This window comes from Coturnix japonica, chromosome 1, assembly GCF_054131305.1.
Source record: "Coturnix japonica strain WE chromosome 1, WE-NBRP24, whole genome shotgun sequence".
NCBI lineage: Eukaryota > Metazoa > Chordata > Aves > Galliformes > Phasianidae > Coturnix > Coturnix japonica.
In genome coordinates, this window is record NC_140663.1 from 161,540,042 (window position 1) to 161,828,399 (window position 288,358).

At 37.7% G+C, this 288,358-nt stretch overlaps 2 protein-coding genes across 14 annotated transcripts; one reads left to right on the forward strand and one right to left on the reverse strand.

Moving 5' to 3' along the window:
- Window positions 1-6,079: 6,079 nt before the first annotated feature.
- Window positions 6,080-64,066, forward strand: SACS (sacsin molecular chaperone). 6 transcript variants are annotated; one of them, XM_085555573.1, is made up of 11 exons: window positions 6,080-6,279; window positions 22,788-23,311; window positions 29,015-29,165; window positions 30,841-30,928; window positions 32,497-32,582; window positions 42,337-42,448; window positions 43,023-43,169; window positions 44,149-45,631; window positions 47,037-47,128; window positions 49,519-49,545; window positions 50,601-64,066. In XM_085555573.1, exons 2-11 carry the CDS (start codon window positions 23,289-23,291, stop codon window positions 62,159-62,161), a joined length of 13,770 nt encoding a protein of 4,589 aa, XP_085411699.1. In that variant the 5' UTR covers window positions 6,080-6,279; window positions 22,788-23,288; the 3' UTR covers window positions 62,162-64,066. The 6 variants fall into 6 exon arrangements, with proteins under 6 accessions (XP_085411699.1, XP_015707570.2, XP_085411684.1 ...); XM_015852084.3 differs by lacking the exon at window positions 49,519-49,545; XM_085555558.1 differs by lacking the exons at window positions 6,080-6,279; window positions 22,788-23,311 and adding an exon at window positions 28,737-28,807.
- Window positions 64,067-65,713: 1,647 nt separating this feature from the next.
- SGCG (sarcoglycan gamma) lies at window positions 65,714-169,312 on the reverse strand. 8 transcript variants are annotated; one of them, XM_015852142.3, is made up of 9 exons: window positions 169,202-169,312; window positions 139,533-139,624; window positions 118,549-118,743; window positions 103,903-104,004; window positions 100,742-100,829; window positions 89,224-89,343; window positions 84,587-84,659; window positions 69,627-69,750; window positions 65,714-68,990 (listed from the first exon to the last, which is right to left on the reverse strand). In XM_015852142.3, the coding sequence occupies exons 3-9, from the start codon at window positions 118,741-118,743 to the stop codon at window positions 68,817-68,819; spliced, it is 876 nt and encodes a 291-aa protein (XP_015707628.1). In that variant the 5' UTR covers window positions 139,533-139,624; window positions 169,202-169,312; the 3' UTR covers window positions 65,714-68,816. The 8 variants fall into 8 exon arrangements, with proteins under 8 accessions (XP_015707628.1, XP_015707627.1, XP_015707625.1 ...); XM_015852141.2 differs by having other exon boundaries at window positions 118,549-118,746; XM_015852139.2 differs by lacking the exons at window positions 139,533-139,624; window positions 169,202-169,312 and adding an exon at window positions 137,798-137,997.
- Between the last annotated feature and the right edge of the window lie 119,046 nt (window positions 169,313-288,358).

Below are 288,358 nucleotides of genomic sequence, written 5' to 3' on the forward strand. Positions count from 1 at the left end.
ATATATATTTTGGAACACAATATGTAGGATTATGTGAAAATCAAATATATAGATTTCATAAACTTAAGCTGTATCTTGTACATTATTTCACTGTTTATTACAATAATAGATCTTTTCTCTGACTGCAGGATGGAGGCAGTGTGGGCTCAGTGGGAGTGCAGTCTGACTATTGCTGCTAGTTTGTCTTCAAGACCCATTTTAATAGCCTTCCTAGGTATTAGCTAGGTATTAATACCCTAGGTATTAGCTAGCACTACTGAGAGGAAATATTTTATCCTCATGAAGGAAATACCCTTTTGTAAATAAGCCGAGCCTGGATGTAGCACAGCTCTCAGATGGTTGCTGGAGAACATTCTGCAAGTTCTACTCATTCTCCATTTTTCAAACACTTCCACAAATCCCTGCTGCAGTAAACAAAGAAAATAAGCTCATAGCAGGAAAAGCTGAATCATTATTTGCATTTCTGTTCAACACAAAAGAGGTCATGCTGGCATCCTTCCAGACAGAAACTACACAGAGCGGCCACCTTAAAGTGAAGAATGTAGAAAAGGTTAAAAAGGGAATAAATGAAATGAGGAGTAAGAGTTTAATGAGGCCAAATGCCTCTCCTGGGCATTTTCAGCGAGAAATTCATTAAAGAGCTCGGGAATTAAATGCCTGAAAGATATGACTGCCATCTACAAGAAGGGTCATAAGGAGGATCTGAGGAACTACAGGCCCATCAGCCTGACCGCAGTGCAGGAAACATTATGGATCATCTTGTGTGAGATCACATGGCACGTGTGGGACAACGAGGAGGTCAGGCCTGATCAGTAGGGGTTCATGAATGTTGTCAGTGTAATTTGTGCCTCTCATACATAAACGTAGAGCAGCAGCATATAAAGATACTGGAAATCCTATCTGTTCAGATTCCCAAAGGGATTTTTAGTTCTTTGCCAAAGGCTTTTTAGGAGATGTATATACTTACAGGGTAAGACCGCATGGATAAGTGGATACAGATAGTTGAAAGTCAGAAAGTAGCAGTCAATAGTCAAAAATAGTCAATGTATGCTGTGGGAGATGGAGAGGTCAGCTCAGCCTCATCGAATATCGACTCACTGATAAGGAGGCTCTGGAAAGGAGGCAGAAGGTCTGAATAAACAGGGGTGTTTGGTACCTAGCCACAAGATAAGCTCTCTGCTTGTTATGGAATTTACTTGCTTTCTAGCCAATGGATTGTTAGTGGAAATGTACTGAATGCGCATGTTAGAACATAAAAGGCTTGCTTAAAGAATAAGCAATGATACACAAGATGATGCAGAAACACATCATGATCATGATCATCACAGCAATAAAGAAATCTTCCTGTCATGAGAACCTTGTGTTGTGTTGCTAACTCGCAAACATACACTACATACATTAATACATATTTGCAGTATATAGCATTTGTATGCATATATGTGCACTCCACCATGTTCCTAAGATGCAGTGCAGATGCAATGCTAAGTTTTGCACTCTGCTGAGCACTGCTGTCCCACTACCTGCTATGACATGGCTTCAGCTTCTGGTACACAGCTGCTTCATGTGTTCATGTGCTTCATGTTCATGTGGCCACTTTCCCACTGAACCTGTGCTGAGCTAACTGACTTTCATGGCCTTTTTACACTTACTGTGGAGTTTTGCCCATCAGTGTTGCCAGCATGAATAGTAGAAAAAGCCTGTATCCTGGATTTCAACACTTGGTGTTGAAACCAGCTCTTCAGTTCAGCTGTTCCCACCTATTTCTAGGACACAGAGAGGGCTGTGTGCATGTCAGTGGTTAATGCATCAAGTGCCCTCTGTAATGGGGTCAGTCAGGCTGCGTGGCTCCATCCGGGCTGTGTGCCATGGGCTGACAGAGCTGGCTTTTGCATTTTAGTGAGAGAGTGAATGCATCGTGATCATTGTTTTAATTTCCCTGCCTGGAGTTCTTACTTGATAATCCAGTCTTTTTATGACTTCTCCTATTCAGATGAGATATTAATTTTTCCATTGCTGCGGAGATACAAACACTAAATTTTTTTTCATATGATTCCATGAATACGTGAAACATGCATGTGTATGTTTTAATTATAAAACATATAGTTAATGAAAAAGAAGCAAAGAAACTTGTCAAGATAATCTTAGTTTGCATTCAAATACTGAGGAGCTGTACAGTTCCACAGTGTTGGTAGTATTGTCACAGCCTGGGCTGCCCACGTTCTGATCACACTGGCTGCAGAAGATCAGATTGGTGTTTTAATCATCCAAATGGTGATAGCTTGGCCCCACTGACATTATAGTCATTGCACAAACTGCCCAGGCAAGATGGTGTTTTAATTATCCTGAATCACGGTCTGGAAATATTTAATATTTCTTTAACTTGTCAGGTATGCCAAGATTTCTACCTTAGATACCATCAACTGTAAAATACAGGAAGCACCATTTTGATTTAAGAGAGTATCAGACTTGAGAGCTTAGGAGTGTTTGCACTCACTGTATTGAATATTGTCTCTTTCCCATCATTCTCTCTCTATCTCTCTCTCATTTTATTTATTTTTTTTCTTTTTAAACATTTCTTTCCCTCCTTCCACTTTAAACCTCACGTGAGTCACTTGGACCACACTGTGGTGGAATGTTTGTTGATCCAGGCATTACAATATTGTGTGATCTTAGGACAACAACTAACTAACACAGCCCCAGATATTTAACTTCATATCATAGAGTCACAGAATCAGAGGCCTGTAGAGATCGGAGGGGACCTCGAGAGATCATCAAGTCCAACCCCCCTGCTAAAGCAGATTTCCCACAGCAAGACACACAGGTAAATATGTTAGAAAACTTTTCTTTTTCAACTGATACTTTAAAAAATCAATTCAGATCATCACCAGTCCTATTTATTGTTACATGTCTTTCATCAGTTATCTGCTTAACACTCATCTGCTTCAACAGCTTCTTCACTGCTACACAGCGCACATCACTGGCAGATGGAATTAGCAGGAAGGTTTAATAGCCAAGCCTCATTTTAGTCCAGCTTTACTTTAGTCTGGGAATGCATGGTGTTGGGAAGACTGATTTGGAGGAAATTGCCAGTTTTCCTGTGACAGCTTAGAAGTGTGACCTTGCAGTGCCTGGAAATCTTAATCAAATAGTTTATGATTTTGAGCTCTCATTACAAAATAAAGAATGTGGTTAGGATATTGAATTTTGCATCATATTCCACATAACAGCTAGGACACCTCTTCTAAGATTTTCCATAAAGTCAAAGAAGTTAAAGCTCCCTCATAACAGCTGAACTGGGTCTGTCACAGAAATTAAACACACAGTGATTTGAGGAGGATTTCAGCTCACCTCACTCAGGCGCCCGGGCTGTGTGTGGATGATGAAACTCTGTGCTCAGCATGGAGAGCTTTGCAGTGGCACGGGGGCTGAGCATGGACATGTAGTCTGGAATTCCGGCTCTCCCCAAGTCATTAAGGGAGAAGGAAGATGAAATGTGAAAAGTAGAGAAGAATGGTCCTGACAGGGTACTTTTGTGAGCCATTAGCAATGTGGGCAGTCCCTGCAAGCAACTGCCTGCACTCTGTCTATGTCCAAACTTATGCCAGATGAAATGGCATCAGCCACTCTTCTAGTCTGATTATGATTTCCACAGCTGGGATGGTGAATTCATCAATTAAATGTCTATTGTTGCCTTTGTTTCAGAATGTCCCTGGAGGGGAAATTCAACCTTCACCTGCTTCCCACCAGGAAGCCCAGCTGCTTCTGCAGCCCCAGCTTCCAGACAGAAGGCTGCCTAGGCTCCTTTGTAGGAAGATCCTTTATAAACAGTTCTCAGACCTTTTCTTTCTTTCTTTTTTCTTTTATTTTTTAAATTTTATTTTTTTATTTTTTTATTTTTTTATTTTTTTTCCCTGTAGAAAGTGAATTTTTAAGGAGGGATGTGATTCAGAAAGGATTTAAGCAATCCATGAGAGTGTGCATGCTAAACATTCTCAATGTTTTCTTCCCCCATTGCCTCTTCTCACTATCATGCTTTCCTTGGCTCCATTCCCAGCTCCACAAGGACTCTTTTTCCTTATGGTGTCTAACACTGATGCAAAGATGCCATTGATGCCACCCCACTGCCCTGCATAGCTGATGCCATCACTGACCTGAATGGCTGTGGCCTAGGTGTGTGCCTCACTTGTAGCCAGGCCATATGCCCAGCATGCCATCGCAACAGAAGCAAGACCCTGAGCAGCTAAACTTAGGAGTGAGATGACAGCTGGATGAGATCATTGTGCTGTAGGAGCTTATCCAGCGGCCTAATGCTTTGGAGGCTGGCATGGCATGTTTTCGTGGCCAAACAGTCTAGTCTGCCTGGTTACAATGCCCTTTTGTTTACTTGAACTCTGAGAGGATTTCATACAGTGATCAGGGAGAACTTTGGTAGAGCTGAGATGTAATCACCAGGAAAATATGTTTTCCCTCGTCTCTGTGCAACAAAATGCAACAGGGTAAGGCCAAATTTCATGTTTACTTATGTTCAGCACCTCTTGACCTTCATAAACAGGGCTGTACCTGTGAGGATGCTGGCCTGGTAAGCTGATTGTATGTAAACTCCAAGCGTTATGGTAACACTTAATTTCACTTCCTATTGGAAATACTTTTACAAGAAACATTAAGGAAAAGTTCCTTAAGAGACTGCTATCCTTTAATAAAACCCTGCAAATACTCCTTAGTGTTTGCAGCATTGCTTTAACCTTCAACGTGATAGAAGTCAGCCTCAGCTTCTTGGCAGGAAAACAGGTCTTTTTTAAGCAAAAGCAGCAGAGTCATAGTAAAGTCCACGAGTTCTTTAAGGAGGAGCCCTCTGCCTGTACAAAGCTGCAATACTGTTGTTTTCCTCCTCTCAGTGGCTGTTTTCTGCACCTTTGCAGATATTACTCCGTAGACAAATGAGTTCTGGTTTATCTTGCTGTGGCCAAGGACTGCAGAGGGAGTTAGAGCACCAGGCTCCCTAGAAATCCCCAGTTTCATACTTAATGTGAGTCCTGAAACCTCTGTGATGTGCTACATTAGTATAATATTTTAAAGGGAAATGGAAAGAAATTGTTTGTGTTTCTGGCAGTGGGTTGCTGGGCCACGGGCATGGATACCACTCTGCACTGACATGTGGAACACCAAACAGCAGGGCTGGCAAGATTAGAAGAGCATTCAGAGTTATCTCAGTTTCCCTTGGAGGACAATCTGATACCTTAACATGGGTGACTGGCAAGTGAGAGAACAAAAAACAAAACAAAAAAACCAACACAACAAAACACCTTAGAAATGCTGTAAATAGTACAAACTTCATTTCCATTCAAGCTCATGTCTGAGAGCCCAGAGGCTTCTGAGGTCTGCTTTATGAACTGGAGAGGAATAAGAATTGGAATGCAAAGTACATAAGGAGCTAAGCTTTAAAATGTGTAAATGATTCAAAATGCCCCAACACAATAAAGAGAGAGCAAACTCAGGGCACTGCTGGTAATACACAGAATTCTGAGTCTTGATGTAATCGATGCTGAAGAAACCAACTTGGGGAGTCCTAAAGAGCACAAGCATTGCACACTTCTGCAGAATAAAGGGGTCCAAAGCAGAATAGCTATGGTGATTCCTAAGGCTGCTCCACAGACAAAAGGTTTTCAGGGGGACAAATTGTGACCATTTTAAGTATAACACACACCTCTAACACAGCAGAACAGCTCAAAAATGAAATCAATAAAGAATGTGGCATTTCTGCCGCATGAACTGAGAAATAAAAAAGCAGAAAGTGGAGAAATTGAGCAGCAAAATGGTGGCAGTAGATGAGAATGGAACAAAAGAGAACAAAACTCCAAGTTAGCTGTGCTACAGGATGTATTTGCTTCAATTACGAGGTATGCCACGAGTGTTGGCAGTCTGTATCTGTAATATCGTCCTGTATTAGTCAACTCCCCCATGCCTGCAGTTTGCATTGTGCTGCTGAAACATGAGGTCGGATCATATCTCTTTAAAAGAAAAAAAGCAAAACCCAGGCTGGGAAGGGGGAGCCAGAGCTCTGCTGCATTGGGCTGCTCCCAGACACAGAGGCTGCAGCAGTGGTCACGCATCCCTCCGCAGCTTGCTGATTTTGCAAGAGGAGGAAGAAGGATCATTTTGCGGTCCAGATGCTGTCAAACACAAGCAACCAGTGGAAGAAATGGCACAATGAGCAGACAAGCATGTGGAAGCAGTTTATGAAGGAATAGTTAAACACACAGCTTTGTCCCAGCCGATGCTGTAAGTATGAGCTCAATTGCAGATCCAGCGGTCTCTGTATCTTTCTGTGGGAGATGTTTTACGGGCATCCTGATGCTTTGGGAGGTATTTCACTGATATTGTGGTGCTTTTAGCACTCACATAATAGTGCATCGAGCCAAATAGCAGCATTTCCTGCATCTTGACAGGGTTTTCGGGTGACTCATGAGCTGCAGTACGCTGGCAGGGTGGGTGAAACATAGGGCTCTGCATAGGAACATGTTCTCTGTTCCGGATGGCTCACCCGGGCTCCCCGCTGCAGCCGTGCAGTGCTGCAGTACCACCCTGTTTCTGCACCGGCCTTTGGAGCTCAGTGCTGCCTTCAGGCACAGGGGGACACAGTACATTATTTCATGCTACAGTGGCTGACCTAATTTTCAGAAATCTAACAATTATTCATTATGCAACCTTACTTCGCACACAGTGCCCTGTTCTTAATTTTCCTTATGTATGCAGTTGTAGAAAGCGTATGAAATTCCAAGAGCTTAACATGGTACCTTTGGGAGGCTGGATCCTAATGCAGCTCTATGAGTGCGCCAAGTATGATTATTATTCACAGGAATGAACATTTTCCTGCCTTTTGTTCTCTCTCTAGCTGAGGTAGATATATGCTTTTTTAAATGCAAACATTTGTTCTTATGGAAATGCAGTGTTTTGTTTCCTGGCAGATGATTTGATACCTTTTGTTCCCCATCTGCTCCCAGGACCTAAATCAAGCTTTAGATTTGGCTTTAGTGCCGGCTTTCAAATCAAATTCAGAAAGCAAAAGCTGTGGGCAAGTTTATTGCAATCTGTTTCTGAGGAAATTGTTTGGTATCCAGGCTTTTTTTTAATTATTATTTTTTCATTACAGTTAAAATTGTCTGTGCAGCAGTGTGAAAAACTAAGTCATGAGTATCTTCCTCATTCTTTATAAGAATATTGTTTCTGCTTTAATCTGCCTGAGTATGTGTAGGGCTGTGCTGAGTTGTTCATAAGCGAAGATTTCCATCTTTTTGATGGCCCCTGCAGCTGTACGTTGGTACTCACCAGCTGCTGCAGGACCCCCAGGGAGATCTCACTCCAGCATCAGGGAGGTGGCAGAAGGGGGGGATGTGCTGAGCAGCCCTGCTGGCGTGTCAGGGAGGGTGAGTAGGTGATGTAAGGAGTCATCATCTTCTGTGCATCTCTTCTGGGACCTGGCAGAGCCGCTGATGCTGGGAAGTAAATACTCTCTTCTGACCCTGTCATGCTGGGGACATGCCGCCCATTCACTGAGAAACCCACAGGGATCTTTTCTCATCGGTGCTCTCGGTGTTGTCCTCACCTCACAGCTCTGTGACAATTCATTTGCAAAGCAAATTCTTATTGCTTGCTAACCAAAACTGAATTATAAGAGGCCCAGTTTAGCCCTTAATTAGCTTATTGAAAAACATCATTACCTAAGGAGTGGCCAGAAGGAAATGTGAATACTGAGGCTGTGGCATTGCCAGTGTTTGCTCTTGTCCCTTTCGTTCCTATGCAAGGATTGTCACCAACACTATGTAGCATCTCTGGTTAGAAATAGAATTTTCAAAGATGAAGAGAGTAATCGTTTGCTTTGTCATTGTGCAGGTTATACGAATACAAACAGAATACAAAAAGCCAGTCCCACGTAGAGAATTTCTGTTCCCACAGAAAACGTGCAGGACCATGACATAATTTAATTAGATAAAATTGTTTTATAGGCTGCTTACTGTTGTGTGAAGGCAGTGGGAAAAGTTCAGCTCCTGTGTACTTCCATTGTTTTCAGTAGAATTACACTGGGGTGGACTTGGCATTTTTGGGGCCAACTGGAAAAGCATTTCTTTCTCTGAACCTTTTACTTGATTGTTTTCCAGCTTCTCAGACATGAATTTTTATGGACTTCAGGGCAACAGGCCAAGATTCATACAAAAATAAAACGAAGGACCTCAGATGCCCAAGATCATGCTTGCTTGAGGCTCCATGTAGTCAGTGGAAGCACAGGAGCGATTCCCAGAAAACTGACAGACCACATACCTAAAATGAGCTAGAGGTCATTGCGCTCACAGTGACCGGGGCTTTGAAACAACTGCATTACATTTTACATTAAAGTATATGATAGTGTAGGTTTTTGTAATCCAAATGCGCTTTTTCTTGAAGAAATTTTACATTAAGTGTCTAGCTGCCCAGTTTGTTTAAACTCTTAGGATAATGCACAGAAATGGAAATGCATTAAATGGAAATTAATGGAAATGCATTTTCCATCACTTTCTTAAGTATGCATGTCAGATTTCCAAGTATTTGATATTTGGGAAGATTTAATCTTTGTAGAAATAAGTATTGAATTGTTCAGCAGTAATTTTTGTTACTTATGCAGTCCAGCAATTACTTCTGCCTCAACTAAGAAATACAAGGTGCATGTTAATTTGTTGCAGCAGCTTTTTTTCTGTTACTCATATTCCAGTTTTTCACATCACTGTGTTACTAATGGCTATACATGCATTTTGGCTGTCTTGAACTAAATCTTTAAACAAAGTGGTCTAATTTATTAGCACTTTCCTAGTTTTTTTGGCCATTTCAACAGTTATTCTTTGGAATTTTTATCCAGAGCTGTGTAAGGAAGATTTCAGTCTGTCTATGAAGACCTAAATGTAGCCATGCACAAAAAACCCTACAATCTTTAAGTTGGCCCAGAAATAAATGAGGCTTAACTGTTTTCCTTAAGCTTACCTATAGAAATTTTCTCCACCAAGATGAAACCAAAATAGATGGGTGATGATTACACTCAGGACATGGTGGAACAGCTGTTGTGAGCTTCTCTGGTGACCTCTCAGGAGGGGATGAATATGCATAGGCTCCTCTTACCTGTAAGGTTCAGCAACTTTTTCCTTACAGAGAGTATATCTAGTTGCATAACACAGAATCATTGAATTGCAGGGGTTGGAAGGGACCTCAAGAGATCATCGAGTCCAACCCCCTGCTAAAGCAGCTTCCCTACAGTAGGTCATGCAGGTAGGTGTCCAGATGGGTCTTAACTGTCTCCATAGAAGGAGGCTGCACAACTTCTCTGGGCAGCCTGTTCCAGTTCTCCATCACCCTTACCATAAAGTTCGTCCATATATTGGTATGGAACTTCTACATTCCAGTTTTAGGCCATATCTCCTGAGGCCGTATTTCACCTATCTGAAATGAGACAGATGGCAGAAAATAGCTAAGGCCTGAGTTTATCCCTGGGCATCCACAAAGAAGGAAATAGTAATGTTAGTATTTACATTACCAGTTTTAGTTAAAGCTTTTATTGAAGTAGCTTATGCCTCATGTAATTATTTTAGGATGAGCTAATATGCCTGGCTGCATATTTGCTAGTTATATGTGGTACATGCTGAAGCTTTGCGACATTAACATAAAAATCACATTCACGTTTTAACCAGTGTAAACTGAGATCTTCGAGAACATGACAGCAGGTTCAGAGTGGTCTGGTATGCTTTACAAGCAGGCACCAGCTGTCGTCTTCTTGCATAAAATCACACTATGAAAAAGCTGCAAATGTCAGGAGATGTCTGGAAACCCCATGGGACAGGAGGAGGATTGGAGCTTTGTGCTCTCAATCCTTTCCGTTACCACTTGCGCTTCCCCCATAAACTGCCCCATCTGAATCTTTCCTTTTTTAATTCTTTCTTCCATATAATTGTTTTTCTCCCTCTCAGGCCAACTGCTGCATGAATTACCACTTCTGATCTACCGTCATTATTTTTTGTAACGGCAGTAGCCCTGTCCTGCCTCAGTTCCCAAACAGCATCTCACATTTCTCCTATTCCCCGAGGTTGGATTTGGAGGCACTGACCATACCTGGGCTGCAAAATAAGAAAGACAGGGAAGAGAAACCTGCCCAAGCCCTTAGTAATCTCCTTTGTGCTTGGTGGCACAGCCAAGCTCATGCCTAGACTGGGACCAGCGTGAGCATATTGAGCCATGGTCTCTGGCAAGACCTGTTCATTGACAAGAGACAGAGCAGGTGGTGTGCTGTAAGGTGATCTTTGCACTGTAGAGTGATGTGGACCCTTTTCAGGCACTAACAAGTAATTCTGACCTTGTCATGTTCATGTTGGTCTGGCACCGGAAGCCTGTCTCCTGATATAGGCTTTGGCTAGGCCAGCAGTCCTGTGCCCACAACAGTGCTGATCCACTAGAACAAAGCAGACTTCAGAGCTGAAGAACTTAAAGTGATTTTTAGTTTGCTCTGGACAGATGTAGGTCTGTCAGTGTTGAACACACCCCTTTAAATTGTATTGGTTGTTTGATGTTTATCCAGCATTTGTATATGTACACATTGGGACTTCCTCCAAACAACAGTCAAGTCATCAGCTTGGGACATACACAATTATATGCAATAAACTATTTGGCTATATATGTTACAGAGCACTCTACTGCAGAAAAATGGATTATTAGACCTGAAAGGGCTTTTTCATCTTTCCTAAAAGCCACAAAAAGTGATTTATTTCATTTTCTCATGAGCTCTGATGAGGATGATGTCAGCCAAGTTGTATGTGCTCTGTGTTATAAATAATAAATGAGAATGACCACATCTCTTTCTCTAATGCATTAGTGTTATAGCTGGATGTAAAAGGCAGCAGCCTGCTCTATATGGGAGATAATGGAATTGCTCTGATGTGACTGAAAGTATTGATCTTGGGGGCTCCTGCCTGACACCCTATGTCTCAATCTCTATCATCTCCCTTACCATGTTGTAAAACCACAAAACACCTGGAAATAGGAGAACAGAGTCCATGTTCTTTTTGGTCTCTAAAATTTAGAATATACAAATCTTCTAAAAAGCCTTTCAGTGGACCTTCGATCCTTAGTTATTAATTTAACAACTCCAATCTGAAATACACTTCTCTTTTCCTTCTTCCTTTCTCCTGCAGTACTTGCAGAGAGAGCTTTGTTGTTGTAAGCTTCTCATTAATCATAATTTTCACTAATAGGCTGCTGCTTAATCAACTAGTTCCAACCACTCTGCAAACACTCATGGATGCTTCTTTATGATACTCCTGTAGCTTAATATAGTTGCTTGTGAATAATGCTATTTCTGTTTCGTGTGCTAAAAGATTCCTGCTCATTTCCATCTTTCACCATTCTAACATTCTTAATTAGGAAAAACAGCACTGAAATGACTGCTTAGAAAACAAAATATCTAATTGGGCATGTTGTGAAGCAACAGGAGTAATGGAAGAGATGTCAAATCTTGTGCATGCCAAATCTTGGCAGAGCTGTCCTAAGAATATTTTTAAACAACAGTTGTTGTCATGAATAACAGCTGCTAAACATGCTGTATTTCCATGCTTTCATACTGATTTGCAGCAACTGCAAAGGAGTTAACTATTCTCAGCTTTGAAAAAATTTTCTCCTCGCCATTTAAATCCTGAATCCAGCCAAGCCTGTGTATTAATTTTCTTGCTTCTGCAACATTTGGCATTCCCAGACGTAAATTTTCAGCATAGTGTGTCTCAGTTTAGAGATGAACCCTCCTGCTTACAGAGGAGATGTTCATATAGATAAATTATCTTGTTAAAAGCATGCTAGTCAGACAGAAAATGCCACGCCATTTGTCTTCAGTTTTGGCTGACAAATGGCACAGATGGCTGTCATACTCTGTCCATACTTCTTTAAGCATGTCCTGATCTTAAGAGCCTCTTCCAGCTGCATTTAAATAGGAGCCAGCTTAGAGGGCCAGGAGAGAAGGCAGTAAGTGTGTTTACTTCTGATTAACATCAGTAACTGAAAATAAAGTTCAGCCCTGTAACAATTGCTTTAGGGGGGTTTATCAGTTGGCCTAAAAAAATACTCTGTGTCAGGTAGATGAGCAGCACTATGAGTCACAGTGTCTTGGAATCATCATGGTTAGAAAAGACCTCCAAGATCTTCTTGGTGCCTTTCTCACTACTGTGTCCATTGCTGAAGACACTCTTTTTACTCTGCAGAAACATTTTATTGCCTGTAATGTGGAACTGTATTGCAGGAGGAACACGATGCTACCTGCAAGTCATTCCCTGTATTTTCTTAGTGATTTCCTTTGTCCTTAACAGGAGTAGTGAAGGTATACAGCATTAAAACTGTGAGAGTAACTTTATGCTACAAAAGTAGGATTTTTGTGCAACTTCACTGTCATTACTTCAGGCCTTTTTGACCTAAAAAGGGCCCTCCCCCAAACGTTTCAAGAGTACAGGATTGCCACATGGAGTAGAGAGTCCCTACCAACTGGTGCTAATGGGTAGGAAATTGTAGATGGCTTTATTTTCTCCATGCTTTTCTGCATTACTGTTTCGTCAAAAATATCCTATAGAACTCTATTTAGGTAATAAAGTATGAAAAGTAGTCAGTCTTTTAGCCATTCAGGTGTTCTGGCAAGTCTGTAACTTGTAACAAGTATTGTACTATGTTTCTAGGCTAGGCATTAGGTACTGCGACTCTTGTTATCTGGGAACTGTGAATGACTGTCCTAGGAAATTTCCAAGACAATTAGAAAGTCTCTGCAGTTCAAAAAGGCCAAGGAACATTTTACTTGTCTGCTATAACACCTAAATATCTAAATACCAAGTACTAACCACTCATACTGGTCAAACGTTAGGCATACGTTGTGGTAAATCTGATGTTATGTGCTTGGCCTTGATAGTTTTGTCTCTGAGGCAGCCAGACTCCAGAGCACTTCAGAGAGGGAGGATGGCACTGAAGAGGGCTTCTCCTTTGTTTCCACATGTAGCACTGGCTATCAGTGTAGGTTATATATATGTTCCGTAGGTCAGAACATAAATTAAAGGTCCTCATTTTGCAGCTGCGGCCTGTTCATTTAGATGGTGTTATGTGTTTGCAGACTGCTGCTGATTACTTGACTCCTTCTAACAGGTGCAGGTGAAGTACCCTTATCTTAGTTTTGATAATTTTCCGCAACTATAACAAGCAAATACCTACTACAAAATATTTAGCTTCCTGCTTGAAATCAGGCAGTCCTGTGCTATGTCTGGGCACAAGGCAAACACAACAAAATCAACATCAACATTGAAATTCCCTGCCAGCTGACTGGACAAACTTATCTATATTAGGTTACTAGATAATGTACTGAGCCTGCAATTTGTTCATATCATCATTCTCTAAAAGCCAGATCATCATATTACACACTGCTGTGGGAGTGATCTTCTGTTTTAGACTACACTAAAACATTTTTGACTTAATGCCAAAAAAAAAAAGCATCTGTTTTTGCTTTATACTCACACACTTCGCAAATTCGAGATGCATGAGTGAGCTCTCTTTTAAAATAAAGCTTTGTTGCCACCACTGAGGCATTCCCAAACTACAAATGGAAGATTATTTCATTTTATCCAGTTCTGAAGGAGAAATTGGGTATGTCTTCAGGTCAATGAACTCAGTTACCACCAGATAAGAGGGCAGATATAAATTTCAGTGTTGAGAGCTTTTCCCCACCTTTCCTAGCTGCCAGTTTCTAGATACTCAAATTTAGATGCTGTCAGCTTAGATGTCCCAAGTGATTTCCAGGGCTTGGCTGTGCACTGCTGGGTTGGAAAAGATCTCCAGGAACAGAGCAGTGCTCTGATGTCAGAGGCTGTGAGATCCTTCTTTGGATAAAAGCTGATCAGTCTCCAAAGCCAATACTTTACTCATTTCTACTCTTGGAAGGCTGCCTGGGAACCTCACTGCTTTTTTGATTCATTCACTATTCTGGGAAATTTAAACTTATGTATTTATATGCTCACATCCTCTAGTATTTTAAATAGCTCTTCTTTCCTATCCGTGCACATCCAGTTATTAGATTTTCAAAAAATAATCTTACCTGTACTCTGCTATCTTCTCTTTGATTCTGTCTGGGTAAACAGGACAGTTTCTCTTAGTCTCTGCTTAAAGGATAGGATTTTGATTCCCTTAGCTGTCCTTGTGGTGATGGAATCAGGCTTATTTTTTAAACTGTGAGGTGGCATCTTTCCTTGTATATGTTGATTGTTGATTGTTTTAAATTGATTGATCATTTTTGTCTGCTTTAGACATTTGAACATAGACAAATACTTAATTATTTGTTAACATCCAAAACAAACAATAACATAAATACATCATTCTAAATCTGCAAAATGCGTGTCAGGGTTACCAACAGACTTAACGCATTTGTTATGATAATCTTTTGTGTACAACACAGTAAAGTGCCTCTATGTGGCCACAGAGGATATCTGTTTTCCCTTGTATTTCAGAATCAAAATCAGAATGATTTTACTAATTCAAACAAAACACAATTAAAATAAAGATGAAGGGAAGGAAATCACTGGGGAAACTTGCTCCACTTTGGAGAACCATGTTGTCTCCACTCTGGACTGACCACTTCTGATCTTGTATTGCAGCTGGTATATTTATCCTGAAATGTATTTTCTGTACTAAAGCTTTGTTCCTATCCTGTCCTTGGTGTAGTTTCTCACCAGGGCCTCATGAGAAATAACTGATTGCCAGGTATTTCATGAACTCTTGTACAAGCAAGCCTGCACAGATCAATATGTTGCTGCCATGGGCGATGCAGACAAGCTCAGGTACCAGAAATTGTATTGCTGCCTTTAGCCCAGAGATAGCTATGAGACTAAATGCATACTGCTTTACAGAGAGCAGAACTTACCGATTAAGCTGGGTATCTCTAAATGGCATCAACTTTTGCAGTCAAGCCATAATCCATATTTATGCTATTTTTTTTTTTCCTCTGCTTAATAACCACATTGTTCCTATGTTCAGTTTGTTTGCTAATGCAGAGCTCTTCTAATTTCTGCACTGTGGTTTACAGATAGTCTCAGTTTCCTGTTTCACTGGAAAACTCATCAAATGGTTGAGAACTAACTCTCAGCAGGGCTAGTTCTCCTTCTTCTTGTCCTCCTGTGAGGCACCTACTGCTTTCACTTTCAGAGGAAAGATCCTCACACCTCTGGGTTTCTGGAGAGCAGCAGTTCTGATGAACATTTAAATGCTTGGCCTATTTTTGGCCAGCTTTTTTCTCCAGCTGTTAAGTGTTGCTCAGAAGTCACTCTGAAACATCCACATTGGGTATCTAAGATCACTTCATCAGAACTCAGGTAAGGGATTCTTTATGTATAGTTCAGCCACACAGTCCCAGACAGTTACTGTAGGATTATTTGAATACCACAGAATCTGACTGCAAATTTCCCGTGTTCCATGGTGTGGAGCAGTGGTGATCACAGCCTGATGTCCTCACATAATGTTGAGCTGTGTGGAGGTACCAGCTTTATAGTGAGAACCACGTGGCTATCAGCTATGCTTGCTGCAGCAGCTGCACTGCTGGGTTCTTGTGCTCTGTTTCGTCTGGTTTTGGAGCTACTTCACCGTTTACTGCTGCAGGCCATTGTTTTTTTTTTTTTTTCTCCTATTAAAACATAATACTGAGATCTAAACCAGCTGTAATTGATTTTTCATGCTTTTCTGAACTTCTCAAGAAATCACTGAGGAAATGTGAGTGTTGAACTAAAATGTTTTGGTTTCAATCTGCAAGAAAACTGCATAACTTAAATCTTTTATCTTGGTGATCACTTCCTTTTTGCAAACAGTTCTTGGTGTACTTGTTTAGGTAGACACGAACACATAACTTTCTGCACTGTCATCTGGCTTGTTATATGTGCTTGATTTAACGCATTACAAATACTCTCCTTGGAAGATGTGGGGAGATGGGGCCTAACGACTTTCAGAAACAGACTGGATCATTGAATTCATGGACTCACATATCACTGCCACATTGTTATTTTAGCTACCCCTCAAACATAGGCTCTTTGGAAAAATCCTGCTGTCTGTAGCAACTATCCTAGACAAATATGGTCCTCTGCTCTCTGTGGTTTATTTTTACAAATTTTTGGCATAAAAATAAGTCTTATTTGATTGGAGGAAATAGTCTTAAGTTGTGCCAGAGGAGATTTAGATTGGATTCCTTCTATACTACAAAACTGCAGTTATCTAGTTGCAGGCCCCATAGTCCCATATAATAGGTTGCTCTGGTAGGCATACATACAGATCTTGAATATCTCCACAGAAGGAGACTCCACTACCTCTCTGGGCACCCTTACCATAAAGAAGTTCTTTTGCATGTTAGTACAGAATTTCCTATGTGCAAGTTTTAGGCCTTTACATCTTGTAAAGATGATAGGTCACTATGCACCACCAAGAGCTTGGCTTCATCCATTTGCCTCCCACCTCCAATTAGAATTTAGTAGAAGCATATACCATATCACCTCTCAGTTTTCTTTCCCCCAAGCTGAACAGCCACAGGTGACTGAGCCTTTCCTCAAAAGGGAGATGCTCCAGGCCCCTTAACATCTTTATAGCCCTCTGCTGAACTTCTGCTAGGAGATCCTGGTCTTTTTTCAGAGGGGGAGCCCAAAACTGGACACAGAAGTCTAAATGTGGCCTTATCAGGGCAGAATAGAGGGAGAAGATCACCTCCCTAGACCTACTGGCCATGTTCTTTTTAATGGCCAGGATCCCATTGGCCTTCTTGGCCACAAAGGCACGCTGCTAGCTCATGGACAACCTGTTGTCCACCATGACATCCAGTTCTTTCCCTGCAGAGCTCCTCTCCAGCAAGTCATCCCCTAACCTGTACTGGTGCATGTGGTTATCCCTCCCCAGGTGCATGACTCTACACTTGCTGTTAAACCTCATCTGGTTCTTCCCTGCCCAACTCTCCAGTCTATCCAGGTCTTGTTGAATGGCAGCACAGCTTTCTGGTGTGTCAGCCACTCCTTCCAGCTGTGTATCATCAGCAAAATTACAGAGGTTAGACTTTATTCCTTTATTCAGGTCATTAGTGAAGTTGTTGAACAAGACCAGACCCAGCACCGACCCCTCTGGGGAACACCGCTAACAACAGGCCTCCAACCAGAGGCATTAATAATTAATTAGCATTAATAATATAATACCAGTAGCATCTATGGTGATGATGCCATCAACAGTACTAAAGAACTGACATTTTGGAATGCTTTTAGTTTACTCATAAAATTATATGTAAAAATGAAAGAATGAAACACCACATTTTGCACAATAATATAAATGCAGAAATGTATACTTGTGTGATGACACTGATTTATATTTACTGATGGCCCGGACTGCACATTTCAGTTACTGGGCTGCACCAAAGCTGTCAAGACAATAAACATATTAAAGGCACATCTACTCCACTGCCAGCATTTCTAGTTTGTTGGAATGTTATCATATTACAATGTATCAGGTCTGTCTCAAATTTCTACAGGACAGCTATCTCTGAGAAGCAACTTAGTATATTTTTGTCATACTTGCAGTTGTGTGCTAACCTTGAATTTAGTTTAACCTTTGATAGAAATGAATTTAAAACCCAGCTATTATACTATGCATACACAGGAACAATTTGCATTTAAGACATGCTTATTTTCTCAGATTATTTATTTATTTATTTATCTTCGACTCTTATCTGCTTTCTCAGGAATGTAAGCTCTATAAAAATCTGTTTCAGGATTTCTTTAATGCTCTATGAGTGAAACACTAGAGTTCAAATTTTCTGAGCAGTTACATATATCATTTTTCATAAAGTCTCACTTCTGTATAAATTACTGTAGGCTGTTCTGCATGTTTACCTTACTCTGTCCACAGTATCCAGCAGCGAGAGTTCTGAAGTTCACGTTAGAGTTCACGTTTTTGACATAGTGTGGAAGTTGTGTAGCTGCACAAAGAACTGCCAACCCATTTTGTGCTCATTTTTGCTGCAGCTAAGGATCTGGACTCATTCACCCCTATTGCATTGAGTAGGATTAAACTATGAGCATTAAACCTGTCATATGCTCCTGCCTAACAAATCCAGGAAAAGGAGGAAATTTAGTAAAACAGTGGGGCCATTCTGCATTTACAATGGCATGTAGGAGATTAGAAATTAGCTCTGAGGTGACCTCATAATACCTGAGATTGGAGATTAGACCTCAGGAAAACGTGGTTTTGCATCTGCTAGCACTGATTTATGAGCCTTCACTTTTGCCAGATATCTTAGCTTTTTTCCTTTTAAAGTGATGCATTTTATGTTCATGAGCTTAATACACAGGAGTGAAAGTTTTTAGCATGTGTAACAGTGCCTATCTGCCTGTATTTGCTGTTAAAATCATTCTTGGTGGAATCAAGCTGGATGTCACGTTCATGGGATATGATTAAATTGTACATTCTTCATTCAGTTTACACATCACTAGCAAAGCATTTTTGAAGGAGAAAGAAACATTATTATTAAAAAAAAAAAAGTGCTTTTCTTGCATTTCCTTTACTTGTGGACTCTTTATTCTCATTATGCTGTAGGCAAAACTAAGCATTTATTAAGCATTGTGATAGGACCCCTACCTATGGCTTCATATCTACAACTAATTGCAGGCATTTGTAGAACTGAAGATTGTTTTTACAGATTGACTACTAAACATCTTCTCTTCTCCAAAATTCAAATAAAGACAAAATTCTCCAGTAAAATTTGTTTCCTTTTAAAAGCTAATGAATTCTGTCATAGAAAACTGAAGTAGGCAATGTTTGTAACTGTATTTTTTTTTTTCTAGGGGAGAGGCATGGTTGTGTTTATACTAATGAATTAAATGAATGGTGTCAGACATTGGGGCTGAGTATGATGTGAAGTTACCAGGTAGCCTACATGGCAACTTCAGGCAGTGAAGAAGAGTAAGGTCAGGAAGTCAGTGTGCCAGGGTCTTTTGATGCCTGTCTGACAGCCAATTTGTCTCTCTTTCTTACCATGTGAGACAACATGGAGATGAATTTGTCAGAGTCTTTCTAGGAGTGTAAAATGATCTGGTAGCAAACTGATAATGCCAAGTGGTCACATCCATGCAGGCAAGGCCAAGTTCCGTCAAGGACTATCAGAATGATTTGCCAAGGTAGAGATGTCACTTCACATGATGATTTAGCTTAATCTGCTGCTAATTAATTGAGCTTAAGTTTCCTTTGAGTACTTTTAGACCTATCCAAGGTATTGCCATCAAATATCCTACAAGGATTTTTTATTTTTCTAAGGCTATGTTAGTACAAGTAACACGTCAACAGCCAGTCACATATGTACTATTTGAAACAAAGGGATTCTCAGTGTCCTACGATAAATACTCATGGCAATTACTGACTTACTGTGATTAGAGATTTAGCTAGAGTCTCATCAGCATGCAGGTCATGCACAGTGGTTTGTGCAAAATCATGCACAAAATCACAATGAGTTAAAAAGCTTCTCCACAGCAACATAATAAAGGACAATCTTTGAAAGGCCAAATCTAGAAATAGAGTAGTGTATGAGAAAATGTGTCACTCACTAATTGTGGAGAGGCTGTCTCTTAAATCATAATTAGCTTTCTATCGTAAACCTATTTTTACTTTTTCCTTCCCCTACAAAATTGAAGCTGCTCAAATAACTTCTAGTGCTTTTTAGGTATGATTTTACTAATGTTTATTTTTTAGGGGAAATAGTATAGGCTGGCCTGGTCTTCTAGCAATTGATGCATCAGAGTGCCAGAATCCTCTTGTGTTTAGCTTTCCACTGCAATCTAAATGCTTTTCCTTGCTGCTCTCCTCCCATTGGCAACTCATTAATCAGCAGAGCTGCACTGGTTTCATTAATTCCAGAGGAAGTTCTTCATACCTGTGCAAATGAGACTGGATTTCATAGAATCACAAGGTTGGAAAGGACCTACAAGATCATCTAGTCCAACTGTCCTCCCATTAGCATTGCTACCACAAGCCACTAAACTGTATCTCGTAGCTCCTCATCCAGACACCTCTTGAACACTGCCAGGGATGGTGACTCTACCACCTCCCTGGGCAGCCATTCCAGTGCCTGACCACTCTCTGAGAGAAAAAGATTTTCCTTATGTCTAATCTAAACCTTCCTTATGTCTAATCTAGATCTCTTCTGGTTCATCTTGTGGCCATTTCCTCAGATCCTGTTTGTTGCCTAGGAGAAGAGGCTGAACCCCTCCTCATCCTAATCTTCCTTCAGGAAGTTGTAGAGTGAAATGAGGTCTCCCCTGAGTCTCCTCCAGACTAAACAACCCCAGTTCCCTCAGCTACTCCTCATAAGACTTGTGCTCCAAACCCCTCACCAGTTTCACTGCCTTTCTCTGGACACGTTCCAGGGCCTCAATGTCTTTCTTGTAGTGAGGGGCCCAAAACTGAACACAGTGCTTGAGGTGCAGCCTCACAAGTGCTGAGTACAGGGGGATGATTACCTCCCTGCTCCTGATGGCCATACTATTTCTAATGCTGTCCAGGATGCTGTTGGCCCCCTTGGCCACCTGGGCACACTGTTGGCTCATGTTCAGCCGAGCATCAACCAACACCCCCAGGGCCCTTTCCTCTTCACAGTCATCCAGCCACTCAGTCCCAAGCCTATAGCGCTGCATGGGGTTATTGTGGACAAAGAGCAGGACCCGGCACTTGGCCTTGTTGAACCTCATCCCATTCACCTCAACCCAGCAATCCTGCTTATCTAGATCCCTCTGAAGGGCCTCCCTACCCTTGGGCAGATAGACATCACCTCCCAGGTTCACGTCATTTGCAAACTTACTGAGTTTTAGACCTCATCTAGGTCATCAATAAAGATATTAAACAAGATGGGTCCCTGGGGGGCACCACTTGTAATGGGTCTCCAGCTGGACTTAACTCCATTAACCACTACCTGCTGGGCATGGCCCTCTAGCCAGTTCCTTACCCAAAGAAGGGTATACCTGTCTAGGCCACGGGCAACCAGTTTTCCTAGAATACTATGAGAGACTGTGTCAGAGGCTTTGCTGAAATCTAGGTAGACTACATTAAAAGCCTTTCCCTTGTATACCAGTCTGGTCACCCAGTTGTAGAAGGAGATGAGGTTGTTCGAGCACAATCTACCTTTCATGATCCAATGCTGGCTGGGCCTGATCCCCTGGATGCCATGCATGTGCTGTGTGATCTCAGCCAAGATGATTTGCTCCATAACTTTCCCTGATACTGAGGTCAGGCTGGCAGGCCTGTAGTTCCCCAGATCCTCGTTACAGCCCTTCTTGTAGATAGGAGTCACATCAGCAAGCCTCCAGTCCTCTGGGACCTCTCCAGACAACCAGGAGCACTGGTAGATGGCAGAGCAGCTTGGCAATCATCCCTGCCAATTCCCTCAGCACCATAGGATGGAGCTCATCTGGTCTCGTTTGCATGACTGTTGCTTAAGTCTATATCTCTTCATCATGGAACTTTTGTTTGGCTAGCATCTTTACAAAGAAAAATTTATATTTAAGACTTTTAGGAACATGTTATGTCAAGCTATGTTCTCTGTGATCATGCATTCAAAATTCATTTTCAGTCCATATCCTTTGATACTTGTTAATTTACTGAAGAGATAAATTTCCAAATATTGGGAAAAAAACCCTCAGCCCACCAATTCTAACCTCCTTTCTCCTTTGCCATGTATATTTCAATATCATACTTAAACATTAAACTAGATTTACCTTTTGCAGTTTATCCAGTTGTTTCCCTTTCTGGGTCAGGAAAAAAGGGCTTTCTGCATTACTGTTTGAAGAGAGTTATACACAACTGCACATTATATGAGGACTTGCAAATACCATCAGAGGCTCAGAGATGGTTTACATTTGCACAGATGCTGAACATTAATGGAATACCAGTCTTTCTCCCAACTCTCTCAGACATACTTTCCTTTGGCAATGACTTTCTGCATGTATTGAATGAAATGTTTTCTGCTGTCTGACAGCACATGCCTTGCCTCATTTATAAATGCTCCTGCTGCTACAAAAATTTTGTGTGTCAGCTTGAAGGAATTAACTCCTGACTGTATGGGCAGCATAGGGTGGATGTTGACCTATACCAACTGGGAAGGGGGGATTAGATGGGAACACTCTGAATTCTCCCTATGGAAATTCACTGCAAGGTAATTAATCTCTTCCTTTAGTTTCAAGTCATTTGAGTAGACCGGTAAAGTCCTTCCCCATTAAGGTAATGCCCAGCCTGTTCTTTTCCTCAATGGAATAATCTTGTGTCAAAGCTATAATATATTATAGAGTCTTTTTTAGCAGACACCAATGCAAGGAAGAAATTGAAAAACTTTGTAGTTATTCTGTGTACTTACAGCTATATATGTTAGTTATTGTATTGATTGCACGATCTGCCCTTCATGAACCCGTGCTGGCTGGGCCTGATCCCCTGGATGCCATGCACATGCTGTGTGATCTCACCCAAGATGGTTTGTTCCATAACTTTCCCTGGTATTGTATTGGAAGAAAAGCAGAAAACCTCATTGGTCTTTTTCAGTTCTCCACGTGCTTACAAGCACTGTAATGCAGAAGGCATTTTATAATTAGTAACATGACTCACTTAATACTATGCCCTCTGAGGAAATGACTCTCCATACTCTTCAGTTTAATTCTCTGTCGTACTAACGGTCCACACCTTTTCTCTTGTGCCTGTTCTTCCAGAACTCCTGAGCTGATGTTAAGAAGTGGCTTCTCGCAAGTGTGAGGGGGAAGACAAGTCAAGACTTTGGCCTTCACAAATAATCTTCCAACTTTGTTTCCAGAAGAAAGGAAGAAAAAGCAGAAACAGAAGCCGTGGCACTCCTTCTCCAGAAAAACTATTAGAAATCAATCACACAAATGCATCATCTTGAATTCAGTTAAAAAAACCACTAAGTGAGACTTTGCTTGAGTCTGTTCTTGATTATGAGAAAGGCAAAGTCTGTAAACAATTAACACCGAGTTTTAGAAGAAAACTGGAGAAGCAGCAGATGGTGAGATATAAAACAGTCTTTTGGATTTAAGGGATGGAGTGAAAACTAAGCTGAGTTTGGGCTTTCCAGTGTCCACTGAAGAGGAGAGGATGAGCCACAAAGAAAAGAAGACTGAAAAATCATCTTCTAATTTATAAATCCAGAATTTGCTTCATGTTTCTATTGGGAAGATATCAAAGAAGAAGAGACAATGGAGATCAAGGATAAGAACAGGTAAATAATTTAATTCCTCTAAGCTTTTTTATTTTTATTTTTATTTTTTTTTTTTTTGTTAGGCTAATATATTCCTGCTCAACCCCCTATGGTCCTCAGTAAGATGAGCACTGGGTTTGAAACTTGTTTAGAATGTGTTTTTTAAAACATGCTACATTTAAATTTAAACAAGTGAGATAAATTGCTTTAGTTATAAAATCATAAGTAGGTATCAGGTTCTGATGCATTTACATATGAATTATGCCCATCAAATCAATGAAAACTGCTTTAAAAAGTTCCTATGAGATTCATAGTCTGACCTTCAATTTACATGTAGAATTCACTTTCACTACTGCATTTAAAAAAAAGCAAAAACAAGTGAAACTTCTCTTCTTTGTATTTCCAAGCAGTATGTTATGGGGAAAAATGGATAATCTTGCTAGCAGCTGAAAAACAGCGTGAGTTCTTTGCGTAGACAGTGTCTGAAAAAAAACTAGGAGATAAATATTTATTTGGATCTTAAACTATCTCTGGAAATATTATTACCATCAATGCACGAGGGGATGACTGCCTCCATTCCTTCATCCTCATTCAGTTGCTGAGCTGCTCTCCATCACATTTCCAAAATCCTGTCTGTCTGGTGAAGTCCCCAGAGCCAGGAAAAAGGGAAATATTACTCCCATTTTTAAGAAAGGGAGAAAGGAAGACGTGGGGAACTACAGGCTGGTAAGCCTCACCTCTGTGCCTGGGAAGATCATGGAGCAGATCCTCCTAGAAGCTATGCTAAGGCACATATAAGTCAAAGAGGTGATTCGAGACAGCCAGCATGGCTTCACAAAGGGCAGATCTTGCTTGACCAATATAGTGGCCTTCTATGATAGAGTGATGGCTTCAGTAGATGGGGAAGGGGCGATGGATATCATCTAGCTGGGCTTCTGCAAAGCCTTTGACATGGTCTGTCACCACATCCTTCTCTCTGCATTGGAGAGGTGTGGATTTGAAGGATGGACTGTACGATGGATTAAAAATTGGCTGGCTGGATGCAGCTAAATGGTTGTGATTAATGGTTCTGTGTCAGGGTGAAGGCCAGTCATGAGCGGTGTCCCTTAGGGGTCAGTCCTGGAATTGGTGCTCTTCAACATCTTCATCAGTGACAGACAATGGCATCAAGTACACCCTTAACAAGTTTGTGGATGATACCAATCTGGGTGGTGCCGTTGATACATTGGAAGGAAGGGAAGCCATCCAGAGGGACCTGGACAGGCTAGAGAAGTGGGCCCATGTTAACCTAGTGACTAATATGAACTGCTTTTACAGAAGAGCATCACTGATTAAGCTGTAGATGGGTTTTGCTGCAGTATCAAACACACAGAATTACAGAATTGTAGGGCTTGGAACTGATCTCTGGAGATCACCTAGTCCAACCCTTTGCTAAAGCAAGTTCCTTGGAGACCCTGCTGCGTTTAATCTCATTTTTACATATTCACAAAAATCTCTGACCACTGAATTGCTTTAAACTGACCCACGATGGCAGGAAGAGAGTGCAATGGGTGAAATGCAGTGGGGAGTAGGAAGCTGGAAATACTTGACACCTTTCCCATGCCCCTTCATGTAGGACAGAACATGGAAGAGCAGCCTCTGGCTCTTGAGGGTTTCTGCATATAAGCTAGAACTCAGAGCAGTGTTCGCTCGAAAATACCACAGCTTTGGAAGTGGACTTGTCAGGCAAACCAAGAGTCCCTTTCACTTCTTCTTTGTGTTTTCCCAGAAGGGAATAGCCTGCATTGTTTCTTCCCCTTTCCTTCCCATCCTTTCACAAGGCCTTCCTTGCATCTCATGTTTTTACCTTTGTGCCACCCATCTATCTCCTGTGGTCTGAAGGATAATCTATTATTTGTCTTTTTGTGTGTTTTAAAAACACGCAAAGGAGGTAGAACTGATAGAGAACAAACAGAATCTGTTAGAATAATTTTTTACTTAGAGGATGGTGATGCGCTGGTACAAGATGCCCAAGGAGGCTGGGAATGTCCTACCTCTGCACGTACTCAAGACCAGGCTGGATGGGATTCTGGGCAGCCCGATATAGATGATCTTTAAGACTCCCTCCAACCTAAGCCAATTACTGGGTACCATCCACTTATTTGATGCACAGACATACACAAATACTCTAATAGGCCCTTGAAGTTGTGTGTTGTCATAATTTTTGAAAACTGCACGAATCTTCTTTTTGATACTTTGATATTTTATCCAGATACACAGGGTTCTGTTCAGTGATGCCCAGAAAATATTCTGAAACTCTGGAGCATGATCAGATGTAGTATTCAAAAGTAATCCTCTAGAACAGAGATGAGAAATACTTCTTAGAATGTGTAATCTATGTGTAATCTGGGGCTCATTTTACTATTATTGAGTGGATTTTTCTCACTTTAAGTATAAAGATTGAAACTTCATTAAGTATTCTGAAATGAAAACAGGAAAACTGTCAATGTAGTATGGAGGAAATGCCCGTGATAAACCGATTCTTTGTGTCCCATATAGAGGCCTGGACTGGATTCATTGTGATACTTTGGAACATACTTTAGACACTGAAATCAACATGCAAATTTAACCTCTGGTTTTTGGTGTTGCAAAGTTAAAGTGGGTGTTCTAAATCCAGTCCTCCTGTTGTTGCCAAAGGCTGCAAGAGAATAACTATTATTAAAATATGTGCCAACAGCAGTCCTTGAAACACTGCAAGAACACTTAAATCCCACTTAAGGCAGTTCTCTGAAGAGTAAGTGGAGTAATGGTTACTCTACTGTAGTTAAGAGTAAAGTTAGGTCTTCTCTAAAAGAAAATAATGTGAAGTAACCTCCCAGTGGTAGATCTAAGAGGAAGTTTTACTTACACATTTGAGAAGATTTTGAAATTCTTCCATTTATTAGTGCCTTCTTGCTCTGCTGTTTATTAGCAAAACACATACAAGTTTCACGGTCTCTTAAGGACTTCCCTTGACATTTCCTCAGTGCCATCAAAGAACTGGCTTGAACATTAAAAGAAATAATTGGGAGAGTAAAAGTATTATTTGGAAATAAATGCTGTCCTTGGCCCCTCTGCACTTAATTCATTTGTTTGTTATTATTAGTGTTTCAGGAGTGTTCCATTCGTATAATACTTGGGCCCTGGAATGTATGTTTAGAAATACATCAACTTGCAAATGGAATAAGAACACTTTCCTCTAGTTCTTGCATATTTACTAGGCCATGATCATGCAGCTATTTGGCTTAGAAGCTGTCTATGATAGTTTCATACGAGGACTGAAGAGTAGGAGAACTGATTCAAACTTACTGCACCTAACTAAATTGAGACAATTTCAGCAAAATACTTCAATTTTTGTAGCAGATTTTTGGGTAGTTAATAATCAAGTTTGCTTTGCTGGCAAAATTGTCTTTTGTCAATTTTACTAGATTTAATTGATGCCTGTTTAGTGATTTTGGATAAGAAAAACATAAAAAGCTGTTTTCTGTTAATGAAGCTATTCAAATAAGTAGAAACTTTCCACTCTCCAGAAAGAGGTGGTTTCCCAGTGAGTAGCACATGTGTCATCAGCAAATAACATCAGCCAGTGATAGGTTTATACTCAAACTTCTTGAAAAGCTAAGCAAGGATATAAAGCAAGCTGTTGGCAGTGACTGCAGACCAATGCAATCTATAGTCTCTGGCTAATGGGAAATATTCATGATGTAATGTTGAAAACATCTGTTAGAAACACTTAAAGAACCGGGTTTAAGAATGAAGTTAAGGGCTTACTGTGACAAAGAAATCTTTGGCTTTGTGTTTCCTATGTGCTGTCTCAAACAAATGTAGCTGTTGAGTGACATCTACTTGCTTGCCAGCACTGCAGAAAATTTGCTGCATTGGATGATACTGTACTGCAGCGGATTTTCTCTTATATCAGAAAGTGTACACTATTTGTCTCTCGGTATTCTTCCATTTGAAGACTCTATTCTATCTTTTTGTGCACAGTTATAAGTAAGGACTGGGCTTGAATCCATCTCTTTCTGCTGCAGCACTCTTATTTTAAATTATGTGAATATATGATCACACTGCAACGCAGACTTTTCTGTGGGTAAGGGACATATTACTATGAAAATATATTCCAATTTGTTTGATAAAACACTTTAGTACTGCTGAGACTCTTTCCACTTCTTTTTTCTATTGTTTGTCTGCTCATATATAGGTTATAGGTTATATGACCTTATTCTGAGCCAAACCCAACCCTTGTGTATGGCCATAGGAAAATTTCTGTTTGTGTGGTTTTAAATCCAAATACAATCTTTGGATGTGGTATCAGTTTGTTTGTTTGTTTCTTTTTTCTTTGCTACTGAGATCAGTGCCTTCTCTTACTAGAAGTTTGTCCCAGACATGAATGCTGCTACTGGCTACAGTTTCAAAAGCCACACTGAATTCAAGGTTTATTTCATTCACCAATTTTGTTCCATCTACATACTTGATCATTGCATCATATAGGGTAATTCATGCTTTCTCTTCATTATTACATTTTTGTCCTTTGAGAATTCTATATGGACTCCAAATGGATGTTCTCTGCGATATCTCAGATCTGAGATGAGATTTAGTGGCCTCCAATTCCTTTCAGCATCCTTTTAGACCTTCACAATGTGCCTTGCAGTCACATTGGTCTGCATTTGAAGACTCTGGTGAATCCCATCTGTCTATAAGGACCTGAGTAGTTGGATGTAGTGCTCAGGGACATGATTTAGTGGAGGGTTGTTAGGGTACTACGGTTGGGTTGTGGTTGATCTTTTAAGGTCTTTTCCAATTTGAGCGATTCTATGATTCTGTGAACTTCTTAGCTGTAGTTCCTAATTGTTGCTTAGTTCTCATCCCTTGGCAGCTCCTCTCCTTCTCAAAATGTGTCAGAGATTGGGAACACGCTTTGCTCAAGCAGCGAGTGCTTCAGCTGTTTCCATGCAGATGGGCATTAAGTTGTTTCCCCTATCCATCAACATCCAGCTTGGGATTTTACAGAAATTCCTTTTGCAATGAGCATACTGCAGTCACTGAGCTGTGGTACAGGCTGAGTGAAAACAACTGCAGTGCAACCACTGCATCCTTTGCTTCTGCACCTTGAGAGGTTGGAGTAAGCTCTATTTCCACAGGTTTTGTAAGGCACGAGGACTTAGCACAGGCCCTATGGGATAAAGTGGATGGTCTTTATCAGTAAGCACTCATGATCACGCAAGTGACTGACAGAAAAAAACGAGGTTTCCTCCTGTGTTCCGTATCCTTCAGAAACGCGGGGTTTATTAACCCTAAGACCGCTGGGCCTGGATGCTGGGCAATACGTGATGTGGGGAGACACTGTAGCTTAAGGCCCCGTTTTCTCCTCCTCCTTCCTCTTCCTTCACGGCGCAGAGCTGAGGACCAGCCCCTCCCGCCCGCCGCCGAGCGGTCCCTCCCCTTCCCCATGTGGGGAGCGGTGGTGGCGCCTAACGGTCCTTTGTGCGCTGCGGGCATGTGAGTGGCGGCGGGATGGGACAGGACGGGTCGGGTCGGGTCGGTGGGTACAGGCGCTGCCACAGCCTCTTCCCTGGGGCCCGCCGCCCCACACCGCACCCCGGCCGGGACCTCCGGCTGCCGCCTCGGGCCTCCGGGTCGTGAGGGGCTGCGGGTGGGCTCTTGGGCAGCGCTCCTCAGGCGGTGTCTCTCTCTGTGTTGGTGCAGGCTGGCCCGGGTCACCGTCCTCCATGGCTGCCTGGGCTGCAGGACGTTCGAGCTGCCGCTCTCCGCGGATGTGGGTGACGTGAAGGCGCGGATCGACGCGGAAGCCGGCTTCCCTGCCGCCCGACAGCGGCTGTGGCACTGCGGGAGAGAGGTGAGAGGGGAGGGCATGGGGCTCCTTGCCCGCCTCCCGGCCAGGTCCCGCAGCACCGAGCCTCAGGGCGGAATTTGAGGTGTAGGCACGTGGGAGAGGGGGATGAACGAATGACCTTGTGCTGTGGAAAGCATCGACGGGAGGTCATGGGCTCAGTGCTGCTTGGTGAGCTGCTTCCGTGCTGCCTGGAGCTGCCGGCGGGGTGGGATGGGGCTGGGAGGGAGGGCAGGGACCTGGGCTGCCTTCATTGTGGCACAAGGATGCTCAAAGCGTGGAGAACCGAGTGATAATAGTTGTATTGTTCAAGGAACACCCTCTCTGACGTGTTTTAAGTTTTGAAGCCAATTACCCGTGTAGTACATATTTTATTTTCTAGCTGGGTTTTTCTGTCCTTGATTTTGTGCTCTTCAGGCCTTCCTGTTTTGGGAGAAAGTGGCTCATCGTATCACTCTCTAAAACCCATCTGGAAGCTGAGATACCAGTGCTGCTCTGTCTGACCCTGACCTCTGTGTTTTGGCAAGGAGCAGTCAGTAAGCAGGCTGCAGTAACTTCTAAAATACATGTTTCAGGTTAACATATAGAAATATCAATGTGAACAGGCATGTCCTGTACTGCAGGAACCTCAAAAATCCTTCTGAAACTTTTGAGTGCTTGGTTATTTTATACTTTAATTCTTTATTTTATTGCTTTGTCATTTTTACTATCATAGCTGCTACCACATGTTAAAAAATATCCAGTATTTCTTTCTCACGTAGTGCCTTATAGAGTCATAGAATCATTAAGGTTGGAATGATCACTAAGATTATTAAGTCCAGCCATCAGCCTGTGACTGCTCTAAACCATGTCAGTCAGTACTACATCTACCCTTCTCTTGTATACGTCCAGGGATGATGACTCCACTACCAACCTGGGCCTACTGATGCTCTGAAGACTTCTTAAAACTGATGCAATTGAAAAGAAACATGTTTCTAATTAGTGTTTTAGAATTATGGCAATGTGCTGTGGACTGGAACTTTTTGCTTATTAAATGTATCTTGATTGTAAGCATCCCTGTGTGAGCACTTTTTCCTAGTGATTTGTTTTTAGCCACTGAAGAGAGAAAGTAGAATCATAGAATTACCCAGGTTGGAAAAGACCTTGAAGATCATCAAGTCCAACCACAGCCTAACCATAGGACCCTAACTCTAAAAACCCTCTGCTAACTCATATCCCTGAGCACCACATCCAAACGGCTCTTAAACACAACCAGGGATGGCAATTCAACTACCTCCCTGGCAGCCTATTCCAGTACTTAACTACCCTTTCTGTAAAGAAGTTCTTCCTAATATCCATCCTAAACTTGCCCTGTCACAACTTGAGGCCATTTCCCCTCGTCCTGTCACTTGTCACTAGTGAGAAGAGACCTGCCCCACTCTCACTGTAAGCACCTTTCAGGTACTGGAAGAGGGTGATAAGGTCTCCCCTCATCCTCCTCTTCCCCAGACTGAACAGCCCCAGCTTCCTTAGCCTGTCCTCTTAGGGTTGATTCTCCAAGCCCTTCATGAGCCTTGTTGCAGAGTATTTGTGTTCTTCTAGCTAAAGCCAGGCTTCGTGGTATAAGTATGCATGGAATATAACTAATCTAGAATACATACGCTGCAGAGTGTTTTGACTAAGATCTGTTTTTCTGTTTCAGTTGTCTGATGATACCAAGATTGTAGATCTTCAAAAGTCTCCGAATCAAATTTTTCTAAAGCTTCAGTCAGAAGCATTGAAAGGAGGAGGTATGAAAAATACTTGTCTCTGTTTATGAGCTTGAAGGTCCAAATGTTTTCTAATGCAGTCTGTAGTTAATAGAAATTATTTCATCTTTAAATGGGAAGCAGTATTTTTTCTTGTATGTTGTAAGCATCCATTTGTTATTACAAGAGAACGAAACATGATAATGCGTGAAGAAGGAAGTCCTTTTCATGCAGTTATTTTATTTGGTGTGACAAAAAGGCTTCATTTCTTAGTTTAGTAAACCACAGATTTACAGACTGATGAATTTCTAAAAATCACCTGTGAAAATGGACTGTGGTTCCATGAATGAAACATTTTTCTTTCTCTTGTTCAGTATATGGCTGCGATAGACTTCAAGTAAACATTTTTTTTTCCTCTTTCTAAACTGTTTTGTTGTTTATTTTGGTCATACAAGTATATGGGGAATACATTGTAAGTATTTCTGTGGAAATCCCTCATGGAAAGGAGAAACTGTTGCTGTTTTTTGTGCTTGAATATTTGGATGTGAAATTTTCTAAAGAGATACCACTGTAAGGATTCTGTGTTTAGAGAAAGCCCTTAACTTTTCCTAGCCTACAGTGCTTATGTAAAACAGTCTCAAGGATCTGAGGGCTTTAATACCAGACTTCTGTGTGCATGAGTTCTGAGACACTTTTCATAGAGCAGGTGATTCAAGGTGATTCTCAGCAGGTAGATCTCATAGTCATCACTTTTTTCCACATTGATGAGGATGCTGCTGTGTTGTTTTTTTTTCCTATGTTTGTTAGTTTTTGTCATTTTTTTTTCCCATAGTATATGTAATGTGTGTTTGCATATGTATACATTATTAACAAATACACGCAGAAGGGAGAGAGAAATAACCATTACATTAGCAATTTTGAAGGGAAGCGATAGGTGAAGACATTAGTAGAGCTAGTTTTCCTTGTGGCATTACATCTACTGTTCATCTCAAATTTTGTTTTGGGGAACTGCTCTTTAGACTGGAGGTTGAACTGGTGAGGTTTGATCCTTTCATTCTATAATAGATCATTTCTCTTAGAGCAGGGGCTAACTGTGGGGTTCACAGAATGCTTATTCACCAGAACTTCAAAACTGGTCAGTAGCTTTCTGAGCCTTTTCCTCCTGCACTGAGCACAGGGAGCACCCACACTAACACCAGGCCAGCACCACAATGTGCAAGAACAGGAAGTTTGTGCTAGAGACAGCGTATGCTGTGTGAGTGCATGCCGGAAAGGATCATTTCTGGCTGTAAAATATTTAGAGCCCTAGAAGTCCTACAGTTCAAAAAGTAGTTGTCCCTTAGAAGTTGCTGTATTTGAAATTTCAGTAGCTGGGAATTGGGATATAAATGACGTGAAGCCTTAGCTATCAAGTTTGTTTCACCTAGATTTGAAACCTCATACTAACATTAATATCAACTGCTTTTTTTCTTTTTCTTTTTTGGGTGTTATAATATCAGATCTTTAGTTAATGTAAAACAAGATTTTAAGTAATTGGTATTTTTTATTAAATTTGAAAGTAAATGCATATTAGAATAATACAAATTTTCTTTGTTTGTTTCTGTTTTTAGGTCGTTTCGGACAAACAACTCCACCACTTGTTGATTTTCTTAAGGATATTTTAAGAAGATACCCAGAAGGAGGACAGATTCTTAAGGTAAACAATAAATGGTATTTTTAGAAGAAATTTATGTGCATGACATACTACTATCAGCTTAATGCTTTTTGGCAAATCTTTATGGAAGATTTGAAATGCTGAAATTTGGCTTCATCAGATAATCATTCTAGTACAGTAGATAGATATTTCTATTTCTGTAAAGCAAAATGGGTTGTGATTTTTTTTTTGTTAGTCTCTGAGCTTGCTTGTCATCAATACCATTAAAATTAAGAAAAAAGAGATAGATAAAGTGCAGATGTTAATTTATGTCATGAGATCTTTTGACTTAATTATACGTTATTATTATTATTATTATGTTAATGAAGTACTGCATGTAGTGACTGTTTGTCACGGTTTGAACTAAAAATCCACCTGCGTCCGTGACAGGGGGCCGTAGGCCCCGGAGGGGCCCTAGGCCGAAAGGAAAAAAAGTTAATTAGGAAAAGAAAACAGCGGCAACGATCTAAGGAGGCACACTTATTTACTAAATACTATATCGAAATACAGGATAACACAATATAATACAATATAATTGAAATTGAGCTAACGAATCAAGCAAAATAGGAGAGAGAATGAGTCCCGTAACCGAGAGGCCTACTGTGAATCTAGGCGAACGGCTGAAGGCTCCCACACACTCCCCTGAACGCCAGAACTCGAAAGACGTCAGTCTGTTCTGCGACAGAGTTAATATAGAGTCCAGGTCCCGTGACCTATCGTGTTGTTCCCTGGGAGATGTAGTCTTCTTCTGTAAGTTGCAGATTCAGTAAAATTATTCATGCTTAATATGATGTTATGATGTGGAATACTGATAGCAAAAATTACAAAATTATTAAACCATGACATTCCACCCCTTATTCTACATCATTACATTATATTTATACATACTTACACACTTATATGTATAATTGTGAATAATCAGCAACCTTATTTTTTCTCAACAATCTATATTTATTCCATACAAATCCCTAAGTTGAGAACAAAACTCTATAACCTAATTTACTATTTATTAATTTTGAGAAAATGGCAAAACTGCCAGAAAAAGGAAAACATGTCAGCGGTAGAGGGGAAAGGCAGCGCTAGTAGGGCGTCCCCCACATCAAGGTGCACTCATCCTTTCCCAGCCACCACAGCAGATTTCCTTTTGACTTATACTTCTTTCCATGTGTGCTCTACACATGCATGGCCAGTGCAGGATATAGAGTCCAGATGGAAAACTTGCTTACAGAATGCCTAATTAAGGTATATAGAGAAAAAGTGTTTCCTTAACATTAATCCACTCTATCTTAAGTCCTATACCTAATTGAACTATTCTGTACCTAATTGAAATATTTTCTGAGCCTCTACCTATATATCTACAAGAAAATCATTGGCTGCACTCCCCCAACATCAAATTCCCTTGTGGTACACATTGAACATTCCCATTTTTGTCCATCACCCACCATGTGCACCCAGGTCCCTGGGCAAAGACAGTACCCCGGAGAGGTTTGCCCTTTCCAGATGCTGGAAGGACCCAAACTGTTTTTCCCAACACACTCTTTATGTGTACTACAGGAACCTTATCTCCCTCCACAGTACGTAGGGAGCTGGATTGGTTAGGACCATTACGATTACTAGATCCTCGAGTGTTGACCAACCAGGTGGCTTCTGCTAAATGGTTCTCCCAGTTTTTATACGTTCCACCACCCATTGCTTTCAACATAGTTTTCAATAACCCATTGAATCGTTCAATCTTACCAGAAGCTGGTGCATGATAGGGAATATGGTAAATCCACTCAATGCCATGATTTTTGGCCCAAGTGGTTACAAGGGAATTTTTAAAATGGGTCCCATTATCTGATTCAATTCTTTCCGGAGTGCCATGCCGCCACAGGATTTGCTTTTCCAACCCTAATATGGTGTTTCGGGCGGTAGCATGGGGTACTGCGTATGTTTCGAGCCACCCAGTGGTTGCCTCCACCATGGTGAGTACATAACGCTTACCATTGCGAGATCGTGGCAAGGTGATATAATCAACCTGCCATGCCTCTCCATATTTATACTTTTGCCATCGCCCTTCCCCCCAAATAGGTTTCATCCTCTTGGCTTGTTTAATTATGGCGCATGTTTCACAATCATGAATAACTTGAGCAATAGCGTCCATAGTTAAGTCCACCCCTCGGTCTCTGGCCCACTTATATGTTGCATCCCTTCCTTGATGACCTGAAGTCTCATGGGCCCACCGAGCTAGGAATAATTCACCCTTGTTCTGCCAGTCCAAGTCTATTTGAGCCACCTCAATTTTGGCAGCTCGATCAACCTGATGGTTATTTTTATGTTCTTCAGTAGCCTTACTTTTAGGCACATGAGCATCTACATGGCGCACCTTTACAACAATGTTCCTTATTCGGGCAGCAATGTCTTTCCACAGTTCAGCAGCCCAAACAGGTTTACCCTTTCGTTGCCAATTATCATTTTCCCACTGTTGCAACCACCCCCATAAGGCATTTGCCACCATCCATGAATCAGTATAAAGATGAAGCATTGGCCACCTCTCCCGTTCAGCCACATCTAAAGCCAGCTGAACAGCCTTTACCTCTGCAAATTGACTTGATTCTCCTTTACCTTCAGTGGCCTCTGCAACTTGTCGTGTGGGGCTCCATACAGCAGCTTTCCATCTGCGATGCTTCCCTACAATACGACATGATCCGTCTGTGAACAGGGCAAATTTCTTTTCATTTTCTGGTAGCTCATTGTATGGTGGTGCCTCTTTAGCACGTGATACCTCTTCTGTAGGTGGTATTTCAATTTTTTTACTCTCAGGCCAGTCCATGATCACTTCTAGAATTCCAGGACGGCTGAGTTTTCCCATTCGAGCTCGTTGAGTAATTAATGAAATCCACTTACTCCAAGTGGCATCAGTAGCATGATGGGTGGAGGGAACCTGTCCTTTAAACATCCAGTTTATTACTGGCAAGCGAGGTGCTAGAAGAAGCTGAACCTCTGTCCCAACTACTTCAGAAGCAGCCCGAACCCCCTCATACACGGCTAAGATCTCCTTCTCAGTCGGAGTGTAGCGCTCCTCAGACCCTTTATATGCTCGACTCCAAAATCCTAGGGGTCGGCCTCGGGTCTCTCCTGAGGCTCTTTGCCACAAACTCCAGGTGGGACCTTTCTCTCCAGCAGCAGTGTAGAGGATGTTCTTCACATCCTGTCCCGTCCGTACTGGCCCCAAGGCCACGGCACGGGCTATTTCTTGTTTTATCTGCTCAAAAGCCTGCTGCTGCTCAGGACCCCATGAGAAATTATTCTTCTTCCGTGTTACCTGATAGAGAGGGCTCACTATGTGGCTGTAGTTTGGGACATGCATTCTCCAAAAGCCCACTACTCCCAGAAAAGATTGGGTCTCTGTTTTATTTGTGGGCGGAGACATAGCAGTGATTTTGTCAATCACATCTGCTGGGATGTGACGACGTCCATCTTGCCATTTTATGCCTAAGAACTGGATTTCCTGGGCAGGCCCCTTCACCTTGCTGCGCTTAATGGCAAAACCAGCTTTCAAAAGAATTTGGATTATCTGTTTCCCTTTCTTGAAAACCTCTGCTGCTGTATGGCCCCACACCACAATGTCATCAATATACTGCAAGTGCTCAGGAGCATTACCCTGTTCCAAAACAGCTTGGATCAATCCATGGCAAATTGTTGGGCTGTGCTTCCACCCCTGGGGTAAACGGTTCCAGGTATACTGAATACCTCTCCAGGTAAAAGCAAACTGTGGCCTACATTTTGCAGCCAATGGGATGGAAAAGAAGGCATTAGCAATATCAATGGTGGCATACCACCTAGCTTCTTTTGACTCCAATTCATACTGGAGTTCTAGCATGTCTGGTACAGCAGCACTTAATGGAGGTGTGACTTCATTCAGGCCACGGTAATCTACCGTCAGCCTCCATTCCCCACTGGTTTTACGCACTGGCCATATGGGGCTGTTAAAAGGCGAGTGCGTTTTGCTAATCACTCCCTGATTTTCTAATTGGCGAATTAGCTTTTGAATGGGGAGCAATGAGTCCCTATTGGTGCGGTACTGCCGTCTGTGAACCACTTTGGTGGCAATTGGTACCTCTTGGTCTTTTACCTGGAGCAACCCCACAGCAGAAGGATCATCTGACAGACCAGGTAAAGTTGACAGCTGCTTAACACCATTTGTGTTTACAGCAGCTATCCCAAAGGCCCATCGATACCCCTTGGGATCCTTGAAATATCCCATCCTAAGGTAATCGATTCCCAGTATACATGGAGCCTCTGGACCAGTCACAATAGGGTGCATTCGCCAGTTTTTACCAGTGAGGCTTATTTCGGCCTCCAACATAGTCAATTCTTGGGAACCCCCAGTCACTCCATGGATATAAATTGGTTGTGTCCCTTGGTGACTTGAGGGCATTAGGGTGCATTGTGCACCAGTGTCCACCAAGGCTTTATATTTCTGTGGTTGAGATGTGCCAGGCCACTTAATCCACACAGTCCAGTATACTCTGTTGTCCCTTTCCCCCCCCTGGCTGGGGGCAGGGCCCCTCTATTGTTTACCTCGGCGGCTTGCAGCAACTGGAACTTTCCCCCGTTTGGAAGAGTTCACCTTGGTGGTTGTTTTGGATTGTAATTCTTTCACTCGTGCCTGAAGTGCAGAAGTGGATGAGTTATACCACTTCTTTATATCCTCCCCATGATTACTCAAGAAATACAACAAAGCAAAACGTATGGTCTTATCATTGTCGTTTGCTTGAATACGAGGTGTCTTATCGTTGTCATTTGCTTGAATACGAGGACGTCTCTTTTTTATGGTTGAGATTTTCGATGATACAGGTCGAGAGGAACTCATGTTGTTTAGCTCTCTCAATAGGCGATCGTGGAAATCCTGGTTTCCATCATCTGGTACCACCGTGGATTCATCTACATCAGGCACATTAGCCAATTTGTCAATAATATCACTTTGTGTTTCCTCCACTTTGTCTAACCTTTCTACTATTTTTTTTTCCCATTTGGACAATGGCTGAAGTATAAAGCTTAACTTCTGTAGCGCTTATAAATAACTCAAGCTCCTGAAGTCTGCTAATTAGCTCATTTACAAGGGGCTTTCTTTCCCCTTTGCCATATACCAATGCAAGTGCACTGGCATGCTTTTCTGGAGCTGCCTTTGTAAAGTCACGCCACATTTGTCGTGGAACGTGGACTGCTTCAGGATCATGTAATTGGTTTGGATTGTTACGATTGAACTGGGGGCTGTAGAGCATTTCCACCAGAGCCCTTTCTCTCAAAAATTGGATACCTTTCTCCATATCAGTCCATTTCTTTTTCTCAGGCTCCAAGTCCCGTTTAAAGGGGAATCTATCTCTTACCGCTATCAACATCCGCTTCCAGAGGGTGTAGGACTGATTTTGGCATGTGCCTATACCTCTGTCCACACGTGAGTCCCTGGAAATGCTACCCAGTTGGCGAGCTTCACTGCCATCGAGCCACGCACTGTTGGCACCATTGTCCCAGCAGCGAAGTAACCAAGTGACCATATTTTCTTTTGGCTGACGTGTGAAATCCTTTCTCAGATCTCGAATTTCACTCAGTTTAAAAGATCGATCAATAATGGTCGTAATACTTTGCTCACCTTTTGCTCTATCAGGAGTCCCAGGTGTTAATGTTGGCAGCTGTGTTGATGAGGCTGCCCCATCTATAAGTTTGGACTCGAGAAATTCTCGTAAAGAAAATTTAGCTTTTGGCTCCTCGTCTGACTCTGACCCTGACTCTGACGCTTGTGTTATTTCCTCCAGGCGACCTTCCTCCTTCTTCCTCTCTCTTAACTTTCTCTGCTCCTCTGACTTCTTCTCCTCCTCTAACATCTTCTTATACTGCTCTAACAACCTCTGCTCCGCCGACTTCCTCTGGTCTTCTGACTCCTCCTGCTCTCCTGAGTCCCCCTGACCTCCTGAGTCCCCCTGCTCTCCTGAGTCCCCCTGCTCTCCTGAGTCCTGCTCTCCTAACTCCCTCCGCTCTTCTAACTCCTTCTGCATTTTCTCTATCTGAGTTGAAACTCGTTTTGTTTTTCGCCCTCTTACAGGGGCAACCAACATTGTATCTGGTGCCCCCGGTGGTTGGTTAAGTTGGAGTACATACGGTTCAGACTTGAGGGTGTCGCATTCCGCCCTGAGGACGTTATAACTAGACTGGAGGGCGTCGTGCTCAGACTGGAGAGCGTCGTAGTCAGACAGGAGCTCGTCGTACACAGACCGGAGGGTGCTGCGACTGGCTTTGAGGGCGTTGTAGTCGGCCTTGAGGTCAGTGTACAACGAGTCAATAGAGTCATGTTTGACCTGGAGATCGACGCACTTACACAGGAGGGCGCTGTGCTCGGACTGGAGAGTGTCGTGCTCGGACCGGAGGGCATCGCGCTCAGTCTGGAGAGTGTCATGCTCGGACCGGAGGGCATCGCGCTCAGTCTGGAGAGTGTTGAGCTTGGTCTGGAGGGCATTGTGCTCGGTCTGAAGAGTGTTATGCTCGGACTGAAGAGTGTTGTGCTCGGTCCGAAGGGCATTGTGCTCAGTCTGAAGAGCGTTATGCTCGGACCGGAGGGCATTATGCTCGGACTGAAGAGTGTTGTGCTCGGTCTGGAGGGCATTGTGCTCAGTCTGAAGAGCGTTATGCTCGGACTGGAGGGCATTATGCACAGACTGAAGAGTGTTGTGCTCGGACTGGAGGGTGTCGCAGTTGGATTGGAAGGCATCATGCTCAGTCTGGAGAGTGTCATGCTCGGACCGGAGGGCATCGCGCTCAGTCTGGAGAGTGTCATGCTCGGACCGGAGGGCACCGTGCTCGGACTGGAGAGCGTCGTGCTCGGACCGGAGGGCGCCGTGCTCGGACTGGAGAGCGTCGTGCTCGGACCGAAGGGCGCTGTACTCGGACTGGAGAGTGTTGAGTTGGGATTGCAGGGAGCTTTTCTCATCCCAAAGTTTTTCTGCGTCAGCTCTAAGACTCTCTTTCTCGTACCAGATTGAGTCTCGTTGGTACAGGAGATCTTTTCTCTCAGCTTCAAAAACTTTTTCTCTCTCTACCTTCTCATCCCAAAGTTTTACTGCGTCAGCTCTAAGACTCTCTCTCTCGTACCAGATTGAGTCTCGTTGGTACAGGAGATCTTTTCTCTCAGCTTCAAAAGCTTTTTCTCTCTCTACCTTCTCAGTCCAAAGTTTTTCTGCCTCAGCTCTAAGACTCTCTCTCTCAGGAATGGTATTGACTAAGGCCCAATAAGCATTAGCTAGGCCCAAAATCATTTGTGCCTCCTGAGATCTGCCTGAGCCACAACATTCCTGCCTCAAATATGCAATCAAACTCTCAGGATTCTTCAAGTGTTCAGGAGTGAAGCTCCATAACACTGAAGATGTCTGTCCTTTGAGAATCTCTTCAATTCCCTGCCACTCAGTATTCTCTGGTTCTAGGGAAGACTTCCTCCGGATGTTATAAATCCAGATACTGAGTGAGATTATTACAATAATCAACAGTAAGATCAGGGAGATTAAGAGTGTGGCCCACTGATCATTCAAGAACTGCATAAAGGATTCATAGAAAGAAAGAGGAGCACGCTTAAAAATCACCATTTCTGTATAATTAGTTGCATTAGTTGCTCCCTCTGGAGCTGTATACAGATACGAAGTGAGCATTGCTAACCATGCTTTCAATTCATTATACAATTGTATAGCTCCATAAGAAAAAGTGGCTAGCTTAAACATGGCCCAATATGTTCGGAGCGTCTCAAAAAAGGAACCAATGGCACACAGTCCCTGGTAAAACAAATTTAGTAGAGAAAACATCTTTTTTCCTCCAATAGAGAGAAAAAGTAAAAGAAAACAAAGCTCAGCAGTGTTTATAAAATATACCGGAGTATTGGCAGTCCGCCTGGACTTTCAAGGTCAAGCTCGCAGGTGCAGAATCGCAAACACGAGATAGCTCCTTAACAGGGAAAAAAACTCGTAGCTCTGTTAAAAGCTAAAAGAGCAACAGAAGAAAACACAGAAAAAAACAGCAACTCAATATGCCCGCATTCTCCACCAAAATCTGTCACGGTTTGAACTAAAAATCCACCTGCGTCCGTGACAGGGGGCCGTAGGCCCCGGAGGGGCCCTAGGCCGAAAGGAAAAAAAGTTAATTAGGAAAAGAAAACAGCGGCAACGATCTAAGGAGGCACACTTATTTACTAAATACTATATCGAAATACAGGATAACACAATATAATACAATATAATTGAAATTGAGCTAACGAATCAAGCAAAATAGGAGAGAGAATGAGTCCCGTAACCGAGAGGCCTACTGTGAATCTAGGCGAACGGCTGAAGGCTCCCACACACTCCCCTGAACGCCAGAACTCGAAAGACGTCAGTCTGTTCTGCGACAGAGTTAATATAGAGTCCAGGTCCCGTGACCTATCGTGTTGTTCCCTGGGAGATGTAGTCTTCTTCTGTAAGTTGCAGATTCAGTAAAATTATTCATGCTTAATATGATGTTATGATGTGGAATACTGATAGCAAAAATTACAAAATTATTAAACCATGACACTGTTGAAAGCGTTATCCTGAACTGGGTGTTTTTCTTCCTATCTTGTCTTGATTTTAAATGATGTAGAACTGGCAATATAGATTATTTTGGTTAATTTCGTAATGTACCTTATGGATTAAATATATTGTCATAAAGTGTAAAACTGAGAGCTTATTGCTTTAAAACTCTATACTAGATATCAGTGAATTTGTTACACATTTATTACTGCTCATTGCTGCCAATAATGAATTAGAATCCAACCTCATCTTGCTCATCTTGCAAGCAACCCTTTTATTCTTGTGAATGATTGCAGAAAATTTATGTTGTATGTTATGTTTTGGTGTGATGTGCTTACCTAGACAGCTTTTTGGTTCAGCTAAAAGATCTTCTTATGCAAAAGTTAATCACATGTACCCCCCCACACATGGGCATGTATCTGGTACATTTCTGGAGACCTGATGTTCACTGATGATCCTGTATAAATAGAGTATTTTGTGAAATTCTCATTCTGCAGGTGTTTTTAATTGTTCTGATGAGTCTATGGAAGATAATACTAGATGGATATATATTATCAATCACTGTAGTTTATAATTAGCATAGTGAACTACTTCATTGACATTTCAGTTATTAGATTTTTCTATGTCTCTCACTGCTACTAACATTATTAAACAAATACTCAGTCTTAATAAAAGTCTCTTTCTACTCAATGGGCTTTGACTGGTGACCTCTCTTGATTTCATTACTTACAGAGATACTGCTCAGAAATGTCTTGCACCTCATTGCTGTGAACGTTGACTTAAATTGAATTTAGTTAATGCAAAGAAGAATGCTGTATATTACCCCTTCACATCTATTTGCCTGATATCTGTCTCACAGTTGCATGGTCTTAACAATAAACTTCAACTTCTTTTTTTCTTTTTTTCAATCTTCTTCTGTCTTGTATTCTTTTGTGACTTATTGTATAACTCTGACTTGGGAAAATAGTTCTTACATTAACAGTTTCGTAATTTACTTCTGAAATGTATACATACTGGTTGTGTGTGATATTTGAGCTCCAAATTCAAATCATGGTTATGGTATTTGAATGTTTCTTTTATAGTATTATAGTTATTTTCTACTGCTTCAGTTGGAAAGCCATGGCTACAATATGCATAAAATTACTGTGTTACACCTTATAGTTGTTTGTTTTTGTTGTTGTTATTGTCAGGAACTGATTCAGAATGCAGAAGATGCTGGTGCCACGGAGGTTAGGTTTTTATATGATGAAACTCAATATGGAACAGAAACTCTGTGGTCCAAGGACATGGCACAGTATCAGGGTAAATACACTTAGTACTGATTTTGTCTATTCTTCGGTATATATGTGGTTCTATGATTTTTCTTTTTCTTTTTTTTTTTTTCTTTGTGGAGTTGACTATATTGGGATAGCTCCATTGCTGCTTCAACCTTGCTAGATCTTTTGTTTAAGTTCTAATGCTGATAATTCTTTTCCAAAGGAAATTTTTAGTATTGAAGGCCATACTGTCCTTCTGCAAGCTGTCAGTTGCAGTTTTTGAAGTTCTTCCAATTATTCTGCTTAAGAAAGTCTTCATGTTCTTCTTTATTCTAAGACACTTTTCCTAAAGATACGTCTATGTCTAGGTTTATTTCTCTGGGAAATAGTACCATGTACAGTGGTAAGTCTTAGCTCATTTTTGCTACTCTTCTGCTTATACCTCCCTTTCATCACCAAGGATAATCTGAGATCAGCTTGAGTTGTTGCTTCCCCATTAAATCAGCAGGCACATAGTTCAAAGAAATGCTTTCTCAGGGTTGTAAATTCATTCTCTAGAATTTTTCAGCAGTGAATAGTTTTATTCTGTTATCTTTTTAATGCTTGTCTATTTATTTTAGGGCCAGCATTTTATGCATACAATGATGCAGTTTTCACACCCGAGGACTGGCATGGTATACAGGAAATTGCTAGAAGCAGGAAGAAAGATGATCCCCTGAAAGTTGGAAGATTTGGGATTGGCTTTAATTCAGTTTATCATATAACAGGTAAATTCAGTAGATATTTTCATTTTAAAATACTGCCATTTAAAACATTTAAATTACGTATTCAACAAGGATGTAATACTGTCTATATGGTATGTTGTAAGGTCCTTAGCAAAGTTTATCTGAAGAGTACTGATGTTTTTCTAAAACGCCACAAAGGCATCTTTTTTATTTTGAAGATTTGGAGAATTTGCTTCTTCTACTAACATTACTGTGTACTTAGTCCCTTATGCTGAAATGAACGTTCTTCTATGTTATTATTTCAATTATGTGCTGCAGTTCACATTATAGAAGGCTGTAATGTAGGGTGGATATACAAGCAGAAGCATGTAGTCTTAAATGGGTCACTGCACCAAAACTTTTATGCAGGTTCTTTATATAATAAGCAGTGATGTTTATTTCATGCTGAAAAGTAATGGAGAGATTTATACATGTTTACAGTTGAGAAACATTTTTCCAAAAAAAATTCGTGCCACACCAAACCCTGATAAAAATAAAAATAACTTCATTAACTGGGAAAATTAAGTATGGAAATATGAAGGGAATTAATAAGACACAAGATGTTTTCTCATCACATTTTATTTAGTACAGCATACAGAAAGTCTTAGTTAAATTTAATACATTCAGTGGTTTGATAACTGGGATGTTATCATTTTAAATGTGCCAGCCTTTAAGATCTGCCATGTACGAATATAATGGGATATATTTTTAGCAAAGTACATTTTCTTAAACAGCTGAGGAAAAACTCCACTTTATCTTGCTCTCTATTTGCTAAAATTCAAATAGTTGTATGACTATATATTGCAGAATTGGGACGTGGTTGTTTCTTCCTGTCAATAAATACTGAATTATGTTTGAATGTTGCTAGGTTCATCGTTTTAGAATGTTGGTGTTTCATGCTCTTATTAAATTCCGTCTATAAAACTATATTTGAAAATGCTCTGTTAGGGTTATTAATATATTTTGGTTTTCTTTTATGCAGATGTTCCTAGTATTTTCAGTGGTGACCAAATTGGAATGCTGGATCCCCATCAAACCCTCTTTGGACCTCATGAATCAGGCCAGTGTTGGAATCTAAAGGAAGACAGCAAGGAAATCAATGAACTTACAGACCAGTTTGCACCATTCATTGGTGTGTTTGGCAGCACTAAGGAGACTTTTAAGAATGGAAACTTTCCTGGTACATTTTTTCGCTTCCCGCTTCGATTGCAGCCGTCCCAACTGAGCAGCAATGTTTATGACAAGCAGAAGGTTTTGGAACTGTTCGAATCCTTCAGAGCAGATGCTGACACAGTATTGCTCTTCTTAAAGAGTGTTCAGGATGTTTCATTGCATGTTAGGGAGGCTGATGGAACTGAGAAACTGATCTTTAGAGTGACTGCTAGTGAGAACAAAGCCTTGAAACATGAAAGACCCAACTCTATAAAAATCTTAGGAACAGCAATAAGTCAGTATTGTAAGGGAGTTCCAAGCAATAGCATAACGTGTGTGACATACCATGTAAATATAGCTCTAGAAGATGAGAGTGTTAAGGATGCACAGAAAACGTCTTGGTTAGTATGTAATTGTGTAGGTGGCCGGGGAATGTGTACTGAACTGGATTGCTTAGCAGATGACTTGAAATTTGTTCCTACTATTGGAATAGCCATGCCTTTATCATATAATGAGAAGGATAAAGGAGCTGTAGCAGACTTCTCAGGAAGAGCATTTTGTTTCTTGCCTTTGCCTCCAGGTGAAGAAAGCAAAACTGGTCTGCCAGTCCATGTTAGTGGTTTCTTTGGTCTCACAGACAACAGAAGGAGTATCAAGTGGCGAGAGCTGGATCAGTGGAGAGATCCAGCAGCTTTGTGGAATGATCTTCTTGTGGTGAATATTGTGCCAAAGGCATATAGCACCCTTATTTTGGAAGCTATCAAACGAATGGAGACTGAGGAGAATTCAGATTTTCCATTGTCAGCTGAAAGAATTTATGGTTTATGGCCTGATGAGAACAAAATCAGGGTTCCCTGGAAACCAATTGTAGTACCTCTATTTAAAGAGCTGCTTCAGCATACAGTTATTTACTCAGTGAGTAATCAGTGGATGAAAGTGGAACAGGTGTACTTTTCTGAAATGGATGAGAGTTTGGAGTACACACAATCTGTTCTCAACTACCTCCAGAATTCAGGGAAGCAGATTGCCAAGGTACCAGCAAATATTGCTAGTGCAGTGCATTTTACTACTTGTACTGTTAAAGCTGTGAAAAAAGTGACTCCTGCAGTTGTACGGCAAGTGCTAAGGAAATCTGGACACAGTGGACCTCCTGAAGAAAAGCTTCACCTCCTTCAGTTTGTGCTTTCTGATGGAGTGTACAGTGAACTCATTGGATTGGAGCTTTTGCCACTACAGAATGGAAATTTTATTTCTTTTTCCTCATCTGTGTCAGAACAGGATATTGTTTACATAACCTCAGAAGACTTTCCCAGGTATACTTAAAAATTGCTTTATAGTTTAAATGCTAAAGAACTTCAGACTGTTACATACTTACTAGCAAATAAGATGATACGCAGCAGCCTATAATGCAATGAAATACTGCATGCACGTAACTCAATATCTGGATTAATGCATATGTATGTATGTATATGTCTCATTTGAAAAGTTTGAAAGCTACTTGCTTTTATAACTTTGTAAAGAATGATGTGATCTAGGCTTTAGCAGAATGCCACAGGACATACATCAAATTAGGAAGTACATTAAATTTAAAGGTTATGAGATAGCTTTAGAGATGGCTTTTTTTTTCTGTTACTTGTAGTTGTTCCTCCTTGTCTCCCATTTGTGTGTATGGAGCCACCCCTCCTTTTCCTTTCAGTCATTTTCAGATTCTTGTTGGTAAGCTGAGGAGCTACGGGGTAGATTAATGGACCTCTGTGGACTAAGAACTGGATGACTGGCAGAGCTCAGAGGTCTAGTTGGAGGGCTGTGGCTAGTAGTATTCCTCAGGGGTTGGTGCTGGGTCTGGTCTTGTTCAATGTATTTATCTGGATAGAGGGATAGAATGAACCTCGGAAAGTTTGCTGATGGTACAAAGCTGGGAGGAGTAGCTGACAGAAGGCTGTACTGCATTTAAGGGCAACCTTGACAGGCTGGATGTTTGGGTGGAGCGGAACCTTATGAGTTTCAACAGGGACAAGTGTAGAGTTGTACATCTGGGGAGGAATATCTACATGTATCAGTACAGATTAAGGGCTGCTATGCTAGAAAGGAATTCTGTGCAGAAGGAACTGAGTGTCCTGGTGAACAGGTTGATCATGAGCCAGCAGTGTGCCCTGGTGGCCAAGACGGCCGGTGGTATCCTGGGGTACTTCAAAAAGAACATGTCCAGCAGGATGAGGGAGGTGATCTTCCCCCTCTGCTTTGCCCTGGTGAGGCTACATCTGGAATGCTTCCAGTTAAAATAGTCTTAACCAATGTCTGCACGCAGACCAGTGTCTGAATACAAGGATTTTTGTGAAGTCCTGGATTTACATGGTGTAATTTTTTCTTCTTTCTGATAATCTTTGAGACATAAAATGTAATTTTACTTTTTTTTCCCTTTCTTTAAAATACAAATAGATGAAAATAATATTAAGCTATCTTTTTCTATCAAGAGAAGCTTATACATGCTTTGAAAAGAAGAATAGTTGGAATATATAGCTTCTTACTGCTCTCTTTCCTAAGTTCTTATTTCCTTTTTTATAGGGAAATGTCCACTAACAGCCCAATATACAAGTGATTATATTGCATGCAACTATTACCATGATGATTACCATGCTGGTAGTTTCTGTATTGAAGCATACATGAATTAGGTGCTTTGCTGAAAACATTTATTTATTTTTTTAAATGTTGTGTTAGATCGCTCTTTCCTGGCCTTGAAGGGAGGTTACTTTCTGATGACCTGAAGCCTGAGGTTCTAGCTGCTTTGAAAGAAGCTGCCAAAAGCAGAGGTAATGTCTTTTGTAAACTCATACTATGAAATAGATTGCTAATTGTTGAACAGACTAGTTCTGAACTCAAGTTTTCTTCATCTTATTTGAAACTGAGTTCACGTTGGTAAGCTGATCATCTCAAAAAAACCAAAACCAAAACAAAAAACAACTTGAAGTTGTTGTAGACTGAACTGTAAGTGGCATAAATGAAAATTATGAATGAACAAAATGGGAAGACCTAAAGTTATATATAACAATAGACAATATAAGAATTAATAGGAGATATCTCAATGCAAATTTTTTACATACAGTATTCGTTCTCTTAACATGACCTGAGTTCTATGTTACATGTCTTGGCTATTGCACATAGTGATAGCATATGTCATTTTTAAATATTTTTTTTTTTTTAATATTATGGATCATCATTTACCTCACAACCACAGGTGATCACATCCATGCTTTCTAAAGATGCATCAATAAAAATCCAAACAGGTGCATCTGGCTGGATACATGCTGTAGTCCATATCATTTCATTAAATATTTCCCAAGTCTTAATTTGTAACTTTTGGTTGTGTGAAAACAGGCCTACGGAAATTGTTCTGATCTTTATCCAAATAGTTTGTTTACCAGAAAACTTGCTGCTTTTGTAGATATGATGCTTCTGTGTTCAGTTGCTTTCAGTGTTAATTTTTTGCCTTTTTTCTAGACATTGTTAGTTTAATTTACATTTCTGCACTTGCATCTCGTTATGCATTTGGTAGGTAAATTTGAATTCTGTCTCCGAAGCCTTTGTTCTTCTTTCTCCAAACAAGTAACAGTTCAACTGTTCTTTTTAAATAATATATATATAGTGAGTTACTTTATTCTTCAGTCTCTAGAAAATGTGCCTTTAAGAAAAAGATTATTGTCTTTCTCTTTAAATTATCAATTTTATCAAAATTCTTATTTAAACTGATCAAGATGGCCATAGTGGGATAGATGGGTGACAGATCATATGGAGAACAGGAAAAAAGATTGAAAAATATTAGTTCCTCACAATGATACCTTAAATTGGTTTTTGAGGTGTAGTGTCTTTTTCCAGGTGAGTTTCACAAGACAGTTCAAAATTGTGCTTACATAAGAAACAAAAAAAAGCAAAAATCACCTGAAACGAGGTTTTGGCATGCTGTCAGCTTAAATGCATTGTAAACAGAAAGTGGAGATTAAAATGAAAGAAAAAAAAATGAAATAAACCAGTCACTTTGAGAGTTCTTTTAGGACATTCCTTTAATTTCTGGGTTGGTCAGTGAATCTGGTTCCTAGAAACATCTGAGTTGCATTTGAGTCCTGACTTCCTCCTATCTTCTTTGTTTAACTGTTTCTTTGACCTGCATTCTTCCAGGGACTTGTTCTTGGTTGGTGATGTGTCTCTTATTGATTAGAAGGGCTTACTTGTAATATTTATGTAGAAATGTAATTTTCTAAATCTAGAAATGCCTGAGGACTTTCAGGTGACCTTTTGTGAGTTTTTGTGGCCTACTTTTTATTCTACCTTCTCCTAAATTGTGTCATTCTAGATTTTACGTAATTGTAAGAATCACAGAGTTGTAGGAGTTGGAAGGGACCTTTAGAGACCATTGAGTCCAACCCCCTGGCAAAACAGGCTCCCTAGGCTGGCTTGCACAGGTAGATGTCCAGGCAGGTTTTGAACATTTCCATGGAAGGAGGGTCCACAACCCCTCTCTCTGGGCAGTCTATTCTAGTGCTTTGTCACCCTTACTGTGAAGAAGTTCGTACATATATTTGTGCGGAACTTACTGTGCTTCAGTTTGTGGCTATTTCCCCTTGTCCTATTGCCACATGCCACTGAAAAGAGTTTGGCCTCGCCCCTTGGCCTCCTCCCACACCTTAGATATTTATAGATGTTGATCAGATCCCAGTCTTCTTTTCTTAGGACTGCACAGACCCAGGTCACTTAGGCTGTCCTCTTAAGGGATTCTCCAGGCCCTTTATAATCTTAGGGGATCTCCACAGGTGATCCCTGTCTTTTATGTACTAGGGGGCCCAGTACTGGACACAGTACCCCAGGTGAGGCCACACTGGGGCAGAGTAGAGTAAGGCATACCCTACAGTACATGCTTTTAAGATCTTGCCTCTCAAGATAGTGTAACTAGGAACTATATCAGAGAGATTCCCAATACAATTGCAGAATATGCATGTTTTTGCACAGTTTCTTTGGGAATATAGGTTATAGGTTTGTTTTTGTTTTTTTTCGTTTTTTTTTTTCCGAAAAGAACCAAATATTGTTTTTTTCTCTCCCAAGATATGTACTGTATTTTTGTAATTAATAATTGTTTCAATATTTTCTGTTCTATATGTTAATATGTAATTGACTAGGTGTTTTCTAAATGAATTTGATTATATTTTAGCCCAGCAGCTTCTCTGGGGATTTTCAGGTATGGCTGTTAACTAAAAATGTACTGGTTTGTATTGAAGCTTGGTTTTTGTGTGAATTTGATAATTTGATTAGCTATTTTCATTACTTACACCTCTTTTTTTTTTTTCTTCTTCTTCTTCTTTTTTTTTCTTTTTTTTTTTCCCCCTATAATAAAACCTGCAAAACAATCTGGCAAAAGATAGCTACCAAAGATAATTATGAACAAGGTTGTAAATACAATTTGTTCTCATAGCGCATTAAATAGAATACATATGTCTTTGGAGTGCTGAGGTGAAAGGAAACTTCATTTTTTTAAAGGATCTTACTACCCATCTCTTGGCAAACAGCTGTGCTATTTAGAAGAATGAAAGATCTGAAACTGAGATGTCTTGATTCCATTTCTGTCATTTATTTTGGTCATTGGGAGGGATTTGTATTATTGTGTTCTGTATTCTGTTCTTAGCCACAGACATTCTTTACTTTTAAAATATAAGTTGTCTTAATGATAAAGATGTAAGTGTTAACATTCATTTCATTTATTTAAAGTACTGACAATAAGAATAAAAGCATATACATCTAAACTTAGTTTCAGCACTCCTTGCATGACTGAGTTTTGCTTGTCAGTTTTTTAGCACAAGGGCACCTGATTTGCTACATTTAATAAATAATCTTTAAAAACTATTGGAATCTTTGCAAGTATAGGAAGAAAAATAGAAGATTAGGTTCTTACTTACCGCTAGGCAAATAAGTAGTGTACAAAATCAACTACGCAGGAAAATAAGTGTAAGTTTCTACTTTGACAGCAAATGCATAGTTGCTTTGTATGCCTGAAGGCTTTTGTGTCAAACTAACAAGTGCAGTAACTTATTAATAATTTTCAATTTCTTTTCATTTTTATACTAATATGGAATGTATTTGCTTTTAATTAACTTTTAAAAACAAGAGTAGTTGGTATCTGTAGTTCTATTTTGCAGTTTTCCCCAAAAGAGAAGTTTTGTTTCTAACTTCCAGAAGCACTTTATTATGCAACTCTGCTCTGATTCTCATGCCATTGCCCTTTTGCTGTAATTTCAGGAAGGCCATGTACTCAGCTGCAGCTTCTGAACCCGGAAAGATTTACCCGGCTAATTAAAGAAGTTATGAATAGTGTGTGGCCTGGCAGAGACATGGTCGTGCAGTGGTATCCAGGTTTGGAAGACAATAATCACCCATCAGTTTCTTGGCTTAAGATGGTCTGGAAGAACCTCTATATGCATTTTTCTGATGACTTGAGTGTTTTTGATGACATGCCACTTATCCCTAAGACTCTGCTGGAAGAAAACCAAACATCGTTAGAACTGGTTAGATTTAGGAATCCGTCACCTATCATTCTGGAGGATGAATCTGAGACTCAGCTTCCAGATTACATAGCTGATATTATTGAGAAAGTTGGTGGAGTTGTGCTTAAGAAGCTGGACGTTTCAATCCAACATCCACTTATAAAAAAATATGTGCATCCACCATTACCAAGTGCTGTTTTACAAATAATGGAAAAAGTGTCCCTGCAGAAACTATGCAATCAAATTTTGTCATTACCGTCAACACATAAGGATGCTCTTAGGGCATTCCTAGCTAGTATGAATGATGTAAGTGAAAAAGAAAGAAGAATTATTCAGGATTTGCTGATATTTAAAAAAATGGAGAAATCATCTGATGATGCTGTACCTGTTTATGCTGGGCTAAACGGTAGTAAGGTATTACACCACACTGCCAAAATTCCACCTGGTCTAAGATTTTCTGTTCCAGTAATTGACAGCAGTGATGAAGCTACTATTCGCTTAGCTAACCTGCTAAAAATTGAACAGCTAAAGAGCACAGATTGCTTGAAGTTTATTATACAAGACATAAGAAGTGATTTTTATTCATACGATGAAACAACACAGATAATGCAATGGGTTCTTGAAAATCTGACTTTTTTGAAAAATGAGAATATAGATGTGATAGATTGGCTGGCAGCACTGAAGTTTATTAGAATTTCAGAGGAGAAGACAATGACAGCAAATGAGCTCTTTGATCCTGAGGTGGAACTACTGCAAAACTTGTTCTATGCTGAGGAGGAAATTTCCTTTCCTCCTGCTATTTTCACGTCTTCAGATATTCTTCATTCTCTGAGACAAATAGGCTTAAAAAGTGAAGCCAATCTTGAGGAAAGTGATATTATGAGAGTAGCAAACAAAATTGAAAGTTTGCATGCTAACTCTAACACCGATTGTGAATTACTGGTAAAGAAAGCTAGAACTCTCCTGATGATGTTGAACAAAAACCATATGCTGCTTCAGTCATCTGAAACAAAAGCAGCCCTGAAAAAAATAAAATGGGTTCCTGCATGTAAGGAAAGGCCTCCAAATTATCCAGGATCCTTAGTCTGGAAAGGAGATCATTGCAGTCTGTGTTTACCACCAGAGATGTGTGATATATCTCATGCAATTTTAGTTGGATCCTCAGTTCCTCTAGTGGAAAATGTGCAGTTTGATATAGAAAAAGCACTTGGCATCTCCACAAAACCCAGCATAAAAGCAGTCTTAAAGCATTTCAAGGTGGTGGTTGATTGGCACAGTTCTAAAACTTTCAGCGATGAGGACTATTATCAGTTTCAGCATATCTTGCTTGAAATTTATGGGTTTATGCACGATCATTTAGAAGAAGGCAAAGAAGCTTTTAAAGCCTTGAAATTTCCCTGGGTTTGGACAGGTAAAACATTTTGTTCGCTCACACAAGCAGTAATAAAAACAGTACCTGACCTTGACCTCCAACCTTATCTGCATTATGTGCCAAAGACTATGGCGAAGTTTCACCAGTTGTTTAAATGTTGTGGTTCAATTGAGCAGTTAACACCAGACCATGTTTCTATGGTCATTCAGAAAATATATCTAAAAAGTGAGCAGTCTCTCTCTGAACAAGAGAGTAAACAGAATCTTCACATTATGTTGAGCATTATAAGATGGCTATACAGTAATCAGATTCCTGCAAGTCTTCATACACCCATGCCACTGTACAGTGGCAAAGTTCCGTATAAACTTGCAATGAAGCCAATTCATGAGTGCTGTTACTGTGATATCAAAGTTGATGATTTAAATGATTTGCTTGAAGATTCTGTTGAACCAATAATTTTGGTGCATGAAGACATACCAATGAAAACTGCTGAGTGGCTAAATGTTCCATGTCTTAGCACAAGATTGATTAATCCAGAAAATATGGGGTTTGAACAATCTGGGCAAAGAGAGCCTCTGACTGTAAGAATTAAAAACATTCTGGAAGAGTACCCTTCAATTTCAGATATCTTTAAAGAACTTCTTCAAAATGCTGATGATGCTAATGCCACAGAATGTAATTTCCTGATTGACATGAGGAGAAATATGGATATAAGAGAAAATCTCTTGGATCCAGGAATGGCAGCGTGTCATGGTCCAGCTTTGTGGTCATTCAATAACTCTGAATTTTCAGACTCTGATTTTCTAAATATAACTCGATTAGGAGAGTCTTTAAAAAGGAGTGAAGTTGACAAAGTAGGAAAGTTTGGACTGGGTTTCAATTCTGTTTATCATATCACTGATGTTCCGATTATTTTGAGCCGGGAATTCATGATTATGTTTGATCCAAATGTAAATCATATCAGTAAGCATATTAGAGATAAATCTAATCCTGGGATTAAAATTAACTGGAGTAAACAACAGAAGAGGCTGCGAAAATTTCCCAACCAGTTTAAGCCATTCATAGGAGTTTTTGGTTGCCAGCTACCACTGACTGTAGAATCACCTTACAGCTACAAAGGAACGCTTTTCAGACTCTCCTTCAGAACTCAGCAGGAAGCTAAAGTGAGTGAGGTCAGCAGTACGTGTTATAATACAGCAGACATTTATTCTCTTGTGGATGAATTTAGCATCTGTGGTCATAGACTGATAATATTTGCTCAGAGTGTAAATTCAATGGTTTTGAAGTACTTGAAAATCGAGGAAGAAGATCCTGGAGTGGCACAAGATGTTGTCACTATTAAAAAAAGAGTTTGTTCTTCCAAAGCCTTGACTGGACCAAATGTAAGTGTTTTGAAAGAAGCAGCTAAACTAATGAAGGTCTGCAGCAGCAGTAATAAAAAGCTTCCCACTGAAACACCAAAGTCCTCCTGTATTTTACAGATAGTAGTAGAAGAATTTCACCATGTATTTAGGCGGATTGCTGATTTGCAGTCTCCCCTTTTCAGAGGTGCAGAAGAAGATCCAGCTGCTTTCTTTGAAATGGCTAAATCAGGACAGGTAAAAAGGTCAGCTGATGAACTGCCACAGAAGACAGTAGATTCAACGACATGGCTTATATGTTCTTGCATGGACACTGGTGATGCTTTAAAATTTTCATTACATGAAAGTGGACGAAGACTAGGTCTTGTTCCCTGTGGTGGAGTAGCAGTGTTGCTGACTGAAACCCAGGATCAAAAGTGGATTGTGAAACCTAATTGCAACAACGTAGGTGAAGTATTCTGCTATTTACCTCTACGAATAAAAACAGGCTTACCTCTTCATATAAATGGCTGCTTTGCAGTTACTTCAAACCGGAAAGAGATCTGGAAAACAGACACGAAAGGGAGATGGAACACAGTATTCATGAGACACGTTATTGTAAAAGCCTACATAGAAGCGCTTTGTGTTCTCCGTGATATGGCAATCAGTGGTGAGCTTGTTGACTACAGTTACTGTGCAGTATGGCCAGATCCTGATTCAGTTCACGATGATTTTTCTGTTATTTGTCAAGGGTTCTATGAAGACATAGCTCATATGAAAAGCAAAGAAGGGATAAAAGTGTTTTCTGATGGTATCTCTTGGGTTTCCATGAAGAATGTAAGGTTTCTAGATGACTCAATTCTGAAACGGCCAGATGTTGGACCATCAGCCTTTAAGATCTTTTTGAAGTACCTTAAAAAAACTGGTTCCAAAAATCTGTGTGCTGTGGATCTCCCTTCCTGGGTTAAGACAGGATTTGAAGAAGCAGGATGCAAATACGTATTATTGGAGAACACTTTCTCTGAAAAGCAGTTTTTTTCTGAGGTGTTTTTCCCTAATGTTCAAGAGATTGCTGCAGAGCTGCGTGATCCTTTGATGCGTTATGTTCTTAATGAAAAACTTGAGGAGTTTTCAGGAATTCTTCGTGTTACTCCATGTATTCCTTGTTCTTTGGATGGACATCCATTAGTTACACCATCAAGACTGATCCATCCTGAAGGAAGAGTTGCAAAGTTATATGATGCTGAAGATGGAAGATTTCCTTATGGCACCACTCAGGATTACCTTAACCCGGTTATTTTGGTTAAACTTGTTCAATTAGGAATGGCTAAAGATGATATTTTATGGGAAGACCTGATAGAACGTGCAGAGTCAGTAGCTGAAATTAACAAGGTAGATCATGCAGCAGCTTGTCTCAGAAGCAGTATTATACTGAGTCTTATTGATGAGAAATTGAAGTGTAGGGACCCTAGAGCTAAAGAATTTGCTGAAAAATGTCAATCCATCCCTTTTCTTCCTTTCCTTAGCAAACCAGCAGGTTTCTCACTGCACTGGAAAGGCAGTGATTTTCTGCCTGATGCAATGTTTTCAGCAACTGATCTTTTCACTGCTGATCATCAAGATATAGTTTGCCTGATACAACCAATTCTTAATGAAAATTCCCATTCTTTTAAAGGCTGTGGTTCTTTGTCATTAGCTGTAAAAGAATTTTTGGGTTTGCTAAAGAAACCAGCTGTTAATTTGGTCATAAATCAGTTAGAAGAAGTTGCAAAGTCCTCTGATGGCATTACATTATATCAGGAAAATATCACCAATGCTTGCTACAAACACTTACATGAAGCAATGTTACAAAATGAATCAACAAAAGCTATGATAATTGAGCAACTGGCAAATTGTAGCTTTATTCTTGTTGAGAATGTATATGTTGATCCAGCAAGAGTGTCTTTTCACTTGAATTTTGAAGCAGCACCATATCTCTATCAGTTGCCTAACAAATACAAAAATAGTTTCCGTGAGCTATTTGAAAGCATGGGTGTCAGGCAGTCTTTCACAGTTGAGGATTTTGCTCTTGTTCTGCAATTAATAAATCAGGAAAGAGGGACCAAACAACTAACAGAAGAGAATTTTCAGCTTTGCAGGAGAATAATTAGTGAAGGAATATGGAGCCTCATTAGAGAGAAAAAGCAGGAATTTTGTGTGAAAAAGTATGGAGATATTTTGTTACCTGATACTCGTCTTTCACTTCTGCCTGCAAAATCTTTGTGTTACAATGACTGTCCATGGATTAAAGTTAAAGATACAACGGTTAAGTATTGTCATGCTGATATTCCTAGGGAAGTTGCAGTAAAGCTAGGAGCAATACCCAAACGTCATAAAGCTTTAGAAAGATATGCATCCAACATCTGTTTTACTACCCTGGGAACAGAATTTGGCCAGAAAGAAAAATTGACAAGTAGAATTAAAAGCATTCTTAATGCCTACCCTTCAGAAAAAGAAATGCTAAAAGAGCTCCTTCAGAATGCAGATGATGCAAAAGCTACAGAGATCTGTTTTGTGTTTGATCCTAGGCAGCATCCAACTGATAGAATATTTGATGAGAAATGGGCACCGCTTCAAGGGCCAGCACTGTGTGTTTACAACAATCAGCCCTTTACAGAAGATGATATTAGAGGAATTCAGAACCTTGGAAAAGGTACTAAAGTAGGAAACCCCTGTAAAACCGGACAATATGGTATAGGCTTCAATTCTGTGTATCATATTACTGATTGCCCTTCTTTCATATCTGGCAATGATATACTTTGTATTTTTGATCCTCATGCTAGATATGCACCAGGTGCAACATCAACAAGTCCTGGCCGTATGTTTAGAGATTTAGATGCAGATTTCAGAACACAGTTCTCAGACGTCCTGGACCTCTACTTAGGAGATCATTTTAAACTGGATAACTGCACAATGTTTCGGTTTCCTCTTCGAAATGGAGAAATGGCCAAAGTATCAGAAATTTCCACAGTTCCATGCTCAGATAGAATGGTCCAAAATCTTTTAGATAAACTGCGCACAGATGGAGCAGAACTCTTAATGTTTTTGAACCACATGGAAAAAATTTCTATTTGTGAGATAGAAAAAACTACAGGAGCATTGAATGTGTTGTATTCTGTACAAGGAAAAATCACTGATGGAGACAGGCTGAAAAGAAAGCAGTTCCATGCATCTGTAATTGACAGTGTAACTAAAAAAAAACAGTTAAATGAAATACCTGTGCAACAGATTACTTACACAATGGATACTGAAGACTCTGAAGGAAACCTTACAACTTGGTTAATTTGTAACAGGTCAGGCTTTTCTGCTATGGAAAAGGTATCCAAAAGTGTGGTTTCAGCCCACAAAAACGAGGACATTACTCTTTTTCCACGTGGTGGGGTAGCAGCTTGCATTACTCATAATTACAAAAAGCCCCACAGAGCGTTCTGTTTCTTACCTTTATCTTTAGAAACAGGGCTACCTTTTCATGTGAATGGACACTTTGCTCTGGATTCTGCAAGAAGAAATCTGTGGCGTGATGACAATGGAGTTGGAGTAAGAAGTGACTGGAATAACAGTCTAATGACAGCACTGATAGCACCAGCTTATGTCGAACTGCTGATTCAGCTGAAGAAACGTTATTTTCCAGGCACTGATCCTACGGTATCGGTGCTGCAAAACACACCAGTTCATGCTGTGAAAGACACTTTAAAAAAGTTCTTATCTTTTTTTCCAGTTAATAGACTAGATGTTCAGCCAGATTGGTATTGTTTAGTGAAAGCAGTTTACAGTTGCATTTATGAAGATTTGAAGCGTCTTTTACCTGTTATGCGAGCTCCAAATGTTGATGGTTCTGATCTGCATTCTGCTGTTATCATCACATGGGTTAACATGTCTACTGTGAATAAAGGTCGGCCATTCTTTGACAATCTGCTACAAGATGAATTGCAGCATCTCAAAAACACAGAATACAACATTACAACACGGAAGTCAGTAGCTGAAAATGTTTATAGACTAAAACATTTACTCTTAGAAATTGGTTTTAATTTGGTCTACAACTGTGATGAAACTGCAAATCTTTACCACTGTTTGGTAGATGCAGATATTCCTGTCACCTACGTCACACCTGCTGATGTCCGATTATTTTTGATGACATTTTCATTTCCAGACTCGAACTGCCACATTGGAAAATTACCCTGTCGTCTTCAGCAGACAAATTTGAAACTCTTCCATAGCCTCAAACTTCTGGTTGACTACTGTTTTAAGGATGCAGAAGAAAATGAAATCCAAATTGAGGGCTTGCCACTTCTTATTACCCTTGACAATGTTTTGCAAATTTTTGATTCAAAACGACCTAAATTCTTAACAACATACCATGAACTGATTCCATCTCGCAAGGACCTCTTTATGAACACTTTGTATTTGAGGTACAACAATATCTTACTTAGCAGTGATGTAGCAAAAGTCTTTGATATCGCAAGTTTTGCTGAGTTGTTATCTTCTGTGCTGCCCAGAGAATATAAAACTAAAAATTGTATGAAATGGAAAGAAAACTTTGCAAGTGAGTCTTGGCTTAAAAATGCCTGGCATTTTATTAGTGAGTCTATAGCTGTTAAGGAAGAACAAGAAGATATCCAAGCAAAATTTGATGGTGTTGTTGAAACTTTGAAGGACTGGACTTTGCTTCCAGGTGTAAAGTTTACTGTCTCAGCTAATCATCTTGTTGTTCCAGAGTGTGATGTTCTGCTGCCTCTCAGCATTATGCATATTGCTGTTTTTCCAAATGCCCAGAGCGATAAAGTCTTTCATGCTTTGATGAAAACAGGTTGTATTCAGCTGGCGTTGAACAAAATATGCTCCAAAGATAGTGCTTTAGTGCCTTTGCTGTCAGCTTCTACAGCAAATATAGATAATCCTTCAAGCATTCTGAAAGCCATACAGTATATGGTACAAACATCATCTTTTAGAACTGAAAAGTTAGCAGAAAGTGACTTTGAGGCTCTCTTAATGTACTTCAATTGCAATTTATGTCATTTGACATCTCAGGATGACATTAAAATTTTAAAGTCTCTCCCATGTTATAAATCCATTAGCGGTCGATACATAAGCATTTCAAAATATGGGACGTGTTATGTCCTCACAAAAAGCATCCCATCAGTGGAAGTAGACAGATGGACACAATCAACATCATCAGCTTTTCTTGAAGAGAAAATACATTTAAAAGATTTGTACACTGTGCTTGGCTGTGTCTCTGTGGATGATCTTGAAGTGTACTTGAAACATCTTCTGCCAAAAATTGAAAGTCTGTCTTACGATGCAAAGTTAGAACATTTGATCTACTTAAAGAATAGGCTAACTAGCATTGAAGAAGCATCAGAAATAAAAGAACAACTCTTTGAAAAGCTTGAAAGCATATTGATCATTCATGATGCAAGCAATAGATTAAAACCTGCTAAATATTTTTATGACAGGACTGTAAAAGTCTTTGAGGTTATGCTTCCGGAAAAATTATTTATACCTCAAGATTTTTTTAAGAAACTAGAACAAATTACAAAACCAAAAAGCCAAGCTACATTCCTTCCATCATGGATAACTTTTCTACGGCATATTGGATTAAAATACATTATTTCACAGCAGCAGTTATTACAGTTTGCTAAGGAGATCAGCATGCGAGCTAATACAGAAAATTGGTCTAAAGAAACACTGCAGAATGCTGTTGATGTCCTCCTTCATCACATTTTTCAGGAAAGAACTGATCTTTTGTCAGGAAACTTTCTGAAAGAATTGTCGTTAATTCATTTTCTTTGCCCTGAACGAGCTCCAGCAGAATTTGTTAGATTTCATCCACAGTACCAAGAAGTTAACGGAACACTCCCTCTAATACGATTTAATGGGGCACAAGTGAATCCTAAATTCAAGCAGACTGATGTATTACAGTTGCTGTGGACTTCGTGTCCCATTCTTCCTGAGAAAGCGACACCTCTAAGCATCAAAGAGCAAGAAGGAAGTACTCTTGACGTGCAGGAACAACTTGAGCAAGTTTTAACTATGCTGAATGTTAATCTAGACCCTCCTCTGGACAAAGTTATCAATAACTGCAGGAACATTTGCAATATAACAACTGTGGATGAAGAAATGGTGAAAACTAGGGCCAAGATCCTGAGAAGCATTTATGAATTTCTTAGTACAGAGAAAAGGGAATTCCGCTTTCAGCTTCGAGGAGTTTCTTTTGTGATGGTGGAAGAAGGCTGGAAGCTCCTGAAGCCTGAAGAGGTAGTAATAAACCTTGAGTATGAGTCTGATTTTAAACCTTATCTTTACAAACTTCCTCTAGAACTAGGTACTTTCCATCAGTTATTTAAACATTTGGGTACTGAAGATGTTATTTCAACAAAACAGTATGTTGAAGTTCTAGGACGTATATTCAAGAACTCAGATGGAAAGCAACTGGATCCTAATGAAATGCGAACAGTTAAAAGAGTAGTTTCTGGCCTGTTCAAAAGTCTTCAGAATGATTCTGTCAAGGTTAGGAATGACCTTGAGAACATGCGGGATTTTGCCCTTTATCTTCCCAGTCAAGATGGTAGGTTAGTAAAGTCGAGTATCTTAGTTTTTGATGATGCACCGCACTACAAAAGTAGAATCCAGGGTAACATCGGTGTGCAAATGCTTGTTGATCTTAGCCAGTGTTACTTAGGCAAAGACCATGGTTTTCATACCAAATTGATAATGCTGTTCCCTCAGAAATTGAGACCTCGCTTGCTTAGCAGCATTCTTGAAGAGCAGTTAGATGAAGAGTCTCCCAGAACATGTCAGTTTGGAGCTTTATGTTCTTTGCAGGGAAGATTGCAATTACTGTTGTCTTCAGAACAATTCATTACAGGGCTTATTAGGATTATGAAGCATGAAAATGACAATGCTTTTTTAGCGAATGAAGAAAAAGCAATAAGACTTTGCAAAGCATTACGGGAAGGTTTGAAAGTTTCCTGTTTTGAGAAGTTACAAACAACATTGCGAGTTAAAGGCTTTGCTCCTATTCCACACAGTAAAAGTGAAACGTTTGCTTTCCTAAAGAGATATGGAAATGCAGTAATATTGCTTTATATACAGCACTCTGATAGCAAAGACATAAATTTCCTGCTAGCATTAGCAATGTCCTTAAAATCTGCAACTGACAACCTGATTTCCGACACCTCATATTTAATTGCCATGCTGGGTTGTAATGATATTTACCGGATCAGTGAGAAGCTTGACAGTTTAGGGGTGAAGTATGACTCATCTGAGCCATCAAAACTTGAACTACCAACACCTGGCACTCCTATACCAGCTGAAATTCATTACACACTTCTTATGGATCCAATGAATGTCTTTTATCCTGGTGAATATGTTGGTTACCTTGTTGATGCTGAAGGTGGTGATATCTATGGATCATATCAACCAACTTACACATATGCAATAATTGTACAGGAAGTAGAACGAGAAGATGGTGAAAGTCCCAGTTTTCTGGGAAAGATTTACCAGATTGATATTGGATATAGTGAGTATAAAATAGTGAGCTCTCTTGACTTGTACAGATTTTCAAGACCTGAGGAAAGTTCTCAGGGTAGGGATAGCACACCCTCTACCCCAACTAGTCCTACAGAATTTCCAGCTCATGGACTGAGAACAATTCCACCTCTCTTCACTGGTAGAGATGGCCACAAAACAACATCCTCAAAACATCACTCTCCAAAGAAGCTAAAGGCAAGTTCCTTGCCAGAAATATTAAGAGAAGTGACATCTGTGATTGAACAGGCTTGGAAGCTTCCAGAATCTGAAAGAAAGAAGATTATTAGAAGGCTTTATCTTAAATGGCATCCAGATAAAAATGCAGATAATCTTGATATAGCTAATGAAGTTTTCAAACATTTACAGAATGAGATTAACAGGCTAGAAAAGCAGGCCTTTATGGATCAAAACACGGACAGAGCCTCAAGAAGGACATTTTCATCCTCAGCTTCTCGATTTCAGTCAGATAAATTTTCATTCCAAAGGTTTTATACTTCATGGAATCAAGAAGCAACAAGCCACAAATCAGAAAGGCAGCAGTATAAAGAAAAGTGTCCGTCTTCCACAGGACCATCTTTCTCGCAACGCTTTTTTGTCCCACCCACATTCAGGTCTGTTGGCAATCCTGTCGAGGCACGTCGATGGCTTAGACAGGCCCGAGCTAACTTTTCAGCTGCAAGAAATGATCTTCATAAAAATGCCAATGAATGGGTATGCTTTAAGTGCTACCTTTCTACTAAGCTAGCCTTGATTGCTGCTGATTATGCTGTGAAGGGAAAATCAGACAAAGATGTAAAACCAGCAGCCCTTGCACAAAAAATAGAAGAATATAGTCAACAACTTGAAGGGCTTGCAAATGACGTCCAGACTTTGGAAGCGTATGGAGTAGATAGCTTAAAAACTAGATATCCTGACTTGCTTCCTTTTCCACAGATTCCAAATGATAGGTTTACTTCAGAAGTTGCTATGAGAGTGATGGAATGTACTGCCTGTATCATAATAAAACTTGAAAACTTTATACAACAAAAAGTGTAAGAGATTTGCAGACTGTTGTCAAGAGCTGAGGTATTTTATGTGATGAGACGCAAATGTGATTGAGCAGATTACTAAATATCCAAGGGGTTAAATATTGCAAAGTGATTTAGAAATATGGTGCACAGAAGTGGATGGCACTGAAGTGCTTAGAATTTAAATTTATTTAAATAAGATTTTTTTTTTTAAAAAAAAACCAAAAACTGAGCCTGCTGTATAAGCAAACTGTAAAGCATATTTTTTAAAATTTCCAAGGAAACAGTGCAAAAATTAACTGTATGTACATTATCATGAGTAATTGGCATATTACTGAACTGCACTTTATGTAACCAAAGCTTAGCTTTCTGTTAGATGGTCCTGTACTTGTTACTCCTTGTTAGACTTTATTTCATTTAAAGCGATGTTTCCAAGAAGGTAATATCATTATTCAATGTGTGAATCCTAATACTGGATGTACTAGGAAAAGTGAGGTGGGATGAAAGTTAAAAAACTTTGGAGACAATGCTTCAAAGCTTTTCTGTTTTCTTTTGTGTTCTGTGGACATTCATGTCAGTTATAGTAATACTCTTATCAGCTGGATCTGATTATAGATTTGCTGCAATATCACTTTGTACACATATAAAGGATTATTTAGTACCTGTGAACTGGTACACAGTTATAGTCCTGAATGATGATACTTGACTTAAAATGAAACTCCATGTCATGCATTGATTGCATTTTATTGTAAAATAATTATTTAATGTACGTTTCTTTTTTTCTTTTTTTTTTTTTTTCCTAGAATCTGTCATCTGTTGTTTAATGAAAATTTGCATGTGGTTGATACAGTGTTGGTGACATTATTATGTAGTGTTTTTTGATGATTTCTTTTGAAAACCACACACCAAAACTCAGCTTTCATACGTCTAAATGCTTGAGTTTCATTTCTTCCTGTATATGCCTTTGTCTGTGTACATACATACATATATTTTTCCACAAACAAACATTGATAATAGTATAATTCAGTACCACAGTTTTGGCATACAGTAAACACTGGGTTTTTTTTTGTTTGTTTGTTACAAATTTAAAGTACTGCAATGTAATGCTCTTATTTTGTTGTTCACTACAGCTCTTAAAAAGCCTGGTTTTTAGTTTACACTTTCTTTTATAGTTTATACTAGTTCTGGTAATATGCAGTATGTTCAACATTAGCTATTTGTAAAAAAAAATTTAAAAAAAAGAAAAAAAAAGAAAAAGGAAAAAGAACATAATGTTGAAATTAAGGATAATGCTAAAATGAAGGCTTTTTCTTTGCTGCATCAGCAATATTTAATGTGTTCATCACTTTCCAGTGACATGCTGTTAGTATTGTTTACTTGGCAGCACAGTGAAATTGTAATTTAACCTAGAGAATGCAAAGAAAAATAGACGAATGAGCTTGCAGGGCTGATGCAGCTGTTCGTTGATGACGTTTTAAGTAAAAAAAAAAAAAAACACCACAAAAGCTTCATTTTTTTTTTTTTTTTCTCCTGCAAATTATAAAGGGCTTGTTCTCTGAAAAATTATGAAAAATCTTGCAATTAATGGTAGTGGGAAGAAATTGGATGTTTGGAAAACAATGCTGCTTCTGGTAGGGAAGCCCTGTCATTATTTTTGCTATTCAATATTAAGTGCCATAATTTTAATAAAAATGCAAACATAATTCAGTCTAATGTGTCTTGGTTTTATAAAGTTTGCCTATGATTTCAAGCTTTGTATTATATAATACAGCGTCTCTTTTAAACTAATTCTAACTGTACAAATACTAATATTAAAAAGGAAAGATGCATTTTTTCTTGCAATGACGTTAAGAATTTCTCAAGAAATTGTACATTTTGCCTTTTTTTTTTTCTTTTTCTTTTTCCAATAAATAGCATGTAAGTGAACCACAAACTCTTGTGTGCTGTGAAATAAATCAATCTAGTTAATTCCCTATGTTATTTGAAACATTCCTTTGTGGCTCATTGTTATTTAGTGTGTTGAGTCAGATGAATAATTTTCAGGATAAATATAACAGGAGGAAACAGTTCTCAGTGTGTTTTTCATTTTAAATGGACTTAAAACATAAGATAGTAGAATTGTTTGGAAAAAAAATACAGATGAACTTTCACATTTTTAGCTCAGTCTTTGAGAAAGGAAACCTTTAAGGTACAGGGCTGTGTTTTGTAAGCTCTACCAATACTATGAGCCTTTAAGATGGCTGTGCAGAGCTACTGAGCTATTGTGTTAGTTACACTGGGTGTGTTATCAGCTGCAGGTGATGTTACAAAAAAGATTTTTTCAGACCATAGGAATCTAATGGGTCTAAATTAAGTTTATTTGTTGAAAGAAGGTGAGCAAGAAAAGCTGAATGACAGAAAAATTATTTTATTGATGTTTTGATGCCATCTGTAAGTTGCAACTAAATTTACGTGTGGATACAGAAAGATGTGGAGAAGAGGATGACTGAATTGGAAGTCTCCATTTTCATTTTCTTAACTCATTGTGACAGGTACCCTAAATAAAGGAACCTTCTGGAAACCTGAAGTGGGTTCCATCAGTGCATTTTAAAAAGGCAAAACAAACAACAACAACAACAAAAAATTATGCTTCCTTTTGGCTCAACTGGGGAGCCTTGAGAAATGCACTATAACATTCCTGTTTGGCACGGATGCCCTGAACAGTATTGTGTGATGATTCTTAGTAAGGGTAGAAGTAAATGTTAGCAGGTACGTATGTTTTGGAAGAAGTTTGGAAGAGTAATGCTTCCAATTTATTTTGATGGAAACCACAACAAGCACAAGGAAGCAGACAGAGCCTTCAGCAGGGTCTTTCTTTTGTGGCTGGACAAGGGGAAATGGTTTCCAATTAAAAGAGGGGATGTTCAGACTGGATATAAGACAAAGTCTTTTACAATAAGGGTGGTAAGGCACTGGCACAGGCTGCCCAGTGAGGTGGTGGATGCCCCATCCCAGGAGATGCTCAAAGTCAGACTGGATGGGGCCCTGAGCAACCTGATCTATCTGTAGGTGTCCCTGTTCAGCACAGGAGAGTTGTACCAGATGATCTTCAACAGTCCCTTCCAACTCAAAACAGTTGTCTGATTCTATGACTTCTGGAACAACCTGTGTAGGTGTCACAAAAAATATACAAGTAGTTTTGTAGATTACACAGATTCACAGGAGCTGAAAGCTATTTTCAGCCAAGTACACATCCACATTCACCTTGTGTGCTTTTTGAAGCAGCTATAGCAGTCCTGTACCTCAGGATTACAGTTTTAGGTATAGGAGGGGTAACTTGCTATAGGAAACCAATTGAACTGTCAATCATTAGCTTAAATCTACAGAACTTTGGTGGTAGATTTTTGGTAGACGTGTTGCTATATATCTTTGTGTGAAAGTTTCAGAAGTTTTCTTCTCAACAGCATTAGCTCCTATTTGAAAGAGGATTGTTAAATAGTGTACATTATGCATTCTTGGAGTCTTGAGAAGATAACTGTGTTAAAAAAATGACAGCATCCATTTAAGGTGAGTTTCATCCAAACACAAAAGGAGAAGCAGGTTTTTCAAAATGTATAAAGTTTATTTAAGAACTCAGTTTTCAGTTTATTCTCTCCATTTCCTTTTGCACAAAGCTTTATAAAAAAGATCAACAAATGTCAATAATAAAGAACTGAAGCAGAAACAAAGACAGCTGGGTCTGGGCTATTATCAGTAAGTATTTACTATCATTTGACCTTTTTATTTTTCCAACACATAGTAATCTCAACCAGCTATAAGAATTGCCATAATTAATCATTATTCTTTTTTTTAGGGGGGTGGAAATATGCCCTAATGCAGTTCACAATGCTGCCGGGTGGTACTTTTTAGTTTCTGTTAGTCTCTAACTAGAGAGACTACATTACACTAACTAGTCTCTAACTAAACTCTTACTAGAGTTTGATTCAAGGAGAAACAATAATCTATAAGTATTTAAAATTGATGGTAAGTTGTCCGTATGGAGATGTTAGATATAATTTAGTAACGTATGAACTACACTGACAATTCAGGTGATAGTGTCAACTGACTGCACTGTGATAACGTTAGCATAAGCTTAATTTCTTCACTAACCAGAATTAAAAGAGAAAAGCCCAAAATGTTCTTCAGTGACAAAAATAATAATAATATTGTTATCCATGCTTTAAAAAACCCTGTAGTTTTTCTGCTTACAATTTAAAAAATGCAGTTATGTTTTCAATATCCATTTTGCAGCACAACAAAAAGAAGAATGAAGTATAAAATAACAGAGAAAGACAAACGTGATTTGGATAATGGCCCAGCTCAGGGCACAGCAGATCTCTGCACTACTCAGAATTCACCTCTGGACTTAGGCAGGTCAGAAAGTATGCTCTGCACAGAAAGGCAATAATTACTTCAACATTTAACTGAGGTGTCATAATGCTCAGTATTGTTATTTTCCTACTTTCCTAGGTTTACACCACAGCTTTGTAAATGTTAACTAAGGCAGAGCAACTTCAATGGACAAAGTTGCAACAGAAACTGCTTCCAAACACCCAGCATTTTAGGCATTAGGTTACTCTTGTGAAATACAGACAGGCTGGATTCAGTCCCTTGCTCCATATTAAGTGGCAATTCATGTTTGAAAATATGCCCACAAAGCGGAAGCTTAAAATGAGTAACTCAAATTGCTTTATTTTCATGGGCAGCAGAATAGGTATATATATGTGAATAATACATTTAATTTCAGTCTTTGGCTAAAATTTAGATATTAGGAGTGGTAGATTGGTAGTTTGGTACCACATAGAGATGTATATATGATCTTTCCTTTCAGAATCATAGGTATGAGGAAAACTCGGATGTCTGAAGCTAGATGGTGACTGAACTCTCTGAGGACTTTAGTCTCTGTTTCACTGTTGGACTGCTTACAAACATTACAGCCCTCCAAATTTCTAGCAGTGGACTGCTGTCCTTTACTTACACAGATTTTCCATTCAATGGATAAACAAAGGCTACTCTTAATTTGGTCTGCAAGAATTTGTAGGTGGAGCTGCAACCACTTAAACTGACTTTAAAGAAATGCCAAAGACATGCTTCCGTTAAAGCCTGTTTCAACTGAGGGCTTAGTTGCATTATTCAGTAGTAGAGAAATATTCCCCTCTTTAGAGACAAGAGCCCTGGGCTCAATCCTGGAGACAGATCCCTGAGCCCTGGCAAAAGGAATTTCAGTCATGGAAGCTGTATGACTTCCTGCTTCGCCCTCAGGCATGATGTTAGCAGTCATGGGAGACCTTTATTCATTTGCCTCCCTGGACTGAAGGGACACAAAATTTCAGCTCTCGTGTCTCCTACCTTTTCCCATTGAAGCTCTCCTAGTTTGCATGAGTTGGTTTAATAATCATTATGGTAAATAGACTCCAAGGCACTATGTGATAGCAGCTCCTACTTGGGAGAATATTAAGTGTATACAAAACAGCATCAATGGCATTGAAATACTATGAGATTATTAAATACAAATTCTGCTGTCTGGAGGTGTGCAAACAATTTATTAGTGTTCAGTGCAACACTGTACAGGGGAATGAGTCTGCGGTCTCGTTTCTCTTCAAGGTCAATAAATGGTCTCTGGGCTCTGGTGAGCATTTACTTGATATCTAAAGTCCTAATGTAAAAAAAAAAACCAAAGAGTAGTTTTACTCTCCCCACTTGTGGTGGAGTCCCAGCATCAGAGATATCAGTCAACAGCTGCAGATGGAAATGGAATAGTCCTCATAACTGAATCCTGTGGGCTGCAAAAGGATTTTTTTTCCCCCACCGCCCCAGTGATTCCTTGCAGCAGACAAACTGGAGCCGCATTAACGATTATTTCTGTCCAGATGGCAGAGCAATTTGCCTTGTTGAATTAGCATGTCCTAAAATTAAAAAGGCATTTTAAAATGAGTGTGGTGGTACAGGCAGTACAACTATTGCTATTATAAAATATACTGACATACTTCAGTGAAAAACTTTGAAGACGCAGCAAGGTGTAAAGGACTCCTGGAACTTTTGCATTGGTTAGTGAATCTTAGTGATAAGCAAATCAGCATCTATGTTGCCAACTCAAAATAGAAAGCTATCAACAAATTAACACCTTTTCCACAAGACTTATACAAACAGCACATCTTTCATATTTTGTGTTATTGCAAGAACAAAATTGCATAGACCTTTTTCTGGCACTGCCTGAATTCCCCCAAATAATGCTCTGTCTTATCAAATAGTTCAAGTAGTTCACTCAGTTTAATGTAACCCACTAATGCCGTAAGTGTTTACATGTAGTGAGAGAAAAAACCCACAGAGCTCAAAAATATTAGCAATTACATAATCATCTGACCGAATAATAGTTCAGCAAAAAAACCACTCCTTTTATTGTTCCTTACGTTCTCTGTCAGGCTGTTTTCAAAGTGTGACTGCCAGAATGTATCATCAGAGTCAAGTTATTCTTCTGTAGTTGAAATGCCAATTGTGCTCTCCTTTCCCCGTCACCCTGTAATCCAGAGCTGTAGACACAGGTTTGTTTCCTAAACAGTGGTACTTTGTATTTAAAATGCTGAAAATTCCACTTTCAGTCGATGCTTTTTAGCGTTAATATAAAACTGGGAATCGCAAGGGCGTGTGCTGCCTGTTGTGGTGCTTCATTGGCAGACCCGGCTGTACTCCTGGCATGTGGAACCCAAACCAGCCACTGACAAGTAAAGTTTTCCATCTGGGCAAACGCAGATTTCATACAGTCCCTGGGACACACCGGGACCTCCTCTTGTACCCTCAGGCAGCTTAGGCAATCTCACCGTTTCTGCATCGAGCAAAAGCTGCATGGGAGCAAGCAGGACAAATGAGTTTGTTAAAGGTAAGGATACACTAAAGTGTGCCATGAAAAGAAACTGACTTGCTGAGGCAGTCCCACGGAATCATATAATTGTTTCAGTTGGAAGGGACCCTTAAGGGCCATCCAGTCCAACCCCCTGCAGTGAACAAGGACACCTATAGCTCCGTCAAGTGTCTCCAGGTACATCTAACGCCTATCTGGGCAGCCTATGCCAATGCCTTACCACCCTTACTGTAAACAACTTTGAGGAATATACCTGAATATCTTCTGCAGAGCCTTGTGCCTTGTTCAGTGCTACTGGGGCTGGGGCTCTGCTCTGGCCTAGAAGCTCTTGGATTGCCACATCCAGGCACTATGGATCAGCTGAGTGCAAGCTGCACTTCTCTAAGTTCATACAGTATTACGCCAATCGATACTATTATTTAATCTCAACCATAATAATTAATAAGTAAACAAATAATAATAAATGATAAGTAATAAATGTCTTCTCTTTGGCAACTTTAATTTAACATTCCCTTGCCCAGTACCTCAGGAACTTAATTAGCAGAACTTGAGAAAAGATTTGAAGTTATTCATTATTACTAACCACAGCCGTAGAAACAGAAGGGCTTGTACTCACCACTCCATCACTGCTGTGCAGTTTGATGTCCATCTGGGAAAGAGCTTCAATATTCCCTGCTTGTGCTTTGATATTAATGCCTCTTGGTGCATCCATGCTCAGAGATCGAGTTGGTGACTCCAGCCTGAAAGCAGAAGGAAATCTGAAGTGGTGCATTCTCACACATCCCTTTAACTTGAGAAGTAAGTAAGCTTTGAGCAAAGACCTCATGGATCAAACCCAGAGTCACAATAAAGATGCAGCTGCTTTCTTCTTCAGGCAGACTTGAAAATGATTTAAAAACACTGAATTATCTCTAATGAAAAACACAGCTGAACTCATAATACAGATGTAAGGTACTATTTCAGAGCTGGCTTCAGATTGTTTCAGCATCACTCATTTATTGAAACTCATTTTTACACTGAATTTGTTTTCATTTGTGAATATAGAAAACAGTACAATTAGTGCAGCCTTTAATCAATGAGAGTTTTGACATTGCTGCCAGACTAATTTCACTCCTTGTGTACGTGTTACTTAACTAGATAACACCTGAAACTCAAAAATCAACAGCTTAGCTTGAAATAATTACCCATTATAGGAGTTGTACCCCTCGGTGCCAGCAGATGGCAGGAAGGCACCGTGTGAGCTCAGCCCTCACCTCGGCAGGGTGGCTGAGCTGGGTGAGATGCTTGCCTAACAGTGAAGGCCTTGTTTCTTCAGAAGTGTAATTTCCACAATAAGTCGCATGGATAGGAATTGTAATTCAAAATCATGACAAGGAAAGAAAAAGCCCAGATGTTAAAGAAAAAGGGAGACATCACTCTGAGTAAGTGACTGAGCTGACTTTGAATATCCCTTTGCAATGAAGGGCACAAGACTTCATCAGCCCTTAGACCCGAACTTAAAGTCACTTAAAATGATTCATTGGTCACAGCCTTGAGGTCAGTGCTGCACATGTTCAGACTTCTGCAAGCTTCAGGGTTTGGGGAGTGCAGCAGTGTAGGAACTCATGCAGTCTTGGAAAGAGATGCTTCAATATGTATGTATTTGAATAGAGCGCTGGTAGTGTTTTAAATGGCCACTAATAACGCAAAATGACTTGGGTCAGTCAGGGAGCAGATACACAAGTCCATACAGATAGTGGCTGATAAAAAAATGTCAAGATCTTTCTCCTAGGAAATAAAAGGAAGAAGAGAGTAGAGGAAGCTGAGCAAGAGGCAGATGCACGTCCCTCAAAATTCTTGGCAAAATAGAAATTCACCTTGTTTGAAAATGTGAGAAGATGCATAGAAGATATGAAGGAAAGATGGAAGTCCTGGAGTTTGTGGTCCATTGGTAGTGTTTGAATTCATGTGGCAGAATGATGAGGGAATGTATTTCTACCAATCACTTGATACTTTTTACTATTACCCTTTTATTATGTGCATATAAATCACATTTAATGAATGGAGTGAGGATCTTTTTCATCTGGAGAAATTAATCTGTGTAATGTGCTGTTCTAAATGAGACATCTGTCAAGTCTGTGTCTCCTTTGGGATAACAGACTCAGGATTTAGGAGTGGCTGCTGGGTGTCACAATAGCTATCAGGGGTACATTAGCACCTAGTGCAGTGCAGGAGGAATTGATTGGAACCATACAATATTTGACGCCAAGGACATAACCCACATTCTGTGTGTTCTGGGTTGTGCTCTGGACTCGCTGTAGCCTGGCTCTGTAGTCTGAAATCCAAAATGAATGGCTTTCAGGCTAATTTCTAAAAGCCATCCTGTTCACATGCTCCAACCAGTTCCACGATGAGGACCAAAACTGTGGGCAGCTGGGAGATTTCCCTCAGAAGTATCTTCCTAATTTGAGTTGAAATCCTCATGTAGATTTTTATATAAAGCCTGAAACAATGGACAAAAAGGATGGGAGGTATTGAAATTATTAAGAAACTGGCATCTCTAGGGCCAAAAAATGTGAGCTACAAAGGATTCTGTGGGCTTAGTTGGCAGTGGTTCTCTTCACATGCCTGCTTTCAGCTTTGCCCTTTGATTAGTCTGAAGGCAGTCTAACTCACCAGCACTGCAGCCAGACTGCAGCCAGAGCACACACTAATTACACAAGAAAAAGAAACTGTTAATATTTTTAAATGGAATTTTAAACCTTTCTCACTTCATAGGGAAGCAAGATTTCTACTGACATGAGCTGGTGGAAAACGTTTTCTAAACTGGAGCTGGAAAGATGGACAGCAAGCAGCACAGTTCCAACCTGTATTCACTTATCTCCTAGCAATGTTTTGAGATCAGGCCAGTGAAGAAGGAAGTCAGGTTGTAGGAAGAATATGACTGCCCACAGCGATGGATCTTGGTGTTCTGCCCCATGGCTTTTGGTTGTTCGCCAGCCAATCCAAAGGCAAAGAAGGACAAGATGGCATGACTGAGCTCTCAGTCTCAGTGTATGTATCACTGCTGCCTTGTTTTGTTTTGTTTTGTTTTGTAAAATTATTTTCATTGGAATGCCTCCTAAAATTTCATCTCTCTGCAAACAGGAAAGGCGACTTTCACAGCATCTTCCAAAAACTGCATACATAGTAAGGACATTCAACAGAAAACTGTTAGCTCTCACTGAGCGTCAAAGAATACCAAATAGTAATGACTCATTCAATCTTCCCTGATCATTTTCCTCACAGTAATGAAATCACGGTAGTTATTCTGTCAGGCCTTGGCACAAAACTCTGATTTTGCATAACTGCTGTAAATCTTTCAAATGTGGACTTTTTTTTAAAATTTTTTTTCCCCAGAAAGACTCCTCAAATCATATCTATTTCTTCATTTAAAGGTGGACTGATTGCTTCCTACCTGAATGATGCTGTATTCTATATTCTTCCATTCGGTTTGATGCTTAAAGTCTTAGTGTCACTGATTTAAACTAAATGAACTGTAATGAACAAAATTTGACTGAAAAACAGCATCAATTTTCCCCAGTCAAGTCCATTACTTGGTCGATGGTTATATTATATCATCCCAGTTTTTGTAACTTAGTTCAAAGAACCAATTTTCCAAGAGTTAGTGCTTCCGGGAGTTGTCTGCATTAGCACACACATTTGTTTCAATAAGACTAATGTCAGCATCTACAGCTCCCTCATACTGTATCCCAAGTTAGTCTATCATTTACACCACAGCATAATGTATCATGCAAATCAGTATGAAAATATAATCACAATTATCTAAAAGGAAAAAAGAAAAAAAGAAAAAAGCATATACATATATACATGTATACATGTATACATATATACATATATACATATTTATGTATTTTTTTTTCTTCCAGCTTCTTCCAAGTGCACTTTGTTGCTTCATTTCACACTAATTCACAGGAAAAATTAAGACAGCACAAAATGCAGCTTACTAGCAGGAAAATACTTCCAACTCTAGAACACCAAAGCTAATTCTCTGTAAGAACACTACTGTGCTACTCATAAAAAAGAGAATCACCAGTGCCTTGGGAAAATACAAAAAAGATGACTGATAATATGAGAAGAAAAGGAATGGGGTACAACTGAATTCAGAGCAAGATACTATGAAGGTGCCTGTTTAGAGCTGTGCATTACATACATAGGAAATGAGCTAGGGAAAAATTGTCTGGAATGAAAGAGCTGTACATAAATCAAACGTTTCTAGTAATTATGAAACTTGTTTTTTATTAACTTCAGCGGCACTAGACTGCAAAATCATGGAAAAAATTGTTCTAACTTGTTTTTAAGAATTGCTTTTTTTTCCCCCCAAGTCTCTTCTGCTTACTGGTTAAATGCATTAATGAAAACGTCATTTTGGGAGGCCCTATCATTTTATCTGCATTTACTTGGGAATCTCAGCATGTAGCAGGCTTTGCTGGCAGTTTGTAGCATCTCTGACCTGCAGAACATAAACACATTGTAATGCACTGAAACATCTCACATACTTCAGTTAGAGCTGGGCTACTCAGAAATAATCATATGAGGATATAGTATGTTCTGCTGTCTGGTAGTCTTTTTCCTTAGGATGGTAAGGCTTTTATTATTTACACAAACAACACACATATATATTAGAAGTCCAAATGTGTGAAACATGAGCAGTTTTTGATAATATTGAGATAACTTCTTAATAGTAACACAGGACTTCTGCTTGGCACCTGTAAAATTGCTGCAGGATTATCACTTACAATTCGTTCACGTTCATTCCCTGTTGAAAATAATGCTCTCAGGTATTTATATCTAAAATTAACAAGGTGTGAAAGTATGGTTACTAAGCTTAAAAACAGCCTCTCAAAAAAAGACAAAAACTAAAACAAAAAACCCACAACCACCTCTATGATTTTTTCACCAAGCTAGAAAGAAAAGGCACTTATTTTAGGTAAATATGATGGTGTCATCACTTTCCCCAAAAGACAAAGTTCTAGCATGGTCAGGGCATCCAAGCTAATTATTATATGTCGGAAAGACTAATTACCTTGTTGCTGTTAGCAAACAAGAGTCAGTAATTGGCAGCATTTACAAGTCCTAGTTACAAGGCTATGTAAAAAATGATTAACACTTTCAATGAGTTCCAGGAATACAGGGGTTATAAGTGGAAAAAGCTTCACTCTGGGATTTGAATACAGCCCCGGATGGTTTGTGGTCTTATTACATCATTGTTTCTCCTAGCAAATTTTCACTTCTTCAGAGGTTAACCAGACATGGCACAGTTGGTAAGTGTGTGATACCTCTGGACAAATGTAGCTGCCTCTAGTAACAAGGATAGGGCATCCCCTGTGCACCCTTCAAAACAAATGGAGAGAAATAGGCACTCTAGAGCTTCAGGACTATTTTATGTGCCTCTCTTGGGATAAAATGTATAATTCCCTAATAATACTTATTGCTTTCCACAAGGAGGTGGTGAGTTCTGGTGTCTAAAGACGCACTTGAGATGCATAAATGAGTTGAGATCAATTCCACCTGAGCTATCTATCCAAGCAGTTTTAAACCCCCGGAGCCATAATCAAGGAATAGTAATCTCTTTGAGAAAAGAACTTTTGTGGTTGGTTCATAAGTAAACCTACTGATATAAAACTATCAGAGAGCATCCAAAGGAAGGCTAAAAAGATGAAGAAGGATGTGGAGGGCGAGGGATGTGAGGAGCAGCTGAAGAACCTTGTATGCTCAGCCCAGAGCAGAGGAGCTGAAGGGAGGCCTGATTGGTGGCTGCAGCTGGAGTTGAACTCTGTGGTCCTTGTGGGACCCTTTCAACCTGGGGTATTCTGTGATTCTGTGATAAGAAGAACCCTTCCCACTTCAATGAATGAACTGTGAATGAGCCATTCTCCTTGCAGAGTGGGGTGAATTTTAAATCTGGATGAGCTCCTACGATGCATCTCTTTATACTGGTCAAACAGGTCCTTTATGTTTGGACTCTGTTATGTGAATGCAGGTTGAATATACAAATTGAGTGGTAACCAGAAGCATGTGCTGAACTACAAGCTGAATCACAGAAAAGAGTAACACATTTAGGATCCTCCAAAGTGTCAACCAGATGCAGATTTTTATTTTTTTCAATCTATTCCATACATAGAAGAAATGTGATTGCTTTTCTAATAAATACCTCTATTGATTTTTACCTTATGTTCCCTTATGCTAAAAATGATCAAGGATAAAGGGCAGATCCCTGAGATGCTCCATTCCTTTTGGATTGCATTCTTACATGTTGTGATTGTGGTTTTTAAGATGTCAGCAGGTCAGTCTTTCAGCATATTTTCCATTCCTTTAATCTAAATGAATTTTTCCTTATGTTTTTATTTCTTAAAGTAATCTACATTCCAAATTTATACTCTAGATCTGAAAGGAATGGTGACAGATGATTCCAGTAAAGTTCAATTATGAGATTCTGGAGTCAAGGTAATTGTGAAGCATAAGTACAGCAGGCACCAACACTGCGTACAGCTTAGGGATGATTTTTGTGCACAACTACAATTACGAAGCTCAATCTGAATAACAGATGTTCCCAGTTCCTAAGGTTTTGGTTAACAGAACTTATTTTGTGTAAGCAATATGAAAGAAATATTCCTGTTTCTGGAACAAGTGCACTTACATATTCCCTTCAAAAGGGGAATAAAGACTGATTTTTATAAATACTGAGTTTTAACAATACTTTTAAAGCCTATAAAGGCAACATTTTTATGTTTAAATGTTTGAAACAATGTTTTTAACCTAATCAAGAATATAGCAGGTACAATTATTACAGTGTGGTTATTTCTTTATTAGCACTCCATGCATCTTACGTTCTGAGATGCTTTATTCCTATTTGTCCACTGTCACTCAAACCAGAGATATAGAAGGAATGAGAACTAAAGATCAGAACTGAGATATGATTAAAATAGAAGTTTCCTTCAAGACATACAGTTACGATAAAGAGTGGTAAGCAGAGCTAATTCAAAGAAGCTTTTCAGGATGACCTCAATTTTATGATGTGCTGACTCTCTAGGTAATTAAAGACGACCAAGAGCTCAGTGAACATGATTGAATCAGGCACACCACAGAGGTTTCCAGCATGGTTATCTTTCTCAAATAACGTTAATGACTTTAACTTGTTCTAAAATGTCACTTCGATATAATAAGACTATTTGTATCACTGCTGTAAAAATCTGGTTAGTATTTTCATTAAATTGTCTTCCATGCTGAAATGTGCCATGCCTTTCACTTTATATACTTTATCCAATGTATTCTTTGCATTGTATAAGTATACAAAGATTTCAAGACACTTGAATTCTTCACTATGTGCTATTCATAATGTCCATATGTTCTTCTCAAGTGAAGAGGTCTTTGCTGACAAGGAGGTCATGAACTTTCCCTCTTCCAGTTCATTAGCACAGTGGCAGAATGTGCCACAGTCTTCATCCAAAGCCTTTGGGATAGGGGAAGGAACCTGAGAACTGTACTGTGGGGAACCACTGTTATTAGGTAATGCTCCCCTTTCTTATTTTGGATTTGCCACAGGCACGTGCTTATAGTGGGAGACTCCTGCTTCATGCTCCCTTGTACTGGCAGCTAGGTAAGTGAAAAATAACAGAAGGGACTCTATCCAGTTTAATGCTGCATCTAAGACCAGTGACAGTACGATCATAGACTTACAAAAAGAGCTCCAGGTGGGCATCTGCAAGGCATCTATAACTGTGACAATTATAATGAAGCTTCTGAGGTAGCCTGCACTGTGGTGGAGTATGCTTGTAAATCAATCAGTTCTGGGTGAAATGATGAATGACCCAATTTTATCTGTATGTATTTCCAATGGAGGCTCAAGCTGTTCCCACTAGCACATGGATGGCTTTCATGAAGTGCTGAATTTGAGCAGAAGTGTGTTCAAAGTGAAGCAAGACCTCTCAGCAATCAAGACCAAACTCTCAGCCTGGAATCAGCAGCTGACCTAGTGCAGAAGAACAGGCCTGGGAGATTTCAGCATAAAAGCAGCAAGGATCCTGTTCCGCTGCCAGCTTTGATATGTTATGCTACTGAAAGCTAATCAAATTAAGGTCAGATCTAATCTAAAGAAAGAATCAGAAGAATAATGAGAGAAGCATGAATAACCTCATTAGGAAAGAGAGCGCACTGAATGGGCCACTCCCAAGAGTGCCAAATGAGACCATTCTGCCTGGTGTAAAACTCATCAAAAGGAATTTAAGATAACAGCTGTGTTTAGGTGAATGGATAATGACTGCATTCTCTGGTTTGGTTACTGTATGTGTATTACCGCATATGTATTGTTTGTAGTCCATGCATATGTACAAGGGAGGCTCCAAAAGCAATGTCTCCTATTCATTATGTCTACCACCAAAGTTAAAGGTGGATGTTGGCAGTATGGTATTCTGTTACATTCTGTGTCTGTGAGACAGATGTCAGAAGAGGGACAGTCTGACATGGAAGTGACTATAAGGCAAAGGTGTGTCAATGAATTCCTCCACATATACAAAATATCACTCACTGACATTCATCGATGCTTGCTTAATGTATATGGAGACAAAAAAGTGGATGAATGGTTGGACTGGACAATCTTTTAGGTCTTTTCCAACCTTGGTGATTCTGTGATTCTATGTGAGCACAGTGAGGTGGAGGATAGTGCATTTCAGCAGTGATGACAGCGATGCGAAAGACAAACCATGTTCCAGAGAGATATGCAGAGGTTTATGAGCATAGCATGCAGGATCTTGCTCGTTGCTGGTGAAAATGCATAGCTAATAATGGTGGCTATGTTGAAAAATGGTGTTTTTCAGCTGAGAATTTGCTCTGTTAAACAGTGTTATTGTGCTCTTTGTAGCTTTTGTAGTTTCCATGGAAATAAATAAAAGGAATTACTTTTGGAGCAACTACATACATGCCTACTAGAAATAAGTGCCCTTAAATAACGCAATAAAGATGGAGTAATTAAATAATGGGGAAAGGTCATATTGACAGATACAAACTTCAGGGTATATGAGAAAGTTTCAATGCTTTGAAGTACATCTCCTTGAGTTTGGAGTTTGAACAGTACATTGATATTCCTGCTGAAGGGAACAGATCACTCTTTTACTCAAAGAAAAATGAGTACGTGGGCTTTTCCCTACTACTAACTTTTTTATAACACACTAGGGAAGCATGACTAACATATTCAAGTAGACATTAAATACAAACTTATGCAGAAGATGTTACAAACACAATGCCTGAAAAACAAGAACAAATCAAATACGACTTATACTGTCTTATAAAGACAGCACTTTGAAATACTGACAAAGTTTATGAGAAATGACATGATGGACTATTGGAATTAGGAAAAAAAAACAAAAAACAAGCATTGTAATTTATAAACTCAATCCCAAGATGATTCAAGAGCATGGGTGCACAAAAACAGCTCGCAAACCATGATGGAGAAAATATATTTCACCTGGAAAATTCTTTTCACTGTAAGATTCACATCTCCAGGAAAAGTCAAGGTTTAAAAGGTCCGATATGAAGTACTACCCAGGTCTGTGCTAATTAAATAGTTTTAAATATCTGAGTCAGAAATGTTTTTGAGAAGGTAATAAATGCGATGTCCTCTACCATCCCATCCTTTTAAACCAACCTTTTCATAGATTTGAGTTCATCAATGGAATGAAAAGAAAATCTTTTATGCTACCACAAGAAGCATTTGACAGCATTTTCAGTTAATGTGAATGCAGCATAATGTTTGAATGTAAAAGGATGAGTTGTAAATTAATGCCAGGGCTCATAAAATTATATTACAATAGAAACATCTTGCTAGGCAAGGAGCAGAGATGCTTTACAAATACTGACTCCTAATTGTAGATTCACTGTCCCATTATGTAATTCATTCTCTTCTGATTGACTGGGCTTCTGATTTGCATAATGGATGCAAATAAAATCTCTGTTCTTCAATTAGTCAAATGGTACTTTTAGTCAATTAGCACGGTAGCATTAGTATTACAAATATGATTAAGCAATTATTTTGTGAACGTTTTTACCCTGATTGGCTTTTAAACATCTCCTTTAAGACTTCCTTCCTAAATCTTCCTAACAAAACCCCACAGAACCAGTTTCCACTTCTGTCTTTCTATACACCTTACCCATAGAAAACCTATTCTTTGAGGGCAAAAGGAAACAGTATGAATGGTGAAAGGATAAAAGTAAATCTTCATAAAGAGTCAAAGAGAAGCAGTAGCCATAATACTAGAACTATTGGATGCCACAGGACATAAGTTAAAACAAAAAGGGATGTATTGATCATATTTAATTTGAATACATACATAGGAAGGTTTAATGGCAACCAACCAGTACAGCAACTTGCCTTAAATTAATGCTGCTAAGTATCAAAATAACTGAGCTCTCAAACTATCAGTATTCCACAACATGAATATCAAAAGCTAATACATTTGTGATTTGGTGCTTTTTAGCTTTGGACAGAGGTACTTCTGACACAAATGGCCATATGAAGCAACTCTTCTTAAATCATTTATTTCTTTATTTTGTTATGAATATCAATATAATGTATTTGTTTTAATTGAAGCTGTTCTCTTGGAAATACTGAAATGTTCTCAGAAGATTTCAGCTCATACACTGTTAAATATAGCCATATTCTGATAACATTATTTGCACATTTATAACCATGCTCTGACAAAAGCTGACTCTCACTTTCTGGAACAGTGACATCACTCCTGCTATAGGACTTATCAAATTCAAGAAATGTATAATGATGTGGGTCACTTTTGGACTTGGATGTAAAGCCTCGGTTGCAGAACTGGCAAAATACCACAGATTGACTGTACTAACAGTGATTTCCCATAGGACTTGTGCTCAGAACGCACAGTTGCTTGCTGTCAGATATCCATATGTGGTAAATATGTGAACAAAGCTGGTACTCATCCTTGAGCACTATGTTTTATATATATACATATACATATAGTTATACATATACTATTAGGCATAGTATATGATTGGTTAATAAATGGTATCTTATCTAGACATAAGAACTTTACAACAGCAACTAAAAAGTAGGCAATGTTATATCTAGGGATGCTTCAATTGTGAAAAGCAGAGTTTGTTACTTCATACCACTTGAAAGGGAGGGCAAGAACATCCTTTTTTCTTTACAGGTGAGTCATGAATTCAATCTGTAAGACTGAAAAAAGTTCAGTGTGCTTCCTTCAAACTACAGAATTAAAGGACAGTTACTGACCACAGTATAATTGCATTGCTCTGTCTCCACTGCTTAGCTATAAAAAGATATGTTCTAACACTTATCACAGTGTTTCCAGAAAAGCGGTCTATCTTGAAATTCAACATTTTGTCTGTAAAGCCAGCAGAACGTGTAAATCAAGAAGGCCATTCGTGTCAGCATTGTTGGTGATACTGTCCTAAATCGGAACGACAGTGGATGTTCTCTGTTCCCAAGGCTGCATGTTGTGGCACTTGATATCACATTCATTATTGGCATGACAATAGGATCAAATGCACCCTCAGCAAGTTTGTGGATGACACCAAGCTGTGGGGTGCGGCTGATGTCCAAGGGATGGGATGCCATCCAGAGAGACTCAAACCTGCCTGAGCAGTGGGCCCAGGAGAGCCTCATGAGGTTCAGTTAATGGAAGTGCAGGTCTAGTACCTGGGACCCAGCAACCCCCATTATCAGTACAAGCTGGAGGATGTGATCACGGAGCACAGCCCTGCCAAAAAGTACCTGGGGGTACTGGTGGATGGGAATCTGGACATGAGGCAGCAATGTGTCCTGTCAATACAGAAAGCCAGCCATATCCTAGGCTGCATCCAAGGCAGTGTGGCCAGCAGGGCAATGGTGTGATTGTGCCCCTCTGCTCTGCTCTTGTGAGCCCTCACCTGGAGTACTGAACCCAGATGTGGAGTCCCCAGGACATAAGAGATACGGACTGTTAGAGAGTGACTAGAAGAGGGCCACAAAAGTCATCCAAGGGATGGAATGTGCCCCCAATAAGAACAGACTGAGAGTGCTGGGGCTGTTTGGTCTGGAGAAAAGAAAGCTCCAGGGAGACCTGAGAGCAGTCTTTCAGCGTATGAAGGGGGACTGTAAGAAAGAAGGGGACAGACTCTTTATCAGGGTCTGCTGTGATAGGACAAGGTGAAAAAATTTCCAGCTACAGGAGGGAAGATTTAGATTGGACATAAAGAAGATTTTTACAAGAAGTGTGGTAAGGCACTGGAACAGGTTGCCCAGAGATGTGGTGGTCCCTGGGGACACTCAAGGTCAGGCTCTGAGCAACCTAATCAAGCTGTAGGTGTCCGTGTTCATTGCAGAGGACCAGATTACCTTTAAGTGTTCCTTCTTACTCAAAGATTCTGTGATTCTATGAAAATAGCAGAAGATTAATAGATGGTGAAAGTATGAAGATAAGACTTTGGATGAGCAAATAGGTTCTATTGCCTGTAATTACATAGTCACTATCTTAAACTGGAAAAGAAGCATTTTTTTCAAAATAAAAATAGAAAAATATTACTTGAAACTGCATTTAAAAAAAAAGCACATTGAAGTGCCCATCAATTGGTATTTAACCTGTATTTCAGTGTGGAATTCAACAGAATATTTATAAAGTATTACAAAATTCCTATTTACTGTTGAACTTGTCTCAGCTTTTTTGCAATGGAATGCATGGATCTTGTTTACACTGACATTTAAGGTTGTCCTTGAAAATAACATTTTTCCAGCATCACCTTTGTAAATTGCTCTCATCTGTCAGTATCTTAACTTAGCATCTGCATTGCAGACAAATGCGTTCGCTTCTTGCTCCTTCTAAGGACCCCTTCACAGAATCACTGCCATCTCTGCTCTCAGACTTGACATCACTTATGGGTGGTAGAGACAGTGACATAGATAAAAGATAGAGACATTTAATGGTCTTCCAGGACATCAGTGAGTGTTACACACATTACACAGCTTTATGCACTGATATTTGACATACTTCTTTGGGTTGAGCTAACTTGGTTTCTAGCAGAGGTGGACAGCAGCTTTAAGGCAGACATCAGTGTTGATGTCACCATGTAGATACGACTGGTTTCAAGTGGTGTTCCCCAGAGGTTGATACTGGGGCTAGTCCTATTTAATATTTTTATTGCTGACTTGGACAAAGGGATTGAGTGCATCCTCAGTAAATTTGTAGATGACACCAAGCTGGGAGGAAGTGTTGAACTGTCTAGGGGTTAGAAGGCCTTTCAGAGGGACCTGGTCAGGCTGGATCACTGGAATGAGCCCAGTGGGATGAATGGGACCAAGTAAGTGCTGGGTCCTGTACTTTGGCCACAACAACCCCAGGCAATGCTACAGACTTGGAGCAGAGTGTCTATATGACTGTGTGGAAGAAACAGACCTGGGGCTGTTTGTTGATGCTTGACTGAACATAAGCCTCAATTTCTGTGTTTGTTTTTGATCCCCTTGCTAAAAGAAAGACACTGAAGCTCTGGAGCATGTGTAGAGAAGGGCAATGAAGCTGGTGAAGAGTCTGGAACACAAGGTTGTTCAGTTTGGAGAGGAGAGGGCTCACTCTATATATAGACTATATATAGACTCTCTCTACAACAGCCTGAAAGGAGTTTGTGGCAAAGTAGAGGATGGCTTCTTCTCCCATGTAACCAGTGGAAGGACTAGAGGGAAAGGCCTCATATTGTGCCAGGTGATATTCAGGTTGTTTGTCAGGAAGAATTTATTCTCTGAAAGGGTGATCAGGAACTGGAATGGGCTGCCCAGGTGGGTGGTTGAGTCTCCATTTCTGGAGGTGTTCAAGAACTATTTAGTTCTTGTACTTTGATATTTGTGGTAGGTGTATGGTTGGACTGGATGATTTTGGAGGTCTTTTCCTTGGTGATTCTATGATTCCTTGACATTATAACAATCATTGCTATATACTGTAAATTCTGAAATAATCTGTATTACCCACAATTTCAAGTCAACTGAGCACAGAACTGAATGGGATTTTAAGTATTACAGTTCAGCTCTGTCAACACATAGCAACACGCTAGACCAAAATGTGCTTATTGTTGACAGGTTAATATCATCAAACAGATAAGCTGCCAAATAAACTTGACCACGAAGTAGAACATTATAAATATTTTGAATTAATCTCAATATTTTCTTTCAAATGATACATCAAAAACACATGATAAGTGTAGGATAGCCATTGTTAAATGTAGCTTAAAACAGTGTGATTGATTTTAAATGACATTCAAAGAAGAATTTGTCCTTAAAAAGTAAAATAGCACAATGGCTATTGCATAAAACTATTAGCTTTAAGCCTATTGAAATATTATTAATTGATAATGTATCCAATTAAATTTATAGAGAGCTTCTTGACTGTGTAATTAAAAATTTCTATGTCAGAAGTGCTCATACTTTATCAAGACTGAGACAATCACAGGAAATGAACAAAATGAGACCAATCCCTACAAAATCAATGTTCATTATAATGTAGAACTCTAAACATTGCCCAAAGCTTGTCATATCCAAATTCCACTACAGTAGAAGAAAGTGGAGATAAACATGCAAAAAATGAACATCCCAAGCCCATTCTGTCTTCAAATGCAAGTACATGATATCTCACTGTAAATTAATGTTGGATATCAAGAAGAAAATTAGAAGAAGTGTCTTAATAAAGTTTCCCTTTCATTTGCCATTCTTGATTTGAAAATTTGGTCACCAAGATACAGTGTTCTTGATAGCTTAAATCATCTTCTGCTACTCTCTGATAGTCATCCCTACAGGAGAAGGAACGCTAAGAAGAGAAATTATGATAGAAAGTAGTAGATAGCCAACGTATGAAAGGACAGAAATAGAACTGTAAAGAACTTTTATTCATTTAATTCTTATTTGAAACAACTTGTTAAGTGAAACAGAAGACTTTCTTGAACTGAATGCAGGTTGAGTTGAGCTCATAATCAACATATTATAAACTAATTTGGGATCCTCCAAATTACAGAGTAATGCACAAAGAAATGCCATCCCAGGATTAAGGAGTGTTAAGTCATTAAAGATACTTTATAGAGATTTTCTAACCCCAAATTGTTTTTTAATTATATAGAGATTTGCAACTTTCTAAATGTTTCTTGCTATTTCTTGCTAATCTGTTTCCTCAAACTGATAAAGTTTCTTGAAATTTTTATCACAAGTCTATGACTGACTTCCAATAAGCAACTTCTATTTCCACATGCAGAGAAAGTCACTTATGTGTTCTGAAATTGTAAAATCAAGGTGTATAGAAAAAAAATATATTCAGTATATGATGTGGCTTTAAATATTCACCACTGGTAATAAATCATTGCATATAATGCTTCAAAATTGCAGACCAATGTAGGATTTTCTTAAAAAGCATCAATTTTTCATATAAAATGGAATTTAGTAGTGATTCCATACATTTTATTATAAATCCCCTGCTATGAAAAATGTGAGTGCATATACCAAACGTAGTTATTAGGCTTCTGTTTTGAGGCATAAATTCTTACCTTAGCTGTTTAAAAGCTTCTGCCTTCACGAGCGGTGTTTCTACGGAGTGTTCAAAAAGTGCTCCTTCAGGCCCTGGAAAGGAAAAACCCACTGTAAATGTTCAACTATTACCAACAGTGAGAGGGAATTATAGCTACTTTGAGAACAGAAGAAAATACATAAACATCTATTAATAATTAATGAAACAATTATTAAATAGATACTGTTTTACTGTATTGGCTGGAACTACATAATACAGAGTTAATGTTAAAGTACAGGTGTAAATTAATAAAAAGATGTTTAATAAGTGTGAATACAGACAAATATTTTACTACTTCCAACAATAACAACAAAAAAATTACAGACTTAATCACATTAATTTTAGACTATAGCACAAAAAAGCTGGCATGTAGTTTCATCAGATTTCCTACTGTTTTAAGTCAGTTTTGATATATGCACAATGCTATTAATGCATGTAAAATGGTAATGACCGTAGGATCAGATTGTTTAGTTCTTGAAATAACAGTAGTTTCATCCCAACACAAGAGAAATGTTGATTACCTACATGAGGGTGTTACATGCGTAGGTGGCATGTAGCAGGTCAGCCAAAGGATTATTGCATTATTATAAAGACGTAGGAAAAATATAATCATTGCTATTAATATTTAGCAAAATTTTTGTAAATAGATATTCACATAAATATGAAATAACTTATCTAGCTATCACAGTAATTATCAAGTAATAAAAGGTAAGTGGAGTTTAGTAGTTTATCCATATGAACACGCTCTGCTACTATCTGCTACTGCTGACTAATTCACAGAATGACAGAACTGAAGGGGTTGGAAAGGAACCCTGGAGATCACACAGTTCAATCCCTTGCTAATGCAGGCTCCTATAGTAGGCTGCACAGGAAAACATCCAGGTGGATTTTGAATATCTCTAGGGTAGGAGACTCAATAGCCTCTCCGGGTAACTTGTTCAAGCACCCTGTCTCACTCAATAAACAATGATGTCTAATTAAAATACATGAGTCTATAACTCGTGAGTTTGTCTCCATATTATGCATCGCCAGCATGGATAGACTCTGTGTTCTGCCTGCTTTTCATTTAATTCGTCTGTCATCTTTACAATTCCATACAATAGCTACAAGCTCATCACCAGCTACCTGTATTTTAGAACTGATTAAAGTGGATTTAAAGGTTAAATGTATAGATATTTCTATCAGTGGTTTGGTGGAAAAACATGAGAAATTCAGTTTCACATATATTCAGCTGAAAGTCAAGAAGCTGAGGTACCAGAGTATGAAAAGTGATCATGAAATACTCAGATCCCATAGCAGATTAATTAAACACCATCTTCTGCACTTCCTGCACCTTCTTTATTTTTATTTTTTTTTGTATTCAGAAAAGCACTGGTTATGACATTATTAAATACATCCATATCTTTAAATTGCAAATGAGATGACAAGCTTGGTTGATAAAGGTAAAAGTATACGCGTAATAAATTTCCATAGGCATTTAGTTTGACGCTACATCACATTTTGATTAAGAGATTAGAGCAACACAAATCAGTCCAGAATGCATTACATGGATTAAAACTGGCTGATGGGCCTTAAATGAAATTGCAAACAGAGAACCATGAGTGAAGGAATGTGTTACTAGTGGGGCCAAATATGATGTAACATTTATTCATGGATTTAGATTTTAAAAATGATGAATTCTGATGATAAAGCCACTGTCTGTGTAAGAGGGAATTAGAAGGTTTGTTTACATATTCCAGAGTGTGCACATCTAAGAAAAATTAAGACTTTGTCTTCCTGTGAGGAAAAAGTATTCATTAAATAACAACATTAAGTATGACACACATACTGAAGAAACTCACCTCATAGTAATAGCTTTTGGAAAATGGCCTAAATTGATTTATTGTGTACTTTAACTGCTTTATTTTAAAAATGTAAATATAAAGAATATGAAAGCAAGATTTTCTTAATGAGAGGACTGAAGACAGCAGGTTTCATTAACACCTGCAGCCCACAACACACACATGCCATCAACCAAAGTCTGTCTGCCTATTTAAGGTCTAATAGAATGTTCTTTTAGTTACATTCTTAGCTTCTGAGCAGAAGCATTTAAATTGAACACAAATCTTTGTATCATGTTTTGGTATTAGCTATTTTCACTGAAAACCCTCCCACATAGCACGAGGAAACCACTGACAGTGGTTTGGTAACTCCTACCAAAGGAGGTAAGTCTCTTGTAGGTATGTGTACACCCCAGTACCATGTGCAAGATCACATACCTAATGGTGTGTCAAACACTGCTAGATGCTCATTTAAGTATGTTAACTCGGCCAATGTATTAAAATGAGCTGAATGAGCCACTGAGCTCATCCTAAAGAAGACTTCATGCCCTTCAAAGATTCTATGAAGACAACTGTACTTTGTTAGCAGAAGAGATATCTGCCTAGGTGTCCCCTTCAGATGGGAGCCAAATCATGCTGCAGGTTGCACTGGCTGTTGACTGAGGGTCCAGTTCAACTGTCTGAATATGGACATCTGGATCTGTGGGGTATCCAAAACTCTTTGTACATCACCACTTTTCCCATGGATTTGGTTCTCTTGGAAGAAATGGGAAATACACTGCAGCAGTTTCATTCTACTACATGTAACAGACAATGACTGGACAGAAATAGCATGAGGTCAAGTATACCAAACTGTTGGAAAATGACAGTTTCTGAGGTGTTGGGTTGGATTTGTTTTTTCTTAGATTTTTTTTTTTTTTTTCCCAAAACACTATAAATCACTGACATTGGTTCTCTGCTACACTGTATTTAAGTTTAAAACTACCAGTTTTTCTTATAAATTATTGCTAACCTTTTCACAATTCACATGAATTGTAGAATCATGGAATCACAGTGTGGTTTGGGTTGGAAGGGATCTTTAAGCTCAGCTGGTTCCAACCCTCTGCTACAGGCAGGGACACTTCCCATTAGATCAGCTTGCTCAAAGCCCCATCCAGCCTGGCCTTGAACACCTGACAAGTAAAATCAAACAGTTCCCCATATTGCATATAAAAAAAGGCAAAATGTTCTTTGTGTATTTTAAACCTGATACAGTCTGTTTCTGCATAAACTTTCCAATTGATCTTATTCTCCATCAAAAGATGTTTCAAAAATTATCTAAGTGCACAAAGTATTACTAATTTATCCTCCATGGTAACAGTACCATTTAAATCACAATTTTAAAAAATTAGATTGAAGCATAGCAGGCATGAATGTCTTCTCACTAATATTAATTTTACACTGAAATAACCTCACTGACTTAGATGGATTCATTTTATAGAAATGGATTTATTTTACAGAATCTATGATTCTTTGATTCTGTGATTTTTTAACTTGTACTACAGTGTAAAAAAGAAACAAGCAACGTTTGTTTCTGCGATATCTACTAAAGCAAGCAATTATCCTCGTAAGATTCATATTGACAAGTCAAAATACATCTTAACATAACGATTTCTATTCATGTACAAATGATTTTACTTACTTTGAGCAGAGACAGACCTTTTCTCAATCAGTTAACAATTATGCAGTTTTTCATATCTTTGTTAAACATGTTTTTCTATTAAAGTTTAGCCTCCCTTGGGCAAACAATAATCATTTGATATGGTTTCCTGGTTAAACAAAGTTGTATTTTCAATTAGGTTAAAAAGTAAGAAAAAAAAACCTTAAGATAAAACCTTCGGGCATAAACAGAATTTATTAACACATTTATTATAACTTAACTTTTGCTTTGAAACACGAGTCATGTGATTACTATCACATCCATAGTTATGCACAGTGAAATAATATAAATCGATCCATTAAAATTAAGACCTCAAGATTTCAGAGGGTCAATAATTACCAAAAATGATATTGCAATAAAGTTAAAAATATTGAAAATGTAACTGAAAGCAAGTTACATGATTATTTCAGTATGTTCTTTGATGGAGTCTTCCAGATAAAGAGAAATCACACACTGACATATCTGTTTTAATGCACCCTTACACCTGGAAAATGAAGGTTGACTTTATCAGGTCATATGAAAGGAAACAGCTTTTCGTGTGACAGTTTTGACATCGTACTTTTAAATGAGTACTTTGGTGATTTGTAGAAATAGCCTAAAGCAAACCTGTCTTTTGATAGATGACATTATAAATACACTGTAAGTATTATACTGGCACATATATCCTACACACAGAGCTGAAATACAGTGGCTTTCACCTTGAAAGAAAAAGCCATATAAGAATACCAGAGTCTAAAATGTTTTAAGAAATACTACAACTGATTTTTCAAATAGAAATGTGCAAGATTTTTTCAGCCTCAATTAGATGTATGCACTGAAAATATTAAATAATTTAGAAAAAAATGCAAGTGCAGTTCCAATCAGAAACTGTGCTTTAACACAGCAATAAAGTAAAATACATATATAGACATATATGCATTCTTACATCACGTATTACTTTTCCCTTAATGCTTTTGATTATTTATTGAAAAAGTCAGATATGCAGTTTCTAATAAGCTAAATCCAGCATTTTTTTTTAACAATGGCTCATTTTAAAATGCCATTTTATTGTGTTATGCTTGTGACTATTAGTTGGGCATTTCTTAAATTGTTACAAACCTGTGACTCGAAGTTTATCTGTGCCAATGACAACCTCATTTTCATCCACTGTAAAAAGTGGCTTGCCATCCTTTGAGTTGATCTGAAACTGTTGGCCGTGGAATTCTACCATTTTAGGACCTGCAAAACACAGTAGAGTGACAGAATAATTACATCAGCTTTCTTCAGCTTCCCATATAAACTTAATTTAGTGAACAGTATTAATGACCATGAAGCATTCTGATAGTGGCCCTGTAAGTACCAAAACTGAATACACATATTTACATTTTCCAATCTGTTGTTCAAAACTGTGCCCGCAGTCATGCTATCAAGTTGGGTTTCAAGACTAAATTTAGGAAATCCCTCTCTCAGAGACAGACATTTTCATTCTTGATGTTGAAGCTGCTGAGATTTTTTGATCAGTGTGAGTGGTTGTTCTTTTTTTTTTAAACACAGAAAATAATTAACAAAGTAATCCCTTTTGATTAGGGAAGCTCAAATGCTTTAAAACCTAATATAAGGGCAGGACCCTCAGCTGCCAGTTTAGCTCTGTGTATATAACAAATATTACTGCTCATGTTCTTAGAGGATTTTCAAAAAGCTGGGAGTGTTTTCAGTTGGATTTTGTGTGCAAGAGTCTTTGTGCATCGCAAGATCCTAAATCCAGTAAAACATCCTGTTCTACAGTTTTTTCTTGGTGAATAAGTATAGACTTAGGCCTTAATATTTCTCATTTTAAACAATTAGACCAGTTAAAAATTCACATCACATTTGTTTGAGTATCTGTTTAATAGAGTCATCATCAAGTTCTACATTCAGAATTTAAATTGTAGATGATTGTAGATAATGCTCTTCTCCAAAGCACATGGCTTCATTTCTGGAATTGTAAAAAGGGCTCAGAAAATATCTTAAGTGAGAGAAAAGGTGTTACTCACAGGCATTTTATGCACACAAAAAACCAGTTGTAGATAAGTAGAACAAAGGTGGTTCCATATTAATGCTTTACCAGAGAACTGTGGTTCTTTTATTTCAGCTTCTGTCCAGAAGCAGTAATGAGACTGCTCATTTACGAAGTGTAATCTTTTGTTTATCCAAACAAATAGAAGACTGGTTGTTATTGTCTTTAAACACTATTGCAATGGTTGGTTCCTCTTTTCTTCCCTGCCTTTCATCCAACACCACAATTACACTGTATAATATGACATTTTGGGATACACCAAACTAAACCTCTCCTATCTGACACGACAGAGGTCAGGTGATTCAGGTATGCTGAGGACACAGTGGATTTAGGAATGATTTTCTGTCTCTTTTGTTAAGATGCCTCACACAGTATAGAAAGGAAGGTATTGTTTGGAACTTTTGTATCTTGCATAAGAATGAAACCCTAGAGACCATCAGCTTTCATAGTCCATAGCTAGCTGTAGAACTAATGGAGAAAAATTGTGCTTACCACCATGTCTTCTGATCCTGCTTATCATTGGAGCTCATTCTTAAAATCATGCAGTAGGCGAGATAGAAATGTGAATGCTAATTTGATGGCTTTGAGAATGTTAGGTATTTTCCTTTTCAGTATTCTATGTCTTTTGGTAGGTCTGGAATGCCTAAAACCGTTTTGTTGTTGTTCTTGTTATCTAAGAAAATTTACTGTTTAAAATAATTTATAAGGGAGTGAGGGTCCTAAAGATGTACATTTTGGTCAAGTACCATAGAGCAAATTAGGTGCCCAAGGCCTTCCACAGTCTCAGTTCTAAGCTGTGTAAAATGTAAACATTTTACAGTATGTGAAATCCTTAAAATACTAATTAGAAGCTGACATAAGTGCATCTCAATTACTGTGAATGCTTGCAAAAAATATGGAGCATTATCTCTAAAATGCAACTCAATCACTAATTTATATTTAATTGTTATTTATTTGCAAATGATCACAAAAAATTCATGATATTGATGAAGACTCTGTATGTTTAGGGGAAATGCCATCTACTGATTTCGTTGGTACAAAGGCAATCACCTTTGAAAATAAACTGCTGAGCCTAAATAGCACTATCTCTGCTCTTTCCTTCTCAGCACTTGGGTAGATACAGAAGTTTTCACTGATTATAAATCACTGGGGAAAGAAAAAAGTAAATTTGAAAGAACTGAAGAAGTGTGGCATGATTTGCACCAGACCTAACTTGATCTTATCTACGAGTACATTTATCTTATCAATCTCCTAATTTGCTGGGTGTATTTCACAAGCAATCTCGTCAAAAGAAGATTTTTTGTGCCTCTCCTTGCAGGAAATGGAAAGAACTGCCTCAATCAGAATGAATCAAATAATGTAATTTGTACACCTTCATATTGGTAGAAAAGTGACTTATATATATATATATATATTATTATGAAATGTAGATTAATACATTTATACAAATGCATGTACACATATACACATGCTATATAACTTTTGCTCAAATCCTTTGCCCAAATAAACTTGGCTCAAATTCCATTTTCTCTCAGCTGACCAAAGCAAACAGAAACAGTCAACACAAACACGTGTTGTTCAGACTGACTTTTTCAGCCATCCTATCTATTTAATGCCAACTTCTGGCATGGTGTCCATAAAGAACATCATACTGATAAAACTAGAGCTGATGTATTTATTAGTTTAATTAATCTAGCCCATGTATACACCGATCTCAGATCCAACAGTAATTGGAACAAGGCTGAGATTCAGTCCTTCTACTCCCAGCTAATTGTTCTTAACCTTAGACCACATAATCATATTTTTGGTTCCTTCTCTTTTCTATTCTATTAATATCTGATTATTCCTTTCAAAGCAATATATTTTAACAGTAGAAATGGGGGGAGTCCTGCTCTAAAATAATGAGATATAGGAAGAAAAGCATGCTCAGAACAGAAACACAAGGAAAAATGATATTTATTGATAAGTGCTCATCCTAGATGAGCTCCAAGTTCTAACAAGCAAATAAATTAGAAAGAGCCAAGGCAAAGGAGTCACATGCACCTCCAATTTCTGTTAATCTATGTTCCTTGGCACAGCCTAGACCTGTACCACACAGAGACCTCCAGACAATGTATGGCTGGGTGCTGCTCTTCCCAGACAGGACAGATGAAGCTCTCCAGCTCTGGAGGAAAGAAGGTTTAGTTGTACAAAGAAAGTTATGACATGCCATCTGCTTCTACAGCAAACGATGTGTCCTGGCCTGTTGTGTTTGATGCCTGTTGCTCTTAATTTGTTTTTCTCTGAGGAAGCTACAGGAATCCAAACATTGAATTTAAGCAAGCAGAGGGGCAGTTACATTGCATCTAAGATGGGTGCATAGTGAACTACATATATTATATTTTAAACATAAAAAAGTGTGACAAGTAATGAAAGTATTCATCCTCCACTACATGCATTCCTAAAGACTCTAGACTGGAAGCTGTCTGAAAAACACCAACCAATGGCCTTCTTTATGGTGGGTTTGCATCCAGATTTTTCTGGTCTTTGCAAAATTGAGTAAATCTTTAACAAAAGCCTTTAGTTCCATGGCTTTCTCAACACAAATGCCCCAGAAAAGTGGAACGAGGACAGTCCATTAAATAATCCTCATTATGGAAGAATGATATGGATAACAGGTTACTTACTTTAAATCTTTGGATGGTATACTAGAGTAAGACAAACTAAAACATATGTTTCAGTCCTAGGAAGGAGACAGCTCAGTACAAATGAAACAAATTTCCAAATCCCAAAAATAGACTTTTAAAGAAAAGGAAATATATTTATTAAATGAAAAGTAGCACTAGATATATTGCAGTAACACTAATTGTATTGTGATCCCCAAAGGATTAATTTTTAGTGCAAAATCAGAAACCTAATTCAACATCTGAAACATTATTTTTTGATTTTCTACTTTGCCTAGCACCCTAGTATGATAACTACATGTAAGTCAAGTAATGCTATTTAATTATGCTTCTTGTTAAAATCCTACAGTCTAAACTGTTACACGACTGAACGCAGGCTGTAGAAAGCAGTTGAATTATTTTGCCTTTGGTGCCAGAGATGTCACATGAATTTTTAGGTGAATGGGTTATCTTTGCTGTTTAGGATGACTAATTATTGCCCATTGCTACTTTACACTTCCTCACATGCATTTCTGATGGAGAGCTCACTGATCATCACATCACATCACATATGTCTTGACACTGAGGATGCCAGCGTAAATGATGAAAAATGGTTTCATGACCCTTTAATAAATGGTTTTATTCTAAGGCATGTGACCTTTCCAGTCGTTCCTGTAGTGCATCGCCATAAATCTCTGCAAATGGGAGCACTGCTAAGTTGTCTTCCTTTCTGTTTCTTCTCCTCACTCCTCACTCTCTTGGCTGGTTTTCCAAAGAGGGAAAGTCTTATGCTTTGTAATTCCATTTTGAAGTTCTTCCCTTCTGTTGCTACCAAACCTTTGAGATCCAGTGCAATATAATGCAGAAGGATCTTTTATCAAAAAGAAGGCTTATAATAACTGCTAATAACACAAAGACTTAACATCAACAAAATTGGTAGTATGTTGGCAAATTCTTCAAATCCAGTTAGTTCTGCCTAGAATTAAGCAGTTCTAGTCTGTCTTTAGATTTTATGGAAGAAAAAGCTTTCAAGCACCGAGCTTTTTAAACTTCAGATCTTTCTTAGTCTCTTACCATGTGTGACTTTGAAAACTTATGGCTGTCACCTACACTGTGTGGTTCTTTCTTCTCCTACCACCCAGAATCATCAAAGTTTTGAATATAAGCAAAAATCTCGTGCTTTGGGGTACTGCTATGCAATTGAATTTTTTTGTTAATTATTATATTAAAACACCTTATTTAAAATAAGATCTCATTAAAAGTGTATTAAAAATGTAATACTCCTACAGATTCAGTTCTAGCTCTGTAAGTAATAAAGTACCAATAAACGCAAAGCCATTACATTTAGAGCCATAAAATTAATCAAATTTTCATATGGAATGGTATAGAAGTGCTTGGTAATCTTTTATTAGAACAAATGCATTATTACAAAGTACATGTACTATGTTGGATATATATACATTTTATCTCCATATCATGCAACTCTTATCAGCTTAGAAGCACTTCCTATAAAGGATATAAGCACACCTAATTGCTAGCACTTCTTACACTTTGTTATTCTGTACAGTTCAACAAAAACCTTTGAAAGATCTTTGAAAATCTGGTTCTGAATGATCAGCATGAATACTAATCATATATACACTTGCAACCCAATCTAGTATGGTTTAGGTGGCACTATTTCTCCTTCTCAGTATGAGGTAACTGAATGTCTTTATACATCTGAACATTTTTATTGCCTTGTTTAAGTAAAAAAGGAAAATAAAATCATGAAATACATGATTGTAAAATTTAGTACTGCAGGTAGAAACAACAGCAGGAACAGAATAACAGTGACTTGATCAAAAGTATATGATGTCATCATTTCTGTTGTAATTCCTTAGCAAAAACTTTAATATTCTTTATAAAGATTATAGTTTAATTCTATAAAGTTCTTTATGTTTTAATTCTATTAAAGAATACCTTATCTTCTGTATAATGAGTAATTGTATTACCTTTTCTTCCTCCAGTTATTCTTATAAGCTGTGGGTTAATTTTCATAAGATCAACCTAATATTGGCCTTTAAGATTAGTGTCTGTGTATGACTGCTGGATCTGGGCATAAGACTCAAGGTGAGAGAACCAGTTAAACAGAAAGAGAATGACTCACAGATGTTTAGTGCCATTATGTGTACTGCGGTATGCCCAGACCAGCCTTTAGCTTCTTAGAGATGCCCTTGAGTACCTAAGACTAGGGCTAGGTCTGAGGTCTTTAAGTGAACTTAGCCCTTGCAGAGTGCCAGCTGAAGACAAAGCCATAGACAGATGCAAGTCAGAAGGCAGCTCTGGAGTTTGCTTCATCCAACTGCCAGTGCACAGCAGGACCAGCTTGGCTGGAAGTTAGCTCAGCGTGCTCAGGTATAATGTTAACACCTCTAAGTAAAGGCTGTCCTCCCTGGGCAACCTATTCCAGTGCTTAGACATTTTCATAGCGATGTTTTCCATGCTTATGTCCAGTCACACTTTGTCTTACAGCAGCTGTTGCCTCCTGCCATTGTTCAGTTTATTTTTCTGTGTGAAGAATCAGGCTCTAGCCCTCCCCTGGGTAGCAGGAGGCAGCAATTAGAAACCCCTCTTCTCTGCAGGTCAAAGTAAACATCACCTTCTTCAGCCACTTATTTTTCATGCCATATCAGTGACTCCCTCTGTGTGGAAGTCTCCCAATTTGCTGATAGCTCTGCCATGCTGGAGGAGGTGAAGTCGAACACAGTATTCCAGCTGTAATCTCAGGAGTGGGATTAATGCAGCCCAGTATGCTATGAGACCTCATTGCCACAAGGGTACACTACAGATACACGTCTGACAGTTCACTAGGGTGGGGGCTCTTTTTCTGCAGACCTGATGTAGAAAGATAGAAATCTTCATTATTTTTTGGCTGCTAACTGCCACTGAGAGTCGAGTCACCTTTAAAAAGAAAGCACTGTTTCACTTTATACCAGCATTTCAGATACACTTAATTATCCTAATTCCATAAAAGATTTTAGTCACAATAAATTTCAGCTATTTTAAGTTAGCCTTTATGAAGTCATCTAGTGTTAAACAGTGCCAATAATTCAATCTTCTTATTACTTTAAGGGACAAAAGTACCGATTCCTCATATTTAGCACTAACTACTATCCTAAAATTCTCCCCGTGACTTATGTTAATGCTTACTACATGATAGGAAGCAAAATATGTTGTTTGGCATTTTAAGTTTACTGAAGACTGCAGAAGTGGAGGAAGATATAAAGCATCTAATAATTTGATTTTCTTCACCTATTTTGAATTCCTTATTCCCATGAAGATAAAGGAGGGATGGAAGGAAACTACTCGGTTGAGTAATTGCTCTCTGACAAGAGGAAGGTATACATGATCTTGTTCTTTTCCCATATAATAATTCACATAAACACAATTTCCTAAATGTTAGCTTCTTTTCAGAGCTAAACTATCTTGACTTACACATGTGTTTTTCTTTCTTCAAGACACAAAAGAAGGAGCAACGCAGGACTCAAATCCTCTTGGACAGGTTAAATTTCCCCTAAACTGTGAAGCTTGCATATTTAAGCAACTACCTGATTGATTAACTTTTAGAGAACTTTAAAGTTTGGTTTAAGTTAGCTTTGCTGACCCTGAAGATCATCACATATTTCTTTACAGAGGTTATTACATTTGGGGCCAACATGTCAATCTGCTATGGTAAGCACCTCACATAGGACATAAACACCCATGAATGGTATTTTCTTTTTTCAGAAAAGAGTATCATTCAAGCCTAAATATTAAACTGGTTGTAATGACTAAATCACCATTTATATATATTAGCTTTTGTGGAGACATACTCAGCTAGCTTTAATTTAAATGCACACTGATTACCACTTAGTATTTCCCATGATTTCTTCTAACATTTTCCAAAATTATAACCATTTAAATACACAGTTGCCTCACAAAAGTCTAGGAGTGTATGCATTTAATATAGAACAGAGACACATCTGTCACATATTAAACAGGAAATTAGGAAAAAAATTATCAGCCACCTGCTATTCTCTAAATTTTGCCTGATCTGAGTCAACTAAGCTTCCCTTTTAAATAAAACTGGAATGTGTGCCTCAGTATGATCAGATTCATTGGCAGCTAAAAGCATTATACCCTGGAGGTAAAAAATCCCTACTTTCATCCGCTTGGAACAAATAATGTAGGTTCTTGATCATAGGAAGACTTAATCACCTCAAAAATACTTCAGTGAAGCTTGCAATTTATCTTTCTATTAATTACTCCTATGTTGTATCTTTCCTTCTTATAACCCAGCTGGACAGCAATTAAAGTTGTGCAAATAATAATCTTGCTGCAGTACAAAGATCTTCAAGAAATATGTTCTGGCTTTTATCTTAAAGATAAGAAAGAACTTATTTGGACAAAAATGAAGTTTGTAATGAAAGCCTTCTGGGAAAAGTAAAGAAGGAAAAGCTAAATGATTTTACAATGCTATTAATTAACTCAAGTTTATAAAACTAGCTTCAGGGTTTTCCCTATAAAAACACCATCAAGCTCCTCTTCCACACATCATGCTTCATTAACACTGTTTTCTTCCTATTATGTCTCTAATGAAAAAAATACCATTGCTTGAGAATGAAATATCAAAACGCTGATAGAAAAAAACAGTAATAATTTGACATTGGAGAGCAATAGTTTACAGATGGCAATTAACGCCAATGAATCCACATCTGAGGTACTGACAAACACCTGCTTCCACAGAATGTTGTTCCTGCCTGAAAGAAGAGGGTAGGTTGGCCTAGTTGTATATGAAAAGGGTCTGTAATTCTATTTTCAGACTGCATAAGCCATTTTGAATTTTACCATATTCACATGCTTACACAGTATTGCTGATTTCATGTTTCAAAGTGCAGAACAGCTTCATAACATAGTTATCAAAATCAATTCCCTCTAGTTTTAATAATTTGAACTGAACTCATGGCCTGAAGATACTGACACCACTGTTTCTTGGTGTAAATCACGGGTTTCCAACTTTTTTGCTTGCCTGTGTTACACAGAGTGAAGAAAAATTGTCTTGGGCTGCATAGTTGCTCTGAAAGTAATGCCTCCTATTTAATTACATGGAAATTACAACAGATTCATGAGCACAAGAGCACTATTTGATAGAGCAGATTCTCAGCTACAAAATTCATGTAGCACAGGAATTTTTTCATCACAGTCACCACCATTAGTTGTGCATTTTCATCCGTGATAAACAAGGACCTCCCTAATGCATTCCAAAATACCTGTACTAGTGGAGGCAACCTACTCTTGCCACAGCTAAAATGCACCATCCACCATGCTACTGGACTCACATCCACTGCTTGGTCTCCTTAAACATTCAACAATCCTTGATGAATGCCAGCAGGTGACAGCTTTTCTATATGAAGGAACTCAGTGTTTGGTTGTTTTATATTCTTTAATTTATTTTTTATGCTTTTTAATATTATTACTATTTTTTTTTTTTTTTTTCCTGACAGGCTGTCAAACATATTTGCTTTCACTGAGGCTTCTGAAAATCAGTGTAATTATGGAACAAAGTGTAAAACACAGCAAAGTCTGCAGCATTCATAAAGAGCCACAATGTCCACATAATTTCAGCAAGATGTATGGCAAGATGTATAAGAATGTAAAAGCTTTAAAATAAGTGCTCTAAGGATAAAATAAAAGCTGCTCACATTTGAAGTGATTCATGACAGAAACCTTGTTCATTCTAGGATAATACGTGTTATTTTCATGTGAAGAATTCCATGGAAACTCTTCAAGATTAGTTTCACATCTCTCCTGTGACTGCTATTGAAGATACTATTAAAATCACATTTAGTAAGTCATTAAAATATTTAGCAGATCATCTGAATCACAATCTTCTGTAAGTTAAAAGATATTTTTGTTATGATTTTATGAGTGAGATTATATTCTCATCTTTGGAATGATCTCAAACTTATGCATAAGTCTGCTTCTCTATGGTAACTGTTCATACTGACAAAATGAATGGAATATTAGGCAATTTCAGTGCGATGGCAATTGTTAAAGGCATTGATTCTTTAGCAAAGGCTTGTGCATATGAATTGAATTAACTACACAACTATTTTTCAGAATTCTTATAGGGGAACATCATCTTATATACATACATTTTGACTGGCTATGAAGAACAGCTCAAAATTTCAAGCAATTTGTAGATAGTCGTTTACTCTGGTAGACTGTTGCTTGCCCAGGTCACTGCTGCTTGACCGCATCTTTAGGTATTAAGATTTCTTTACAGTATTAACACCTCATTGGCCATCCAGCACTTTTCATTCAGTCTAAAATTAGTATTATTTAATACTAGTAATATTTCATGTTAGTATTTACACTGGTGCGAACTACCCCAGTTATCATCATTTAAGACCAATTATTAATGAATTTGATAAACAGTCAGAAAGAAATTACTCTGACATGAATAAATTTCAAGTAGTATGTAAATACATTTTCATCACTTTCTTTTGATATACTTTGATTTTCTCAGGCTCAGATTGTTATTCAGCTCTCTTACCTAAATATATACTGTAGCAGGTCTGAAAAGAGCAGGCCAAAGTGATGTCAGAAGTTCCCTGCTTCAGTGTTGAACCTGAGATGCTTTAATAGTCAAACTTCCTTTAAGAGATTTGAAATGCAGGTCTTGTAGCTTAAACCCTACTCTTTCCTACTCTTTGCCTAAGCCAGGTACAGCATGCCTGGACAGCACCAACTATTGGGCATTCCCTTGAGAACAGTTTAAGAGGCAGAAGATCACAAGATAAACAGAATCACAGAATGGTAGGGGTTGGAAGGGACTTCCAGAGATCATTGAGTCTGACCCCCTCCCAAAGGAGGTTCCCTACACCAGGTCACGCAGGCAGGCGTCCAAGCACATTAAGGTCTGATACTAGTTGCTTTGCTAGGCTTCATTTTCCAAAGGTATGATCCATACTCAGTGGCCAGCACAATAATAAAAATAGTTTTCAGTAAAATATGTTGTGTACACTACATTCAGCACTACATTTCTCTTTGTCAATAAGAATGACACACTACAGGTGACTATTTCAAACCTCAATTATAGTACATCAGTGCCTGTATTTTTTCCCTGCAACTCTTCTTATTCTTAACGCAGAAATATCTCCATGAGAAGTGAGAGATCTTCTTCCTACCAGTGGTAAGTCATGTTTTTAGCTTGAAATATGGAGGAGCATTATCTCCACAGGGGCACAGTTCTCTAAGTGCGTTGTGAGTACAGTAAAATATGGTAATAGAATTGAGTCTGGCAGAAACCAGAACAGCTTTTTTCCCTTTTATGCAAAAGCACCTACTAATGATGGGGTCACTCACCTGCTAAGCACCTACACTCAATTCATAATATTCACACACATTTACATTACAACATTCCTTTTGGCAGTTCTAGCTCATGCAGGTGGGACACAGCTTGTCAAAAAAATCATCAGGCTTTTGGGTTACTATATAACAAGATTTTATCAACAAGTTTTGCAAATTGGACAGGGATGAAGTTGGACAAATTAGTGTGGTGTTAAGTGATCTGCTCTGCAGTCAGCCCTTCCCAAAAGCAATCCTGAGAACTTCTCATCAGTCAGGATGGGGACTGGATCTCAGCACAGGTAAACAGCCAGTGCCACGATGTGAGTCCACAAACAGAATGGAGTGGAAAAATCACCTGCATATATTCCTCATCACTGAAATTTTGACCATGTGATATGTAAAGTTTTGATCATGTAGTCACTGTTGGTATTTATTAAGTTGTAAGCAAATTATTCAAATATGGCCCAAACAATAATAAAAAGAAAATCATGTTTAACTATTCGTATCATCCAAGATCCCTAGAAGTATTTATAAAAGTATTTCTAAAATAAGTGATAGTAAGACTTACCCACGTTTAATCTGCCTGTGACTTCTCCATTAGAGTTGCGAGCATTCACAGTCACATTGTGAGTAGACTGGAGAAGCAGTGATGAGTCCTGAAGTATGGAGAAAAAACTACAGATTCAGCAGAATGCTTAGAATTGTAAACAATTCTCAAAATACATAGTCTTATGTTTATATTAAATCCGTCACTGAAAGAGCTTTGCAGTTACAAAATCATCCACAGATGTTATCAAATAATTTGGACAAACATTTTTGATTATTTAAATGATAACAGATTTAAAATAAGAAAGCAATTATAGAAAACATTTCCAGTGGCCAAAAGCTACAATACTGGGCTGATGAACATGAATGATAACATATTATTTCTTGGGAAAAAAAATTGTTTGAATATTACATTTGCTACTTTTCCATACACAACAGAGACTTCCTACAAGGTCAAAGTATTAGGGAACATGTGATACAAAGAGGGTATTAGCAAGCTGCTTGTTTGTGACCTCAAAGTGCATCCTTGTTCCCAGATAACCAGTTGGGTTTCTAATTGCTGAAATATTGTAAATCATGCTTAGAGCTTGAGTTAACCTGATAATTTTGTACACATTTTATGCTAAGTATTTTGCTGTTAAAACTTACCCAGTAACAGTGGTAAAAGCCATGTGTGATTTGGAGTGCAATTTAGATATTTTTATTAAAATTAATGTAGGAAGATGTAGTAACTGCTCAAAAGAAGTTACTAAATAAGCAAGACAAATGAAATGTGCTTTATAAATTGTAACACATAGCAGTTATTAAATCATTATTGATTCATGAGTTATGTCGGCCAACAAAGATCAGGTAAATATATTATGTTTAAGTACTTATGCTAAATCACCCACAGAGCTGGTCATCTCTGTTAAACTTATTTGACTGCTGTCCATTTAAAAAGTGAATTATTCTTTTGTTATATTGATTGTAAGTATGAATAAATGACATTGTAGACCTGCAACTTCCACATGTTGTTGACTAATTAAAATCTAGTAACATATTTCTAAATGTGAATCTTTCATCCTGCTATGAATATGTATAAGATAAAATGGAATGGTATTGCCCACAATGCTGTGTTGGCATAATGAAGGCATAAAGTTGTAATAGGCTCCAGAGATGATGCATAGCAAGTTGATTTTCTGCTACATATTTTCTTAGCACTTTGGAGGCCTCATTAGGTGAGAAAAGCTGTTAGAATATTGCAAAGAGAAAACACTTAAGGCAAGAGAGAAAGCTGCTATGATAGCCCAATTCTCTAACAGATGAACTTAGTAAAAGAAGCCATAACAAATAAGCAACTTTATGATAATAAATATATAGAGTGACACTCAGGAGAGCAAGCTACAGGCAATTAAGCCTCTCTGGAGGCTTATGCTCAATCGAGTTTAAATGTTTTAAAAACAAGGAAGCAAGCTAACAAGCAAGCAAACAAACAAAACCCTGATGAACGATCAGTTCATAGGGGGCAGAGACATCCAGTAGCCTCCAGGCTCTAATTAATACATGCTACTAATGATCACGATGGGTCATTAGACAGCTAAGCGTATATTAGATGCTGCCACACCTCTTGCTTTCCATATTGTACTAAATCTACTAGAAGATGGAAGGAATACTAAAAGAGCTTAAAGGGCAGCTGAACATTGCACAAGTATTTTTCTGGGCAGAGGAAATAAAGTACTAGCTATGTTGGTTTTAAAAAGTTACATGTCTTATTGGATAAACAACCTCAAGGGAAATTCATATAAGCACAGTGTTCTCACTGCTTATGAGGCAGAAGAGAACACAATATAAGAGACAAAGTGAAAATACAGATTTAGTAATGGGATCTCTATGTCTAAATGAACTGTTCTTCCTACTGGAAATATTTACTGCAGAAAGAGAGAAAAGGAAAAGCTTAATAGACAGAAGGTACACTGGTACCACTTGAATTTCGGTCACGGAGCATTTCAACAAACTCATTCGAAACTCTGCATCAACTATGTTATCTGATACATTTATTTAATTTTTCTCTTGCTGTACTGATTCCAACGCTAACTATCTCATTAGTTACAGAAGTCTCAGACCTGAATGAGACTCATACCATTCCTTTCAGTGACCTGGTGAGGATGGTTAATGTGTCTGATGGAATGAAAAAGTCAAATTTGGCTTTTAATCTCATTGAGAAGGCCCTTATTCTGTGAAATGTCCCACTGGTTGGTTATATTGTTCATTACTCTTTGATGAGTTTGGATGACAGAAGATATTTCTGAAAAGTATTTCTTTTTGTTGGCAAGAAACCGATATTACTCTCTCAAACTGCCAGTATACCTATGCAAGTTTCAGTATTCATGTAAATAACTCAAAATGAATTCAGGTTTTTCTTCTTAATGAAAAATTCAGTACTCCAATTGAAACTTGCCATACAACACTCTTACACACTTAGACTGTGTTAAAGTCAATATCTGCTTAAGAAATGCTTTCTTCGACCAAGTATGCTATTCATATTTTCCCTCAATAATAATACAATTTTCTGTCTATGTAAGCAAAATTGAATCTGAAATCTTTCGATTTAGTTATGTAGATTTTATAAACACACATATTTAAAGTGTCACACTTTTAATATTGCTGCCCAAGATCTGGCAAAAATTGAGTTTATTAGAGAAATAATAGTTTTTCCTATGAGATCTTATAATTTTATATATATTTAAAGAGTTTTATGAGCTTTTAATGAACGAATAAACAAAACAAGCAGTTTCATGGGGTAGCATGAAAGAAAAACAGTCTCAGTAAAAATAATAAATGTTCTACACACTCCTAAAATTTTAGCATCACTTGTGTACATTGACCTTTCCAATTCATTTTTGAGCAGTTTTTAAGCATATACCTAAAAAGAAGTTAAATCTGCAGCAATATCTGTTCAGTAACGCAATGATCATGCTTGTAAAATATTTATTGTATTCTTGCATCGTACATTTAATTCAATGTTCATATATATCTAAAAAGCATGGAAAATTTTGTGCATATAGTATATACTTCATTAATATATATATATACACATATATACATTATTTTTTCTCAGACAGGTAACTAGACTTACCATAAACCCAACTGTTAATTATTGCATTAATTTTATTCCAGCACCATATAGAACAATTATTTGCTTACCACTCGAGAATGGATTTCTTTGGCATAAAGTGGGAATAAGAATTCAGATTCTCCCTCCAAACGAAGGCCTTCTTTTGTAACACGTAGATGCCCCATTCCAGTCTAAGGAGAAGTAACAATTATGTGCATTTTAAAACTGTTACTCTATTTGTTTATTTGTTTTCATTTCATAAACTGAACATTTCCAGAGCTCCCTGCCTCAAACCTATGGATAAATGTACTCACAACTCATTTAAAATGGTCAGAATTTCTCATTTATTCCTGGAGCACTTTTCTTTAATGAATTCTAGCTTTCAAGAAACATTGAAGTAGGTATTTTTAAGGAAAAATACAATTTTGCAGTCATTATCTCAGAAGGAAATGATCTCGTACTGCCTGTGCTGAAGTATCTTTAGTATTTTCCTTCTAAACATGCAATGAACAATAAAGTTTTACACAAGGCTCAAAACCAAATCTTATGGTCGGTCACAACTCATCATCTATCAGTGGTACACTTCAAACAGGATGCAATACTTCTAAGCCTATTGAAAAGACAAAGGGAGATTTATATTTGCATCTGTTTTCAATAATGGATTAAAAAACAATAGTTTTTTCTTTCTTGAATCTATTTATTTCTCTTCTGACTGTAGGCTCAGGCTCCACCTCTCACACTATTACATTCCTTTCTGTCACTTGCGAGTTTTTGTACTTTCCTTTCTCTCCAAGTCTCCCTCCCCTATCAGTTTTAGCCCAGTTCCACTTGCTACCCTTTCCAACCAGTTTAAAACTTTTCCCTTCCTTCACCACAGAATTCTTTACCACAGAACTGATAATGTGAAAAATGAAGACTTTCAGACTTCCCACAGGTATCACCTTCTTCATTATTACCTTATTTATTATTTTATATGCAAAGTGTTAAGTAACATGTATAACCACAATTCAGTGAAAAATACTTGGTAATTATTCCTTTATAGGGTTGAAGAGAGATGAAAAGAAACAAGCATGGCTTATACTTTGTAAGGTAGGAAATACTCATGTTAGCAGCTCATTCCACAGAAGAAGATTCCTTTTCAGCATGGATTTATTTAAGGAAAGAAGCTTTTAAAATAGCTATTTATGGAACCTGTTATTTAGTTTCAAGTATTTTACTGCTTTGAAATACGCAACGTACTGACTTTTCACAATGGCACTAGATCCAATTTCTAAATTCTAGGACACTGCAAAGCTTTTAAAAAGTAGCTAGTATAAACTGATACATCTCATGAGGCGAAACTAAAATAATGCCCATGATGAGCCACCTATGGCTTTTGTAAGCACAATTCCTAGGCACCACTGAGTGATATAGGGATATGTTTTTCTGACTTGAAACACAGAACAGAGATAATTTCAACAGTATAAAAAAACAGAGGTGTTAAGGCAAACCGTTTTGAAAAATAAGAACACATCAGAATTTTTTAAAGAAATACCATAAACAAAAGCCCTGAATTTAATGAACTAAAGGTAAGATCTGATTATCTGCTCTCATCTCAAGTCTTTTCTTATTAGGTGAAAGGATATTATAATAAACTTGTCCTTGAATAAAAATATTTCTGTTGACTTGAATGTAAGTTAGATACAGACTGATGCAGTTATATCACATGAGAGGGAAAAAAGTGAATGTTTCATTAAACAGAATAGATGTATGGCAAACCTGCACTCCTGTTATCCTGATGGTGGTGACTATCAATGCTTGATTGTGCCAGTCTTGAGCTCTAACACACCATTGTGCATATCATCCTGAGACTCCTATGCTGTCTACTTACCTTCACAAAGGTTCACATTTGCTCTCAGCAAAGCAGGTACTAAGCTATATAGGAAATGGTAAAAAAATAAAATGGTAACTCTCTGTAGACACATAGCAGATTTTGCAGATGCTGCAAGCTTACTGATATGGGAACTGCTGGCAGCTACTAAAACCTTATACAGGGAAGATGCAATTCAGCATTAATGTTCTCAACAGTTATTCATTTCAAAACTGTCAGATACTAACTGGTCTAACAGTATGCCTTCCAGAGCAGTAAAAGACTTTTTTTATTACTTGAAAATGCTCCTGAGTAGGTAAAGACTTATAGAAAGAGAGACGAGATTCTATAGTAAATGTAAGCTCTGAGAGTATTCAAGCCCCATAAAAGCTCACCAAAAAGTTCCTTGATTCAGAACCTTGATGTAGGATATCTGACTACTATTCAATCAGTTACCTCCATATAGGTACTCCAAGCTGTCTAAAATAAGTAGTGACCACCACTCAAATCTTAGGTAAGGAACATTTGCATGGGAAGACCATCTTGGATGGACTGTCATTCTCTTAGACTCTGGAACATGATCAATGTGAAACAATTTTCATCTGAAATACTAGGGAAGCAGTTGTGTTCTCCACAAAACTGATAGAAATGTTCAGAATGTCCACAAGATCTGGAAAGGTCCTTCCACTTCTTCCAGAGGACGACAAAAGGATAGAGTCCCTCAAGATCCAAAGGACCTCTAAAATGGTGAGATGTGGATTTGACAGATGTACAACTCAGTGGGTAAGGAATTGGCAGGATGGTTGCACTCAAAGGTCTGTAGTCAATGGCTTGATGTCTAAGTAGAGATCAATGATGTGTGATGATCCTCATCAGCTAGTACTGGGACCAACACTATTTGTATCTTCCTTAGTGACATGGACTGTGGGATTGAGTGCACCCAAAGCAAATCTGCAGTGCCAAGCTGTGTAACCAATACTCAGCATACTGAAGGTGGGGGATGCCATCCAGAGGAAACTTGACAGGTTCAAGAGGTGGCCTTATATGAATGAGGTTGGGTGCAAGGGTATATGGGTTAGAGCAATCCTAATACATGAATACAGGCTGGAAGATGAGTGGATAAAGAACAGTCCTGTGGAGAAGGACTTGGGGGTAGTGATGGAGGAAAAGCTTGACATGAAGCAGCAGTGTGCCCTTGCACCCCAGAAAGTCAGGGCTGAATCAAAAGCATGACTAGCAAGGTGAGGGAGGTAATTCCCCCACTTCTGCTTTGGTTTTGCAGGTGAAGATCCACCTACAGGACTGTATCCACATCTGTGGCCTGCAGGATAGTAAAGACATTGACCTGTTAGAGCACATCCAGAGGAGGGTCACAAAGACGATCAAGAGGACTGTAGCACCTCTCCTATTAAGAAAGACAGAGAAAGTTGTAGTCATTTAGACTAGAGTAGATAAGGTTTTGGTGTGAAATTTATACACAGCTTTCAACACTGAAAGGGAGCTTAGAGAAAGGACGGGGAGAGACTCTATCAGGGAATGTAGTGCTAATATAAGGGATAATGGTTTTAAAGTAAAAGAGGGTAAATTTAGATTAGACGTCAGGAAGGAATTCTTCACCATGAGGATGGTGAGATACTGGCACAGGCTGCCTGGAGATAATGTGGATGTTCCATCCCTTGGAGGTGTTCAAGGTCAGGCCTGAAGGCTTTGGACAACCTGATCTAGTAGGAGATGTCCCTGTATATTGCTGTGGGTTGGATCTGAACAGTGTTTAAGGTCCCTTCCAAACCAACCCATTTTATGATTCTATGACCAAGAAGGTCACATGTAAAGAAGAGCACATAACTTTGGGTATATCAACAGTAGTAACAAACAGCTGTAACTCCAGGGCTCTTGCACTTGTAATGGCTTGCTAAGATGAGCACCATGCAGACTATTGCTTAAAGATTCGGAAGAGAATCAAACATACATTCAGGATTTATTTTACAAGCCAATGTAATAATATAGAAATCTGCTGTTGTAGGCATGTGGCCCTTAGAGATGAGTTTAGGCACAAGGAACTTTCATTCAGTTTATAATGTTTCTAGACATCTAAATTCAATCAGTAACCTTCATTTTCCTACCAGCATATAAACTGATACACATCTGTACTCAATATACGGGAAAAAAATCTGCTCTTATTGTATCATATCATCAAGGCTTCTGCACCTTCTCAGCTTGTTACACTCAGACTCCTCTAAGTAAAGGAAAATAAGCTTGTGGTCAATACAGTAGTTAAGAGATGTAAAAAACAAACAAAAACAAAACAAACAAACAAACAAACAAAAGCATGTTTTCTATTTTTGGGAAGAAATAAAATACTGGAAAGAAAAGCACATCCATATATTAGGATGGCTGAAACAATAAAATCTTTAATTTAAATCAAACATTTGTTTTAACATACACATCTCAAATTTAAGTATTTCTTGTCTCAGGCTTCAGTTCAGCTTCCCATATATTCCAAGTTTTCTTAACAAAAAGTCCACACAATAATTGCCAATAATAATATTCAGTTCAAAGCAGATTGGATGCAGTATTCCCTTGCAGGTAAGTACTTTTTCTTACTTACTGGATACTTAGATTGTATGTTTAGGTCAACCCAGGGAAAGACCTTGGCAAGTTCGAACTGAAACACCATTTGTTGTGCCCCAAAGGTAGCTCAATTAATGGCTTTATAGATCCAGCTTTCACTGCAGTATTTCTTGCAGCTATTACTATTTAGAGAACTTGCTTTGCAAACAAGACTGAACTGTTTCATTGAGATAATAGGGCTGTGGGTAGAGATTGTTAAAGAGCAATCAGCAAAAACAGGATTGGTAATGAATCTGATGAAACTCTCTGTTTGACTTACAATATCTATTTTCGTGCTAAGTACGTGCTTGGTATAATAACATTACGGATGCCTCATCTCATTTTCTTTTGCAAGGACTCTGTTTCCTAAGCTCAGATAGAAAAGGTTATCCAACTTTTGTTCTCAGATGACAATGGAGTCTTTTCTGTCAAGAATACTGGTCAAATCAGAGTGGTTAGCAACAGCAAGCATTCTTGGTACAGAAGTTAATCCCACCTGACCCACAAAATGCTGGATAAAGATTGAAACGCAACTTTCAGACATGCTTAGAATGACAGCTGGTAATATTCCAATATATCATGATCTAGAAAAGTAAATGGCCACTCAGAGCTCAAGAGTTTTATAAGGAAGCCTATGGAAGATGCCAGAAACATTTTTACTTCATATAAAATAGAATTAATATTTATGATGCAGACTTTTGAGATAATTTTCTGTAGTAACATGTAGAATAGCAGTCCTTCTGAAATAAATATATTAACTACAACAAGTATTGCTCAAGAGGGGAAAAACAGCTTCTCAAAACAGTTTCAGGTCGAGCTTCATTTTCTTTTTTAGAAAGGACCAAGTTCTTCACTTCAGACAGACAGTTCAAAGCTGGATAATTGCTAATAAAAATCCCATTACATCCGGCATTATATTCTCTGTGACTGATTTAGTCAACTTTAGAAATACATGCTGCTGTTATGCATATTTATTCATGAATGGAGTTTTCTTTAAATCGACTAATTAATCTATAATTATAACATTTACAATCATGAAGCTTAGCCAAAGAAAAGGAATTAGATTTCTTCTATTTGTAAAGCTTGTCAAAGACTTTTTTTTTTTTTTTTTTTTAATTTTCCCTGAATAATACATTTCTTGAGTATCTCTGATGAATAAGGGATATTTGCATGGTATACATGATTACAGAGACTTTGGATTTATCCAGTAATGTAATCCTACCATTTGTACTAGGGGACAAATCATCTTTGGGTCTCAGCACCTTTTGTAAGTACACAGTGTCAGACATCTCCAGCCTGACAGAATCTGCTGTCTAAAGAGTCGGAATGACAAAAATGTGAGATGAGAAAAGGACAAAGAGACGACACATCTCTCAAGAAGCCCTGTTGAAATCCATGTGAAATGAATGAATTAAATATTTTATCTCATGTTTCGTCTTGAGGCTATAATGAAGATTCTAAATTTATATACTAATATAAATGGCAATGATTGCAACTAAAAATAATTAATCTCTAATAACAACCCAACCCATATAGATTTTTTTTTTTTAATATAAAAATAAAACCACCTTCTATAATGGTTCTCTATTGACATTATTGATAAGAAAATTGCTGTAGTTCCTACAGAGTACAGTGGGAATCTACTTCTTTTTCAATTTTTTTTTATCATAGTAAATCCTAGTGTGGAACTGACAATAATACCTCCTTTACCACAGCAGCATTAATACAGCTAAATGTTATGAATTAATAATATCGTAACTTAAGATGTATATCGCATACATCAATTATACCATATGTCAAATAAATAATAGTAATGACAAAGAAATGAAGTATGAAGTTGAAATATGAGAGCTTTTTGAAATTCTCTTTTAGTTATACTTAGAATTTATTTGACAAGTGGTACAAATTCTTGCCCTACTCTGTATGATCTGATCACACGTTTACAAAGATACAACACTTTTTTTTTTTTTCCTTCAATTTTGGTTAAAGATGAATTAAAACATTTTTGAAAAGAACTTATCTGTTTTGCGCCTGTGAAGCCAATGTTTCAAAATAAAAAGTCAAGGGAAAGTTTCATGACAACTCATTTATTTCCCAACACAATTAATGAGTACTTCCATTTACATCCTAACTTTATTGTTTGAATTATATTTATTTGTTATTGAATACATTTTCCCCACAACTACATATATAAAGAAATAAGTATTTAGGGAAGTGTAGCAAACAGGCACATATGAGGCTATTTTAAGTGTGGAGAAATATGAATTCTCAGGATCATTTTGTTTGAGTAGGAAATGAGGGATAGACAAGCTTTTTAACTGGGAGAAATTTCAAAAGCTATAAAAAAAGTAACTTCTTTCAAACATACGAGAACATTGTAAAATGTACGTAGTGTATGTATGGAGATGTTATCCTTATTAAAAGTGGAGGACAACTAATCAGAGCTTCAAAAAATGGACAAAACAGGTAATATAAATGTTTGTTAATTAATGAAGAACAAGGTGTAAAGATCTTGTATTAAACTTTGAAGAGCCAAGAACATAAAGGTTTTCCATTTATGAAAAGCAGACTTCTTAATAAAATAAGCAATTGGAAAACAGGAATGGAACAAATTGTAGGAGTGGTCATGTACTTCCAGAGTTTACAGATTTGGGGATTTGTAAAACCTTTATTACACTCAAAATATCTTCAGAGACATGTGAAAAGACATCTTCAAAGACATGGGGTCTGAAGCACAGGCCTTATGAGGAGTGGCTGAAGGAGCTGGGATTGTTCAGTCTGGAGAAGAGGAAGCTCAGGGGAGACATCATTGCTCTCTACAACTATTTGAAGGGAGATTGTTGTGAGCTGGGGGTTGGCCTCTTCTCTCTTGTTACTCGTGGTAGAACTAGAGGGATTGGTTTCAAGCTGCACCAGGGGAGATTCAGGCTGGATGTTAAGGAAATACTACTCTGAAAGAGTGGTCAGGCACTGGAATGGACTGCCCAGGGAGGTGGTGGAGTCACCAACCCTGGAGGTGTTCAAGGAAGGTTTGGATGTTACGTTGGGAGACAGGGTTTAGTGAGAAGTATTGGCTATGTATGATTCTGAAGAATGACACATTCTGTTCTGACTTTGTTTCCTACGTATTCATCCTCTTTAAAAAACAAAACAAAATAAAAACAAAACAAAACAAAACAAAAAAACTGTAAATTACACAGTTTCTGTTGAGGATTACAGAGAGAATCAATAAAACAATGGAATCCCAGAAGTATGATTCATTATTAGTACTCCTGAAATTGTCCTGCAGGCAGATCTGTGCAGTTAGGTAAATAGATTTCTAATTCTAACCTTACCAAATGGGGATATTCGTGTGGAAAACTGATTGTTAGATAATATCCATCACTCTTTTCTAATCTTTTGGTGCAAAAAGGTCCCAGTCTTAATGAAGCACCCACCCCAGGCCAAGCATTGCAGAAATGCAGTGAATGCATTAGCTGTGAGTACCAGTAAAATAGACAACAGATAAAGAGGAACTTGACATATAAACAACATAAACAAAGATTGGGAGCCATCAATAATGTAAACAAACAGAAGGAGACACTGTTTGAGAACAGTAATTACTTTTCTGTCTTACCAATTTCCACTGGAGCTCAGTAGGCTCAGCTCATTTAGTGCTGGACTCAAAACTGACACTTCCTGAATCCCATACTGAAAAGAAGCAACTGAGAAACTGTGTTTTTCTGATCTGATGAAAGGATTTGGATTTCATGCATGAAATTATTTGTATGCAGAGCGCAGAAATAGAAATTTAACCAATTTGTCCAATTTCTCTACCTCACAGCTATTTCAGTAGGCTGGGCTTGACACTTTGGGTACTGAGTGGAAAATAGATGTTTGCTTCTTTGAGCTTCAATAGTTTTATCCCAATGGAGGTCCTCTTGAAGTCCCTGACCTAATATTTTGTTTTCACCAGTGTCTTCAACCATTCTGCACCATCTCACATTTTCTAAGAAATATTATTGTAAATCTTCACTGATTATGCGAACCTCGGTAACAAAAAAAGGCTTTAAGAAGGGTTAACTTCTGTAGTGAAGTCAGCTGACAGAACTAGGAGAAAAAAAAACATATATAAAGTTTCATGGACTTTTGTAATGTCACTCGTGAGCTCCATGAATTGCAACTGCCATCAGGCCTATTATTCATCATCACCATTCCCTACAGCAGAATATTGTCGACTGCTCGTGGGAGCAAAAATACATGTAAGAAAATGGTACTTGCATGTTAAAAGTTACTAATTGTGTCATGGCTCAAGAAAAAAGATATTCCAGGTGGAGAGACCAGAACTTCTGCTATTTCTTTGGCAGAGGGTTTGTCAAAGACTCATTTAAATCTCCCCTAAAATTAGTAGAGCAGCATCAATAGTTGAAATCAAGCCGTCATGATTTCACCTACTTAGACCTCCTGAATTTGCTTGTACACTAAAATCAGATTTTAAAAAATCTTAATTTGTATTATGAATTAATCCAATAACTGTAAGCTTAAATTAAACTTAGATTTATTTTTATTTTAGCAACTATTCTTCCACACTCTTTTACATACAAATGATCTGACTGATAGTACAGTTCAGATTAATCAAAACTACAGATCACACTATGGAGAAGTTCAAAGTTCTTGGATTACTGATTTTCTGCAATAGGTCTCTTATTTTTTCCAGCTATTACTATCTCCATAAAACAATTAGATATTCACTATCATATAGAGACAGTGAGAATAACTGCAGTTCAGTTGGAGGCAAATTTTATCTAACTTAATTGAAAAACGGCAAAATGGAACCCTTCAGGATTGTTCAGAATGGAAACTACAGAATATTGGTGTTCTGATACGAGAAGTTTTCAGTAAAAAAATAAAATTAGAATTTGTGAATAATATATATATATATTTATTTTACTTGATTATTAAAAATGTAGCATCTTCCAAATGGCAACTAATTCAGTGAAGCATACATTTTTAATGATAGGAAAGCTGTACAGATTCATTAGTGTATGCCTTTGCAGTGAAGAAAAATTACTGCTGTGGAAGATATTGTTCTTTATTGTACACTTTTATTGCTGTCTAGTCTAGTTTTAAATGTTCCAAATGATTGGTCACCCACAATTTAATAGGACATGCTATTGCACAGTCTAGAAAGTCACGCTGTCAGAGAGTGTTATTTGATTTTCAGTTAGAAATCTCCTTTCCTCATCATATTATCAGTTTCATATTTTTCATATTTCCTTAAGCAATACTCTCCTTTAGTGCCTGAATTTATAAAGTGCTTAAATTGTTGTTTAAATAATTATTTAATTACACAATAAGTTAACGTGTTTCAAACTACTTGTAATAGTCATAGATGGTGAGGGTGTGAAATCACAACATACACAGTAGAGGTGAGTTACAGCATCTCTCAATGATAAAAATGTTATAAAATTATATATAAAAGGTTGGTGGTCCTGCATGTGGTAGGGGGTTGGAACCTGATGATCCCTGGAGTCCTTCCAACCCAAGCCATTCTACGATTCTATGATCCTGTGATCTAGACCTGTATCATTATCTACCAACTAAGGTATATGAAAAGCAATTGCTTAGTATGATTATATAAAGTTACCTCTTCAATATTTCCTCATACTTTTGAATGTAAATAAATTGACACTGTTTATAGAAAACTTTACAAAATAATTTTAAAAATCAAAATAAATACTTTGTCTACAGCGATTATTTATTGTACATGAGAACTGAAAAAGATTAGTGAAGTGGAAGACCACTTTCTAGTCAACAAGTACAGAGGTCTTCCTGATTCCCATTGTCAGTATGTCCACATGAAGTGCAGATACAGGAGCAGGTTAAAATTTAGAATCATAGAATCACAGAGTCTTTTGAGTTGCAAGGAACCTTTGAAGATCACCTGGTTCAAATCCCCTGCAATAAATAAAGCAATAGTCACAATCAGAAGACATCTTGATGAACTGCTATTGAGTGCTTGGCATCTATATACAGTTTGCTCCTGTCATAAGGTGATCCACAGACTGATGAAAGCCTTAGTATTTGGTCTTGACTTTCTCCTCATTAGTGACTCAGACTCAGGTCATGTTTAACATGGATGGCAGAAGAACATTATATTGAGTGCAGATTCAGGTCGTGTTTAACTCACAGTGAAGATAAAGCTCTGAAGACCTGTCTGCCTGATTTTATAATTGAATTAATGTGTGGTTTCTGAAAAAGATGTCCTGTTACATAAGAGATGGTGACCCTCCATTCAGGTGGAGTTTGCACTTGAGTTTGAGTTTGAGAATACTATGATAACAATTCTATATGTGACAACAGGGTAGGGCAGCTGAAGATGATTACATTCAGGAGAAAATGTGAAATCAGTCTCATGAGCCTTGTTTTACCTAAGGAATATAAAGATAATGGAAGAGAAAATATGAAAAGGAAAAAAAAAACCACTCACCACAGAAATCATAACTCTGCAGTAGTACAAGTAAAAGATTATAGCTGTTAAATCATATCAGTTATGCAACAAACTAATAAGCCAAATAGTTCTTGTTAATGCCCCCTGCTAAGCATCTAATCTCTATAAAGCTACAAGTATCGCATAAAATGTTATTCAGATTAGCTCAACACTGTCCAATTTTCCAAATTGTTTCCCAGTCGAACAGCCTTCTAGAGTCAAGTCAACACAGAACTGGTATGTTGGCCAATTATTATGGGAGACATTTAGATATTCATATAATTTGAGAATCTAATTTCAAATTATAGATCCTCAAAAGTCTTGCTCACTTGTGCAACAGATCTAGACATCTTAATATCCATGCAATTAAATGTGATGACCACTGAAAATGATCATCTTAGAAGTAAAGTCACTAAGGATAAAGAATGGCAGCGATGACTGTTTAAAAAAGAACATGTGGTTGCAGAACTTAACTGGGTTGTTAGTCTTCCACATTTTAATCTCTCCTTTCCCTGGGAAAGTGTGTTCTCATACCTTCTTCCAGAGATCTATATCATCTAAGAAAAAGTTCATAGTAAATTTAAGCTTATGTTTTCTTTTTCTAGATTGTTCTTCATATAAATTGATTAAATATTAATTAGAGCAGAAGCTCTGTCTCCAAAGTGAGTAACATAATCATCTGATAGTTACACTGTGTTATCTCTAGTCCAGTAAAAATGTAATTATTCCCTATAAATTAAAAGCTTTAATTAGAAAGACTGAAGAATGCCCAGTCCTATAGGCTATACCACAGTAAGGACTTGGAAAACAACAAGGAGATTACGAAATATTCATACAGCTAATATATTCAGTATTTTTCTAGTTAAGTATTTTATGATCTGATAGTATTCACAAGGATGAACTTTAATCTCATGTGACAGCATCTAACATGGCCTTGAAATTAGCATGTCACAAGCTGAAAGTTGATGAATCATTTTAAAACTACACAGTCATTTTTTATCAATTAAAATTAACAATGTGAAAGAGAAAACTAAATTAGGTTTTCCTGTGAAGCATTTATTTATTGTTCTTCAGAAGCATAAGAAATGTTAATGAGTTTCCTGGCAACATCAGATAGCCAAACACAAGACAAAACTTTGAAAAATATCAGTTTGTCAATATCACTCTTCTACTGGGGGCCTCAAAACTGGAAGCGGTATTATACATACACTGTAATTAGTGCTACGTAAAGGTGGATAATCACTTCTCTTGGTACCTTGCTCTGCCCCTGTTCACACAGCCTGGGACCTGTTGCATTTATTGCTATGGTGGACACTGGCTCACGGTCAGCTTGTGGCCCAGCAACCCAAGGGCCTTCCTCATGGTGCTGTCTCCTGCTTGGTGTCTCAGGCTGGGACTTGTTCTTTCCAGCATCAGGACTTTCCATTTGTCCTTCCTAAACATCATAATTTTGAATCATTCCTGTATCCTGCCTAGGCTCTTCTGAACATCACCCTAGTTCTAAAAGCTTTGATTGGTATCTACAACTTGGTGTCAGCTGCCAACTTGATAAGCATATATTCTTTTATATATTCTTTTACCTTTTCTAAGTCATGATAAAGATGTTAAATAGGAACAGTCTCAAAATATGTTTTTCTGCAACATTTATTATAGGCCTCCATGTAGGTTTCCATGTAGAATACAATGGAGTAATAACTACTGCACAGGCCTTACTGTCCAGCAACCCATCTGGTTGCTCAGCCATCATGTGGGCAACTAAGATATGATAACATTATGGGAGAATGTCAAAAGCCTTGCTGAAGTCAGGTAAATGACATCCAGTGCTCTCTCCTCATCTATAAATCCAAACATTTTGTCACAGCTTGTAATGACATTGATTTATCAGCATTTACCCTTAGTAAATCCATGCTGACTGTCCTCAGTTACCCATTTCACCTTCATGGACCTCGAATTGTCTTCTAAGTGGATGTGCTCCATTATTTTCCAAGGAACTCAGGACTGAGCAACTTGTAATTCCTCAGACTGTCCTGTTGGCTTTTGTTTTTTAGCAGACAACACATCACACTACAATCACATTTCTATTCTTTGGGCACATTGTTATCCCAATTCTCTTTCTTAGATGCTAACAGCACTTCTTTGAATGTTAACTCTGATATCTTCTAAATTATTTCTCATGTTAACAGATACATCCTGTTAAAACAGTTTCCCAGTTCTTAATGAAAACACACATACTATTCTCAAGGGTTGTGACATCTACGTGTACTTAGTACTTATATTAGTCTTGTTCTAGATGATATTTGATATTTCCCTAAATTACCCCATGCAAAGCAGGGCAGTGCAGTTAAGTCAATATTTCACTGGATATATGCTAGGATTACAGATTCTTAGACAGAGAACTAGGAAGAACTTTATAGCCATGGCAGGCATAGTCCACCCATCAGAAGAATGACCTACTTAAGCTGTTATTACACTGGTCTTGTTGCCATGGCATAAGGACATTCAAAAGTTTGACACATTTGGTGCCTTCTTCACAGGTACCTGTTAAAAAGTAGTGGTTCGTGAAAGTGCGGTTTCTGATGCTATTCTGTTAGTCCTGACTATGCTAGAGAATACCTAGTTTCAGACAGAGAATCCAAAGCAACAGAAAATAAATTTATAATCTGATTAAAAAAATATAAATCTAAGCCACATAGGAAACCACTTCAACAATTATTCGTGTACTTTGTGATTCATGATGTACTGGCACTAACTGCTCATCTTCATATGAACTGCCTAACAGAAAAATTATATGTGACCTAAGATATTCCACACTGTAATATGTATGGCAATAACAGTGCTGAAAAGAATTTATGTGGGGGAAGGCACTAGAGGGGAATTCAAGCAGCAGTAATGTATCCATAAGTAGCACTTAAAATTAACCTACTTCCTTTATAGCAAGAGAATGTAGAATATAGAAATGCTTCTAAGAGATAAAAAGCCCTTCATTTAGTAACAGAGGTGTAATAATGACAGATAATGGGGATTTTCTTCACAGCACTCTTTCTTCAATGGCAGAGGCAGAGCTGTAAGGATTTACTATTATTGTTTTTCTTGTAACAAATCTATTCGTATCATCTATGCATCACAACTGCGTGTTTAGGGATGAATCACCTCAGCTTCAATATTCATTGATGCATTTTATTGCATTCTGACTAAAGTTACATCTTGCAGACTTCTGTAAGTTACCCTTCAATTGACTACACACAAAATTACATTATAAATATTAAAACATATATGACAGTGGAAAAATATTACAGTTATTCCTGAATAATACATCTGCTTATCCTCAGGCGTGAAGTGGTATTAATTACCTCTGAGCTTTATTTATTTGGTCAAATAAATTGTTCAGTGTTGGATACTGATAAATAGGAAAAGGAAACTAAGAAAAAAGCCAGAAATCTTTTAACGCTAGTGAATTCCAGCATATGAGAGAAAAACTGCAGCACGTGTATTTATAAACTAAACAGAGACTGTGAGACAACAGTAATACACATTCTTCACAGTGGTTAGAACCCACTTCAATAAAAGGTACCAATAACCTTAATAATTTAAATAGTTATTACTAATACAGACATTACAGATATACATACTCAAAGATAGAACGTAAGTATATATTCGTATGTATATATCAAAGTACAAGTTACAATAGGGAAATAAGAAAGAACCATGTACTGCACACAGAGAAGCTAATGTGCATGTGAAATAAGGGGAGAGACAAGGCAGGAAAAAGAAGAGAATATAAAAATAATGGAAAATTAATACACTTACTGGAGAAAACCACATCACTTTAAGAATCCAAATTGTCAAAGAAAAATTCACAACTAGGATGATTAGCAGGAGTAGAACAAACAGGTAGAGGCAACGCTTTCTCCAACCATAAATTCCAATTTTGTAGACATATTCATTCTTTGGCCTCTCTAGGCTAGTGCCTGGTGTTGTTGTAGTGTATTGTTCACGTACCATCTGCTATGTAAAGAAAAAAAAAGAGACTGCTTAGTTATTTGAGTTAAATTAAATATATGTGTGTAAAAAACAAGGAAAATATAAAGATTTAATTGTATTCACAAGTTACTATAAACTCTCATGATTTTAACTGGAAAGCATTTTCATCATATCTCTGTCAATTTAAAGTCATAACTTTTTGGTACAGACAATGTACTGCTTCAGTACACGAACACTACCAATTATTATTTTCAAGAGGCTCAAATTTATTTTATCCTATATAGTATGTTAACTATTCCCTCCAATTTTCCATAATAGTCTGATTCTTCCTGCACAGAAATTTTAATAGGATCGTATCTACTGCACATAGAACAAAATTATTGCAGTGTAAAAATTCTTCTAGACTTGATAGAAGTGCCTTGCCAAGTATAGCTTCAAGAACACTTCTACATACTCTTTATTCAGTGAAAAATAAAGCATTCTTTCTGTTGCAAAACTTAGCTCTATAATTCTGGAATGACAGAATACATAATCTGTATGTAAAGAAACAAAATGGTTCTTTATAGCAGAAACAATTATTTCTTAATTTGTCATATACAGATATATCATCAGTAACAAAAATTACTTACTTTATTTATACAACTTCCACTTTGTATTACAAGTCTTAAAAAAGTATTTTCTGAATTTAAAGAAATCCTACCAGACTGCAATTCCTTAAAACATAGGGATATTCACCAGTTCCCACCTCTCCGGCACAGAGATCACCAAGAATTCAAAACATTCATTAAAACTAGTATTTCAGACATAAGAATAAAATCTCAGCAGCTGAAGCTGCTTATCAGGAACAGCAATGGGTAACATCTGTCTCATTTCCACTGCTATAAAATGAAGAAAACAACAACAACAACAAAAACCCCCACAACAACCTTGGATATATAGCATAAAATAGGTGTTTTAAGTGCTTCCTATAAGTGAGGTTTTTCAACAGGTATTATGCACCCAAAAAGCAGCCAACTTTTCTACAGTGTAATGTTCATGGATGAGAGTCCCTTCAGATAGGTCCCACACGAGGTATCAATTCAGAACCTACCCCTGGGAATTAGATCACTGTACTCTGCACACACAGTTTTCAAAGTGTGATCAAACTACATCCTTACTTTGCTGCTGAATTACTCTAAATCAGGGAAGAAGTTCCTTCAGGTCTCCTGCAGAGACATCCTGTGTCTGTGACAAGCATGTGGCTCTTAATACTTACCCCCATCTTTAGAATTACATCATTTTTATTTGTTTCTATAGCTTCCTATCAAGCCACAAACCAGAGAAAATAAGTTTACAAGTAAACAGAACATATGCAGCATTCATCTTATTTCTGTGTTTACACTCGAAAACCTTTCAAAAGTTACAGTTTATGTTTATTCATAATAAAAATGAGACTTGATAATCAGCAGCTCATAATGTAAGTGTGCTAAAGCAATGGTCTCAATAATTTGTTGCTGTTATCAGTCCCAGTTGCTCATGTTAATGTGCAGGCAAATGTTTTCTTGTGTGGAAAATAGTGAAGATGGTATAACAACTTATTAGTGGAAAACAACAGATTCTGAAGTGACTTAAAATAACAATACTGCAAAACAGTGCAGATTTATATATGGCATTCATATGCACTGCCTGAACTACATTTGCTTAAATCTACCTGATTATATTTTCCTGTTCTGTGCACTATTCAGGCACCTAGTACTGATTATAAGATGCTATTCATATATGAGTTACTACTTCTTTTGCTGTTGCCCAGCTAACTACCATATAACAAATCAAGTCACTAACACAGGACTTCCTATATTAAATCTAATTTACCATTCTCTGCCAACCAAGACAAACTGGGACAATTACACATATGACAGACTAAACAAAATACTTAGAAAAGCTTTTTTTCCCTTGTGTTCATCTAAATCCCTCTTGAAAACTGTAACTAACAGCATAGGATGCACTAACTGCTAACTTCTGACAAAAACAGATATGCTTGGAGAAATAACTCGCAGAGTTTTTGCTCAGATACAGTATCATAGGACTGCCCAATATCCTAACATCGGGGATCCTCTGAGTTTCTTATTGTTTCCTTTAGTACACACATGGTAAATGTCAGTATAACAAGAAACAAGACTGATGGCAGCTACAGAAATTCTGTAGTAACAGAATTTCTCCTCAAGACAGTCTGCTTGTTGGTTTGAGCAGAAAAAAAACCAAACACCTTCTAAGAATACTAACAGGGTTATTTCAGTAGGGTGGAAGGAAAAGGGATCTCTATTCTGAAACTGCATAATCTCATGAAGTTAGCTGAGCTTTCAAAAAGTCTTTAGGTGGAGCACCTAGGCTTTTCCTTGTGTGTCTGTTCTCTACATCCTCAAGATGAATTCCTCAGTAGGAACATAATCTGATAAAGAATAAATTAATTCTCTGATCTTCATGTTCTTACGTCAGTCTCACCACAGCGGTCTCTGAGGCTGGGATTCATTTTGCCAGGAAATATCAACAGCTAAGACTTCAGTATCTGAGCCAGACAACTCGGACTCTTTTTATGGTCAGTGAGATAAATCCACTCCTGCTAGGAATTATTTATCTGAATTACTTTAGATGTATATGTTAGACATGCAATGAACTGCACCTGAAACGCGGTAACTTTTCTGCATAAAAAGGACGAATACAGAGTGCCTGGGATGACTTGCACCTCCTCATACATACACACTTTAGACGTAAGCATTTGGTCAAATCAATCGCAACAGGAATGGCTTCTAGAAGCATTTAACAGGAAGATGGAACTCACTTGATTCCTGTTTTCCTCAGTTCTGTTTTCAATCTGTCATAAAATGTGTATTGTGTGAGTGGAGGGTTTTATACATAATCTATTATGTACTGCTGTTTAATGAGGCAAGGTTAAAAACCATTATGCATTTCACCAAAAAAAAACAACCCAAAAAACAAACAAAAAAAACCAACTGAGTTTTGTGATTGCTTTCAGCCCTTCAGAAATTCCACAGGGGACATCTCCCAGTGCAGTTTTGGTCCCTGCACAAATTATTTTTTCTTGAGAGAAAAGGGTTCTATCATTCCCGAGCATTAGGACTGCTGGAAATTGCTTTGGTCCTAACAAAAGAATAGTGCTGTCCTAGGCAATGGCCTGCTTTGAAATACATAGAACTTTTCTAATTAGTATAACATTCCATGATTTCTAAGAGAATTAGTGGCCCAGTAACAAGCAATTAAAGGTGAAATGCTATAAGAATTTATACTGTTGGACGTCCTTCTCTAGAGGAATCAACAACTCCGAGTTTTGTAATGAATGATGATACTGACTTTCAAGAGATAAAATTACGTAGAATAACCTTAGGTTTGTTTGAAGAAATCAAAGAGAAATTCCTTTATGGCCTGGAGTTGTTTTAAGAAGCTGAACTGAAAGGAAAAACCCTAAATGGAGATATTTCATAGCTGTCTGGGGAAGTCTCGTACTTGAAAACACTGCATGTAGCACACAAAATTCATACCTGTTGGAGTACACGTGTAAGCTGCTGATGAAATAGCTGCGTATTCTTTACGCTTTGATACTAAGGCTGCCTTCTGGAAATGTGTAGCCATGAAAGAACATTACCTTGAACCTATTCCATATTTTTATGAAGCTTGATTTGGAGACTAGCCTCTGTGATTTTCATGATTCAGAGGCCCAGGAATCCAGGACTTTTTTAATATTAATATCCAGATATGGAAAGACTGTCCATCACTAATGATACTGTGGCCTTAAGGTCAGTTTGGGCCTCAAGTTCAAAAGCTATTCTGCTATCTCTGGAATATTTAATGTTTTGATATTGCATACTTATCAGTAAGCCCACTCAGGTTAATCATGTTATTTTCAGGAATTAGTTATGTGTAATCACAGTTATGTGCTTACTGAAGACAAAATACTATTTTAATTGAAATATATGTTTTTGTTTCTGTTTTTGTTCTTTAATTGGAAAAAAAAAAAAAGTAAAAATATGCTTTCACTAGTTTTGTTCACAAAAACCTGTCTTTTTCCGACCCAAACCATTCTATGATTAGATCATTATGATTATTCTGTATTAATTGTCATTTTCTCATACAAAAAGCAATAATAATAAGCAATTGGAAAACAAAATTTTAAATATAAAACTGTTTTATTTCACTAATACATTAAACAACTATAATTCTATTGATAATTATACAGTTATAATCATTTTACATCTCTGGACTGTTTGTGACTATACTGGGACTTTCAGCAAAAAGAGGAAAAGCTTCACACTGAAAAACCCCTTTTCAAGTTGAAATTAAGAAGAACTGGTGAAGTCTTGCAAATTTGCACCAGTGATATTCATACAATACACATTCTTCTGAAAAAAACAAACAAACAAACCACATCAATCATTGGAGCTTCTCCTCTTTTTACATTTAGTATATTTATTTGCATGCAAGAAGAACATGTATGAGAGGCTGAAAGAGGGGATAGAATGCAAAACTACAGCAGTTAGTAGAAAGACCATTTGAATCATTTTACCATTCCTTAAATTCTTTTGTCATTTTGAACAAACTGTAAAGTGAAATAAAGTCACATGTCAACTCAGGCAAGTGAAAACTATTTTACAGACTGCATACAGTATCTTCATGGAACATTATCTTCATTAAAGCTTTTATATAACACATCGAGCTAGATTTGTATTGTTATATAGTATGAACATCAGAAGTACATTAAGACTGACTTCACAATTCGGTGGCATTCACGCATGTAATAAGAGGCACACTACTGCCTTTTTGGGGACCGAAGAGTTCACTGATGAAGAAACAGAAATAGCTTAGCACTGCTGTAGCATTTTCCTGCCAGAGGAAAAACCTGATGTTGATAGAAAAAGTAGAAGTAATCAGGAAGCTCTGGAACCCATATGGAAATGCTTCCAATTCACATTCAGACAGACATTGAAGTTCAGATTGTTATGATCAGATGAAAAGTTTCTAATTCCTTTCAAACTTCTCTCATTCTAAAATCATATATTTAATCTTAGCTGATTTGATTTGCTATGATTGTATACATGTATTATTATATGGTATATTAGTTTCAATTGTAAACTAATGTCATCAGCTTACAAGAGCTGGATCCCTGTGGCATAATTTGTGGAAGTGGGCAGAGAAATTCACATGGCTGAGCTGACTGTTTGCATACCTTGCAGTGAAAATGTACGTAATAATCTTGAGATTATTATAATTTATATCTTTATACTGAAGTAATAAATGAGAAGTAGTCACTGACAGTGTGGAATGATGGGCTACAATAAAAATTATTTGTTGAATATCTGTGTACTTCTCAATCTCACTTATGGTAAAAATATTTTTCAAGTGTTTTCCATTTTTCCATTTGATTTATGTCCCTGCCTTAACGTAGTCTCCAGACATTAAGTAAATCAGAAAAAAATCACTGTCGCAATACTTCATTCAGATTCAGAGGACCAGGCAAGTTCTAAAATACTGTTTGGACTCCTTTTATGTGTTTTTACATCTGACCTAATGAAAAGAGATAAAAATTCTATCTTTTTTTTTTCCCACGTGATACGACTAGTGTGTTATTACTTCTAATAACTTCTCTTGCTTTTAAACTTAGCTATTCTGGTTTACCCTCTTGGTCCATCTAAACATCTTTTTAGTATGTATTTACCATGAGAATCCAACACAATACTTCACAGAATCACAGAATCACAGAATTGTAGGGGTTGGAAGGGACCTCTAGAGATCATCGAGTCCAACCCCCCTGCCAAAGAAGGCTCCCTACACCATGTCACACAGGAAGGCATCCAGGCGGGTCTTAAATATCTCCAGAGAAGGAGACTCCACCACCTCCCTGGGCAGCCTGTTCCAGTGCTCCGTCACCCTCACTGTAAAGAAGTTCTTGCGCACATTTGTGCGGAACTTCCTATGCTGTACTTTCATCCCATTACCCCTAGTCCTGTCCCCACGCACTACTGAAAAGAGACCAGACTCACCACTATGGCTCCCACACCTCAGGTATTTATAAACCTGGATCAAGTCCCCTCTCAGCCTTCTTTTCTCAAGGCTAAACAGACCCAGTTCCCTAAGTCTCTCCTCATAGGGGAGATGCTCCAGGCTCTTCACCATCTTAGTGGCCCTCCGCTGGACTCTTTCCAAGAGATCCCTGTCTTTTTTGTACTGGGGATCCCAGAACTGGACACAGTATTCCAGATGAGGCCTCACCAGGGCAGAGTAGAGGGGGAGGATCACCTCCTTCGACCTGCTGGACACGCTCTTTTTAATGCACCCCAGTATGCCATTGGCTTTTTTGGCTACAAGGGCACACTGCTGGCTCATGGTTAATCTGTCGTCCACCAGGACGCCCAGGTCCCTCTCAGCAGAGCTCCTCTCCAGCAGGTCTTCCCCCAGCCTGTACTGGTGCATGCAATTATTTCTACTTCCAAATGGTCAGACTGCTTCCTCTTCATGTAATGTCCCCTTTTAAAGTTAAGAACAATGGTTAAGATTCTTTGGCTCTGGCTGTGCCATCAAAGATATCTGCTCTAACATCAATATCGCCATTGTTACAATACACCCCTTGACAACAACATGAAAGAAACTCTGTGCACTGATCAGAATTAAGTCAGGAAATGACTCTGCTTCTTGAGGCACTACTTCTGAAAACAGTCATTGATGGGATTGTAAACTGTAGTCTGGTTATTGGATCTAATTACAACATTTATACCATGAATGTAAAAGAAAAAAAAATAAAATTGGTTTTTCTGATATTGTTTCTGATCTACTACAGCAAACCCAGGTAGGGTCACTGGCAATGCAGTCTTTATTATTTAGTTTCTACTAATTAATTAATAAATTAACAATTAAATGTTATTATTAATAACTGCATTGCTATATCCCAAAATAATACAAAATGAATATTATGTTCATATTATTAATGATAAAATTATTATTCTATCCAGCTTGCACAATTCAGGAATTAAGCAATCAATCTAATTGATATAAATGCTTCATATGTGTTATAGTAAACTACTGTGAACACATTACTACTTGCATGTCCCATTCTGTATTTCCTATATGCGTATATCTTAGTGTTACCATTGACGTTTTTCTTTCAGTTACATTTTTAATATGACTATAAAACTTCATTTAGTTCCTTAGCTTCCTTAAAGTAAAGCATTTTAATTATTCTATTTTATTTTGAAGCTACAAAACCATGTATAGTTTTCCTTTATTTCCCATTTTCATACTGACAGCTTATGTTTTACTCTATAGATGGGAAATATGTGGTTTTTATGACTTCCCTCTTCATATCACACCAACACGTGCTCCTTTGCATTTTTCAGCTTTCTCTCAATCTTGTTTAAAAAGCTTTAGCCTTTTAAAAGTATCATATACCTGGTTCCATTTCCATTAAAATGAATATGCCATTTATTTTACTCATACCTTCTGTTCTGCCTTAATCATGTTCTTTCTATATGGCCTTGCACAGAGGAGTAAAAATATTTTAAAAGATTGTTACCATGGAAGTCCTAGTGTTCAGTTATCCATTTCTTAGTCTAAACTTTGCTCCCAGAATCTATTAGCTACCTTTCTAGGCTCAGTAAATTCAGTCTTTCAGTTTCAAGGTCATAGACATGCACCTTCTCTTAGGTCTAGCTGACTGAATCAGCAGTTTTCCTCAAAACACTGTTGCCTTCCTTCACCTATCAGACCAATACACAAAGTAAGGTTTCTTAAATATTTATAGAAGACACAAATTATCATATAGGTCCTCAGCTCACCTCCAAGTTACTTGCTGAACAGCAGGTTGAACTACTTTTGATGAAGCTTCCTCAGTCTCGCATACAACACTGGAATTACTGATGTTACAGATACATTCACAGTCAAGAAATGCTTTACATTCTTTCATCCTTGTAAAAATGCTGGATATATGACTTCGACATATCTTCATTCTAACTGCTGTAGTTGGATTTGGTAAGAAAGGAAAAACAAAAAAAGATGGATTAACTAGCTACTATGGAGCTAGTCTAATATGTGGTTCTCTTGCAGCTACAGAGAAGTATTTTACTACTATTCACTTAACTAAGGTTTTATGCTTAATGAGATGTTCTGCCTCCAGCATATAAATATACTGCATTTCCCGAGAGAGCAGGAAGTTTCATTCTTCTTAAGTACTGCCAACATATGTGGATGAGAAAATGGTGATTTCCAGTTTAATATAACAACTTAAATTTTTTTTCAACATGATAATATTCCTTCTGCTCTCCCAAAGTACAGACACCCTTTAGGATTGTAATAGTGAAGTCTGATGTCTGTAGACAGATGCAGCTTAATTTAACATCTTTGGTGACATACTTGCCAAAGTTTTTGTAGGGAGGCAACTTGTTTCTCTGAATGTTGACTCTATTAGAAACCTGATGTTAAGAGGTTAGAAAAATGAAGAGCTCAGGTAAGATACAATATGCAGAAATTCCATCACACCACCCTCTTTCTCCAGCCCTAATAGAGAACTACTTAAAATTTCTTATTCTGTCTTGCAAATGGATCTGGAAGAGGATTGAGTCACTTCAGCTTTCAATTACTGATAAGCATGCAGAAACATTGCAGAGGAGACTCTGGTCTCAGTAATAGGTGTTAAGCCTTGTGGGGCTTCTTAGTATAACCTTCCCTTCCTCTTAAATGAAGGAAGGGGAAACAAGAGATCTACACTTGATTGCCTAAGATGCTTACATGCTGGCACTGTCTCACTGTTGGGAATTCTCTACCTGTGCTGATTCCGTAAATATACATGCTTTTACAACATGTTGCCCAATCCATGATTTATTTTAGTAGCATTTGTAAATGATTGTTTACATGGGTAGACAGTGATAGGACAAGGGGGAATGGTCTTAAACTGAGACAGGAGAGGTTTAGGTTAGATATCAGACACAAGTTTTTCACATGGAGAGTGGGACACACTGGAACGGGTTGCCCAAGGAGGTTGTGGATGCCCTGGAGGCATTCAAGGCCAGGCTGGATGTGGCTCTGGGCAGCCTGGTCTGGTGGTTGGTGACCTTGCCCATAGCAAGGGAGCTGAAATTAGATGATCATTATGGCCCTTTTCAACCCAGGCCATTCTATGATTCTATGATTCTATGATTCTATGATGCTATGATTCTATGATTCTATGATTCTATGATTCTGTTTTAGGGAAATACTGTTCATTGGTCATCTACTCAAAAGAACAAGAAGATAGTTAGATGTCATAAATGGAGCACATTTTAGAAAACTGAAATTAAGAACTCTTAATGTATTTGCCCATTATGTGAGAAACTGATGAGAATTACAGCTGTCTTTTGAGACAATGGGAGAAAAATTGAGCATCACGCTCAAGCCCAGATCCTGAAAAGCTACTCAGCTCAGGATCCAACATTAATTCTACTGGAAATGAATTCCAGTGAACTCACAAACTTGAAATTGCTTTCTGATCTTCCAGACACATACAGCTGCATACTTTGGGTTCAGAAGTCCTCCAAAGGCTATTTATTAGTGGAGAACACATAAACACTGTCAATTCCAATATCATAACATTCAACCATCATCTCCTGACTTGGTGCACTGCCACTCCTTCGCACATCCCATCCCTTTCCTATATCTGTTATTGAAAATGATGAACAAGTCAAGAAGAGAAGGAAAGACTAATTACTATTTAAGAAGTCTTCAGGAGGATAAGGAAATACAGTGAGAGGAGCATGCTGCACAGCTTATAGTCAAAAAGGAAAAGGCAACTCGCACTGCTTTTGCTGGGAAGCCTGAAGTACAGTGGGGATATTCCCTTTATAGTGGAGATGCACCTCAGGAATAGCAGCCTGAAAAGAAAACACAGCATTTCACTTACATTTATTATTTTAGATGATGGTACTTGTAGGGTTCTGCGCCTCAGCAATGCCTGACAAATACAAGAGTGAATCAAAGGGGGATGACTATTCATCCTGTTTTCATTCCTTTTCTTGTTAATAAAGGAAAATAATAATAAGAGGAAATAAGAACTAAATATGAATGCAGAAAACATTACTATAAAAAAAAACCAACAAAACAAAAACAACAAAACAAACTTTCTTGGAAGCTGTAATAATCCTATCTTCAATAATTAAAACATCAGTTGTACTTTTGAATGATAAAGAATAAAGACTCTTAAAAATCCTTCAATAATAAAGTCTCCTTCTTAATTAACAAACAAGGTATTCTGTGATAACTTACAAAATAAACACAATGTAAAAAAACACCTAAATGAATTGAAAGAGCAAGCAACACCACAGTTAAATCCAACCCTGATGCTAAGAGAAACAGACAAGTCCTTAAATGATAAATTTAAGCTCTGCAGCACCTATCTCGAGACAGACAGATGAAAGGAAGAAGGCAAGGAATACAGAGAGCTAACACGTCCTTAAGAAAAACAGCAACAGCACACGCAGACAGCCACTGAAGCTAGAAGAATCTTGCTTCTCCCTTCTCTTAGAAGTTAATAGAAATCCTGTCTTTATGGAAAATAAGAATAGTGAACATTTCGTCTACTGAGGAAATGGATTTCTCACTAAAAAGGACAAAACAAAATTAAAAGCCCAAGGATGATTTGAGGATTTCATATATTTTCTATCTATAAATAACAAAATGATAGTCCTTACAGGATTATAAATTGCACTGAGAACTGAACACTGCATGCTCTCTTATTCTGATCGTTTGATCTTTCCAGGTATCACAAAGCTTTCCTTTGGGCCCTCTGGGGTGTTATTCTCTGTAAGTAGTACAGCTTTACAGTGTGATCTGGGTATTAGCTGACACTCCAAGAAGAGAAACAGACAGGAGATGGCTACAAAATTACTGAACTTTTACTATAATTTCACTGAGGTCGTTTTTGTTCACTAGGATTTTAGTTATTTTAGTCAGTGACAGTTAAATTATTCTCTTATTCAGAAGAGACAGGCACACTACACAATGCAGATAAGGCCTTTCTGTTCAGTCCTTAATACGGTAACTCATTGGAACAGTCTGGCACTGAATTCTTAGATTAGTTTGCAAGTAATTTGGTGGAAAACATTCTGAATAAGATAATGAATTCTAGAATTTTCTATAACTTTAGACATGTAAAATCGAGCGACTGTTTTAATTATCAGAAAAAAATGATATCTGCCTTGCTTCTTTGAGGAGCCTGTCTCTACATACACCTCTCCTCTCCTTGTTTGGCTTTTGCTTACACTACTTTTAAATCAAGTCTTCCTTTGTCTTTCCTATGAACACCAGCAGAGGTATAGGAAAATATCTCACTGAGACCATAGATTCTTATGGGTGAAAGGACCTCAGCTCTCATCTCCACCCAAACCTATTTCAGGGAAAACCGTGCTTTAGTTCTGTGAGCAGAACTCACAAGATTTGCTGAAACATTTATTTCATGTATGCTGAACTATGATCTTACGGGTTCAAAGAGAGTTCAGACAGGCTTTCAAAGGGTATAAAATGCATACTTGTTTTGGTGCATATTGTCATTTATTTGCTGACGTTTTTTGTGCAAAGAATTCCCCTACCTTACATCAAGAATAGTAAACCTGCCAGGGTTAAGGCATGCACTGTGGATATCATCAGGTTCAGCTGACAGCAGCAGGTTCAGCTGACAGCAAAGTCTCTTGGAATGGCTCAGCCTTTGCCACCTGGCTCTCTGCCAGGCATGACCAGGGCCACTTTTTGACCATATGATGGGGACAGGAGAAATGAGGACTCCCAGTAGAGCGCTGTGTTTTTCTGGGGATGAAAATTAGTTGCACAGATGCAAGCTGTGTCATGCCATTTGCCTTCAAAGCTGAGGATTAGCCTTTACTAGCACATATGTGGCTTACTCCAAACAAAGATGAAATTCAGCTATGGACAAGTGAATATTGTCCTTATTGTCCATTTGGGAAATTATTTCTCCCTCATTGGTTTGTGTTAACAAGAGCTTGTGATAACATTTAAGTGCTCTTAATTACATGCACTGAATTGAGTAGTAAGAAGTTCCAAAGCAGTAAGCAGCAATTATTGTCCTATATAGAATAAATTCAATGGACATTTCACTAACTTTCTTTTGAGCAAACTACCAAGATTATGGAAGGCCGTCGTGGTGAACAAGAACGCCATCTGCTACACAGTTATAAATCTACTCAGAAAAAAGCTCCTGACTCTGTAAGAAAGAATAATCAATCATCTGAAATTTTTCAGATTAGACAGAGAGATTTTCAGAGGTTTTATCACCTCACAACAGTTCAGAGGAAGTGAACTGTTGTGTGTGACGTGGTAGTTTCATCAGGCTGTGCAGCCTGGCAAACAGTTTGACATTTCAGATGTTTCATGACATTCAAATTCTTACTCTCCATACCATATTTTCGCACCACAATTTGTTGCACCTGCAAAAGCACTACATTCAGACCTGGAAGAAAGCGCCAGACACAAAAATAAGGAAATGCGAGACTGCCATTCATTCCCAGACAGCTCTATGGAACTATTTCTGTATTCTCACCTATTAAAATCTCTGCTGTCCTCCAGAGAAAAATCTCTTGCAGTGATATTTATAGTATCATTAGTAAGTCTTGAAACCTACAGCAACTACAGAAAATATCTATTTTTAAGAAATTACATTTGTTCTTTAAGACTGCAAATATGAGTGACAATAGAATGAGCCCACAGTATGTCTAGAAGTTTAAACTTAATCCTAAACTGGATGACACATTAGAATTCTGTCTACTTTATAGTGGCTTGCATGTCTTTAGGTATTGCTGACATGAAGGAGCTTATTTGCATACCTGACAAAATGGATGCTTCCTGTGTAAAGTTAAACTTTACAGACAAGATCTGTAGTTTGTTACTCTCAGTTGCAGAGAAGGCAAGTTATTCGTGTACAATATAATTTAATTTCTTAAGGACAAAGACTATTATATGAAACCAAGAATTGTTTTTGGGCTTCCACTTTTCCTTTAATGAAAACACCACCAGCAATCTCAAAGCACTAGCAGGCACAAGTATTTTTTTACATCTTTTTCCCAGCCACTTGTTATCCTGTTTCTGGCTAGTTATAGACTGAAGTAAAGTGGGACAGATGCACAAAGTGAATTCGGTGTCTGGGATCCAGGGTTGCAGGAGGAATGGGACATCTTGGCTATGGGTTCTGAATATCCTGAAAGGCTGAAAGTTCTTTACAGACGTGAAGAAAAGGAAAGCAGTCCCTCTGCTGGAGACAAGTTATTAAAGAATGCCTGCTGCCGTCCTCTCATGTAGATCTCTACCAAACAAGAAAACTTCTAGAAACTGTAAAAAAATTATTTAAGAAAATCAATTGCATGTTTTTAATTTCTAGGTGTGCGATCATTTCTGTGACACAACAATAATCACCATCAAGGCCAAAATGAGTCTTGAAGAAATTCTGTTCTCATTGTAATTTATGCTTTACAAGGAGCAGAGCTTTCAGGAAAAGTCCTTTAAAATTATCTATAATGTTGTCCCCAGGAAAAGTATTTTACGTCCTCTGTGCTGCAAGAGGCACTGTCTGTGACAGCATAAAGAAGTAGCTCTATTTAAGTACATAAAAGCATATGAATTGCTGTAACCTTTTCTCTTTTTCTGTGCTTGCTTCTACTTTTATTAAAATGCTAACTACTACTAGGAAGAATGCTGCTGTCTCTCTACAGGCATACTCCCAGTTCATACAGTAGACTTCAGTACAGTGACAAAACAGATACAAAGACAACTCCATTCTCGAGTGCAGTTCACTGTTGGCTGAGAAGCTTGAAAAGCTGTGCATTAGCCCTGTTAAATGATTAGATACATTATCTAGAGATATTTTGCAGTTATGCAAAAACACAAAAGATGAACATAGCAAGATGGTTTCACCAATATGCTACTTTTTGAATTAAACTAACAGGAAAGATGAAAAAGTTACAAAACACATATCTTTCCATTAGCTGTACAAATAATTAATGTAATAAATAAATAAAAGCTAGGATTGCACGTAAAGTACACACACATTCCAAAGCATACTGAGAATTAGATCTCTCATTCAACATTTATGCACCTTTTGTACCTCAAAGTTGATTTTTTTATATAAAGTACTTTAATGGAAATGGAAATAAAAATAAGCAGTTAATACTGAAGCCTAAGTTTACAATTAAATTTTATTTACATCACTAGATCAAATACTGCAATGTGAACAGTAGGATTTTGCATACTTCTGCATTTTAAATATGCTACTTTGGGAAAATGGAAAACAACTTCTGTTAGGGTCAAAAGGACAAGCACATTACAAACTCCAGGAAGCATGGCCCTAGCATCTAAAGTCATTTTTTGGACTAACAACGGAAAAAAAACATCTACAGAACACATGTGTAATTTGTTATTTTAAGCTCAGATTAGACAGTTTATTTGCTGATCAACTACTGAGAATGTTGCCAAACATGCCCATCAGTTTTTGTAGTCTGAGATTTTACCAGAGGGCCAACCCTGAAGATAAGAAAACTTGGAATATTTTATCAGGAAGCTCTAATATCTGGTGTCTGATACTTTTAAATCTATTACAATTTTATTTTCAATTTGGACCATAAACAAAGAGCATCCAACAAGTTCCAGAGCTTTTGCACCCATTCTACAGTTTATGAAAACAGAATTAGACATGTAAGGTCTATTGCCTAAACTGTTCCTTGTAGATTTAAAGAAAATTACAGGCCATTCTGAAGTACGGGTCTTGATATGCTGTTAGGAAAGATTCATTGCTTCTTATGTGCATGCTCAGCTTGTTTACTACTTGTGTTACAGGTTGAACTAGACTTGTCAAGAGAGGAACTACTTCCCGGTATGGTGAATTCTAATGTAAATATTTCTCCAGGAAGAGAAAAAACTGCAAATTACACTTTTCTAAATTCTGGTTCAGGAAAAGTCCGTGCAACTTTCTAAGTGCAATTTTGTTACATCGTAGATTTCAAAGCCAGTAGGAAACCTTTTAGAACATTTTTACATTAGATCCTAATAAAAATAATTCACTGCACCTATAGTGAACTAAAAAAAACCTGTCTGACAAATGATGACCTACCAGAAATGTCCTGAAAATGTCCCTCAACTATTAGTCAAGGCATCTAAATCTACATTTAGGTGCCCAAATCACAGAGAGCAGTCTAAGCCACCTGCTGACCCGGAGTAGGTGGACATGCAGAAACTAAATTAGGAAACGGAATCATTAACATTGCAAAAGATCAGTGAAATCATCTAGTCCAACCATCATCCTATCACCATCATGCCCATTAATCCATGTCCCTCACTTCTACATGTTTCTTGAACACCTCCAGGACAGTGGCTCCACCACCAACCTGGGAAGCCTGTGACACTGCCTCACCACTCTTTCAGAGAAGAAATTTTTCCAGATATCCAAACTAAACCTCCCCCGGTGCAACTTGAAGCCATTTCCTCTCGTCCTGTCACTTTCACCTGGGAGCAGAAGTAGGCCCCCCCAACTCACCACTACTTCATTTCAGGCTTTTGTAGAGTGCATTAAGATCTCCTCTGAACATCCTCCAGACTGAACAATCTTACTTCCCCCAGCTGCTGCCCATAAGAATTGTGCTCCAGGCCCGTCACAGCTCTGTTGCCCTTCTCTGGACATGATTTAGCATCATGAACTTCACCTTGTACAAGGGCTGCTCTGAAAGTATGCATTATTTGAATCAAAAAGAAAGCCGAATAAAATTCCCCAGAGACTTCAAATCATCTACCAGTGTTCAAATCTATTTCAAGATGGGAAAATTGTCTTGTAAATGTTCTCACTTCTTTTCAGCTGTGAAATATCAAAATATGAAATCAGACATATCAAAGAGATAAAGTCTCCACAATATATTTTAAGTACAGTATATTAAATACTAAGAATCCTAGAGATAAAAGGAAAAAGTGCAGTAAGCAAACTTGAGAGACATAGATGGAAAAAAGGGAGATAGACAGTAGAACAGGGAGATAAGTTGCCAAGGAAATGCTGAATAAAGTCACAAAAACATTGACAAGATATCAAAAGATGAAATCTTCTGATAAAGCAAAGGAGGATAAGAGTTTACCTTTATGCAGCCTTTGCTTTTCTTCTTTTAGAATCTAGCCATCTATATGCTTCACTCACTCAAGAAATCAAAAATAATGGTTTATGTCTAGGTTATTCCAATTCCTAATTTTCTTCTGAGTTAAAGTCATATTTTAGTTGGTATCTGGGCATTTCTGATACAGAAAGACAGTCATTTTAATGTTACTAACATAGCTAGCACCTTAGATGTTTTCAATATGGCTAAGGGAAAATGACCTTATCTTCCACAAACATGGCTAAAATCAGTTAACAAAGCAAATCAGTTCTGTGAATTATAGCTTCTATCAGTTCTGTAAATTTTTAACTAGACAGAAAATCAATGAAAAGTATGAAAATAAAAGCAAAAAATTAAGGAAGTGTATGTGATTCTTATAGCTAACTATCAAGTTATGCATATATTCACATAAACAAATGTTTATGTCTTAGTGAGAATCATTTGTTATATAGCTAATGCCAGCAACATCCAACACTTAACACATATCTCACTCCACTTAAAACATGTTGAAGTTTATACTCCTCTTCACATTCTTACACAGAAGCACTTCACCCACCACAGAAATGTGAGCAACTATGGCATGAAATGCAGTAGCTGTATAACAGCTTTTGGCAGGTATACAGAAAGGCTTAAGGAGAAGACTGCCCCAGGTAGCCAAAGTTACAGATGAGCCACATAGTGAGAATATTCTTACCCAAGCTGAAAATGTGACCAAGATATTGAATTATCTTGTTAGGGAAACTGTCATGATACTTTTATCTTGGCTTAATAAAGGAAAATGTGTAATCACACCATGTCACTGTCTAAATTGTCTGTCTCCCATTGCTTTCATCACTCTTACAATTGTTTTTGAGCTTCTTGGTCAATTCCAACTGTGGCCACACAGAGGTCTCAGAAATCATATATGCCTATAAACTTTCTGAAAATGAGATGGAAGACAGATGAAAGCCCCATAATGTATCCACTGAGAAACTGCAATTGTCAAGATCACCTCTCATTAGATACTAGAAAAACTTTGTAAATGTCTCTGTTAAGGAAAAACCTCAATCACCTCATTAAACATCTAAGAGAATAAACCCCGAGAAATAAATTCACTTGAAAGCCAGGTGAATTTAATTCCAAGTTGTGAAAACAATTACAAACTGTAAGATGTCAGGACCTAAGATTTGTATCTCATGCAAAAGGCATTACTTTTCACAGGAAGAAATCTCACAAAATAATTCAAAGAAGAGGGCATTTGTATGCTCAGATGATTTTCCTGTGCTGTATGACAGAGGCCTGGGTTTGTATGATAATGATAGATCCAGTTTTTCCTTTCAGTTGTTCTTTCAAAACTATTTACCCGTACTTAAGTACATTTCTCCTTGAGGCTATTCAGTACCAACAACAGTCTGTATGACTACAAATGACATATCTGTATAATTACAAATCCATTACAGAATGGATGAATATTTTATTTTTAAGTTATTATTGGAGCCTTATAATTAGAATTTAAAACTAATATGCAACCTGCTTTCACCAGTTAGTTTTCAAGCAGGAAAAAGCATATCATTTAGCAAAGCCACAGAAGCTTAGAAAAGATATTTAAATTGCTTCTTTTAATACTGGTCTTAGTATAGATCCTTTTATTTTTAGCTTAACTACATGAAGTGATTCTTACACTCAGAAATTTTAGGGTCATCTGTTTTTTTCATTATGTAATGGAAAGAAGGTCTGCACTTCATATGTGAATATCACATTTGTTTAGAAGACTTTCAGCCTAGGCAAGGTAGAATCAACTCTGAATATGCCTTGCAACCAAAGTTATCTAAATCTTCACTGACTGCACACTTTTGGCACTCTATGGCACAGTTACTATAGTTCCCACATTTGGATGTAGCTATGCAGGCCAGATTTCACCTTACCAAGCACAGATAAGAGCTAGAACCCCTGCACAGACAGTAAAGAGAAGCAGACTCTGCCAGGATGTGATTCATTACCTCCTCAAGAATGCATTTAAGTTAGAATAGTAAAACCACTTGTATCTCTATAAATGTAGCCTAGGTGACTGGTGTTGATGCAGTCAAATCACATTCCTGTTGTAAGAACTTATGTGTTCATTCTGACTCATGATTAAATTTTCAGTGCATGCACCTGGCAGAGACATCAAGTACCTTCCAGTAAATCATTTGATAATGAGTCAGTAACACACTGATATAAAATTGGTCATTTTCTTTCAGGCAGTGAAATTATCCAAGAGAAAATACATTTGGATCCAAGGAGACCACACATTGTAAAAGTAGTTCTGTCTGCACGCAGTTGTGCACTCCTTATTTGTTCAAGTTAGCTAGATTCAAATTCCAATCAGTTGAGGCTTATTTTGGTAATAGTTCCTCACATGGAAGGTTAGTATCAGGCTGTCAAATCAAAAATAAGTGTCAGCAGAAGCAAAGAATCCGCTCCAGACTGAATTGAACTTTCAGTATCAGACAGATAACTCAGAGAAACTTAGAGCTACAAACATCAGAGATTTACTATTGAAAACCAGAGATTTATGTAATACTGTAATATATTTGTATGCTCATATGATGCTGTACAAAAATGTAAAAAGCACTAAAAGTTAACTTTTTTAATGTTTTTTTTGCCACACAAGTGTAAGTTTATAGCATGCAACTTCATATTGCATTTAGCTGCTAAAACAAACATATTCAAATTACCAGAATCTAAATTATAACTGTGTATAAACTTAGGTCCAAAAACAAACAGTATGAGTAGCAACATGATTCTTAAATGTGAACAGAAAAAGCCTGCAATGCTGCACAGAAAATCAGACGGGAGGGAAGTTCAATATAACCATATGTTAAGTAAAGATCAAATGAAAAACAGCTTGATCTTCATTTACAAACATTTTAATACTTATAGAAATAATCGGAAAATAAGTTTCTTACCTTAGAGATCTGAAAGAATGTGAACTTCTGAATAAACTACAGACTCTTCCACAGAGAGATCTGACTAACTTTTCCACTACTTTCAAATCTGGGAGTGGAAGATATTTTAGGCCTGGCCAAATATCACTGGAAGAAAATTTGCTCACATGTTTGGCTGTGTTTTGCATTCCACTTTGTTGCTCTGGCGTACAGACGTAGCTAATTTTAATCTGTGACATAAGCGGCCAATTCTATTGCTAAAATGGTTGCGTGCTGACTCCAGATACAAACTGCCCCACTGTAAGATATAACGAATGCACTGTGCAAACTAAAACAGTTGTGATCTCTATACCTGAGATCACAAATCCCAACTGCTTTATTAAAATCTGAGAATATGAAGCACTTCACAGAATTCAGGCATAAATACCATTAACATAGATAGCTGATAAAAGCAAAATTATTATATCTAGTGGTTGGTACATAAGGCATCTTTCAAAAAGGAAATATTTATGTTAGAGTTATATTTTACAATTATAGCAGGACATACAACATTTACATAATAATTACATTAAGAATTATTAACCCTCTGAAAGTTAATCTGTTCTTGGTATTATGAAAGATGCACATAACTGACAAGAGACTCAAAACAAAAAGTTTCATACACTACATATTTTACAACGTTCTTTTAGAAATTATGAGCTATTTTTCTTCAATGTAATTTAATCTTTGAGTTTTCAGATGCAGAAAACAAGAATTCCAGCCCTGCACTGCTTACATTAGACTGACAATACAAAGAGTGACCCACAGAATTTCTGTTTAACCTATGATACTGTAGAACTCTGTGCTGAAATTGTATGCAGTTTAAAAAGTATTAAAGCATGCATTTGTAAGATTTACACAGTAGAAATCCAGTAAACATGCTATGCAATTGTCATTGATTTGTCTGGACGCCTGCATTTCTCAAGGCACAGTGTTTCCTTTTCTCTAGCTATACACTCACAGTGTTATCGTGCTTTAGAAGATGAAGTTCCTATCAGACATTCAACAGCTGCAGATCATAAATTTAGGGCTAGCCACAGGCTTATAAGATACTTTTTTGCTTTTATGAACTCTGAGTCCATTAATTCTTTATGAGACTGTCTACATTACACAAACCATGTTGTTCTTTTCTGTACAAAAGAATTAATTCTTTGGTATCTGACATAAAGGACAAACATTTGTCATAATGAAAGATTTCTAAATATCTTTAGAACAGCTTTTATATTTAACCTTACGGATTTATTAAAGATAAACAGGGATGAAAGCATTTGTATATTTTGTTAACAAAAACCCTTTTCTTTAACTGAAATTTCACTGATGTATTACAGGAAGAAACCTATCAACGTCAGATACTTATGACAGGTTCAAGAAAGGCATTAATTAGGTGACATGTGTGCTCATGTGCAGCAATTTTCTGCAAAATTCCTTGTGCATTCCTAGAGATAAGTTGAGGACTCCATGAAACTGGATGGAGGACCAAAACAGAAGTGATATTTTAACTGCACTTTAATATGTTTGGTTTTGGCATAGATGTTATTTGATGTCTCAATTCATATAAAAGAAGTCTAATGTAGTGCTCAGCCCCAGAAAGAGATTAGATTGTACCACACAGTAGCTCTCTTTATGGACAAAACTTTGTGTTACTTTCCATGTCTACCACTCCTCTTGGTATACCTGCAGAGTAGAAACACGTAAAATAAAAAGAACAAATAAATACCTCAGTTAGTATCTTCGGAAGTTCTCATGAAGTAGGACTGGAGCAAGAGCAACTGTCAGTAAGTTCTGTATCATCTGAAGGAGGCTGTCTTCCTATTTAAATGTAAAGAATGGAAAGAGAAAGGAACAATTTTCAGAAATATGTGGGAATGAACAAAATAAATTCCTGAGTTGCCCTTCTGAGTACTTTAATAGGCAATATTGTAAAAAAGACAGGCCAAAACACACTGAGACTGAAACACTGGACACCCAAGGCCTGTTCAGACTACACATGTACATCAGCACTGTTTATACCAAAAGGAATACAATTTTTTGTCCAAAATGTGTATGAAAAAATAATAAAAAGACTTCTGTTGCAATATTAAAGTTCCCTTTACTATTATAATGCATTAGTGTAATAAGCAATTACTTCAGTCATGGGGTCTCATTGCATCTGTATGAAAACTAGGTCTTCCTCTCACTCAAGACCTGTTCCTGTCCCAGACCAAGAATCCTAATGTCCTGTCTCTCACCAGGAAATGCCAACCTCCTTTTCATTTGGATTTAGATAATCAGTGACTTACAATGTAGTTCTGGAGAGGTTAAGTTAGTTAACATTAACAAATGCTTAGTCAGTTGAACCAAACATACTCCACATTGTCAGGTCCTCCTCCTGCCAGTACTTGACTAATCAGAGGAAGAAATGGATACAGGATTCAGAGGCTGGGTTCCATGCTCTAACAAATTATAAACACCTGTATATCCAGGTTTGTAACAAAACCAGAATTATTTATTAATTTCAAGAAGTACTTGAAAATGTATGCCATGAAAAAAAAAAAAAAAAAAAGGAAAAAGATACATAAATTGTGGTTTGAATATTCTGCCATCAAAATACACCACTTTTTTCATACAAATAGTTTACAAGTAGTTTTGTGTGTACCTACAAGTTCTCAAGATCTCCTCAAAGCACAAGATAAAAAAATGGTGGAGAAGACAGTGACTGTTTGCTTAACTAATTCATCCAATGAAAAGACAAACTAAATTATATTCATGCAGCCATGAAAGCCTTTTGGTCCTATCAACTTCTCTAGCTTATTCAAACAATCTCCAGGTCTCTGACATGTTTAAGGAACACAATAGGATTTTAGGGCAAAATAACAGTCTAGTCTCTTTGGAAAGTAGAGTTTATTTCAGTAATAAGTACCAAACAATAATTGTACAGTTACTCATTATTAAAAGCAATAGCGTCACTTTAATCCACTAGGCTAGATTTTCTCTGACAACTTGTTGCAGGGAGGTGTTTGTCCATAAGGTTTTATATATTGTAGTAAGAAAACAGATATCTGTGTAGTCAGAAGAATATCTGCCTTTACTCCATTTACAGTCCCTTTCTCCTTGTGGCCTAAATCTCACCAACGTCATTAACACTCCCTCCTCACAATGAAACAAGATATCCCAGCCCTCTTGTTTACCCAAAATTGCATTGCAACAGATATCCCTCTTTATAATTATTAATGAAGTAAACTGAGAATAGAAGCCCTCCAGTGCTGAACAACTGTGATTATGTGACAACAAAAAAAACCAAACACACACCACAAAGACACACACAAATATTTATCTGTTACAATCACTGAAAGCAAAATACAACTAAGTCCTCAATCAATTAAATTGGGGATAACTGTATTAACAAAATGTCAGAAGAAATGAAATATAATTAGCCACTAGCCACCTCTGGACTTCAAAGAATGGAGGGGACATTTCCTATAAGTAGGGCTAGGGTGAATATCTCATAAAGGAATGTCATCTTCTGAACCTGAACACAACACTAAGCCAATAAGAACTTAATCTTTCCTATATAAACAGAAATATTTGAGAGAGGCATATGTGGCACATCTTCAAGCTATAAAATTTGTTTGTTTAAAATAGTTACTTATACAAAGTAAGAAATATTACAATAGCAACATTGTGGAATATAAGCACAATATAGCTTTAGTGGAGAAACTAATAGGAACACAAACACATTTAGACATAAGGCATATCTGTTGAGACTGTTCCATTACGCCAATACCTATAAAGAAGTTCAAAACAGCTTTGAAACTCAGAATAGCTATATTTCATAACAGTATGAACAAGAATACTTAGCTCCTAAAACAGAAAAATATCAAAAAAAGAGCATGCAAGACAAGATAAACAAAAAAGGACTTATTTCTAAGTATCCAGCTGCCCTGTGTGGGAATGAACACAGGTCCTGCACAGCAGGTCCTTGTGTCTGGTTTATGTTAAATGTTTTCATACATGAATGTGAACAGCTAGCTGTGGGGCTGTTCCCTATCATTCTATCAGTATTTCAATTTCTGCTTCAGCTGTTTTCTTCCAACACATTGCTATCACACTCCTCTATCAAGCAGACTCAAACTGACAGTGAGTTAGTTTTGTTGTTTGGTGGTGCTGGTGGATTTGGTGGATTTTTTGCTTGTTTTACGTAGTTGTATCTTATAATTGGATTGCATCTTCACACATTTTTATGAAACGGCCCCTTCAGTGAATTTAACTCTGCATGAGCCTTTAAAAAGACTAAATTGTGAGGCAATAAGCTAAAAGCTGCTCGTATATGTAGTACTCACTTCAGGAGGAGCCTGACAGGTAAACTGGAGTAGATCTAAGATAAGACAATGAAGGTTTTTTTAAGAACAAATAATTAAGCTCACCGCTGTAGGACCCTTTTAAATGTTCAAAGGTGGTATGATTGACACCTGAAGGGAAGGGATGTCACTAGGAATGATCTAGACAGGCTGGAAAGGTAGGTCTGTGTGAACTTTTGCAATTCAACAGGGTCATGCACAACGTCCTCTATATGCGTCAGTGAAATTCTAAGCGTGACTGAGCATGACTGTGTGATGAGTCTATAGGGAGCAGCCCTGAGAAGGACTCTGAGATGTCAGTTGATGAGAAACTCATCAATGAGGGTGATTGTCCTCTCCCTTCGTGAGGACTCATCCAGTGCTCTATGTTCAGGTCTGGGTCCACAGCACAACATGGACGTGGAAATGATGGAGTGGTTCCAGAAGAGGCCACAAGGTAATCAGAGAGCTGGAACACCTCTCCTGTTAAGAAAGGCTTAGGGAGTTGGGCTTGTTCAGCCTGGAGAAGGTTCCAGAGAGAACTCACTGTGGCCTGCCAGTACTTAAAGAGGGTTTGCAGGAAGCTGGAGATTGACTCTTTATCCAGGAATGCAGTGTTAGGACAAGGGATAATGGTTTTAAACTAAAAGAAGAGAGATTCAGATTAAATATTAGGGGGAAATTCTTCACTCAAAGAGTGATAAGGCACTGGAACAGGCTTCCCAGAAAAGCTGTGAGTGCCCCATCCCTGGAAGTGTTTGAGGACAGGTTGGTTGGGAATCTGGGCAATCTCATCAAGTGCCTGATTTGGTGGCTGGGAATTCTGCATAAGGCAGAGTAATTGCAACTGGATGGGCTTTAAGTTCCCTTCCAACTCAAAACCATTCTATGGTTCTATAATTAACTCCATATTAGAACAGGTTTAACAGTCCTTGGAATGTGTGAATCTGTAGCTATATCATCATATTGCAAAAAAACGTGCAGTGTAAGTGATGCTTCCTTGTGCTGAACTAAAGTTCAGAATTCCAGAATGATGCACTTACTCCAGGCCCTCTGGATCAAGATGACTGTCATTACCAGGCAGACAATGGATGCTCATCTTTCAGATGTGAGGTTCTAGGAAGACGAAAAGACCAGTAGAAAAGGAGAAAGGTAAAATAACGTTTCTTATCAACTACCATAAGAGCAAATTGTGCTCTCACGTTCTGTGGAAGAAATGCAAGCAGTCCTAAAGGAATAAGAATAGAAGAGCACAACAAACCTTTCTAAGAATCTGTTTTGAAGACTTGAACTTGTAGAGAAGTAGTGCCAAAGACCAAGACGCAGCCCCTGAACAATCAGATCTTGTTTAAGCTACCATTCACTACAAGACAGTAAAATAACAATTATTGATGTCAACAATGTACCTCGACAATCTGTTGGCCCTACTGAGATTCTAGCTTTCCCAAAATGCGAGCAGAAAAATAAGACACATGAGAAATGTATTTAATTAGGAACTTGCCATCTGGCATAAGGAAGCAAATTATAAGGGTAGCTTTTTTAATAAAGAAGAAGTTATAATCATCTGGGGAATAGACCATAAGCTATTTCTTGTATGATTGAAATGCATTAGTTAGGTATGGGGATACTGTAATTATCAAGTATTTTGAAGCAGGCCAAGCTGTGGGTAACCACAGCGTGTGCAGTAGCCACAATAAAACTGCTGACTTGAAATTAATAGATATAAGTCAGTAATTTTGGCAGCCTTTGAGAATTTGACACTCTATTAAGTAAAGTTAGAATATACTTTGAAAATAAATAGCTAAATGAGTTTGAACAAGACGTAAAAGCATGTATAACATTTTTTTGAAGTGCTATTTGGAGCAATGTTTACTATAATTACACATCTCATTCTGACAGATTATTTGAAAAAAAAACACAACAATAAAAAGAAAGAACAGAATGGGCATCAAAATGCAGTAGGCTCCACTCAGCTGCCGTCAATGTACTGAACAAGAGATAAGTTGCTTAATTTCAGTAATAAACAACATCAGCATATGATCAAGTTTCTTCTTGGTGAACTTGTGATTTGTAATAGTTTCAGAATTACTGGTCAAACAGAAGTTATGATTAAAAGTTCTTTTCCCTATTATCAGTCAAAACACTTCGATGCTTTCCATCTTTACTCCTCACACTTAGGTGGCTTTGCATCAGCTAAAGTGAGAATAGCTGTGTCCCACTTTATCTCATCAACTGACCAACTACGGGTTGGAGCCTCTGTGCCTGGGAAGATCTTGGAGCAGATTCTCCTGGAAGAGATGTTAAAGCACATGAGATAAGGAGGTGATCTGATACAGCCAGCATGGCTTCACCATGGGCAGATCGTATCTGACTGGTCTGGTGCCCTTCTATGACAAATCGGCAGCACTAGTGGACAAAGGAACAGCAACTTATTTCATCTACCTGGACTTGTGCAAGGCCTATGACATGGCACCACAGTCTATCCTTATCTCCAAATTGGAGAGATATGAAGGGTATACTATTCAGTGGATAAAGAATTGGCTGGATGGTCACAGCCACAGCACTGTGTAGAATGGCTCACTGAGAGCAGCCCTGAGGAGCAGGGAAGTGGGTTCTGGTGGGATGAAAAGCTGGACATTGAGGCAGTAGTGCATCTGTGACATGTGTGGTGATTGTTCCCCCTCTACTCTGCCCTTGGGAGACCTCATCAAGAGTAGTGTGTACAGCTCTGGGGCCCCCCAGGGCAAGAAAGATGTTGAGATGTTGGAATGGGTCCTGAGGAGAGCCATGGGGATGATCAAGAGGCTGAAGCACCTATCCTAGGAAGACAGGTTCAGTGAGCTGAGGTTGTTCAGCTTGGAGAAAGTTCTGGGGAGAACTCACTGTGGCCCTCCAGTACTTAAAGTGAGCTTAGAAAAAGAAAGAAGACAAATTTTTTGTACATGGAGTGTAAAAAGATACAGATAGCGATAGCACAAGGGCAAATGGTTTTATACTAAAAGTGGGGAGATTTAGATTAGATGTTCAGGAGAAGTTCTATGCTCAGAGGATGGTGCAGGAGTCTATCTGCTGGTTGTTCTTTTGCTTTTCTTCACATCTCTATCCTGCTTTCACGGACCTCCTCAAAGATAACCCCTCACAACAATGACCTTTCTCTTTTTTTTTTTTCTGCAGTCAACACCCTGATATCTTGGAATATTGCTTACATCTACCAACTGACTCTATAGAGAGCTAATTTAGCTGTATTGGGCCTGTTTATTTAATGCCCAGACCATGTTGCCTAAGTTAACATCAAGCAGAACAGTCACAGTTATCTTTCTGAATCTTATTCCTCTTTGAGTTCTGAGCAAGTGAAAAGAAGGGAAAACAAAAATTAAAAGGAGAGAAATCTGTATCAACTGATTCCAGCTAAGCTGTCAGTCTGTCCTTGCTTCGTGACACAAAGGTTTGTCTCAGCACCTCCTTGTCAGTGATTGCTATGCTTCCTGAAGCACCAGTGCTCAATCCAGATTCAGCATACTTCCTTTGTGTGAAGCTTAGTTTAAGGGTGTGAACAGATAGCATTCATCAGCACTTCAATTACCTATCACCTCAAAAGCTTGAATTTTCCTGATACATTAGTGCTGTGGCACAGCAACCCTACTTTGGTTCAGTTTTCTTTTACTTTCTTACTTTAATCTCTATACTTTAATCATACAGACATGGATCAGGACACAGTGATCTAAATGAAATGCTCTGCACTAAGCACTGTACATAGACATTGTAATATGGGCTTTAAAGAAACATATAATCAATTTCAAACTAGCTAGGCTATATCCCATTTCTTTGAAAAAAAAATAGTAATTTTAGACATCTCCTTCTACAAAAAGCATCCTGTTAAAAAATAAAAAGTAGCAACCATCAGGTACGTTTATTCATACTACATGGAGATATTTTGCACTCTAGTCCAGGTGATGTATGGCATAAATATCATACATCACATGTGCTAAATATAAGCACTTTTAACACACACAGATAATCTGATAATTTTAAAACTGTTTAGAAAGCTTTATTACTCCAAGTCACTGACAATGATAGATTGGTTTCCTAAGCTACAGACTTGCAGACACATTTTTTGTACTTCCTAGGCTACAGTGAGATTGCTAGAAAACAAGTGTAAGGAAAAGAAATAAATTTTCATGTAATTGCTGTATGTTTAGTTATCTGGTCTTGTTTGGTCTATATGAAGCAAGGCAATTCTTTCAAGAGATCCATAATGTATTAGTATGGTTTCATGGGTTTCAACAGTGTGTTTTGTTTGTTTTGTGCTATTATTTCTACTTGCTGTATATTTAAGTACCTTAGGTAGATTTCTTTCTTTACTCATTTGGAACAATGATTTCCATATGGTCTATGCATTCTTAATACCTAACTGTGCTCTGAATCTTCCCCTTCCCCTACGTGAGTAGGCATTTTGCTCTTGTTAATAATTTTAAGGCTTAGCCAAAAATATGGAGGAAATAACAAAATATTTGGGGCTACACAAAATTTTAAATGGCAAATGAATAAATATATTTGTAAAGCAAACACAGATTTGTAATCCCACGCTTACTAAACAGTAAAATTAACACACTTACTTATATTTCTCTATGAAAAATATGATGGTGACCTTACAACTATTTTTTTCAAATAATTGTATTGAAAATTCCACATAAAAACAACTGATTGTTCTGCCTTGATCCAGAGAATAGATCCAGTGGAGGGAAAAGGACCAAAGTAGTAAGATGAGATAAAAAGTTGAAAGGCAAACATCTGGCATCTAACAGTATGTGAATTTCCTCAGAACTGAAGTTTAAAAAAAAACCACACACACACACACAAAAACCACACCAAAAGCCCCACTTAATACTTATGTTGTGTTACCAACAGATAACTAAGAATAAAAAACATGATAAGTAGTGAAATGGTAATTTTCATGGATCAATGCAGTGAAGGTTCTGTTTCATTTCCTCAGAGAAAATAATCATTTATCACACTGAGATACATATTTAATGCATTTGGTCAGGAAGAAACACTTCTGATAACTTGCTATCGCTGCATAGTTCTTCTCTGCAAGAAACTGCAAAGCAGCATGTATAACAATGTCATGAATTAACAAATCTCATACTTCATTATGGTCCCACACCACATTATTATCTCTAAAATGGAAAGATGTGGATCTGAAGTATAGACTGTTCAGTGGATAAAGAACTGGTTGGAAAGCAGCAGCCAGAGAGCTGTAGTCAGCAGCTCTATGTTCAGGTGGAGGCCAGTGATAAATGGCACCTCCCAGTGGTACAACTTGGTACTGGTAATCTTCAGCATCAGTTTTTGTGATGTAGATAGTGAGACTGAGTGCACACCCTCAGCAAGTTTACTGGTGACACCAAACTGAGTGGTGATCAAACAGATAGATAACAGACTGATAAAACAGAAGGAAGGGATGCTATCCAGAGGGATCTGGAAAGGCTTGAAAAGTGGACTCACATGAAGCTAATGGAGTTCAACAAGGCCAAGTGCAAGATATTGCTCTTCGGTCAGGGTGTCAATGGTTTATGGGCTGGTCCGGCCCGGTTCCGTGACCAGTGGGGCAGAGGGATTATGCAAAATCCACACCTCCAGAAAAGGGAAACAGGGTACCCCAAAATAATTAAAGACAGCAGCAATGATCTGAGGAGAAACAAACTAATTTACTAAATATGATATCAGAATGCAAGATAACACACTATAATACCATATAATTAAAACTGAAGCTAATAAATCAAATATAATGAAAGAGCATCTGAAAGCTGTAGGCCTTACAGTAATAGTGAAGTGATGCTCACAGTTGGCACGGGCAGCAGTGAGGAGAGGCGAAGAAGGGTGATGAAGAGAAAAACCCAAACAGGTGACCTTGCCAGGACCTACATCTATCTCCTCTCTGACTGCAAAGTGCCCCAGGGGAATGTAGTTCTTCTTCTCTTTTGGACAGGTACCCAGAATTGGAGCATTAACACTTTAACTCCCAGTGAACTACCTGATGTTATGATGTGGAATACCAGTAACCAAAAATCATGAAACCATGACACAAGGCAATCCCAGATACAAGTACAGACTGAAGGAAGAACTCATTGAGAGCAGACCTATGGAAACGTTTTTGGGTGTTGTGGTGGATTGATGTGCACAGTGCAAACCAACAGTGTGCTGCTGCACCCCATAAGGCCAATGGTATCCTGGGAGGCATCAAAATAAAGTTGTCAGCAGAGGGAGGGAAGGCATTGTCCCCTTCCAATCCACTGTCGTTAGACCCCATCCGGAGTACTGTGTCCAAGTCTGGGGCCTCCAGCACAAGATGTGGAACTGTTAGAGTGGGTTCAGTTGAGGCCATGAGGGGGATCAGAGGGCTGGAGCACCTCTTCTGCAAAGAGAGGTTGAGAGAACTGTGCTTTAGGGGAGCATGGTTAGGTTATGGTTGGACTCAATGATCTTTAAGGTCTTTTCCAACCTGAGCAATTCTGTGATGCTATGATTCTACGATACTATGATTCTATGATTCAGAGAAGCCTCCTTGTGGCCTTTCACTAAAAGTGAGCTTACAAAAGGAAGGAGACTGACTTTTTACACAGGCAGATAGTGATAGGACAAGGAGGAATGGTTACAAACTAAAAGAGGGGAGATTTAGCATAGATGTTTGGGGAAAATTCTTCACTCAGAGAGCAAAGTGGCACTGGCAAAGGCTGCCCAGAAGAGCCGTAGATGCCCCATCCCCGGAGGAATTCAAGATCAGTTTGGCTGGGACCCTGGGCAGTTTGATCAGGTGCCTGATTTAGAGGCTGTCAACCCGGCCCACAGCAGGGCAGTTGGAACTGGATGACCTTTAAGCTTCCATCCACTCTGAGCATTCTATGATTCTATGACTCTTAAACTGATCCCATGTTGTTGATTATAGTCGTAGGTTTTACCTGCTCTAGTAAGGATCTATGAAGATCACCTATGTTCAAATACATTCACTTCCCCAAGTCAATCTTCCTTAATGTGAATAATGCAAGGGATTTAGGAAGATGGTTCCCACTATTTTGAAACATGGAGTAAGGTCCAACTCAGTTATCACAGGAAGGGATGGCCTGAGACAATCTATATCCTTTCTTTTACTTTATGAGGAGATGTTAGTCGTCTCAGCTTTTTGTTTTTGTTTTTGTTTTTGTTTGTTTTGTTTTCTTCTTTCTTTTTTCAGTCATCCAAACTAGATGTTTATTTACCTTACTGAAACTAACATTTCATCTTAAGAGAAAACAGAGACTGAATTTAAGGCAGGATGCTTGAAGCCTTTAGAGAAACATGACTTACACAAAACTGCTAAGATAACTCTTAACACAAATAACTCGAATAATAAAGACGTAGGGTGTAATCGTCTTCGTGAAATTACCAGAATTCTATCTGTTATGTCTATGTTAGTCTGTGCTCATAATGAGAAGCAATAACCTTTTGAATAAACTATCTAAAAATCTAAATGTTTGCCTTAATGCACTGAATAATTAATAATTAAAAGAGAAAGAATATTTATTTTATAAGGAAGGAAATACTGGAAGCTAATGAAAATTTACACTAAAAATCCCCCAAAAGAAAGAAAGTTATACAAGTTAGCATGCTCTGAAGCATCTCAAAGCAGTTAAATCTGAAATTTTTCCAGTATTACTCAAACCACAGAATTTGGCCACTGTAGACCATTTGGCAAATATTTAATTTGTTCTTTACAGCACTAATGAAATCAAGATGAAAGAAGAAATTGATTATATGAGTAAGGTAATCACATTATCACACTGGGAGCTCTAAAGAAACAGAGAAAAGGCCCAAACAGGGAAGGCTGTGTGTATGCATGGGAAAAGAAGCTGTGGGGAACCCATGGCATAGAAGGGGCAACAACAGAAGTCCCAGCCAAGTTTAGGACGAAAAATGAAGCCCTGGCATACCACACCAATTAATTCCTTCATCAGACTTCTCTCATTGCCCTGAGATCTACTCGGCATACGCCTAGAATCCACCAATGAAATCATATTATACCATACCATACCCTACGTAGCTATGTGACAGCGTTTTTTAATATACAACCAGAAATCAAGCAGTGTCCTTGAAAAGATATTTAAGTTCCTCAAAAAACATTTTTTAAAAGTAAGTCCACTGAAGTTCCCTAAGTTGTAAACAGTATGTTATCTTCCACTTTCTATAAATGACACTTGACTTTCCCTCTTAAGATCTGATTTGATTAGTAGTTATTGAATTTAATTTAAGGCAAAATTTGCTCACTCCTTATTTACTTTTCGACTACTTCAACTAATTTACAAATTAGGCAAATAATTACAGTATAAAAACAAAATATTATCTACCTTGCATCTATGACTAAAGCAGAAGAATTTTAAGCTTTTTACCATAGGTTTTAATTATAGATGCAAAAACTAATTTTCTTTTCATCAAACCCCTGCTTGTGAAACTCCACTTCTACATTACATATGGGAATTTGTCTATCAGCAGTCAGACACACAGTACATTTTAGATAGGCAAAGAAACAAAGCTTATCTCCAAATTTCTTATTTTTACTTTTTATCTTTGCCAAACATTTTCTCTCGCTTCTCAGCTGAAAGGGCTGTTGTACTTCCAGTCTCTTCTTTACCCTGATGTTCTTAGTGGTATTTTTGAATGACTTTAGCTTTCAAAATCAACAGGAAAAAAGTCTCCCTAGCAGTAAAAGTGTTACTTCTTTGGATAATTCACAGATACATTTAAACAGAGGGTGTACTTGTCCTTTAAGTGTAAACTTAAAATGGAGTTGTTCAAAAAGCTGTTTGAAAGCCTGAAATCAAAAGCATCTAGCCAAACTCTAAGTCAGGAGTATACAATCATTTACTTTATCAGGTTATTTTCATCACTGCTTTGCTGTCATGATAGGTACTTCAGAAATCTAAAAACTTGATTTATCACATTTCCTTAAGGGTTATTAACTTCTCAGGGAAGAATGGCAACAAAAACCTACGTCAAAAAGCTGCATCTAAAACTTTTAAGATGCATCAAAGAACTGAAATTATACATGACAATGCTAAAGACTGACAGAACGCAACAAAGCTTTCATTTTAGCACCCAATTTTCTGAGAATTAAAAAGCAAGTATCAAAGAGGTAGCAGTACTGAAATGAAAGTTGAAAACTGACAACTTTTGATAAGAAGATCATTTTTTAAAGAGTTAGAAACCAATCAAACATCCCCAAGACAATCAAGAGTAAATTATCTTAAACCTTCAGGGTAACATGAATCAGGTACACACTGAAATACACAGAGAGAATCTGAATTTGATTCTGTGATAAGAGTTGCTTTACTGTTTACAGAAAGGCAGAAGAGGCTATTACATTAATCCAAATTCTGTAGAACACAGATTCAAGGAACATCTTCTATTGTTTGAGTGAAGGAACGTAAGAGTTTATTTGAGCTGTTAATTTCAATTGATATTATGCAGGGAGTTCTGAAATCTACTGCGGCAAATTAAGCACGGCACAGGTCAGTCTTTTAACAAGCAGCCTTGTGGATGATCTCCATGGCTTTAGACTCTTCAGATAAAAGACTACAGCTATCCAGACTTCTAATTATATAACACAACCTTGTTTGAGGAGAAAACAAATTAAAGACAGAAGAAGCAGAAACATTGCTTCATCAGGCTTCTAGATAGTTCTACAGAAAAAGAAAGTGGGAGAATATGAAAAAGTTGTGTTTGTTGTAAAGCAACGTCTAAATACTCCTGAAAAGAGACCGTATGTTTTCACAAAGGAAATAAGAGGTATTTAAAAGTGTAGGTTCTTAATTTATATTGGCTATAATATTCAACAAATCTTTCTTATCTTTCAGTGTGTATTTTTTCTTATAACACTTCTTCACTTGCTGTTTGAAATTGTTTATTACTTAAAATGAAAGGAAGATTACTCACTGTACATTTCTTTTAGATGGGGTGCCTTATTCAAATTCACACCATGAGCGGGCTTTTTTGTATTGTTGTTTGAACACAGATGTCAGAATCTTGGTGCAGATAGCATTTCACCTAATTGCCTTCTGCATCAGCAGAAGTTAAGTGTCACCTTCTGCCATAAAATGCAATAATAAAAATGGCTGTGATTAGTATAGGATACTCAGTTCCTTCTAAGCCCAAGTCTCCTGGTATGATGAACTCTGAGGAATAGGTAAAGAAAAGCATGTGTACTTCTTTCTTTTAGGTGCTTTCCAGATGTACATTAGTGTCAGAAAGGGAGCTCTGTCATAGTATCTGATTTTAAAATTCTTTGAGAAAATCTGTACTGCAAAATAAATGCAGCATGCCTCCAAAACAACATTAATGGCTACTAAAAATGTAAACAGCATCAACGCAATCCATCTTACTGTTCTAGTTTCAACCAGAAAGCAGCTAAACACCACCTTTTGCTTACTTCCTCCTCTCTCAGTAGGATGGGGGACAGAATTGGAAAATTAAGGTTGAACTAGTAAGTTGACATAAAAACTATTTACTAAGACAGAAAAGGAAAAGAGAAATAACTGTAATGATTATACATATAATATATAAATGTATTTCCAAACAAGCAAGGCACAACCTGCTGACCAATTCCCAGCCAGTACCCAAGCAGTGGCAGCCCCCACCCCTGGCCAACTCCCCATCATTTTGTATTTTTTTTCACCTGATGTCATATGGTATGGATGTTCCATTTGACCAGTTCACATCAGCTGTCTTCTGTCTGTTACCTCCCAGCTCCTTGTGTGTTCCCAAAATCTCACAGGTAGGATATGGGAAGCACAAAAACTGAAAAGTTCTTAGCTCTGAACTGGGCTGCTCATCAACAACTAAAACACTGGTTTATTATCAACACTGCTTTTCTTCTAAAGCCAAAACATAGCATCATACCAGACACTGAAGAAAGTCTACCATGTTCCAGTTGAAACCAGGACACTTACAGATACAAAAACCTAGTTGTTTAAAATATGATTTGTGGTATGATACATACATATATATATATATGCACACACACACATATCATATGATTCTCTATAATTAACCATGACAAGATTCACTTTGAACTTGCTTAGTATGAATGAAATCATTCCTCAGGGGAGAGCAAAAGGTTGTGTGTTCCAAAGACAAGTATCATTCTTCTGTTCAATGGGAACAGATATCTTAGACTTCTACACAGAAAAATCCTAAACACAGTCCAGATTTCATCTTAATAGGGCCATCTAGTTCACTTTTGTCAACCAGTCTGCTGCCCAGTGAGGGAAAACTAGGTTGACACTTGGCAAAAGCAAATGGGGCAAACAGAATCCTCCCTCACAATACAGCTGTCTCCTGCAGGTCTTGCAGTGCAAAATGGTCACTGATGCCAAATCACAATTGCTGTGTTAGCTCACATTGCTACAAAGCATAAGACAGGATAACTCTACCTTCAGTCTGGCTGTTTGGGCATTCTCTTGGAAGAGTAAGTAGTAGGCTCCAGTAGCTAGTAAATTTCTGAATTAGGTCTCCCACTTCCCTGTCCATTTCTGTAGCCTATGATCAAAAAGGTAGATAGCTTATCACCTATACCTTTCTTCAGGTTATCATAAGAAATAAAATTCAGTACTTCTCAGTGTAAAATAACACCTTTGTTTCTCTTCTGGAGAAAGGATTTTGGTCTTTAAATATTTATACCCAAAACATATTATGATTTTATTTTACAGTAACCACACCTGTACTATATTCCAAGTCATAAGCTATTTAAAGACCTATTGGACTGCACAGCAGGTCATACTTAACACAGGAAAACATATTCCAAAACAGCCTGCTGGAGTACAACAATATGGAGAAAGTTATATTATTTTGGCTGCAACCTGTAATTCTTCATAATGGCAGCTTGGACATGTGATAGATGTGCAAAGATCACTCATCCCTCTCTCAGAAGGGCAAATTCACTAACATTTAATCTATCTTTGACATCTGCTAACAATTATTATGTCCACCATTACCTACATAAGTATCCCGTGCCAGATATTTCTCACAATATTTTAAATAGGTGTGATATATTTCAATAATATTGATGCTCCAAACACCAAACATACACAAGTAAGTTAGTTTTTCGTTTTTTTTTTTTTTTTTTTTTTTATAAGACTGATTTTCACCTACAAGCAACAGCATTTTTCCTTTTACCTTCACAACATATGTGAGATAGCCACTTTTACAGTTTCTTAAAAAGGGTGCTAGCTCAATTATTGGGGCATGACTATAACACACATAATACCTACCCTTTGGTCAGCTACCCTCTTTTCCAGAGAACATCCTCTGTCAGGCCACAGTCTTAACTAACTGTATAAGCAATAGTAAGTTAGTCCACTTCTGGTGCTTTCTCAGGATCACAGAATCACAGCATGGCTGAGGTTTTAAGGGATCTCTGGAGGTCATATGGCCCAAAATAGATTCTTGGAACAAAAGTAAAGAAAGAGGCACTCTACTGGCAAATCTACAAGTAGTCCTGAAGTCTAATTTGAGTGGGATGATTTTCAAAGAATCAAGGAACCTGCTTTGTCACATGGTGGCAGATGTGATCTCATGCCAATGGAGAGGCCATCACAGCACAATCCACAGCCTTCTTCCATTACTGTCCTACAATGTTTTTTTTTGGAAACAGTAGGGCTAATCAATTGGTTTAGATGGCACCAGATTACACCAAACTACCCACACACATGAAAGCTAACACAGAATAAGTCGTATTGCATTGTAATATATAATATTTCTACAGAAGGAAGAAAGAAGTTAATTGGCTATAATACTTTATTTTCAGCTTTGCAGTATTGAAAAGCTAAAGCCTGACAAGTTTGGTAAATGTTCTGCCCTTGGCCAGAAAGGTTATCATGACCTTGTTTGTTACTTATAAAGGAAAACAAAGATATAGTATTTTTGTTTAGTTGAAATATTTGAACTGCCTGTTAGGATTGCTTTTGATTATAATTACATGAAGGTCAATCTGCATTGACACCATGTGGTTTTGATAAGGTGCTCCCATGGATAACCTACAAAAAACACTGTGACCTTAATGTTACTATCAGTGCAATCCTGACATAAATATTAAAAAGTGATTTGTGTAGCTAGGAAATGTTACATACCAACATGTATCAACAAATCAAGCTGAGACATAAATACGTGAATGAAATATTAAATGGTATGTATTAAGCAGTTGTTTTCTCAGAGTTTCTTCTGAGGTAATGTTGATGAAATATCAAAACACTGTTCTCCGCCTTGCAATAGGTGAGCAAAATGACTGGGAGGGGTTGTGACAAAGCACTTAACAGAATTTGGCTTGTCATTAAAGAAAAAAATTAAGACAAAAAAGAAAAGGTTAGAAAAGATAATTGGATTCTTATAGAATTGCAATAGAGTCTGATATGTTTAAGAAACACTGTACCTTCTGCAGGTGAATAAAATGTTAACGTGCCAGGGAAGTTATCTCTTGTCACTGAGTAAGCCCTGAGATCTGTCCACTTTGAAAGCTGAAGTCTACTTATTTATTTACAAAACTTAGATCATTATGTATTTATTGTAAAATTAGATACATAACCGGAATACAACTTCTCAATTACATGTATTCTCTGCACTTACATCAAATCTGTGTTAGATTTCATAGTAGAGGTCAACACTCTGTGAGACATGAGGCATTCTCAGTAGGTCAATAGCATCAGATGGTGCCTGCCTTCAGTTACTCAGTTACTTTGGTAGACAGAAGTGATCAAGAACAGAAAGTCACCAAGTCACCAGAGCCACATTTTTGGGGCTTTATTTTTGTGGTTTTTTGTTTGTTTGTTTGTTTTTGTGTGTTTTTTTGTTTGTTTTGTTTTTATAATTATGGGAAAAAATAGCACAAATGAGTCAAAAATTGTGTTGCCTGAAAGAGACGCTTCTGTAATAGACAAAGTCAATCTCTTAAAGAGACAGATTACTGTTTAGCAGTAACAACAGAGGAGATCTAAGCAAAACTTATAACTATCAATGTCACTGAAGAAAGTCAGGGTTTGTAATGAGAGATGAGGTGAGAAAAACAGTGTATTAATTTCCTACAGTACTCTAACTACACCATAGACTCTTCAGTAAGTCAAAGCTCAAGGAAGCTTCTATAATGAAAATTTACCTCTACCTCATACTTAAAACTTAACTTGGGATGATGTCCTGAAATTGCTTAAAAAGTGCTTTTCCTCTAGCTTAAGCAAAACTTCTACTGTAGATTCATCTTCCAGCTAACAGAGCTCTCTGTAGAATTTTGGTATAAAGTTGGGCCAGGCAGATTTTCGTTGTGGTTTCAAAAGCCAGCTGGCTTATGCTCAGGCAGTGACTAGAAATAAAAAGTCATACATATTACAGAGAAGTGATAGGAGCACTTTATCAGAGACAAGAGTTTTACTGGACAGGGAAACAATACGCAAGAGAGAAACCAAGAAATCGGATGTGTGGAGTTGATGTAAACTGTCTGTAGTGCTAAAGCTGCCCAGGAACAGCTGAAGATAGTGAAGATAGGGCAATACATGGGGAAATAAACAATTTTATTTATTTTATTTTATTTTATTTTTTTTAGAATGAAGTTGAGACAGCTACGTGGATTGGCACATTCTCACACACAATCTGAAATACAACTCAAAATTATCTACTTTTAGCTGCTTTACTGCCAATTCAAACTCCAATTTTATCATCACTTATTAAATTTTTCATTAAATTCTCTTAAATTCTTCATAATAAGCAAAATATTTTCCAGTACAAGGCAGCTCCTGAATTTAAAGCAGTTACCAGCACAGACAGGGAATATGTAATGTGAAAGGTTGAAGTATATTGTCTTTCTGAACTTATGCATTTGTCAGAATTTGACGTTAGTTATTTGATTAATTTTGCGATTTTATAAAGTGCTTCAAGAGTCCTTTTAAATATTATGTTTAAAAATGTTCTAGTAACATGTTGAAGCCATGCCAGAACTATGAGTAAACACAGTGCACACGTTTTCCCATGTCACTGCACTGGCTGTCTAACAATTTAACTCACATTAGCATCATAGCTACAGAACTTCCACAAAAGTTGCTGAAACTCAAACACTACATACATCTGCACACATCTCTATGCAGACAGACATGTCTAATTCCTAACATGATTGTCTACAGAAATGTACAGGCGACAGTATTATTCCAAACACTCTGTGGGGACATATTCTCTTCCCTATTAAAGTCATTCGTTCCTTGTTAAAGGAGACTTATTTCACACACAGTAAGAGTACACGATTTTCCAGAACTGTTATCAGAAAATTATTTTAATATCCACTGTGAGTAGATAAATGAAGCTGGTTTGAGTTATCTTTTAGACATTTTCATATACCAGCACAATGTTCTTCCTTATTATCAACACTCAGCTGTTGTCAGTTTCACTTTTTCACTTGTTACTGCCAAATGGTTCTAGAGAATAATGATAGAGTAAGACTGTCTTACAAGAAAAAGATAGAATCTTTTATTTTCATTAGAATCACCCTATTTCCTTATTCTTCTGTGGCTGTTGAAGATAGTAGCTGTCTTTATTTTTCATGCCTTGTCAGCTGCATGACTTGTGACATTTTTTGACTTGCGGCACTTGCACGTATCTTGTGCAGCTTGTGACACTACATGACTAGTGACAGAAGCCTTTATCGAAAGTTTGTTTGGTATTTTGTTTTTTTCTCATTGAACACCTAAATTGTGAAAAAGTGTAATTCATGTCTTTCATGAAAGAAGAATTTGCAGCTAAAACCATCAGCAAGAAAAGTCACGCCAGCATCTCCTTTGGAATAATGTATCCATTAATAAACTATTCAAAAGGATGAAGGGAAAGAATGATAACAGTTTGCTGAATTACTCAAAGAAAGTCATGGCACTCTGTCCAAATGTTATCAGGACAAGGAAAACTCTGGGACTGCAGACACAGCTTGTTACTACTGACAGCTTCAGTCAATCCACTTATTATCAGGTATCTGTTCTTTTTTCAGTAGACTACCAAAGAAACAAACAAAGAAAAAAGAACACAGCAATTCTCTCCAATGTTTTTGCTTTTCTTATTGCTTTTATTTGCTCCCTATTTTTGTAGAAACAAACATTAGAAAGACAGTTACATTTTGCTTACATACATTTCTACTACAGCTATACATATATGCTACTTTCAGCACTCACTTTTTTATGCGCCATGAAAAGACAACTTAGTAATTCTGAAATGTTGGTGTCAACTAGGGCAGAATAGGTATTTCATATATTTTCTGAACATGGAGGACTTTATGAAGCAAGAGTCTTTTGGCTTTTGCAAACAAGCGAGATTCAAGACTGAAGGAAATAAAAGGGGGAAAAAAGAGAAAAAATAAATATGGGGGAGTCTATCTGTTGGAAAAACTGCACTCTGTCAATGAAGGACTTTCTCAGTTGCCAAAATAAATGCATTTTAGGTGCCTCAAAGTACCTAAGGCGTCTACAATGAGCTACCAGATCTGGGAGGCTACCGTTTTTCTACAGCAACCACTACTGGCCAGACAGGACATTTAAAGACTCAGATGCCCATCTTCAGTAAACTGAATTGTTCTCTCATTGTCTGTTTTAAAAGGAGCCTTGGAATTAATCAATTCCTTTTTTTTTTTTTTTTTTTTTTTTTTTTTTTAAATCAGCTGTAAACACAAGCACGGTATTTAACTAATACACATATTGACATCTATTCTGTTTCTCTGGTAAGTAAGAAGGCTGTCAAGAATATTTCTCAGAATGAATATCACAGCTGATTAAGCCTAAAGACAGTGAGTGTAACAATCTTAGAAGGGTGTATCATATTTTTAAAATATTATCAGGTCTTAGTAAGTTGAAACTGGATCAGAAGTTCCTTCAGGGTAAGTTAACAACTCACAGGAGGGATCCTGCTTGTGTCAACAGTGACAGTGATTGAGAGATGCCTTATATCTGAGCTGAAATTTCTTTTGATACGATAAATCTTGTGCCTTCCGTAGCCCTGTAAAACATATTAGCTCAATTGTTGCAACTCATAAGTAAGAGACAAAAAAACCTATGTAGTAGCTCAATTTGCCATGACAAATTCAGGATCAAAGGAGAAGTCTTCTGCTATCTAATGAAGAAACACAGGCTTGTGCTATCTTTTAGAATGTTTTGCCATGTCAGTGAAGATGTAATAGCTAGGAAAAGTGAATGAAACACAGACATATGTGTATGATACAGTTTGGTGACCCTATCCAAAGTCCTCTAACTCCACAAAAACATTAGAAAATCTTACAGAGCTGCAGTTTAAATGAAAAGAAGATTTTCTATTTCAAAATAACAAATTATTTCAATCTAGTCACTTCTATTGTTGATTAGAAATATCTGCACACTGTCTGCGTGAAAAGATTAAATCTATGCTCATCATTTACACAGTTACCTGGAAACTGCAAATACACATGGTAAAGAGACTGACCCTGAATCAGAGATTATACCTGACAAATGACAGTTCAATCAATAAAGCCTAGTGATGGATAGATGAGGAGTAGATTTTAGAGATGGCATCAACTCTTAGATATTTGCATGAAGAGCTGATTTTTGGATGGTCAGGGACCTTGAAGTCAGCCTGTCAGCCAAGAGTGGGTCCAGCAAATGTCTTTGCTGGAAACATGAGCTGGAAAGATGAGAACCATCATCTGTACTTGGTCACCAGCTCGATGATAGTACTACAGAAAACACATGAATCAGTGTGCATGTCCAAAAATGATTATTTGGCAACATAAGACCTTCAATCAGTTTTGCATTCATCACAGATAAATGTCTGGCATGCTCAGATATATGTGCAGATGCCAAATATATGAGCAACCTCAAAGAAGAATTTACTGGCATGTTTAGGCACATGTGCATTTTTTGTTGGAATCAGGGACTGAATGGATTTGTTATTAAAATATTTCTGGACTCAGCTGAGTAAAAAATAACAATAGATGATGGATTTGTTTTACCAACTGAATTGGCTGCAAGATAACCTGTCATTCAGATCTAAAATAAAAACACATCTGGAATGCAGAGAGAAACAAAACTTACCTTTATCTTTCACATACGCAGAAGAATTAAGTGTTGTATAAAAGATGTTGCATAATGCCAATAACAATTCTCATTTAATGTTTTAGATACCTCCTGTGTCTTAGATTACTATGAAAGTAAATAATCTCCAAACTGAGAAGAGTTTATCAATCATTAGTTTTAATGAGAAGATAACAGAGGCAAAGTGTATACTTATGATGAGAGAAGAATACTTTCCTTTACTATTGACATTTCTGTTGTCTAAGACCTGCCTTCACTTATGGAAATACGAAAGCAAGGAACATGAAAATTCTCTTACCACACATGGATTCTTCCTCTATTGCTCAAAGATGAGCATTTAAAAAAGTAGAACTTATTCCAGTTCTCACAAAAAGAGTCTCTACGTAGGAGCTAGAAAGGCATGTACAAGCTGGACAAAGAGTGGAATCATGCATGTATCATAATTACACACTATTAAGTACCCAGTAACTCATGCTGATGGGTTACTGCAAACATTTCAAAGTATAATGACCTAAGCAACAAACGAATGATGCACCCCGATGAGGCTGCAAAATATTGCTCTCAGCCATCAGTCAAACATAAGATAACAAAAGGCTATTATTAAAGAAGAGAAAAAATGCTCCTCCCCATAAATGTACATATTTTCCTTGAAACCCTGCTATTAAGTTGGGGGAAAAAAAAGTGTTCACTACTTGTCTGAGTAAAGTTAACTTTCCCTTTCCTTTGAGAAGTTAGAACTCAAGCTTTCATTAGCCTTGAGTTTGCTATAAGCCTAAGCACAGCATGTTTAATATTAATTTGAAACCAACTACACTTCTTAAAATGTAGTATCTTTAATTGTATTTTTCCTTTCTTAATGCATTCCTTTGCATTTAGAATTAAGACAGAATGGTACAATAGTACAGAACTGGCATGGACTTGCATCAAAGCAATGTTCAGTTGCATCAAGAACTGAAATGTGTAAAATGCTTAACCTAATGTTTTGGAACACAAAAATTCCTCTTTTATATCTTGACTAAATTATTTTCAAGACAGCTGTAAAACCTGAATGAATTACACTTGACCAAAATGTCATACTAGTTCTCTCCTTGAAAAAGCAGATATGTAGGTACTTACTTATTCCTCAAAACACAGACTTTTTGGCAGTATTAAACCAACAGGTACCACAATTTAATGTCAGTTCAAAAGAGTAATAAGTGATTCAGATAATCTAAACTTTGTGCTGCAGTTTTATCTACACAGGCTGAACAAGAAGCAAGCCTTGAATTAAAACACCACAAATGACAAGATAATTTAATTAGACTGCAGTATTAGGCTAGCTAAATGCATTCCATTCCTTTGAGAAAGACACAGGGTGAAAACAGCATATATAGCATACAGCTGAATAGAACAGTGACAATACTTGGTATATCAAGTCACTATCTTGTTTCTGAATAAGAGGATTCTTATGAAAAGAAATGAAAGAAACACGCTAAGGACTGGTATTGTCATTGGCAAGTTCATCTACTTCTTTGAGACTGACTGAGAGAAATCCTATGCCAGCAAGCATGTCTGGACCATCCCACCTGATCATTACCAGTGAACTTACGGCCCACCACGATGAAAAATCTGCTTTGAGTTCTTTTACACACATACCCTCTATAATATCGTGTAGCAACAGTTTTGACAGCTTAATTATTTAACAATTCATTTTACTTCAATGCTGATAATTTCACTGCTTGTTCTCATCACAGAATGAGAAATAATGGTGAATAAGCCCATCATCACTTTTTTCCATATCACTCAATGTTATTGACTTTAATCATACTAGCTTTTAACACCTTTTACAAACTGAAAAGCTGTAGTTTGATCATCTATTGAAGAGAATATAGCATTTCCTTGACATGTTTTCTGCCTTTCTCTGAGTTGCTTATAAACCTGTATTTTTTTTTTTTTTTAATATATAGATGAAAAGTAACTACACAAGTTATTTACAACTCGCAGAAATACTTTTAATTTTCAGGATGCAATTTTTATGTTGCTATCGGTTCTTTTTATCCTAATTCCTAATATTTCATTTACTTTTCTGATAAACACTGAGCTGTGAATTAATATTTCACATTACGTTAAATTAAATAATTCCAGTACTCCTACTTGAGAAGCCAACAGTACTTAAAGAGAAGTGAATGAAGGTAAGCATCAAAACAAAGATCTCTTTAGATTCTACAGGGTATACTGAGAATAGATGTTAACATGCCTAGGAAGTAACACTGAAGCTTTAGTTGCAAATACCTTGATTAATTCACTGTTATTCAGCAAAGGCTCTCATCTCCCTACTCGCTTTCTTCAAATAATTTATGAGCTCATTGTACAGTATCAGTACCTCTTATCCCAGTACACCTCACTGGTATCCTGTCTCTTCTGAGGAAAAAAAACAACAAAATATTTCTAAAACTTTGAGGAGATTCATGGTTTTGTATGTGACTGTTCATATCAGGAAACAAAACCTAAACATTTATCTCTTACGGCTATATTCCAGAACTGTTTGCCACATAAATTGTCAAGGAAGAGGTTAGCACGCTGTGGCTTGTGACAGATCAACCGGGGATATACAGAAACATCCTCTCATTGCTTGCAAAGGAGACCTCAATCAGATTTGGTATAATCAACTTGGGAAGTATGATCTTCTGATTTAAAAAGTAGGTCTTTAAAAGCACATATTCATTGCAGGTATGTGATGGAGGAGGAGGCCAGAAGCAGCAAGGATCAAAACCATCCTTTGGAGAATGGAACTTTATATGGAAAAAGTGGAAACATTAGAGAACAGCATGACAAAGGACCTACAAACAATGCCTGATTCTCCAGAGTGAACAAAGCCAATGGAGAAAAATGGTGCAGAGTCCAGAACACCAATAGATCACAATCAGTAAAGGATCAGGTAGAAGCTGTTAGGATTCATTTTTGCTGGTATTCAAGAGGCTTTCAGAGTGCCTCCTGCTTTTTTATTTTATACACCATTTTTTACTACTATAGAATAACTCGAACATGGATGTTCATCCTGCTAACACAGAAAGCAGAAAATTAGTTTCATTATACTAGTAGATGATTCTCAACTAAGTATGAAGTAGTTGAAACGAGAGTACATCCTTTTATTCATGGCCTCCAGTCCTTTACTAACCAACCCTAAGAGTACAAAAATCAGACCACCAAAATACCCAGCTGTATTCTTCAGCCTTGCATATAAAAGAAATAATCATCCCATCTAATGACAAAAAAGGAGAAGATGGGGACTGCAGAAATGCTTGAATGATCTCTTACAGCATCCCTCATTATGTAAAGAGAATGAAAGGAAATAAAGGTGAATGCGCAGTATTCCAGCTCTAGCAGATCTATGCTTCCTTCATAATGCATAAGGAACTCATCACATGACTGAAAAGATCCTGAGAGGACCTCCAATCATGCAGGTAACTTGGCTTGATTTCCTTATAGGTCATGAAGAACACAGGTCATCGAAGGATGGCCACACTTTGAGTACTGTGCTCAGTTTTGGGCCCTTCACAACAAGAAAAGACACTGAGGCTCTGGAGTGTGTTCAGAGAAGGGCAACAAAACTGAGGGGTCTGGAGCAGAAGTCTGATGGGGAGCTGCTGAGGGAACTGGGATTATTCAGTCTGGAGAAGAGAAGGCTCAGGGGAAACACTATTGCTCTGTACAGCTGCCCTAAAAAGAGGTTGTGGTGAGGTGGTGGTTGGCCTTGTCTCCCACGTAACCAGTGAAAGGACAGGAGGAAATGGCCTCAAGTTATGCCAGGTTGGATGTTAGGAAATACTTCTCTAAGAGAGCGGTTGTGCACTGGAATGGGCTGCCCAGGGAGGTGGTGGAGTCATAGTTCCTGGAGGTGTTCAAGAAACATTTAGACATTGTACTGAGGAATGTGGTTAGTGGAAAATATTGATGATAGGTGGACAGTTAGACTGGATGATCTTACAAACTTGATGATTCTATGATTCTAAGGATGAATGTCCTATGAGAATCATTAATATGATATTTCCCTTTAGATAAAAAAGCAGTTTTGGCTGTTACCAAGACACTGTAAAATGTTTTCTAAAAACTGAACATTTATTTCTAAAGAAGTGGCTTCAAACCCAGTGTCAGCTCACATAACAGTGACAGGGTGGAAGGTTCTCTCTATACTTCCACAGCAGCTGCTCCCATACATTTTTTTTCTAAACTGCCTAAAACCTTCCTTCTCAAATGATTTTTGGGAGTTTGCTTTTAACAGTGGAGTGGGAGATCCCAGCAATACATTTTTAATCAGACAGGTTTTTCCATTTCAGTTCTCTTTTGTTGTTTAATTCAAATACCTGCAGGTTTGTGAAAATGGTGCAAGGAAAATGCTGGGTACAATTTATTTGCGTGCCTGTGTTTCTCTGTGAAAAATAAGGGGTTCTTCAAATCCAGCAAAAACCTTCATGCAGAATTTCATATCCCTGAGAAAATCTGCATTTAAAACAATCAAGCAAGAGAAATTGTACCCTTCCACAAATTTTCACATCATCATTCACAAATAATTAAGCAAAGTAGTTTACACTCATTCAAAGAGAAACTTTATTTTGAAAAAATTGCTGAATATTTATTCAAAGAATGTCTTTGTTTCTGAAACCAAATAAATTTCTGACTTACACACTCTTAACTAAGTAACGTTGGTGGGTTTTCTGTTTATTTTTTGGGGGGCTTGTACGTGCTCAAAATTGTCCCATTCTAAAATGTATCGCTTTTCTATGTTATTACCAATAATTTTAATGATACTAAATGGTAATTGTGTTCACTATACTGAAATTCAAACTGTAGACCAACTATCATAAACCCGTAGAAGACAGCTTGTGTTTATTTTCCATAGAAATAATATTATGAAGTTTTTAGAACTGTTAATAACAAATGTTCACCAAAGGAAATACTGGCTGCTTGTTGCACAGCCACAAATAAATAATTTATTGGAGTATTTGTGTATAATTTACATATGCTGCAGTTCACAAAACTAATTCTCCAATTTCAGAAGCTGTTATTTGTGTGACTTAAATCAACAGCACTATTGACAAATATATTAATTTGGAACATCATAGTTTGCCTCTTCACTGGAGTGGAAAAAAAGATAATTAGATGTTCAGTATTGTTCTGTTAAATCCAAGCCACCACATATTAGCAGAAAACAGGTAAATTTAAGACCAAGTTTAATACAATGGAAATTTATTAGGAAACTTTTGATTGCTAAGACTTTCAAGGACATACACCCCTAACAGACAATCAGTTTTCACTGCTGTTTGTAGTTTTCCTCTACTGTTTCATACACGTGTACAAGCATTGCCCTTGCACGACATACATAGAATTTATGTAAAACATCTCAGTTAAGCATGTCAGTAATATGGCATGTTATTTCCCATTGTTTGCTGATTAAATCCACCTACCATTCATAACTGTCAGAAAACATGAAGTAAAACTAGTACTTATATTACACTGGTAATTTTCATCAGCTTTGTGAACAGGATTTTAATTACAAATAGTAGACATTATATGATTGCAATGTACAATCTCCACACAGTGACCTAACAAGGAGGTATTTGGTTGTTCAATGAAAAACTATTGCATTAAAAAGATCTTCTAAATTTGAAGCATCAAGAACACTTTATTTTCTTGAAAATTACTGCATTTCTAAGTAAAACCTAGACAGCTGAAGTACAAACTACTGCTTTGGGTTTTACAGTAGTGGGCAACAGGCAGTAACAACTGTATTTATGCACCCATATAGCATCTATATAATGAAACACTGCAGTATTTTAAAAATAGGCTACAACAGCATAATCAGAGAATCTTTATTACAAATTCATTGACAAATGGGAAGACATTCTTAAAAAGTTCCCTGGTCCGACCTGCTAGATATTTATTGCCTTCTTAATAGCTTAGTTGACTGAGTATATTCGTAAATCTGAATATGACACCAGCCTGAGAGAGCTGTAAGTTAGAAATGGGAAAGGGGATTTGAATTCAGAACAGTCATACAAAATTGAAGACATGATCTAGGAGAAACTAAAATGCAGCTAACCAATGTAAGTTTAGCTAAGAATGATCAACTGAGAAAATACAGGAACTGAAAATGCATTCAGCCATTGATCAGAATGGAATGAGAGTCACCAAGAGAGTGAAAAATGCCCAGCAATAGCATACTCTTGCATAAAAGACAATACACTGGATTTCTAAGTATGGCCTTGAGTACGAGCTAATACTTTCACCTGACTTATTTGTATGGACACAGTTCCAATTTCACAGATTGTGCTCTACTTAAAGAGTATGAAGTCAAAGAGTTCAGCAGGAAATATTATTTACCAGAGGTCTAGAAAAGGTAATCTAAAAGTGAAATTGAGCACATCAGGACTCCTTCAGCTAAGATAAGACTGGCTGGATTAACAACTGAAGAACAGGCATGCCAACACAGAGAACCTGTGCGCCAACTAAGAAAGAGTTCACTGGGCTATCTGCAGGAATGTTGTCCAGTTGTGGCTGCCAGAAGGAATCCTTTCCCAAGAGCTGACCATGGTGCTTACTTTCTACTCTCCTCGAAGCCAAGCTGTTGAACTCATAGCTAAGGCAACTTTGTGTCACTGGTATTTCAGTTCTTAACAGCCTCTTCCTCCTATAGAAACACTGTTCTCAGTGAACTAGTTTCACCGCTATTTACCAAATCCAGCCACACCAGACAGGCTTACCAATGAAGTAACAAACTTTCTATGTTGGTTTAAGAGAAACCTCCAGGAGAAGACTTTAAAGCACAGCAGAAAGGCATTTGAAAAGAGACCTACAACAAAAACATTACAAGTGCAAATACTGTCTTTAGGTAAATGCAAATGCCTCCATGTCCAAATACACATTTTACCTCACACCCTCAAGGTACATATTATTTTCAAAAGCTGGTAACTTTGTTATTATGGAAAAAGTTCACCCCCAAATTCCTGACTGACTGCTCTTTCCCAAACTTCCCACATTCCCATACCTTAACAGTATGTTATATACCTTCCCCACTTCACCTGCTGATTTTCACAGCATAAGGCTTCACATACTCTCAAACAACACTTGTCTGGCACACGGAAATGTTTAAGCTCACAACTTCTAATATGACCTCAGCTTCTAAATAGCAACAATTACAGGTCATTTGGATGTATCATCAGAAAGCTTATCAGCAAATGAAGCATTTTCTTCACTATAACATAAAAAGGAAAAATTGCACAATCCACATCCAGGCAGCTTAAACACAACTGCATCAACAGAGCATTTTTAGAGTTTAACTGAGACATGAATATGAAGAAAATTAATCAATTACCTGTTTACAGAATTGAGCACTATATTCACAGGAATGCAGTATCAATACTGCAGTTAAAACCTTAAATTAGCTCTTATATCACTACATAATTCCTCATCCTAACACTCAGTTACACTCAAGCTGTCATTTTACAAGCAGTACATTCACTTTCACAAAAGCACATTGAAAAGTTACTTGGTGACAGCTCAGAATGATATCCTTTAATGCACCACACGTGCCTGCTGCTATGCAAACCAAGCTTTAACTGTCATGCTGTCAAGAAAAATGATAACTCCCAAGTTGTATCTATCTTTTTAAGGAAGTAAGAGCTACAGAATATCTGACAATAGCAAATTGTTTCACACACTTAAGAAATTCTGCCACTTTCATGAGAACTCAGGGAGAAGTTGTGTTTGAAGCTAACAATGAAAAAAAAAAATAACAACACCAAAAGGCATCACAAAACACAGAAAGGTGGAAAGCATTTCAAGTTCTACCTACGCTCATAGTTCTTTCTCTTTTTCAAACTTCTCTTAGTTTAATACAATATTTTAAAAGTCCATTAATACAAGAATTGAGCATATACGCATCAGCCCCAAAGGTGTGCTGGGTCACAGAGCTTTTTAGGGAAAATAATTGTGTGCTTATTAAAAACTACAATCAATCTGAAAATCATCATAACTGTATTGCTTCATGCATAACCACTGGGATTACCTGCAGTAACAGATGAACGTTGCTCAAGCTGTTCTCCTTTTGATCTCCTAAATTGGGTCCAAAACTCGTTATTTTATAATCTAGTGAAATTAAGCTCATTACATTTGATTACTTCCTCTGGCTTTTGCAACAAACACTGTGGCATTACACTGGCACTGTGGAGATTTGGAAGTAAAACATTCCCAGCTAAAGCTGACACAATCCTTGAGGCAGATTCTCTCCAATTTAACCCACGGAGTAAGTGCAGAGCATTCTTGCTATGGGGGACCATCTCATTTCTGAAACAGGAAATCTTTTCACCTTCAGGGCATTTTGCAGTGCTCACTGCTTTGGCCAAGCAGGAAAGCAGGTTTCTGGAAGTATTGATGTTTTCTATTTCTTGATTTAAAGTGGTCCAGTGTCAGTGTTTCAGCTTGTAGCAAAAGCACCCAGAACCAACGGGGCACCCTGATAACTTACTATTCTTTAACTGATTTTAGAATAAATGAAAAAATCTCAGTGCCTCTGATAGAAACTATGAGCAAAGGGAAGCAAGGCATCACTGGAAAGGGATTTATCCTCACATTGCTTTCATTAAAATCCACACATCTGTTAGAAGTTTACGCTGAGCCCACAAAGGTCCCGTTAGAAAGCCCTCGGCACAACGGGATTCAGAAGAAACAGCGTATTTCGGGCTATGCCCAACAAACGCACCGAACTCTCCCGCGCCCCGCTATGCATTACTTTCCGGCAATATTTGGCTGTCCTGAACACAGCGAGGCTGGCTGGGGAAAGCCAGCAGAACCCGGCACGCTGTTCTAACGCTGCCAGCCCCGTCCCCCCGCCCGCAGTGCACAGCAGCCCGAGTCGCCTACACCGCCCTGGACCTCACCCAGGGTGCTATAGGCAACTTTCCTGCCGGCTCAAGGCGCTCAGTTACCTGATGTCCCCGCTCGGCTGCAGGGCAGGGCAGAGTCCCCGCAACCCGCCGCATGCCCGAGGGGCTGCCGAACGCCCCGGGACGCGAGTCCTCATCCAGCCTCCTCGTCCCGGCGGGCGCTGGGCGGGCGCCGTACTCGAAGCCTCGGCGGTGACGCGGGGAGGGAAGGAGGCGCGGAGGCGGGAGGAGGCCGAGGGGGGGCGGGAAGCCGGCTGTCTCCGCCCGCCTCCCCACGCCGCCGGGGGGGCGGTCAGCAGCGGAGAGAAGCGCCGCCAGAGCGGCCGCCCTTCCTGCCGACAGCTCGGTGCTCCGACAGCGCTCGGTCTGCACATAGTCCGGTCCTGCGCGGCGGCAGCAGCTCAGCGGGGCCCGGCAATGCGGGAGGGTTGGGTACGGAACAACCGGCGCCCCTGGAGGGCGCTCCTGTCCCGCCGGGAGCTGAGGTGCGGGATCGGGAGCGTGAGGTCGTGCGACTCGGTGGGAGGGCAGGGTGAAAATCTGGGAAAATTTGAGAGCTGCTTCCCAAGAAGAGTCAACTATAGAATCATAGACTGTCCCGATCGGAAGGGACCCTCAAGGAACATGGAGTCCAACCCTTGGCTCCACGCAGCACCAACCAAAATCCAGTTCCGATGTCTGAGTGCGGTCCAAGCCCTCCCCTGACGCAGCTCCATGCCTTTCCCTCGCTGCTACACAGAGCAGAGCTCAGCGCTGCCCCTCCGCTCCCTGTAAGGAGCTGCAGATGTCATCAGGCCTCCTCTCACAGAATCACAGAATGACCCGGGTTGGAAGGGACCTCAAGGATCATGTAGTTCCAACCCCCCTGCCTGGCAGGGCCACCAAACATACACATTTACTAGTTCAGGTTGCCCAGGGCTCCTCTCGGTCTGTTCTACTCTGGGCTGAGCACAGCAGGGGCCTCTGCCTCTCTTCATATGTCTGGGCATGAAGGCAGCGAAGTAACAGGGGTAGAGCCATAAGAGTCTGGGGAGATGGGATATGTGAGATTGGAGTAAAAGTTACTATTTTATGCTGAAGCCTGGAAGTATTCACTGCAGAAATGACAGGAAGAAATGCTGAATATTAATACAGATACTTAGTTATAGCTATTTTTTAAACGATGTTGCTGGAGTTTCACAATATGATTCCCCAGCAGCCGTTTCTTGGATAAAAATCATGTGCCACTCTAGACTTCCAGGTGCTGTTGGAGTCCTGGCAAAACTAATAGTGCTCAATGATAATTGTTTAGTGTGTCCTTTGCAGGAGCTGAAGGTATTGATCCCTGGAGTTACCTGTGGAGCTGCTTATCAAGCCAGTTATAACTGCTGAATATCCTGAGCATTCAAAAGATGAACGGATCAGCATTTTCAGGTTGACTCTGAATTTATCTGTCCCTGATATTTGGTCATTATGAAGCAATCAAAATCAGAAGCAAATTGTGAAATATTTTGTGAAAGATGTGCAGAATGCTGTCAGTTTGTATGTCATCTAACAGGTGTTTTTTAATGTTCTTTTTTCCTCCCTACAACTGAATTTATCTGAACTTGAAATAATGTTCTGCAGATTATGCTTTCATGGGTACGCTTCTGAGTTAGAAGAAAACTAGTGGAAAAATAAGTCATTCTCTTAAAAATACAAATCTTGCTTCAGTTCATTAAAAATGATACAATTGATCAAATTAAATTGTTGTTGCTGAAAAGATTATACAGAACAGGAATGATGTGCTGGAAAGTGGAACTACTTTAAGAACATTCAACTTGCTAGAACACTACAGGTTTTCCCTGTATATATTTACTGTATATTTTCAGGCAAGTGTACCTTTATAAACTGTAGTTTTTCTTAGTTATATTAGTTATATTCATATATATATCTTATATATATTCATATATATTTTGCTAAGAGAGTAAAAGAATAGTTTTTGAAACAAGCTAGAGCAAATGAAATATGTGCCTTCTTGCTTACCGTAATATACATGGGCTTGTCCAATCACAATGAGATTTTTAAAGTTATCAGTGCAAGCAAAATATTCACAATATGCTTGAATCACTGGGACAGTGAATCTGATTATGTTGATCACCTAGACTTAAAAACAGTGATAACCTGTGCATAAGAATCTTTTCTACAGAAAATGAAATACCATTTGATTGATGGCAACGATAAAATTTGGGAAGAAATCTCATCTATTTTTCTAGTAAGTGACTATGCATTCATGTGTTTTTGAAGGCAGACTGTTTGTACCATAGAATAAGCAATGAGCAAGGCATACATTTAGTCTCCTGGTTTTGTAATGAGCAGGCTAACTTGTGGATCAGTTAGGTTTTGAGCCATCATGAAAACATCTGAGTTCACTACCTCCTTCCTTGTCCCTTTCACCTCTCACTTGCTACACTACTTATGTGTTTGTTGGGTTTATTTTGTTTGTTTGTTTGTTTGTTTGTTGCTTCATACTTAACTGTAACAGAAAGTTCCCAGTAAAGAAACTGAAGGTTGGGCGTATGGGAATAGCTTATACAGATAATGTGGATTCACCTGAGCATGGTGAGCTCGTAATAGCTCATTCCTCCAAAGATACAGTCTTTGGCTATTGCACGACTCTTCACTGTACTGTCATGTGCTAACCCGTTCTGAGTACCTAGCTCAGCAGGAGAGCTAGACTGTGAAGGAGCTGTGGTTTTTCTGGGAAATCTCCAAGCTGCTTAAGTTTAACAAGCAAAAAATTCAAGTTGGTCTACCTCAAGACTACTGGGTTCAACACCCACTCTGGGACCATATCATTGCCTCCTTCATACATGAGGATCTGTACAAAATCTAAAGGAGGTGCCTTTTACCAAGCCCCAGACTGCATATTGTCCCTTCCAAGAAATACACAGATTTATCTGAGCACTGTGATTAGGTATGAGTAATAACCCTCCTCTTGACATCAGAGGATAGGAGAGTAAGGTGTTTCTGTGTATTCAGAACTGGTGCCCTTGCCTGCGACCCAGCCTAAGTATGAGTTGCAGACAGCTGAAGCCTTTGGAAGTCTTTCAGAAGTATATTTATTGCCTTATACCCTGTAGTAGTGAATACATTCCTACATTTCTCTCTTGATGCTAGGAAGCTACGAAGATAAGTAGACTCAATTTAGAGTTAAGATACTAGTTATTTTCTAAATCTGGTAGAAGATGCTGTGTTGAAACATGTCTCAACAGCTTAATTGGTTACTTGAATATTTTGAAGTAATCACCATTTGAGCTATTGAAGTCCACAAAATTGTACCTGTATGACCATATTAATATGCAGGTTGTTAAGTTCTTTCTCTCACTTCTGCTGTTGTTCTCAGATCATAAAATCTTAAGGAAAACTTGTGCTCTTTTTACAGCACCTTGTATAAAGTGGTTCCAGTCTCTGTCTGAGATTGATAGTAACTATGGAAATATGATGATAATACTGATAATAGTGACAATGGTAGCAGTATCTGTGCTACTATGTAAAAATTTATACAGGAAGGTAGGAGATACAGAATTCCCATCCTTTGAAGTTCTGTGACAGAAATCAGTAGTTTTTGCTCATACTTGCAACTTGTCAGAACAAACATTTGCATATTGTGACCTCTGCTAACAATTTAAAGGAATCTGAGTTTATAATGAAAACATCTATTCTTTATCCAAGCATCTGTTTGGTTTTGAAGCTCAAATATCTGACTTGAAATGTCTTTCAGCTTTTACTCTCTATTGTACTTAACGTCACAAATATATAAGTTATTAGTGTCCTTCACAAAAGATTTTAAGCTGTAACATTAAAATAGCAGGTTCATCCACTTTGATCACTGTTTTTGTCTAAAGAAATCAGTGTTTCATCTTAGAAAAGCAGTAAGGAGCAGCATTTTCTTATTTGTTTCATATTTTACATTCAAAGAGCAACCATGGAATCTGCAAAAAACCCTCATATTACCTCAGAAGTAATCTCAGTATTTTAATTCCCCTGTGGATGCAGATGCCTAAGGCTCAGCCCTGAAGCAGACACATAAGCTCCTGAGGCATGTAGAAATTCAGGCAGACTCCTCTTCAGTTTTTCTGTTGTTTTTTGCATGTTTTGCTCAGTGTGTGGAATCTGTCATTGTCTCTCCAGGTTGTTCAAGCGTCTTGCACAGTCTGCAAAGGACTAAGCATATTTCCCTATGGGGAATATTTTTGGAGATCCCTGTCTACCCTTGCTGATATCACAGGAGCTTAAGCAGTAGTTCCAGGAAGCATTTGTAAGTAACTGAAGTTTTCAGTTTATTCTGGTGCCTACTACGCTGAGGGACACAGTAGATACTTGTTAGCTCTGTCCAAGGTTCCTTTCAGTGCAAGCCCGCTGGGTTCCACCTGAGGAAGCCCAAGTGGGAGAGTTTCCTTGATGTTTGTTCCTGGAAGGTAGTATGCATGAAGACCATTCAAATTATGTTCCCTCGGTTTAAAATCCCTTCAGGTTTTACTTGTATTCCTTACTTCCTTTCTTATTGTCTTGTGTCTTCATTTCTTTTTATTTTCTATTTTATATTTTGAATGTACATTTTCAAAGTGTTCTTGCCTCAATGGAATTTTGCAATAACTCATTCAGACTACGTATTTTTTTTTTTGTTCTTTTTATACTTTTTTCATCTGTCCATGCTATTGGAGCATACAAAGTACTCATTTCTACCAATTCTCTACAAGTTAATAATGTATTATTTTCTTCTCAGTTGCTAATTTCATCTTTTTTTCTCTATCCACTGCGAAAAGGGTAGACTAATTGGATTTTAAATGCCATAATGTAGTTCTAAATAAGGGATTATTCATTAAAAATTAACCTTTTATTATGACAATTCTTGATATAATAGGACACACATTGACTGTAAGATAATTTATACATTTAAGTTCTATCTGCTAAGAAAAATTAGTCAGTTATGTAATATAGGAGGATAAATGAAGCATGAAAGTGTCACTAAAGCAATTGTAGTAGAATGACAATTGCTTGAAGAAGTAATTGTTTCATAGTGTTGTATGTTATGTGGTGTATTATGCTTGTTAAATAATACTGAGTGCTCTTAAAAATAAAAATACTTTAAAATATATAAAAATTAATATATATGTATATATATTTCTGTAGTTGTGCTAAGAAAATAGTTATTTGCTCCATCTATTCAAGCTGTGGTTGTAAGCAAGTTTTTTATGTCCTTCCAAAAACTGAATTTAAAACAGTGTTGATGGGGTTTTCTTTTCTTTTTTTTTTAATTTTTCTTTGTGTGTGTGCTGTGTCTCCTGACAAACTGCCTTGGACACGCATGTAGCATAACAGTTTTATTTTCAACCTTTAACCATAAGCATAACAAGAATTTAGCTTTTCAGGACGCTATAAAGGGAAATGTGATTTTCTCAAGGTCTTTAACAGCCTTTTAATACTTTTGAAATTTCCTTTATGCTATTATTCAAACTTCAGAAAGAATGTCATGTAGTCCCAGAGGGGAGTCAACCTGTTTTGTTAACTCACTAATTCCTTTGTCATCCATTTGCATGCGTTTGCAGCATATCATTTGTTTTAATGTACTTAGTAATGGGTAAAATAATGATAGTAATAAAATCTACTGCTTCAACTATGTTACTACATTAAAATGTTATTTTACATCATCCTTCTATTGTGCACTAGTTTTATTTTTTTAATTACTCTTGATGTCTTGTGCTATATCTGACATAAAATTTGAAATTTAATTTATATTGTTATGTGCATCCCTTTTCACCATTTTTTTACTTTTGACAATGCAGGCAGTATGTATGAGGACCACAAGGAAAGTCAGTATAAATAAATAAACAAAATACTGTTTGTCACAACAACACAAATTAATGCATAATAGTACTAGCATGAACATGTCATGAGTTCTACCATATTTGCTGTCTGTTAGGAATGTGTACAATTCACTTCTGCTGCTGTAGTGAATATGCTTGTTTATATACACTGTTAGACGTTTACACAGCAGACAGTTTGTGGAAAGTAATACATGGGGGAGGTCTTTGATAGTATCTAAAGATAATGGCATTTAGAATAACTTATGAGGCACAATATAGGATCATCAAGTCTTGCATTCCCATGCCACAAGTAGAAAAATGATGTGCCTGTTTCTGGGCTGAGAAGAAGAAGCAAAAATAGGACGTCTATGAAATCATTCTATTTTAAATCTTCTAAAATAGTTTAAACCTAATTAAATCTGATTTCATCCTGCAATGTAGAGGCTACAGTGGTATATAGTGGAGTGTTCCTCCACGAGAGGTAAGTGTTGCTATACAATCTAATATTTAATGCTGTGCCTATAGAAATGTTTCTACTGTGTTCTTACACAAATACGGAAAGGGTCTGAGTATATATAAGTTGCTCTGAAACTGATGCCTCCTATTTATTTCAGTGGAAACAACAATTGATCCAAAGTGCAAAATAACACAATTTGATAAAGCAAATTCTCAGCTACAAAAAACTGGTTTTCAACACAGTCATCACCATTCACTTTTGCCAATACTGAACAAAAAGTCTGCATGCCGCACTTAAAAGAAAATAGGCAGAAGTGGAAGTGGACCTCTGTCGCTTTTGCCACTGCTGAAAAATACTGCCCCCTACCTTTTGCATGGAGGAATTTAGTTCCACACCTTTGCTTCATCTACATTTCCACATCAGACTCCATTCTGTCAGACTGCTTGTCTGCTGCCATCTGTCACACAGCAACAACATGTAATGGAAAACTGTTGGGAAGGTTCAGCTCTACTGCCATATCACCAACATCCACCTCTGATGTCATGGAACAACATAATAAAAGAGAAGACATTTTTGGAGCAGCCCTTGTATATTCTGGTGACACATCACTTCTAGCTTGCAAGCAAAAATAACAGCTTGTGAGAGACCTCAGTCTTGTGTTTCTACAGTTCTGAAATACAATTAAGATAGATTCATGTTCCCACTGAAACAGAATGAATTGCAGCAAATGACAGCCAGGATAAAATAACTGACTTTGTAAAATAAAAACTTAGCTCCACAAAAATACAAGAATTGTAATGAAATAGTCACGAAGAAAGCCATTATTGTATCACATGATTCTTTTTTAACTTTTCTCCCTTTTTATTTATTTATTTATTTATTTATTTTCTTTATAAAAGTAGTGTATCAGCCTTTAACATTAAGCTTACTTTCTCTCCAGGTTAGGAAAAGATTCTTCAGCAGAAGGCAGTGAACTTGGAACACGCTTCCCAGGGCAGTACACAGCCCTGAGCTGCCAGAGTTCAGGGAGTGTTTGGAAAGTGCTTTCATACATGGTTTGATTTTGGGTGCTCCTGTGTGGAGTCAGAAGGTGGACTCAGCGATCCTCATGGATCCCTTCCACTTAGGATACTCCATGATCTTGTCATTCTATGATATATTTTTTCTTAAACAGAAACTGGTGTCATTAAAAAGGTCAACAAAATGTGTTTTGTTTCTGTGTAGCCAGTGCAGAACAAAAGGATTCCTTCCAAAATATAAATTCATTTAGGATGAATATAGTAAAAAGTATAAGTCTTGCTTATGCAGACATAAACTGTGGGAAATATTTCAAAATCTTCTATAAAGGACACTATTCCCAACTCTACTTTATCATTTCAACCTTTGGCATTACGAAGGGCAATTCTAAGTGTAATTCCTGTTTAACTTGTTATTTCTGGTGTCCATAATTCCACTGTTGAGTTTCTGAGCACATTAGTTTCACTCTTCAGAACTGATGAACAGTGAAGGAAAGAAAGGTTAGCCACCCTTCTGCAGTGTTTCTCTGCTTAACCAATGTGTTTGTTTTTTTTTATTTATTTTGTTACAGAAAACCCATCTCTCATGCATTTTGTATGACTTAGATACCTAATGCATGTTCTAGTATTTCGTTCTGAGCACTATAGTCACCGTTAGATATGAAAATCAACAGAAAATCCCATTCATTCATTCATTCTAGTGGGGATTAAGTATTTGTGTATTTTTATAATATTTATTTAAATTACTTTTATGTAATCACTGTATATTTCAGATTGAAAAGGACCTCTGGAGGTCATCTAATCCATTCCTTGCTTAAAACAGGCCTAGTTAGGTAAGCTTGCTCAGGGCTATGTCCAGCTGAAAATCTAATATCTCCAGATCTGTAGATTTCACAGTTTCTCTGGGTAAATTGATCTGGGCTTTGACAGCTCCCATGGTAAAAAATATATATATATAAAAATTCCTGATATTTAATCAAATTTTCACATTTCATTCTGTCTGTTGCCTCTCACCGTGCGACTTCATACCTCCAGGTAGAGTCCCTGTCTTTTCTGTATCTGCAGATCAATTTGGCTCTGTCTGCAGAACCATCTTGTTGGATTTATTCCCAAGAGTCCACTTATTTCTATAAAACACTGGGAGAAGCAGAGCCACCAACAGCCCATGTATATCTAAAAGTAAATTTTTATGTTCACATTATAATTAGTGGGGTTCTGAGACTTGATTCATTTGCTCACAGACCTAAGTGAATGCACTGTACTCTTGCATATATGAGACATCTATGAGGATCTAACAGATGGGAGACAGGATTTGTGGGAGATCTCTGTTCTAGGATGGCAACAGGAGACTAGTTAAAACACCCCACAGCATCTCACGTTGAGGTAACCATTTCCTGGCTACCTGAAAACTCATTACTTGCCCGTTTCCTTTTTCACTTGCAGGAAAACCATGGAAACCTTTTCCCCTTTCTGCTACTTCTACTTCTCTGTGTAGTAGTATGTCAGCCTGCTGTCATGATTCAATTATCACCTAATTGGAAATATGCTTGATTATGAATTGCACACTTTATTAAAATTAATTTGAACATAAATAGCAGTTCAGTAATATACACTGATGTCATTTGGTGTAACTAGCAAAGATGCTTTTTCCATACTTCACTGATGCTTATTTCAAGCCTGTGAAAAACTGTTTCATTAAATATTTATCAGAATGCAATGAAAAGTGTGAGTCCTTCCTTACGCCCTGTTTCTGTAGTATGTGAAATGCACATTGTAGACTTTTTCTCCTGTTTTATGTTAGGTTTAATTATTTCTTGCTTTCCTTTCTTTGGCCATCTTTTTACAAATACATATATATAATACATCTACTTGAATATAACCATACATTTATCTTCTGCAATGTGTACAACAATACATCATCTCATTAAGTCATTTGAGGAGAATATAATGAGCATCATTGGAATGTAAGCTTTATTGTATATAGAAGCTGAAGTCTTCATAACTGTCTTTGACTGTCTTTCTTGACTAGTGGGATTAATTATATATCTCACAGATGCCTGTCATGCACTCTGTTTATGCAATAGGGAAATGAAATAGGATAGTTAATTTTCTTTTATTCTGTTAAAATGCCAAGGTTTAATTAAACTGCTTCAGCTTAAGTATTGCACAGCTACTTTCAGCTGTCATGAAGCATACTAGAAATTGATTTGCCATTGCCTACATGCCCAAGAATGCATTCAGCAGGCACTGTAATTTCACTCAAAATTGTTTTTATTAATCATAGCTACTTTCCAATTTATAAAATTTGTATGAGAAACAGAGTGTATTAAAATAAGTTTCATCCATATGTTCAGGGAGTAAAAACAATGCAGGTGCCAGATAGCTGAAATTTACATTCAGTTTTGAATAACAATTGTCTTTCTTTCACTTTTTTTTTCTTTTATATGAGTAAGATCTTTACAGCAATTAAATTTCATGCGTTCTTGAAGATTTTATATAATTATTTCAGCTATAAAATAACGATTAGACAGTGCCATGAATTAGCAAGACAATTACAAAGCAATAAAGCCATCATTTTTACAATTATGAGAAATAAAAACATAGCAACAGGCAATGAAAAATAACCACACACATGAAGCAGTACTTATTTATATCTAACGTACAATAGCCACAATCCAGAGTATTTTGAGAACTGTTGGCAAAAGTGACAGTAAGGTTGCTCACTTCAAGTAGTCCACACCTAGCCTGCTATCCAGTGATTTAAATGATCCAACAACCATTGTGAACAACAGAATGCAGCAATTTCTGAACCTGTATTTCCTTTTAAAAAGCACAAAACCTAAATATACAGGGAAACTTGAGACCCATAGCATTTAGTTTCTATTACTGTGACTAAAGGAAATTCTGATGTCAGGAAGACATGAAAATTCTGACATTTTTAGTAAAGGTACTGATAGCGGTTGATGCTACCCTATAATTTACTTCTGGGTAAAATGTTTTATTGGGGTGATCAGGTCCAAATACCTGATTCAAATCTGATAGATGCTTATCTGAACTTCTCTTTCCTATTCAGTTTCCTTCAGCCCAAAATTAGACATGTAATTCTTTTTGAAACACTGAGCTTGATTTCACTGGTAGTTTATGCCACCTAATTTAGTTTGTGCCACCCAAGTTAGTTGCTGTCTTGCTTGTTGTGCAAGCAGACCTTTTGTTGGTTTTTTTTTTTTTGTTTTGTTTTGTTTTTTTTTTTAGACTACTCCTTTCTTCCCCAAGTATTAAGTAAGTAACCTGAGTGATACCAATACAAATACAAGCAGAACATTACTTGGTGACAATTTCACCAAAACATGACAACAACAACAAAAACAAAAAAAAAAGGAATTTCAAGTAACTGAATGTGGAATTCTAGAATATAATTCATGTTAATACTGTTGGAGGACAGTGAACTATATCTTTAGGAACTGCAGCAATAGACTATTTTATGCTATTAAATTGAAAGGCAGTAATCCAACATAGTCCATGTGTCCATGTGTGTTTCCACGCCCAGTTTTTTAAATGGGTGTTGAGATATTAAAGTTACCAAAAATTGCTGTATAATACTTTTTTTATATGAAGAACCAAGTGTAATAAGTGGTTCTAAATATCCAATGTCATTTTGGCAGGAGGAGTGGATGGTAAATCATAACGTCGTGTAAACTGGCATGGATCCTTTCCTCTTAGAGGGTGTGATGTTGATGAGGATCTGGACCATAAAACAGAGAGTTAAATAAGAAAGAAAAACTTTACTTTCATGCCCATCCATCAAGTACTCTTGTGACATTTCATTTAAAATAAAAAATTCAGCTGATATAACACACCATAGAATCTCTAAGTAAAATTCTCATCATAGTTGTGTTGTTTCTGGAACAGTGGAGCTCCTTGCATTTTAATTTTCTTAGGTTTGTCTACCACACTTGGTTTATTTTAAAAGTGCACACTGTGAAGCTGAAAATACTTTTCTGGGAGATTACCTTCACTTTTTCCCTTTGCTTCAACTGTCGTCTGCCTCAAATACAGTAAGTGACATTATTTCATACTCTTTCATGCAGGGATGCACTTAATAGGCTCACAGGAAAGAGTGATCATTATATGACTGTAGCTTGATTGCCTCTGGATAACTCTCATAGGTTTATTTCTTCATTTTAGCAAGGAATGGAAGCTACCACACCTCACATTGCAGATTTATGAATCTAACTTCCACTGGTGTCAGAAAACGTCTGTGTAGCAATAAAATGGCCGGTGCTTGCATATTCATAGATCACTCCATAAATAAAAAATAGATTCTTGGGGGAATCAAACATGGAATATAGTGATGTCTAATAATTTTTAAGGAGATAAATGCCACCGAAGGGGAAAAAAGCCTTTTAATCGGAATAATAAAGGAAAAAGATGATGGAAAAAAAAAAGCAAAAAAAAAAAAAAAAAAAGCTAATTAGTAGAATTTATTTACTCACTCATTATTCTTTCATTTATTTATTTGATAAAACCTTTAGCCAAGTATAAGTGATTTTAGAATAAGGAGATAGAATGACATCAATGAAAACTCACATTTTCCCATCTCCTTTCAGGGAAGCAGCACTCTGACACACTCATCACTGTTGTCCAACAGTGTACCTGTCTGTGCAATGACACTCACATATTTATAATGCTTACCTGCATTAACAGAATTTTTGTGTGTATTTATTGAGAAAACAACATATATTTAGGCTCATATAATAGATTTTAGGAGCTGCATATCCCTCTTTTACTCCCCCTGAACTTTCGTGAATCAGTCCTGGAAGTTTCCGTAGTGCGTGGGGATAGTACAGTAGGAGTATGGGTAATGGGATGAAAGTAAAGCATAGGAAGTTCTGCACAAATGTGCGGAAGAACTTCTTTACAGTGAGGGTGACGGAGCACTAGAACAGGCTGCCCAGGGAGGTGGTGGAGTCTCCTTATCTGGAGATATTTAAGACCCGCCTGGATGCCGACCTGTGTGACGTGGTGTAGGGAGCCTGCTTTGGCAGGGGGGTTGGACTCGATGATCTCTAGAGGTCCCTTCCAACCCCTACAATTCTGTGATTCTGTGATTCTGTGATTCTGTTTCCTTGAGCATTTTCCAGTTTATCTTTAAATTTCAATGTACATTTATTGTTACAGCTTTGGATAGTTTTTTAAAAAACATAAAAGGTGTTGTCAAGCTGATGATAGAATAATGTATATTAAAATTAATTAGAATAAAGCAGTAAATTAATATTTGTATTTCCTTTATGACTTATATGGAAACAGAATAACAATAGAAAAGGTGAAATCAGAAATATCTATTTAGTTACACTTGAGGTTAGGAATTTATAATGGTGTGTAACCTTCTCTATAGATGTGTGCAGTGTAGTAGTATGCAGTTGTAGGGGGCAAACAGCCATCTTTCAGGAACAGATTTTTAATGGGCTTTTTTTCTGTTATTAGTTTAAAATTTTGCTATCATACAGCACAATAAGTACTTGTGAAATAGAGTCACAGGATGATAGGATATCCTGAGTTGGAAGGGACTCTTACCGGACCACCCAGAACCCAATCCCTGTGTCTGAGAGTGCTGTCAAAATGATCTCCCTGAGCTGTGCCCACTACCTTGGGCAACCTGTTCCATGCGCACCTTGCCCACTGTAGTCCTCCTTCAGGTGCACTCTAATAGTTTTATGTTCTTCCTAAACCAAGTACTGTGCTTTTATTAAAAATGGCAGAATTAGTTGCTCTTTTGTGCAGTTAGTTATTCCTCTCTATTGAATATAAATAGGGCCTGGATGATGTAGATGTATCGAATAATGCCAAATGGGTTAATAAAGATAAATAAGGAAAGAGTAATCCTAAGCAGCATTTATATATGTATTTTTATGATTTCTGCAGGTAATATGTGCAAACGTAAAGTCTTTCTACTCTTCATTATGTCTGCATAATGAATATGTATATTAGCATGTTGCTCCAGAACATGCCTGCCATATAACTCCAGTGTGCTTATAAGCAGAGGTGCTCCCAATGATGCACTGATGCTATACAAACTACTTAGTTAGATGTTACAAAAAAGTAATCCCAAAAACACAATTTTGTGCTCTTGTCTCATGCCCATTCCCACCAAGACAAGGCCTGAGTGGGTTAGCACTGCTATCATAATGTTAGTGGTACAAACAGCATTACATTGCAGCTTTAGTAGCTCTAGGGACACACTGAAACTTTACCAGTTTTATCTTCCCAGGTTGGAACAGGTATCTCTGGAGCATATAAAGTTGTTCCACATATGGCTTTTCACACGGTTTGGCTGTACTGAGAAATGGATGAGAGCTGACTGAGAGGATTGCTTCAGCTTGGTTCAGTTATGCTGAAGAAGGTATATCATGAGGATTATACTGGCAGATGCTCTGTCTCATTAATCATAAAATCTCATTAAATACATGTAGTAAAAACAGACTCATAGTTAAATGGTCACATAGTATCTCTCACATCTGTAGACTCTCTTTGGAGTTGACTCCAAGTTAATTTATGAGAGCTGGGGAGTGAAGATGCACAGTGCAGTACAATTGCATCCTGCTTTCCCATGTGTTTTCTTTCTCTTAGTTTCAATCTGACTATGTCATTGACATCTCATCAAAGATCATCACAGAAGCATGCTGCCACCTGTCTGTTGCTATGAGACTAGATTAATTTTAAGATGAATTTTATCTCATTATAAAAGGTATTATCTGACTAATTAATGAATTTCCTGGCCTTAGTGGTCCCTTTTTTATGAATAACTCTTCTGTCACAGTGTTTCAGACGGAACATAGAACAGTTCTCTGCATTACATTACCTTTCTATTACTATTTCTATTACTATTACTATTTCTATTCCTATTTCTATTACTATTTCTCTGCATTACAGTGCCTTTCAAGATATTCTAAAGATGCTGATTGGAGCTGACATCTTGATCCCATTTCAAATTTTCAGCGATGCATGTTTAATAATTATTTTACGACAAACGTCTTCTCATAGCAGCCTTTGTTTCCATAGACTTTATGAAAATCATACACAAAGTATATTTGGCTGATACCTTGTCCTTTATCATTTGGAATTTATAGTGTTAATGATACATAGTGAAGCAGAACAGACTGATATATGAATCAAAAAAGAATAGTGACCTATTCCCTGGAGAATATGGAGGTTATCTGGTCTCTTCCCATTCGTACTTGAATTAATTGAAAAAATAGATTAGCCTATGTCAAGCATCTGACAAATAATTAAAAATGTAAAAGAAAATCGCAGGTCACACAAGTTGAATATAGCATCTCTACTTGGAGAGAAGTTGTATGGCTTCATGCTTTTCTTGTACACTTCATCCTCTAGACTATAACTCTTCTGGGTTGTATCTTGGTTTACAAGATGAACAAGATAGACAGGAGAACAAATTCAGAATTTATTTTGTGTTTTTAACAAATTTCTTGAAATGTGAGAGTAGTAGAACCTCCTATAACTTGGAAAAGGGATTATTAACAATTGTGATGCACAGACCTCTCCTAGTTTATAAAACTGATTTGGATTTATATAGGTTGTCTGAGAATAGAGTGCGCAGGTTACTGATTGCATTCATAAAACAGGAAGCTTGCTATTTGGCAGAGGTGCATATAGTCTATGTCTCCCAAATGACAAACATAATGATTAGCTAAAAGGAAAAAGGAATAGAATGAGTCTTGTAGTAAAGCAGGCAATACTAAATTGTGCAAAGAGCAACTGATTAATGTAAATGCATTCTAAGCAAATGATTGATTAGCAAGAATGGCTAATACATGAATTAAGTCACATTTTTCACTTCAAAACTCTGTGGTCTCACATTTCAAAACTGTGTATAATTACAATGATTATGTATGCAAATCAGATAATGACACATGCAAGTAGCCACTTAGATGCACAACTGTCCATTTGCATATAAATTTGCATGCAGTCACATTATAGTCTCATTAAGTATGGAACTTTGATTAATTATGTGGGTACGGTTATCCTCTGAAAGAAATAGAACCTCAGGTAAAAATAGCTTATAAGTGCAATAGAAGGTGTCTAAGCATCTCAAAACAAATTTAAAATTGCATGGATAAACCTTAATTCTAGCATATTATAATCTTAGTATGCTGAATTTTGCAGCCTTAATGTTTTTGTTATTGCTGTTGTTTTTTTAAACACTGCTTTTAAGTTATGTAAATTAGTATTAATACTGAACCATGCACAGAAATGTTATTTTATAAATGAATAGATTTTTAAGGTGAGATCACGTCCTTGAGATTTTGAAATCTAATGTCATTCAGGTTACAATGAACAGTTAGAGAAATACTAAATCTTGGCATATAATATGCTCGTGGTTACATCTGTCTACGTCTTAATGTCTTTGCAAATCTGGCCTTAAATCACTTTTCAAAAGACTGTGTCTTAAAATTCCAGGTAACCTAGGTCCTTTAGAATGCTAATTCAATGTATTATTTCAGCAGATTTTAACATTTTTCATCAATCATCCGTCACAAAGTGCATAAATTAGTTTTGAAATCTTGACCTTCAGTCTTTCCTATAACCACAGTGGCACAAAGACCTTTGGAGAAAAATGCGGAAAAATGAGATCCTAATTTATTACTGATTTTTCTTTAACCCCTAAATATTCTCATATTATGTAACCTATGATTATAAAATGCATTCTAAAGTACTGCTGAGGTAGATTCCCAGAAATCTGTTGATTAATCTAGGTACTACTTTCATTCTGTAAGTACTTTTACAACAGATTATATTTTTTCCCTTTCTTTTTCAAAATAAAGCTTTAGAATCAACCGTTAAAATGGAAAGCTGTAAGACTTCAGTGGATGCCTGGAAGTATTAGTTTAAGTGTCATGACAGCTCAGAATCTCTTGCCTCAGTTAGAAATTAGAAGGGGCTATTGGATAAGTAGTCTTTCAGGGTTTACGGCTGTGATATATATTGTGTAAAACTCAGTGTACCCTAAACCCCTTTGCCAGCTGTTGTTCTTGAATAGCTTTCAAAAAGAACATTACGTTTTAAATGTGAAAAGACACTGTTGTTATCTTTTAATGATGGAATATGGCTGAGGAGAATAAAATGTCTGAGTAAATGTTTCTGTAAGTTTATTTTTTATGAACTTCTGTTCAATAGTGGGGAAACCCCTTTGTTTTAGCCCATGATAATCTGAACGTATAGTTCAGCTTTCTTTCAACCTTGTGAGGGCTTTTGAAAGGAGATCTGATGTTTCTAACCACTGAATCGTAGAACAGCTGATGTTGGAACATACCTCTGGAGATCATCTTGACCAACAGATGCTTAGCATAGCCAGCTGCAGCAGGTTACTCAGGGCCATTTCCCGTCAGGTTTTGAATATCTCCAAGGACAGAGACTCCACAACCTTTCTTGGCAATGTGTTCCCATACTTGATCACCTTTGTGATAAAAAAAAAAAAAAAATAAAAAAATATTCAAATGTTTAAATGGAATTGCTAATATTTCCTGTTATAGTGGACCACTGGCTCTTTTTCTCTTCCCCCCACCAGGTCCTTGTAAACAAGATTCTTCACAAAAGTCCTCTTCTTGCAGCTAAATATTTGCTCTTTGCATGTCACATGCTTCAGTCCTTAATCATATTTGCAGATCTTCATTGATCTCACTCCATTATTTCTACAACTTTTTTTTGGTATCAGGTAGCTCAGCACTGACACTGACCTTCAGGTGTAGCCTTCCATAGTGCCAAGCAGGGTATAAGGATCACCACGCCGAACTTGCTGGCAATATTTTCTTTAATAGTAACAAGGATGTTCCTGGTCTTCTTTGCTGCAAGGATGCATCACTAACCCATGTCTTCAGTCTGTTGTGATCCTTCTGAATGGTAGCATAGCTATCTATGCAGCAGCCTTTCCTCTTAATTTTGTAACAAAGGACACAAGTTGCCCCATTGTTCTGCTCATTACTGAAGTTACTAAACAGTACTGATTCCTGGATTATTCCAATGGAGTCTGGCCTCCAGCTAGATTTACTGTCACTGATCACAAGACACTGAGACTGCCCATTTAGCAAGTTTTCAGTTCACCTTATTGTCTACTTATCTAGCCTGTGCTTCATTCGTTTTTCATGAGAATGTTAAAGGACAAAGTACTGAAATGCTTGCTCAAGTAGAGAAAAATAGTATATAATTCCTTGTCTACTAAGATACTCATTTCATCAGTCAAAGCTGTCACATTGTTCAGGCATGATATTCCCTTTGCAAATCCATGTTTACTACCCCCAGTCACATCTAGTCCAACTTCTCTGCAATGAACTGGGACCCCGACAGCTAGATCAGGTTACTCAGAGCCCCATCCAGCTAGACCTTAAATGACTCCAGGAATAGGGGCATGTGGTTATCATTTATGAAGATATTAAAACGTGCTGGTCCCAGTACTGACTGGAGAGGGACACCACTTGTCACTGATCTCCATCCAGACACTGAGACACTGACCACCACTCTCTGGGTGCAATCTCACAACCAGTTCCTTGTCCATCAAACAGTCCATGCATCAAATTCATATTTATTCATATTTCTTCCATTTGGGGAGAAGAATGTTGAGGGGGACCATATCTTGCAGAAGGCCTTTTTTTTTTTTTTTTTTTTTAAAGAACCATATTAAATAGGTCCTAAAGCTCAGTTACACCTTCAAAGAAAAGATGCTTAATACTTAATATGTCTGATACTTGGAAAACTTGCGATAAAATTGTATAACATCAATAGTGGAGTAAAAGAAAAACTAAAAAGAGAGAAGTAATAAACTAGCAGAATAGATGCTGTGTTAAACGTTATTGTTGGCAGTGACTTTTAGGCTTGTAATAATTAATATTATCCCCATGTGAAGTACTAGAAGGAAATGTCTAAGGCTTTAAAGGAAACATAAAAGGTTATATTGGTTCTTCATGGATGTCAGTTTTTATGAAAATGAAAATCACTGGGTACAGAAAAATATTCAGCATTTTAAATGCATTTGACTTTGTGGTAAATAGAGTTAAGGAAGTATTCTAAATGACAAAACCTCTATGTTTGCAAGCTGATTGAAACAGAAGTGTATACATACTTAATGTGATACAAGACTGTATTTTAAAGGCAAGGTAGAGACTAAAAATATAATAATTAAACATCAATGTTAAAGCATGTGCTTAAGAAAATCTTGAAAACTCTACAAAAATATTTGTTTTCCTGTGCTACACATAGATATTTACAATATGTACCTTCAGTGTGTTCACTAAATTTATGTCCTCTTGCCTGGCCCAAATGACGTGTGAATACTGCTTTTCATTTCTTGTGCATAGGAATTGGAGACATATATTCCTGAAGTATTATGATAGCTCCTGAATTAATTGAAAGTACAAGGTTTAATTTAAGAATATCCATAGTATAATAAAAACTAATTTGCATTAATATAATGAAGCGTTTAGTATAAATTATTCCAGTGAGAGCAGCTACAAAAATTGTTTTGAAGGATTTATTTTCCACTTACAAGTTTCTTTCTTAATGAGGATTACATCCTCAAAGGGGAACAAGTAATTGATAAAAATAGTTTTATGCCTTTCAATAATACTTTCAGTTCCGTTATCTTGTTCTAGACTAAGATGCTAAAGGTTTACAATTCTGGACAATGAAATAATAACCATCTCTAAATCCTCACTGTAGACCAAAGTTTTATATTGTTAACTGCCTGCCTTATAAAACTCACCTAACACAGATGTTCAAGGTCTCAGAATTTCCTTTTCTGCTTTGTTCTATTCAATGGAAGCAGATTTCATTTCATTCTATTATACAACGAAAACAAATATCTGAATTTGTTACATGATAGTGGTTTTATTAATATTGTAGTAAAATAGTTTACAACTCAGTGACAAAGTTTGACTGCTGTCAGTGTGAAATTCACAGCAAGTATAAAAAGCAGCCCTTGTGATGTTTGTTAATATACGTAATACCTCTTAAGTATAACTATAGTCAGTTTTGCACACATCTGTGCTGACATGCATTCTGCAGCTTGTCATCCACCCTTCTTGCACCATACTAACTGTATACTAACTGTATACTAACTGATACTAACTGTAAGGAACTCAGTGCTCTGAAGACCTGTGCTTAGCTGGACCAAGTGGTATTGTTCTTATAACCACTATGCACCATTTGTTCCAATCCTGTAGAGGGATTGGAGCAAAACTGTAAGGGCTGCAAGTCTCTCCTTGTAAAAATTTCACTGGTGTAAATTGGGACTTAGTTTTGAAATGAGTTTTTACGTTCATGCTATCCCGTTTGCTCTGGTCCTCAGTCATGTCATGACCATTGATGGTCTCTGCGTACCTGATACAGAGATCTTGTACCTGCCCTGTTCCTTCCAACTCCCCCTTCCTTGTCTTTGGCAGCTTTGCTATTCAGTTACTGTTGTGCAGCATTGATGATGCTGAACCTTCTGCCTCCTTTCTGCTTTCTTTGAAGGCTACAGTAGTGATCCAACTGTTGTCTATGCGAACATTTTCTGCTCATGCAATGTAAGCTGTAGTAAGAGAGAAGTTGCGGATACCTCCTAGGAGTGCAGGGAAAAATGATTCTGGATGAGATCAGTGGTACAGGCTGAGAAAGAGAAAGGGATTTTTTTTTTCTTTAACTGTATGTAAAATATAGTGTTGTCATTTGTCTTTGTTCAGAGAAGGTGAAGGATATTTTCTTCAAATATAACATTCAAAATAAATTCTTCCAATTAATTTGACTTAGTGCTACATTTTAGCTGGTGTTGTGAGATAATTAACACTAGTGTTTAGAAAAATCATTTATTTTGGGTCATGCCTTCTAAAATAACATAGTTAATTAATGAAAACAAATAGGAAAGCTTATTTCCTGAGCTTTTGCTTTAGTCTGCAAGAATCAAAGCAACATCTTTTTCTCGTTAATTACCCAATTAAAGAAAGGCAACAACTACAGATAAACAACAACAGAATACAGAAATATGGTAAGATCTTTTTACAAAATGATATCAATGCACAGTGGATGCATTCCATGTAGCTTATGATACCATTCCATGTAGATTCAAGCTACCTTCACATACCTGGCCTATGATTTTGAGTGTGGAATCATACTTTCTGACTCTGATCTATTTATGCCGCTGAATTGTGTGATGTTAGAGGACTGGTAGGTAGTACTCTGTAGAGAGAGATAGTATAATGATATCCAAGTTTCAGTCAATTTTGAATATGGCTGACCAGCTTTAGATAAAAACAAAAAAATAAATAATATTAATTATTGTTATTACAAGAATTCAGTAAATAATAATTATTATTGCAAGAATTCAGGTTCTAAACTCAGTAGTACAGGAAAATAATTTAGCATTCCTTGAAAAATGTTGCCTTCCTCTACTGATGGCTCACAATGATGCTATGTTGCTGTTTTGTTGAATCATTATCTCAAATCTGAATGCTTTTCAGTAGGACATTGTATGGGAAACTGTTGATCACAGCCCAAACCTCTGATTAAACCATCTAAGGCAAGCGATGAGTCAGCTGAGGGAGCACAGGTAAAGGTAATTCAGCTGTGCTCCCGGAAGGGGTTGAGCTTGGCTCCACCTCTCCTAGATCTCATTTAAAGGCTGACCATCACTAAGGCAAAATCTATTTCTGGAGATTGCTCCTCTGTGGAGTTTTGAAGTGAGCCTCAACGTTGGTGAGCATTTGTCATTTATCTTTTCTACTACATAAACTCTGGTTATCCATCAACTTTACAATTGTACAACTACAAATGTACAGACATAAGGAGAAGGCCTCACATTCCGAAAATGAGTCACCTTCCAAAACACACTCTTACAAAGTTATTTTCGTTTGAAATTTACGAAGTTCAGCAAAAGACTTCAAATACTGATGGCCTCTTAAAATACATACATGTGCATGCACACACACAACATGCTTAAAACATTTTATTTTTAATATTCAAGTAAGTATACTTCATTAGCATTTGTCTAAACAGGATTAAATCAGTTACCTACGCATCATAGTGCATAAGTTTATTTATTGGGTAATTCAGATTTAACCGTATTGCTAAGATATATATATGTATTTTCTACCCATGGATAAATCACAAGGCTTTCTATAGACTCTGGGTTAGTTATTGCAGTTTTGAGGAGTAACAGCAGATATAGTTCTGGAAAGGGGCAAACAGAGTGAGTGGTTAAATTAAGGACATCTTAAATGTTCAGTTTAGAGAAAATGTTTTCTAAAATTTGGAAGAAACCCAACACAAGTAAATTACTAAGTGTCTTAGGGATATGTAACAGGAAATTACAAAGTGCTTAGTTTATGATCAGTTTTAATAGCTTGTAAAGAGAGATTAAATATGACTATAACATACAAAGAGATGAAGATGGAGAATCTTGTTTAAAAATAATGTCACCATCACTAAACAGATAACATTGCACAAGAAAAACAGATCTTTCATTTATAAGAAGATTTTACATGAATAGAGTCCAGAACAAAAATATTGGTGACCAAAAACATGCTTATTTTTTCAGAAATGACTCAGTTTTCCAGTAGATGTTCCCTTTAAGGATGTACGTTTATCTTCTTTGTATACAAATTGTAGTGTGGATTTCTGATGTTGGTTCTTTGGATGTAACATCAGTACTCTGGCTGTAAATTGTTGCCCAATATTTGAAGACAATCCAAGCTCTAGAACTTGACTTCTCCTTTCAGCAGACTGAAGGTTTTTTCTGGAGTAAGTAACCATTTCAAAACAATATTTAGTTCCAGAGCAAGATTAGGTTGTTCACGTTATCACTGATGGTTTGAACCCTTTTGCCTTTTGATTTGTGTTTTCACTACTAACTTTCTTTTGAATGTATTCAGAGAAAAAAAATACTGAGACATCTCTGAAATACATTGTGGCTATACCTAAATTAAATAGTGATTTTTTTTTTTAAATATTTTTAATTTAATTGGAAATGAATTACTAAAAACTGGTTTCTACTTCCATCACATTTCTAATGTCACTAAAGCCCATCTTTGACCTTATGCTTTGCTGTCTGGTACTTTTTTTTTCTTTCTTCACAAAATGATGGTTCAGGCTTATGGAAAGATGACTCATTTAAGAAAAGGAAAATTAAATGAAAAAGCAGGACTTCACACAGCTTTGCTTCCTTAGACAACAAAGATGAAGAAGAACTTTTTCAAAGCTTTCAAATAGCTAAATTATTCCCGCTGCAGTTTTTACTGATTCTTTATTATCTCATCTGTGAGATTTACATTAATCATAGCAGGAGGCTGAATTTTCAAGATGTAACCATGGTTGAGAGCACGGAGTTTTGAGGGCTAGTTCTTTAAACATTTGATTCTTCCCTGAAATAGTTGTTTAGCCTCGTTTTGTGGAATGGAAAAGCAGTACTGGGAATTCATTCCACCTATTTCAGGCAGCTGCTGTGGGTATAATGAAAGGATTGCCTCACGTAGTGCCTTTCTACTGACCCAGAGGGAAGCTTGCTTTGATAGGCCATGTAGGTATTAGAGGTTTAGCATGAGACACTAAGTCTTACATCTGAGATACTGTGCAGTTTACTGAGACATGCAGGTCAAAGTGGAGAGCAAGAAGAAAAACAGGCAGTGGAAACAGGGACAGGTAATCTGAGAGGAGAATAGATATGCTGCTAGACTGTTTAGGGATGGGGTCAGGAAGGCCAAGGCCCATCTGGAACCCTGTGTCAAAGTGTGCTAAGAAGAATAAGAAAGACTTCTGTTGGTATAACAACCAGGAAAGATCAGGAGAGCATATTCCCCACAGTAATAAACAAGGAAGGCTTGTAACAATGGACAAGGAGAAGACTAAGATGCCCAATACATTTTTTTGCCTCTGTCTTCACTTGTGACTGCTCTACCTACAGCCTGAAGTGGATGGTTCAGAAATCCCTGGTAACTGGAAAAAAAGACAACACATCCATTTTTAAAAAGGGCAGAAAGAGATGACCCAGGGAACCACCTACCAGTTGGCCTCACCACCTCACAAGAGAGCCGGAGCTGTCCAATCTGAAGGAGAGAAGGTTCTGGGGACACCTGAGAGCAGCCTTTCAGTATCCAAAGGGGGGCATAAGAAAGAGAAACTCTTTAGCAGGCTCTTCTGTCATAGGAGAAAGGGAAATGGTTTCAAAAAAAAGAGAGGAGTTTTAGACAGGACATAAGATAATTTTTTTTCTTCTGTAAGAGTGGTGAGACACTAGAACAATTTGCCTAGAGAGGCAGTGGATGCCCCGTTGCTGGAGACATTTAAGGTCAGGCAAGACAGAGCTCTGAGCAACCTGATGGAGCTGTATGTGTTCCTCTTCACTGCAGGGGAGTTGGACTAGAGGATTTGTAAGGGTCCCTGCCAACTCAAACAGTTCTATGATTCTATGACTTTGTGATCTCCAAAACGTCTCTGGTTATATCTCTTCAGCAGGAGCACTTTATCACTTGCGTGTACCTCCTATTTGTGGTGTAATCTCTGTTGATACAAGCTACATTGCCCCAAGCCCACACAAAGCTATGAGTCATTTCTGTCTGTTATAGGATCAAGAGAAATCAAGCAAAGAGAACAGCATATTCTGTTGGAATATTCCCTGGAACTGATCTGTCACCTTTCTTCGTCCCTGTTTTTGAGTTGAAGTCAAGCGTTAGACGTTGTGCTGTTTGCATGGGAATTAAAAGGATACATACCTTTTGATATTCTTTAAGAAAAGCAGAACATGGATAGAAGCAGGCTAAATAAAACACCGTGTGTCCTTGTTCTCAAGGAGAAGGTGATCATTCATTCTCCAGAAAGCGGTGGCTTAGAGAGCTTGATATCATATGAAATATGTAATCTGAATCAGTACTGAGTTCCATATAGTCAGTAGTGAAGATAATTCAATACGATCAGAAATCAAAGCAGAATGTGGTTAAGCTTGTCATTCAAAAGAAACTTTCTAGTACTGATAGCATCACATATTTAAAAGCATAGCACCTTGTTCAACATTAAGAGGTGTATAAAAATAACAGTATTTTTATGAAAAATTTTCGAATACTTTCAGTTGTCGGCCTTAGTAAGCTGAATGTGTATCACAAAACACTGAATACTGAAATCTTTGTTAATGTTGCTGATATCATTATATCACCCCATTTCAGATTTGGATGACAAATGAAATATTTGATCACTGATCTCACTGCCTAATCCAGATCACACAGTTCTGCAGCTGTACTATCAATCTTATTCCAAACCAATGATTTCTCAAGGGGATTTTGTCCTTTCAGAATAATCATTGGACTTGGTTCCCAAAATTCAAGTTACTGAGAATTTCTTGAGCATCTCAGCAGGCCTCCATTGTTATCTTCAGCTTTGATAGCATCGACATATGGAGCAATAGTCAACACCCAATACTTGATGCTTTGGTGAGGTATGAAAAAAAAACAAAACTCAAAAAAAGTAATGATGACTGTTTTTCACCTTTTAATTTTTACTTCATGGAAGACTTCAGATGTTCAAATCTATACTAGATTTCAAAATACAGTCTTCGAAGGATGCTGTCTGTTTATAACATCTTAGCACATCGCCTGATAGAATAGGAATTTACAGTTACAGTTCAGAGATTAAAGTTTTATGTAATAAGAGGAAATCAAAAGCTGTTGAGTTACTCAGAAAAAACAAAACAAAGCAAAAAACACCACACCAGAATACTGCCATCTGGACAAGTAAAATAGTGTCAGTAATATCCAAGTATTTATGAACAAAATAAGACTAATTAATTGTAAAATACACAGTAATGCAAAGTGCTAGACTTATCTCCCTTTGCTTCCTGTATCTTTAATCATGGATTTCTTTTCCTTTGCTTAACAAAATCTGTCATTTTCTGTCCTAACTCTTATAACAGAAATGGGTCCAAACATGCTGCTTTAAGTAAACAAAGAAAAAAACTAAGTTCTAAAATTCCTTACATAGAACAAGAAAGTTCTTTATATCTGCAGCATGCGCACATTTTAAAGCAGTGAATTCAATTTTGGTAAGAAAAATTAATTAGCTTCTGATTTCAAATCCAATAATGACTAATAAGCTTGCACTAACACTGTAAAATCTGTTCTTTTTTCATTTGCTGTAGCTTTTACCACCACTGCAGGAAGCTGGGAGTTGTGCTGTGGTAATCTTACCTCTTGCAGAAACTGTGATACTCTGGCTTCTCCATATTGGAAATCTCCTTTGAATGTATAAATATTTAATATTCAGTGTTCCTTGTTCAGTCTTTTTTTTCATGTTTAAGGTATTATTCATCACACCTTTTTGTTTGTTTGCTTGAAGTTTAAAGTGAAAAATAAATGAAAATCAAAACTGTTCTAATACACCTCATGTTACTGACTTCTCAAACGTTTAAAATACTTTGAAATTTAACATGTTAAGAAATACATCTTCCCTTTCAGCTTCATTTTAACAATTAGAGTGAAACACACAGAGCACATTATCAAACTAAATGAAAGGCTGGGCACAAGTTCCACCTTTTAGGGTTCAGTTTAACAGCGTGCTGCAAAAATGACTTGTCAAGAAGTCCTGCTGATGCAGGGATGATGTAATCTTTGCATATTCATTACAGAATATGTGTCTAGATATAGCTTCCTAGGTAGGTTAACTGATAATAGCAGCCACCACTTCTTTCATGTACAGAGTAAGAATACCTGAGAATTATTTTGCGTCACAAGCAGTCAATTGTTTACTAGATAAATCCTTGCAAGTGTTGTAAATGAAACTAAAACCTGCATATAAATTTTAATAGCAAAATGAGCTCATGGCTTGTTTTGTTTGTGAAAGTTAATTTAGTGTATGGTGTGTGTGGCGCACCTTGAAATGGGAGAAAGCTGCTGAATATCTATGGCCAGCAAAACAAATACAGTTTTAGGCAGAGGGTAAATCTTCAGCAGCAGTTTGAAACTAAATAGTGCTTCAAAATCTGCAGTGTTTATGGTCTCATCTATCATCTTCCCTAAATAACACAGAATTCAGATTAATTGATTGATGTCCCTGGATTGCCTGAAGCTATTGATGAGAAAAGATAAAATAAATATATTTAAATGTTTCATAACATATTCATCACATTGACTCTGCAAAGCTTTTGTTTCTCGGAAGCACAACACTCCAGTAGAGCCGTTCCAGTGAGAAGATTATAATTTTTCACACTTTATCCTTGTTGATGTTTCAATTCTATTACAGTGCCAGCTGCTAATTGCTAAATAATACAAGTCTCTCATCACATGTTTTTATTAGCATGTTATTATCACTGCTAAAAAAGGGGAGATTAATGCAGCACTTCAGTTGCAGAATCTAGCCAGGATTTCATATAGAAGCAGCTTGACCATGCGTACCAAAAACGTTTTCTTCCAAGTCCAGATGGGCTTTTCTGTTTTGACCTTTAATACAAATAAACATCAGCATGTAAATTCTGCATTGCCGAAACATGAGCTACAAATTTCTCAAATTAATGAACAACAGATTCTTTCTTTCCTTGTTTTTCAAATGAACTTCAAGTGAATTTCATTTTTTTTTTAATGTTCCAAAGCTCTCCAAAGTTATATAAATTGGCTACAAGATAAAATCAATATTTGAATTAAAATTTGTCACTAAACTGATAGCGCACAATAATACATTAGAAGCTCTGCTGAATTAAGGTGTTTGCTTTCAGAATAATGAAAGATTTCACCAGTCACAAAGTCAATTAAACATTATTGTCTTTGCTATTTATCTATCAAGCATGAAGTTTACTGCTGTTTATTCCAGTTTTGCAAACCTGGAATCACTCTGATTGAAAAAATCTGACCACAGCACTACAAAGATGCAGTCCTGCCCTGGAGAGTTTCAGGCAGAGACTGCAAAAATGATTAAAAACACAAAAAGCTGTGCTTATAGTTCACATCTTCTTTTAAATGGCTGTGTCTTCTGTAGATTCCTACCTAGACATTACTTTTTCCACATTTTTTTTTCCTCTCATTCAACTGTTTGTTCTCTACTGCTAACACAGACTAACTCCCCATAACTTATTCCCTGCTTTCTGACTCCCTTAACGTCCATCTTCCCTGCCTTGTACTTTGTTTAGAGCAAAAGACAATACCAACAAAAAATAAAATCAGAGAGCCCACAACTTGGCTCTGAACATGGAAAACAGTTTGTAGTTGTTTTTTCCTACCAGTTCAAAGGATTTTGTTTTCTTTGAATGATATCCTTATGTCACAATGAACACAAGAAATGGACTTGTTTGGGGGAAAAAAAATATGGGGAATAGGGAAGAGTTGTTCTCAACGATGGAAATCGCTCTTAGTCCTGAGGCTACATGGTTAATTTCCCAGAGATAGAAGGATCTGAAGTTTCCTGCTATGCAAAAAAGCAAATCAGAGCCTGGCCATCTGACAGTAAGATTACTGCAGTGGCACAAAAAAACTGCGTCTGTTCCCAGTATGAATGAGAGACATCCTTCAGAAATGCAAATCCAGACAGAAAAAAGCCTTATACACTGTAGGTTTTATACTTCTTACTGTCAGTTTTGTCTGATCTTTATTTGTTATCCAAATAGATATGGGCTTTTATTTTTAAATTAAAGGCCACTTTAATTTAAAGATCTGCTCATTTTCCAGATTTGCAAGCAATCAGCAGCTCACATACCCACATTTACTGACAGTCAGAATTGCTCAGCACTGAAGATAAGATCTTGGTCACTGCAGCAAGTTCTCTGCCCTCGTAGGCAAACAGAGCACACAAATCTCCCTCGTAAACTTACTCAATTCCATTCAAAAAATGATTTTCTTTTGTTGCTGTCACTCCTTCTGCAAAGCTGTTCCAGACAGGTCAGAGAACAGATTTGTTTGAGTAGCTTCAATGTTAAAAGATGCTCATCTGTGGTTACACTCCCACTTTTTCTTCTGCAAACACTGATCCTTATCCTGAACAGTTTTATTTAATCTTAGTATTTATCCTAGAATATATTTATAATAAGCTGCCATTTTTTCATACTGTGTTTTGCCAAACAATCAAAGCCTTCTACAATGTCTGCTAGGTTATCATCCCAGCTGAGATTTTCTGCTCATTTTCCAAGTCAGCAGTCACACTTCTTGAGCACTGGCGACAAAGGATTATGTGCCATGCCTAGGATGATGCGATATGAGCAACTTCCTCACTAGTACTGAAATCCATACAGCTAATAACACCTAACAGTATGTTTTGTTCTGTCATGCTGGCAGCCTGCTATTGCCTCTCTTCATTGTCATGTCTACTCATTAACTTCTAAACTACAGCACAAGCTCATTTTAACCATTTCCAAAACTTCGATTAATCATAGGAGATCATGGCTATGTTAGGGCTGTGAACTTCTTGTGAATGCCATGAAATGATCTAAGCACTTCCAGCAAGGATTTAGAGCAGAGCTCCTCTCTGAAGATGTCTCTCTGTTTCATTTCATTGGCTTCAGGGTAACAGACCTCTTCAGTAGCTAAATTAAGGTGCCTAAGTTATAGTGATCAACTCTGATCTGAGTACATGGCAGTCTGGTCTCTTCCCTCTATTCATTATTCTTAGTCTCTTCAAGACCTAATTGTAAGAAAAGATCGTCCTTGGTACCAGCTATGCTTCTTCATTTTATGTCCCCAGCATGCATTTATCTGTACTCTTAAATGTAGGCATTCCTCTTAGTATTCTCCAGACATCTCGGACATCACTCTGCAGTTGATAGGAACACCATGCTACCTGGATAGTTCAATCCAGTACCCACAAATCTGGGCTGCAGTTTATGAGATGTTTATTTCAGAAAGATTTGCACAAAGAGCTGTTCCATGTGCCACCAGACCTGCTGTGCAAATCATCTATAGGATGATTCCTTATAACAAAGTTAAGATCTGCGGGGAGAGATAAATCATAATCTTTCATGTACCATAACAACGGATCAGGGGAAAGAAACTACCAACATCTTGGGTTTTCCTTCTAGCTGAACATGATAAACATTTGTCAAACAAGGTGTAAGAAAAATCTTCCTGCAGAATGTGCAGATTGATAAGGCAGGTTGATATGACAGGTGTTGGCTTTGGAATACAGCACCTATTTTTTAGCTATTTTTAGCTATTTTGGGTAAAATTCACTAATATCTTGGTGCTTTGCTTCCACTTCAGCTGAGATAATTTCCATCCCCATTACCTGTCCTGATTTTGCCCCAAAATTCAGCATCACTATCTGTACTTGCAACTGAAGTAAGTACTCATTTACTTTTGAGGATCTCCTGAAATTACCTGTAATCTTGACCATATCAACAAATTTTCTTTTCTCCTTGCTTTATTTTAGTTAAAATGGTTAGGAAATATTTATTATCATTTCAAATAACCTTTTAAATCTCTGATAAAGCTTGACTTGCTGTCATCTTGAACTCCTGGATATGACTGTTTATAGTAGCACTGAAGTGGGAGGAGAAAGTTAATCTCTTCTGAAAATCAAAGTCCACTTCTATGCTTAAAAAGATTTTGGCCTGAATTGTTAAGAGTTTTCAAAAGCATGTGAGAAATGGCAAAGGTTAATCACCAGGGACTTTCATGTGAGGCATTTAGATTTCCTTTTTTAATTTTCCTATCCAGGGTTGGAAAAGTGTCAGCCATATAATCTGAGCCTTTTGTAGTTTGTTCACTTTGTATACAGTGAGTAACTAACAACTCATTTATACCTGTATTCTGTATTACAGGTGTAAAATGAGTAACCTGTTTCTTAAAAGGCTTTCTCTATGTGCATACAATGAGTATTATTTTACTGCACATGCTTCTTATTTGCCATTATACTCTTGTTTTGAGTTGATACACAAATATAACATATCAGCTTGTAACATTTTCACTTGCTGGTTTGTTTGAAAAATGTCACCATTTCATCATGTCACCATGTTATGAAAAGATCAAAGCTACACACAACATTTTTGTAAGGTTTGCAGTAAGAATTATAAGACAGTTCCCTCAAACCAGTTTGAGGCATTTTTTAACAATGAGATATTTTTTCATGAATTTACATTCTGGTTTATTACAGAGGAACCAGCTGCAAATGTCCTGTCACTTTTAATACAGATGGTATTTTTTAACTTCTGATTCATAAATAACCACTGGCAGTAAATTGCAGATTTAAAATGCTTTTTAAAATGAGGTCTCTTCGTATTTCTCCTTCAGTATATACACTGTGATGACTCTGACAGCTGAATAAACAGCAGATGGACTTTTTTCCTAAAAGACAATAACTTTATAGAAATTAGGTAGTAAAAATCTGACGCACTTTGAAGGTTATATAAAGACAAAACAATTAAATATCAAGAACTTGCACATGAAAGAAGAACTGCCTGTCTATGTGCATCAGGTACAACCTGCAAGTACTACTGGGGAAGAAGGCAGAGATGGCGATTTTCCCACTAACAACACATAGAACGGTGCTACAGATGCTAAAGTTTTGCCCTCAAAGCAGGAAAATTCACTACAGTTTGTGTCATTCTTTCTTAATTCAGTGGATGGAAGTGCGATTCTGATCTGAATGAAGGTAGCTAAAGGGCTTCCATGTTGTCTGGGATCTGAGTTTAGGACTTGAATGGTTATTTGGTCAAAAAGTAGTGATTTCAACATATACAGAGAAAAGAATTTGCAGGTTGCAGGCCTTTTCTTATTTGGTGCTATGTGAAATTAACATATAAGAGAGCTGTCTTGCGCTGCCTTTGGAAAGTGCCTCCTCAGCACCAAGTCATGGGTCATGTTCTGTAATTCTGTGTTTTGGATTTAGGATGAGAATAGCATACCATTGTTTTCATCATTACTGAGCAGTGCTGAGCAGATCTCAAATGGAAAGATCACATCAATGAGATCTGATGATTTCTCCTTGCTGAAAGTTGAAATTCTGGTATCTGCAAGTGTCCTTATCAACACCACAAAATTCAGGACTCTCCCTTTCTTTCCTATGGACTACTCAGGACCCTGAATGCTTTGTATCTGTACAGCTATTGCGCTTATTCTTAATTCCTGATCTAAAATTCTAGACATATACGTGTAATTGAAATAATCTCTTCTGCCTTTATTTTCCAGTATCAAGAAAGTATATTCCAATGCTTACGTTTTTATTTCAGTACTAGTCAAAGATGCCAAAATCTTCCAACTTTACTCATTTTTTAAGAAATTTGTGTAAAGATTTTTGTCCTCGTATGTAATGTAATGCAAACACATAATTTTCCTTCAGCATATTCAGCCCTGCCATCTCATTACAGTGAGGAACTGTACTAAAATGCTATTCCAATCTCCTTTTTTGTTTAAGAACTTGATTTACTTTAGTATTATATATTATTATTTGTTCTTAATGACAGTCCTGACTGTCTACATGGGGACTTTAAACAATGGTAAATATTAATAAATAACTCTACAAAATTAAAATTTCAAGAAGCAGAAAGTAATTACTGCCTTTTAACAAACCTCCTTTATGTTTCAGTTCAAAAGGAATAGTCTTATATCAGCTCCCACATTTTGAGGTGTTCTGAGGAACAGACACATCGGTAATTGGAGGTCTCAGTGTCTGTCACAGCAGAGTGGCAGCTCAAGGCTCTTTTATGTTTTTAATGGGAAGTGGGAGAAGGAAGAAGGGCCAGAGGGGAGGTGGTAGGGCCTATGGGTCTACTTCCAGGGATCACGTGAAAGAAATGTGGCTGCAGGAGTTAGCTTTGAATTGTTTTTCTACCAGCCTCTTTCCCTTGGAGCCTGGTATTCCTTACCTCTAGTTGGCTTTATGAAATAGTCTGGTAAGTAATTAAGAAAAAGTATTAAAGTCAGTGGAAGTCTTCTTGGTGATAAGATTCATTTCCTAATTTAACTTCTACCCATTGTTAATGCCAGTGTGTGTCCTGACTATGAGCCATCTCTGAATTTTAAGATCATAGAGTTGCAATATTTAAGTTAAGTGAAATTCCATATTTTCATGCTGAGTAGTAACTCAGTACCTTCAGGCCTCTTTGGTCTTTTCAAACCCAGTGCAGGTATTTTCAGCCCTCTCCCTGCACATATACCCAGAGCCCTGGGCTCTGTCTTCATTAGGGTTTTGAGTGATAACAAAGGTGCAGGCTTGAAGGGAATCCTTGATTGTCCTCATTCCCAACTGTACTTATTTCCCATGTCTCAGAGTTTGTTGTGCAGTTCAGGGGGGTAGAATTGGATTTCTTTTGGAGGAAATTCAACCTGAGGCCCTTCTCCAGGGTGCATGTCAGGCACTGCAGCCACAAATACACCCTTTGGTGGCAATTGACCCTTCAAACACCTTCAAGCTGTATGCTTTGTGATGATGCTTGACCCAGAGGATTGAACTACATCAAGGCCAATAACATCCTGGAGCCACAAGGCATATGGAATTTGGGATCTCAGTACCAACTCTTTTGGTCTACCAGTTCACTCCTGTAATAGAAATTTATTTTCTTACACAGACATACCCTCAATCTCACAGCTAGACTCCCATCTTCTGATAAGATATGAAAACAAGAGGAGCCATTATGTTTGTTTGTGTGTTTATTTATTAATTAATACTGAATAAAAGTACAGTAACTGCCTACAAAACAATTTAGAATCTTTTTTTTTTTCTTTTTTTTTTTTTTTTTTTTTTTTACTTTCTAAAAATGAGATCCTTGGAAATTTAATGCTTACAGGTTATGATTTTCAGTAAGATTCTGTTATTCATTCAATTTTCCAGCAGGACTGATTGATACTGAGTGGGTGGCAATCAAATAACCTGCCAAGGTCACACAATGAGTCATTGCTTTCCCTAAAACTGCAGCCTAGCATCCTGCTGAGTCCTGCTTTATACCGGCCAAAGGCAGCCTCTACCTGTAAGACATTAATGGAAATTGCCATATGACTACCAACTGCTGAAGAAAAGTGGAACAATGTTTAATGGTCCCCATGTTAATGGATCTATCACTTAGGTGAATACCCAACAAAGGCAGCAAGTAATTCTGTTGGCTGGATTACGGAATAGGGTTTTCTTCTGCAGTGACTGTGGTCACTCTATTTAGTCTGCCAGTTCATCATGCCCAGCTTGGAAAGAGAACATTCTTAAAGCTTTACATGTATGTATGATTAATAAATGTATAGCATTAGAAACGGAGCCCTGTGCTCCTGTTATGACCTGTTTTAGCGAAGATGAATATTTTAAGTGCCCCATGTATATTATAATCTGTAGAGGACTGATGGAATTATTTGTTTTTCACTGTGACACCTTATGTCCTGTCGCCCAGATACACTGCTTTGTTCTATATGAAGTATAAATGTGAAGAAAACTATATGTTTACCATTCAGAGCAGAGAAAGTGAAGTGTCATGCTTTTTAGTTTGAATTACTAGAAATATTTCATGGTGTTTGATTCTATCATGTGCTCAGAATCATCAACTAAATGAATAAGAAAAGGGTAATGAAGCCAGTAAACTTGTTAAGAGAAAATAATTAAAATATGAAATGCTTGATTATGTCACTCAGTGGCAGTGCAAGCAAACTTTGAAGGTACATAACAGCCTAAGGTACTGAAATGAGGGATAATGTAGAGAAAATGAAATGATCTCTACCAAAAGGAAGGGAATAACCTGAAAACAAAAAAAGAACCTGATACAAGTTATAATTGCTAAATGATTTAGGTTGAAAAATAAATAAATAAATTGCCAGATTATTTTGCAGTCATGAAAAAGCAGAGACAGACTTAGAAAACTCTTCCACTGACTCAGCCTGTACAGTGCACAGTAACACCTCCATATGCCTGACCACCACCCTCCCCCTCTGCATGGAAAAAGTGTCAAAGAAGTGCACCCCAAAAGCTATGATTAGAACCAGTGTCAGGAAGCCCAATGCTCCTTGCCCTGAGCCTTTCCATGTCACTGTGCTCACATTTCACTCAGCAATGGCAGCAGTCTGGGTCAGGGCAGTGTGAGTCCCCCTAGCTTCACCATGGACATGAGTGGCTTTGTCTCCCAGCTGTGCCACTGCTGAGGAGCCTCTGCACTGAGCTGTGTGGGGATTCTGCCACCTGCAATGCAGATGATGGAAGGACTGGTCCTTTCCATGAAAGCAGCCTGTCACTCTCAAAAAAACCAACTACTGAACTGAATGTTTGAAGATAAAATGTATCTTTATAGTCACTTTAATTGATCTACTTGTTCATGTAAATGGCGTTTACCTGAAGAACTGCTTGGTGGAAGTGGAAAACTATCTCCTTCTGATTCAGCACCAGAATAAAGAAAACAGACACTATAAGTATTTATGTACTCATATTATTTTTACCTATATAATCCAAAAAGATTATTTTAAATCTATGTAAGTAGGTTGCTCTGAAAGTAATGCCTCTTTTTTTTTTTTTTTTAAATCTGGTAATTGCAACAGCTACAAAGAGCACAATAACAGTTTGATAGAGAAAATTCTCAGCTATAAAACAGCACTTATCAACATAGTTACCACCATTAGTTATGCATTTTCACCAGTGATGAACAAGAGCCTTCATGCCAAGCTCTAGAACTCTGCATGGCCTTCTGGGATGAGGCTTATTTTCCTCATCACTGTCACCACTACTGAAACACACATTCAAGGCACATTCTGTAAGTGGCATTATTGCTTCAGCAGTTCTACTGTAGACCAACCAAAATTAAGAAGAATAAAGTAATCTAAGCTATGAAGAAACAAACAAAAAAGAACAAAAGAAACTCACCTGCTTAAATTTAGGATTAGCCTTTTGCAGAGGAACCTGCAGAGATTACAGAAGAGTGATCCCAGACAACGATAGTTGTGCGTAGCTCTATCAGCTTCAGCTACAACTTATTAACCATTAGAAGGATGATCCTATCAGTAGTAAATGCTCTAGCTGATCACAGTCTGGGGTAATTTCAACTCATTTGCCATGTTACAGCATTCATAACCATTTTGGTGGACAAAATGTAGATTTCAATGCCTGAAAGAAAAACAAAAGAGAGAAGCCCAAGAATTTTAGATGCTGTCTGGGAATAGTCTTGCAGTTATCTGCAATCTGAGCAATTTGAAAAATAGCCTGTCTAGTGCACTGTATGCTTTGCTGCAATGGGTGAATCTAATCTACAAAAGAGTGTTTTTATAGTGTTTACTGAAGCATTTATTTTCCCCTCATATAAGTAGACAAACTCGAAACTAATCCTATCTAGAAAATGCAGATAATTTATTCATTAACATAGCCCAATAAATAGGAATAAATCCATGTAAACAGCTATTAATGAGCAACTAATCCCCTAAAAATATTTCAAGAGAGAGAAAAAATAGTAACCTGTCATGTGTGGGTGGTGGGTGTAATAACCCCCAAAACAAGCAGTTCAAAACTGCCAACTACAGGCAGAATGTCTACTCGAAGTTACTTTTTTAACTAGAGAGCTCTGACACCTATTTTGCATCATGGTTAGAAGACCAGTAGCCTTATAGATCTGGAGTCAATCAGAGAATTCACCGAACACCTGCTCATTAGGTACAGCCTAATGAGGTGCTCAAAATCTCAGCTGAAACTGCATTATTTTTAACACAGTAGGTAATGTTCAAAAAGATTTCAAACAAACCTGTTTGTTTGAAAAGACATTTTCATATTCTGAAATCCTTTCATTGCTTTGTTCGTCCAAAGACAATAGCTGGCAGGCAGCCTAAGAAAGAGAGGCTGATAAAGAGAAAACTATTATATCTGGCACTTCTTTTGCAGGAAGCTGTAACTCCTATGTCTAGTTTTTTTCTGCTCCACTTGATAATGTAATAATTCTCATGAATGGAATACACAGACATATAATGAAAAATGATATGATTGTGCAATGAAAGATAAAGCTATTTGAAACTCAGTGGTTTCAAAGTACTGAACGGCACTTTGGCTTTCTGGTAGTCCACTGAAGTCAACAGAGCTCATTTGCCTCCAGAAATAGACACTACTATCAAAATTTAATGAGTTTTTGTCTCTACCTGGACTTACCTACAGGTGAATCATCCCAGGCTACATGCTTGCAGAACCACAGAACTGCAGGATGGCTGAGGCTGGCAGGGATCTCTGGTCCTTTGTCCTACCCCAGCTCCAGCAGGGACCCCCACAGCAGGGTGCCTATGGCCATGTACAGCTGTTTTTGGGAGATCCCTAAGGAGGATACCCCACAGCTTCTGGACAGTCTGTGCCAGTGCTCACTCACCTGCATAGCACAGCAGTGCTTCTGGTGTTCTGTTCCTGTGCACCACTGAAAAGAGGCTGTCTCTGTCCTCTTTGTAGCTTCACTGCAAGTATTGATGTATACTAATGAGAGACACCCTGAGATTTCCCTTTTCCATTCTGAACAGTCCCAACTCTCTCAGCCTTTCACTGTGGGATGAAACCAGTTAACCCCATGGGGGAAAAGCCTCTTGCAGGTTTCTAAGGTGGTGCATCTAATGTCTGCTTGATTATTATCATGAAGGAACCACTTCCACATTATTTTCCTTCTCCAAGATCATCTGAATAATCATCATGAGGAGGATCTGATACCTCTTGACCCTTCATTGTCCACAGCACATGCAGCAGCCATTATTTTAACAGGGTGTATTTGAGTAGAGTTTGGTAAATGATTCCAATGAATACAGGCACTGGCTAACATTCTCATTACCGGCAAAGTGTAGACAGTTTAGCTGCTCATTCTGGTTCCACCACAACTGGATTCTCTTTGAAAGTTACAGAAATGAATATATGCGTAATATTTAAAAATAATAAAGTACAACCATCACCTGACATTGGGATATCATTGTTGATGCTGTTGTTAGCTGTCAGTGAATTACAGGTAAACTGCAGGTTTACTTCTAGACTCCCCTGTGATGTAATTCATTCAGAGCCTAATCCAGATAGTACAGAGTTTATCACTATTCCTTTTACTGACTACAATTGTTGGGTTTTGATTGAACCCTTAACTTCTGTCCTCAGATGAATGCATTGAGAATTTGACCTACCTGATTTATTAAAAGGAACAATTTTTCTTGCATGAAGCATCAGCATGTAGCATTCAAATGTGGAAAATAACTCAAGTGTCAGAATATCTCTGTTTCGCAAACACAGAAGTGTTTAGAAACACCTTAAGGCCTCCATGCCAATTGGGATGGCATACTCCACACAGCACTTCTGCTGGGGTCTTGACCTCCCATGTGCCACCTCTTCTTTTGGTTAATAAAATATGCCCACTGGGATGCAGGACTACATGATGGGTAATGGGCTGCAGAGAGAGACAGACAAAGAAGGGAGGATGTGAGGTGAGGAGTGCAAGTTCAGGTGTCAAAGACTGATTTCATGTAGACACATCCTCAAAGTGCTCAGAATATGGAACAGCTGTTGGGCAGAGCACCTCAGAGCAAGTGCTGTCTGCTGCTGAATCCAACCAAGCATTGCTCTTTGGGAGATAAACCTAGCACCTATACTTCTGTGGCATTATGGCTACTAGATTCATTTTAAACTAATCTTGCAAGTCCTGAAAGCAATAACCAGAGGAAAAGATGAAAGTCATTTAAAGGTATTCCCCAACCCATAAATAATGGTTTCCAATACAGATAGGTGACATTTGGTGGCTGAGTTAAACAGATCAATTCAGCATTTCAGCATCACTAATATATGAACTCAGGTTGCAACAATACAAGAACCAAACCTTGAGGGACTGCATCAAGGCTGTAAGCAGCTTCAGATCACTGGTCTTTACAAAGCAGTTATTTTTGTGGACATGATGAATAACACTTTAGCCAGGCTAAGGCCAGCCCTGGTATATGCTTATCCTATTACTTCCAGCTACTTTGGCAAAAAATTATGTATAAATATCAAGCAAAGAAATAAGTTTCTTTATAAACATCTGTTATTTTGTCATGCAAAGAGTGGCAAAGATAGTGGAATGTGGAGATGTGAAGTTTAAATATTGGAGCACTAAAACTGCTATTGGTAATTACATTAGTAGTATAATAAGTTATATACAGATGCATTTTACACCTGACGGTATAAAATACAGAGAGAAGTCATTGCAACAGAGACAACATGGGACAATACATTGCTCAGCATAACTAGACAATGAAATAGGACAACTGGACTAAGGAACTTGCTTAGGTTGTATATATAACTTTAATTCTAAGGCCGGTTTGTTACACTGATATGTTATTTATTTATTTATTTTTATTCTAATCTCCTTATTTTGGAGGAAAGGTACATACACAGTATGTTCACGACAAGAAGTTACAAAAAATTCTAGTTGAATAAGGATTTCTTAAGCATAAAATGAGTAAGATCTATGGAATCTACCATCACTGAAAGCAGTGGAATCAGCCTACAAGTTCATAATGCACAGTTTCATCATGAGTATAATGAAATGGGATCTTGCAGCTCAAACTGACTTATCATTAAAAGCCTTGAATAAAAGAAGCATTAAAGCATAGTTATATTTGATATTCTGATATAGATATTGAAATTAGTATTAAAATAATTAAGATGTTCGCTAGAACAAAAAGTTTTTTAGATTTAACACTGTTATCATAAGTTACAAAAAATTAAGATTAAAAAGGCTGATAAAGCAACTCCCTTAAATGACTTAAATTGCTCTTTCCTTCTAAGGTTTTGAGGTGTACTTCAAAACCAGCACAGTATGAAGGGAAGTTGCATGGAAGAAGGTGCTTTTGATCAGAGAATTGAAGGATGGTTGAGATTGAAAGGGTCCTCTGAGATTATGTAGTCCTAATGTCATCTAGGAGAAAGGAGTGAGAAGTGGCAGAGGAGTAGCAGTGGATGAGGCCTGAAGGAGAAGGCTGGAGCTGCAGTCCATGGAGATGAGCCTGTGGTAGGGCAGGAGTGCTGGGGAGCTGCTGCCAATGGGGCTGTGCTGAAGCAGTGCCTGCAGGGTGGGCCGCTTGGTAAGAATTGGAGCAGTGCTTGGAGATCTGCAGCCTATGGGAAGCCCATGTGAGATCAGTTTGGGAAGGATGGCTACCATAGGTGGTAGCCTGCATGAAGCAGGGGCAGAGAGTGACCATGGAGGAGCAGCAGAGACAAACTGCTATAGCCTGATTACAGCCTCCATTGCCTGTTCTGCATTCCCAGTTCCCCTATGCCACTTGAGGGGAAAAGGCAGCAGAGCATGAATAGGAGGAAGGTGTTTGTAATTTGCTTTTAGTCCTCACTGTTCTAGTCTGTTAGTAATAGGCAATAAATTATATTGATTTCCCTATACTGAGTCTGTCTTGCCTGTGACGGTAATTGGTGAGCAATCTCCCTGTCCTTATCTCAACCCATGAGCATTTTCTTTATTGTATTTTGTCCCCATCTTGTTGAGGAGTAGGAGTGAGAGCAGCAGTGTGGTGCTTAGCTGCCCATTGGTGTTCAAACACAACTCCACAACCTCCTTGGGTGACAAGTTCACTCTCACAGTATAAAAAGGTTTCTCAAAATAAAATAAATGTTTTCCTTGTGTTCAGATGGAATACGATATATTTTAATTTGTTTCTTTTCATATAGTCATTGGGCACCACTGAGTAGATTCTGCCTCTTCTCTTAATTCCTTCCCATCAGGTATTAATACACGCTGATAAGACTCCCCACTGAGTCTGTTCTTCTCCAGGCCTTCTTTTCAGCTCAGTAGAAATAAAATATTTTTTCATAATACAGCAGGAAATTGGGTAAATGTTACAAAAATAAAAAATAAAAAATCTTGATTTAACTTCCTCCCCACCCCACAGCTTTTTAAGTCAAAAGAAATTTCCAGGGCTTGTTCCATCCTCATTTTTACAGGGCGCTTTGAGAAATCTCAGGATGTACTTCTGCTCTGGGCTATTTAATTGTAAAATGTTGCTAATGGAAAGCTGTGAGCATAGTTAACTTCAAAAGATTTCTTTTTCTTTGGTGAGGAGAGGATCCTAAATTGTGTCTCTTTGTAGTGCTGTGTCTGTTGGCAAATAAAGTTTTATCCTGAATTTCTTACACAGATCTAAATATATAAAGCTATAAATAGATGAGTCTACAAGCTAATTTATTAAGGATGGAGGACACAGAGAATCGCAGACTGAATCACTGAATGGCTTAGGTTGAAATAGACCTTAAAGATCACCCAATTCCAACCCCCTAATGTGGGCAGAACTACAACCCACCAGATGAGGCTGCCCATGGCAGCCCATGCTCCTGTACCATGCCCTGGTATAGGGAATTCAAAGCTTGTCCAGGCAGCCCATGCCAGTGTTTCACCACCCTCTGAGTAAAGAATTTCCACTTAATATCTAACATAAATGTCTGCTATTTTAGTCTAAAGCTATTTCCCCTTGTATCAATATCAGATTATGTAAAATTTTGGTCTCTATTCTGTTTGTTACCTCCTTTTAAGTGAGGTCTACCCAAAGTCTTTTCTTCTCCAAACTAAACAACCCCAGCCTTCTCAGCCTGTCTTTATAGGAGGGGTGCTCCAGTCCTTTGATCATTTTCATGGTCCTCCTCTAGATCCACTCCAACAGCTCCACATCTTTTTTGTGCTGGGGGCCCCAGGCCTGGACTCAGTACTCCAGATGGGGACTCATGAGTGCAGAGTAAAGGAGGAAAATCCCCTTTCTCTCCCTGCTGGCCACCCCTCCTTTGATGCAGCCCAGGTTATTGTTCACCTTCCAGGCTTCCCTAGCACACTACTGGCCATTATTTATTTATTTATTTATTTATTTATTTTCCCCACTGAGCACTCATTATTCGTTCTGGACTGATGTGAGAGAAGGAGAAAGGAACAGCACACACAGACTTGGTAATGGACAATGTTTGGGGGCAACCTCTTGTATAAGATTAAATCTTAGAAAATCCAACGTGTAAAATATATTTTACAAGCTTACACTGAATTAAGTAAGATTCAAATGTAATTAGTTTTCACTGAATACACTTGGCTAGTTTGTGTCATCTACATTCAGTATGGTTTACTGACTGGGATCTTCCCACTTGAACAAAGACACTACTTATCTCAGTTTTTCTCAGACAGAAACTGAAAAATAGATCAAAGCTGAAGTCACACAGAATCACAGAATGACCTTGGTTGGAAGGGACCTCAAGGATTATGAAGCTCCAACCCCCCTGCCTGGCTGGGGAGAATATTCAGATCAAGCTCAGATAGTCCTTTCAGTAAAATACTTAAAGTGACTTAAGTACTTAAAAGACCAAGTGTCTTCAGGGAAGACTAAGACTGGAATTTGTATGTTAGCACTTTCAGAAAGGAGTTTCACTATGATTAAAGGACATTTGTTTTGAGTTCTCAGTTGTTCTAATGATTCTGGAAGAAAAGCCCTGCCTTGGACTTGAGAGGATAAATAATGCAAGCAATTACATTTTCTGGTCATGAAAAATAAAAACAAAATATATCAAATGATCCTGGAGAACAGAAAAATTTATAATACTGTAGTTTGAATTTGTTTAGGTTGGATGTCAGGAGAAGTTCTTTACTATGGGAGTGGTGAGGTGCTGGAACAGGCTGCCCAGATAGGCTGTGGATGCCCCGTCCCTGGAGGTGTTCGATGCAAGGTTGGATGAGATCCTGGGCAGCCTGGACTGATATGAAATGGGGAGGTTGGTGGCCCTGCCTGTGGTGGGGGGGTTGGAGGGTTGGAGCTTCATGATCCTTGAGATCCCTTCCAATCTGGGCCATTCTGTGATTCTGTGAATTTCCTAGGTCTTACACTATTGGTGGATGATGGAATCCAATAATTGAGTTTACTGCGTCAAAAAGTGCTTGTATACCATGTATGTGTTTGTGTGGCAGGGGTGTTGAAAATTCACAATTCTTGAGGTCCCTTCCAACCAGGGCCATTCTGTTTAAAACTTTTTTGAGAGGGAAATAAAATGTAGTGATGTGATTTTGCTTTTTAAATACAAATCTGGAAGGAATTACATACTAAAGCAAAAAAAGTAAATAGGGGCTGTATAGAAATGCAGCTTTTGAATGAAGAATAAATGAGGATTCATCCAAAAATTCCCTGTGTTGTTAAATATTGGTTTATTGCCTCTGTATAAACTTCTACCTGACAACAGAATGTAGCATGGATATGTGTTGCAATGGATTGATTCTTTACTAACTTTTCAAAAGGATATTCTTAAAAAATACCTATTGAAAGAGAATGTGAGCTATTTTTCTACTAGGCTGCCCTTTGGAAACCATGGAAACCGCAGGTTTGCCCAGGACATAAAAGAGAACTCTATTGCATTGGACACATTTATTTGTTTAGATTCAAAGTTTTACAGCAGTGGAAGTCATTATAACATTGTACTGTAGCTCTTTGTCAGGACCCTGACCTCCACGCTGCAGCAGTACTCCTTGGATACAAGAAACTCTTTAAATCTCTGGTGATCTGCTACAATAACAGCTGTTATTGCTGTCAGGCCTGTATTCCTGTGAAGCAGAAAATCATTACTGATCAATAAATCATGCTCCTAAGGAAACATGGGAAGGTGATGGCATCATCTCTCACTGTTCCATTCTCACAGCAGAAACAGGAGCTGCCCCAGCAGCAGCTTCTCCCTGCAGAGATGCACAAGAGAAGCAGCCCTTGAGCACTGCCCTCTATGAAAACAGTATGCCACTTGTAAGAATTATTAGCTCATAAAGATGACCCAGATCCCCACTGTCTAGAGCCACAGAGTCATGTCCGTGCTCTAGGTACCATGACACCCAACAATTCTTTTCTTCGAGGTAAAAAAACTGGAAAGTGCAAAGAAGTGAAGAAAAGGCCACTTGAAAATCAGAATGCTGAGGAGGTTGTTCCTAAAGAAGGGAAAGAAAATTTAAAAGAAAGGGAATGTGAACACAGATGTGCAATGTGCCTGGTAATTTTTCACTGCAGCATTCAGTCATAAAGTATTTGCACTGATATTTTTTCCCAAACAAGTCCACAGCAGGAAGGAATATTAAAGATTTTGTCCATTTGAAAAAATAATAATAATAAAAAAAAATCTTCTTCAATGTCATTTGGCAAAAGTACTTGAAAGGTAGCTTAGCGTTACCTATTACTTAGAAAGTCTATCAGGAATCTTGGGTCACCTGTTGTTTATACATATACATATACCGTACAGTTAGAACACTAGCTATAAAGAACATTTACCCCTAACTCATGAATGTATTAAGGATTGTTGAATTTACTGGAGATTAGATATTTAGGTACTAATTTTGTTTTTTTTTTTTTTCCTTAACTTATTTCCAAATGCACTTTGGAAATAATAAGATGTATTTCCTAGTGACTACACTTGACTAACTGATGCTGAGCAAGAATTTAAACACACATGCCTCTGAGACATTATGGATCAGTCCAAAGATATTCTGAATGAGAGAAACTGCTGTAAGGTTTATTGGAAGCTTTATTTACTAATTTAGACAAAACGTGGCCAATTTTGCTGTGCAAATAGTAGAATTTGGAGCTTTAGGACAGGTTGATCTACCAACCAACCAATCTACCAACCAGCCAAAAAGAAAAAAGAGAAAGAAACATTTTGAGTTAATGAACTGAATTTCATTAAAACTCCCTGAACTAAAATTCTAAAATTTCATTTCTGGGAAAAAGTGTTAACCTGAAAAACAATCTAAATTCAGATTAATTTCAAACTAAAAAGATTATACAAAAGACTTAACATTTTAAAGTGCTTTATAGTGTTATTTTTATACTGGAATATTATTAAAAAATACTACTTGTACCACTATTACTGGTTATCCTTTCATTTGAAAAAACAAAAAAACAAAAACAAAAAACCAAACCAAACAAAAACAAACAAACAAACAAAAAACCACAAAAACACTAGTTTTTCACTAGAAAAAATTCTCTTCATCCTTCTAAATTCCAGCTTTTCTGAACTGAATATTTCAAAACGTCTCAAAATGGTGCAAGCAATATTTTCATCATATAGCTGTGAATTAATTTTCCTTTGCCACCATTTGAACTGGTTTCCAGCTATCTGTACTTTTTGCTTAGTTTCAGTGGAAACGTGTTTCTTAGTATTAATTATGAAAAAGTGGAGAAACAGTATCAGTGCAGAGAATTTATTTTAGTTTAGATCTAATCTTTAACATCCTTTTTCTGGTAATTCTTTCTCAGCTTTAATGAGTTAGGCTTCAATATGAAATTGGGCAAGTGCCCAAGGAGGAGGAAAGAGAGGCTGAACCTTCTGCTATTATGGACTATAACAATGAAAACTAATAACATCGTATGGAAAGCTGCCAAGGCTCTAAGAGATGTATTTATTATCTTGAACAACTTCAAAATAAAACAAAATTAATGCAAAATAAACAACTGGGTGATCAGAGAAGAATTACCAAAACTCAACATTAAAAATAAATATTAAAAATACTTTAATTTCAGAGATGACAGATGAATGGAATCTTTCATCACACTGGACAAACACAGTTCTCTTTTAATTCAGGTTCTTCTAGCTATTTGAGGGGGAAAAAAGTGTATTCTACAAAGGTAAGATAAATGGGAAATATTCTGTGGAGATCATAGAAAGCAATTAAATTCCAACTCCCCTAGAAATTAGTAATATGAAAATTCTGTAAACATATCTTTAGGATTATGGGATTATAATAATTTGCTAGTTTAATGCAATCCTTTGTCTTTACATGGACAAAAAGTATTTGACAAGGTTGAGTGGTCAGTTTTTAATCAAGTAAATATTTTGAAAGTTTTTCAAGGATACAGAAGTATAAAATGAGTTTTAAAAATCAATGCCCTTCTGTAATATATTTTTCTAAAGAGAAAGTAAGGTATTTGAGAAGTTCACGGCTCTCTCAAGAGTTCTACTTTATTCTATTTCCGCTGTCTAGTGTTGTCCACTGACAGTTACACTATTGTAGAAAGCCAGTAGGTTGATAGAATCATAGAATCATAGAATCACAGAATCATAGAATCATAGAATCAGTCATAGAATCATAGAATCACAGAATCACAGGGTTGGAAAGAACCTACAAGATAATCTAGTCCAACTGTCCTCCCTTTACCATAGCTACAGACAACCACTAAACCATATCTCCTAGCTCCCTATCCAGATGCCTCTTGAACACTGCCAGGGATGGCGACTCCACCACCTCCCTGGGCAGGCTATTCCAGTGCCTGACCACTCTGAGAGAAAAAGTTCCTTCTTATGTCCAGTCTAAACCTCATCTGATACAACTTGTGGCCATTTCCTCTAAAGAACACTGGTTCCAAGACAGAACCATGAGGGACACCACTTGTTAATGGCCTCCACCCGAACATAGAGTGGCTGACCACCACCACCTGTGGCTGTGGCTGTGACTATCCAACCAATTCCTCTTCCACTGAGTAGTCTAGCTCTCAAATCCATCTCTCTCCAATTTAGAGATAAGGACAAGTCAGAGGACAAGAACATACCTGTAGTACAGCCATTAAGCAGCTGAATGTCTCTGATGTTGTGTGTGAGCTGTAGGATGAGAACATGGCCTGTTCTGTCCTTAATTGATTATGTAACTGTTATTGGTATTTGTTGAAAGTGTAGAAAATCCCAGTCTTATAATTACTTTTCATCAGCAGGAAGGAGCAAAGAAACAGTCAAATTCTCTGCTACTTCTTGTGAGAGGGAGAGCATAGGATGCACAGACCAGGAAGGGTAGTGTTTAAGGTAAGGACATGTTTAAGTGAATCCTGCAGGAATGCAGTGCTGCGTATATTGACACTATGCAGCCCAGATATCAAAAGCACCCCTACCTAAAATACTGACAAACTGGATGCATGAATACTATTGTGTGAATACCAAAATTAAATGCCACTACCTGGAGCATGTATTTTGCTTTAAATTGTTAATTGTGGGTTTAACTCCTTCTTGGTATTCATCTTCTCAAGGAAATTTATGATAACAAGTATTTAGCATAGTTTAATTTTGAATGCTTCACTAAGTTCTATTATACTTGAGGATATTAGTGGAGGAAAGCCATCATTCTTCCTAGGTTATTAGTACTACCTATTTGTTGTGCATTCATTTAAATTTTGCTGCACTCGGTATCGATTTTGGCAAAATGGAAGCTGGAGTATGATTCCCCTGAGATCTGGGAATGCCATTCACTTGTGCCATTCTCTTTGTGACTGAATGAGATCATCACATCCTGTTGCTCATAAATGCACCGGCATGAATGCTCAGTAGTCTACAACTCTCTAAGTGCAGCAAGCCATCCACATCTTTTTCTTAATCATAAACTGGAATTGAATTTGTTCAGCTCATTCCTTAGCATAACAGAGGTATCTCTCCTCTAACTGCAGCAAGGATTTCATATCATTCCCTTTGTTTAAAAGATACCATAAGTTTCTTCAAGCTGTATTAAATTGGGTAAGGGTTATGTCAAGAGATTTGTCACTCTCAGCAAGCAAGCGTGGAAGGAACAGTATATTTATTCAGAGTCCTTTTCCAGTCGGTGTATTTACAGACTTCACTCTTATTTTAGATAAAGCTAAGCAATTTCCTAGGGTTTTAAAAATAATTTACAGTAAAGCCACCTGCATGTTTTTTTTTACTCTTGATTACAATTTCTCCAAGTCCTCTGATCATTGGAAAAGTCATTCTAACTGGAAGTGGTTTCTCTGAGATCACTACTTATTAGGGCCACCACAGGGAACATGAGTGCTACAGCTAGGCTGGCAAATTATACAGCAAGAGATGTCCTGCTTTTGACTGGCATATTCCTTTTGCAAAACTCTCCCACCTACTCTCTGGACGTGGTTCATGACTTAGAAGGGATCATGGACAATAATCTGCCTTTCAAGTGTACTCCTTTATTCTAGAAGAAAAGAAGAAGTTTATGAAAAGGCTTACTGTACATTAGATTTTCAAGTGAGTATTTCAAACCGTTCATTCATTTAGCCCTTATTTTCCACATATTCTTTTTTTTCTCTTATTCCATCACAGTGCTGCTAGACCAGTAGATATATATAATTTTATCTGTAAGAATGGTGCTTCTGTGATTTTTTAAATTTTTTTCCTAGTGTCACTGCTGAGCACTTCTACACAGCTGTGTACATTCAACTGACATGACCAGCTAATGAGAGGTGGCAGGAAAGTAGGTGGGTCACTAAAGTTCACAGCTACATCACGTCAGCCTCGGCTCTGGTGCCAGGGGCTAAAATCCAAAGGACAGGGAGTATGGAGCATAGATGTAAAGGCGCTGCTCCACTTATTCTCCCCATTAAAGTTGTTTTTCCCATAATAACTAAATAAGAGTAGTTAACTGGAGTGACTTGAAACCACAGAGAAAATGCCCATTCAATTGTAAAGGAATTCGGAACTCTGCTATATCATTTTTTTTTATTTTTATTTTTTTCTTTTTCAGTCTTCTGGCACTGCTGTTCCAAATTACAACATCTAACAGGTATCCACTGATATCTCTATTTGGTGAGGTTATGAGCACTGCATTTACTGTACATTGGCGGACACATGACCTCACAAGGGATTTTACTGTCATGTCTAAGCTTGCAGTGTAGGTACCAGCTCATGCCATACGTGGAATCATGGAGAAGATGTTACACTGTACAGAATGCTAATCTAGCAGTATTTTTAAACATTTTTGGAGTGACGGAGTGTCCCTAAAGGGACATTTGGGCAGGATGGGGTGCATCCATGGAAAATCCAGTGATTCCTCTTTGCCTAACAAGCTATTTTTCTTCTGAAAAAAGAAGTTTAGAATGCATGTATAGAGAAATCTTTTCCCCATGAGGCTGGTCCATAGAGATAGTTCAGCTTGGGCCCTGGGACATTTACAAAACCTGCCCATCCATCTGGATTGTGCTGATTGTGCTGTGATCCTACAGAGAAGGAGTAACTGCATTTTGCCAGTCAGAATCATGAAGGAGTATTAAATCAAGATTACCCCCTTCTATGTATAGATAAGCAGGTTATATAAACATCATTCCTCAAATACTTGCTTTATGATGTAGAGACAACATAAAGTAAAAATCAAATGCTAAATTTATTTCTTGCGAACCATTAACAAAGCTAAGTATACTTAGTGAAAAACTGCTTCCAGCATTTTCCTTTCTCAGCAGAACAGGCTAGTGTAACTACCACATAATTTGCCAGTAAATCTAAGTAACAATCTGACTACCTAATGGCTCATGGTCTAGAAAATATCAGGCTCCAAACGATGAGTATATTTCTATATTCACAGTTGTGATAATGTAAAATTCACATTTACACTAGATAAATGACCAGCTAGCGTTGTCAGCTGTTGTACACTAAAAAGATGAAAGACTGAGGATGGTTAAAGACCCATTGTGGACACCTCACTGTGGCTTTCCAGTACCTCAAAGGAGTTTAGGTTTCTAAGTTTCTTAAGTTTTTAAGTGGGTGACTGACTTTTTACATGGTCTGATGGTGACAGTACAAGAAGGAATGGTTTAAAACTATAAGAGGAGATTTAGATTAGATATTAGGTGGAAATTCTTTACTTAGAGGGTGGTGAGGAACTGGCACAGGCTGCCCAGAGAGGCTGTGGTTGCCCAGTCTCTGAAGATGTTCAAAGCCAGGTTGGACGGGGCTCTGAGCAGCTTGATTTGGTGGGTGACAGCCCTGTCCAAGGAAGGGACTTGGAACTGGATGATCTTTGAGGTCACCACCAGTCTAAGCTGTTCTATGATTTTATGATTATGCAGTGTGGATCATTTTGTCTTTGTGCAGCAGTGCTGCTACAGCAACTCTGTTGGTGGGAGAGAGCAGGAAAGCAGCCTGGCCTTGAGTCAAGTCTTCTGCAGGATTTTCTCTAATAGATGCTACTGTGACCTCTGTATGCATACTGTGACCTAGATGCTACTTAGGGGGAAGTTCTTTACTAGGATAGTGGTAAGGTCCTGGAACAGGCTGCCCAGGGAGGTTGTGGATGCCCCGTCCTTGGAGGTGTTCAAGGCCAGGTTGGACGGGGCCCTGGACAACCTGATCTAGTAAATGTGGAAGTTTGGTGGCTCTGCCAGGCAGGGGGGTTGGAACTTCATGATCCTTGAGGTCCCTTCAAACCCAGGTCATTCTGTGATTCTGTGATGCAAGTCCAGGGTGCTCACCAGACCACATATCTTCACCTTCATCCATGCTAAAAAGAAAACCTTAAGGATATATTGTGCTGCATTAGGACTGAATTTGCTGTAACATTCAGTATGTACTCACCGAAATCCCAATGTTATCTCCATAATTTCAGGGTTTGTGCTCATACATCCATTGTGAGTCTCTACCAAGATGGCTATGAACTGAAAATTATTAAGAAGTTCTGCTGCTTCATCCATGGACCTGGAAATGTCAGGCAAAGTAAAACTCTCAAAAGTAAAAGATTTTAATTATGTGAATGCTTTATGTTCTGCATCACATGAATCCTACAAGATCTTACAGAAATCTAGCTTGATTCCAATGTATTATTCATCAGGTTTTCCTTTTGTCTGGAAATGTTACAATAACCTTGTCTGAGCAGGCTGGACATTGCAGCCTCACAATGCATGTGGAGAACACTGGCACCACTCTGTTATAGCAATAGCACTACCCACTGTCCTGCCTATAATCCTATTGAAATACTTTGGAAATTTGATGATGAAAGGTTTTTAAGTCAGAATTGTTCCTCTGTCTCTCTTCTGGGAAAATTAAATGGTCAGTTTTTCATCTTAACATTGTTTAAGGCCAGACATACACACTCAAAAAGGTATATGCATACATCTATCTATCAGGTAAGAATTGTACCTGTTAATAATTTTCCTACATACTGCATTTTTCAAAACAAAGTTAAAGCCCTTACAATTTAATTTATACTCAGTGTACCCACATTACTGATTTACATACTAGTCAGAGTAGCACAATCCTAATTTGCATGTTGTGAACACCCTACAAGATTTCTATTAATATGAATGGCAGTTTAAAACTCTCAACACAATAGGAGATCAGGCCATATAGAGGGCACGGTATAATATAATTCCTCTATATTAAATTCTCTGTTGTTTTGGTAATAGAAAGCTTTTTCTTTTCATTCCTTATCAGTTATTTGCCGAATCCATTTTTCCCTGTCAACACTGCAAGCAAAACTCTTTGCTGACGCAGATGGGCACATCTGCTTTCACTGATGCTGTGCTTATCTACACCAGTGTTTCATTGATCCCAGCTCCCAGAATAATATTGACTTTGCGGTACGAATAAGCCTTATTATTTTGTCCCCAAAAATTTCAACAGGGAACTGAGGAATACCTGTGTTATTTTTGTGACTGTTTTTGCTGAGCTGGAAAGGTGAAGCCAGTTTAAAGGAGCAAGTAGGGAAGGTGAAAAGGTGACCTTGGTAAGAGGCGGGCCACATCCAGCAATTAGGAACAGGTGCAGCACAGATTGGGGGGCCCTTATCCCCAACTCCAGTGGCAGCATCACACTAAGAGTAGGCATGAAATGAAAGACCAGAGCTTCCCTGGCAAGTGCTCTTGGGTTATGCCTAGAGACCACAATTGGCTGGACCATCTGGAGCTAAAGCAAAGGGCAAGTTATGGTGAAATTAAGACTTGCATATGTGCAGTTTACTTTCTTGAGATTCCAACATGTAAGTTTTCTTGTAACCACAACGAGTTCCATACACCAACAAAAATATTAGATTGTGAGTAGATGCCTACTCTTAATGGGTGAGGTGGAAGGGCTATATCTGCAGGTCCTGGACCCCTTCTGTCAGCACTGCAAGACATTTCTCATTCCCTTAGGGAACAGTTTAGCTATGCCAAGGGGAATTTGACCAGTAAGATCTCAGATCTCAGTAAGATTTCAGAAACTTGAATGAGGTCAGGGAATAGCCATGGATATCTAATAAAAGCAAAATGCCTTCTCTGCAGCATTGTTGAGTCTCCAACTTCTAACACCGAAAAGACAGTGTTTCTTAAATAAATGTCGATATAATTAAAGAATCATTTTTTAAAAATGAATTTCTTATCATGTTTTATATAACCAATTTTATTTTATTTTTTTAATTTTATTGTGTGTGTGTGTGTGTGTGTGTGTGTGTGTTAATTTTTAATTTATTTTAGGGCTAACATAGATTTCAATAGACATATGATCTTCAAATCCAAACTGTGGCATTCTTTGTAACATAGATATAATAATATCTACACACATAATATATATTTTTTTTTTCATAGATATTTTTGCCACTTATTCTATGGCAGAAAACTGATTCTCAGCTTTTATGACCAATACCTGTTTAAAGAGAAAAATAATGATACCTACACTGGATGAGTGTTTAAGCAGATACATTTTTTATCTTTTTCATAAGGCCTTAAAATACTGGTAAAAAATAATTCAGTCTTCTAGCTTAAATGTTAGTAGTCATCACTGAATGTGATTTTATATTTACTTATTCTTAATGAATCTGGGTTAATCATGGTTTCTTTAATTGGAGAATGCAATTTAGATCATGTTGGGGAAATTCCAGACTCACCAGTTGGTTTGCATGATGCCTTTCTATTGTTTTCAACAGTGGCATGCTCCAGTGAGATGTCTGTATTTAAGGCTACTCATACTCCTTCAGCAAAAAGCTTCCTGTGTGACAGAGATTAATTAGATAACCTTTTGAAGATGCCTTTCAGGCTTTATCCAGTAGTTCCCATAAATCTAAAAGTCTACAACAGTAGGTGCTCTCAAAAAACTGCTGTTTTCCTGAGTACAATGCTGCAAAAACCATGTGAGGACCAAGTTTTGCTCAGAATACCCTGAAATGCATTTGGAGAACAAATATGTTTCTAGAGTGTTGTTTTTATAAAAAAAAAATAAATAATAATTCTTTTTATGTTTTCTTGGTGAGCCCAGAGCTCACATGTGAAAATAGCAAGCAGTAAGTTGTTAATTCTTAGTAGTGAAGGCACAGGGGATGAAACAAGGACACTCAGTTATGGAGTAACTTCTACAGACAACTAGATAGACTGTGACTGTGGCTTGGAAAAATGGGGTCCCAGGGAGACTATGATAAACTTCTATTGGATCATAAGGAGCAAAAAAGAAGTGAAGAAGGAAAATAATATTTGCTGTATTTTGGATGAAAAGTGAAATGAAATCAGAAGATGAATATTTTATAGCAGATAGAAGTATTTGTTCACAGAGTAAAGCTGTGAAATGCCTCTGTACAAGACAGAGTGGAACTCAGTTGTGAAGGTTTACACTAACTATAAAAAGGCAGGACAAATGCAGAGAGGTTGTACTGGATTATTAAATAAGAACAAAGATGAAAAATCCCCAGCTTTTGCCCCAGGAAATCTTTGATCCACAATTTTTGGATGTGGGAAGAATATATATGGGAGGTATCACTATTTGCTTGACCTCTTTTTTACTGTTTCCTGAGCAGCCACTGTTAGTCATTGTCAGGAAGAAGAAAATGGGCTAGAGGAATATTTAGTCTTACATGTAAGAGCTTCTTCTGTTTTACTCCTTAATAAGTTTCCCACTGCTTTAACAAGCTTGCTATTTCCAAAGTTTTCTTGTTTTCCTGTTTGATAGAGGATTGATGTGAAGATTTTTCCTTCATAAAAAGCTTCAAAAGTAGCAGATTTGGTGCTGAAGGTTGTAAATAACTCTTATTGATTGGTTTTGTATGAAAAATAACAGTTCCTGTGTCATTTTAAGCTTTAGTGTCAATAAGTTACAACTTGAATTTCCTTTTACAGAAAACATCTTGTATGCCTAAAGGTTTTTCTAATTGTTTCTGTCATCATACCTTGCTTCCCTTTAGTATTAATGACTTCTCGATCTACTGCTTTGCATCTGCATTCTCTTGAACCACTTCGGCATTTTATCTTTTGTCCTAGTTCTAACTTTTCTTTAGCTCTATTTTATCAGCTGACTGTCAAAGACTGTTTTACAGTGTCTTTTAGAAGATCTTTCTGTATACTGCCCTGATTTATTCGAAAGCAGTGTCCTGTAATTTTTGCAGTGAATCTCAGTCCTGGAGAAGATTTAGTGTCTTAAACATGTGATCTCACTTCCTCTGGGACATCATACAGTCACGTTAAAATAGAAGAATCCTTACCACTTTGTTAACAGTTTTGAAACTGTAATAGAAATAAATGACACAGTCTTACTCCTTTAGTAGAAACCATTGATTGAACTCTGAAAATAATTAATAGAGAAGGTTAAGTATTTCATTATCTGTTGTCCTTTCATTCTTTGTTTTTATAATGGAATGATATACAAGTATAGTCCTTCCAGATCTACTTCTCTTTCCCAGGGCACCACAAGTATTTCAGGAACCTAAAGTGAGAGTTTAATTTTAATTTAGTGTGCATTTTATTTATTGATGTAAGTAACTGAAAATCATCCCTATTAGCAAAGCCAGTTATTCTTTCTAATACTTAAAAAAATATACTTGCTTTCAAAACCATAAATTTAGCAGCTGTTTCTTTTTTACTAATTCTTCTAAAGTAAAAAATATCTGTGGAAATGTAGCCATCTTTCAACCACCCTTGAAAAAATGTCAAATAGTTTATGTAAGAGTTTGTAGTCTTTCCAGTGTTTTCTTCCCTTTAGTGGTGCTAGCTAGAAGCTGCTGCTTTAAGAGATACTGACATTTAACTCATCAAAAAGCCTGGAAAAATTGGATTTCTTGATAGGATGAGTCCTTAATTAGGAAGGGTTTTGTTGTTTGTTGGTTTTTGTTTTTATTTTTGTTTTGTTTTTAGTTTTTGTGTGTGTAAATAGCAGCGATGCCTGAGTGTAGCTTTGCTGTAAGCTTTGTCCCTGCCCCTCTCGCAGCAGAAAGGAAAAAGGAAATGAAAAGAAGATTGAAATCATCTCTAAATGGCTACACACTGCTGACCTATAATTCTCCAGACAATGCACCTGGATAGGTGAACTGTTTGTTTGGCAGTCCAGAGGAGGTTTACTTACCATCTGTGATGGTACGTGTGTTGGGGATGAATCACCTCTGGGTTCTGCAGTTGCCTAGCTGTGGTGTGCTGAGAACTTTGTTCATTCTCTATTGTGTGAACTCATCCCAGAGGGCACTCTGGTTCTTTCTTTTTAGCCTTATTTTTTTGTGTTTTAACATACAGAGGCTTGTTTTACTCATGTTTGAGGAAGCTGCAATGGCGTACAAAGCCACAGCTTCTGTGTAATTGGTACTGCTTGATCACTCAGCCCCCAAGTATATCCATAACATTTTGGGAAAAGCAAAAGCAGTTATCACAGTTCAACACCACAATTAAACAGGAAAAAAAAATAAAAAATCCTAAAGTTTTCTCTACAGCTTGTCCTAATTTTGAGTTTGACTCATAACGTGGCACTTACCGTGGCTATCTTTAGCTGTCTAGACACTGAGTGTTTCATATAGGCTGGTTGCCTCGGTCCTGTTTGGCAGAGATATCTCCTTAGCAGGACTCATCCCAGCTGTTATGTACTACTTCAAAAGAGAGTGGATTTTCTCTGCTGTCTTTGTGTCTTTTGAAATACGGAAGCACGTGAGAAAACTGCTTGTAAAAAGGCAAGATTTTGTACTGTCCCACCACTGTGGCCCTAAGCAAATGTGCACTGCACACGGAGGTTAGCAGTGCACAGATAACTTCAGGCAGCTCATTGCAACAGGGCAGCCTGCAGACAACCCCACTTGGCGCTGCTGACCATGCCACCTATGTGGTCTTGCATTTATCTAGAAGTGCAGCAAAAAGTTCTAATGTGAACACTGTGTGACTGTAGAAGTGATAAATAGAGTTTATTACTTTAAATTCCTTTAAAATCCTATAATAGCTTGAATGACTGAAAAGGGATAATCTCTGCTCTGGACCTTCTTGGCACAGTGTGTCACACATCGGTCGGAACCCTGCTCAATGATACCCCTCCTGGGGATCCCAGTGTCAAATGGGATGTAGGATTATCTGTGCTATTCTTGTCTTATTGTGCAAGCTCTAATAAATAGCATTGTGAATGATACCTTGCAGAGTACCTTTCTTACTGGGATCATAATGGGCTAGCACCTCCTGGCACAAAACAAAACAGTGTTAGGCACTATTAGTAGCATAAGGCAATTCTAAAGAATAAAGAAAGCTCTCATGAGATGCTTTTTACTAGTCTTATTTTCTGACTGCTGCTATGTATGAAGACCAAGGCTTTAGGATTTTGGCATTTGTACTTTTATTCCTCTTTTAAACTAAAAAAAAATTAATAAAGTAAAAGGAGTAAATGTAACAAGATGATGAATTTATGGAGAAAGTGAGTTATGTACATGCATATGGAGCTGCTAGTTTTCAATCACTTAGGTATAAACAGAGTTTCTGTAAAAAACGTTCTTATAACACAAAAAAGCCTTTTTAAAAAAACAAAACAAACTTTGCTATCTCATCCAACCAAGTATTTCCAAACTTATTATTTTGGCCAAGAAAGCATACAAAGAATTTCAGCCCAAAGGCATTTTTATTCAGGAAGAAATTTTGGTTTGAAATAACAGTACTGCAAGAAAGACATTTCCAGAACCTCAACCTCATGTTTGATGAGATCAGGAAATTAATTCAACAATGAAAAGCTGTAGCACAGATTGACACAGAAAAGGCATTTATCAAAATTGGCCACGAGATTTTTTCTTGTACCACTAAAGAGATGTGCCTTGCATTCAAACTCTCAGTGAACAAAACACTAACATAGAGAGAAGCAGATGGCCTAATTTACTGGTAGCAGATCCTTTTAATATTAATTTAAGAACTGTAGGTTCTAGGACAACAAAAGTGGTTGGTCCTCTAGTGCCTCAGCTTGAACTTTTGTAGTCTAATATGAATTAGATTTAGTGGAGTTTGAACTCAGGGCTACATATTTCTCCAGAATGAGAGCTGAAAGAGGTGCAGATGGTTAGGGTAGTCCTGTTGAAAATATTAAATATTCAACTCTTGCCAAGCTGACAAAGGAAATAATTAGCTTAATATTTCTAAAATGTCATCCACACAATGCAGAATAAGATCAGAACAGGTCTCAGTACTGCTCAGTGCAGGGGCAACATGTGCATGTATTACTAATTATGTATTCTAGACATATGCACACTATGACACATCTGCATATACTTGGTGATCTTGGGTGTCCACTGTGGCACCACAAGGAAACGTTTGTCCTGTACTGTTTCCTTGTACCATTACATGCCTGTGAGAATCATGTTTATTTGAGCAATTCTACTGAGTTTAAAAAGCTGCCTCAGACAGGTGTTGGCCTTTGAAAGACAGATGGTTTTCCTCCAGCACGCCTTTGGAGTGAGTTTTGGCTTTGAACCAAGCTCATAACACTTTGGTCTGGAAACATCTGTGATAGCTACTAACTGTGCTGAGTTACTCAGTTTTACTACAGTAATTGAAAACGAGTATGAAATATGTATAGACTACTAAAGCTAATAAGAAATGAAGGCCTGACCTACCTTGACTTATGTTAAGAAGTTTTTGTTTGTTTGCTTTTTACTCCAAATTAATTTGACCTAAAACTCTCTAGAAATGCTTCCCCAAGACTCTGAGATGAGGAAATAATTATCCGTCAAAAGGAAAATTCAACAGGAGAAAGGACTGGTATTTGAAGTTTCCTGAAGTGTTACTGAAATAGTTGAAAGATAATTCAGCTTTTAAAATAAAGACATCAACTGAATTTCCAAATTTTATCCCAGTTTTCTTTAGAATTTGAAGGTTTTCTTTTTAGGAAGGGGAAAATGAAAAAGAAGGTTTCACAGAATCACAGAATTATCAAGGTTGGAAAAGACCTAAAAGATCATCTAGTCCAACCATTACCAACATTTCCCAGATAAATCATATTCATCAACACAACATCCAGATGTTTCTTGAACACTCCCATGGTTGGTGACTCCACCACCTCCCTGTGCATTCCAATGCCTTACTACCCTTTCCGAGAGGTTTCAGATATGCTATTAGAGTCTGCCTTTTATTCTGAGCTTTACTGCCCTTTTAATATAGTTATGTCATCTAAGATGTCAACATTGTAACTTCTTGTTCTATTTTAGTTAGTGATAAGATTTTTGAAACCTCAGAATTTCTCACATGATGGAAAGTTTAATCAGCTAGACTTGAGCCTAGTTCTGAAGATCTTTTGCATAGATTGTCTCTGAACAAATTTGAACAAATGTTCCAGCACTCCTAGCCTTGTTACTTTGGAAATAAAGATTGGAAACATTAGAAAAACAAGGTCGCTGGTGGCAGTAAGAGGTTGATTAGATACTGAAAGGGAGATTTACCAGGGCAAGAAAAAGACACTTCCAAGGCACGAGACTGTTCATCCTGAAATAGGTCAGCAGAAGATTATCTTGAAAGTAGGTTTCATTTGACTAGTTGTGACAAGTTTGAATCTAGACACAGAGATGAGATAAATCCCACCCACAGAGACTAAAGAGTATCAAATTAGCTGGTCCTCCATTTTTACCAAGTGAGGACATCTGAAGTGGCTGAAGTACTGTTACTGTCTGTTCATTATAGACAGCATGGGAGCTGAGATGCAAATGCAACTCCTTACTAGTAGGATAGAAAAAGGAGTCTGGGAGATATAAGGGGACATGAGACCAGAGGTAAGGACTGGTTTATGGACAGCATTTTCATAAATGGATGAACAAGGAGGAGGTTTGAATGTGATAGGCAATGTGGGGCAGAATGTGGAAAAATCTCTTAGCAGCAGTAAGGAGAAACGCTGGTCTCAGTCAAAAAGAGATCCAGAAGGACAAAGTCATGTTGGCCTGCTCAGCTCTGGAGCAGCCTGCTGGGCATGCCACAGAGGAGCAGGAACATCAAAGTGGTAGGAACCTCTGTTCTGACAGCATCCCTCAAATCAAAGTGTGTATGAGAAGTTTTTTGAGTTTCAGTACAGAGAAGATTGGATGGGTTTGTTTTCATCCATCTCAGAGCATGACATTGGTTTTCAGCGCTATTCTTAATTATAAAATAATATTGTTTCTTTCCAAAGGAAGAAGAGGAACAGTTAGAAATGACAGCTTCACTAGCTTTATAAACTCAGTAGTGATCTCATTTGGCATTCTTTCAGAAATAATTTGAACCAGCTTCACAGAAGAAAATGCCAATGTTTATTTAACTAGTCAATTCAGAAGAAAACAATTAAAAATTAAATAATTGGGTGGTTGCCTCCAGACTTGTTACTCATCTGTTTGCATCTGTTCTGTGACCAGTAACAGCACTATTTTTAAAATGATTCTTTTGCTCCATGTCAGTCTCTATAGCTTAGAGGAAATTGTTATGTAGTTGTCTTTCTGTACCTACAACTCAGAAGTGTTACTTTATCTATGGGCAGTGTTCTAAGCACTGAAGCAACAATTGTTTTCTTGAGCATAATTGAGCGTAATCAGAGAGCTTGAAAAATATCTAAAAATAGTTTGTAGGACAACATACCTAATTAGGTTGGATGCAGAAGTCTGGCAAGTAGCATTAGCTACTGTCAGTTGTGTCACGAAATAATTTTAAATGAATAAGAAATGCAATTTAAATGTCGACATCAGGATGATAAAACTGGTTAATGTAACTGAAGAAAAACAAGAACTAATTAAATATATTGTGGACTGTGCAAAAAGTCCCTCTGCAGATTAACATTATAAAAGCTAATTCTCACCATTGTTGTGGCTGTTGATGTTTTGTGTTTTTGAAACAAGGCTAATTAGTCCACACAGATTTTTGTGTTTAGATAAAAATTAATGTTCTTTCTGCTCTTTGGTTCCCCAGCATGATGTGTTTTGTTGAACTAATCCTTTTCACAGTCTGTCACATAATTAGCGCTGGTGCACATCTGCACTGGTATTTTAAGATGCAATATAATTTTATCTGGTAACATTTCTTTGGACAAAGAAGTTATGGCACAATTGTCTGTTAATCTTATTTTTATATTTCACATTTGCAAAATAGTTAATGAGCCCTGAGAAGATGCCTTTTTGCCCCTTAATAGGGACTTTTCCAGTATTTCCGAAATGTGTTTGAACTCAGGAGCAAGCACTCTCATAAGAGCAAGAACAGGTGGTGGCCTGGGGCAGCCAAATTCCAGGGCAAAACCACAAAACTGTTTGTGCAGGTAACTTCAAACTGGCAGGGTTGGCTGGGCATTCAGTGACAGGCCAGTTGGGCTGGGCAGTGTGCCTAGGGCAGCAGACCCTTCTGGAGCTCACCAAGCTAATAAGGACTAATGCTCACTGAACATATGGCTGTACTGCTTAATGTGCAAGCACTCCTCTGATAAGAAGTAATTTTGAGCAGCTGGGTATTCTTGGACTTACTAAGGGGCTGATTTCTTTTTTTTAGATGAAAATATGAGCAGGTACTGAGTAAATAAATTATCATAATTATGTTTTATTTTTAGTAGAGAAGGAATTTTGTTGTTGTTGTTGTTGTTTTTTAATATAAAGATGGTGAATTACAAGGGATAGGCACAAGCCACCAGGATTATGGGAATCCGGTGATGAATTCACAACTGGTGACATTCACCAAACATAAATCATTGCCTGGGAATAGCATATGAAGAAGTTACTTTGACCTAAGACTAGAAAATTATTACAATAAAAAACCGACTATATCATTAGGTTAGTCAGTCATCAAACAAAGTTTGGTTTCTTTGCTCATGAAGAAATTAAATTAGTGACTAAAAGACTAAAGTTTCAGGCTTCTCCATATAATAGGTACATCCTCCAGGGAAAGAATAGTGAAAATTCATGAGAAAACAGAAAATGCAATTAACTGGATGATTGGTTCCATGAAGAGACGGAGATAAAAGAGATGCCAGACCAATTACCAGGTGTTGAGGTAACAACTCTGTGTTATCTGAAATACAGTATTTTGGAAGCACTTGTGTTGCTGGAAAGCACAGCATTAGCGGATGGTCTGCAATTTCTACCTTGTAGACAATACCAGACTGATAGAAGAAATAGCATTGCAAGTAGGAGATATGACAGCAAATTTTAGACAGTTTGACTGTTGAGGCAGACAAAAAACAGAAAGGAATTCTGATACTAAGAAATTAAAGCCACCAGTGAGAACACCAGAGGAATAAAGTGCTTCAGCATCGTATTAGAAGAAGGAAGAATATGAAAAACAAGTTGAAAGTGGAATTTTCCCTTCTGATGCCAGGATTTATGAAGCTTAAAGACTTTCAAGTACAAGGAAGACACCAGTGTCTTAGAGAGGTAATGTTTTCAAGAATACTCAATATCTGAGCTTTAGGCCAAAGAAGAACTACAGTGTAGTATATATGCACAGGGTGAACATTATGCCATATATAAATATTTACCATCATCATATCACTGGTAGCCGAATCTCAGGAGTAAATGTTCTGATTATAAACTGAATGCAAGGAGTACAGTGCACATGAGAAGACGTGAAAAATTGTACCACAGTTCTTCAGAAAATGATCAAGCAAAAAAAGTCAAGAAACCAAGTGCAAATACCTTGGTACAACACCACCACCACTCTCTTTTACTGATAGATGAAATTATGTAATATTATGTTTTTACATTAATGTTGTGAAAGAACAATAGAAATATCATCTCATAGGGCAGACTGAATAGCAGAAAGATAATTATTTCCTCATAAAACAATCCTTATTGTTAAAGTGAAGACAAAGATACTATTAAAATACTCAAATATGTATTTGAGTATTGAGTATTGAGAAACTATTTCTCCTTTTTTCTGCATCTTTAATAAAACAATAGCAGAAGATGTAGTAGAATGTATTAGCCAAGGTAATAAGAAAGGCAAGAGGGTTTGTGATTTTTTTTTTTTATTTTTTTATTTTTTTTGAAACCTCAAAAAATTATCTAACATAGTGATGATGCAATGTATTTGGTACATATATATATATGGTTGATGCTCGGCTGAACATGAGCCTACAGTGTGCCCAGGTGGCCAAGAGAGCCACTGGCATCCTGGCCGGCACTAGAAATAGTGTGGCCAGCAGGAGCAGGGAGGTAGTCATCCCCCTGTAGTCAGCTCTGGTGAGGCTGTACCTCAATTATTGTGTTCAGTTTTGGGCCCCTCACTACAAGAAAGACATTGAGGCTTTGGTACATGTCCAGAGAAGGGCAATGTAACTGGTGAGGTTTCTGGAGCACAAGCCTTATGAGGAGTGGCTCAGGGAGCTGAGATTGTTCAGTCTGGAGAAAAGGAGGCTCAAGGAAGACCTCATTGCATTCTACAACTTCCTGAAGGGAGGTTGTGATGAGGAGGGGCTTGGTCTCTTCCGCCAGGCAACAAACGGGACCCGAGGAAATAGCCACAAGTTGTACCAGAGGAAGTTTAGATTAGACATAAGGAAAAACTTTTTCTCTCAGAGGGAGAAGTGGTAGAGTCTCTATCCCTGGCAATGTTCAAGAGGTGTCTGGATGAGGAGCTATGAGATATGGTTTAGTGGCTTGTGGTAGCAGTGGTGATGGGAGGACGGTTGGACTGGATGATCGTGTAGGTCCTTTCCAACCTTGTCATTCTGTGATTCTATGATTCAATAGCTATGAGATATTTTCTCAGCAAGATTAGCATGACTTGTTGAATATATATACCTGTTGAAGCTGCCTAAGTCCTGACAAGATGTTATATGATAAAGAAAGCAAGAAGTACTCTTTTCCTCTCTCTCCAGTAAAATTATGAAACAACAAAAAATCTTTTAAAGATGCCTTTCACAAAAAAAATGCCTTTGGCTACAGCACCTCTACTAGTAAAGCTGTGCTTCTTGTAGCAAAAATGTTTATCATAGAAAAGACCTTTTATTATACTTCAATTAAATGCTGGAATTTCATAGATACTCCCACAGGAAATGTACTGATGTCTTCAAGGTGAGGTTTTGTATCTTGGGCTATAACTTCAAAAAATCATAAAATGAATGATAGTGCATTTTATTTCCACTAAAGCTGGACAGCTGGGAACTGAATGCAATGTTTTGTTAGGTTTCTGAGAGAAAGCCTGGGGAGCTGTAAACATGGCAAAATAAACCGCAACAGAGGTAATATAAATTAGAGACCAGTACTGCTGACAGGGTAAGTACTTTTAATGTGCTTTTAAGAGAGGGGCTGTTAAACTAATGAAGTAGAAATATCAACATTGTGTGTTACAGTATTAATAAATAATGCTAATATATTTGTTAAAATTTAATAATGCCAGTTAATACTCTCTTGCTATTTAATCAGCCATTTAGTTAGAACAAGCTATTAACCTGGCATTTTATATTTAATCAAATTACTACATTCTTGTAAACAAGTGCTACCAACATTCAAATAATATAATTACCATCTTGTAAATTTCAGTATAGGTACCCCATAAAAGTACAAATGGGTGATGACCTCCTTTTTACAGGATCTTTGTACAATCCTCTGTGTGAAAACAGTTGTTGTCTTACAAACAAGATGAGTCACTATCCAGCAGCTAAGCACTGAATGGTCCTGGCTGGAGCAGCAGTCAGACTGCAAGGAGCAGCCTGTAACTGATTCACCAGATTAGAGAGAAAACAATGAAAAAACTCCAGAATGGAGCAGGAATTGCTTTCTGTTTTGCACCAATACGACACATGGAGAAGGACCAGGTCCCCAACAGAAGTCCCCAACAGAGACTTGCAGGAGAGAACAAATGCCCTTCAGAGAAGCTCATCATTTCCCATTGAGACAAATCTGTCTCTGTGTAAGAATATAATGGACACAACTGCATCTTTGCAAAGGGTAGTGGATTAAAGAAGCGTATGAATCAGAAAGTGAGAGGGAATAATTAAGCATTCATCAGAAAAATGATGCAGAGAAAGGAGTATCAGATAACAAGAATTACAAAAAATGCAAATAAGAATAGTTGGGAAGTATGTGTAGGGAAGAAATGCTTCTTAACCTACTTAGAAGCCTATTTTGAAAATGGAATTCAAAACTGAAACACATAGTTCACTATCAGTGCTGCAAAACCAAGTTTTGGCTTCCAGAATGTGACAGACCACAATACCAATTGAAAGGAAATTAAATACTTTTTCTTCAGTTTACCAAAGAAAATAATTCAGAAGCAATAGAGGCTGCAGATAATTTTATTTAAACTATTATTGAAATCAGTGGTTTAAAACAATGTAAAGATTATCTCCATATTATTCACTGAATGTAACAAAAATAAACATGTCTTCAGTATGTTTATTTTATTTATTTATTTCTGTTCCATGCTACAATCGAACTGAGGTTTGCATTTAGAATCAAAATTTTGGGTATAATTTGTGCAAGAGATAAACATTTCACACAGTTACTTCTCTGAAATGTCTTCTGTTTGTCCATCTACAGATTTGTTTTCCCTAAAACAAGTTGGCAAAAAACCCTACCTTAAGTCTTCCAAAAATGTAATGGAATTTAAAAATTCTCAGATATAGCTTAAAAACATCACTGGTGAGTTCATTGCATGTTTTGTTCTCAGTTTCTTTGCAAGAATTTCCAGTGATGGTTACAAAAGTTCAACAAACAAAATGAATGTGTTCTCTAGTAGACACCATCTGAAACAAGTATAACAGAGTATAGCTTGAAAAGAATGTGTGCTAGCATCTAGACATTTTCTGTGTTTCACCTGTGATTATGTTGGGGAAATCATTGACTGAAAGTTACCTAGAAGATTCATCTGAATTTCTAAATTTGATTTGTCTGGATCCATGCTCTTATTATGTTCATTTTCAGTTGAGTCAAGAGTAAAATCAGACCCTGTGCCCAACTGAAAATGTTTAATTAGCTAATAGTGGCTGTTTCACAAGCAAAATATAGAATAATGATGATAAAGAATTTTTGAGACTACCTTAGAAAGATGAGTGTAATCTCCTGAAATTATTATTATCGTTATTATTCTGTAAGCAGAAGTTCTTTGCAGAAAACATGATGATTTACCCAATATATGACTTGATGTTAATTATTCACCTGGTATTAACTTTAGGAATAAGAAAGAAAGAAGAGCTCTTTGCCTTGCTTGTACATAATGTACCATCTGCAAGGTCAGGTCTTGACAGAGCTTGGATGAGAAACTTTCAGAACAAGTGGTATGATCAATATGAGAACTGAGGATGCCTGGTTCCCCACAGATTTCTTTTGAGGTTGTTTGACTTTGATGTCTAAGCAGGCGAGATCTATGAATGAAGCTTTTCACTTCTTGACAATATTAATAATGGCTTGCTCCATGTGGATCCTCTGATGTCTAATCAAGGTTAAACCTCCACAGCAGCCTTTTCATCAGTGCAGGCCCTAAACAGACTGCCTCAACTGCTATTTTTCTTGGCATTTGCAAGAAGCAGATTGTTTGGGAAACCAGGCAACTTTTGCAAGTTTGAGTACAACTCACCAGTGTTTGCTGGGGAGATAAGTTATTTGGGGGAAAAACAGAGATAAGATTTTACTTGGAAAACAAAGTAAAACTTACAGTGGCTAAGAAGTGGTGCCAAAGTGAGATCCTCCCCTCCTAGTCTGAGTTAGGGTTTTCTGCTGTTACAAGGAGGCAAAACATTTCCAGATATCTCATGAGACAGACGAAGCAGTAACTGCTGATAGCTTTTCCCATTCATGTAAGAGGACACATTACACACCTCTTGTTTTCAGTAGACTCTTGTTTAAAGTAACCCTTGTTTAAAGTAGAAGATTCTCTAACCATGATTAACCTGTGTGGTTTTCTATTCAGAGTCTCTGGTAATGACTTCAGACAGGTTTGTGAGGTGACTGGAGCTTTCTCAGTAGGATGTATGCATGTCACTAACAAAAGGAGCTGAAACCTCAATAGTAGATACATCTCCAGTGTGAATTCTCTGTATTATCAGAGGCATATATATATATATTCTCTATATATCAGAGGCATTCTTGCAAAGCCACAGTAAAGTAAACTGACACAGAGTAAGTGTTAATGCAGCTGATGAAAAGCCAAGAAACAAAGGAGGGAGCTGGGGCATTATGGTTTGATTTGTGGAGCTGGACCATGGGCTTCTGGCCTCATTCAAGGTAAGCTTACGACAATCAGAGTCTTTCCATTGACTTCAGGGGGCACCAGATCAAGCTTTAAGTCCTTCAGGTTGTAAGAGATCATAAATGCTCATTAAGGTGTTGTGGTTTAACCTGGCTGGCATCTCATCACCATGCAACCTTTTGTTCACTCCCCCTCAATGCGATGAAGAAGAGAAGCAGGAAACAAAATACAACTTAAAGACTGAGATAAAAACTGTTTTATAAGACAGAAGGGGAAAATGGAAACAAAAATGCTATGATAGCAGTATAGATATGTGTATATATCTGCAGCGAAATTACTCACCACCCAACAACCAATATCCAGACCCAGCTAACGCAACTGCCTGCCAGCCAACACCCCGCTGGCAACTCAATGTCTTACCACAAACCAACTGATGCCCAGCCAATCCCCAAGCAGTGACAACCCTCTGGCTGCCTCCCCACAGCTTTATGGCCTATCACTCAGCAACAACCACTCGTGTGCTATTAATACTGTCACAGCTAGAGCTAGGATGTAAGGTCATAGAAGTGAGGCTTTATGCACCAGTGTCATTGTGGGTTGCTTTTCAGCTGTTGAAGTGGAAACAGATCCTGTGCTGCAGATGCTGAGGCACATACTGAGTTAAGATGCATCTCAGTTTGTTGTAGTTGTTGTTCCTACAAGGATAAAGGCAACAGGGAAATTAATGTGTTCTGATGAACCTCACAGTCAAACAGAAGAGGATCTCTAGGTTCTTCTAGCTAACTGGAAAATTAGAAACCACATAAATTCAAATATCTAATAATGTTGAAGTGGCAGTTCAGTGTTTATTAAATGAGTGGTTTCAAACAAATGAAGTAGCTAAGCAGAAAACTAAGGGAAGCACTTGCAAATTAGTTTTCTTATATTTTTTTCTAAAAAGCTTTCCTGACTTGTCAACAAAGGAAAAGGAAAAGGACAGCACATATTCTTTTGATTTTGCTGTAGTCAGCACCATCTAAAAGAAGTAGTTCGGCTAAAAAATTGCACTGGTTATATTTATATGGCTGCATCTGGGGCGGCATGTTTTCTTTGACTTTCCATTGCAGCTGTTACAAGTGGCTGGTGAGGATTCTGCAGGAAAGTATAAAAATATTTGACTTTAATTTTCAGGTTCCTTGTGCACCGACTATAATAACTTACCTCCAAGTTTTCAATAAAGAAAGGCTTTATAAGGCACCTGACAGTTGTCATGGAATCAACCACTATCTTTTAAAATAGCATATTTCCCTGGGCATACACAACAATGATCTTAAATCACGTATAAGTTCGAAAAAATGATAGCAGAATTGTTGAGAACAGTATGATGTATATTGTTAAGGGTAAATGTTCTACCTGCTCAGGGCAAAGCATTAAAATCTTTCTCTGCTTGCTCCCTTATGAAGAAGAAAAAGAGGTATTACAAGTACTTTATTATTATTATTATTATTATTATTTTATTTATTCTTCAGAGGAAAAAATGAAAGAAGAACACATTTTCTGTGAGAATGCATTCCAGTGCATTGACACCATAAACATCTTTCAGTACCACGCACGTTTATAAATCTTGGCTTTAAGGTTCCACAGAATCCCAGCAAACATAAAACATTTTTTAAGCTTCCCACATGAAAAATCTTTCAAAATGAGCCTATGGGAAATGTTTGCCAAATGTTTAGGTTATAAGAACTTGAAATGTCATGTAAAAGAAGCATATTAAAAAATATTTAAGAATATTTTGCAGAGTGTCTCAGTGCTTTAGCAGAATGAATGAAATGTCATAACAAGATCATCAGGAAAAATGGGTTATTACTAAATTCACAGCACCACTGAGAAGCTAATGACAGATAAAAGAAATGTATTTGGATTTAAGGAATGGCGCCATCCATGTTGTAACTCTACCCAAGCAGTGAACAGTCTGAAATAAGACATGTACAAGAAATTTGGATGGAATATCATTCATGTTCTGAGAGTAAGAATTGAATGTATCCTACAAAATTAGTCTTTGGCTGTATGTATATACTATGTATAATAGTTATACTGCTAAAGCATATAATTTTAATTAAATGTAACTTATGTCGAAGAGTAAACCAGCAGAGGCAGCTCTCAAAACCAAAGCCTTCCTGAATTAAATATGTGCTTTACTTCTTAATACTTCTAGTGCACTATAGATAAAGATAGTTTGGAAACTTTCAGACAGGAATTTTTACTTAGGAGGTAGAAACCTTAATAATTGTTGGTAGTGTAAGAAATTTGTTAGGTACCCCCAGGGCTGTACATATTTCACAGAAAACCTATAAGCAGGCAGTAGGGAAGATAACTTCTTATATTTGGAAGGCTCAGAAATCCATTATGCAAATTTTCATAAACAACAACCACTAAAGTCAAATACATGTTTCCTTTAGGAAGAGCATTATCTGCCTTCTCAGTGACAAGAATAATATATTTTGCATTTCTCTGAACTTATCTGAGCTTCAAAGTTAGATTACTGACAGTGTACTGAAATAACTGAGGACTGGTACTGTCATGAGTCTATATCATTAGGATTTGCCTTTATTGACTTTACTTTTAACTTATAGCATTTTCTCAAGTACAGTTACTCATGATTCACAGCAGTGTATCTTAGCCAGACATGAAGCTTACTGGTTTTTTTTTTGTTTTGTTTTGTTTTTGTTTTTCTATTCCCACAAATTCATTGAACTTTCTTTGTCAAATTTATTTCTGGAATGGTAGTAGGTAGGAAATAAAACTTCTGTCAGTGCTTAGATTTGAGCAAGAGTGACTCCTTTCTGCTCAGCAGCTTTGGAATTACAAGTAATAGATGCTTTGGCCAGCTAGAGAAATACTGTTTTCTCATAGTGTCTCTGTTGGCTGCAAAACAGAGAGAACCTGAAAAATACGTGACCTTTACGTGTATACGTGAAGGAAACAGGAAACTCAGAAATTATACGTCTTGATTCCTGGTAGGTATGCTCTTTTTCTTTGTTTCTGATTTTTACTTTAAGTGTGGGTGCTATGGCTTAAAGTGAAAATGATACTCAGTTCATGGACACTGGACAGCTCAGAAAAAAAATAAGAGAATCAGGGACAAATGAAAGGACTTCTGCTAGATGTAAAACATGTTTGACATATTACTTTATCTGAAAGTTGTTTCTGTTAAAGGAAGCATAAAAGAAGAGCAAAGAAGTTCCTTATTACAACAGTACATGGAAATTCACACCAGTTACATTTGCCTAAGTGCTTCTTGCATGAGTGACTACCTATTTGCAATCTGGTCCAAAAACCATAGCCTGCAACTGAAACCAAGGGTTAACTGTCACCCTTAAAGGAGGTGAAGCTGTTTGAGTCATTTTACGTGAGACTTAGATGAGTCTTCATTGATTTACACATACTTGCTAAGCACTGAACTCATACTGAAGTCATGGGAACAATCTACTCAGATGCGATGGTTAGACACAGCAGCAAATAGAGTGGAATGTATCAGAAAAGGCTCATAGAAATACAGCACAGAGAAATGAGCCTCTCTGTGTGTCTGGATGTGGCAGTACCAAGCTGGTCTTCGGATCTGATTGCAGGGTATTCACCTTGCCAGTGGCAGAGGACATGGCTGTGCATTTCTTATAGCTCTACTTCAAAAACAAGTATTAAGGTTACCCAATTTTTGTAACTTACTTTTCATGCATAAAATACTATTTGTTAAGTAAGTTGGTTTATGTTGGAGAAATGGAAAATTTAACTCAGGAAGTATAATCTACATGGCCATCCAGAAAGGGGTTTTATTTATGGTGTTTAACTTGCAATCACTGTCAGTCAGATCCGTGACCTTCTTGGTGCCAGTTATGTCCTAGATAAAAGTTGTAAGTGTATTTATTTTACTTAACCATCATTGTTTTCACAGTTGTGGCCTAATCAAGTAATTAATTATGCTTAGGAAAACCAAAATAAGGCTTATTTTTCAGTGGAATTAATCTTAAATCAGAATGTTTCTAAAAGCTGCTCTAAGTAGTTTGTAGCTTGTATAGTATGTATTGAGATTTCATGGTTAAAGGAACTGGCCAATTACTAGAGTTCCTCTGCTGAGAGGGACCTCATCTCTGAGACTGACTTCTTCACTCCTGATTTCTCCAGAAAAAGCATTCTCCTGGAAAAAAGATGGGCAGGGCTGCAGTTAGCAGCACACATAATTAGCTCGAATCTTGGGCAAAAGATAATAGATCTTCCCTGTCCTGTGTGTGCCTGCTCCATTTTTCACCATCCTTGGGATCCAGGAGAGTATTGCCATCATTCCATCCAAGACCACCCAGGGTCCAGAAACCTCCTCAGTGCCTCTCTTCTGTCAGATCTATCAGCTTCTTCCTTCAGCTCTGTTTTGTTCTGAATTCATCCTTCTAACACCTCTGCCAGCATTGTCAAGATGTTTTGGGTTGAGAGCATTTGGATTGTCTTCACCAAGGTCAAACATAGGAGAACTCTCCTGTACTCTGCTGTCTTAAGTTGCTGTTCTAGTTGGCAAGGCTCTGAGACACAGAAATGATTAAAATTATCTTCATTTTCATGCTGCACATTCAATGAAGTACCTTAGGTTCCATTTGTTTCATGATATCTGACAATTATGATTATCAGTTTAATTGTATTATGGTTCAGACAGGGGACCATGTGTGGAGATTTTGCTAAGATTTGCTGAAGCTTGTCAGAAAAAGATATTTCAGTATTGTTAAACTCAAATGTTTTAAGCCCTGAGTATATTCTTCCATCACAGCCTAAAGATATGAGATGAAAAAAGGTACAGATTTCTTTCAATGTATGATTCTGACTATTCAGTTTCATTATACTTAGAGATTTCAAACTTTTCTTCAACCAACAGTGACTGTAGAAGTATGTATGTATATAAATTCCAACAGTCTCATGAACTTGTATGTCTCCATCTACAAATTAACTGTAAAACACCTAACACCCACTATCACAAAACATCTAAAGAATGAGTGATATTCATGATAAAATACATATTAGCAAATTAAAAGTTTCTTGTTTTTTACTTGCATTAAATTTTGATACTGGTAATACAATCCCAACCTGAATATCTGTTCTATGCTTTAAAGCTAGTAGTAAAAGTAGTATTCCCTTTTTTGCTGGACTCTGAGATGAACTGGTAGATATCCCTCCGCTGTTCTACTTGATGAATCAGGTTGGAAAGAACTTCTGGAGGTCATCTTTTCTTGCAGTCTTGATGATGCTGAGAAGGATAGGACCCAGTATTGACCCCTTGGGTGCACCATTAGATACTGGCCTCTGCTGAGACTCTTTGCCAGTGATCACCACACTCTGGGCTTGGCAATTCAGACAGTTTTCAAACCACCACACTGTCTGCTTGTTTCTCCACTAAATCACCATCTTCTCTATGAGGACCTTGTGGGAGATAATGCACAAAGCCTTTCTGAAGTCAAGATAGATAATATTCACAGCTCCCTTCAACTGCCAAACTAGACATTTCATTGTAGAAGCTTTCCACATTGGTTGGGTACAGTTCTACTTCAAATCATGTGAGTCTGTTGCTGGCTGCTTCTGTAACATGTCAGTTGTGCTGAAGCTGACTGCAGGGATTTACCAGTAAGCCTTTGCAATCTCTTTTACAGTTTGTCTTGTTGTCCCTGTGGTCAGATATCAGTGAGAAGCATGCACATATTACTTTCCCTTGTGTGCATCCAGGTTTGCTTCCATTGTGAGGCCAGAAGTGTTGCAATCAGTGCTGTGGGTTGGTGTATATCAGATTATACTCAGTGTGGCTTTTAGAAACGAACTCATGAACACCGAACTGGAAAGTCAGATATGTGACTCCACATTTTGAACATAGCACCTCTGAGGAAAGAAGGTGTAAACAGTTTCAGATGCTTTCCAAAAGGACCAAAATGTTCAGGAGATACATCTTTTATATTGAATAACCAAAGAGGAGAAATAGTGCATTAAAATGAAATTAAAATTGACACATTTGTGGTGACTTCCTTTGCTGGAAAAAGTTTTTGAGCATTGTGTGTTTTGTTTAAGTTGGATAATAGCCATCTGGAAATTTAGAAGGAGAAAGAAATAGCTGATCTTTTTTGATCTATGTTCTGAATGTCTTCTGATCTTAGTAACTGAAGAAGAGAGACAAGAAGCCCTTCCTGTTATGCACATGTCTGGGAGAAGGGATACTAATCAGGAAAAAAACCAACAAAATTTACTATATATTGAAAACAAAAGGAATGCATGTGTTTCGGTGTACATACGGATGGTACAGGTGGGACAAAGATTTTTTCTTGTTATCAAAAAGAAAACAAAAACATGGGCCAAAATATTTTTGATAAGGAATTAAAGTGATAGTTGCTTATATCCCAGTGAAAGCTTTGGAATAGTACATTATCAAATGAAAAAGCAAATCTCTTCTAGCAAATCAAGACAGGCATTTGTATTTCCAGTGTGAAGTCATATAATTCCCATACCCTTACAGTGTGCAGGACTTCTCCTGCTTGAAAGATGCACTTAATGATGAAGCACACCTGTTAAAAAACATGCTAAAAAAATATAATCTCATACCACCAAGTCTACCACTTTGCTGTAAACGTGCTGCTTTTAAAATAGAGGAGATGCTCACTTCCGTGTCCTTTCACATACACACACACACACAGACAAAAAGAAGGGAATAGAGCCAATCTGTATCTCAGTTCCCATAACTGGCAGCAAAAGAAAGAAGATGCAAGGTGTAACTGTTGGCCATGAGAAAGATAATCACTCAGGAAATCTAGTAGGATGTTGGAGAATGCTGAAAGCACATTTGGCTGAGCCCATGGGTCCACTAATGGCTCTCACTTTGCTGAAACCAAGTCATAGTTGTGCTTCAATAACCAGCAACAGGCCTTGGAGGCAGTTCTGTGTAGTTTTCACAAATGTTGAACATTTCATTGCATTTTGTTTTTTCCTGGCCTTGCTGTCAAACCAGGGAGGCAGATGGTCAGGGCTGGCATGGTGGCCTGTCAGCACTTCACAGAACCAGGCCCTCTCAGTACTCATGTTAATGGAAACTCCACCTGTGGTCAGGCCTACAGAGCCATTTTTATTTACCAAATGTTGAGCGATTGTCCTGAGAAATATCTGAATTTCTCTAATACTTCCATTAAAGAAAGCAAATGAACTCTTTAGGATTGTAGCTTTAATGACAGTCATGCAATTCATACATTTTAAATAAAGCCCCTAATTGGTTGTCTGTGAAGTAGAAAGAGAGATGGTGCAGTGAATGGCTTAAATGCAGCAATTACTATATTTCTTATTCTTTGCCAATCTAAAATTAATGAAAAACCTTTCTTGCTGTAACCTTGACAAATGGTGGTGTAACCTTTTTAAATTCTCAGAGGGTGCTGAATCCTACCTGGCGAGAAAGTGATGCAAAGGAATTGCAGCTGAACATTTCTAATTAGTAAACTGAAACTCTGTGACAGGGAAGAAAGCTAAGAGGCACTGATTGGATTTAACATATATTAGACACCATCCCCAGGGATCAAAAGATAGCTCTCAGTATTTTAATCTCAGAGTATCTGATTATCTCTGGGCATAGCTGAATCAACTATAGGATTTGTGTAAACTTGGTAGATTTTACTTGAGGTAAAATCTGATCATGTAAAGCAGTAGCTATGCCCAGTTCCTACTGGTTTAAAGAAGTGCTCAGCATTTCAGGGAAATGGATGCAGGGTGCCACTTCCCAGCAAAAGCTCTAACTTTCGTTTGCCCTGGAACCTTTTCTCCTATTACTGGCATTACTAAAGGGTTTTAGCATGGATATATGTTGCAGCCAAGATATACTTAAGCTCCTTTACCTCTCCAATGTGGCATGAGGAATTCTTCATGTCAAATTTTCAAATTCAGATCTAATTTGTGCGTAATTTCCACGTAGATATGCATTGGCAATGGATTGCTAAAAGCGACTGGTTGACATGACACCACGAAAACTCTCAGGAGACTTAAAATCAAGAACATCCTTTGCTTTCTTCACTAGGTCGCAACTGTGATGCATAATTCAAGTTACGTTGCGTTTCATCAGTTCTATTTTTATCCCTCCTAACAGGCAAAGGATCTTGGGGTGCAATAGATAAAGGAGAGAATTTTTGCTGAACAAAAGATTTCTGACCTCCATTATGCAGTAGCGATCTTTCACTAAATTAAAAATTAATTGTATTTATTTTACATGTGGAACTAGTTTTCAGAAATTCTAGCATTTTCTATAGTTCTGCTGGGCAATGATGAGCCGTTTCTGATGTGGAAAGGTTTGTGCACAGCTGGTATGAGTCAGACTGCCTATGGACACTATCCTTAGTGTGAGGAAAAGATTCACAACATGAGCTTAATCACTGGCTGTTTCTTTAAGATCAGGGTTACAGAAAAGAACATTCTGCTTCCCTTGATTTTCCTAACAGGCACAGAAGAAACTCGCATCTCAGAATAACTCTGTTGAAGTCAATGGGCCAACTAAACAAGGGAGAAGCCAGCATAAACATGAACTTGCTTCTTCATCTCTTTCATCTAGCTAAATTCTGTTTTCAACAACTAAACTGTCTAAAATCTCTGGAGTGTGTTATAAGTGTTGGTATGATTACTGTGATTAATTCCTGATTTCTTGGATAATTCATACAACTTCTCAATCAGTTTTGAGAAGCCAAACATCCTGGGTTTTACTCAGTAGTTCCTATCCTGATAACCCTTCCTTATTATTTGTCTCACCTCCTTGACTTCCTTCTGCTCAGCAAAATGAGTGCAAATGTAGGTCAGGAAAACTAATACCCAAATTCCCTTCCTCTCCAGTGAGTGGAGCATATTAAAATTTTCCAGAGTAATTAAAAAGACCATGCAAGGTTAGCAGATCAAGTCTGTCTGTCATTAATTTTTATTATATGCTGACTATTTTTGACATTCATTTCTTTTTTTAAATGTAAAATTCAAAGTAGGCACTTATTCTTCCTAACAGTAATTGTCCACATTGCTCATTAGTACTACAGCTAGAAACCAACCACGTACCACGAAATGAATATTTTTGTGTGAGGAACAATAGAGAATGGAGGTAAATAAGATATAAGTGCAATTTAGAAGTAATCGGTGAAAAGATGTATCATGTGGTCTGATCTGACTCCTGTAACATATTCTGCCGCTCTCCAAGTGGCTTTTCTTTTAATATTTATTTTCCATAGTTTTTAATTCAAGGATTGATTTTGTTTCTGCAATTGAAGATGGTAGAAATTTCAAACATGGCTTTTAATAATGTTTGCAACCCTTCACTGCAAGTGAAGGTGGCAGAAATGGCCATTTTTCAACCTTATTTCCTTCTTACTTTCTTTCCTTCTTCCTGCTCCCTTACTTACTCCATTTTTCTTCCACTTTGGTAACATCTAATTTTTGAATAAGCTAACAGGTTAGTTTATGGAAAAATTATGGGTGCTTGCTTTTAAAATTCTTTTTTAAAAATTATTTTTACTTTTATTTTAAATATTATGAAGTATTTGTAACATAATTGCACCTTAAAAGTAGAAACATAAAAATAACCATTCTACTGAATTATAAGAATACTTTTACCTGTGGGCAATGAATATTCCTACTGAGTCTCTTTAATACTAATTAAAAAAAGGTTAACAAAATCCCAGTACAATGAGTAAAATGAATAGATGCTAAATAATTGAAACATACCAACTGGAATCCTAGAAGATAAATCTGATGGAACCATCTGCATAAAGAAATCATTCATATTACATTTTTAATACCCATATTTCCTTTCTAAAATTACACACAAATCCAGTTAAGTATCAGTACTAGTGCAACAGACTTGTAAAAGACTTGTAAAAAATGGACAATTGACCACATTAGTATTCTGGTGTTCATTATCTTATGCAAAAATGTACTAAATTGCACCTTGGAGTGTTTGTGGATAACTTCCCGTGAGATTATATTTTCCTAAACAATCACAGAATGGTAGGGGTTGGAAGGGACCTCCAGAGATCATTGAGTCCAACCCCCCCTGCCAAAGCAGGTTCCCTACACCAGGTTGCACAGGAAGGCATCCAGGCTGGTCTTGAGTATCTCCAGAGATGGAGACTCCACAGCCCCCCTGGGCAGCCTGTTCCAGTGCTCTGTCACCCTCACCATAAAGAAGTTCTTGTGCACATTCATGCATAACTTCCTATGCTCCAGTTTCTGGCCATTTCTCCTGGATCTGTCTCCACACACTGCTGAAAAGAGTCTGGTCTCACCACTTTGCCCCCCACACCTCAGATATTTATAGACCTGGATCAGGTCCCCTCTCAGTCTTCTTTTCTCAAGGCTAAACAGATCCAGTTCACTTAGCCTTTCTTCATAGGGGAGATGCTCCAGGCCCTTCACCATCTTTGTGGCTCTCCACTGGACTCTTTCGAAGAGATCCCTATCTTCTTTGTACTGGGGAGCCCAGAACTGGACAGGACACAGTACTCCAGATGAGGCCTTACTAGGGCAGAGTAGAGGGGGAGGGACCCTCCCCTTGTCAGTTCTTCCACCACCTGAATCAGAAAGTTGTCTTCAACACACTGCAAGAACTCTGGACCGCACATGCCTGGCCACATTGCTCATCCACCAAATATCTGGATAATTGAAGTCCCCCATAAGCACCAGCACTTGGGATCGTGATGCTACTTCCAGTTGTTTATGGAAGGCCTAATCAACCTCCTCTTCCTGATCAGGGGGCTTCTAGTACACACCCACAACAGTGTCACCTTTACCAGCCTGCCCCTTGATTCTCACCCACAAGCTCTCCACTGCTATGTCACTCTCCCCCAGGTGGAGTTCAATACATTCTATCTGCTTTCTCACATAAAGAGCAACTCCACCACCCCATCTTGCCAGCCAGTCTCTCCTAAAAAGCACGTAGCCCTCCATGACAACATTCCAGTCATGCGAGCTGTCCCACCACATCTCCGTGATTGCAATGAGATCATGCCTTGCAACCGCATGCAGATCTCCAACTCTTCCCGTTTACTTCCCATGCTGTGAGCATTAGTGTACAGGCACTTAAGGGAAGCAGCATCCCCTTGCCCCACTCCATCCCTTTGAACTCCACCCTCTTCACCCATCAAGCTGTTTTGAGCCTCAAACTACCCACTCAGCCCCACTGTCCCCCATTTTGTCCTCTTCCCCCTTCGTACCTAGCTTAAAGACCTGTCAATAAGTCCCACCAGTTCCTCAGATAGGATCCTCTTACCCATGGAGACAGGCATCTGCAGCCATCATGCCAGGTGCCAAGTAAATTGCCCCGTGGTCAAAAAAACCAAAATTCCTATGTTTGCACCAACCGCTAAGCTTGGTATTATTTTCATTGTGGTTAAGCTGATGTGCTCGAAGTCACATATAACTGGATCAAGGTCAGGACATAACAGTTGCCTTTGAACATGGGATACAGGTTTCCTTTTTACATCAGTTTCATTGTCACCAGTGTGGCTGGTGGATTCCAAGGTTGCAAAACCACAGAGTAGAAATGCTCATCTGAAGCTGACTGACACTTCTTTAAGCTGCTAGAAGCTGCCCCAAGGCAATGGCATTACAGCTACTGTTGCCTTGGCCAGCCCCTCAAGCCAGCCCCTTGCCCTAGTTAAAACTATCCAATGTTCCTGTAGATTCAATGGATGAAGAGCAGATTTTTCCTAAGGCACAAGAACTTTATAAAGAGTTCAGTGGGTAGCACACAAAAACTTAAAATACTACTGGAATCAGGGCTCTGTTCCCAATTACTCTGGTACAAATAAGGGTTCCACTGTAGTGTGCTGTTTTCTTTGGTTTTTTTATCTGTTACAGAGAGAAGTTCAGTCCTCCCTTTCCCATCTTTCTCTTTCTCTGAGGTGGGATGCTGTGTCTAGAAAGACACAAGCTAAAATTCATTATTCCTTATTACATGTAAGTGCTTACAGAAATGATCAGACTTCTCTAAAGCTCAGTGGTTTTCAGCCCCATCAAATGGTAAGTAATTCCATTTATTCTTTCTATTGTAAAATGAGTTTTTCCACTTCATTTCTCCACTGAAACTATTTACATAATGTCTATGTTCTTTTATGACTTATACAAAAACAGTGCCATGCTCCTAAATTTGCACGGGCTAAGGGAGAGCACTGAAATAAGAAAGAAAAAAAAAAATGCATATGCCAATCATTTATCTCATTTTTATCCAACGTATACATTATAAACTTCATAGAAGTTTCAGAGTAATCATTGCTAAGAACTGAAGGATGCCTGTCTCCTCATGAACTTTCAGTACGCTTCTATTCAACATTTATCGGTCCAATTTTCTTTGTATAGGTCAAGAGGTTTTTCTCACATCTTGTTATAGCAAAAAGGGTACTTGAGTGGAAAAGGTGCACTCTTTTATCACCACAGAATTTCAAGTAGCTGAGCACATTCATTAGAAATTGGAGGACTTTAGTGCAGATTTGAGATATAAGACCAAAACTTGCACACTCCCATTAGAATAAGAATCATTTATAGGAGAACAGATATAAAAGGGCAAAGCTCACATGCAAAGTACATCTGAGTCTTAGCTGAGGTTTGTATATCCTCTTGTTAGACCATTTGATAGTCTTTCAGATATTTAAATAACAAAAGTTTTCACCAAGTCAGTTCCTAGTGATGCTGCTGAGGCTCTCTTTCAAACTCCAAACATTTATTACCATGTGATGTCATGAATTAACTCATTCATACTAGCACTGTAAAATCAGGGGTACCTCAGTTCTTCTATATGAGAGTGCAGGGGCAAAATCTGTGTTTGGAAGGAAGAGAGAAAACTTATTCAAAACATATAGGAGTAATGTCTAAAATGAATTTTGTAAACAATGACATGCTTCTATTTAATTTTATATCTGTTTCAAAACTATGTGAAATACTTTCAAACCTCTGAGTATAAGTCAGCTTTTTTGACAACTGTCCAGTTATTTCTCATGTATTTAAATACAATAAATAATTCATTATTTATAATAAAATAAATTTTATATTAATAAATAAATGTTTGCCTTAGGTACCATGGAGACATTTCTTTTCTAAGTTTTGTCTAGGTCATCCTTGAACAATTAACTTTTTCATTAGTTTTCCAAAGAATAGTTGACATTTAAGAATTAATTAGAAATTATAGTTTTACTGCCCATGTTATTTCAGTATAATGTTCATTTGGAGGGAAACACGACATCTTGCTTAAGTAGGCTGCATTTAAATTATCCATTTAATTTTATTCTGAAAAGTATTTGCATGATGATATGTAGACAGAAATAACAATTTCACAAGAGACACCGTCTCTATCCTTGATTTAAGAGAAATGAAGGCCAAATTTGGAAGAAATGCTTTGGGAAAATGCTATTTTTAAGGTAAGAGAAAGCACTGTTATCTGGGGGACGTCTCCTAAGATAAAAAACTGTTGTCTGAGGAAGGATGAAATACAACATGATTTAAAAAAATTAAATTTGAAATTAATTCTTTTTTTTGTATGGCAGATTAATTGCCAGTTTTCCTGATTTGATCTCTTAAGTCTTCATATATATCAGTAAAATATAATTTTCCAGCATTCATCTTGGTTTTCTAGTGTCAGTATAAGCAAGAGTACACCACTTAAGTACTTCAGCCTCTATAGTACTCAATCAACAATCCAGCTAAACAGTGTCAGCATTAAATCCATTCAAATGGAATTTATCTAGACAAAAACCTACAGAAGTCTAATTCCTTTCACTATTGTGGTGTGTGCATATCCACCCACTTAAACAGCAAGCCCAGGAGAATTTTTCCAGCTTGATTTTGCTACCTAATTTGAGTTCTCTACAACAAAGTACTAACACACTTTCATTCCTAGGAAGTTGCTCTGGTTACCATAGCTTTGACCTGGAGAATACCTCGAGTAAATCAGTCCTTCTAATTTCAAGGTAGGCAAGTTATGATCACAGTCAACACCTTAAATAGCACCACAGGAATAGCAGTCAAGAAATAGATACGGAACGATGGTTGGTATTGCCTGCACACCCCAGGATGTTCTTATTCAGAGGAAATAGCACTCCTTTCTGCAGGAGCTTCCCTTTGAGATGTGATTTTATCTGTAAGAAAACAAAGAGATCATATGCATTTGCCAAATACAGACCAGGACAGATTAACAAATTTTTTTTGATAAGAAAATTATTTTTCTGGAGCAGAAACACTGGGAAAAAATCATAGTTTTAATATTCTGATATCTGGATTTCAGTGAAATATCTGAAATGTTACTGACTGGCGAAGTATAAGCTAAGGTGGAGAAGGAACCATAGAATCATAAAATCATTAAGGTTGGAAAAAACTTCTAAGATCATCAACCATCCACCCACCCTCACCATGCTCTCTAAACCATGTACCAAAATAAATTAATAGGAGAAGTGCCAAAAGTTAAGAATCTGGCTGAATGAAGAGAGCAAATGATAACACCAAAAGAGTAATCTCCAGAAGTCACTACTGGAAATTTTCAAGGATTAATCTTTGTGAAAAAAAATTAAAAAAATATATTTTCATTAATGATCTCAGCTTAAAAACAAGTGTGAGTGAAATTTGCAGTATGAGAACATAAAAGGAAGGCTGAGATATCAAGTGGCTACAGGAATACACAACTTCTATGAGGGAAGAAATAACAGAAAGGGAATCCCAGGAAAAGTAAATTCAAGGACAGATTTCAGGTTAAAAGCAAGGAAGTCAGCTACAAGATCACCTTTTGGCAATTACTAGGGAAGACAAATATCTGGTACACTATTTGACTATGTGGTAATGGAAAACCAACATCTAGGGAGTAAAAATCTTCTGGAGAAGTCTCAATGCTGTTAGTAAGATTGCATCTGGAATACTATGGTAATTCTGCTTGGCTCTGATCCTGAAAGCCAAATGTACTTTTGCAAAGGTGCAGAAAAGGTGCACTGAGACAAAGGGATGAGTGGAAAGCTTCAGGATGTGAGGTGAGAGAAAAAAAACCTGTACTAAGCAGCTTGATTTCTAATTGCATTGGGAAGTAAGTGTAGAAAAGAAAAAGGGCTGATTAATTTAAAGAGCAACACTAGAATAAAAACTAACTGGTCATAAATATGGTCAGGATGGAAACAAGTGGGAGATTTCTAATCATTGGTGCACTGAAATTCTGGAATTACCTTCAAATCAAGCAGAAGGAGCAGCCAAAGAGTTGCTTGCAGGCTAGCATTTGATTAGCTTGAGAAAAGACTTTCTGAGAGGTGTCAGGTAGAACAGTGTTTGTACTACAAGATCTGTTTCAGCCTCATCCTCTGAATCACTGTTAAGTTTTATGAAGAGATGGGTCTTTTAAGATTACAAATAATACAAAGTGATCTCATTTTGGGGAGGAGAGCTATGGGATTTGCATTTTAAAGGAAAGAAAATGAAGAAGGCAAACCTGTTCCCCAAGGGGTTTATCTGCTCTGATTTCATCTGATTTTTTTTCTTATTCTTTTTTTACTTTGAGTATCAACATTGTTTAAAGATAGGTGAAATGAATTCAGATGTGGTCCTTTCAGCTCAAAGCACACTACTACAGAGTTCCCTGAAGGTAAAAAGAGCAGGAATATAATACATAAATTGTGGAAGTTTGTATTTACTATGATTTCCTCTGTTATCTTATTCTGTTACATATCTGTCTAATGACAGATAATGCTCCAAAACAATTTTAGGATTGCTTTAATTTAGATTCTAGTTCAGACACTTATCTGAGTTATCCGGGTTACTCAGATATGCATTACTGGACTGGAAAATTCATGTAAACATAATCTAATTAGATTTCTGATACTCTTTGTTTCCAGGAACAAGAGATTCCATGTAGAAAAGTGCATCTGGGAGTAAGGGTATACAAAGGTAGACAGCTGAGTGATGAGAAAGACAAATAGACTGCTCTTCCTGAATTCATGTTGAACTTTGTAAAGGCTGAATGTCTCTTTGTTTATCTGACAAACTTTTTTTGGTGGCTGCAGTCATGGTAAATGCTTTAAAATGGAGCTCTGTCTGCTCAAAGCACTTCCTGATCCTCACATCTCACTCCATCATCTGGCAGTGACTAGGCAGTTTTGCATGGATCATGCTCTTCTGTTAGTGGCTTTCAAGGTAAACCAACGACAGGTAATTCCCTTTTTCCAAGAACTGCTGAGGTCTGAGGAAGAGATGTCAGAACTGTTCTCACTAGTAACTTGGAAACACAGCTTCAGGCATCTAAATCATAGATGCTGGCATCTCAGGAAGAAACTGCGAGCTCAACATTCAGTAGAGAGAAATGCTTTTTAAGGTACTCCATGAAGAGAGATATTAATAATGTCTGCATTTTAGAAGTGCAGATTTCTCTCCATTGTAGACAGATGATCTCCTGTGGAATAAATCATCAGGGCTACCCTGTCCAGGAGGACAAGGACAGAAGTTCTCCAGCTTTGAACTTGCTGCTCAGCTGAGTTATGAGCTATGCTTTGTGCACCCAGGCTTGAGAGGCACAGCTGGCCAGGTGTTAGGAATCCAGGAGTGACTGCTTTAATCAAAACACAATAAACTATTTCACCCATTAAGATTTTCAGTGCTCTTGCTGCAACAGGAAAAGTACTTCAGAAATTAAATTAGAATAAATAAATCTATTTTTTCAGATCTTTCATTAACGTGATTTTCTCCATCTCTCCTTCTCTGGTAAAATCTCCTACAATTGCTGGCATAAAAATGTGAGGAAATTAAGTACAAGAGAGTTACAGACTCCAGAATCTTTTATTATGACTGCATGTCAAATGTGGTGTTTCTGTAATGCAGTCTTGCTCTATAACAACATTAAGGACTTCTCTAACTGTGTGGCTTTCATGGGCTCTTAAGAGCCTTGACAATTTTATATTCCTTACCTAAAGCATCTCTTCCAGCCTGGTTGTCTTTTCTTTCTACAGTAGAAGATAAAATTCATTAAAACTCCTACAGAGTGGGAGATGTGTGGAGTTCAGCTCCAGAGGTTAAAAGAAAAACAAACAAAAATGTCCATTGCTGGGATTTTGTAACTCTTTTTGCAGGTGTTGTTTGTTCAGTGATTATTTAATAAAGGCTTTCTCTTCCTAAATACAGATTCCTCCTGGATAACAGCCAGGAAATGTATGAATTTTAGAGAGAATAAGATAACTCGCTTTGGGTGGAGGAAGAACAGAAACAAACTCCTGTACGTAGCCCAAGGGAGTACATTGAAGGGAAAAGTGGGTAGCTAGGACACAGGACTGACTGGCTAATGAGTGAGAAACAGTAAGCCATAAAAGAGATGATTCTTTGAAGTGAACCTCAGATGTTGCTTCGATTCTCAGAGCAAGTAGCTCTGACATGTTCTGGAATAAAAACCTGGATGAAAGAAAGACTAGGGACAGATTTTAGAGCATTTAATTTTTTTTTTTTTCCATGTTGTAACTTTTTTCCGGTTTTGTGATTAAATGTAAACACTATCACACAGAACCATAGAATCACAGAATCACAGGGGTTGGACCTCAAGATATCAGTGAGTCCAATTTCCCTGCTAAAGAAAGTTCCCTACAGTAGGTCACACAGGTGTCCAGATGGATCTTGAATATCTCCATAGAAGGAGACTTCACAACTTCTCTGGGCAACCTCTTCCAGTCCTCCATCATCCTTACTGTAAAGAAGTTCTTCAACATGTCTGTAGAGTGTATGTAGAAGTTTTAGGCCATGACCTCTTGCCCTGTCACTACACACCACCAAGAAGAGCCTGGCCTCATCCATACCTCTCACATCCCTTTAGGCATTTATAAATATTTATCAGATCCTCTCTCAGTCTTCCCCAAGCTGGACAGACCCGGGTTACTCAGCCTTTCCTCATACGAGAAACGTTCCAGGCTTCTCATTATCTTTGTTGCTCTCTGCTGGACTCCTTCAAAGAGATCCTCATCTTTGTTGAGTTGGGGAGCTCAGAACTGTACACATTATTCACTTTTTTTTTTTTTTTTAAAAAAAACCACAAACTTAATTATTTTTTTTAACCTGATCAATTTACATGCGGTACCAAGTTGAAAGTATAAGCATATTGTCCCTCAAAGAATAGCAAAATTAAGAGCACTTTTTATCATGCTTTATGCCTATAAAGAGTGTGCTTCTTTACAAAATCTGTGCGTCCTGATTCTACCAGTCTGTAAGGATCTGTTTAGGAGTTAGTGATTCCAGAGTCTGGGACAGTGACATAGATTCCCTTGCATCAGATGCACATCAGTATGTTATACAGTGGAGGAACAGCACCTGAATTTGGAAAATATACACAGGACTTCAGTCTATCTCTAATTTTTAAACACAGGAGGAAGAGGCATCAAGCTAATGGACTCTTTTGAATGCATGGTTTCATCTCACAATCAATAATGGGACAACCGCAGACCTGTGAGGTTCTTTCGGTGCCGGTGCATCCACTATGTGAAACTGTGTGAAGAGTTTTCCTTGACCTCTAAGTTAGAAGTTTCAATAAAATTCCTCTTCTGTGCAACGTGTAAGTTTGGCAGGACATTATTATTATTATTGAGCTGATTTTACATTGAGTCTTCCCATACTAAGATCTGTGATTCTCAGGGATAAAATATTTGTCATTCCATTGATTGAATATGAACAGATGTGTTTAAATTTCATGGCTAATGATCTCTTTATTTCTACTTTTAATCCCCGCCTGTTAGACTAATGGACTCAAATTACCACAGTGTTTAAAAGGCTATTAGGTTCTTTTATAGGACATCAAATGCTAATGGCAATTCAACATGAAAATTTGAACATTTGTAGTCCTCAGTACTGAAAAAAAGGAAACTTTTCTATTTTCAAAGATTTCATAGACTACACGATGCTTCTTAAAATTGTCACTCACTCTTACATGTTTAGAGGAGTGGACTTATGAAGTGCTCTTCTGTGTATTTTTTCTGGAACATTACACTAACCTTCAAGTAGAAATAAAAACTCTGGGCCTCTTGCCTAGAGAAACCAAGCAGTTCTGTAAGTCCTGGGCAATAGCATTATTGCTATCATAATAAATGTAGGCCAGAACAATCCCAAACTGGGAAAGTAAAATCTACAAATAAAAAGAACAACCTTTGCTCTCACTCTTTCAAAGACTGAATCAACTCACCAATTATTTTAATGAAAGGCAAGATGGTGTGGAAATATATCTCTTGACTAGCCACTGTAGGTCTTCTAGATGCAAAAAGAGAGTTGGAGAATGAGGGAGAAACTAGCTTTGGAGAAAAATAGAAGCTCTGAATCTCAGTTAAACGACAGGGCGCAGACACTTCTAAAGGGCAAGAGAGTGGGCAAGTGAGCGTTTGTAAGATGATCTGTTTCCCATAGGAGATAGATTCTTTCTGGTCCTGGATCACAAGTGCTGCAATTTTCTAGATTTCATAGCTCCTAAGGTCCATAAGTGATAACAGAATGTGCTGGATTTGACCCAATTCAATCAGAAGTGAAATAATTCTTATAGAACGATGAGCCCACTTCAACTTAGAGGAAGACTGTAAAATTTTTTATGGTATAGAAAAAGTGAATAGGCAATAAAAAAAGATGAATAAACAAGTGCAGCAAGTGCAGTCCTCACTGAGGGGGCTAATCCTTCCTCCATTGGCTCTTGCTTAAAAACAGGCCCCTTGCTTAAAAACATGACGTACTTTGTTTTTACAATGTTTCCAAGAGAAAGCTGTAAGAGGTACCCTTCATGTGGTCACGTGTATTGGCAGCACCAGTCCTCTAAATCAGGGCACACTACACCAACCCCCTGCAAATGCACAGGGGCTTGGGTGGGTAACAAGGACTCGCTGCAGTGTACACCAAGGAGGTTTGTCTTTACATTCCCAGGAAAATATAAGGCTACTCAATAGCAGCATTATTCATTACTCTGGAAATTTTTATCAAGATGTAGAATTTAATGCTACAGCACTGAATATAGGCTGTATGGAACTCAAGAAATCTCCAGTGTGTTTAATATGTCCTATTAATATTACAGATTTGTTTTGTGGTGCCACGTATCTGAGACTGAGTCTTGGAGAGCTCTAGTAACAGTGTTTTTAAGCAAGTAATCCAATGAAATACCATGTAATACTAAGGGGTATAAGTTCAGCCAGTGGCTTAAATGAGCAAATTTTAAATAGGCTTACAGAGTTCTTCAGTGATATCAAAACTCCTCAGATCTAAACCAACTTTTTCCACTAAATAATCAAAGTAAAATGAAAGCTACAGCATATATATTCTAAAAAAGATGTTGATATTTTTTCAACAGGCTTGAGACTTCTCTAGTGGGACAATTAAAGAGATGATAAAAGCTAATAAGGAGCTACTGAGAGTGGACAATCTGAGCTTTTCTGAGTAGGGTTTCATCTCCCCAGCAGGCTTTTGGGGCTGTATTTACTGCTTGAGTGCATTGCCTGCTGCGTTTTGTGCCTATTGCAATAACAGATCCTGCTGGACTCTACTATAAACACCTCCAATCAATCAACATTGGCATCTTCCTGTAGCTTTGCTATTAAGAAGCAGAAGGAATTTTTTGAGCAAAGGCAATTTACGTAATGACAATATTACTAATAATTTGCAAATAGGCAGTTTAATGCTAGTTACTAAAAAGTGAATTTTCTTTCAAAAGTTTGGGATAATAAGATGCAACTAATTGAACACTTTATTTATTTATTTATTTTAGTTCTCCCAGGTTCATTTGCAGAAACTGGCTTTGTTTATCAGTGTGTATTGTCAGTGTGTTTGCAACACTTGCAGAGCAGGAAAATGCATGTAGGAAATGGATTCTTGATGCTTTGCATCAGCAAGTTCTTCAAAGAACCACAGAATCATAGAATTATAGAAGCTGGAAGAGACCTCAGGAGATCATCAAATTCAATCCCCCTGTTAAAGCAGGTACCCTACAGTAGGTCGCACAAGTAGGAGTACAGATGGGTTTTTGGTAATCTCCGCAGAATGAGACTCCACAAGCTCTTTGGGCAGCCTGTCCCAGTGCTCTGTCACTCTTACTGTAAAGAAGTCCTTCTGTATGTTGGTATGGAGCTTCCTATGTTCAAGATTTTGGCCATTGCAACCTGCCATATGTCTATGCACCACTGAGAGGAGTGTGGCCTCATCCATTTGCCTCCCAACTCTCTTTAGGTATTTTAAACATCCAGTTCAGTGGTGTGTATTAGTGTCTAGAGATAACTAATCTGTTCAAAACTCTACCTGAAATTGACTGAAAGAAAACCCTCTCACGTTAATAAACTGACCTTTCCTGGCACAAAATGCTGGTTTGGGTTTGAAAGTTGTGGATACACCTGAGAATACTCATACATTCTAAATTTTTTTAGTTTATGAATTTGTGCTGACAGGTTCTGAAGAAATTATCCTGGTAAAATAAAAATGCTTTTTTTGTGACCACTCTGACTATTCCTGAAATGAACAGTACTCCTGAAATACATTTCATGTATTTATACATAATCATAATATTATAATATCATGTACTTATATATAATATCACAAATTAGAGAATAATTGGGATTGGAAGGCATCTTTGGTAGTTGCCTGGTCCCATCTCTGCTGAAACAAGGACGTTTAAAGACTGTGAGAAAAGAAACGGAAGCAACAGCTGAGTTATCTAAATATTTGAAATGACTCTTAAGTGGTTTGATGCTGAAGTTTCTAATGTAGATAGGGTTGAGATTTTTCTATGCAGCTGAGCTCTCTCTTGTAGTGGGTAAACAATGACATAATCAGAGGTGAACCCCAGCTAAAGAACAGCACAATTGAACATGTAATTATTCACAGTGAGGAAGAAAAGAAAGTTTTTAAGCAAGGGACCTCATGTATGGCTGCAAGAGTTTAACCAATTACAGTTTTTTTTTTTTTTTGTAGATAATTTTATTTGTGATTTCTTCACAGACAAATGAAACGATTAGCAATGTTTCCATTAATTTCAATTACCTTTGATAGCATAATATTTATATCAATTTGCTCTGCTAGCATATAATGTATAACTGCATTTTCCTTTCCATTTTCCAGGTCGTGATATATATCACCCTGCAGGGGTTATATAGCTAGATTTTTTCCAATAATACAAATATAGCAATACTTATAATTAAGGAATGCAGACTTACTGATTTCTAGTGCTTAAAGGACAAAGGAAGCCCGCCCATCCGAAAACACAGCATTAACCAATCACATAGACCTAATTTCTCAACATCTTGAAAATCTTTAGAAATGAAGCGACATTTCTTCATTATACATCTATTTCTTTCTGCCATTTCAGTACTAATTTGTAAATTAATCTGCTCAGCAGAAAACAAAGAATTTGAAGGTGTAATTTATGTAGAAGAAAACCCTAATGTTGTCTGCAAGATTTCTCCATGTATACTCTAGTTTCTCTTGAGTAATTCATCTGACTTGCTTGCTGGAGATGAAAGCACAGATTTCCTTTGACTTTAGTATGCTTTTTATCCTCATTTTCACACTGTTCACTTTTAATTTAGCTTCAGTTCTTTAGGTGAAGTGTTTATGTTAAATCTACAGCTAAAGTTGCACTGGTGGCTAGCAAGTAGTAGAAGCTTCTCTTACACTATTTGTATAACAGAGGTGTTAATTAAATACTATTGCTCCTTACATTTTTCTTCACTTTACTGTTCTGTGATTGTTATTTATTTATTCACCTATTTGTGTAGACAGCCTTTTCTTTTTCTTCATTTATTTTTTGTAAGTAATCATGCAAGTCTTTGAAATGGCAGTTACACTTCTTTAACTACGTGTATTACACATATATTGAGACAATGCACAACAGCTCAGCAGAGCTGATAACCACCTTTGAAAAGTTGACCAAGTGTACTGTCTTAGTTTCAACTGGAACTGAACTGTTTTCTTCAGAATGCCTGGTATGATGCCATGTTTTGGCTGTAGGAGAAAAACAATGTTGATACCACACTGATGTTTATAGCTGTTTTTATAGAATTAGAACAGCTGACTTAAACTGGACAAGAGGATATTCCATACCATATGATATCACACAGAAGGTGTTTTGAAGGGGATTGCAGTTAATCTCGCTCTCTTCTGCCACTCAGGGGCAAGCTGGGCATTGGTTGTGGAGTGATAAGCAATTGCTTGTGCATCACTTTCTATTCATATATATATATATATATATATATATATATATATATATATATATATATATATATGTATATAATTATTATTATTCTTTTCCTCTTCTCTATCTTACCCAAGAGTTCTACTTTGTTTTTTTTCAGTTCTGTCTCCAACACTTTGGCAAGGAAGTGGAGTATGAAAATGACCATGTGGTGCTGAGCCACCTGCCAGGTTAAACTAAAACATGTATGTATCTGTCTTTAAAAGACAAGATAAAGGTTTGAGTTACAACAGGTTTTCAGAACATACCTAGTAAATATATTCAGCAAGTTATTCAAACCAAGATTTTGAGCCATTTTTAACTTTTTAGCTGATCGGTTAATACATATCGACAGAGAAGTTGTATTTGAAGATCTTTTAGAAGTAGTTCATGGTTCCCAAATCTTGGCGGTTTACACACTGAAAATTCTCATCAAAATTCACCTACCTGTATTAAGTTGACAGATGTCAGTAATAAAATGACAAGTAGTAAAGTACTTGGAAAATACTGAGTAATTATTTCTATTATTTAGAGTAGGCTTTTTCTAGAAGGAGCTACTCCTATTTTTTGATGATGCTGACTGAAGTCACTCTGATTGGATGAGCTAATTGGTCATGTCTTATCTGTGTCTCTGTGTCAGAGCCAATAGGAGTCAATGACTAGGTGTATTTGCAAAAAAAAAAAAAAAAGGAACATTCTGAGAAGTACTCATATGAGTGTCATATATGAGACGCTGAAGGTAATTATACTGCTCTAATTAGTGCACATAAAGAGGATGAAGATGGTGGTAGCCTGCCTGATTTTGGCACTTTACTGGGCAGTAACAAACTAAAGAGGCAAAAAGATGTAGAAAGATGTGGAAAGGTAGGCAGGATCTACCAGAACCAGACAACTTAGATCCTGATGTCTTGGTACTGCAATAACAGTAATAATTTCCAGACATGGAATCTTTCTTGGTGTCTCAGTTTTTCATTTATATCTTGCCAATGACCCTCTCTGCAAATTACTACACCAAAACCCTACAGCTGTTATGAATTAATAAGCCATGCCTACATAAGTAACTCCATTCCTTTTATTTTCTTAGTCACTGTGGATAGCAAATGAAATGGCAGGTCATACAAAGAGTACATAGGAGAATGCTTCAGATGCTGTCATTACTCAGGTGATTTCCCATTCCTTGAAGGAATGTAAACACTCTACTTTTGTGGGAGTAAAGGTTTAAACAAGCTATTATTCTCTTACAAAGGTGTATTATGTGTTATGGGCTACCTGGCTGACACACAGATACAGTGTAATATTTGAGATTTCAACCTAATTCTACCTGAAAAAGGAAGGGGAAATAGAAAGCAGTTGGTTTATCCATGTTACAGAAATCACAATTTAAAACTAAAGGCTTGTTCTCTCTACATTATGTTGTATTTTAAACTTGAATACTAATTGAAAGTAATGGAGTGACAGTCCTTTAAAGATCAGCTAGACCAACTCCCTTGCAATGAACATCAACATCCACAGCTTGATCAGGTGCTCAGATCCTGATCCAAGCTGACCTTGAACATCTCCAGGGATGGGGCATCCACCCGCTCTCTCGGCAACCACTGTTCCAGTGCCTCACTGCCATCACTGTAAAAGACTTCTTCCTTATATACATACTTCATACTTCAGTTTCATACTTCTATTAGTTTGAAAACATTTCCCCTTGTCTAATCATCACAGACCTCACAGTTTTCTGTGTGTACCAAGGATGCAGAGAAACCAACACCTTAAAAACTGCATAAGTAGTCAGCCAGGTACCATAAGCTTACAAAGCAGAAAACAGCATCAATTATCTCACTGTCTTAAGGTAACTACACTTTACGTCTAATGAGATTAATAGGCATTAAGAAAAATGTAGTGAGAAAAGGTATCAGACACTTCTAAGTAAGTCCAAATTTGATGCTTAATACTTACTCTTTTATTTTGTAAGATTTCCAGAGAATTAAAATACAAATGACATTCTACATACAGACAGAGTTGTCTGTAACTGAAATATTTATCAAAACATTCCATCATCCATTTCAAAGAATAAATTTTGTTCACCAAGTTCCCTTTTCTGAGGACTTTCATAGCATTTTTTCACATACATACATGAGTTCTTATGAATTATCAAGATTTAAAGTAATGAGATTGCTGTATAAGTGCATACAGTGAAGAATAATTAAGTGTTCTACTGTATTTACAATTAATATCTTAATACCATGTTCATACCTAATAAAAACCTTTTCCCCTTGACCCATCAATCTATTCTTAAGCAAATTAACTCCAAATGAATATTTTTCAACAGCAAGTTTATATGTTTGATATAAGTTTTATATTTTTGAACAGTAAGTTTGTATGTTTTTCTCTATACTTTTATTGTTTGTTGATTTTATCCCTTAAGCCCTTCAGTTTTTCAGGTTTCATTGGTGAATTATCACAGTCTGAACAAGAAAACAATTTGATGTGGGAACAAGAAGGAAGGACAGTTTTTTTTTTATAAGCAAACATGACCTTCATACATTATATTCTAGGAAATAATGCATACTTGTTTATTTTTGTCACTATACTTTGCTTGCACTATCATATATACTGCCTTTAGGAACGTGACAGATAAAAAAATTTTGATAAAGTTTCAAGAATGGTTTTCAGAAAGCAGAAATAAATAGCAGAGCCTTTCCAGAAGTTACTTCTGCACATTTCCCAGGAACTGTACTCAGAGGACATTCTTCTGATTCATATTCTGGTTTGTTTGGAATCAGATTTGTATTTATACAATACCAAAACAAACTGAACTGATTTGTTTTCTGAAATCTCTAAGAGGGATAGAGAGAATGCAGAGGCATATTTTCTGTCAGCTCTAAAACCTCTTCAAGCTTGATAAGAAAAGAGTGAAGTTTTCCCTGATATCGTTCGGGTTGTTCAGGTCAGATACTGAAGATTAGTTGTAATGAAAGCAGTCTTTGTGAAAATCCATGGAGAGTTAGTAATTTTACAACCACTTGAATAAAAGTAGTCTCTAGGAATATTGTATTCTGTGAATCCTTTTCAGAACCATGGAGATCCTGTGAATTTTAAATGGGAGCTGGAAGAAATTGTATGGAATGAGAAGGGACTCAAAGGAAAATAAAAAGCATGTATGCTTGATTGAGATTAATCAAAACTAAACAATCTATTGTTTCTTCATCATTTTTGCCTCAGATTCTCTTTGAACAGTTGCTGACTAACCAAAGATCAGTAGATATAATAACAGTTCAGGACCTCTTGAAGCTGTCCTGGCTTCCACAGATTCAGTCTGGTCTGGGATCTCAGATTACGTGGTCCTAGTTTTGCAAAATCAGGCTGCCCTAGAGGTGAAAAAGTAGTGTTGCCTGGACAGAGGACTGACCTCAAAAGACAGTCCTTAGACCATAAAATATTTTTTAGTTTAGTAAAAATCTGCTTTAGCTCTGAAGATTTAAAAATAATTATTCGGCTTATGTTTATTTATTGTACATCTCTATGAATGCAATATAAATTATGCATATATTGATATGTTTTAGCTGCTGTTTTTTTGTACTGTGTTTTTTTTCTTTGCATTTTGGTTTTTGTTTGTTTGTTTTTGCTTTTTAATTAATTCACACAGTACAGACATGCTCACAGTACTGTTGAACAATTCACATTTGTCAGCGATATTTTTACCAGAAGAAAGGGGAATCCAAGTTACCTAATGAACAGTTGTGCATGCAGTAAAACCAGGCTAAAACCCCACCATTAACCCTCCCCCTCTCTCCTTGGAAAAAAGGAATTCTATTTGAGAAAGATGAGAAACTGCAAGTATTATACAACAGCTCTTTAAACCACAAAAAAGTCTGTTAGAAGTATTTTTGGAGTTCTAATGTGTCAGTGTGTCCCTGCCATTCTGATGATCATCTCAAAAGTTTGACCTTTTCTTGGATTTCATTTTTTTTTTTTCATATAGTGAAAATCCATCTGCAGTCAAAAAGTGTTCTTCCTCTTTCAGCTGCTAATGATCAATAGTCTGCCTGAGCCAGTCTTTCCTTTAATTGTACCATCAAGTTTTGTAAGGTTACAATTTCCATTTTCAGGTTATCTGTGTTTATTGTGAAGATACTCACAGTCTGATTAGTTCTTTCACTTGCATTACTAACAGAAAATGGTGATGAAAATTACTTCCAGTTAATTTTAGTCACATCTAAGCTTCTAAACTACTTCTGGTTTGCATAGTTACCTAATACACTAAGCTTGCATGCTGACTTCCATATCTTTTGGCAAATGAATGCAGCAATATCTAGTGCTGGTTTATAATGAAGCTTTCATAAAGCATGCCTTGGATGCAACTTTCCCAGTGTTCAACCATCAAGAAGTTATACTGCAAGCCCAAGTTATCTGTGTAGGTTTCTCTGGTAGGTTGGCCCCAGCTAGCAGCCAAGTTCCCAAACAGCTGCTCACTCTCTTCCAGAGAGACAGAGAAAAAAAAAAAAAAAAAAAGGAAAGAAGTGAAGCAAGGGAAGTCATGGGTTGGGATAAAGACAAGTGAAATTGCTCACCAATTAATGTTGTGGGAAAAACAGACTTGACGAGGGGAATTAAACTTACTTTATTGTCAGTTAAAGTAAACACTGAATTACTAATTTAGGTACAGACAAACACAGAAGCAAACTCTTCCCAAGTTAAAATTCATTCCCAGACTTACTTTGCTCCTGACATCTCTCCCACCTTGCTGTCACTGCAGGCTGCACTTAGTTTCTTCAGGGATGCAGTAGCAGATGCACAGAATCAATGCATAGAGTTATTTTTGAAGCTGTTATTCTCCTACTGCTTTTTCCTTTTAGACATTTCCTATGCTCTTTACTTGAATCTTGAGTAGGTGAATTCTTCTGCTCCTCATTTTCAAGGCTTTCTAGTACAAAGCCAGGAACGTGTTTACAAAGAGATAATTCATGTCTCAGTATTTTCCTGTTTGACCAAGATGGTCCTGAAAAGCTGCAGCACAGCACAAACTAAACATATGTTCGATCTCACTCATTTCTCCTCTGCTATGTGAGAAAGCACCTGGGCACACCTTAGGCTGTTCTGCTTCTTAGAGCTTTTGGAGGCTACATGGCTTTTAGGGATTTTGCGTTTCTGCTCTTCTCATCAGAGCATATAGAGGTAGCTGAGATAAAAACCACCATTTAGGGTTTGTCAATTGGTTTATAGTCAGAGCCAGCCTGTCTCGAGTGCGTGCCAGTTAGTTAACAGAAAGTACTCCATGATCCAGGAATTAACTTCTTTTTGCTGCAGAGAGCATCAAACTGTGGAGCAGAGATGCAGGCAAAGCACTTAGCACTAATCTTTCCTTCCCTGACAAATTTTGAATATGACAATTGGATGTTAAAAAAAAAATAAAATACTGACAATTGCAAAATTCTTGTGCACCCTTTGAAAGTGATTTCACTTCAGGGCTTTTTTGTTGTTGTTTGTTTGTTTGTTTGTTTGTCAGAGTGGTTCCCCTGAGTTGGTAGTGGCTTTCAAGACTCAGAATCCACCAGAAAAAAACCTAAATGCTAATTGGTTACAGCTCAAAATTTAATTCACAGTGAAACAGAAAGTTGACCTTTCCATTTTGTTACCCTTGGGTAATTCATATATTGGGAATATGTGATATTGTCAAAATGTTAACGTTCTCTTAGGAGTTGCGCTAGAATTAGAAAGTAGTCATTCAAAATGAGGACTAAAAGTATACACAGTAATCATGAGTTAGTCTTAGTCTGATCGAATGCAAGATCAGATACATACAATTGTGGCTGACTTTAAGGAATATTAGATGACTACTGCTAGTAAGACTGATAATTGCTGTATGTTTAAAAAGCAACACCCCTTACTCAACTGCTATTCACGTCTCATTAAAACTGCATCTGGAAGAGACGTGATATTAAATTCTTTTGTGATTTTAACTCCTCGGTCATTTTCCATTAGTTGAGACTCCCTCTTATTGGTAGTGTCCCTGCCATATAAAATACATTATTCCTAAAATCAATTCTGAAAATTTCAAAGCACTGTATTTATGTCTCTCTTGCTGCTATAGCTGTGAGGCTTTATCTGATGCCTATATACTTTTCCACATGACATGATAAAGGTACTGTTTCTAGGTTTATTCTAAACTGTCAAGTAAATAGTCTTGACCACAGTAGAGCAGAAACCATATTGACTATTCTGGGGAGAAAAAAATCAAACTCTGAAGCTTTACGTGGCCACAAATGACCTTCAGTTATTTCAGAAGTTCACAGAATTATCAAGGTTGGAAAAGACCTAGAAGATCATCTAGTCCAACCATTACCAATACTTCCTGGCTAAATCATATTCCTCAACACCACATCCAAGTGTTTCTTGAACACTCCCATGGTCAGTGACTCCAGTTCAACATATTTTGATCTTTGTTTAAAAAAAAAAAACAACAACAAACCTCTGCATATACACAAACATCCCTTTACATTGGTATCAAGTACTTTATTTCATATATATGAGCACATATACAGAGAAAGTTTAAATTAAACCATGTCTTCAGATTATCTTGCCTTGCATTGATAGCGTATCAGTTTCCATACTGTCCCATTTGCATTCATGACTGCATAGTGAGAGACTATTTAAAATGAGTAAGAGAGGCCAAACCTGGACAAAGTACACTAAAAATGTGTCATAGCTGTTGTGGCCCTTTCCCCATACACAGTGACACTGAGGCTCTTGTCCTGTTTGTTACTTAAGACTAAAACCATAGGAACAGAGAAACAAAGTTGAAGACAGAAACCTAGAGCAAATTGACCAAGAGTAGTCATATTGTAAGTGATCTGTCTGCTCAGTGAAAGACATTTAAAAGCTTGATAAATGTAGACCCTCCTCACCTGAGGGTAAGTTTTTCACCTTTGAGCTGCAGCTCAATAAATTTTAGATCTAAAGGCATGAGTCTGCAACTTTTTAACAACCTGACACTTTTCTTGTCACCCATTGAGCAATTCATGTCATAAATGTTTCAAAAATAACAGAAGCAGGAGATGCAATCAATCATACCTTGCACTTGGATTTTAATAAGTGATTGCCTTATGTAAATTCTATTTCTTCTTCCTTTCTTCACGCCTCCAGTTACAGAAAAAGTCGGGCAAATTCTCTTTCCTCTTCTCCACAGGATCAGGCTGAGGCCAGTTTAAGAAAAAAAAAAAAAAAAAAAGGCATTAGGGAAATCTAACAGAAATTTTTGATGTAGAACATATGTGGAATTGAAGAGCATTAAAATGAAGGTTTGCTTGATGGGCTGGCTGGAACTGTAGACTTTGTGAAAAAGAGCTTCTGGTATGGCACTTGTGTTTGTGTTGGGAAGGAATTGGGTTGGACGTAACTTAAACCATGTGTCAGACTTTATGGAAATAAAAATAAGAATTGCTGTTAACTACATGCGTGCACAAAGAAACTTCACCTTCATTTAGAAGTCTGCAACACCTTCTTCAGAAACCCTTCTGTTTTTTTCTGCATGATGCAGATGGTAAGTGAGGATCAGGCTACTTTTCTCATTAACAACTCAACTGTCAGTAGTTGTTAATCCCATGGAACAGGGAATTTGTAACTGGCATGGAGCCTGGCCCTTCACTTGGACATGTTAAAGGAGAATTTTTCATTCCACCCTCTGTGGAAGAAGTGAAAAATTAAAAATGAATGCTCTTCCTTACAGAAGAGAATAATAGTTTATTAGGAGTCACATCCTTGGAGAACTTCCAAAGGACCTGGATGTGGTCCCAGACACCCTGCTCTGGGTGTCCCTGCTGGAGCGGGAGTTGAGCCAGGGGGCACCTACGGGTTCTGTTCCACCACAGCCTTTCCATGATGCTGTCATAACTACAACTGAAATCATGTCAAGCTGCAGCAGTGACTCCATGCACAGCTGAGCCGGATTCCCACTTAGACGTGAATCATAGAATGGTGTGGGTTCAAAGGGGCCTTTAAGATAATTTTGTTCCAACTCCCCTGCTATATAGGCAGGGTTACCTCCCTCCAAATCAGGTTGCTCACAGCCCCATCCGTCCTGGCTTTGAGGAGAGGGCATCCTCTGCCTCATTGGGCAACCTGTTCCGGTTTCTCACTACCCTCACTGTTAAAAATTTCTTCTTAATACCTAGGCTAAATCTACCCTCTTTCAGTTTAAAGCCATTTCCCCTTATCCTGTCACTGCATGCACTTATAAAAACTTCCTCCCCAGCTTTCCTGCAAGCTCCCTTCAAGTGCTGGAAGGCCTCTGTATGGTAGCCCTGGAGCCTTTTCTTCTTCAGCTTGAAGAGCTCCAGCTCTCTCAGCCTGTCCTCATAAAGTGAAGCAGAGGCGGTGAGGAGCAGGCTGCCTTCCCGCACTGTATAGTTGTGACCTTAACTCCTGAAGGAAGAGCTACTAGAGGATGTTGCTGTTTTGCTTTTCACTGAGACTCAGTATCTCCTGCTGGTATAGTGCCAGGTTTGCACTCTGAACAGAGTGGACCAGATGATTAAACAGTTCTTTCTCTTTGTCTCCTTTTATAAATCTGCACAGTGAATCCTCAAGAGGAGATAATTCATAGCAAGTAAACAAAGAGTAGGATAAAAATTGCCTGAAGAACAACAAAAAAAGAACAGCAGTATTATTTTTGCTAATGCCTTAAATTCTCTTGTCATCCAGATAAAGTAGTGGAAGGTCCTTCATTCCAATGTCTCTGCCTTGCATCTGTTATTTTTCATTTCAACATTGTTTCCTGATGAGGGAGCCCAAATCAATTCTGTCTTAATCAGGGATTTCACAAAATGTAAAAATAGGTTCTGAGGAATTTTCTCAGAATAGGAATAAGCTTCACCGGAGTTTAAACAGTATCTGTAAAGTGGTGATGGTTGTTCTGTAAGTGCCACAGTCTGAGTGGTAAAGCATAAAATTGCCTGTGCTGGAGGAGAGCACACAGAACTGTCAGTCCTATTCGATGGTCTCCCAGCTCTTGTGATTGATGGAGCCACCAAGGTAACCCAAAGAAGTTATTTTCTGTAGCACAGCCTGCTCAGAGCCAGTTACAGGAAGAAGAATTACATTAACACTGTACAATACAAGTGGAGGGACATTTATCAGAGCTTGCTTCAAGGATGGCAACCAGAGCAATAGTTTTCTTTAAGAAACAACACAATAGGAAACTTCCAAATTCCACTTCAGACACTCTGTGTGTTTTAACAGCATTAGTGAACATGTTGAAGAGAAAAAAAAAAAACAAAACCAAAAAAACTCAGCTAAGATTTACTCAAATTACCATAACGCTGAAATAAGAGACAGATTTTACTGTAGTAAACTGTGGCCATTCCATTACAAAGATACATCTTTGTAGGAGGTGTACATCCAGAGAAATATTGTTCAAACACCAGTAATTAAATCAGGAAAGAAACCTGTTATTAAGAAACGCGTATTCACTTTAGTAACAAGCTAGAAAACAAAGAAAGAAAAACAAAAACAAAAACAAATGCAGAAAGAAGCACTTCAGAAAATATTCTGGATACAAATAAATTTGCCTTCCAGACTTTAGGGAAGACTGAATTTCACTACCCAGTGAAATGTACTGAAGTGTACTTTGTGCGTTAAAAATGTTTAAAGCTAAAATTTACTGAAGAAAGAAAAGAACGCCTCAGGGGCAGATGAAGAACATGAGTTACTCCAATGTTCACAGCCTATCTACTGGTTAATGACAGTTTTATTTATAAAGGAAAGAGGCTTCCAAAATTTTAAAACATTCTTATCCAGCCTTAGTAAACTTTCCTTTGTTCAAAGCATTCCTCAGTTCAAATGTTTTGAATCTTTTACTGGCATGCAATATGTATGATAGCTGCAAACCCCTGCGTTCTTCATCACAAACGTGATGGGAAAGATGGGTTTGTAACTGTGCCAGTTAAAGGGTTAGACTGCATGTTCTACAGTCTTCTTTAATCCATTAGTCATCTTTACATGTGCCTGCATCATCAGACACAGATTGTACCTGCATTCAACCCTTAACAGAGTGAACCACACAAAGTACAGCTTGAAGAGGAGCTCTGGACTGCAAATAAACCCCACTGAGTAGTAAAGAATATTCCTGCATCCCGTGGCTGGAGAAACAGCCCCTGGATCTTAGCTGGTGACATGCGCACCCATACATCAGCCTGATACTCCAGTATTACATGAGCTCCACGTATCATGATGTATGTGATTTGCCAAGAGATTTTATTCTAAAGCTCACTCGATAAGATCTTTTTCACAGGTCCCTATGGTTTGTTAATGATTTATAAGCATTCATATGGAGTGTTATGGATGGTTGAGGTGTAGCCTAATAAACTGAAATTCTTAGTTTGTTGTCAGGAGTGCTTCTTTAGCTTCCCTTTTGTTAAGGGATCAACAATCTACGTACTTATTTCGTGTTAGATTTCAAACAATGTATTTCTAGAAGACTTGAGCTAGTAGGGAGAATGATGACATAACTTGAAGTCTTTCTCAGCAAGGCTTATTATAACTCTAGAGAGAGATGATGGGGATTTTGTGGAAATGATCAGGGTCTGCCTGGGAGGACACTGTGTTGCTAGGAAACACTAACAATGAAATAACATGACAAATACCTTTCCTTTTCAAATTGCACTTGGGCTAGGAAATGAATGAGTAAAAAGTAGATTAATGAACCAGAGTTATCAAAAATACAAAAGATTGTAAGGATGTTTCATTTATGTAGTGAAAACCAGTGTTAAGAGAAAAACTTAAAGCATTTCCAATCAAAATGTACTATAAAGTGCAGAACTGGCACTTTGGGCCCTTAACATGTTGAGTACAGTATACAGTATACAGAAAACCTGAGTCAGGAATGTGAAGGAAGCAAGAGCAGAAACAAAAATTCATGCAACTACATGGCTGTTTCAACTTGCTGGTGTTAAGTATGTTAAAAAGTATACATCTCAGATATCTTCATATGGTGACTAAACTTAATGAAAGAATTTATAGATTTCTTCTTTATAGAACCACATGAAGTGCAGCCAGAAAGGACATGAAGAGACATCTAATCTATCATGGTGCCCAGTGAGATCAGTTGCACGTCAACAGTCCCTGGGAGATACTTGATGAACCCATTCAACAGGCCTCTAGTAATAGGTGTTGTTCCTCCTCCTTAGTTGATCTTGTCCATTGCTTCTCTTTCCTAATTTGAAGCTTTTCCTAATATCTAAATATCTCTTGTCAAAGGTTAAGCACATTACCCCTTGTCCTAAAGTCAGATGACATAAAGAATGTATTTCATTTACCTTTTCAGCAAGTATTTACATACTTAGAAGACTTCTATAAATTCTTCTCTCGGTCTTTTTTTTTTTTTTTTTAAATAATCTTAATTCTTGCATGGTGCCTGTATCCAATCCATTATGTTTCCAAAGACTGATCACTTCTGTTGTTTGCTCTGGAAGCTGTCCAATGCAAAAGCATTTTGTGTAAAGATAAGATAGCTTCCTCTGGACTTCAGAAAAAAAAGTGAGTGAGCAAAAACACAAGTTTGTTATTTCATAGCCAAGGAGACTGGTTTGGGAAAACAGCTCACATTTTGATAGCATCACCTTACATTTTCATTTCAGTCTTCTCTGTGACTGTGCATTGCAGAACTAAGGGGTGCTTGAAAATGTCAAACACAAAATAAGAGGTGCCTGAAAATGTAAAAATGGCTTCTCTCAAGCCAAAACGTCCAGAGCAAAACAGTACTGTAAACAGTACAAAACAGTACTGTAAATGGAGATATATATCTCTGTTTTCATTATTTATTTATTTATTTATTTATTTATAATTATCTGAGTATCTTTATCCGCAAAAATGACTTTCAGTTGTGGTTGCATTGTCATCTCAGAAAAATGGTGGAGTTACCATCCTAAGATCTTAATGAAATAAGCTGTGGATTTGTAATACCACAATAACGCTTCATACATTTTGTGCTTTATGACACTGTTGAATATCACTAACTTTACTCATATGATACAAAGCCCCAGAATACCTCTGATCCAGTGGTATGATAATAGCCTCGCCCACTGTCCTTTAAATTTTGGCATGAAATGTGAAGTCAGGTAAGAAACAGAAAAATACACTGAAGTGATTGAGAAGGTAACAAATTGAAATTCAGAGTTCAATCTGAAAGGTGACAGGCTCCAATCAGTTACAACTACTGCTGAGGTGTTTGTCCAGAGGGAAGGATGTGTTGCATTCCTGGAAGGCTGCATGGGACAGAACTGCAAATACACAGGTATTCAAGAATGCGCAGCGTGGAACTAGACCTTGAATCTTCAGCCACATTTGACAAAGAGTGAAATGAACTTCAAGTTATATTCTTATCTCAAAAATTGCTTCCTTGTTTTCACGAGTGCGTAGTCAGTCTCTTTAGTAACTAAACAAATTGTCCCTTTCTTCTCAGCATAATAACTTTCTTAGAAAGAAAGTTTTTACTCAGGAGGTGGTAAGGCACTGTAACAGACTGCACATAGAAGCTGTGGATGTCCCATCATTGGAGGTGCCCAAGGCTGGGCTGGATGGGGCACTGAACAGCCTGATCTGATGGATGGTGAACCAGTCCACCACAGAGGGTTAGAACTAGATAATCTTTGTGGTTCCTTACAACCTCAGCCATTCTATGATTGTATGGGCATCTGATTACATAACTCTTTGATTTTAATCTGGATCAAAAATAAAAATAGAAGTTAAAAGGTAACATTCTGTTTAAGCCCCAGGAGACTGTCATTTGTGGACCTGACTCATGAGTAAGGTATCAGTCCAGGAGCAGAGTGGGTTTGGCATTGGAAGTATGTCCAGAGACAAGACCTAGACTGATGCAAATATATTGTTGTCAGTCTTTAACACAGACTAAAACATGGCTCATATGTATGATCTGCAATGGGGAAAAAAGAGGAGGCACCATCCTTCCTCAACATCAAGGTCAGATCTTACCATCTAGCTCACAATCATATATGCATCACCTTTCCTCAAATGAGTAGCTGCTTTTTAGCCCATACTGCAGATGTCTGAGATGCTGCCATACTTCTGCACAGCTGTACTTTGTCCTTCAGTGCTGCCCAATATCACCTCCATGAGTTGATGGATTATTCAAACATCTCCCTAGACGGTTCTGTAGAGCCTCCCCTTTATGTAAGAGAAAGAACTAGATACATGTTCTGGAGCTGCTGAACTATAGCCTCTTAAATTCCTGCCTATTCTTGAAGAGTCATATGGCCTACACCTCACAGAATTACAGAACCATAGGGTTTGGAAAGAACTGTCTAGTCCAACTGCCTGCTAAAGCAGGTTTCCTACATTAGGCTGCATGGGAAATTATCCAGGTGGGTTTTGAAAATCTTTAGAGGATGGAACTCCACAACCTCTCTGGGCAGCTTGTTCTGGTGCTCTGCCACCCTCACAGTAAATAACTTATTCCTCATGTTTGTGTGGAACTTCCCATGTCTCACTTTGTGCCCATTGTCCTTTGTCCTGTTACTCAGCACTACCAAAAAAACCCGGCCCCATCCCACTCTTTAGACACCTATAAGCATTGATAAGATCCCTTCTCAGTCTCCTCTTTTCAGACTGAACAACCCCAAGTCTCTCAGCCTTTCCCCATAAGAGAGATGCTCCAGGCTCCTTATCATCTTTGTGGTTCTCCTCTGGACTTTCTACAGTAGTTGCCTGCCTTTCTTGAACTAAGCAGCCTAGAAATGAATGTTGTTCACTTCAGCACCTGCATAGTGAAATGAAAGATGTTCAAGCCATTGATAGTTGTTTGGTGTAAGTGGAAAATGACAAGATTTCAAAAGGTTCCTGAGCAAATCTACAGTCAGTGCTTTCAGAATGCCTTCTATTACTCTGTACTTGTGTATTTGTTGTGTTTTTGGTGTTTTTTTTTTCATTAACTTTAACTAAAATAAAACTGTTTTTACATTTAAAATTTGATTACTTGCAACTCACTCATCTTCTTCACACTTTTCGCCATGTCCCACATCATGAACTAAATCAAAGAATGTATTTTTCAAGACATTGCTGTATAATGGCTTGTGTGAAAGAACTCAGTTATAACTGCTCTCTTTACTTGCCCATCTGTCTCTATTGTGGTATCGCGGTGTTGCTGATAAAACAATAAATATCTCACAAATAAAGAGCACTGATCATTCCTTATTCAAATATTACAGATATTTTATTTTTATTCTTTATTTTCCCCATCTATTGTTTTATTATATTTACATGGCACTCCTGAACCTGGAGGTGAATGCCTCCTTTCCCACCAATTCTTACTGCACAGGAACTCTTTACATTTTACAAGAATACAGATGAATACAAAACCAACTGTATGAATTCCAGTGAACCACTCACTACATATTTTCTGTTAGTTATGGCTCTCAAGTGTGAGGATGCATCAAATTTCATGCTGAATAATCTTCTAACCTGGCTTTATACTTGAACTTCTATGAATCTTCTTTTTTTGCCCACAATGTTGTTTCAAGTACATTGTGAAGTTCCATTTCTGTAACAAATTTATTGCCACCAGCTTTCATCATCATAACATTGCATTTCCTTCAACTGTTTATTTTTCTATTCTTCTATGTAATGTAATACTACATATACTGAAAGGGGAAGGGGACTTTTTTTGCCATGCAACTTGATTTGCCACTGTAACAATGCTAAACGTTGAAGTTCCATTTTAGCAGTATTCTATGGTTCTGTACCTTGTAGTAAATAAAAACATAACAGGTTTGTTTATTTTCTCTGAGATCATCATGGCTTTGAGAATAAAAGTGTAATTGCAATAATTGTTTTCTTCAGTAATTATCACAGTTAAAATCAAGGAGAGGGGTGAGACAACATTCTCCAGGTTTTTCTTCTGCCTAAATCTTAAAACCTGTGAAATAGAGGATTTTTTTTTCTTCACTGCGTTATCTCACCTGCAGTTTCAGTAATTTGCAGCTGGCTGGAGTCAGTGTGTGTCCTCCAGCACCATCTGCAGTTAAAACACAGATATCATGAGATGCTATCACCAGGAATAAGCGCCAGAGGCCAAAGTTATTGTCAGGATTATGATATAATCTGCAAAGTTGACATTAATGCTCTAATCACTCTTCAAAGCTATGAAAGTGTAATTATTGATGTTCACTTTCCTTCTCCCGTGATATTAAAAGAACATCGTGACATAACAACTTTCCCTGCACCCACTCTGTAAACACAACCTTTAATTATTAAAACACCAAGAGAGGTCAGTCCAGATTCATCTTTAAACATAAAGGCTGGCTCTCCTCTGAACAACTTAGGTGAAACGAAGTGGGAAAAGCATCCAACAGGGAGCTGACTGTGGGTCCTTGATCTTTGTCATACAGCTCCCAGGGTACGTAAAAAAATCATAAAGGCTACCTTAGATGTTAAACTCCAGCTGGCAGCCCAACATGCTGCCTCAGCACAGCACTGGCTCTGCCCTCAAGCTTCCTACTCACCCCCTCTCACACCAGCCAGATGAAATGTAACTGAACAGCCAATGGAGCCAAATTGTGACCATGAACGACAGTCTACTTTATATCCTTACATCTGCCTCAGTAGAGATGCAGCTGCATTCAGGAAAGTCTTCAGACAGGGTCTGCTGCTGCTTCAGAAAGCCTGGACCTGATGTCTCATAAGGTTAGTTGGGGTCTGCAAACTAGGAGCTTCACAGCAACCTTTTCTCTCCTTGGAGGAGCAAGGGGGGAAGGAAAATAAAACTGCTAGCTGTTTGTGTTTGTAAGGCAAAGCTCACAGTAGGAAATGTCTTCATTTTTCTACATTTATTCCAACACCTGGTCCAAAAAAGAAGGGTTGCCTCCTGAAACTGCGCTAAGGAGCCTTTCAAGCACAGTGCTGCCATATGCTGGGGTTTGATTTGCTGTTCTCACCTATGTGCCAGCTTAGAGACTCTTCTGCCCACATTTCCTTCCTGCTGCTTCTGATTTTTTAAGAAAGTAGGTCTTTTTTATTCAACTTTCTCAGAAAAGCAGGATGCTGTTAGCAGAAAAAATATTTCAAACTGAGTTTTCTGGTTTAAGTCAGTGCAAAACAAATAGTGACAATGATAAGATTGAGAATTTAAGTGTGCACACATATGTATTGATGCATTTGTAAGGGAAAGTAGAGGTGTGCTACAGGAGGATGTTCTGATCTGTCTGCCTTGTCCTGTGATTAATTGCCTCCATGTCAGGGAATTGGTCCATCCATATGTACCTGCCAGCTGAATTCTTTCTGTCATCATTTAGCCACTGTTCACCGGAGTGTCAAAAGCTGTTTAGCAGTCACACGTGCTTGCACAAGCCTAATTGGGAGGGGACCAATAAATCCATCTGATTTTATTAATTATGCTGGTAACAGACTCTGATCAGGAGCAGAGGAGGAAAAAAATCTTATTTTAAGTACCGATAACCAGGAGTCTATATGTACATGGACTATAAATATTCGTGTTTCAGAGCACAAACAAAGCTGTGGCTAATGAAGCTTTGGAAGAACTTACTTTTGCCAGCACTTTATTTCATAATTCTTCATCACAAAATTTCTTGCCTTCTCCTCTGACTCCTCCTATTTGTGGATTCCAGAGGAATGGAAACGTGGTACAACTGGAACCTGCTGGAATTACACTGTGTACCTGATTTCTGCCAACTGGGTGCTCTTACAAAAAAGATTTGCTGATTTCACAAGGAATAAAAACACATGGGTCAGGGATGGCAATACAGTTTCTTCATCACTTCATTTCAAATGTTAAAAATGAAGCCAGAAGCAATCAGCAGATTCCCAATGTACACTGCAGTATTGTTGCTTATTTATTTTCTTCACAGTAGCATAACTAAATAGAACAGGATTGTATGGTTCTGTGAACATTGTCATCAAGTTAGTCAAAAGAAGATAGAAAATACAAAAAAAAGATGGTGGTGTTCAATCACATTTGAGGTCCAGGAGGTTTGTTTTTTTATCCAATAGCAGCTAGTAATGGAAAACTTAAAAAGAATGTAAAAACAGTCAAAGCATATGGCTGCATACACCCCCCATACAAGAGTTCTTACCTCTGTGTTGAATATCACTACAATAAAATCCAGTGCCTTTTTCATTCACTGCCTCCTAAATTGTGTTCTTAGTGAGCCACCCATTTTCCTTCTTCATGCCACTTGGGATTCAGTAAACACCTTGCCGCATCCTTTCTCTCAGATGCCTCTTTCCCAGACCCAGAAGTTCCACCTTCCCCATTCATTCTTCAAACAGAGGCTGCTTCCCACCTCTAGGGTGCTTCATTGTCCTTTCAGCCTTTTCTCATTTTGCTATTCCCTTTTCCAATGGGGAGGAGATGTAGACTGCAAGGAGCGTTTTAAGGAGCTGGAATTATCCCAGCTGTATTAAGAGGCACTGAGATGTCTCAGCTTTGTACTCCTACCTTTTCCAAGTGGTTGCTAACGTCCTGTTTAGCTTTTGGCCACTGCTAAAGTCCGAGTTTACATTTCTGTAGGTTTCTCATGCCTAAAGACTCTTTTGCAGGACATTAGTCTGTGCTTCAGACAGCATCACTGTAAGTGTAAGGAATGTTTTTCCCACCTGTACATGTCTCTTTCTGCTTGTGTACAGTGAGTTTGAGCTGATCTCTCTTTACTAAGTTAATCAGCACCAATACATCTTTTTGAAGCTCTTCCCCATAGGTCTGATGCAGTGTTTTCAGGTTGTTTCAAATTAAAATGGGGAAGAATTATATTGTATATTAGAAATGTTTTGAATAGGCATAATGGACAAAAGCAAATAAAAGAAAGATATACTAGAAGGTGGAGGACTGGCAGACTTGTCTTAGCAAATATTTGGTTTAAAAGCAGTATCTATAAAACAATATAAACATAGCCAACATAGATTAATACAGATCATCTGTAGGGTTCAGCCAAAATTGACATTATAACTGAGATCATACAGGTTATCATATCTCCTTAGAAAAAGGATTACAGCTGTCAGCTCTGTCAGGAGTATGACTCAACGAGTTGCAGATGAAAGCAAATATCAGATAGGCATGGACTAAACTGGGAATCCCTTTGGTACTGGAAAATTCTGTTCTGACTTTCTTGGTTGACTTTTATAATGCTCAAAGGGTGCAGGGGGTAACACAATCTGGTTTCATCATTCAAAATACTGTAAGTGGATGAAATAGCCTCTATCTGTCTTTGATCTTAGGCTTTCAAGTTCATTTAAAGTCAAAACATTACAAGTATCAGAGAGAAAAAGCCAAAGCCTATTGAACTAATCTGAATGTTGGGTTCCTATGTAATATGTAGTTATATTCCATCTCCTAATTTATTAACCCTTAAATCTTGGAGTGGGGGGAAGAAAAGAAAAAGAAAAAAAGGGAAGTGAATAGAAAGTGAATAGAACATTAATCTGTCTGTAAAAGTGGAAATTTCTTTAGTTTTTTTCCCTGTTTTTAAAGCTGATAGGGGACTGGACTCCCTTGAGGAGGGTTTGAACCTGAGTCAGTTGATTTATCTCCTGTTTATCACTCATTATTCAGCAGGTCCCATAAAGGCACCTGAAGTTCAGATTCACTTGTGGTAAATGCAGAAAGCAAAACCTCACACTTGTTCTTACAGAATATATGTAATTGCAGAATCTAAACAAAAGGTTTTATGAATTTACCTTTTTTTCTTACACATAGGAAGTTCTAATTGATTTTAAAAGAACTTTTTGAGTTTTATACAATTTTCTTCAACAGAATAGACTGCAACTTGATGTAGCAAAGTTTCCTGTCCAATGTTTACATCAGCCTGAGGGTCAAAGACTTCTCTGAGTTCAAGAGTGGGTAGAGGATTAAATTGAAAAGAATATATCTCCCAATTGTTTTGTCTGCAACCAATTGGTTGCATTCACAGAATTAGATTTAGGACTGCACTGTATACTGTTTGACTCAGCACAAGGTATTTCTCTGAAAAATCTGTTTTGTCTTTGAAAGAGCAAAAGAACAGTGAAAGATCTACTTGGTTTATAGAAACTAAAACTTACCAGGTTATCACAAGTTTGCTTTGTTCTCAAAGCAAAGTGACATGACATTTACTGAGTGCCTTCCTCGCCTTGGACTTGACTGGTCAGAGCAGCCTTCAGGAAACTCAGTCCCCTGATGCCAGAGGAGAAGTCTGGTGTACTGAAGATTTACTGTCTGTAGAGAAGGTTGAGGTAAGAGAATATTTAAACTAAAAAGACATCCATGCAGCCCATGGGATTCCATGACATACACTCATGGATGCTGATGATGCTGGTTGATATCACTGTGAAGACTCATAATTTTTGAAACGTCTTGGTACTTGGAGAATGCTTCTGAGGACTGGAGGAAAGAAAATATCACCCTTATCTTCTTAAAGGACAAGAAAGAAGGTATGAGGAAATATAAGATGGTCAGTCCTCAGTCCTTGGGAGGGAGACAGCAAAACCTCCTGCTGGCCATTTCCAGGAAACAAGGGGTGACTGGGTGTAGTTTGCAACAGCCAAATGACTAGCTGGGTGGATGCAGAGAGCAGTTTATATCGTTTAGCTTAATTTTAAGAAGGTATTCAACACATTTTTTGCTGTAATATCCTGACTGAGAAACTAACAAAGAATGGACAAAAAAGCATACATTTAAGTTGACTGAAAATTGGTTACTGACAAGTGGACTGATTTATGATCAGCAGTGTGAGGTCCAGGTGAAAGCCAGATTGCCCCTAGGGGTTGTTGCTGTGTCCAACTCTATTTAACAACTTCATTAATCATGGTTCCATAGAATCATACTTTTTTTTTTTTTTTTTTGTCCTGTGGAAGAAAGCTTTAATTATCACAGAATCACAGAAGATCACCTAGTTCCAAATCCCCTGGTTAGGGACAAAGCCCCATATGCCCTTGAACACTTCCAGAGATGGGGCACCCCCACCACTGTGGATAACCAGTCACAGCGTCTACCATTTTCATAGGGAATAATTTCTTCTTAGCACCTAAACTAAATCTCTTTTTGCTTAAAATTGTTCAAAACCTTTATCCCCTGTTCTATCAGTGCACGCCTCTGTAGAGAATTTTTCTTGTAAGCACATTTTAAGTTTTAGAAAACTGCAACAAGGCACTCCAGAGACTTCTTTTATCTTCTTAGGCTAAATAACTCCAGCTCTCCCATTCTATCATCGTAGGAGGGGTGTTTCAGTCCTCTGATCACTTTTTTGTCTTGCGCCAGGACCCACTGTAATAGGCCATTAGTGACCTGGATGGTTGGACAGAGAGCACTCTAAGCAAGTCTGCACAATACAAAACTGGGAGGAGAGGCTGATCCATCAGATGGCTGGGCTGCCATTCAGAAAGACCTCGTCAAACTAGAGAAATGAACCTGAAGGAAATCCATACTGCTTAACAAAGAGAAATGCCAAGTCCTGCATACAGAAAACAGAAATTCTGTGCACCGGCTGGGGTCTGACTTTCTGGAAAGGAACTTGGATAAGAAGACACTGGTAGTACTTGGGAACAACAAGGTGGGCATGAATTTGTAATATACTTTTGCATCAAAGACCAACAGTTTCTTGGTCTGCATTGGGATTTCAAGGGAAGTGATACCTCCCTTTTACTGAGCTCTGCTGCAACACATCTACAGTGATGGGTCTGGGCTCCCAAGTACAAAAAACACAGATTTCCTATGGCTAGTCCAACAAAGGACCGCAATGACTGATGATTAACAGACTTGGACGTCTGACATATGCAGAAAGGCTGAAATAGCTGAGACTGTTCAGGCCACAAAGAATCTTACAGTTATATAAAGTATGAATATATGAATGTATAAATACTTTAAGGTGGGAAAGCTAAAGGAGATAGAGCCGGGCTGTTTTCAGTAGTGTCTACTGAAAGACGAGAAGCAGTGGGCACAAGGCAAAACACGTAATTTTATCTAACTCTAAGAAAGAACTACTTCACTGTTAGAGTGGTCCAGCATTGGAACAGGCTGATCACAGACTTTATGGATTCTCCATTTTTTGATATCTTCAGAACCTGACTGAACACGGCCCTGAGCAATACGTTCTGTCTGGCTGTTCTTCAAGCAGTGGGAGTTGCTCATCTTCAGAAGTGTTTTCCAGCAACAGCAGTTCTGTGATGCTGTGAATCCTGAATCAATTCTTGCACAACAGTTTTATTTTTTTCAGTGTCTTGATAATCCCCAACTTGTAAGGACAGTTAAGAGATATATATTCAGAAAAACTACTGGCTTCCAGGAATTCTTTCTTATCTACTCAATCTGAAAATTAGCACACATTTCTGTGAGTACTGGGATGCTTTTTGTGTCATTGTCACAGAAGGGAGCACGAGCTTAGTGAGTAGAGTTGGGGACAGAGCAGGGACAATGTCTATTTAAAGGCTGAAATCTATGGATTTTTTCCTACGACTTTTGGGATATATGTCACAAAACATAACTTGGGATAACCAAATAATGTGTTCCAAAATATTTGTGTTGGTAATCTTAGTTAAAATACTGGGACAGTCCAAGCATTTTAGAAGACAAAATAAGATGAAAGTAGTGCTTTTAAACTGCATGCTCACGCTTCTCCCCCGTTAACTTCCACATGCTCCAAAAAGCCTCCAATGTTTTTTGGGGCTAGAGAGATCTGAGAGAGGCAGTACAGACAACAGACCTAAATATATTCTAGAATCGCATGTAATATGTTGTTCCCCTTTACTTATGTGTACATTTTCTACAGATAGTTTTTTAACTCTGGCTTCAAGAACAGACTTGAAAAGCTGTTCAGTCTAATTTGTTATTCTGGACTGATTGAAACTCATTGGATTTGGTTTCACCTTCTGTTTTTCAATTTTTTTTTTGTACTACTGGAATTTTGAGTTCAAACAAAACAGAATACTTGGGTGAAATTACCCCAATGTCACTTTTACTTACTTTAAATACAAAATTACTGAATTGTACAGGTTTGGAAAAAATCCATGAACCCTTGCAGTTTCACTTCTTAGCAAGTAAGGTCTGACTGTTGAAATGAAATCTGAAAATAGATGATGTGATGGGGTGCCTGACTTGAATCAGTGCTGCAGATAAACATAGTTATAGACATTGCACCAAGATATATTTTTTGCCATTAAAGCCTTGCCACTTTTCTAATCACACTGACCTAAGCAGTTGAAGTAATGTCAGTGCTTTTTATTGGGTAAAACTGAAACAGTGAGTAGACCAAAAATACATATGTTTGCTTCACACCTTCAGGGTTGTTGGTGGAAGTTAGTGTTCCTCTAACTCTGCCAAATCCTGATTTCCTCACGTTTAGAAAATCATAAAATCATAGAATCACCAAGGTTGGAAAAGACATCCAAGATCATCCAGTCCAACCATCCAACTACCACCAACATTTCCTACTAAATCATGTCCCTCAATACACCATCCAAACACTTCTTGAACACCTCTGGTGACACTGACTCCACTACCTTCTTGGGAAGCCTGTTCCAATGCTTGACCACTCTCTTGTAGAAATGTCCAACCTGAATCTCTCCCTTGCGCTACTTGAGGCTTGCGCTACTTGAAAAGTGCTATGGTTAAAAGCGATGATGAAAACAATGTAAGAAGCAGGGAGGAGTGGAGTCTGGCTTATAGAAAAGCAGAGCTCAGCAAACTTTGTTGCTGTGGAGATAAAAGCAAAAGTTGACTAGGAGGTTAGTGGAAGGGTTGAAAACGTCTTTGAAGATTCTCATTGGATTAGGTCTTACAACTACACTGTATTAATATAAAAGCTTTAAATTGAAAACTGCCATTTGCAATTCACTGTTGCCACTTGGCAATAATATTTCAGTGGAAGTTTTATTTTACAGCATGATAAGTCATAAAGTGAGTGATCAGACAAAAGAATGATTGCATTGTCTGGGTGGTTCCACACTACATAACTCCTGTTAGATATCTGTCTGTAAATAAATAGGTCAATACAAGCAAAACTGTAATAAATTTTACTTGCAGAGATGAAGAATATGCCACAACTGAAGCTTAGTTTTCACAGCTGAAGGGAATGGAGATATCTTGAATAGTGCTATGGTGCTCTCTGGTGGAAGATGAGCGACATCTGACTCACCAAGCAAACAGTATCTTCAGCATGAAGAAGACAAAAACAAGAATGTGAGCTACCAGGAATGTTATACTCTGTAGAACTATTTTATATGCTGGACTTCAAATAATATGACCCACAAAACGCTTCCAAAGGATGAGGGAATTTATGGTTAGACCAGCACTTGCACCTTATGGTCTAGAGGAGCAGAAGGGACCAGACAGGACAGGAGGATGTCTTGTAGATGGTAAGTTTAAGTTTAGGACTATTTGTGACAGAATTTTCAAAATGTATTGTTTCAGAGGCAGGACTGATGTCCTGACTGTACATTACAGAACATGTTAAGTGGTTTAGTACAAAGTTAGAGACAGAGATCTAAATACTCCCAGGTTTGCAGCTTCTATGCTCTTTTTTATTATTAGGCACACCAGTCAACGATCTATCACCCAGTCATAAGAAGGCCTTACAGTTGTTAGTATTTTTAAAATATTTATAATTTTCATCAAAATGCAGAAAGATAGTAGTTAAAAGTGATGTAAATGTGTCACATTTATACTGACACATTAATTGGCAAGCACACCTCTAAAATACCATTTAAAAAGCACAGTCAGCCTTGTGTTTGTCAACAGGAAATATTGCACAGGGATAACTGTACAGGCTAAGCATACAAATGTATAAATTTTATACCATATACATAGGTACATATGCAATTTCTTATTGGAATTTATTTTACAATACTTCACATTATTAGTGCCTACAGACAGCAAAAGACACAGATCAACACCTCATTTCTGTTCAGCTCCAAAATAAAAAGAAAGATCTATCCAGTGCCAAGGAGCTTAAAATCTAAGTAGAGAAGAGAAAAGGAGATAAGCATGAAGTAGTATTATCCCCTTTGATAGAGCTGAAATTCAGGTATAAAGAGCCCAATTCAGCAAAACGCATAAGCACATGCTTAATTCTATTCAGCTCTTTTGTGTATTTTACTGAGTAGATAAAGCATTACATACATTCCTGTCATCTTCACAGGTTGATGGTTCTTCGACTCATTTATACTCAGAAGTATCTCCTGTGGCAAAAAAATAAAAAAAAAAAAGAAAAAGAATTTGTCTCAGAGCAGCCATTCCAGACCCTAGTGTCCCAAACCCCTTACTTTGAAAGTTTTAATCAATTTGGATGTTGTGTTGATGAATATGATTTAGCTGGGAAGTATTGGTAATGGTTGGAATAGATGATCTTCTAGGTCTTTTCCAACCTTGATAATTCTGTGATTCTGTGTTTCTGTGATTCTGTGAAATTACATATAAGATCATCTTACATTAAATACACGCTGGGATGATGGTTGGTAAATGGCAGAGGAAGCATTTAGGAGAGAGGGATATCACCAGTCTGGAAGTGATCTCTACCAGAATGCCATAGTTCAGGTCAATATTTGCTGCACAAGTCAGTGTTGGCTGAGCATTAACATGAAATAAATCTCACTGTGATATCTGCCTATATTTAACTGAGAGTTTCTACAAACATTTCTCCTTCAGCCTTTCACTAATTCTGTTTCAAAGATCTGTGCCTCTGAACAAAAGAGAGACAAGGCTACGGAAATTTTGACATTTGCTCTTCACTTTCTTCAAATGAAGCCATAAGACAAGTCAACGCAAGCCAGCAATGTTATTCTCTTATTCCACAGTATGTTGATAGCCCAGATGTACCTTGTCAGAGCTGCAAAGTACACCTGAACTTAGAGAATATGAAAGAAATTAGCATTTCCGTGTGTGTCTGGAATTACTGGGTGTAATATCTGCATGATTGTTATTATGATCACAAAAGCTAGTCAGTTCTAATGCAACAGTGCTGGAGAAGTTGGAACTTTTAGTATCAAGGAAGTAATTCCAGACTTACTTCTGACTTTGAGGTGTTATTTCTTGTACGCTTTTATCAGCATGGACTTGTATGCTTTTATCAGATTATGTCACTAGAAATGAGGACTTGTGTGAAAACCAAGTCATATGTGGATCCTTAACGTCATTATGTGTGATCATACAAAGGAATTTAGACATGGGATTTTTCAGTTTATGCCAATAAGAAAAATTGTTTCCAACAGCTTCAGTGCCTGTCTGTGACTCTTGGTAGGCATCAAACAACCTTCCACTTGTGTGTTTTCCATACCTTTTCAAGATCACCTTTTTCTGTCTATAAATCAAGGTACAGGTCTTGGTTTTGATTGTTTACCCACCAGTGTTTTTTCTAGTAACACCAGATTTTTTCCCCCCTAAATGATCTTTTCTTCCAGGCAGATACCAGGAATCACATTGCAAGGATTATTCCTATACTTTGAATCAGGTCCTGTAACATAAATAATCTATTTTTTTTACTTGATTCTGTAAATGAAGAGGAAATTACTCAAGGAATGTCATCAAAAGAGAGGGCTGTATGCAGTTTTGTTAGTAATGCACAGAAATATTAAAAGCCACAAAATCCAGTCTAGCTCTTCTACATGTTACCACATGGTGGCCATATAACCACAGCAATGTGGGCTGCTGCTGCAATAATGCTAGTAACTTGCTAATTCCAGTACCTGTTCTCTGTGCATCCAGTGCATAGAGATTTCATCTACACTAAGGTCTTTTGCAAAAAGTCACCCCCTACACATTTGCTACCATCTTATAAGAACTCAGGCAATGGCAGAATCATAGAATCCTTAGAGTTGGAAGGGATCCTTAAAGATCATATAGTCCAAGCCCCATGCCATGAACAAGGAAATCTAAAACTTAACAGGTTGCCCAGAGCTCCATTCATGACCCAGAATATCTCCAGAGAAGAAGCATCATCCACCACCTCTCTGGGCAAACTGTGTCACTGCCTCATCACTCTTACTGTAAAAAGCAATTTTTTCTTCAAGGTAATTCCACAAACTACATAGTCTGATTTTTGGCCAGACATACAGCAGCCCTGTGTTGGATCTCATCATCATAAGAATATTAGTAGTACCAATATAAATCAATAAGGATCTGGAAAAAAAACAAACTTGTAAATTTCAAGTTCTTTTGAAATTGGGTCAATTTACTGTAATGATGCATGATATATTAAGACATACATTTTATTGTTAATAGTGGTGTTAACTTGCAACATAAAGATTATTAACATTTTAAGAATTCCTTCATTACATCAGTTTCAGTATTAAAATTGGTGTGCCTTGTAAAAAATACTGTGTTTGACATATCAAAACTCTTCTGCAGTTAATCAGGATCCGTATGGGCACACCTTCATAATTCCCAAGTTTTCTAGATTTGGTCACCAATACAACACCCAATGCCCAGTCCTCAGCTAAGGTTAGGTGGTGTTTAGTATTCAGCACAGCCCACAAGTACAGGGCCCAGAGAGGCTGAAACACTTCACCTGGTCCCCTGGGATGCCCGAGCAATGCATGAGAGTCTGACTTTAATCAGTTGTCAAAACACATGTCAAAATGAGGAAAGAATTGCATTTAGAAACCTATTTCTGAATACTTGGAAAATAGAGGGAAGTTCATCTGTCATACTTTTAACTAGAACTGATCAGAGGTAGTTTTTATTTCCCCATAGAATAATTGAGTGTTACTGGGAAATAATCAAAATTGGAACTCTTTTCTGTGAACACAACAAACTGAATCAGAAATGCTACCATGGGGCCTTGTAAGAATTGTGATGGTCATGCCACATATGTCTGTCACTTGCTGTGAGTGGCATTTCCTGCTAAACTGAATCTTGGTGAGGAAAGAGGACTAACTCACCAGTAGTTGCCTACTGCACAGTGGAAGAACTCCTTTGGCCCAGAAGCCTGTGCCATAAAATGACTGGAAACATGAGGCAGCTGAACCACAGCTCCCATGAGACACTAAGACAGTTTCTTCAAAACCAAATATTCTTTATGACCAAAACCCAGAATCTTTTCAGTTTTAGTTCTTTTCCTCATCAGGTTTAAGTAAGTATTGAAATTTTCTATGGGAAGCAAATAGATCTGACAAAATACTTCCTGTCTCAGTTTTTTATTGTGGAAATAAATTGCCAGCAGTGGTTCTTTTAATGTACTCACAAAATCTGAGGAATCATTTCAAGTAAAATGGAGAAAAAATGATGTTTAAAAGTAACCTGATAAAAAAACCCTTAGCCTGCAACACTGTATGTCATAAACAATTTCAGTGGGAAGACCTTTCTGAAAGTCTGTCCAGCTCCCTTTTTGCCTGTGCAACTTGATAGAGATGATACAGCTTTCATAAGGCTGTCTCATATTCCCACAGCAAGGTGTTGCCAAGACAATATCTACCCTGGAGTAAGCAGGGGGAATGGCACATAGATTTGGCAAACCATGTGTTCCCCATGGCAATGACTCATCCCCAGTGGTGTGACCTCTTTGCATGGTACATTTACCCTGGTAATCACTGCCATTTTATGCTGCAATTTTTCCCAGCTGATTGCAACTTTTATAGGAAAGCACAAACTGACCATCAGCTCCAACATGGCACATTTTTCTTTCTGAAGAGGACAAGTTCCATATTAAGTTGAAACAAAAAAAGGTTTTGAACCCAGGATCTCAAGTGAGTGAGCCTGGAGAACAGCTGGTGGGGACACACTGATAGAAGCACTGCAAATGTATTATATTGTATAGAATGCCAAATCTAAAGCATCATATTTCAAGCTCTGTTGGTAATTTTGAGACTAATCTGATCGTTCACAGAACAAATTCCCTTATGGACACAGATATTCAACCAAGGAGGGGGAAGTGCAGGCAGAACGTAGGCACAGTGTTGACACTGTGAGTGGCCAAGTCACAAGGCTAAATTCATGGTTTCAGAGAACATCATTTGAAGGATAATCACCCCACATCTTTTCTCTGGGATGTCTGTGCTGGGGTGCAACATCACAGGATTTAGAGTAATGAGAAATTCAAGTATTTTCTGAAATGACTTTGTAACAACTAGACATATCTCAGAAAACTGGAATCATGTCTTGAATATTCCTAGGAAAATGTTTTTACTGAGATGCATTTTAAGGAAAGACAATTACTGTTTCAGGTTGCCCCTTTGTGTGTCCTGTAAATCTTTGAAGTGTTTGTGATTACTATTCATCAGGGCCATGGACAGAAGGAGACATTTATATTTGTGTGTGTGGTCCAGGGGAAAGCATCTTTAATCATGCGCTGAGAGCAGTTGGCGTTCTACTGTGACTAAATTTACTATACATCCCAGCAGATTCTTTCAGTGGGGAGAAGTGGTGCATTTCAAACCCTGATTTCTGTTTTGTCTGTAGACTTTCTATACTCTCTTAATACCAAGGGTCTGATCTTCACAAAGTATGGCCCACGGTCAACATCTGATTTTGCAGGCTTGAGTACCTACCAAGTGTATATGCCTGAGAGCCACTCAGATGTGATCATCACTGAGCTCTGCCCATGTGGCTCTGGAAAGTCCCTTCTTGCTTCCACGAGCATTAACCATTTTGTACCTTCATAGTTATGCTTTTGAGAGTCAGGAGCTGTCTTGTTCATTCAGAGATACGCTTTATCTTCATCTTGTTGCCAAAAGTAACTGAAATGTTAAAGTAAAACATGATTCTATTTTAAAACTTAAATTCAAGTCCACAACTCAGCCTTTCTTACAGATTTCATTGGCAACACTACAATATTTTCAGAGCTTTTCAGATTTTGTCATTCTCTCTGTCCAAAACCAGGAGAGTTATGGCCAAATCCAAGCACAGAATAATGCCACTAGACCCTCACTGTCCTCTTGAAATGGACAAACATGATGTGTTTGCTTCAGTTTGATTTACACTATCAGCATTTGGAAGCATAGTCGTTGTTTAGCTGAACCTGCCAAATGTTTTCTGTTTAGTTACACAGTACAACCACAAAGTCTCCAGTGAAAAGATTTCTTATTTGTTTATTTTTTAAGTTTATGAGATGTTATCAAACAAATGGAAAGCATTCTCAGGAAAAACAACAACAAAGACAACAAACCATCTCAAAGAAGCAGTATTTATAACTTAGCAATAGTTTTTTTACATTCATCTGGGCACAAGAAAGAAATATGGAAAATCACCAATTTTAATTTTTTAATTTTAATCTGAATAAGTATAGAAAACTGCAGAATAAGGACACAAGATGAAAGACATGTATATTTTTATGCTGCAGAGAGATGAAGCCTCTTCCTCCATCCTCCCCCTTTCCTCTCCCACTGCCCTTCTCTCTGCCTCAAAGTGAGCCCATCCTTGGCTCTGGTGTCTGTCCTTATTTAGCTCTGAGAAAAAGGTGTCTCGTTGTCACAAGATATAACTAAAGAAAGTAGTTCAGATTCTTTCAAACAAAGATTATACTTTCATAAACAAAAATATCATCTTAAACCAAATTATCTTGAGTCGTAAGTATAATCCTTTGGGGCATAAAGTGATCACCAACAGGCTTGACAAAGGAATGTCTTCAGGCAGTGTATTATTACCAGTGATGAGTGATAAGTTATATTATTTTCTATACAGAAGTACTGACTTGCAGTCAAAATGGTCTTTTTAATTTATTACAGCAGCACAACAAGGAAGAAAAAAAAACCTGTAATGACTTTCCAAGAGAGACCGTGAGCAGCCTCGTGTACACAAAGCATTCAAGCACCATGGACGAGGCACAGACACAGAGCTGGAGCTGCTTTTCAGACAGCAGATGGTTTTCATATTTAAAGGAACATTATAAAGAAACCATAAATTCTTCACTAAATAAAGCTAACCTTCTGACTGGAGAAATGAACTCTCTTCTTCCTAAATGATGTATCTCAAACTCTCCAGTTTGTACCTCCAGAAAATTTGGGAGGTATCTCACAAAATTATAGAATGGTTTGGGTTGGAAGGGACAATAAAGATCATTCAGTTCCAAACCCCCCTGATGTGGGCAGGGCTGCCACCCACTAAAAAACACATTAGATCAGGTGCTAGAAAAGGCTGCCCAAAGCCCCATCCAACTTGACCTTGAAGGGCTCCAGAGATGGTGAATTCACAACTTCTCAGGGTAACCTGTTCCAGAGCCTCAGCACTGTCTGAGTGAAAAACTTCTCCCTACAATCTAATCTAAATCTACCCTATTTTAGTTTAAAACCATTTCCCCTTGTCTTACTACTATCAGACTGTGTAAAATATCATTCTTACTCCTCTTTTTATTCTCCTATCAAGTACTGAAAGCCATAGTGAAGTCTCCCCAGACTCTTCTCCTCTCCAGACTGAACAAGCCCACCTCTGTCAGCCTGTCTTTGTAGGAGAGGTGCTCCATCCCTCTGATCATCTTCATTGCTGTGCTCTAGACCCACTCAAACAGTTCCACATCCTCCTGGTAGTGAGGGCCCCAAGTTTGGAAGGAGTGCTCCAGATGGGCCTTGCAAATGCAGAGTGGAGGGGACCAATCTCTCTCCCTGTTGCTACCCCTTTTTTGATGCTGCTCACAATGCAGTTGGCCCTCTGGGCTGCAAGTGAACATAACTGTCTCATGTCAAGCTTTGATTTCCTTATTTTCTGTGACAAGAAAGGCAGCTTGACCCTTGTAATTTGTCATCGCACATTTGTGTTTCACAGTTCTCCAGGGTCTTGGAGTGAGCAGCTCCACTTCTGTATGCCATGACACTTCCTGTCAAACCAAGGGCTGAGTAGTTGTTGTTCCCC

Excerpts from the sequence above, each read along its gene's own strand:
- SACS (XM_085555558.1), top strand. The coding sequence starts at position 28,758 with ATGTGGGGAGCGGTGGTGGCGCCTAACGGTCCTTTGTGCGCTGCGGGC. Across the intron at positions 30,929-32,496 it reads AGAAGCATTGAAAGGAGGAG|GTCGTTTCGGACAAACAACT; the intron begins GTATGAAAAATA and ends TTCTGTTTTTAG. Across the intron at positions 49,546-50,600 it reads GCTTCTCTGGGGATTTTCAG|GAAGGCCATGTACTCAGCTG; the intron begins GTATGGCTGTTA and ends CTGTAATTTCAG.
- SGCG (XM_015852142.3), bottom strand. The coding sequence starts at position 118,743 with ATGGTACGTGAACAATACACTACAACAACACCAGGCACTAGCCTAGAG. Across the intron at positions 89,344-100,741 it reads CACAGGCAGATTAAACGTGG|GTCCTAAAATGGTAGAATTC; the intron begins GTAAGTCTTACT and ends TGTGTTTTGCAG. Across the intron at positions 84,660-89,223 it reads AGATAAACTTCGAGTCACAG|GGCCTGAAGGAGCACTTTTT; the intron begins GTTTGTAACAAT and ends TTTCCTTTCCAG.